We start from the raw sequence: 288358 nt of genomic DNA, 5'->3' as shown, positions 1-288358 counted from the left end.
AATTGTAACACACTTTACCTATACATATATAGCAGTCCTGAAATGAGATGGTCAGACGGTACACAGGACAATCCCTTCTTTCGAGAATCTCAACCCAACACCCATGATTGTTTGCAAGGGAATTTACCTCAAGAATTTACTCTAATCAGAGCCCAAGACTCTCCTGCTGCTCACACAGCTCCCTCTCACCTGAAACTGCCTCCACCTAAAAGCCTTGCCTAACCTAAAACTAACCACCTGTCAGCCAACCAGGATGAAGGTGGTCTAGCCTAGTGGCTGGAGCAGGCAGCAGGCCTAGTAGCTGGGATCAGAGCCATAGTCAGTCATCGGGAGCCTAAGCCAAGGGTAAAACCAGAAGGCAGAAACTGGGTACCAGAGGCTAGGGTCAAGCTGGGGTCCACAGTAAGGAGCCAGAGCCAAAGGTCAAACCGAAGGTCAGGAACTGGAGAGAACAGGGTAGAAGGCAAGGAGGGGGTTCAAGACGGGGCAGGACAGAGGTGAGGCTGGGTCCAAGGCTGGAGCATCATGGACAAGGTAACACAGGAGCAGGCACAGTGGTGGGCATGAGCACTGTGAAGCCAACAAGTTGCTGCAGGCCCTGACTCCTGACACAACCCAGCATGTCTTCCCAGGAATCACATCTTGCTTGCATGCTAGGAAAAAGATTTTGGAAGACTGCATGTAATAGTGTCACGGGTAAAGCCTGCCATAACAATACTTTCCATCATTAAATTCAATTCTATTTAGACTGAGTCTGTAATGTCTGATGGTACCAAATTATTCTAATTTATATCAGAAGATCCTACTCAAAGTTGTAATCTACTTTACAAACATAAAAATACACAAAACTCAGGGATAAAGATCCTTAAAACAATAACCACATCCTTCAACCCACACATTCAAACAAAGTCAAGCAAAACAGATGAGTCTTGCAGCATGCTCCAAAGGTCCACAAATACCAATGTGATGGACCAAGAGTAGGAGTTCAAGAATCTCTTGGGAAATGCCCTACCAGCAGCCCACTATGAATTGAATTGGGATGCTGTAGCAACTCTGCTAATTACAGTTGTGGTGGTGTCATCTGAACAGATAATTTGTCTCAGACAACCATCTCCCAAACCACATAATTCTCTACAGGTAAAGTACTCAACAAAAAAAGGCAAAAGGTGAAATTTTCAAAAGCACCCAAGAGACATAGGAGCCTAACTCTCTCTCTCCAAAGTGACTTGGCACTCAGAAGCCTAAATCACATCAACTTTCAAGGACTTAAACGAAGTGCCTAAATCACTTTTGAATCTGGGACTTTGGACTTGTCTACACAGAGGAGTAATGAAATCTACAGAGGTACGATTTCTAAAGTACACTAATATGTTATACATTAATTGGTCTGGGTAGACCTGCTGGTGCACACTTAAGGTTCCCTGGCCTAGTGCACTTTAACATCATACAGTTTCAAACAGATATATGTTAAAGCACATTAGGGCGCCTTTAGTGTGCACCAGCAGGGTCTACGTGGACTAATAAAAACTTATTAGTGCACTTTAGAAACCACACACACAGACAAACACACTAAGCACATTACACTACCACGTAGGCAAGCCTTTAAGCTCCTAAGTCATTTAGGCCCTTTTGACAATTTTACTCTAGGACCAAGAAAAGTTACAGTAGAAAACAGGTAATTAACAGATAAGCCACAGAGAATTGCTGACTAAATCAATAAAACAATAGAGGCTACAGGGTGGGGACTACCTGGCTGTGTTAGGGGAAGGAATTAGGTCACATAACAGGATTTCTACCACTAGCTTGTATAATTCTATGCAACAGTAATAGTGAAGTATTCTATTGGAGGAAGGAAAAGCCAATGACTGGACAAAAGCTGATATAAGCCTATAAGCCTATGCAATCATAAGGCAACGTAATTATTTTGGGTTCTTTGCTAATCAGCCTCTTGAGAGATGGTATTTTTCTTTCTTTCTTGACTACTCTTTGTGACTATTTTTCCAAAGATGCAAATGTCTCATGGTATGTATACAACATAATCATTTTGCAACTGTAAATGAGATTCTCAAACTCAGGGATATGATTTTAATGTTGTAAAAAATGCTTATGTAGCAGTCAACATGAAACAAAACCATGCAGTGATATTCAACATGGAAATATACATATTTCTTAAATAGGTACTGTCACGCAGTCTGGAATGGCTCATGACCGTGAATGCCTACATCAGGGCAGTCTGTCAAAAACAAGGCAGACACCCAAACTGGTGGAGTGTTCTATAATTAGATTTCACCAAGCCAGTAACAAATGTGAACTCCTGGATCACTATAGCAGTCTTACCATGGAGTCTGTCCCCTTCGGCTCTCCAAATTCTATCTTGCCATCCAAACAAAATGGATTTAGTGATAAATGGTCACTTACACCAAAAATCACATCATGTTCAGGTTATTTCCAGTCCCAAGAGACCAGTCAATTACCCCAGATCAATTGGTACTCTAGATCTTACACCAAAGACAATACCTGTAGCCAATCCTGTAACAAACTGTCTAAAGGCTTATTAACTAGGAAAAAGGAATAAGAGAGCAAGCAAACATATACCATTTAAATCCTAAGAGTGACAGAGTTGTAGTGATCTGTCAACTCAAAGTGTCTTTCAGGGCAGATCCAAGGGTAAACCCCTGAGGATCTTTGCCTCAGTTTAGTCTCTGGTCCTGTCAGAGTTCAAACAGCAAAGAGAGAGATGGAAAATCTTCCCGTGACTTTGTTTTTATTTTCTTCATTCAGCTTCCAAGTCTACAGGACAAGCTTCCTTGCATGTAGCATTTCCCAGGTCTCATAGCACCATTAACCAGTCCTTTGTATTTAGATTTTCTTTGATGGCCCAATCTGATTTTAATAGTCCTTCTGGATGGGCAGAGAGAGGGGACGATTCCCAGGCCTGAGTTCACATATTTTCTTGTAGTGTGGATCACAGACATTGCAAGTGAGATTAATGCATGCAGCAATTTATTAGCACTTCATGGAGTCGAAACACTAAATACATTCTTATAAAAAACTAACATCTATTTTGAGCAAAATCAAAACTAACATACGGGTGAACTGGTCTGGTCTCCAGCTATGAGTTTGTCAGTTCTTAGCTTATACCTGCAGCCTGGGCAAGAGCTGGCATCTGGCCTACCAGCATCACAGGTACATTTTGCAACATGTGCTTATTTCACTACAAACACAACAATATGCAACAGCAGAAATCTCCCCCACTCACACAGAGCTACGTAACCTCATTTAGCTCTGTGGAGTCCAACAATAAAGTGGAACAAAATGGATGGGACTTTACTCATAGCCCTTTTCATGTAGTCACTTTATTTTCAAAGTCTTTTAAGGCAAAAGTTGTCTTTTCACCAGTTACTCACAACAGGCTACCTCAAATAAATTCTGTCTCCAACATGGTCTTACCAACAAGATCTCAGTTTTACTTCTATCTGACCCCTTTGGCTCTAGTTGACATCAGCCTAATCTTGGCAAAAATGTATACAGTGTATAAAAAAGTACCTCCCTTTGGCCCCCTTACCACTGGCTCTACCACTAATTACCTTAGATTGCAACTCCCTCAGGGCAAGGATCTCTCTTTTCCATTTGGACAACTCCCAGCACAATCGGGCCACATTCCAGTTAGGGTCTTTGGATACTACCATTGTATATTTACATATATGCTTGAGGACATCCATGCGCGCGTGCACACACACACACACGCACGCACAGACACACAATGATATTATTAACTTCTGGCTGGCTTCCTTTATACAAGGTATGATGTCAGGAGTGCTCAGAGTAGGCCTACACCTATTAATTAAGTCAATTGGATATCAATTGTTTCCTTCAATGGGAGCAAAGTTTGGCCAATACTGAGTGCTTTTGAAAATTCCACCCATAATGTCCAAAGGCCATCTGGGGACCACAGATATGGAATGGTTCTTAATGGAGGTCATCAGTCCTCCCAGTTATATTTAATTAAATTGAATTACCCTTTTCTCCTTTTGAGAGCTCCTCCAATTTACCACTCTAGTTTGAATTCACTATATCTAATACAGAAGCACACATTTAACTTACAACTTTTATGTACCAGGACCACAAATACTTCTGTCCAGACCAATGGCCTCCTGGAACACAGAAGACACTTGCAGGGTTTTCACATGCAGTTTCTTTATTTCCCCCTCTCACACTGAAATGGGAGAAGAAAGTGTGCAGACACATGGATCCTGAAGCAAAACACTGCCATGGGATAATGAATTGCTATTATTACTCTGGTAGATATGACAAGAGGCCCTTGGTTGCTCTGAGATCAAACCTGGCTGAACAGCACTACTTTTGCAAGACATGCCATGATATCTTAATGATCACAAGTTGTAAGTGTGATAGATATTACAATCCCATGCAGTATCTTTTGGGGCCACTGTATTAAATTTATGAAGAGTTTATGTATGATTGCAAGTGTTTAATACATCTGTTATGTAACTACACTATTAAAAAAGAGAAGTAAATATGTTTCCCCCTTTCCCTGCAATTCCTCAAGCAGATCACCTTCCCAGTAACAAAAATAAGATGGCTTTTGACTTACTATACTATAATTTGTAAAAAATTCCCTTTATGAGTTACACATCTTCATTTGTGTATCTCCTTTCCTCACCCAGATCAATTTCTTTGTCCAAATCCCTCTCCCGTGTTTTCATCTGGACTGCTTTTTACTTAATGATCCAGTGAAAGATCTGAATTTTAAGCAGAGAAACAAATTAATTTATTTTTTATTGTTAACAGCTAGACTTTTTATAACACAGTAGAGTAATGGGATTCCTCCTCCTATGGAACTGTGGTTTAGTAAAATATGGACTGTCCTTGTAACAGACAAGCTTTCATACCCAGTATCTACACAAGAAAAGTGCCAAAAAGAGAATAGGCACTTAGAAATTTGGTCACTCTTTTTACTATACTCAGTGGAGGACAACTCCTCAGCCAGCAAGGCAGAATCTTTAGCCAGGTTCTTTGAATATTGACCTGAGCCTGAATAAGTAATAAGTACTGTATGATGTAATATGTTAACATTTTATTTTAACTTTGCTTCAATAAAAAGTTTATAAAAAAAGATATAAATACAAGGTAAAATTGGAGAAAGATTATTGAATATTTTTCATCACAAAAAAAGACCTAAAAATGGCAATTTCTGAATATACATGCTACCATATAATATTTTATACCAGAATCTTTCTGTGAAATACATTCATATGCAGCTTATTTCTTAGGCCTCAATCAAAGATCCAAAGAAAGAAAAGGGTGAACTTGTTGCCAAGGCACTGGACTGAAACCTAGAATACCTAGGTTCAGCTCTGAGCTCTGCCACATACTCGCTGTGTGGCAGTGGGCAAGTCAAGTAATCATTGTGCCTCAGTTTCCCACCTGTAAAACGTGGATAATGCTTTCTTTTTAATCCACACTTTTCTTCTTGTCTATTTACATGGTAAGCTCTTTGGAGCAAGAACTGTCTAATCAGATCTGTAGCCACCATAATAATACAAATAAATAATAGACATGGATATGAAGAAGAATAGCATCTAGAGTCACACTCACTTTTGATCAGTTGCCCTGGATTCAGAACAAAACTGATCCCCAGCGGGAGGTTTTATGCCTCTCTGAAGAATCTAGCACTGGTGGCTAGCAGACGAAGACAGTGGACTGGAAGCCAAATCTTGGGCCAAGTCACACTATACATTTTGAACATAAGTCCCTATTGAATCCCACTGAATTCACCTTAATTCCCTTTGAAAGTTCCAGCCTCCTAATAATGTTGCAGGATTGGCACACTTTTGCCACGATATTGTGTCAATGATACTGTGCACAATCTACGAGGTTTTTTCCACTATTCTTTATTATGACAAAAATAATCACTTGATCAGCAGTCATTGTTCCTAAAACATAATCCAGGAACTCTGCTCTATCTAATAAAGCACACACAAAAATTTGTCAGACTTGCACAATCTGTGGTGTACTATTACACACTTAGTCACTGTACACAGTTGGTTATTTTTCAAGAATGAAATGATACCGTTACATCATTTACTGTGCTTTTCCACTACAAAATATTGATCATTGTTTGTATTCATTACGCCTACATTACAATGATAAATGCATCATTGTTGATCTTGCAGTGCTTAGTATTATATTAATCATTCATCCATTTTCACCATCAGCATAAGAGAAGAATATATATATATAAAGGTCAAATCCTTCCATCCAGCACACAATAGGCCTGATCAAAAATGCACTGAAGTCATTGTGTATCTTTCCAATGGCTTCAATGGGCTTTGGATCAGATCCAACTTATATACTGGGCTGAATGTTGGGGGCAGGAGGATCTTTCTTGGAAAAGTGGGAAAGGAATCCTGAGATTGCAGTAGCCCCGGCAATACTAATGCTTCCCTTCTGAAGGTGTTTGAGACCAGGACAAACAGTTGAATATGTGAAGCACCAGAAACTCTAGCCCCTCCCCTCTTCAGATTTGTCACTGCCCCACCCCCAAGATGGGCTTTACAGGCTGGCATGCATGGCACCATGCCCAGGGCTGAGCTCCATATAAAATGCATGCAGCCCTCCTAATCCACACCAGTTCTTCTGGCAGGGGAATCTGCACCCATAGAGAATGGGGTAGTATTGGTCCCCAAACACAGTCCATGTTTACTGCATTTGTATATCAGTGTAATTGTGCATTCTGTTTATTGTGAAAAACAGTGGTTGTTAAAAGCCCGTCTCACATGATACTCATTATTTCATTAAAAAATCAAATCCCTTCTTCATCTTAGAAATGTATATCAAACTAATAGTGAATCTCTATTCTCCCCAAGTTACACTCATATATATGAGTGTATCAGCCATGTCACATGCAGAATACCCACTGAAATCAATTCGAGTTTTGCCACATGGGAGAATACCCAGGCTCATCAGCCCCCAGAATAAGTTAATGGTATTTAAATCATCAACAGAACCAGAAGGTGAATTTCCCACCAAGAGTAACAAAGGTGCAATGTTTGCCTGAAAACCTCCCCACACACAGGAGGAGTTGGGAAAGGGTTAAATGAATTCTAATTGACTAATGAAATCAGATGACCTTTAACCCCCCACCTGGATTTAAAGAAAGTATTAGTGGGTCTCTGAGGACATTGGCTGTGGGCTGAGCAATCCTGTGGGAGGAAACCTGGCTAAGATTTTCAGAAGCTTGAGAGATCTTAAAAGGGATTGATTTTCAGAAAATGTTGAGCGTGAGGCATTAGAAAATCAGGCCTGCGTGTAGTGTATCAAAAACCGGGCATCCAAATATTGGAGAGACCCAAAATCACCAGTCACTTCTGAAACGCTAAGGCCCCCTGAGGGAAGCCAAGTCTAGGGAGAAGCTTTGAGCTGTGTGTTTAATATTACCCTGATGACCTTTTGCTTTTAACATAGCCAAAACCCAGGAAGGGGTGAGTGAACTTTTCATACTGTGCTTATACAGCAGGGTGAGAAAAGTGCCTGCTCTCAGTAACTGAAAGAACATCTGCCCTTGTTATGGTGGTAGTCTACAGTTCACCATGCTTTCACCCTTCTAAAGATTTGAGTAACAAACAGACAAATCCATTTTTAAAACCCAATTAGTGTTTAAAACAAAAGAATTTTCCATGTAATCGTTCTTTCAAGGCACTGATTAAAAATATGCTCTTCCAAAATACTATACATCTTTTTCTAATTGAGGAAATAAAGATATGCCATAATTAATACCCAACACATCATTATATCCCAATTACAGTGAATATTTTGCACTTACTGCATTGTATTGTTTTTCACCTTTTCTTTTCTTTTACAAACAATTTTCCCCACAATGAAATAATATTTACCCAGAGTGCATCACATGGGTATTGTGAAGATTAAGCAAGAGCAAAGAGGTTAAGGTCAACATTTTCAAATGTGTGCACCTAAAGTTAGGTGCCTAAATCTATTTTTAGGCACCTAAATAAGTGGCCTATCTTTCAAAGGTGCGGACAACCCAGAGCTCCCACTGACGTTTCTGTACTCTGAAGTTAATGGGGGAGCAGATGCTTAGAATCTTTGAACAATCAGTGTCTAACCTTTATTTAAATATCTAACTTTGGACCCACTTCTGTTGGTGAGAGAGACAAGCTTTTGGGCTTACACAGAGCTCTTTAGGTATAAGCTCTAAAGCTTGTCTCTCTCTCATCAACAGAAGCTGGTCCACTAAAAGATATAACCCCATCACCTTGTCTGTCTAATGTCCTGGGACGAATACAGCTACAACAGCGTAAATATCTGACTTTTCATAGTAAATATAATTATTCTAGTTTGAATCAGAACGTTGATGCTGCACTTCCTTTCAGATTGTTTTAATGAAGAATTATAAATATTTTCTCTCTCATGAACACACTGTTCCAAAAACTACCATTGGACATGTTTTGCTTTTCAGAATCTTTGATAAGATACAATGGAAGTGTTTCATAAATCGCACTGTATTATTCAGTTAGTCCTTCACAGCAACTTTGGATAGTGCTCTTCAGTAAAATTAGTGGAAGGATTAATTCCTAAACTGCAAGATGCAGGGAGATCATTCCATATTATTTATTTTCATATAAATATGTTTGATCATGAGGCACCCATATCCACCCAATTAATTGCAGCAGGACAATTTAAAATACAGTGGTCTTTATCCTCCATTCACCTCTAGAGTTGTAAATCAAGAGTAACTCCTTTGAAATCAGTGGTGTTACACCAGTACCAATAATAGGAAAGTTGAGCCCAATATAATTAGTCAAACAATATTAAAGATAAAAATCAAATTATTGAGGCAACATTAAAAAAGGATTGGGACGGGTCATATGTAGGGGGAGACAGATTAAAACAGAAATATTGCTGAAAAATATCCTAGACCTGAATTCTGACTAACTTCCAGTAGGTTTGGATTTGGCACTCTCCCATTGCTTGCCCAGGGCTACTTAAACTCTGGAGTGGACAGTATAGATGGTGGACTAGATGATTTCTTCCAATTTATAAAAGTACACCCATTCAGAGCTCACTTAATCTTGTACCAAATGCATCAATGACAATCATAGCTACCGTGTTTCTATTTACTACATGAAACAATAAATACAGCAATCCTGCCTACTACAAAGATCTTCATTGCCTCTTTGTATTACATACAACGATCAGCTTTTTAAAACTTACTTAGTTCATGAACTCAAAAACACAAGAAATACTAGTCGGCAGTGTAAATGGGCACCAATAAAAGTACTGGCGGAACATTTGTCAATACTAGGGTAAAAAGTCAAACCTCAATCAAATGGCCGAATGTACTCTTGAGGAAGGCTCTAGAATGAGAACAGTGCTATTAGTTCACTTTTTGCCTTCCACTTCTGCTTGAGGAAAGGGAAATGTCACATCTTCAAGGAAATTGCAAAGAGTTATAGGACATGGTGTCACGTGTGCCTTGTCAGAAAAAAAGGGAAGCTCAAATTTCTCATTGAACTGCAGTCTGGATAGTTTTCAGTGACCAAAGAAGCTGATGCAAGGTGTCTGATTCAAGTATGTTCACTTAACATATACTACCATGGCACTATGTATGTATTACTGTGTGAGTAATTGTCCAGATGCCAACTCTCTAGTCTGACCGTGACAGTCCTACATTTTGGAAATCTCTTCTGCATAACTGTATTCACAATGAATTATGACTCATCTAAGCACAAAACAATTATTTCGACCATCACACTGATCTATTGTCCTCCAGTATGGACACACAGGTGCAGACCAGAGGGTTACATGTAGAGAAGCCTATGGCTGTCAGAGATTGCTGCCAGAATCAGGTAGACACATAAAACTTGTGGAAGGCAGCAGAGACTGAACAGATGCCCTGCATCCAGAGGGTTGAGCAGAGCCCAGCCTAAAGGGAACTCTTGGGGACACAGAGCCAGCTCAGGTTCTTAAAGGACAGGAGCCTGAAGAAAGCTACTGCAGACTAAGCTAAGTGGTTTAGACAATGAGGAATGGTCTGGGAAGTGAGCAGCATACTGTGACCAAGGATTGGACCCAAAAGAAAGGGCCACTGTAAAGGTCAGTTACATACAGATAGGAACTGGGGTGGCCTTTTAGACTACCTGCCTCCACAGGTGGAGAAGCCTGCTTGCAAAAGTTGTGCAGGAAGCGCTGCAGCTGGGGTACAATGCAGAGAGGCCTCCAATGAGACACTCCATGGACTGATCTTGATCAGAAAACCTGCAAGTTACCTGCTTGCCTTTAGTAGAGGACTGATCTAGAAGAGGTAGCCCAGGCATTAGGCCTGAGGATCCTTAACCTCTGAACTGCCTCTAGGGACCAAGGTAGGAACCATTCATTAAACCACTATATCTAAGCCATTTGCAATCTTTCCATTTCTTGCCAGCACCAATAAAATATCCTTTCACTTTAGCCATTTGTTTGAATGGCTACTGGGACTCACCAAGGCTAGCACTTACAAAGCCTAACAACTGAAGCACCTTTAATGCTTGCCTCCAAGTTGTGATACACCTCCTGTCACTGAGTATCTCAAGAGTTATGGAACATCACAGAACCAAGCAGTCAATAAGTATAGTACAGACTGTAGTATCAGGAAGCTGGCACTCTGCAGTGCTTAAAGTATTCTCTGCAGCAGGTTTCCCACACTTTCAGGGCTATTTTCTCCAGATTCTGGGCTAAAGCATACTGGCCCTTTTACCTAGCCAGTCATCATTGTGAGGTAGAAAGGGTCATTTCAATTGTTGGACACCAAGAAATTTTATTTTAAAAATTAATAAAAATATTGAGTTTAGAGAAACAAGAAATGGCTGGCCAGCTCTTACTAATTGTTTCTCTTATTGCCAACTCAGGCATGTCACAGAGGTTCTTTTACATACCTTAGGGGACATCCTGATTATGACCAAGCTAATTAATCACAATTATTAACCATGGCCATTGTATTAAAGAGAGGAAAAGACAACATCAAATGCCACAACACAAATGACAGAATGCAAATGATAAACAACCTTCCTTCAGGCTTTTTTAGATTCGCGTTAGTTACTGGCATCCATTTGTTGGCTCCATTGGAGACTGGCTTACATGACACCTTCTGCTTTTGAATATGTAGTCTGTTTAATGCATATACCACATTTTAATTGCCTTTGTTCTTCTTTGATGGAAAAATCCCAGTTAGCTTTTTTTAAATTAGTGGTTAACTTTTTCTCTTTATTCAGTCCATTCTCTGGGATATTCCTTTAATTTTGATCAAAGTTCAACAGAAAATGAAATTCTGTTTTCTATATCAGTTTTTAGCTCTCAGAATAGTCTTTTAAAATTAAATAGCTCTTAGAAAGCCTCTAGCTTAAGTTGTTGATTCTACATGACAATTTTTGGAACAACATTCTTGTGTTCCTGATTTGGGTGAAGGTTTGCTTATGTACTGATGCTAATTAATTAATTCTCCATTAATATAAATATTCTATACTTAAATGGCTTCTTCCATTAGTAATTACTTTAGCACGGTCATTGGATTTGTGGTTGGCACAAAATATTTTACCATTTACACAGCAATAACATTAGGAGCTACATTAGGAACTTTGCTTTTAGCTAACATATTTGCAAGTATGCATTTCATGGGTGTGTTTGTCACTTCAACATTTAAGAAATAAAAGTTTAAAACATTTCCAACTCCACGTTTTTCTGTAAAGCTTTAAGAACAGAAGCAGAGGCCTTCCTTTAAAAAAAAAAAAAGTGGGTATAGCCCACTTTACAACCCAGATTTATTGATCTGATAATACACCCGACATTCCTTTTTACAGTTAGATCTCTTCCCCAAACATGAATGTTTTACATGGTTTTATGGCCAAGGAGGTTATCTTCTTGATATTTGCTTGCCCTTGGAAGATAGAAACAGAAACCTTCTGGAATTTCTTCGATTAGCTTTAATATTTTGTATTATAACTACCTAAACATATGTATTGTATTTTCAGGCATCCTTGCTATAGCATCCTTGTAGCTATATATTAATATTCAGTAAAGGCAAAAAAAAGTTTGAATGATTTAGGATTTTTTAAAAAATTATAATAATTTGATTAATATTATTTTTGCATCAATATTCAGGTCTGTCCCCCAAATTACGCAGCACCCACTGACTTCATTGGGGGTCAATGGGCAGCCCTGGGCAGAACTCAGATTCCCATTGGGAGGGGATGGAGGGTCAAAAATGCACCTTCACTGGGGCGGGGGGAAGACTTTCAAAATGGAAAGTTTTGGTTTTTCATTTTAAAATGACTATTTTGAAATTTTATATAAAATATGGTTGAAATGAAAAGGAACCATTTTCATTGACCCACAAAGACATTTTTTCAGAATTTCATTGCACAAAAACTTTTGAAATACTGGCTTTCATCCCTATTAGAGACCCTTTTATTTAAAAAAAAAAACTCAACATTTATCATGGGATCAAAAATCCGTTTTCCAGGGAGCTCTACCCCCAAATGGTTTATTCTGTATTTTCTCCATCTGTTCCCAAACAGACTCAGATCCCTGGGAGGGACAAGGGCTGTGGGTGCTCTTCCCCAGTCCCCTGACATTTTTAATCATGGCCAGGGGGTTCTTTCTGCCCAATATGCCTCCAAACTGGGAACGTTTTTTGAGGCAGACGAGCCATCTTGCTCACTTTGCCTTGTTTTATTGGGACAGTGACCATTAGAAGCAACTGCCGTTGCTCTAGCTTTCATTGCCCTTGCCACAACGTACAGGTCTGCAGCTTTGTCATCACTGACCTAAAGGTAGCCTCAGCTGGTTGTTTTTTTGTTGGGTTTCCCTCTCACATGAGTGAGATAACACATGATAGTTACCTCGCTGTCAAATCCTAAGTGGAGACAGGGCACTTGGTGAGACAAGGCCAGCACTTCCCCCATCCATGGTTGATCTAATCTAATTGACCTCACTGTAAAACTCATGTGCCTTGTCTGCACTACGATAGCTAACCCACATTAGTTAGGTGCATTATCGTGTAGCTGTGAGATGGTTTTTTTACCTGTTAACCCAATAATGAGCCTCTCTCTGATATTTTCAGGTTTTGCATTCCCAAAAAACTCACTGTTTTCAGCCAATGCCTGCAGAGCTCTTATAAAACATTCAGTATTTTCCCCTGGTTCTTGAATTTTCTGGTGAAAACATGCACTTTCGTAAACCACATTTCTATGTGGTATAAAGTGTGCAACAAACATAGTCAGAACCCTTTCATAGCTGTCTTTGGGCATGGCTACACTTTCAAATGTAGAGCGCTTTGAGTTAAACCAGCCTTCGTAGAGCTCAGTAGGGAAAGCACTGCAGTCTGTCCACACTGACAACTTCAAGCGCACTGGCATGGCCACATTTGCAGCACTTACAGCGGCATTGGGCGTGGTGCATTATGGGCAGCTATCCCAGCATGCAAGTGACTGCAAAATGCTTTTCAAGTGGGGGAGGAGTGGGGTGGAGTGTGACAGGGAGTGTGTTGTGTGTATGTGGGGGGAGAGCGAGCGGGTTTTTCAGGAGCTGAGAGCATGTCAGCATGCTGTCTTGTAAGTTCAGACAGCAGTAGACCCTCCTCCCATCTCTCTCACACACAGCATTCCACACTAATGGTTGCTTTGTCTTGGAGCAGATAAGCATGCCGGCTGTCAGAAACGGAGCTTTCAAAGGGCATATCCGCATTCCTACAGTGATTCAAAAACAATGAGAAGAGTGGCCACTTGACTTAAGGGGATTATGGGACATTTCTGGAGGCTAGGGCTCCATACAGATGTTACGCCTGCGGGAAGTGGGGACACATAGCTGCACAGTGTCCCAATTCCGAGGAGCCTATGCAGTGTAACCTGGGGAACTGGGCAGACCCATGCTCCCTAATCCACCTTGTGGGGGTCTCACTAACCCCACATATGTACACTAGACCAGTGAAGCTAAATGGGGTAGAGACCACAGCACTGGTTGATTCAGGGAGTGCTATCACGCTTGTCTTGGGGAAGCTCGTGAAGCGTAGTCAGCTGCTGTGGGCTAAGCGTACGGCAATAACATGCGTCCATGGGACAGTTGGTTATTACCCCACCATCCCAGTAAAAATCGAGATTCAGGGGAACACCACTGAGGTAGCAGCAGGGGTAGTCCCTAAACTCCCATACCCGGTGCTCATAGGGAGGGACTTGCCAGGGTTTGGAGACTTACTCCTGGTAGGGGAAATGGAGAAAGGGGGAAGCCCTGAAAGTAGTGAGGCATCTATAGTAGACTGTCAACTCCCAACCTTCTCTGAAATATCCCCAGATTTGTTCTCCACTCCCAGACAGTGTAGAAAGATGAAAAGGGAAAGAAGGGCAGCTAAGGCCTTGGGAACCCGAATACTGGCCCAAATCCAGAGGGTCACTCTCGTAGGTAGGCGGACCCGAGCAGCTGAAAAGGAGGCCACCCAGGAGGGAGAAGCACCCGAGTCTGACCCACACCCTAACACCTCTGAACCAGTAGAGGCAACAGAGACTGGCCCCCTAGATCTTGGGCAGATTAGCCCCGGGAGAGGAAATTTTGGACGGGACTAGGCTGAAGACCCAAGGTATGACAACATTAGGAAGGAGGTGACCGAAATAGATGGGGTTCCCGTGGAAGGGAAAACCTAGGGACCAGGACCCTACTTCATAATGAAGAAGAATCTCTCATACCGAGTTGCACCAGTACAGGGGCAGAAGGTACAGCAGATCCTAGTACCTCAAAAACACCAGAATGCTGTATTAAGTCTGGCCCATAGTCATCTTTTTGGGGGGCATTTGGGGGTAGAGAAGACCCTGGCACAGGTCCTGCAACGATTCTTCTGGCCCGGAGTACATGAAGAAGTGTGGAGGCACTGTGCGTCCTGCCCGGAGTGTCAGCTGCACAGTACCCGTCCCCACTTGAGGGCACCTTGAGTACCCCTTCCCATCATAGAGGTCCCCTTCAAGCGAATAGCCATGGACCTAGTGGGACCCCTGGAGAAGACAGCCCAGGGCCACCAATATATACTTGTCGTTCTGGATTATGCTACTCGCTACCCAGAAGCCATCCCCCTGAGGAACACGGCCTCTAAAACGATAGCTAAAGAGTTGGTGGGGATCTTTGCCCGAGTGGGGCTACCAAAGGAGATATTAACAGACCAAGGTACCCCATTTATGTTGAAGCTAATGAAGGACCTCTGTACTCTGCTCCACATACATACCCTGAGAACTTCAGTCTATCATCCGCAAACCGATGGGCTGGTAGAAAGGTTTAACCGAACCCTCAAGGCAATGATAAGGAAAGTGGTAAGTCGAGACGGGAAGGATTGGGACACCCTACTACCCTACCTTATGTTTGCAATCCGGGAGGTACCTCAGGCCTCAACTCGGTTTTCCCCCTTTGAATTACTATACGGACGCCACTTCCGTGGCATACTAGATATTGCAAAAGAAATCTGGGAAGAGGAACCCAATGAGGGGAGAAATATAATTGACCATGTGTTGCAGATGTGAGAACAGGGTAGCCCGGGTCACCCCTATTGTACGGGAACATTTGGAAAAGGCACAGGAGGCCCAGCGAACCCATTACAATCGCCAGGCAAAAGTCCGACAATTCCAACCAGGGGATCGAGTGATGGTGTTGGTACCCATGGCAGAAAGCAAGCTTTTGGCCCAATTGCAGGGGCCCTATGAGGTGGTTGAATCCATGGGGGAAGTAACCTACAAGGTGCAGCAGCCAGGACGCCAGAAACAAGAACAAATTTATCACATTAACCTCTTAAAGCCTTGGCACCAACGAGAGGCATGTGTAGTGGCCCAAGAGACCCCGATCCAGGGAAATAATATGCAGGAGCAGATCAGGATATCCACTGATCTGACACCAAACCAGAAGAAGGAGGTAACCGAGATGATCAACCGATACCAGGATGTGTTTTCAACCAACCTAGGCAGGACCACCGAAGCGTATCACCACATTATCACAGACCCTGGGGCAAAGATAACTTTAAGGCCCTATCGGGTCCCAGCAGCAAAAAGGGAGGAGATCAAGGCAGAGGTAAAAAGGATGTTGGAACTGGGAGTCATCGAAGAGTCCCACAGTCAGTGGTCAAGCCCGATTGTGTTGGTGCCCAAACCTGATGGCGCCACTAGGTTTTGTAATGACTTTCACCGGCTGAATGATATATCCAAATTCGATGCATACCTCATACCCCGTATCGATGAGTTAGTTGACCGCCTGGGCAATGCCTGATTTTTGACCACCCTTGATTTAACAAAGGGATACTGGCAGATTCCCCTTGCCAAAGATGCGAAAGAAAAGACGGCATTCTCTACACCAGAGGGTCTGTTTCAATATACTGTTCTTCCTTTTGGACTGCATGGGGCACCTGCCACCTTCCAGCGTCTTATGGACAAGCTCCTACGGCCCCATACCAGTTATGCAGCGGCATACCTGGATGATGTGATTATTCAGACCCCCGACTGGGAAACCCACTTAGAAAAGGTGGAAGCGGTTCTGGACACGCTAAGGCGGGCTGGCCTCACCGCCAAACCAGCCAAGTGTGCTATAGGGCTAGCCAAGGCTAAATACCTTGGCTACATTGTAGGAAGGGGCATGGTCAAGCCCCAGCTAAACAAACTAGAAGCTATCCAAACTTGGCCCCGGCCGAATCAGAAAAAGCAAGTCTGGGCATTCCTGGGTGTGGTGGGGTACTACCGACGATTTATTCCCCATTTTGCTACCAGAGCGAGTCCCCTGACAGACCTGATAAAAGTCCGGGGTCCAGACATGGTGAACTGGACAGATGCCGCAGAGAAAGCATTCATGGATCTACGGACAGCCTTCTGCAGTAACCCCGTCCTTATAGCCCCAGACTTCAACAAAGAATTCATTTTACAAACAGATGCATCTGAAGTAGGATTGGGAGCTGTCCTATCGCAGATGGTCGGAGATGAAGAACACCCAATCCTCTACCTCAGCAGGAAACTCCTCCCGAGAAAGCAGAGGTATGCCGTGGTTGAAAGAGTGCCTAGCTGTGAAATGGGCCATGGAAACATTACGTTATTACCTTCTGGGATGACGGTTTATCCTTGTGATCAACCATGCACCTCTCCTGTGGATGCAGCGAAATAAAGAGAAGAACGCAAGGGTGACCAGATGGTTCCTGTCCCTACAACCTTTCCAATATATCATACAACACCGGGCTGGAAGCCACCATGGCAATGCAGATGGCTTGTCACGAGTACACTGCCTGACGTCCCAAGTTGCCCAACCCCGTAGTGTTGAGCAGAGGGGGGGGATATGTAACAGGGTCGGGCCAGATGGCTATAGGAGAGTAATAGAAGGCAGATATATTAGCCCCAGGCTAAGTAGGTCCCTTTTCCCTGGGTAAGGTAACAGGGAAGGTTCCAGAACAATCAGGAACCTTCTGGAGACAATTAAGACAGGCTGATTAGAACACCTGAAGCCAATCAAGAAGCTGCTAGAATCAATTAAGGCAGGCTAATCAGGGCACCTGGGTTTTAAAAAGGAGCTCACTTCAGTTTGTGGTGTGTGTGTAAGGAGCTGGGAGCAAGAGGCACTAGGAGCTGAGAGTGAGAACGCGTACTGTTGGACTGAGGAGGACAAGCATTATCAGACACCAGGAGGAAGGTCCTATGGTGAGGATAAAGAAGGTGTTGGGAGGAGGCCGTGGGGAAGTAGTCCAGGGAGTTGTAGCTGTCGCACAGCTGTTCCAGGAGGCACTCTAGACAGCTGCATTCCACAGGGCCCTGGGCTGGAACCCGGAGTAGAGGGTGGGCCCGGGTTCCCCCCAAAACCTCCCAACTCCTGGTCAGACACAGGAGGAGTTGACCTGAACTGTGGGTTCAGAAAAACGGTCAAGCTGAGGGCTGCCTTGAAGGTCCAAGGCGAGCAAATCTGCCAAGAAGCGCAAGACCCACCAAGGTGGAGCAGGAACTTTGTCACAGGAGACAACTTGATTTTAATACCTGATAAAGAACAAATCTCCAGAGTAGCTTTAACAAACAAGGTTTGGAAAGGAAAGGGTGACAAATAAAGAACAGATCATCTGCATAAGTACTAACTGGTTATCTGTGGAAACCACCTAATTCCTTTGAAGCCTAGGTAACATCTGAGGACAGCAGCCCTATAGCCCAGAAACACCATATTGAGTTGTAGCATCTCTTAACGTTTTGTAATCACTTTACTTATATCCTCAGGGACCTCACTATCAGGGACTATCAACACCAGTGCAAATAGAATGTATGGAATGCCCCAATGGCATCTTCCCAGGAGTGTGCAATAAAACTCTTTCTTACATGCCTGCATGTTCTCTTCCACTGATACTGCCAGCTAAGTAGTCTATAACATTGCTCCAGTGTTTCTAGTTTTCTGGGAGATCTCCACATGAAGTGGGTTTTAGCCCATGAAAGCTTACGCTCAAATAAATTGTTAGTCTCTAAGGTGCCACAAGTACTCCTGTTCTTTTTGCTGATACAGACTAACACAGCTCCCACTCTGAAATAAGAAGTTGAGTTTATTTATTTCCCTAAATCTCTGAAGTTTTCCTACTCTCTCCTCTTATATCCCCTCTCTCCCACCATGCGATCTCCATAGTCAGAAATCAGACAGATTAATTAAATGAGACAGAATGGTAAATTTCTGCAACCAAGTCTTCATTGCTGATGTCACAACTCCAGAGTATAGACTGGGATTAGCCCATGTGGGCATGTAGAGAAAGAACACAAGAAGCCCTCCCTCTCATGCCTCTGCTTCTTGGGATTCTGTGCAAGTGGCCACCACCACCACCAGTCATTTCCATCTAATGCCTCACTAGGAAGATCAAATAACATGAGAGAGAAGAGAAAACTTGGAGACAGAGAAAAATTAATTAACTCGGGCTCTTATGTGGAGATCTCAATCCCTGTAGTTCTGCCAATGCAGCCCACCTTTTCCTTCCCAGACCTTGTCTGCTAAATCTACCTCACCCCACCCAGCACAGATTGAAATTATCGTGGGATATTTGCTGCTTGCATTCAAGTGTGATGTGGCATATGATGGGAGGATGGCTGACAGTTCTCAAGCCCCCAGGGGAATCAAGACACCTCCACAACTCCCTTTAGTAGGTCTGTGGGTTGGGACACATCACACAGTTCTCCCTATTCTGTTCAACAAAAAGCCACCATCCATTATTTCTCTAACGTCCTCCACAAATGTACACTCCAGTTCCCAAAAAACTCCCCTACCCCCTCCAATGAGACTGATATCCCCCAGACCCTGCTGGCCTGGAACAGGTGTTGAAGACAGTAGGGAGAAAGCTCTATGCTGTGTATTGCACTTTGCAGACAGAAGACTCAACTGATTGTCTTTGTAGAGGATCCCAGAGGTGCCTGAACTAGCCCAGGTTGCATCTCTAGCAGATAAGGTTGAGGAAAGTATTGGTCAGAAAATGGGCTACCTACTACAGCTGCCCTTTTCAGTTAAAAACTGAAAACACAGTAGCTGAACACCACTGAAAACTCAAAAAAAAAAAATTAAATGAAAAAATTTCAAGGAAAGCAGACACCTTCCACATGGAAGAGGAAGTGGAAGCAGAAAAAGAGGGAGCGGAAGAGAAAAGAAAACCCAAATGAAAAGTTTTGATCAAAAATTTCCAACCTTAGTCTACATGTGTAACACCACAAGCTGAGCAGAGCCAGGGTATGAGGAGCACACACTTTCAAAGGATGTCACAGCTCTACTGTGGCATGCCTTCCCCCACATACTCCCAGACTCATTCCTACTGTGCCAACTAGAATGCCTCTGAGAACTGTCACATTTCAGGAAGGAACATACTCTGAACCCTTGCCCCAACTGGCTCTGGTTGTAAAAGTCTCAACAGAGACCTAAGCACAGGATACAAGGCCTATTGCTGAGTGAAATATTGAAGATTTTACTTTGCAAAAAAGGCAATTTTCTTTCTCACCATGGGAGCACAAATACAAATTGTTTCTACCATTGCTGAGAAAGTAACATGCAGCTCTCTATTTCTTTTCTTTTAAAAAGCAGCAAACCCAATTGACTTTTTTCTTGCCTTTTTTAAACAGGTCTGGTTTGCAAGTTGCAACACTCCTTCAGATCAATGCCTAGTTATGTCTGACTCACAGATGATGAAGCGAAATCAGCTAACAGGATCAAGAAACGCTGCATCTGCAAACAGTTATAAGAAAAATTATTTCTGTTCCATTTTTCAGTTTTTCCTCTACATTTTGAATCATGATAAAAGGGAAAGAATATTACAGATACTGACTATATTATTTGATAGTATTAGGTCAAACTTTCTTCACCTGGATGAAAAAATATAAACCATTATCAACTTCATTCTCATCGAGTCCCTGTCTTTTCCTCTCCGCTTTTCAATTAAAAATATAATACCTTAAAATGTCTCTTCTGTATACCTCTAAAAGTTAAAGGTAATATAGATTTGCATGCCAAAAGTGGTTGAAACCAATTATTTAGGTAATAAAGTGTATTGTTTTTCTAGATCTAACAAACTTTAACAAGTACTACTAACCCAGTGGAGCAAAATGGCACATGGTGCACGAATCATAGAATATCAGGGTTGGAAGGGACCTCAGGAGGTCATCTAGTCCAACCCCCTGCTCAAAGCAGGACCAATCCCCAACTAAATCATCCCAGCCAGGGCTTTGTCAAGCCTGACCTTAAAAACCTCTAAGGAAGGAGTTTCCACCACCTCCCTAGGTAACGCATTCCAGTGCTTCACCACCCTTCTAGTGAAAAAGTTTTTCTTAATATCCAACCTAAACCTCTTCCACTGCAACTTGAGACCATTACTCCTCGTTCTGTCATCTGCTACCACTGAGAACAGTCTAGATCCATCCTCTTTGGAACCCCCTCTCAGGTAGTTGAAAGCAGCTATCAAATCCCCCCTCATTCTTCTCTTCCGCAGACTAAACAATCCCAGTTCCCTCAGCCTCTCCTCATAAGTCATGTGTTCCAGTCCCCTAATCATTTTTGTTGCCCTCTGCTGGACACTCTCCAATTTTTCCACATCCTTCTTGTAGTGTAGGGCCCAAAACTGGACACAGTACTCCAGATGAGGCCTCACCAATGTCAAATAGAGGGGAACGATCACATCCCTCGATCTGCTGGCAATTCCCCCTACTTATACATCCCAAATTGCCATTGGCCTTCGTGGCAACAAAGGCACACTGTTGACTCATATCCAGCTTCTCATCCACTGTAACCCCTAGGTCCTTTTCTGCAGAACTGCTGCCTAGCCATTCGGTCCCTAGTCTGTAGTGGTGCATGGGATTCTTCCGTCTTAAGTGCAGGACCCTGCACTTGTCCTTGTTGAACCTCATCAGATTTCTTTTGGCCCAATCCTCTAATTTGTCTAGGTCCCTCTGTATCCTATCCCTACCCTCCAGCGTATCTACCACTCCTCCCAGTTTAGTGTCCTCTGCAAACTTGCTGAGGGTGCAATCCACGCCATCCTCCAGATCATTAATGAAGATATTGAATAAAACTGGCCCCAGGACCGACCCTTGGGGCACTCCGCTTGATACCGGCTGCCAACTAGACATGGAGCCATTGATCAACTTCAAATGGCAAACTTCGAAACAGGAATTGGCTTTAACCATTTGGCATTCTCTCTGGACAACTAGGCCCTTATTCTCATTTACATTAAAGTTTCTTTATGTTGCTCTGTCAGTGTAAAGAGTCCTTAAAGTAGGTGCACATGAATAAAATGGATCAGGCACATGCACAGTTCTAGATGAGAGTACTACTAAGGACTGGTCTACACTGGGGGGGGGGGAAATCGGTCTAAGATACGCAACTTCAGCTACAAGAATAGCGTAGCTGAAGTCGACGTATCTTAGATCGACTTAGAATCACTTACTTCGCGTCCTCACAGCACGGGATCGATGGCCGCCGCTCCCCCCTCGACTCCGCTTCCGCTTCTCGCCGTGGTGGAGTTTCGGAGTCGACGGCAGAGCGATCGGGGATCGATTTATCGCGTCTACACTAGATGCGATAAATCGATTCCCGATAGATCAATCACTACCCTCCGATCCGGCAGGTAGTGTAGACGTGGCCTAAGTCTTGGTCTGCACTTAAAACTTATACCAGTATAGCTACATCGGTCAGGGGTGTGACTGCCCCCCACCACCCACAAGTGGCTTAGCTATGCTAACAAAACCCCTAATGTAAACACAGCTATGGTGACAGAAGAGGTCTTGTGTCAGCTTAGCTAATGTCAGTCAGCAAGATGGTGTTCCTGCACTGCCAGAAAAGTTCCTTCTGGCTGTGTACATTTCATCTATGCGAAGAGTTATGCCGGCACTGCTATGCCAGTATAGGCTCTGTAGTGTTGACATAATCTAAGGAAAGCCATGGGAAGAATGGCATGTCACACTCAAACATTGCCTCTGACTGACCCAGGAATAGCACTGATGGTCACCCAGTGCAGAGGAACTCAAGACCTGATCTATTAAGTCATGGAAATTTTTCATTAACTTCCATGTGTTTTCAAGTTGGGCTCCAAGTCCTCGCTCAGAAGGAAGGGAGTGTCTTTGAAGGAGAAGAATTTATTTTTTCAGTCAAATCCCCTACTTATGCCATACTAATGATATGTTTTGTTTCCTGTGAGTCACCTCATAGTCTGAGGATAAAGGATTAAATGTAGCGTGTATCAGGGGAAGGGCACATGTACATACACTTCTTTGTAAAGAATGGTTGTCAAGATTTTCTATTTGTTTGCATTCTTGTGAAAGCATTAATAAATTCTGTTACCTCCTCACTTCCACTTTGCATAACTACAGTGCCACTTGATAATGCACTAACCCTTTTTTATTTTAAAGGTTTAGTTGTTTTTTCTTAGGGGACACAGTGTAATGCAGCAGAGGGAAGGAGGGGACTGTGACTCAGGAGACCTAAGTTTTGTCCTGGCTCTACTACTGACGTGCAGGATGACCTTGGGCAAGTCATTTCACCTCTCTGTGCCTCTATCAAGCAAGTGGGACTAGTCAGCCATGGCAGGGAGTCCACCTAGGCGATGGAAAATTCTGATTTCAAACCAAGAACATCAAATCTGGCTAGCCAGTTTGTAAAAGTTGTGCCAATCATACACCTCTACGGGTCTGCCCTGCTGACCCTGGCTCATGGAACAAGATGAATCAAGCATATTTCAGAGTTGGTTTTTCTTAAAAATACCGGGACATTTACCCCACTTCCCTGACAAGCTATAAAAAGTAGGCTTAATGGAAATGAGAATCAGACCTTTGAAATTCAGGTCCTCATCTTACAAGTTGTTTTCCATAGGCAGAACCCACTGTAAGTCAAAGGGGCTTCTCACAGATGTAGGGATCCACCTACACAGAACAATTTGCAGGACTGGGGCCTTATTTTGTAACACATATGAAATCCGAGCCAGCTTGAACACAATGAAAACACATTAAACGTGAACAGAAAATGTAGCAGGCATTGTCCAGGTGGTTAGATTTGCATTGGTAAGCCATATATATGTAAAATACTCTTGTTAGGTGGGTTGTTGTTTTTTTAAAACTAGGGAACATGTTTATTATCATGTGCCTGCCTCTCCTATGCAAATATCATGCCACATATTTACTGACTTAGATAAGCTTTTCATCATCGTTACTGTGTAGTAACAAATCTCCCTTCCATTTAGACTGTGTATTCTTTATTCCAGTGAAGTAGCTTTTCCTAGTCATTTCTGAAGAAAGTATCAAATTCCCCTTCTATTATTTGCTAAGCTGCAATACATTTCCTTTCAGACTGAATTTTGATTCTCCAAAACAGGTTGATTATTTTTAGTGACCCTTTAAATCATCATCCCTGGATAGAATATAATGTCATTAGGATACAGTAATTAGTCCATGTATAGTAAATACCCATTAATAACCATATATAAATGAGTTGGATGGCCCATGTAATGTAGTAATAGAACTGTGGTAAAGGGCATTTAATTAAAAAGTGAATAAAAATATAGGCCTAGAAAGACTTACACAAACCTGCATATGTTCCCATGAAAGTACCTGTCTGGTCAAGTTGGACTCCTGAACAAATAGATGTAAATCTGTGCTGAGTACCTGGGATTAAGAAGGAATCTCTCTTGGGTGCCAGTTGCTTGGTCATTGCCCATTGTGGAGATTCTTGCCCCTTCCTGTGCAGCATCTGGTATAGACCACTTTTAGAGACAGGGTATTTGCCTAGATGGAATGATCCAGAATGGCAATTCTTGAGTTTCTATGTAAGGAAAGAAGTAGCCATTGCAGAGCATCGACCACTTGTATTCCACGGTCATGATCGTCCATCCCACTGAAGCCCCTGCATTCTGCAGCCCCCAGATTTTTCTTTCCATCAAAAGGGTCAAGCAGAGAAGTAATTTGGCTTGTGGTTACAGAGGTGCCAATTACTACAGTGATATCAACATCAGACAAGTGGTCCAAACCTCTGGCCCCACCACCACCGAGAAAAGGTACAACGTTCTCACAGCTATTACAGGTAAATACTGTACAATAATATGATTACTATTATCTGTACAGTCAAAACAGCTGATCTCTTCTTCTTTTACACTTACCCAGCCATTTACTCTTCCCTCCCTATACTTCTTTTGCACCCAGTAGGGACTTCCCTGAGTATTTTTGCTTCATGAAAGAGTTTGTTTTTGTAAGAGATATCCAATAGGTCCCCCAAGACAAAGAACCATGTACATGTGCATGCACATTTATAATTTTACACACAAATTCCTCTGCTAGAGCACTGAATTTGAATACACTGAGCAGAAGGGGGGAGGGGACCATGAAGGAACCATGTGTTAAAAGCAGTTTTAGGGCTAAACAGTAAATAGCCTTCCTTTGGATTCACAGAGAGAAAGGAATTAAACTAGGGCTGTCAATTAATCGCAGTTAACTCATGCGATTAACTCAAAAAAATTAATCTCGATTAAAAAATTAATGGCGATCAATCACACTGTTAAGCAATAGAATACCAATTGAAATTTACTAAATATTTTTGGATGTTTTTCTACATTTTCAAATATATTCATTTCAATTACAACACAGAATACTAAGTGCACAGGGCTCACTTTATATTATTTTTTATTAAAAATATTTGCACTGTAAAATGCATTGCATTAGGTGAATTGAAAAACACTAATTCTTTTGTTTTTGTTTGTTTGTTTTTTACAGTGCAAATATTTGTAATAAAAAATAAATATAAAGTGAGCCCTGTACACTTTGTATTCTATGTTGTAATTGAAATCAATATATCTGAAAATGTAGAAAACATCCAAAAATATTCAAATAAATGGATAAGCTTTCATAAGTTACTTGATATGACAATATTGACAAACATTAAAAGTAAAATTCAAAGCATCCCAATTACTCACATTATTATTCGAGGGTGATACTCCATCACTGAGTTATTGAGGTAAAAACGTTTGAAGTACATTATTGTTTAACAGCACGATTAATCACGATTAATTTTTTTAAATCGCTTGACAGCCCTAAATTAAACCATTTCACTCTGTCCCATCCATTCCTCCAAAATCCTGCAGGCAAGTCAGTAGAAACTTGAGACCAATGGTATCAAAAGCTGCTGATAGTTCTATTAATGCAGTGGCCAACAAGAATGGCTGCTACTCTTAAAAATGGAGGATTCCTAGAGAATAAACAGGAGAATCCTTCCTCACCAAAAAAAAACACCCCTCTCTTCCACAACGAGAGCACTTACTGATTTTCTGCATTTAGCTATAAAACAGGTACAACTTGGGTATGACAGGGCAAGCTTCCTCACTCTCTGCCCTACCAGTATAACTTCACCCTGCTCCAGAACGACCACTTCTCCAAATGAGGGGTCATTCATTCTCTTTACATCTCTCCTGAGACTCCCTGCACAACTGTCGGCGAATGCCATGTAGTTTGGTGGGTCTGTCCACCAGCTTGGGGACAACACAATCAGCCACACCCAACTCCATTTTAGCCTTCAAGAGAGGGTCTGTTATTCTTCTCTTAGACAAGCACAAAAAGTAACAAAAGTGATAGTCCTGAGCTAGACTGTTACTGCAGGGTCCTCTGCTACCCAGGAGCTCACGGTCCTCTCTGCCCTGTTGCAGCCTCCTGCTGCTGCTCAGGGAGGTGTTTGTCTCTCCTGTCCCTCCTTCTCTTACAGACCGGGGTCCTCATTGATATCTTCCAGGTGGGAATCAGAGCCAATCATTAGCTGCTGCTTAGTTGGATTTGCTGATTCCCAACACCTACCTCCTGGGTTTCTCCTTAGGCCAGGGCTTTCTGCTCCTGGCACCACACATCCTTAAAGGGGCAGACCGCCCTGCTGCATGCCATCTTATAAATGGCATCTTGAGATGTGGACAATTATATTAAACCTGATTATCACTAGCAATGAGCTTGTGTTGCACAGTCAAGAGTTGGATCCATATCCAAATTTTTCCAAGCATCCAATTATGTTCAGATCCAGGGGGTTTAGTTTAACTCCTTACAGAGTTGGGATCTAGATTTGAAACATCCCAGTCTGCAGGACTGTTCAAATCCAAGGTCTTGGGTTCAAATATTATTGAGTTGGGACACCTCCCAGCAGTTTGGATTGATCCAATCCCTTTTTATACAGATTTATTTCTCTTTATATCAACCGTATTTCATAGGTGCCCACTGATTTTGACTTCTAAAATCCTTGGGTCAGACTCTGCCTCCTGGGGACAATTCACAGAGTAACATACAGAGTAACATAGCAGAATATGGTCTCTATGTGGGAACTGTTTCAATTAACTCACTAAAAAACTTGGAATAAACCCCACCTATTTTTAGTCCACACAAGTAAAAATGGTCCATTTGTGTGAAAACCAGTAACTGGGGTTTGCATCAGTAGGGTTCCAAGGTGTCTGGTTTTCAACTGGAACACCCGGTCGAAAACGGACCCTGGTGGCTCCAGTCAGCGGCACATAGGGTCCCGGGGCTAAGGCAAGCTTCCTACATGCCTTGGCTCCACGTGGCTCCTGGAAGTGGCCGCCAGATCCTGGTGGCCCCTAGGTTCAGGGAGGCTCCATGCACTGCCCTGCCTGAGTGCCGGGACCACAGCTCCCATGACCAATAGGAGCTTCGAGGACAGTGCCTGTGGGAACGACGGCAGTGCGTGGCACTGGGAGCCTCTTTGGTTGCCCATGCATCTAGGGGCTGCAGGGACCCGGCGGCTGCTTCCTGGGAGCCACAGTAAGAGCCACTGGGAGCCCACACGCCCCTCCCACACCCCAACTCCATGCCCCAGCCATAAGCCCCCTCCTGCACCCCAAACCCCTCATCCCCAGACCCCCCTAGAGCCCGCACCCCCAGCTGAAGCCCTCACCCTCCTGCACCCTAATCCCCTGCCCCAGCCCAGAGCCCTCTTCCTCACCCAAACCCCCTCATTCCCGGCCCCACACCAGAGCCTGCACCCCCAGCCAGAGCCCTTGCACCCCCCAACACCCCAACCCCCTGCCCCAGCCTGGAGCCCTCTCCCACACTGTGAATCCCTCATTTCTGGCCCCGCCTAGGGCCTGCACCCCCAGCCAGAGCCCTCACACACCCCCAGTCCCAACCCCCTGCCCCAGCCTGGTGAAAGTGAGTGACGGTAGGGGAGAGCGAGCGATGGAGGGAGAGGGGAATGGAGCAAGCGTGGACAGGGCCTTAGAGAAGGGGCTGGGCATGGGCGTAGCCTCTGGGAAGGGGTAGGGCATGGGGCGGGATGGGGTGTTTGGTTTTGTGCTGTTAGAGAGTTGGCAACCCTATCCAGGTGACAATCAACAATATTCTGAGCTGCGAGCAATATTTTCTAGGTTTCCATCCCTTTGTCATTTTTTCCTCCCCCCAAAAAGAGAAAAGTGAAGCATGATTTGAATTACTAATGAAATGACAAGGAAAATAGCCTGGCACAGGAAATAACTTGGCTCTGGAACTAATTTATGTTGGAAATAATTTGAAGAAAACTAATCTTAGGTCAACTGTGGCGCTGTATCTCGGAAATGTTCAATTATTCAGATTGTCTCAACTTTATTATCACTTTATCCCAGTGTTTGCTCAAACAATGACTCTGTGGAAACTTTTTAAAAAAACTTAACATTCACACTGATGTTTCTGATAATTTTTTTTTCTTTTCTAAATGTCCTCTTCATCAGCGACTCTCCCCCACAGACCATTTCCTTCTCCTCCACCCCTGATTATGGGTACATTCTGCACGCTCTCTCTCTCTCTTTTTTAAATAAAGTGTTTTGCTGAAAACAATAGTTATTGGCAGGCACGTCAAAATAGGTTGTGTAGAGTTCAGAGCTGCAGTTACTGGACTGGATATTGCCAGTTATCTCTGAAACGTCTCAAGGGGTTTTCTCTGCCTCATTCCCACATCATCTAGACTGAAATGAACATAATGGCCTACACGCCCCTGTTTGAGAAATATGAGATAAGAAAAACCCCCGTTTATTGAATCCCTCCTTCAAATAAACAAATAAACCACTTGCTGTAGGACTGCCTAAATCCTGCTTGCTTTACTCATGCAACTAGTTCTGTTGATGTCACACAAGGCTATGAAGCAGGATAGAGAGCATGTAGAAGCTCACAGCTTGCTTTGAATTATACATAGCTAGATCATGCCCACTCAGTGGGTGTGCCAAACTTATATTACAATTGTGAGTGATGCAACAAGGAAACCTGTAATATGGGGAATTTTCCTCCAAATCACCCTTTCACATGTTAATTAGAAATTGTTTCATCCAGCCCCCTTCCCATACCACAAAGTTCAAGAATGTCCAGTAGAATTGTTCATCCTTAACTGCACAATATCTGCTACTACAACAGATATTTCCAAGGATCTCTGTAGTTTGAGCAGCTTCAATACTAAAGGCAGAATTTATTCCAGGGTAACAGCAAAATATTTTGTTAACAACATATGTCATCCTCCCCACTCTCAATTGTTTCTTCATGCCTCTAGGTAAATTCCACCATTAATGGAATTTTTCTGGGACAAATATGTAATGTTTCATGGTAATGCATTATGGCCCTAAGGGTCATATTACGGCATCCTTTTTGCTGCCAAAAGTTTGTTTGGGCAGTAATAATACTAGAGCTTACGACCGGAAGAGATCACCAGAACATCTAGTTTGACCTCCTGTAAATCACAGGCCACTAAACCCTCCCAGTTACCACTGCATTGAGCCCCAATAACCCAGATTAGTCTAAAGAATTACAGTCCTCTAGAGACTCAACTATTGTGAGCCACAAACAGAGAATAGGCAGCACTGAAGTATACTAATGCCAGAGGCCCCTGCAATGGCAGGGAATTTATTTTGTGAGATATTCACCAGATGATCCTAGCAAGTGACCATGTCCCATGCTGCGGAGGACAGTGAAAAGTCCCTGCCAATCTTACCGGGGGGAGGGGGGGGGAGAATTCCTTCCCAACCTTGACTCTGGAGATCAGTTAGACCCTGGGCATTTGAGCAGCTGAGAAAGAATTCTTAGTACCACCTCAGAGCACTGGCCAACCCCATCCAGTGTCCCTGCTCCAGCTGTAACCATCCCTGATGCTTCAGTGGAAGAGGAAAAAAAAGGAAATATGTTGTGGGGAGGGGGTGTCCTTCCTAACCCCTGTGGGATACCAGCTGAAACATGACATTTAGAACATAAAACATAGGACCAAAAGGGACCTTTTGGGTCACTGATCCCAGCCCCCTGCCATAGGAGGCAGTCATGTCATACAATTCCACTCATAAATGTATCAAGCTCTATCTTAAAGCTAACTAGTTATTTGCTCCCACAGCTGCTACTTGCTCCTCTGATGGTTCAAAACCACTTTCTAATTTCCAGCCTAAATTTATTCACAGTCATTTTATACCTATTTGTTCTTGTGCCAACATTTTCTTTTAATTTAAAATAGCTGTTCAGACAACCTGGTGCTTAGCTTCTGATGTATTTATAGGAGGCAATAAGATCCTCCTCTCACAAAATGGGCTCTCCAGTCCACTGTTCTCTGCATCTGCTTCAGTTTGAATTAATCTTTCTGAAGCACTGGTGACTAGAATTGTACACCATATTCTAAATGAGGTATTGCCAGTGTGGCATTAATACTTCCCTATCCCCATCCCACCATTACATTTGACTTTTTCACAATGCCCCACACAATGTGGCCCTGATCCCTGACTGGGACCACTATGTGCTACCACAGTACAAACAACAGGCACCCATCTTATACTCTGAACACCCTTACCCAGTTAAAATGGGATAGTTTCAGATCATTCTCCAACATAACCAAATAATGCAAATAAAAATTAAATTGTGAAAAAGAAAAAGCTAGCATGCATCCCTTCACTCCCAGTTTTGAAATGATGAAGGCATGGATAAATGTAGCAGAATTTGCATCTGACAAAGGATTGCACTTGCCAGACTCAACACAGATGGAAAAATGTCTCCTTAGCCATAACTGAAACCCGAGCATCCAACAGCAGCCTTCAATCTCTCCCTATCCCCTAAATTGTGAAACTTAATAACAAATGGCAGACGCACTTCCTATATAATTGCTCCTGATTGGACACTCACAAGTTCTTCTGGCTGTTTCCCCTCAAACTACCAACATGATCTCCATCTTATCTGGACTGGTCCTCTGCCAGCTGGCTCTCATCTGTACCTCAGGCTCCAACACAGAATTATCCATTCCATTGCTCCAGGAGGATCAGTTGAAATGGAGGCATAAAATTAAGTATAATCCACATACTGATAATTTATTCAATGTCCCCTTAGTTATACAAATGTTAACTTGGCTTCTGATGGAATGGAAGGCTGCATCACCCCAGAAAACAGCTTCCATTGATCTGATAAACAACAGCCCACAATGTGTTAAACCAATGTCTAAAGTGACTTTTCACGTCTACCTATTGCAGAGAATGCATGTGTCATAAACAGTCAGCTAAGGGTAGCATAAAATCCCTCCTTTACCTGTAAAGGGTTAAGAAGCTCAAATAACCTGGTTGGCACCTAACCAAAAGGACCAATAAGCGGAGAAGATACTTTCAATTCCGTGAGGACAGGTTTTTGCTTTGTCTCTTTGTGTGGGTTCTCTCAGAGCCAGAGAGGGACCAGGAGCAGGAAAAACCATCTCTTAAAACCCTGCCTGAAATAAGATCTAGAATTACAAAAATTGTAAGTAAAGCAAGGAAAGGCGTTAGATTATCTTTCGTTTTAGCTTGTGAATTTTCCCTGTGCTAAGAGGGAGGTTTATACCTGTTTTTTGTAACTTTAAAGTTTTGCCTAGAGGGGAATCCTCTGTGTGGGTTCTCTCAGAGCCAGAGAGGGACCAGGAGCAGGAAAAACCATCTCTTAAAACCCTGCCTGAAATAAGATCTAGAATTACAAAAATTGTAAGTAAAGCAAGGAAAGGCGTTAGATTATCTTTCGTTTTAGCTTGTGAATTTTCCCTGTGCTAAGAGGGAGGTTTATACCTGTTTTTTGTAACTTTAAAGTTTTGCCTAGAGGGGAATCCTCTGTGTTTTGAATCTGATTACCCTGTAAAGCTACCTTCCATCCTGATTTTACAGAGGTGCTTCTTTTACTTTTTTTTCTTTATAATAAAGTCCTGTTTTTTAAGAATCTGGTTTACCTATTTTGTTGGTATATTATTCTCAAGCCTCCCCAGGAAAAGGGGTGCAGGGGTTTGGGGGGATATTTTAGGAAAAAACAGGATCTCCAAGTGGTCCTTTTCCTGAATTTTTTGTCTAACTCACTTGGTGGTGGCAGCAGTACGCATCCAAGGACAAGGAAGGATTTGTGCCTTGGGGAAGTTTTTAACCTAAGCTGGTAGAAATAAGCTTGGGGGTCTTTCCTGTGGGTCCCCACATCTGTACCCTAGAGTTCAGAGTGGGGAGGGAACCCTGACACATGAAATTAAATTATTAGCTGCAACATCTAAACTTATCTCCATACTTTTTAATGTTTTCGTTCTATTAACTAATGTTCTGGTATGTTACTTGCTATAGCAGCTTTAACTTCTTTTTCCTCCATCTAAAACTGATAATAATTCATATATACTTTGTGACGGGGCCTTTCATTTTATTTTGCCTGTAAAGCATTATGCCCATCTATGGCAATATTTAAACAATAAATAATAGACAGGTGCCATTAGTAATAAGTCAGAGTTTTGCATAAGCAGAAGTGAGGCTTTCATGAAATATAGGGTTTTCCTTTCAAAACAGTTGTGGCAGCTCAGTTAAAATACAGTAATTTGAATGTGAAACTAAATAGCATATTTGTCAGATCGTGTTATTGTGCTTTCTTCTCCCAGACATTTTATTGGCTGACTTATTTTCAGAGTCTAAGCTTTCTAATGTGCTCTTTAATTTCTATAGTGTTCATAAAAATTTTAAGCCAACCGGTTCACATTCTATAAAATCAAACTGTCTTCAACACATTAGAATGGTATTTCTCAGTCTCTATCACTCAGCTATCAATGTTCCTAACAATCAATTTTTGTCCATAACAGTCGGTCCTCCCCGGAACTATTATGACCCACTTGCTCTGGATGGAACCATTGTTTTAAAATACATGTTAAAAGAAAATTTTGAAGAAGAACGGGGAGCCACTTCCTTACCAGGAACCATTTTATAATATTTAGCACTCATGGGGGGTTTTCATCTCTAAGGCACCAATTTAGCGATGGATTTAAGCACATGCTTAACTCCATCCTTACTCAGTGAAAGCACTTATGCACGTGCTTATCTATAAGCACGTGCTTAAGTGCTTTGCTGAATAGGAACAGACTTCTGAATCAGAGCCTACGTGCTTTTAAAAGGATGGCAAATATTATTCACAGTTTACAGACAGAGTAGCCCAAGGCACACAGAGATTGAATGATTTGCCACAGTTCATAAGGTAATTCACCTTTCTGGAAAAGCCAGCACACAACCTATGCACCACTTAAATCCCTAGAATACTGGCATATAGGCTTTATGCTGGCCCGTTGCACAGGGATGAATTTCATCCAGAGTCTATAGCAGGGGTGGCCAACCTGAACCTGAGAAAGAGGCAGAATTTACCAATGTATATTGCCAAAGAGCCACAGTAATACGTCAGCAGTGCCCCATCCGCACCCCAGCGCCTCCCGCCTGCCAGCAGCCCCGCCAATCAGCACCTCCCTCTCCCTCCCCCACCTCCAAATCACCTGTTTCGTGGCATGCAGGAGACTGTGGGGCAGGGGAGGGGCGACGTGATGGAAAGGGGTGGAGTGGGGGCAGGGCCTGTGACAGAGCCAGGGGTTGAGCAGTGAGCACCCCCCAGCACATTGGAAAGTTGGTGCCTGTAGGTCCAGCCCCGGAGTTGGTGCCTATACAAGAAGCCATATATTATCTTCTGAAGAGTTGTATGTGGCTCTGGAGCCACAGGTTGGCCACCCCGGTCTATAGAAATGGCATGAACTATAAGAATACTTAATTTATTCCTTCTCCAAACTGTATAGTCCCAATTTTTCAAATGCTTAGGTTTATAAACTGCAATATTCCTTAACATATCTACATGCCTGCAACCTTAAAATTATGAGGATTTTTGTCTGTTATATAACTTTGTATCTCTAGTAACATCAAGTCAAGATGGTCAGGGATGCAACCCCATTCTCCAAGTGTCCCTAAACCTCCAACTGCCAGAAGCATCTGGCACCGGCCACAATCAGAGACAGGATACTGGGCTAGATGGACCATTGGTCTGATCCAGTATGGCCACTCTTATAGTCTTTCATTCTTACTGTTCTGTAGAATTAAGTGTCATTAAGATATTAAGTACACAGAATGGTTTGTCAGTTGGCTTAATCAGGGAACTATTTAATGCTAGTGAGTATTACATTGGCAATGAGTTACTAGTAACAGGTTTGATACACAGAAAATCACATCCAATCAGTAATATTTTTCTGTTAAATTAGTTGATATTACATGGGCTTGATACACAGAATCTGCTGTGTTACCGAGCTGCACAATTCCGCAGCATTTCAGTTTTAATGAGGTATGTTTCAGAAGAACAAGCTGATGTTTTGGACTAAAATTACATGGACTGTTACATATTGCACTGCAGGTTTCTCTAAAAAGTGACCCAAGTGTGATCTGTTGAGCTCACCGCCTTTTACTGAGGTCAATCTCTTCAGATTCTGAAACATGCCTAGTTCCAAACCCACACATCTTAGCACAAGAAACCACACGTTCTGGCATTCCAGTGGGAAACAACTGCTATGTAATCATCACAATTGCATTCAATAGCAAAGCAGTTACCTGAAGTCCATTTAAAGAGTGTTACTTATATTCCCGATCTCTGGGGTAATGACTCACTCTCTGCAGCCTTACCTGATTTGGAGATATTGATGAGATATATCAATTACTCTGAGAGGATCAAGATAGGCTTTAGCACTCAGTAACATTATCCAGTTTTGAAACAATATCTGTAGACAATTAGTTCACCAGAAACCATCAACCTGTTGTTTTTTTTAACTTAAGATAATTCAGCTCACGGTCAGGTTGGTGACGTGCAGAGCATCCCCACCAGCATTGGAAATGGTCTGTGCTGTTTCTTGGCTGGGCACACTTTTTATTGTTATGTTTTAACAACTTCCAAAAGAAAAAAAATCAAGGCTCTTTACCAGCTGGAAAGGCCAGAAGGAGGTCAGCACAAAGGAGCAGAGATGTCCACTGCGGCCTGCCTATTTGTAGGCAAATGCCCACAGATTTTGTGACTAAAACTCAATAAGCTACATTTCTGCAAACATTATGGAAAATTGCATGTAGTAACAAGTGGTTACACACCCAACAACCTAGCTATTTGCATGTTCAGATGCAAGCTGTTGACCATGCAAATGTTGCAGGTGCTATTACAGATGACTTCTGAAAATTTAGCCATAAAAGAATGTACTGAGTTAGCAAGTTGTTGCACAATAGCCAGGTGTAAGAGCACCCAAGAAACTTCTACTCCCAGTAATGGGGAGGGGGGAGAGACAGGACTTTTGCCCTTGATTACAGAAGTAAATCTGGCTAACTCTGTACTTATGAAGTTCAAAGTAAATGAAGCTCTTTTTCGTAGGATGCCCAGCATTGTACCATATTGACTGACATGTTTAGTCTAGAGAAGGGAAGACAGAGAAGGGACATGATAAGTCTTCAAATATGTAAAAGGTTCTTTTAAAGAGGAGAGTGGTCAATTGTTCTCCATGTCCACTGAGGGTAGGACAAGAAGTAATTGGCTTAGTTTGTAGCAAGAAAGATTTAGGATGGATATTAGGAAAAACTTTCTAACTCTAATGATAGTTAAGTAATGGAGCAGGTTACCTCGAGAGGTTGTAGAATCCCAGTCACTGGAGGTTTTTAAGAACAGGTTAGACAAACACCTGTCAGGAAAGATCTAGGTATTCTTACAGTATGTCTACACTTGGACCTGCGAATGTGATTCCCAGATCTACTCACACTAGCTCTCATCAAGCTAGTGCACTAAAAAAAGAGAATGTAGCCATGCCAGTGCGAGCTGCGGGACATCATATACTTAGGGCAGCTAAGCCATCCCACACCTCATGCTGCCACAGCTACATTCCATTGTTACTGTGCTAGTTCAATGACAGCTAGTGTGTCACCCTGAGGCCTGGTCTACAGCACAAGGTTAGGTCAAATTTAGCCACGTTAGGTCAATTTTATAATGAATGTGTCCACACAACCAACCCCGTTCTGCCGACCTAAAGGGCTCTTAAAATCAACTGCTGTACTCCTCCCTGATGAGGGGAGTAATGCTAAAATCGACCTTCCTGGGTCGAATTTGGGGTACTGTAGACTCAGCGCTGTGCAATTCGATGGTACTGGCCTCTGGGAGCTATCACAGAGTGCTCCAATGTGACCACTCTGCACAGCACTTTCAACTCTGATGCACTAGCTAGGTACACAGGAAAAGCACCTGGAACTTTTAAATTTCATTTCCTGTTTGGTCAGTGTGGTGAGCTCAGCTGCACAGGTGACCATGCAGTCCCAGAATCGCAAGTGAGCTCCAGCATGGAGCAAACAGGAGACACTGGATCTGATTGCTGTAAGGGGAGAAGAATCTGTGCAGGCGGAACGGCAATCCAGCAGAAGAAATGCTGATATATTTGCCAAAATCACACAGGGCATGGTGGACAGAGGCTACACCAGGGACACACAGCAGGGCCGCATGAAAATTAAGGAGCTCAGGCAAGCCTACCAAAAGACAAAGGAGGCAAACGGTCGCTCCGGGTCACAGCCCCAGACATGCTGCTTCTGTGAGCAGCTGCATGCCATTCTAGGGGGGGACCCTACCAGTACCCCAACAATCTCCATGGACACCTGCAAGGTGGCAGCCTCACACAACATAGATGAGGATTTTGTGGATGAGGAAGAGGAGGAGGAGGAGGGGAATGCGCAGCAGGCAAGCAGAGAATCCGTTCTCCCTGGCAGCCAGGACCTTTTCCCCATCCTGGAGCCAATGCTCTCCCAGGGTGTATTGTTTCAGGACCCTGAAGGCGGAGAAGGCACCTCTGGTGAGTGAACATTTGTAACTACAGTACAGGGGTTAAAAGCAATTGTGTTTAATGTTTGATTTGCCCTGAACAATTGGGATGCATTCACGGCCAGTACAGCTACTGGAAAAGTCTGTTACCGTGTCTGGGGATGGAACGGGAATCCTCCAGGGACAGCTCCATGAAGCTCTCCTGGAGGTACTCCTGAAAGCCTTTGCAGAAGTTTTCTGGGGTGGGCTGCCTTATTTTGTCCTCCACAGTAAGATATTTTACCATGTCAAGCCAGTAGCAAGTAGTCTGGACTCATTGCAGCACAAAGCATGGCAGCAAATGTCCTGGGTTTTGGTCGCATTCATGCAACATTCGGTCTTTATCTTTCTGTGTCAGCCTCAGGAGAGTGATATCATTCAGGGTCACCTGGTTGAAATAGGGGAAGTTTTGTAAGGGACCAGTAATCCCCTCTGTTTGGTGATCCCCAACACATTAGACCCCGGTCATGCTGGGCTGTTTGCGCCTGGCTAAACTAAATCATCCCTGAGAATAGCCATGTGAGGGGGAAGGGATGTGCTGTACATCCACCCCAAAACCACAGCTCCTCCTTTTAAACGGCAACCACGGCCCCTGTTTTTAAATGGCAAACCCAACCGGCATTGGTCGCTATGGGAAAGGAGGGCGCTGCAATTTGAAACCATTCCCACATGTTATGAAGCTGGAAGAAGCCAACCCCGCATACCCTTTGGCTTACCATGGCTGCCTGGAAACCGAATTCTGTTGCCCAGCTGTGTGTGATGTGTCACCATACCAGCAGGCGCTCAATATAAAAGGCAAGATGCGACCTTGTATCTAAAACACATGTGCTGTCTGCTGTGAATTGCTTGATTCACTGTGAAAGAGTCCCCTTTTTGTTCTCAGAAATGTATCTTCTTAAAATCTACTCTCCCTTTTCCCCCCTGCAGTTGCAAATGTTTCTGTGCTCCCCGTATCAACTCCGTCCCTGAGGTTATCGCAGATTAGAAGGCAAAAAAAATGCACTTGCAATGACATATTTTCCGAGCTCTTTCAGTCCTCCTGCTCCGATAGGGTACAGCTGAATGCATGGAGGCATTCGGTGGCAGAGGCCAGGAAAGTATACAGTGAGCATGATTGAAACACAAAGGAGGAGATGCTGAGGCTAATGGGAGAGCAAACGGACATGAGGAGGCATCTGGTGGAGCTGCAGGAAAGGCAACTAGAGTACAGACCCCCGCTGCATCCATTGTGTAACTTCCTGCCCTCCTTGCCAAGTTCCATACCCTCCTCATCCAGACGCCCAAGAAAATGTGGGGGGGAGGCTCCGGGCACCCAGATACTCCACTCCAGAGGATGGCCCAAGCAACAGAAGGCTGTCATTCAAACAGCTTTGATTTGTAGTGTGGCTACAATAAGCAATGTGGCCTTGTCCTTCCCTCCTCTCCCACCCCACCCCATTATCAAACCCTTTGTACACCCGGGCTACTTTTACTAGTCAACATTGTCAGTGATCTCAAGTTTTTTTTAATAAATAAAGAATGAATGGATTCAGAACAACAGGGACTTTATTTCCTGTGCCAGCTGTGGTAGAAAGGGGGGAGGGGGATTGGCTTACAGGGAAGTACATTCACCAAAGGGGGTGGGTTTGCATCAAGGACAAACACACACAATTGTCACATCATAGCCTGGCCGGTCGTGAAACTGGTTTTCAAAGCCTCTCTGATGCACAGCGCACCTTGCTGTGCTCTTCTAATTGCCCTGGTGTCTGGCTGTTCAAAATTGGCTGCCAGGCGATTTGCCTCAACCTCCCACCCCGCCATAAATGTCTCCCCCTTACTCTCACAGATATTATAGATCACACAGCAAGCGGCAATAACAATCGGAATATTGCTTTCACTGAGGTCTAGCCTACTCAACAAACTGCGCCAGTGCCCCATTAAACATCCAAAGGCACATTCTACCACCATTCTGCACTTGCTCAGCCTATGGTTGAACTGCTCCTTACAGCTGTCCAGGCTGCCTGTGTACAGCTTCATGAGCCATGGGAGCAAGGGGTAGGTTGGGTCTCCAGGGATAACTATTGGCATTTCAACATCCCCAGTGGTAATTTTCTGGTCTGGGAAGAAAGTCCCTTCTTCAGCTTTCCTAAGAGCCCAGAGTTCCGAAAGATGTGAGTATCATGCACCTTTCCTGGCCATCCCACGTTGATGTAGGTGAAACGTCCCTTGTGATCCACCAGTGCTTACAACACCATTGAGAAGTACCCCTTATGATTTATGTACTCTTTGGCATGGTGGTCCAGTGCCAAGATAGGGATATGCGTTCCGTCTACCGCAGTTAGGGAACCCCATTGCAGCAAAGCCATCCACTATGACCTGCACATTTCCCAGAGTCACTACCCTTCTTAGCAGAAGGGTATTGATTGCCCTGGCTACTTGGATCACAGCAGCCTCCACAGTAGATTTGCCCACTCTGAATTGGTTCCCGACTGACCGGTAGCAGTCAGGCGTTACAAGCTTCCCCAGGGCTATCGCCACTCACTTCTCAACTATCAGGGCAGCTCTCATCTTGGTATTCCTGTGCTTCAGGGCGGGGGAAAGCAACTCACACAGTTCCATGAAAGTGGCCTTATGCATGCAAAAGTTTTGCAGCCACTGGGAATCATCCCATACCTGTAACACTATGCAGTCCCACCACTCTGCTTGTTTGCCAGCCCCAGAATCGGCATTCCACTATATCAACATGCCCCAATGCCACCATGATAGCCCAATTGCCACATCCCGTGCTTTCAGGAATGCCTGTGTCCATGTCCTCCTCACAATCTTCCTCGTGCTGGCGGCTCCTAGCTACATACTGCAGGATAATGCTCACAAAAGCAGTATGCAGCTGAGCGGGCTCCATGCTTGCCATGCTATGGCATCTGCATGGATAACCCAGGAAAAAAGGCATGAAATGATTGTTTGCCGTTGCTTTCAGGGAGGGAAGGAGGGAGGGGAGACTGACGACATGTACCCAAAACCACCTGCGACAATGTTTTTGCCCCATCAGGCATTGGGAGCTTAACGCAGAATTCCAATGGGCAGTGGGGACTGTGGGATAGCTACCCACAGTGCACCATTCCGTGAGTCGATGCTAGCCACGGTATTGAGGATGCACTCCACCGACCTAGTGCGCTTAGCGGGGACATGCACAATCGACTGTATAAAATCGCTTACTACAGATCAACTTCTATAAAATCGACCTAATTTCATAGTGTAGACATGCTCTGAGTGTGAATCACACCAACTGTAGACATACTTATTCCTGCCTTGGCACAAAACAAAACACCATGTCTAAAAATCCTCACCTCCAATAAGGTTGCCACTTTCCTTTCCACCTAATAACTCTTCAACATTGTTTGCACTTGCATATGTTGATCAGTTATATCTGGTTTCTTTAAAATGTTAGCTCCAAAGAAAAACAAAACAAAATAGGGTTATGGCTTTTTTAGCTACTTGTGAGTATAAAAAGACATGGAGGGATGGTTTGTTTATTTTTATATTAGAAATTCAGGTACTGTCTACCATGGAAGATACTGGTGAATGGAGAACTAATAAACCAATGACATAATTAAAGAGAATGAAACCTAGGGATTTTTAATTCTTACCTTTTAAAGCCTTTGGGTTTTAGTTTGTTTGCGTAAACACCTACTGAACTTCAGTTACTAATTAATATTGTGGAGAAATTAAGTCTTTCTTAAAGATGCATCACGCACACCTCTACAATTAAAGGTCTGAAGGATCACAACACAGATGATCCAAGACATCCAGTAGGTCCCTCCAGCAAAACCAAGGAAGATCAGAATTCTCGTGATAATGTAAAAAAAATGGAGGAAAATAAAAATCAGGTCCTCTTTACATATCCTTAAGTAGCAAAAATGGGCACATGTCAGTTTTTAAAAAATTCTTAACCACTAATCTTAAATTCTGGTATTGTTTTGATATACCAAGTAACAAAAAGCCTTCTTTACCATGAGCTAAACTAAACAATCCCTTAAAGAATGTTATCTCTGTTGTTTCTTAAAGAGAGAGACATCAACTGTCGTGAAGTATAGCAAAGCAAACATCATGGTAGCTCTACAAGTCAATCATCACCAAAATGATCCTAGTGTTAGAGAAAAAGAAATAGGTAGTCATTTGCAGACATTCAGGGTGGTTGAGAAATTTGACATTATTACTGGGTGGTGGAGCATAATCTGTCTTACCATTTAAATTCAGCCAGATTCAGAACTGGGGACACAAAAATAGTGTTAATTTAAGTCTACATCTGAAAATTGCTAAGCCCACAGGAAACAATGCAGAAAGAGAAAATGGAACCCATGCAGCTAGCATGAATATGGAGTGGTGGTTAGTGATGTGGTAGTGGAAGTTAGTTTCCAAATCAGTTTGCCCATTCATAAAGCCTGAAAAAGAGAAATCTCATGAAAAAGCTTGCCTTGGAAAGACTTCCAGCCTGCCTTGGAAAGATTTCTGGCCAACTGTTGCACTCCAGATGAGGTTATAATAAAATTGAAGGACAGCCAAGCTTTCTGCTGTTATCTGAACATTCTGAAGCTCATCCAATACTTGGTACAGCAAAAATTATTCAGTTGTGGGGTAGAGGTCTCTTATGACTCAAGACCATACAGCATTCATCCCTAATCATCTGTGAGAGGTCCTCTGCCTTGGTTCAAGCAGCACCAAGCACTGAAAAGACTTCTTGATACCTATCTTCAGCAGTTTGAAAGAGACATCCAGGTGCACATCATCTATAAGTACAGGTCAAGTTGACTGAGCACTGAACTAGAACACAGGAAACTTGATCTCTATTCAGGTAAGTCATTCCCCTTCTCTCTCACTCACGTTCCCTATATATAAAATGGAGAGAACGTAAAGTGACTGGGTTGTAAAATACTCTAACTCACAGGCCTATGGGAAGCTACTGTGTACAGAGGCACCTGAAGTTTGCCCAAAAAAGTCTTTACTGAACTGTAGCTATAATATTATGTTTGTAGTCTTATTTATGAAGCATATAGAGATGCATGTATATGAAATATTTAAATTAACGTCAAGTTCATCACTATTGTTGCTTTCTAGTTTTTTCACCCCTTTCTCACCTTTTCATGGATCTAATTTTTTCTTTACATAACAGAGTACTTTTTCTTTCAGTTCCTTGATAAATGCTTCCAAGATGCCAACATCCACTGAGTAATCATAAAACTATATAAGCAGAGCCAGAAAAGATTCCTGAACAATTAAATTGGCCTCAGAAAGAACTCATGACCCCTTTTAGAGAAAGTTGGCAGCAGTACTGAGAAATGGAGCATCATCCAAGGGCGCTTGGCTGCAGTCTAAGCTATATTAAAACACACTTTATGACAACAAATGACTGATTTGCCCACAAAGGACTGCTTGAATAACTGGCAGGAGTTCTGCGGAAGAGAAGCGTATTTTTAACTAGTTTAAACTACAAGTTTAGCTTGCCACATAGCCTGGACCATATTATGCAGAAATATAGTTAGGTAGAAGGCATAGGATGCTATAATATCTAACAAAACCCTTTGCCCAGCCAAAGGCTGCACTGGCAACTCTCCAGAGTCCAGACCGTGGTACTTAATTTTACTAAATGGAGATGACTGCAACTGCCCTCAAGTTTAGGAGAGATTTTGGAACAAACATCTCTCCATAAACATACAGGAAATATGGAGCCTTCCAGCAATATGGAAGGTCGCTAGTTCGATTTTGGTGGAAAGTCATTTACCATCTGTCAGGTGTTCAATGACCTAGGTCAGTGATTCTCAACCTTTCCAGGTTTCAGAGTAACAGCCGTGTTAGTCTGTATTCGCAAAAAGAAAAGGAGTATTTGTGGCACCTTAGAGACTAACCAATTTATTTGAGCATAAGCTTTCGTGAGCTACAGCTCACTTCACATCCGATGAAGTGAGCTGTAGCTCACGAAAGCTTATGCTCAACCTTTCCAGACTACTATAGCCCCCCACCCCACCCCCTCAGGAGTCTGATTTGTCTTGCATACATTAAGTTTCACCTCATTGAAGATCTACTTGGCTACAAAATCAGACATAAAAATACAGAAGTGTCACAGCACACTATTACTGAAAAATTGCTTACTTTCTCCTTCTTTACCATATAATTATAAAATAATCAGAATATAAATATTGTATTTATATTTCAGTGTGACACTTGAGCCTATTTTCAACTTGTGAGCCTCGTCTGAAGCCTGAGTCCCAGGCAGCAGGGCTGAAGTATGTAACTTAGCTTCACGGGGGGCCCCTGTGGCTTTGGGCCTGGGGCAACTGCCCTGCTTGCCACCCCCTAATGCCAGGCCTGCACTTGTGATCCCTATAAAACCCATCCCATAACCCCAGGTTGAGAAACACTGATCTAGATGAGTTGAGTACCTCCTGGAAGACCTTGGCGTAACCCTACGGGTATGCATACCCCTGGTTGAGAACCACTGCTCTAAGTGAAGCAAGTTGGCAATCTCAGTTCAGTTCTTAGTGATAGGATGCCAATGTCACCAGAACACTATCACAACAAGCACTAATGGGCATGCTTGTTGTCGAAAAGCAAGCATTGAATGGATTGGATTTACCACTCAACACTAAATGTGGATGTGACATTACCCAGGGTAGAGTCTGGACCAATGAACAGCTGTGTCCCCTCAGTTCTCCAACCTGGGGTGCCTTTTACACAGCTTTGCTGTGAGAGCAACCACTCCTGGTCTGCTCACACTCAGTCTCCAGCATATAAATTACTCCCAGATATACTGCAAGAATGTTACAGCCAGTCACCCTTGTTACTCTGAAGTGTAATTCACCAACAAATTCCCGGTCCTAGACATTCCCCCAGAAATGTACATCTTGTACTGCCCAGCTCTCTCCTGATCAACATAAGCTCATATGAAGTCCATCATTTTATGAATAGAAAATGATATGCGCAGATTCTGTTGTCCCAAATGGAGCTCCCCAAACACTTCAGTCCAAACATACTGGTTTAGATTAAACAAAAACAAGTTTATTAACTACAAAAGGTAGATTTTAAGTGATTAGAAGCAATGAAGCATAAAAATCAGAATTGGTTACAAGAAAATAAAAGTAAATCAAAATGTAATGCCTAATTTAACAAGCTAGAGTGAATTCAAAGCAAAGGTCTTTCTTGCCACAGTTTAGAAGTGTTAGTGGCTCATTCTTTCAGTCAGGATCCCTCCCCCAGTCCAAAGCTATTTTCTTTGTTCTTCTGGTGTTGTGGATGCCGTGGATAGAGAAAAAGGGAGGAAGACATGATTTGGAGCCTTGTGCTTTCCATTTTATATTTTTCCTCTTCGAGGATTATCTCCAGCTGAGGTTCAGGAGACAAAGTCTGTGTGGATGGAAATCCCTAAGCTGTTTCTTTGTCAAATTGTAAATCTTCATTCATATCCTTTTTCCTGCCAAAGACTGGCTACTCAACAGGGGATAGTCCATTGATTTTGTTGACACCTAGCTGAGGTGTTGGTAGCCTTTTATCTCTGGGGAACTGGTTTGTGGCTGCTTTTAGTAATATCATACAGTAGAATCTTATAACTTTACTACACTGTTGCCACACATATTTTATCAGGACAATAATAATGAGCAAATTATGAGTTTTCAAATGATACCTCCCAAGGCATACCTTGTACAAGATTTATTATAGTCCTATAACCAGGGTGAGTATAGAGGTACAGACTGCCACAGTGAACTCTCTAGGTTAAATACCTTGACCGGTACTATTACAAAGGAAGCCTATGTATCCCACTGGTCAGTGGGAGGTGTGTGTCCCCCTTTGTGCCCAGCCTAGAGAAAATGGGTCTCTTATAGGCCCAGCTTGCAGTACCTGGATCTTTAGCTCAAGCTTAGAGAGGCATATTTTGAGTTCTTGAGGTCCCTAGTTCAATTCCAGGTGCGTCAGCCAAGCTAGCAGATATCAAACTTGCACTGTTTCTCGCAGTGCTGTAGCAAAATAGAGGATTTTATCCTCCATTGTAGTTTCTCTTACCTTTCTCAGAAATTTAATTCATTTTAATAAACATATGGGCAGATTAGTTGGTGTCTAGAATAGTAACAACACATTAGATGAAATTTGCCCTTTTTCTGTTCATGAAGTATCTATAAAAATACCTTATTAAACTTGGTATTTATCAAATTTGTTCAATAGTCAATAATATTTGGGCTATATATTGTCTGTGAACTGCTTATATTACACATTCCCTCAAACATTCAATACTTGGAATTTGTTTTTCGAGTCTTTTCTTTTACACTAGTTATATAGGTTGTTTGTTTCTGTTCCCTGATCTGATGACCTAACCTTTATAAACTTATTTCCACCTCTGCCAGAAGGAAGTTTTCTTTCATTCCAAAACAAAATTTAGTTTTTTGATTAAACTAACCTCAGTTAGTGATCCATCAAATGCACCAGGCTTGTTATTCCAAGGGGATCCTCTGACACATTTCAAACCAAATGCACTGCTTCAGGGAGAATAAACAAACAAATTGGTTAACTATGAAAGATAGATTTTAAGTGATTATAAGTCAAAGCATAACAAGTCAGGTTTAGTCAAATGAAATAAAAGCAAAACATATTCTAAGCTGATCTTAACACTTTCAATGCCCTTACAAACTTAAATGCTTCTCACCACAGGCTGGCTGGTTGCCCTTCAGCCAGGCTCTCCCCTTTAATCAGCGCTTCAGTCACTTGGTGTGGTAGATGTAGGTGGAAGAGAGAGGAAGACTACGACAAATGTCTCTTCCTTTTACCATGTCCTTTCTTCCCTCTTGGCTTTGCTCCCCCCTTCAGAGTCAGGTGAGCATTACCTCATCACAGTTCCAAACTGACCAAGGGAAGTGGGGTGACTCCCTCAAGAGTCTAATAGATTCTTTTGTTGCTGCCTAGGCCAGCATCCTTTGTTCCTGTAAAGCTGGGCTGGGTTTGTCCCATACCTGCCCTGATGAGGTGCGAACTGCCTCTCTGCTCTTGGAGAGTTTTTGCCTGGGCTTGCTTTAAGCCATGAGGATACATTTTCAGGCTCATAACTATATACATGAAATTATAATCTATAACCTTACTATAGCATTACTGTAACAATTACTATAACATCACTATACCAATAATGCTCAGTGCATCATGAGCCTTCCGAAGACATCCAGCATGACAGACTTTGCATTGGATACCATACAATCATTTTATAAAGATGAAGATGGGGATGTACAATGTTCCCCCGAGGTACAGAGTGTCACAGTGGTTAAGCACTGAAATAAATTGTCTAGGAAGACTGTGGAATTTCCATCTTGGAGACTTTTAAGAGCAGGTTAGACAAACACCTGTCAGGAATGGTCTAGATAATTAGTCCTTCCACAAATGCAGGGGACTGGACTAGATGACCTCTTGAGGTCCCTTCCAGTTCTATGATTCTATTTACTTTCCAACAGGTGACATTCAGCATGCTGACATCAACATACTGACCAGTAGCCTTGCATAACTGATACACTCGTAAGAAGTCCTCATCTTCAACTATCCCCACACACATATCCCTCCTGCCTGCAGCTAAAACTTGGAACATGTCATAACATAGTCAACAGTGGTGCCAGAAGAACAGGAAACCGGAAGGCAAAGAGCCAGAGCCAGCAGCCAGGAAAAAGAGCAGAGAGACAGACAAACAATTATTTTCAATTACTCAGGGTCTGTTTCTGCAAACCTTACTCACACAAGCAGCCCCACTGTGTTTGAGAGTAAGTACTACACTTGAGTAAGGTTACAGAATCAGGCCTATAGGACGCATGCTGTGAAGTTCTCATCAAGTCTGCTGTTTGTATTTTTAGTAAGTCTTTTCCTGCATTGTTGCTTCAAGGAGCAAGGTTCTGTTGAGCACTGGCATCTCTCCCTGAGAGAACCAGCGATGGGGTGGAAGTGCAGTCACTTGAGCAGAGAGGAGTATTCCAGACCACCCTGTATCTTGGAAATCTGGTCTCAGGCCCAGAGCCGTCTGTTTTTCACAAACTCTCATTGCCCTCTGAGGCCACTGCCTCTCCCTCAGTGCACCACATTCCCTCTTCCACAAGCAGAAACCCTGGAACAGGATAGTGTTATTTGAAGGCCTGTAAATGGCTCCCTTAAGGCTGGGGAAAAAAGGGTTCTGAAAAAATAAACAGATAAAACTATTAAGTTACTTGGCTTTACTCAGCCAAGAAATCTAGCAGGAAAAGACTTTCCTTGAGAGAGATCCCAGCATTTTCCATTTACTGACAGACAGAAAATATCAAAAGAGTAACTTTTCTCATATTATATTGCTACTTCCACTTGCAATGCTGGCAACCATCAGGAAGTGCAGAGGTGTGTGAAAAATGGAAATGTAACTCCCATTTAAAAAATAGAACACACACATTTGTCTGAATGGCAGAAAAGATTCCATTTGGGTTCAGATCTGGTTTTGGTTGGTTTTTAATTTATCCAAACAGATTCGCCTATTCCTATTTAATCATTTTTGTCCAACTGAATGCGGAAATCTGTAATCCTAAATAAAAGACTAGTAAAGGAAAGACTTGCTTACTAATATAAGAATGAACTTGAAAGGACTGTTAAGAAAGGCACCCAAGAGATAAGTTAGAGAAAAATCTGTGGTGGAAGCTGTTTTATAGACTGAAAAAATGAATGTAGTACAACCCTGCTTGTCTGAAGATTTCGGAAGATTCCAATTATTGGGTGATTCTCCCCAACAGACTTTTAAGTGTGTGCAAGGTTAAATGATTCTGAGTGTACACCTCAGTGCCAATCAGCTACCCCAAGGCTATTTGCCTCTGTAATTCTGACTTCAAAGAGTTGCTAAGAACTAGACGGCTAGAATTTCCCTCTTGTGGTGGTTTTAAACTCCATAGGACTGGAGATTTGGTTTTGTGAAGCTCCTGAGTTCTGTATAATTGAAGCCCTAGCTTTCTGCAGGTTAGCAGCCCCATAGAACCAATATATGTGGGGGAGGGGGGGTAGTTCAATCCTGCAAAACTCTTATGCATCACCTGACTGAAGCTCCAGTTATTCAGTCAAACTTTGTGGGACTTTCTGCATTAAAGCGATAAACGTTCTAAGGCTAATTATCTGGCTAATACACTATGAGAAGGTAGCTGGCCAGTGGAGATTGCTGATATGTACTTTATTAGAAACCTTTAACTCAGCTGTGCAGGTAGCTAGTCTATGTAACTATGTAACCACATTTCTGAGTTCTAAATTAACTGAAACCACTCAGGAAAAAGATCTGGCCTTTACTGTAGACAGTTACATTAAAACTTCTAGTCCACGTGCAGCAGCAGTCAAAAAATGCAAACCAAAATGTTATTCAGATGTATAGAGAATGGGAAAAAAAGTATTAATGAAAATATTACAATTTGTTATATAGACCAATGGTTGCTCTCACTTCAAGTGCTCTGTTCAGTTCCGGTCCCCCCATCTCAATAAGGAATTATACCAAAAACATTTTAGAACCCAACATAAATTGCATATTATCAGAGATTATTAAAGCAGCTCATCCCGTCCAGCTGAAAGTTTTCAGTAGAGTTCAGAGTCTTCATACTTCAGGAAATAGTCAACAGATGGGCCTTCAGTGAAGTGATGGCTTTTTATAAGTCCCTAGGAAGAGAATGAACTTGATCCTAACCTGAGATACTCAGGTATTCATCCATACCTATTTTTGAACAACAACAAACAGCCTTAGAGGATTTATAGAGGGGTTCTTCAGAAATATGTACTAGTACCACACTATGGTCCTGATCCTGCAATGAGCTCTGTGCAGGCTGCTGGATTCACTGCAGCAGAGAACCTTGCAACACAGCCTCAGCGTCTCAGGTGAGAATCTAATCCTCCCAAGGCCTATACTTTCATGTCCCAAAAAGTATTGTTTGTATAAGAGAAGGCATAATGTAGTGATATTTATATATGGCGATTTGATAATTTATAACCAATAGATAGATTGCTTTTTCCCCCCTCCTGTTTCAGAGATTTGAGGCTCTTTACTTACCTACCTCCCCTTCCCTTTCTGTTTTATGTTGTTCTGCATTCTAACACTACAGCTAGCTCTGGAGACCACTGTTGTCTAAAAGAGTTCAGAATAGAGAGCTCACAGTCCGTATTTGGTGCTGTACTAAGAGGAGAAAGCTCAGTTAAAGCACATTCAATTGGACATTAAAATGTGGAATCTATTGCCCTTTTAGTAGGCAGCATCAGACACTGTTCATACAGCCTGCTCCCTGGAATCATTTCAACATTCTAACAATCCAAAAACAACAGAGACATGTCCTGAATCATTCAAGTTGAGGCAAAATAAACAGAATCTTACATAAAATAAGAAAGTCCAAGGGAAAGCCAGCATGAGTAGTAAGTAACCTTTTGTTTATACAACTGAACGCTCCTTGACCAAACATTTCTTTTCGATTAAGGAAAGCTAAGAAATCGAAAACAGATGTCTAAGACTCGATATGACCTTATTTCCTGTTGAATACTTAACTCTGTCTAACAGTTCTCTGTGTCATTCTGCTGATGTTCTAGAGTGCATTTACAGTAACCGTATTCACATGGCAGTGACACAACAGGGAATCTGAATGTTTGATTGAGTTTCAATTATGGAACATTTTCTACAGCATGTAGTGTCGCGTCGTGTCGGCTCACGTATGGCAGTGTAAACCATCCATTTACTACTCAGACTACTTGCGCCTCATACTAATTGCGCATACTACCAACTACGCGTACTACTTGCACCTCTCTCACCCCAGAGGAAATTAAGTAACTTTCAGAAAAAGATCCAGCCCTTTTCAAAGGTGACATGTTACTCTGCAAGCTGTTAGAAAAAAATAGCACTCTGTTTACACTTAACTCTGGATTAAGTTAACTGAGTGAAAGTTTTAATTTAGTTTTTAATTAATTTTAAATTTATCCAGTTTTCTAAACAGGACTAGTATAGTGGTGTATTCATTGGATACTGTGTACTATAACATCAGTAGTGCAAGTAGGGCGGTACTCTCCAGTACACAGTACTGGCAAGAGATTTTTAGCGGGTATGGGGTACTGGAAAGACTTGGGGCTAGCCCCCCCCAATCCGGGGAGGGGGGCTGCTTTCTGCTCCTTAAAGGAGCAGAACACTGCTAGGGAGGTCATTCATTCTTTATATGGCTTTAACAGCACAATACATATGCTAACAAACTTAAACAAAGGCCTTTTTTGAGTTTGTTAGCACATGTGTTGTGCTGTTAAGTTGGTCAGGAGTCCTCAAGACAGAAGGGGGGCGGGGGAACGGAAGGAGTTTAAACCGTGTTTTTTACTCTGTTTCGCCCCATTGGTCTGAATTATCTATGTCATTCATCTCAAAGAGGCAGAGGTTCACAGATTTGCAAACCTAAAAACCTGTGTTATGCTTTAAACCACCTCAGCACATACGAGGTTTATGAACATTAAGAAGTTAACTGCAAAGGAACACTGAAGCCCATTAACCTGAATGTGTGCCAGCCAGTATGCCCTCACTGACTAAAGGTGCAGTCACACCTGAACAGCTAAAAATTAACTTGCCCTTTTGGCTAAACAGTCATATCACTGGCTCCATCTCTGTTGTTACATAACAGATAACAAAAATTCAGTGGGGCTTGGTGGTGCTAGCACATAGGGTCTCAGATACGTGGTGTGATTTTTCAGAATCTCTTTGGGGAATAGTCATGTAGGTGAAATAGCTGGTACTTATGATTATACTGTTTCTATGCATGTATATTCATCTTGGTATCTGAAGTTATGAATATTAGCTATGTTCACTGCGTTTGCTCCTCTGGTAATGTCCACAAGGTATTTAGCCAGCACATGAAGAGACAAGTCAAGTTGAATGGTCCATTAAGGAACACTTAGCACACAGTGAACCCTGGAAATTGCCTGTCTACTCTTAATGGACTTTTTGTGACCGTTGTAACTGGAACATGGGTGGGGGTGATGGACATGTAACTTGCCCATGTGACTCGAAACACCATCTTTCACAGTGAGAACAGATTTCCCTTTATTTGGCACTTGGCAGAACCTAAAAGGCCCTGGCCTGGAAACATCTCAATTTTGCCTCTTTCCTGCACCAATCTCTGGATATATACTAATGGGAGCATTCTAACCAAGGACTGAGGACTTTAAGGTAATCTGGAGCCTTTATATTTCCTTGATCCTTTGCAGATGGACTTATGAGTTATATAAGACTGTTCTAGCCTCACTGATTGCTGATTTCCCCCTTGCAATGGACAAAGATCAGATGTCTGCTGACTTTTGCACGAGTCAGCAGCCTTTGATACCTGTGGTATAAGGAACATGGCCCTTGCTTGAGTGGTTTTGTTCTTTCCTCTCCAAATGTCAAAGCCTGTTCCCATTGAACTCAGTGGCAAAACTCCTTTTGATTTCAATGGGAACAAGATTTGGCCCCAAGAGATCAGAGAATGTGAGTTTGATCAATTATCTGTCCAGAGACAGTTCTCCTGCATGTTCTGCCAGGCTGATTTTGGTTGCCCGTCCTGTATATCATGCTGAGGAAAATAAGAAAACAATTTGGGCTGTAGTTCTATCAAGATGTACATGGCACACACAGTTCTATGCCTCTTTTCCATCAAACCCAGATGGCCCAGCATCTTTGCTTCCCTAGTGCCTGGCGGAGAGCAATACTTAGATAAAGGCAAGCTGGCAGAAGCTTAGTTTGGACATAAGGGAGACACTAATAGTGTGTTAAGGGAAAGTGAGGTGATTGTCCTTCCTATCCTTCTTTAAGAAATTTTCAATTTGGGGTGCTGCTGGATCCTCAATGACACCTGGAAGTACAGGTGGCACCAGGGGCCCAAAGGATCTGTTAAACAGATGAAGTTGTAAAATTTTAGACAGGTAAGGGGGGTGTTGGAGAGGATGGGAAGAGCGTGGGGGCCCCGGGCTGGGCAGAGTCACGTGGGGAGGTCACATGCCCTCCCATGAGTGCAGTACCGTCAAGAAATGATTTCTACTTGCACCACTGTCTAACATCTAAGCCTATATTTATAGTGTCCTTCACAGAAAGTCACAGGACATTTTACAGCACAGTATTATATATCATACAGTCTGTGATACTGTGTATGTATGCAAGGAAATGTGAGGAAAACTCACTAAAGGGAAAATTCTGTCCAGAGCAGAAGCCCAGCACTAAGTCCTTTGCATCACTTCAGTCCCATTTCGGTCCTTAATGGAGCATAAGTGGGTCTTAAGTTATGCACAGGACCTTCCTTACACTGATGAATTTTACTCTACACCTAGTAAACCAACCATTTAGCATCACAGCACTTCCAGGCTCCCTGCTGTGGAGTCAGGAGCTGACCCCCATTAGAGCCAGAACTCCTAGGCTCCCTCTCCATGGCAGGGAACCTGGAAGCCCTGACATGGTAGGGCTGCTCTAAAGCCAGAGAGCCTGGTATTCTGGGGTCCCTGGTCTCAAGGCAGTCCGCACAGCAGAGCTACCCCAGAGCCATGGACCCTAGAAGACCAGGCTCCCTAGCAGACTAGCAAATTGGCAGGGATCCACTGGAACCCTGCCTTGGTTTCACCAAAAGTTTATCAAACCAGAGATATTTCCAAACAACATTTTAGGTTCAGCACATTTGCATTTCATCAGAAATTTTCCAGCAAGCTCTAACCATAAGCAGCCAGTACTTTTTTCAGTACTTTAAACTGGCAATAGCAGCGCTACCCATACCAGGAGCCTATAGATTGCAGAGGGTATGCATATGTACAGGAGCTGGTTAGAAAATGTGAATAAAAAACGGAACATGTCAAAAATTAGTTTTACATAAAAATTCAAAATTGTCAGAATTTCAATTTCAGAAAATTTCACTTAACTCTAATATTGACTACAAGAATTATTTTAATATGTTTTCCCCAGGAAGATTATCATTGAACAAAATGTGTGTATCAGTAATAACACTTGGCACATATGTAGTGCCTTGTTCTAAAGATCTCAAAGTACTGCTGCCCTTTTTTGACCCGAGCAGCTAGTCAAAATTTGGGGCCCTGTTGGGAGCAGAAATTGGTGATCGTCAAGTATTCTTTGATGCATTTTTTTTTTAAATTTACAAAGAACATACAAAGCCCCGGCTCTCTGAATGCAGAAGAGATCAAATAGCAGAAACCAACTTCTTTTGATCACACCAGAAGCACCCCCAATCTAAAAACCTCCTCCCAGGTTTCTTCCAGAGTTAGCCAACCTACTTTCAGCTGCTCCTTCAGGCTGTCTCCATATATTCTCAATTTTTCCGTGTGTTCTCTCTCACCCCACTCCATGCCATACAAACACACACCCCTGGTCACAATACCCAGTCACAACCTCCACCAACCTGGTTCCAGTTTCTGGACAGACTATTAGGCTTTGTTTTAGGTGAGGCTCCTTAACTTCTCTTACAACTGTCTTAAATGGGCATAAATTCAAACTTATACATCAGTTTGAATGAGGTTTTAACTCAGCCCACAACAAGGTTTCACCCAACTCATAATTTATAGTCAGTGACAAGCAACGTCTGAACTCTGCTGTGAAGTATCATTTTCCTTCTTTGACAAAAGAAGAAGCTGGAACACACAGATCACAAGCAATTTGAGGAGGTCATACAGAAGTCTGGCAGAGGTAGGAAGAGAACCCAGATGACAAGACTTCCCCTCCTGCTCTGACTCAGCATTCATATACCAACTGGGAAGCAGGTGACAGGACCTGCTACATCAGGTCTACACTACTCAAAGTTTCTCATCGACAAGCTAAATCCTCAGGCAGCTAGCTAAGTTGCATTGATAGCTGCTTTGCACTACTGGAGAGCAACACAAAGCAGCCAGAGCATTAGGTAGAATTTGTATCTGTATACTTCCACACCTTGTCTTATCTTATGACCTGACGCATTGAAAAAAGGAAAGTGAAGGCGTTTATACCTATTGATTATCAGCAATGAAGAGAAAATGGGCTTTCAAAAACTGAACGAATTTAGTACTCTGGCTAACTCTGTCAGTTTTTCCCCCATAAGACCTTTGGCCTGAGTCACTGGAATGAATTATCCCCTTCCCTAGGTTTCAGAGCCCGAGCTCCAGCCTGAGCCTCAACGTCTGCATAGCTATTATTAGTGCAATAGTCCAAACCTCACAAGACTGAGTCTGCCAACCCAGGCTCTAAGACTTGCTACTGCAGACTGCTACTCACTATGCAGACGTACCCTAAGGGTACCCACCCACGTAGCCCCCCAGCACAGGTATAAATAGCAGTGTAGCTGGGGAGGCATGGCTTAGGTGAGTAAGGACACACCTGAAGGGCGTGGGTAATAGGCAAGTACATAACGTACAGGCTCTCTACTCATCCAAGCCGCACCTCTATTTTTAGCAGTGTAGTGTCCCACCTCTGGAGCCTCTCCCCTCCACAGGAAAAGACTCCGGCAGTAGGGGAAAAGGGAAGGCAGCGGGGCAAGGTTCTGCCAGCTCCCCACAGCTGGAGCTCTTCCCCGGAGCAAAGAAAGGCTCCAGCAGTGGGGAAAAGCACTGGTACGGGGTATTCCCTGCTGTCTCCCCCTGCCAGAGCCTTTCCTCACTGCAACAAAAGTCTGCAGCAGCAGGAAACTGCTGAAGCCTTTCCCTCTGCTGGAGTCTTTCACGGACATGTGTAGCTACACACTGCAGTCTGTACACAGCTTGCTTTTCACTGAGACTGCACGTGCATTACAAGCACCGACATGGCTATGTAGCGCAGACTTAGCCTAAGGGTCTCTGGGACCCGAACTTATGGACTTGGTGTTTCTAAGCCAATGCTTGAGTGTCCACACTGCATTGTAAATTTGAGTTTACAATAGCTGGATCTGGGTCTCACAGCCATACCAATGCATCCATACTACACTGCACAGACCTTCGGACTCAAGACTGCGGCTTGACCTGCATCCACACTGCACAACGACAGGGCTTGGAACAGAGTCTCAGCAGGACTCGGACTCCGACCCATGTCCTGAGTGCTTGCCGACCCAGGCTGGAATGACTTGTGTGCGGATGGAAAGGAGGCTTGGTCCCAAGCCTGAGTCAGAGCCCGGGCTTAGCACACAGTGCAGACATACCCTAAGAGCACAGAACTTGCAGCCCTGGGGAAGGGGAGGACTAACATGCCTTTGAGCTCCCCTCAAATCCTCCCAATCCTGGGCTGCTCTGGAGGCTGCACAGGCCCTTACCATAACTTGGCCTGTCTATGTTACTACATCATCCAAGGCCACAACACTGCCTGGAAATGCCACAGCCCTGGGTGGTGTGGCCCTGTCCCTAAGGTGCCTCTCCCACTCCCAGCACGCCCCCTACACAGAGACTTGTAAGGAGGCCTCAGAGGGTCAGCCAAAGGCTGTCTTCCACTGTGGGAATCCTCCCCCAGCTGGATACAGAGCTTTTTCTGAATTATTCATGCCCTTTACCCTGCGGTAAAAGAGCCAATACACCCACAGTACATCAACTCAAAATTTAGTTGGTCCCTTCACTGATTCCTTCATTCCCCAGCACACAATCACTTTTCTCAAATGCAATGATTTTTTTTAAAGAGAATATTTCCTTTTTCTGGCATCATCTGCTATAGAGCAATTTCACAATCATGAAAAGCATATAAAACTCCAAAGGTGTTTTGTTTCCTTTTTTTAAAAAAGGGGGAGGGGTTGCATCCACTTTAACCTTATGACTTTGAAAATGCATTTGGCTGCACTTTGAACCCCCTTTACCAGGTGTGTCCCACACTCCCAGCTCTCCCTGGGTGTCAGTGGAACATTCAGGGGAGACAAGTAGCACAGTATGTAACTTGGAGGACCAGCAATTAAATTGTTAAGTGTAGCGATCTCACCTAGCACTGGAAGCCAAATCTAAGAATGCATTGTCATTCAAGCTGGCTAACATCTTGTCTGCTTACTTAGAGACAATTACGTAGGAAAGAGTGGCTTAGGTCAGGGCTTTTTTTTTTGTAGTTAATAAACATTCTTCAGTCTTTCCTGCCCATCCACTGTGTTGTCACTAGCAGCATCATAGTAGCATCCTGTGTAAAACAGGAAATGGGCTGCCAAAACAGTCAGAAGAAAAACATGAATACTAGGCAAGCAGACAAATATGTCAACAGTGGAATCCCAGGCTTGGATACTATCTGGGCAAAACTTTTCATCCCTTATAATAGAATCCATTTATTTCACAGTGTAGTAACAATTATTCACATGGGATTTTAATTTTGCTTCACTCATGTGGAGCTGATTTTCAAAGGTATTGAGCACCCGCAGCTCCCATGGACTTTAATGGGAGTTTGTGGGGGTGGTCAAACCTCTGAAAGATCAGCTTGATAAACCACACTAATTTTAGTACTTCATGTTCTTCATATCCCAGCAAAGGGAGAGTGTGCCAGGTTTTAGACATGTGTTTGAAATGTGTCCCAGCTGTGGTTTCTCTCTCCTCTTTTGAAGTCCCCTTCCCCAACAATCTGTTTATAGAGTTTTTAATGCTATGGGTTTTGGGAATTGTTTGTTTGAATACTGACTTCACTCTGCCTGGTATCATATTTGCAAAAGCACCACTGACAACTTCCGCCTACCAGCCCCCTCCTCTTCCCCAATCCTAAATGCCATAATTCCATAAAATGTGGTCTCGCTCCTCACTGGTCTTAATTAAGCTGTGTTATGCTCCACTTGGTGTTTTTATAAGGCACATTCATTTGCCACATACTGCATCAACCTCTCTAACTAGGTCTGGACCCCACAATCAATGCTGGAAGTGCAATTGCACCTAGTGACAGCTACTGCCTCCCAAATGTCACAATTCTCTCTCTCTCTCACTCACACTCACACACACACACACACACACACACACACACACACACACTTTGGCATTATTTTTGGCTGAAGTGCCTAGAGCTTCACCCTTCTGTTATCCATTCATTAGTGAAAATGCATCATTGCATAAACTCAACCCCAAATATTTTCTTTGTATCATTTAATGGCTATACCCCGGCAGAACTAGCTCAGTGCCCTGGGTGCATCAAGCATTCTACCCTAAAGACTCCCTGAGCAATCATTTTGTCAGCTTCTCAAGGAAGAGGAAAGTGTCACTAACACAGAACATAGTTATTCCATGGAGGTCTCTGTAGGAGTGAGTGACAGCAGAAGATCATGCATCTTTTATGTATAAGGAGGAAACATTGTTTCTGCAACCTTTCTGCTTTGTGAATTTCTTCCCGTATATGCAGATAGTTGCCTGGACTCCTAGAAACCACTGTGATGTCATTCAGCTCTGGCCAATCCCCTGCCGTCTCGCTAACCCACCTCTGGGATGTTCATCAATTCTAAAATTTCTGCAGGAGATAGCAGGACACTCATCTGGGACTCCAATTAGAATAATATGGTGCTTTCTAAATACCTGGCTGAATTTGGAACCAAGAAAGGTTTCATTTAGCTTAATATCACTGGTTTGGGGGTTGCTCAACTGTGCAGCAGATCACAGGAAGTCCAAAAGCAGTGAACCCAAATAGTCTCTGCACCCATTCTGAGATAATATAAAAATCCCAGTTTGACTCTGTTTTGCAACACCATGATGTTGCAAGAATGGCTGATTAGAAAACTATTTCCATTTTGCGAAAGTTTTTGAGGTTTCCAAATTTGTTTTCATTTCGACATGGCACAAAATCATAACCTTTCGAAATTTAGCACGCACGCACGCACGCACGCACGCGCACACACACACACACACACACACACACACACACACTAGACAGACACCTACTCCAGAATAGCCGATAGCCTGGTGGTTCAGGCACTCACCTGAGATGTGGGAGAACCAAGCTCATTCCTGCTCTACCCAATTGTCTATTCTGTATTGGGTGTCTGTCTCTGTCTCATGTTTTGACAAGAAATTCCATCCTGGACCTGAGCAACCTTCCAGATGAAAGTTTCAACTAAACTGATACACTTATACAAAAAATTTTGGTTTCAGTGAACATGTATTTCCCAATAAAATGTTTTGTTGAAATACTCTTGCCCAGCTCTACTTGCAACTTTCCACCAATACATGAGGAAAAGAATAGTTTCATTGTGTATAGACCGCTTAATGATACCATTATTTTGTTGCTTTCCATCTCAAAGTTTGAGACCCACTGTTCAAGAATAAAACACCTGAAGCCAACCATCTTCTCTGCAATTGCATTTTTCCCTCTTCATCCCTGAAATGATAATTTTTGAACTTTTTGCTGGAAAATTGTGTGAAGTTTTGGGGAACCTGAGATTCATAGATTTTAAGGCCAGAAAGATCCACTGTTTTGATCATCTAGTGTGGCCTCCTGCAGGCCAAAGAACCTCACCCAGTAACTCTGCCTCAAGCTCATAACTGCTGTATGACCTATACCAGGTCTTTTAGAAAGACACCCAATCTTGATTTAAAGACTTCAAGCGATGGAGGATCCACCACATCCCCAGGTAAACTGTTCCAATGGATAATTACGCTAAATGATCAAAAATAAGCACCTTATTTCTAGTCTAAATTTGTCTAGCCTCTGCTTCCAGCCATTGAATCTCTCTTTGTTTTCTTCTGCTAAGAGTCATCTATCAAATACCTCTTTCCCTTATAGGTATGTGTAGACCATGTTCCTGTCTCCTCTGACCTTCTCATGGATAAACTACACAGACTGAGATTCTTAAGTGTCTCATTGTAAAGGCATGTTTTTCCAGACCTTGAATAATTCTTGTACTTCTTCTCTGCATGCTTTCCAATTTGTTAACACCCTTTTAGAACAATGAACACCAGAACTGGACAGTATTACAACAACTGTTTCACTAATGCTATATACAGAGTTAATACCACTTCCCTAACTCCTATTTGATATTCCCCTGCTAATACATCTAAGGATCACGTTCGCCCTCTTAGCTACCGCATCTCTCTGGGAGCTCATGTTCTTTTATTCTATCAAAATGAACTACATTTTAGGAAATGGTTCTAACTTCACAATCAATGGGACTCAACCTGGCAGTTTAGCGAAGCTTTACTTCAAACTCAATGGCATTTGAAGAAACAGCCTTTTGGGATAAGTGAGTCAGCATATCCATTGCTGCCTTTGCTTTTCAGCTTCAGCAATAAGAAAAAGACTTCCCATATAATTTACCTATTAAAAAAATGGATAGTATGAGTTGAAATGTCTAGGGGAGAAAGACTGGGTGACTCAAGTTGTGGGCTACTGAAACATGAATCTTATTTTAGAACTGTTTAAAAGAATTATTTTTTTTATTTTTTGATAAAAGGGACAATATTTTCTCCAAAAAATCCATTTTTTCAATCTGTTCTCTGCTACATACTTTTCCTCCAACTTAGCCCAAGTTGGAAGTAACCAAAAGTTGTTATCTACCATTCGTTTGGGGACCTACATTGAATGAACTGGTGATCTTAGACCAGTATATGCACATTACCAGAAATGCCATCACAATCAGCATGCTTATTAACACTCTCAGTAGAAAGGTCAAGGATTGACTGGCCTTGAGCAATGAATCCACTCCAAGAGAGGGGTGAGGCTTTTTTTTTTCAGTGTAAACATATTTTAATATCACTGAAATTATATTTGCATCAATATTTATAGAGATCCAAAACTTAGATGGGCTTCAAATAGATAATCTTTTGAAAGTAAACGGTTACATATTGGCAAGCACAATTGGGGAAACTTACAGGCCTACTGCATGAAGACATAGTTCTTGTAACAGAAATGCTCTTTTCCCCACTTAGATAAAATTATTACCGTAACACTGAACACTAAACACTAAACTGTCTGAATTTGAATTCAGGACTCCAATTGAAATTGATGGGGCTTATACATGCATGCATCCAAGGAGAGAATTTGGAAGGATTGGTTGATATGGTGAAAAATAATGCTAAGCATTTTAGTGACGTCTTTACTACAGTATATATGGATGATCATTTTGCACACGAGCTGATTCAGACAAAGCAACTGCCAGAAAAGAAGCCAACATGCTGAAGCTTCACATAAAATGAAGTTCAGAATTTGGTTTTTAATGACTTCCCAATCCAAGATTAGTGATTGCTGTAGGCCTGGTATGAATTATTACACACTTGCTTGTGGGGAATGAGTAAGAAGAGGCTGTACTGAAGTGGGAGCCCCCTCAGGAACTTTGGCTGACTCAGCAAGAATCCTCTCTGGAGCTCTGTGAGAGGGCATACTACAGGAGTAGTTGCACTCCCAGCCTCACCTAGCCAACATTGCTGCCTGATGCAGAATGAGAGGAAAGTACCATCGCCCCATCTACCTCCTTTCCTAGGGCATAGTGCCATCACTGAAAGGAGCCAGCAACATTGCCTGCAGGACTGTGTACAGCCCTTGTGCAGGGCTCCAAGTTGTGGAGAAGAGAGAAAATTCTTGCATCCTCTTCCACCCTGACATAACTTATCCCTACTTGATAAACCACATATGAATTTTTGCTTTCACTAGAATTGATACATGCCAAAGCACAAGTAATGACACAAAGCAATTCAGATTGTACATAATGCAATAAAATGTTGCCTGAATCAACGTATGAGTTGCCGTACCTTAAGCCACAAACTGGAAGAACAGCAGCATGCCTTCTCCAGTCTTAGCTCCCAGATCTATTTACTCTGGAGTCTAGACTAGATTCTACACTAGGATCCAGATTCTCATATTTAATCACTATATAGAAAAATAAATCAATATTATGAAACTGTCTTCTGTTTGTGGGATCCATTAGCACTGAAAAAACTATCAATAATTTCTCTGGCATTTTGTCCTAGTTTTTACCATCAGTAATTGTTTAATGACCTCATGGAATAGAATATAAAGGATATTCCACACATTTTGCATAGAAGTCTGGGTAGATACATCCAGTATTTGACTGGATAAAATGCAATGGGCAGTCAGCACCATCTATTGGTGTAAGAGAGGAATAATAATTATATTTAGAAACTCTGAGGGTATATCTATACTGCAATTAAACAGGGTCCCAGAGCGTGGGCTCCAGCTTGAGCCCAAACATCTAGACCGCAATTTTATAGCCCTGGAGCCCGAGCCCAAGTCAGCTGACATGAACAAGATGCAGGTGTTTAATTGCATACACCATACTGATAGGTGTTATGAAAGAAGTCACTAAAGGGTGAGAGAATTCACATTAAAAGAAACAGGTTGGTACCTCAGTAGTATTGGTATGTATTGACGACTTATAAACATGTGTTATATGTACAAACATAGAAAATGACATTCCCTTTCCCCAAGAAACTTACAAACACTGTATAAGGCAAGACAATTGGTCTGGGGTGATGTGAAGTAACAAAAATACGTATAGATCTTAGACAATCAGTGTTAATAAGATAACATTAATTAGAAGCCCCATTATCTGAAAATGTCAAAGGTTGGATCCTTAACTAAATTTCTATTTTAAAATTACAGGAGCAAATTCTGCCTTGATTTACATTCCTTGAAATCTCATTAACTTCAAATGTATCTGCATAGGATATAAGCCAAGCCAGAATTTGGTCATTAAAACACAATGAAGGATTTTTGTCTTTGGTGGGAGGAGAATGAAGTTTCACCCACAAAAATTTGCTGTTCTTTTCATATCTTTGCAGTGTTTTGCATTGCCAGGAAATCTTTGTAAATTTTTTATGATGTAATACCACACAAAGAGCCTCACTTTTGCTTGAAATGCAGACCCTTTTCTACAGATGAGAGAAGATGGCAACACACTGTAAAAGTGTGTCACATTGCTCTCTAATGACTAGTGGGGGAAGAAAAGGAGGTGGGCTGAGGAGAAGGCACGGTATGGAGAAAGAGGTGAGGACTAGTTGAGAAGGGGGAGACTGAGGAGAAAGAAAGAATTGGCTGGGGGAAAGAAGGGGCTCGTTCTTTGAGAACCCATGGTTCCCATTCCCAAGTACTAGGAGGGCAAATTGGGATCGCATACAGCCAGAGTTCAGCCTCCTCTCCCTGGTCCCATCACCCTTTGGCCCCTACTCTCAGGGCTGCAGCACCTCCCTTGCTTCTGTCTAACTGGCTGGTCCACTAGAGGTTACCCGGTAATGAAGTTACTCTTTTAGCTCATGAATTAGATCTCTGGGTTGCAGTAGTGAAGATACCACATTTGAACCGAATGGGGATGTTCTTACAAAGACAGGATAGGAGCATGAGAAAAAAAAACATATACAGTTACTCCTCAGTTAACATTGTAGTTCTGTTCCTGAAAAATGAGACTTTAAGCAAAATGATGTTCAGTGAATCCAAGTTCTCCATAAGAATTAATGTCAATGGGAGGGTTAGGTTCCAGGGAATTTTTTTTTTTTTTTGCCAGACAAAAGACATCATATACATTTTAAACAATTTTAAACAAGCACTTTAATACGGGTATAAGTTTTAAACAAACAATTTAATACTACAATTATCATTGCTGAGTATGAAGCTTGGTTGAGATAGTGGAGTCAGAGAGTGGAAGAGGGTGGATTGTCCAGCTGCTCCTCTTGCTGTTCTTGCGGAAGTTTCTGAACTCCAAAAAGCACATCTAGAGATTTTTGTTTTGCTTTCCTTTTTTATTTTCCTTGGTAAATTTCTTTATAGCAAGTCATTAGATGACCAAATCCCCTAATCACTTTGGAGCTGTCAGGATCGTCATAACTCAGGATTTGCAAGCCAGCCTTAACCCGCCTCTTCTTCTCCCTGCCCCCACTTTACTCCGCAAGCTGCGTCCTCGCTCCTCCCTCCTCCTTCCCCTGCCTGCGGCAATCAGCTCATTTGCAACGTTCACGAAGGAGGGGGGAGAAGCGAGGACATGGCGCGCAGGCTCCCCCTCCCTCCCCTATGCCGCAAACCAGCTGATTGCCATGGGCAGGAGACAGGGGAGGGAGGGGGAAGGAGCGAGGATGCAGTGCTCAGGCTCCCTCCTCCCCTTGAGTACTTTGGTACTCAAAAAGTGCTGTACTTTTGAGGACAATGTGCTGTATTTTTCATACATAGTGCAAAGATTTAGCAGCTTAAGTAAGGGTAAAATTCAGTCTTAACTATGGAACTTTAATGACTGCGTCCATAATATAATGCTCTTTCAATGTTCAATGTGGATGAAAGTGTGCAAGACCATTCACATCACTGAAGTAATTAAAGGGGGAAATGGAGTAATATTCACTAATACTGATGAGCACTTACTCACATAAGTAGCCACAATGGGACTACTAACATATGTACTCATCAGGATTGTACATTCAAGACCACGTGGGTTAAGTGTGTAAGAATTTCAGCCTAGACATAGTTTACACATTAGTGTAACATAAGAATAAAATTTCAGTCTGGAGTTAGCTAAACAGAAGAGATGAGTGGCCTATAATATTACGGATACCCATTATATTTCTTCTTAAAGGGTCAACATCAAGAACTTTGGCATTTTCGAAACAGGAATGTAGGAATTGCCACACTGAATCATATCAATTGCCCATCTAGTCCCCTGTTTGATAGTGGCCAGTACTGAATGTTTTAGAGAAAGGAAAATTCTGATGTGGGCAACTATGAAATAACTCACCCAAATGAGAAGTTTCTTCCCAATCTCCTCAATTAAAGATTGGTTTATGAAGACAACAAACAATATATTTTGATTTCCATCTAGATTTAAATTAGGGTTGTCAAGCAATTAAACAAATTAATCACAATTAATCATGTGATTAAAATATTAATCATGATTAATCACATGATTAATCATGCTGTTAAGTAATAATAGAAAATTATTTACATATTTTGGATGTTTTCTACATTTTCAAATATTTTTATTTCAATTACAATTATTATAGCTGGTGTTGCAAGATATTTACCTGTCAGCTATGCTAAAGATTCATATGTCCCTTCATGCTTCAACTGCCATTCCAGAGAACATACATCCATGCTGATGATGGGTTCTGCTAGATAAAGATCCAAAGCAGTGCGGACCAACGCAGGTTCATTTTCATCATCTGAGTCAGATGCCACCAGCAAAAGGTTGATTTTCCTTTTTGGTGGTTTGGATCCTGTAGTTTCCACATCAAAGTGTTGTGTTTTTAAGACTTCTGAAACCATGATCCGCACTTCATCCTTCTCAGATTTTGGAAGGTACTTCAGATTCTTAAACCTTGGGTCGAGTGCTGTAGATATCTTTAGAATTTCAGATTGGTACCTTCTTTGCATTTTGTCAAATATGCAGTGAAAGTGTTCTTAAAATTAACAACATGTGCTGGGTCATCATCTGAGACTGCTATAACATGAAATATACGGCAGAATGTAAGGTGGGATTTTCCAAAGTACTCAACTCTGATTCCAAAGTCAATGGAAAACTTCCATTTACTACAAATCTGTAAGTGGAAAGGGATATAAAATAAACACATCTGATAACTTCACTTAACCTGTCAGCAACAAAGCTATAACATTTAGTTTTCCACTGATATGTTATAGCTCTGACAGAAATATTACAAAAATCGAGCTGGTCAAAAAAAAACAGTAAAAAAATTTCACAGTTGAAAAAAATTTCCTGTTTTTAACATCTTTTCTAGATCAATAATTTCTTTTCTGATCAAAGTATCTCCAGTGTGTTGTAATGAAACCATTTTTTTCATTTCAAAGTTTTTGTTTGCTTTGTTTATTATTTTTTCTGTAGGAATGTTTATCAAAATAGATACATTTTCTAAAACATTTTGTTTTTAACAGATGGGCATTTGTCATCAAAAAACTTTTCTATAAACTGAGTTGTATTATATTCATATTCGCTCTAAGAAGTGCATCCTTCATGTATTGGCAATTCATACGCAGAATTACTTATATAGCTCGTTTAGCAAAGAGGAGTTGAAAAACTGACCAGTGTGTAAATTCCCTGGGCCCTTGTCTATTCAATAACTACTTAAAAAAAAAGCCAGGGTGTGCGACATTTTCAGACCTAGGGACCTTTAGCAACTGTGGGGCAGGCAGGGCGAGAGAGAGCGAGAATGGCTTGATGTTCATAGAGTCATGTGAAATCCCTGTACTTGCTTTTGGTGGTTCACTTTACTGATAAACTATGACTTTAACGGCAGTGTAGTCTTGTCCTAAAGATCTGGAATATGTTTCAGTGTTGGGAAAGACATTTTAGTTGTTAAGCTTGCTATTCCCCCTTTAAATTCCATACACTCTGTTCTAGTTGGAGAAATGGTCTTCCTGTAATTTGTCTAATTCTTTTGTCAGCTACTTTCACTTCTGGCCAATTCTAGCCGATATAAGACCTTCTCTATGCCTTTGCTGGTTCTGGGGAACTGAAACAGGTCAGAATAAAAGCGTTTGAAAAAATATAGATTTTTGCAATAATTATTAAGAAATTGTCTGAATTCCCATTTAATAAACATATTGACATGAAAGCATTTATGCCAAAACCCTTTGTGAAGTTTTTGAGAATTTCTAGTTAACCTCACTGTTCTTGAGAAGGTGTTTCTCAACTTTTTCCTATATAATCTCTGCAGCTTTGCTTTTCATCAGAAACTCATACTGCACAAAGATGGATAAACATTATCCCCATTTGTAAAATGGGGGAAATGAGGTACAGGGAGAGGAAGAGATTTTCCCAAGGTCACACAGAAGTCTAAAGCAGATTCAGGAATAGAAGCTAGGTCTCCTAAATTCCAGTTGACTGGGTTTGTGCACTAGATGCTCTGCATAATTAAAAAACCGCAGTCATCACTTTGTATGTCGTAGAATGACAGCTTTTCCTTTGCCTTTTTTTGTTAAATAAATGTACATAACTTCCTACTTGATGTTGTTACGAATTATACCTGATAGGACACGCACACAACTGCTGCGAATTACATCTAGTAGGACACACACACAAATGCTACGAATTACACCTGGTAGGACCCGCACACAAATGCTACGAATTATACCTGATAGGTCACGTACAGTTCAAATCTAGGCTGAGGCACATAAACAAAACCCACAACTGCAGAGTTCCCAAAAAACACCAAGTTTATTATGCTCGAGCGTGCTGCCCTCCTGCTAGCCAGGAGGGGACCCCGAATACAGATTATACAAAGGTTATATACTTTTAACAATGTAAAACGTTGCTGTAGCAGAATTAATGAATATATTAGAAGATAACTGTCACTGATAACATTGCTATAATGTAGCATTCTCATAAACCTAATGAGAGGAACCATTTTAAAACCAGAGTTCAACACTAGCACAAAGTCAGAGTCTTGCAGTCCTTACTCAATGAAAAATGTCATTGGTGTTAAGTAAGATGTCTGCATGAATGGGGAGGTTCATGTGAATACAGACTGCAGGAGTGGGATCAGAATATATATGTATATGCTTATATTTTGTTCAGGTAACTTAGAAGTTATGGAATATTTTAATTCAGAAGATTTTTTCCCCCACCCATTTTTAATTCAAGTACAAATAACTGCAATTGTGACACTTTCATCAAAAGACTAAGTGTTGTTTGATATGGCACGTTCTAGACGTTAAACATTCAAAATGAGGAAAGTGTTATTCAGAGAGTCTGAGTTGATTCCACCCAAGCAATTAAAGTTCATGTGATCTTGAATTTTTTTCTTTATTACTATTCAACTGAAGTGTTCTTGTTCTGACTAGTCCATTTCCTCCTTCTCAGGTATTACTCATAACTGCTTTGCTGCAGTCTCCTGGAGAAACTCCCATATCCCTGTTTCCCAAAGTTTGTGCTCAGATTTAAAAAGAGTTTTGAACCAAAACCCCAAATTCAAGCACTCTTGAATTTGGATCAAGAGCCAAGCTTTGCAGTTAGGTCTAAAAGGAGATTTTAGACTGAAGTTAAGGAAAACAGTAAGTTTGTGGAGAAATTACTTCATACAGGGACAGAAAAGGGAAATGCCTCTGGCAGACACTCAAGGAAAGACAATCAAAGGCCTCTGTGGGCATTTAAAACATGCACATTGGGAAACAAAGACTGATGGGAGCCAATTTCCTCCTTAGACAGACTGAGTAGCAGTTTACACATTTCATGCCAGTGGCCACACTCAGAGTTCAAAATGCTGCACAATCAACCCAGGCACTACAAGGGGTGCTAAGAAAAATTAAAATGCATAAAATGATCTAAAAAGTTCATTTTCTGGATATAGGCCTTCTCTACACTGGCATAATACCTGTAGTGCTCATAGGTTGACCAGATGCTAAATACAAAATATCGGGACCGCCGCAGGGGGAGTGCCTTTTCAATTGTTACACTCACCCGGCATGTTCGGCGGCGGGAAATAAATCTTGCCGATGAAGAAAGAAGTACCCACCGCCGAAATGCCACTGAAGACCCGGACGTGCCAGGTGAGTGTAACAATGGCACTCCCCCTGCCTGTCACCGCCGCCTAAGAGGGAAAAAAAAAGACATGCCCAAAACAAAATATCGGGACAAACGGCGTCCCGACCGTACTTTGGTTGGGACGTGGGACAAACTGCTCAATATCGGGGTAGTCACCCTAAGTACTCATGGCTTGTACTGGTGCAGTTTCCCCAATTTCAAACTGGAAGGAAAAGCAACACACCGAGTCAGTTTAGACCAGTGTACATCTACATCAGGGGTTTCCACTCATGTAGCTACGTGAGTGGCTAAAATAGAGAGAGAGAAGGCTTTAGATGGGCTAACAAAGCAATGGTAAATAGACTCGGTTCTCTTGAAAACTCTCATTCTAAAAATTAAAACTTGACAATTTATTGGGGTGTTTAGGCACACAGAAGATCCAAGAACTGTTGGAAAAGACCTAACCCAATAGAACCCTATGACAATCCACTTCCACCAGCAGAATGCCTATTAGGAAGATACTGTTTCCCCAAACCCTAGTATTGTTCATTCGGCACATAAGCGTGACAATGAGGAACAAAATTCTGAATTTAATGAAACACAGATTGGCATGTTCCCAGGAACAGCAATCGTAGTTTTGCCAGCCATGCTGGAAAACATTTGCAGCCCCAATGCCCTCCAGATGTTGGTGCCCTGCTCGCCCACACCCAGGACCAGCCTGAGTATACCCAGTCTAGCACTTTCAGGTGGAGTTTGAAATGTAAAAATTGCACTGAGTCAAAAACCAAGTTTCATAAACTTGGCATTACCTTGATTGTCATTTACACTACACAGCTAAGGGTATGTCTGCACTTTGAGCTGGAGGCATAATTTCCAGCTCAGGTGGACATACCCACACTAACTTTGATCGAGCTAGTGCACTGGAAATAGAAGTGTAGGCTGCAGCAGCACAAGCAGCAGGATGGGCTAGACCCCAGGTATAATCCTGCCTGGGACCCTGGGCATATTCTCAGAGCGGCTAGCCCATTCCACCATAGCTACACTTCTATTTTTAGCACACTAGCTCAATCAAAGCTAGCGCCTGGGTCTAGTCAAGTTGGAAAGTACAGATCCAGCTCGAAGTGTAGATATACCTTTTGAGTTGTCACTACTGAACATGTCAACCCAAACTAGCTGTGTTCTAGTAGCTCCCCTTCTAGTAGCTAAATCACAGAGAGGTTTAGGCCTCTCTGGTCTACGCTACGGGGTTAGATCAAATTTAGCCGCTTTAGGTCGATTTTAAAGTGAATGTGTCTACGCAACCAAGCCCGTTCCATCGATCTAAAGGGCTCTTAAAATAGACTTCTGTACTCCTCCCCGGCGGGGGGAGTAGCACTAAAATCAACCTTGCTTGTTCGAATTTGGGGTAGTGCAGATGCAATTCTACGGTATTGGCCTCCGGGAGCTATCCCAGAGTGCTCCAATGTGACCGCTCTGGACAGTACTTTGAACTCCGATGCACTAGCCAGGTACACGGGAAAAGCCCTGGGAAATTTTGAATTTCATGTCGTGTTTGGTCAGCGTGGCGAGCTCAGCAGCACAGGTGACCATGCAGTCCCCCCAGAATCGCAAACAAGCTCCAGCATGGACTGAAAGGAAGACACTGGATCTGATTGCTGTATGGGGAGAAGAATCTGTGCAGGCTGAACTCCGATCAAAGAGAAGAAATGCTAATATATATACCAAAATCACACAGGGCATGGTGGAGAGAGGCTACAAAAGGGACACACAGCAGTGCTGCGTGAAAGTTAAGGAGCTCAGGCAAGCCTACCAAAAGACAAAGGAGGAAAACGATCGCTCTGGGTCACAGCCCCAGACATGCTGCTTCTGTGATCAGCTGCATGGCATTCTAGGGGGGAACCCTACCAGTACCCCACCACTGTCCGTGAACACCTGCAAAGGGGGAGTCTCACGCAACAGGGAGGAGGATTTTGTGGAGGAGGAGGAGGAGAATGCGCAGCAGGCAACCGGTGAATCCGTTCTCCCCAGCAGCCAGGATCTTTTCATCACCCTGGAGCCAATACCCTCCCAAGGCGGGATCCGACCCGGAAGCCGGAGAAGGCAGCTCTGGTGAGTACCCATCTGTAACTACAGTACAGGGTTTAAAAGCATGTATATACTGAGCGTTTTGAGCTTTTTGTTATTGCAAATGACATTACAGAAGAGAAGAAGGTGACAATATTCTTAAGTGTTGTAGGGGCTAAGACCTATTCTCTGCTACACAGCTTACTACACCCTGTTAAGCCTGAGACCAAATCTAACATTGACATTGTGGAAATTCTGGGGTCCCATTTTTCTCCAAAACCACTGGTAATTGCTGAAAGATATAGGTTCCACAAAAGAGACCAAAAAGAAGATGAAACAGTTATGCAATTTGTAACAACTTTGAAAAAGCTTGCGAAACACTGTGAATGTAAGGAGATACTAAATGATGCCCTACATGACAGGATAGTGTGTGGCCTGCACACACTACCTAAACGGAAGCGCCTATTGACAGCAGCTCAGCTGACCTTACAGAAGGCTGTTGATTTTGCAATCTCCATGGAACTGGCTACAAAGGAGGTGCAATCCATTGGTGCATCCCCTAGCGTGCATAAGGTGTCACAAGAACCTATCCACAAAACTGTGGGGAGTCAGGAATGTTACTGCTGTGGTAAGCCAGGTCACCATGCCTCAGAATGCTGGTGTAAGGAGCTGGTGTCTCGACACTGTAGCAAAAAGGGACACATTGAGTGTGCCTGTAAACAAAAGAAAAAGAGGCCTGTGGTCTGGCCAACCAAAAAAGGGAAATCTGCATACCCTAGAGCAGACCCAGGATGACTAAGGAGACACTTCATCACAAGAAGAAGAGCCACTCTACGTTTTGTCTTTGGCAGTGGGCTCACATGAATACTGGGTAACCCTGTTGTTGGACAGCAAACCCATACGCATGGAACTGGACACCGGTGCAGCTGTCTTGCTGGTCTCCGATACTGTGTATAAAGAAAAGCTACAGCATCTTCTGCTTAAGGCAACGAAAGCTGTTCTGAAGACGTATACGGGAGAAGCTGTGCCCATGTTGGGCACTACTGATGTTAAGGTGGAACTCAATGGACAGACTGCTAAATTGCCACTGTTTGTGGTGAGAGGAAATTACCCAGCCATAATGGGTAGGTCTTGGCTTAGGAAGATTCAGCTGAACTGGGCAGAAGCGCACTGAATGACGAAAGAAGAAATGAGTCTGACCGCTATACTAAGGAAACATGCTGCTGTTTTTGGAGAGGATCTGGGAAGTATGAAGGGAATCATGATCTGTGACATTGCACACATATGAAATCAAATTTCAGAAATCCACTCTGTATGGCAATCTGTATGGTCTCTCAAGACTGTCTTTGCCAGTCAAACGTCAGGATATTGCCCAGAAGGAAATCTTTTACTTTGAACAGGTAGAGAATACACCCATCACCGCTACTCAGGTAAAGAAGGCAACTCGCATTGACCCAGGATTGTCCCAGGTTATGGACCTGGAGATGCATGAAACATCTTGATGAACCTCTCCAGTCTCACACAACTCTGGGGAGGGCTGCATTATTTCGTCCTCCACAGTAGGACACTTTACCAGACCAAGCCAGTAGCAAGTAGTCTGGAATCATTGCAGCACAAAGCATGGCAGCAAATGGTCCTGGGTTTTGGTCACATTCAAGCAACATTCGGTCTTTATCTTTCTGTGTTAGCCTCAGGAGAGTGATATCATTCATGGTCACCTGGTTGAAATAGGGGAAGTTTTGTAAGGGAACAGTAAAAGGACCCCGTTCATGCTGAGCTGTTTGCGCTTGACTAAAAGGGATCATCCTGGAGAATAGCCACGCAGCCTCGGGAGGGGTGAAGGGATCATCCCAGAGAATAGCCATGCTGTGGGGTGGAGGGAGGTGTGTGCCTCACATCCAACTGAAAACCGCAGCTCCTCCTTTTAAATGTGAAACCCAACTGGCATTGCTTGCTATGGGAAAGGATGGCGCTGCAGTTTGAAACCATTCCCACATGTTATGAAGCCGGAAGAAGCCAATCCAGCGTAACAAAAGGCTTACCATGGCTGCCTGGAAACCGAATTCTGTTGCCCAGCTGTGTGTGATGTGTCACTATGCCAGCAGGCGCTCAATATAAAGGCAAAATGCAACCTTATACCTAAAGCACATGTGCTGTCTGCTGTGAATTGCTTGATTTACTGTGAAAGAGTCTCCCTTTTGTTCTCAGAAATGTCTCTTCTTAAAATCTACTCTCCCTTTTTGTCCCCCCCCCTGCAGCTGCAAATGTTTCTGTGCTCCCCGTATCAACTCTGTCCCTGAGGTTATCGCAGATTAGAAGGCAAAAAAAAATGCACTCGCGATGACATGTTTTCCGAGCTCTTTCAGTCCTCCCGCTCTGAAAGGGCACAGCTGAATGCATGGAGGCATTCAGTGGCAGAGGCCAGGATAGCATTAAGTGAGTGCAAAGAGCAGAGGCAGGAGGTGATGCTGAGGCTAATGGGGGAGCAAACAGACATGATGAAGCGTCTTTGGAGCTGCAGGAAAGCCAACAAGAACACAGACCCCCACTGCATACATTGTATAACCACCTGCCCTCCTCCCCAAGTTCCATATCCTCCTCATCCAGACGCCCAAGAACGCGGTGGGGAGGCTCCGGGGAACCCACCACTCCACTCCCGAGGATAGCCCAAGCAACAGAAGGCTGTCATTCAAACAGCTTTGATTTGTAGTGTGGCTACAATAAGCAATGTGGCCTTGTCCTTCCCTCCTCCCCCACCCCACCCCACCTGGGCTACCTTGTCAGTTCTCTCACTTTTTTTTAAATTAATAAAGAAAGAATGTATGGTTTCAAAACAATAGTTACTTTATTTCCTTTGCCAGCTGTGATCGACCAGGAGGGTGGTTGGCTTACAGGGAATTAAAATCAACAAACGGGACGGGTTTGCAGCAAGGAGAAACACACACAGCTGTCACAACATAGCCTGGCCAGTCAAGAAACTGGTTTTCAAAGCCTCTCTGATGTGCAGCGCACCTAGCTGTGCTCGTCTAATCGCCCTGGTGTCTGGTTGCTCAAAATCGGCCACCAGGCAATTTGCCTCAACCTCCCACCCCGCCATAAACTTCTCCCCTTTACTCTCACAGATATTATGGCGCACACAGCAAGCAGCAATAACAATGGGAATGTTGGTTGCGCTGAGGTCTGATCAACAGAGCCAGTGAGTTTTTAAACGTCCAGAGGCACATTCTGCCACCATTCTGCACTTGCTCAGCCTATTGTTGAACTGCTCCTGACTACTGTCCAGGCTGCCTGTGTATGGCTTCATGAGCCTTGGGAGCAAGGGGTAGGCTAGGTCCCCAAGGATAACTATTGGCATTTCAACATCCCCAACAGTAATTTTGTGGTCTGGGAAGTAAGTCCCTTCTTGCAACTGCTTGAACAGCCCTGAGATCCTAAAGATGTGAGCATCATGCACTTTTCCCGGCAATCCCACGTTGATGTCAGTGAAACATCCCTTGTGATCCACCCGTGCTTGCAGCACCATTGAGAAGTACCCCTTGCAGTTTATATACTGGTTGGCAAGGTGGTCCGGTGCCAAGATAGGGATATGTGTTCCGTCTATCGCCCCACCATAGTTAGGGAACCCCATTGCAGCAAAGCCATCCACTATGACCTGCACATTTCCCAGAGTCACTACCCTTCTTAGCAGAAGGGTATTGATTGCCCTGGCTACTTGGATCACAGCAGCCCCCACAGTAGACTTGCGCACTCCAAATTGATTCCCGACTGACCGGTAGCAGTCAGGTGTAGCAAGCTTCCACAGGGCTATCACCACTCACTTCTCAACTGTCAGAGCAGCTCTCATCATGGTATTCCTGTGCTTCAGGGCAGGAGAAAGCAACTCACAAAGTTCCAGGAAAGTGGCCTTACCCATGCAAAAGTTGTGCAGCCATTGTGAATCATCCCATACCTGCAACACTATGTGGTCCCACCAGTCTGTGCTTGTTTGCCAGGCCCAGAATTGGCATTCCACTGTATCAACCAGCCCCACTGCCGCCATGATGTCCCAATTGCCACAGCCCGTGCTTTCAGGAACGTCTGCATCGATGTCCTCATCAAAATCGTCCTCATGCTGGCGTCTCTTAGCCCGGTTCTGCACATATTCCAGGATAATGCGTGAGGTGTTTACAATGCTCACAACAGCAGTGGTGAGCTGAGTGGGCTCCATGCTTGCCGTGGTATGGCGTCTGCAAGGGTAGCCCAGGAAAAAAGGTGCGAAACGATTGTCTGCCGTTGCTTTCACAGAGGGAGGGAAAGAGGGAGAGGCGACTGATGACATGTACCCAAAACCACCTGCAACAATGTTTTTGCCCCATCAGGCATTGCAAGCTTAACCCAGAATTCCATGGGCAGTGGAGACTGCGGAAACTGTGGGATAGCTACCCACAGTGCACCGCTCCGTAAGTTGATGCTAGCCACGGTATTGAGGACACACTCTGCCAACTTAATGCACTTAGTGGGGACATACACAATCGACTGTATAAAATCAATTTCTAAAATTTGACTTCTATAAAATCGACCTAATTTTGTAGTGTAGACATACCCTAATTATTTCTAAGCAACTAAAAACTGATTCTCTAGCTCAGGTAGCAAAGACTCATGCTTCTGGATTGCTCAGTCCTGGATTCAGTCTCCACTGACAACGCTACCAAGGGCATCATCTATGCTGTATAGAATGCTATGTCAGTCAAACTTACAAGCTGACAACACTGCTCAATTATCATTGAATTTTGTTTTGCAAGGGTTATCCTTAAGTAATCGGTGATAAAGTGGAGATGGTGTGCAGTGTTACCAGTATTTTGTGCTTGGATACATCTGACAATCTTGATCTGACTCATTTCAGGAAGCCATACCCCAAACTTGGAATGCATAAAATAAATTTACGCAAAGATTAAAAAATGCAAAGGAGTGTCTTGTCAGGGGGAGAGTGGGTGTCAGGGCAAGTGAAAACTCCTTGTTGTTACCTAGTTATGAGATAAACAGAAAAATGTTTGATCAAAGGAAACAGATAGCTGTATTTGATAAATGTGTGGGTGGGACAGGGGTTGAATGGATTAATAAACTAAAAGTGCCTTCAGTGCAATTATTGAAATGGAAGTACTGAATTGCTAATAAAAAAAGTAGTTTAAGAACACAATGTTTAATTATGGATTATGTAATAAAGCAGTCTGAAGAAGATATGGGAATTTCCATCTTCCACCCCCTACATGCATTAATTGCCTGTTTTACTATCAATTAAGGCCTATAATTAATAGTTCTAGGCCAAGAGTCAAATATCCATTAGGCTGCATAAAAGGAATGACTAAAGAGACAGCTATTGCCTATATTGGTGGTTCCCAACCTTTCTGACTAACAGTTTAGCCAGCAAGGACTTGATATCGGATAACAGTTTAAACTACTGAAGTCTTAATTAAGGCTGTTCAAAGAGTAGAACTAAAAATCTAAGGGTGGCCATTGAGGTAAATTTAATCACTTCAAAAAACTTTTTAAAACAACTTTTAAAAATGGGGTTTGTGTCCAAAAAGACCCTGCCACCTTATCACATTTCCTCTTGCTTTAAGAGACCCTTTGGAAGGTGACCTATAATATTAAATGGGAGTGAATGATTTACAGAAGCCAGATGAACATCAATAAAACCTTTTCTGGGGCAATCCCCCAACAAGAACCAACTGCTCTCTTGTACCACAAAGTGAGGAGAGGAGCAAAGAAATACAAATTGGAGAGAATGGTCTGTATGTAAAAGTCCACAGTTGTATGAGCTCTTAACTAGAGCTGTGCGAAGAATGGATTTTTCAGTTCACTGGCAATTCCAGAAAATGGGAAGAAAATTGCTTTGGGACAAATCACAAATGAATTTTTTGTGCTTTATGATTTGCCAAAATTAAAAAAATAATTGATTTTGGATTGAAGCAAAAGTTTCATTCAAACCTCCTCTAAATGTTTTGTTTTCAAACATTTTTTTAACATTTTTGAAATTTTAAATAAAACTGAAGGAAATTTCTAAACAAAAAATTGTTTTGAACCAAAAAATAAATAAAAAAATAAATCAGAACACTGTTTCAAAAATGTTGAAAGAAAGCATTTCAATTTTTTTCTGATTTTGTTGGGGGGAGTGAGGAGGTTGTAGGGGTTAGCTGAAACCATTTGCCAAAAGCGACACAAATTCGCAAAATATTTCAGTGTCACCAACTCTGCATTTTGTCCCGAAAAATGTTTTGGCCAAACAGTTTCACTCAGCTCTACTTTTATTTTATGTTATTAGTTACCACCAAGTGAAGATCCATTCACTTAGTATGGGGTCTCCAGACTCTGGTCACACTATTACCCTGAAGTAACAAAGTTCAAGGCTCTTCTGTTCCACACCTTTTCATAAGGATGTGACCACCTTCCAGTTTGTTTATAGAAAATCATTGCCAATATCACTTTATCACATCAGACCACCAGTACAGTAAGTTGAAATAAAACCTCCTTTACACAATCCATGGAAGCAAGTCGTCTTAACCTTAAACCCACTATAAATTGTTTCCAGTCAAAATATTTTAGAAAGGAAATCGCGTCAGCCAAGATAGTCAAACACGAAGTTCTCAGTATGGAATTTTTTACACCTTGAATTTCACCAGGGAAACGTATCCTGGAGGAATTAATCAGTTTTATGGAAAACGAACAATAAGTCTGAAAATATACTACAATGGGTTGTGATTCACAGCTTATATTACTAAGTGGCACTGTTTATTTAAAGCCATGATAAAGTGCACAGTATGATGAAGGATATTGCCCTGTCAAAATAAAAGACTCATAAAACTCATAATTTGGTATGTTTTAGCTCACTACAATGAGCTGTGAAGGTTTATGTTCGTTTTATGTCAAAAACATTTGTTACAATGGGAGACTGTGACACATCCATAGAGGTTCTGAGTTCCATTATTCCACAGAGGTGCTCAAACGCCAGGGCAATGAGTGTGGTAGGAAAACTTGGATAAGAAAAGGATGATGTAATAGAAATAGTTGCTGGAGAAGTCACCTCTTGGCCACAGAAATCTTTTTTCTAGAAATTCAGACACCTAGTCTTCTCCCTTCAGGATCACATTAACCATTAAACCCAGGTATTGGGCATAGAGATTTTGTGGGTGCCATTTGGAACAGTCGGTTAGACGGACAGCTTAGCCTAAAAGGGGAGCTGCAGCTATGCACTGACTTGTCATGGCGGAGAAGCGTTGTGCTGGCCAGCTAGATATGAAACATAAAAAGATGCGCCAGATGGAGGAATTGCATAGTCACCTGAGACCCATCCCTGAAATGAAAGGGCTGCTCTTCCAGGCTACACTAGCATTCATACCGTCGCTACCTCTGGTGTGGAGCTGTACAGATGGGGAACATAAAGAAAAGTGCTACAGTAGAAAAAACATTTACACCAGCAGCAACAACAAAACCCTGCTAACATGCAATGGCCTCACCATTTCTGAGTCTACCCAGCACCCAAGTTTGTCATCATCCAGGTAAATTTAGTGTCTTCTTGTATATATGTGGAATCTGGATGAATATTTTTATGATGAAAGGACAATATGGATTCCACCATTACTGTATTAGGAACTAAGTACTCATGGTCTGCTGTGAATTCTTGCAAAAATGTCTGAGCTATCCACACTGCTCATCATTCAATGTGTGTTCAGTAAACATCTTCAGGGTTGCTGGTGGGGGTATTTTTATGACCCAAAGGACCCATTTTAAGTATACGGCTGTAGCAAGGAAGGCCTTCATTTGAGCGTCTGGGCCCAAGTCAGTCGTGATGTAAATAAGGACAACTCCACTGAACTCACCGAAATTACACTTGCTTACAATAGGACTGAATTTGACCTGTACCTCAGAACATAGTCTAGCATTATAACTACCTAGACAAGCTTTCATGCTATAAGCCTAGGCTAGCTATACATTTTTTAGCTATCCTCAACAGATGCACCCTTAAAAAGTGAATTGAGTCTATAACATTTGCTCTACAGACATTTCAGGGCTCTTGAAAGCAAAATGCAACATTACTGTATCTTAGCTAGGGAAAACATGTAATTGTAACAACAAAAAAGGTCATGCAGTCCAGTTTACCTATGCACTCTGGAGTTCCTCCGGTGTTAACTGGAAAGTGTAGGATGTTGCCTTTCTCGGTTGCTTAGACAAAGCTCATTTAAGGGTATATCAGTAAACTCCAGTAGACCACATAGATCCAATCTACTTTAAGATTAAAAAAACACCTAAATCATATATTAGGAGTAGCTTCTTGCAGAAGCTAATCTTTACACTCAGAAAAGTGTACATTTATGACTGAACTTCCAAATTTATTTCAATTTTCACCACTAAAAGTATACAAATGTACTTTTTTTTAAAAGCTATAAAATATAAGTAATCAAACTATCTATATAACCACAATATAACCATCATCACTGGGTATACAAAAGGTTGCATTTAATATTAAAGTTAATTAAGCCTCACACAAAGTAAGAGGGAAGTAAGTATTATCCCTATTTTACTGATAGTAAAATAGAGGAGCAGCAAGGATGAGTGACACATAAGGCAGTGACAGAGCCAGAAATAAATCTGGGTACCTGGAAATGCATTCCCCTGTTTTAATCACTAGACAAACAATGCTCGACATTGAACATTGAGCACTAGGATTGGTGTTTTCCATTAAAAAAAAAAAACACTATCAGGATTTATAATTGTGCTAAAAAAACAACAGCCTGGCTGTTAAAGTTATCAAAAACTAAACTAAACTAAATGCAAATTTAACATCTTCCCTGCTTTTTATAATCCCCACAAATGGCTTTGTTTGATAAAAGTAGACTTTTTAAAGATACATATTGCCAATAAGCCCATTAATTTTTTGCATAGGTGTCAGACAATACAATCTCACTAACTCCAGGCCCAGGTATAATAATTGGGATAGGACAAGAAGACGAAATGTCCATAGTGAAATGCACCCTAAAAGACCGAATTTGACTAGATGTCCCTTCAATGAAACAGATTTTGCTGAACGGACTAAGATGAAGTGACATTCATATCCTGACATGCTGTTCTGTTCTCTTTCAATTGCTGCTTCAAAACATAGCCAGATCATGAAGCACATATGAACAGCAGAAGCTGATTCTTCTGTGTAACCAATGGATAGTTTCAATTGTTAACTTGCTGTGGAGGTCTATCGTCAAATCCAGCAGTGCCTGGAGAGTGGAAGTAGTAGGTACACAGCCATGAAACCAGCACATGGCACATGCTGCCAGAAGGAGTTTTCCCTGCTCCTGCAGTTCCTGGCTGTGTTGCATATATTAACATGCGCACTAGCAGATTAGAGGGCCAGATGCTCCCTTTAAACCATACATCACAACCCTTGAAGACATAGTGTACATGGCTGGCACACTATAATGAAATTCTACCCTGAAGGATCCCTAAGCCCTATGTCTACCCCAAGCCTCTCTTTGCCTGCTCTTACCCTTGCTTGTGTAACAGCACAACAAAGAGAAAGACCAAGCCCTTGATCCCAAACAATCAAATGCTTCTTTGCCCAAAAAAAAAAAAAATCAAACAATTCCCAGGCAATAAACCAGACAATATATATATATATATAAATAAAAGTCAATACAGAAGGATCCTGCACAGTTCGCATATCGAACAAGCAAGTACTGGAGCAAATTAAAACAGGGGTCAAGGATCAGCCCACATTTTCCTCCAAAAACAATTGCTACTCTCTGATTTTAATATATAAGAGCTCAAGACGGCCTATTAGAAGAGCAAAAAGTTGTCTTCTTAAACTAAGTGCCCAAATGTTCATAGTATTTATTCAGGAAATCATTTAGCTATTCAGGTCTCAGATTCTCATTCTAAATTGTCATAGCTGTCTTGACTTCATTGAAACTAATGTTAATCTACAAATCTGAGACTCTGACTCCCAGTCTAAAAAGCTAACTAAAGAATAGAGCTAGAAGAGTGCTTATGCTAGGCGAGAGAAAAAAGGTGTAACTGTTAGGTTTTCAAAGCATTTAAATGTTTGTCTTATTTCACAGACTCAAAGTCATGGTAGGTTAGCAAGTACAGGCGAACATAAAAATAGACATTGTTATTTTCCATATATTGAATTTTAAAGCTAATAGAATGACTCCCCTTTTCTTAACTAGCAGAGAGAAGAGTGTCTTTATTGGAGGCGACTCCATTTACAACTAGAGAGTCACATCAAAGAGTTTTACTCAATATATTGCATGTTGCTTCTCTGTGTTGTTCAACATTCATACATAAGCATTATGGAAAAATTAGAAGGGGCTTATTCCTAAAACTGGAAGTCTTATTTTCTTCACAGGGTTTGCAATAGTTCACATGAGTTAAAATCCCTGCAATGGAGTAGACACAACAGCTGCAAAGAGGAATATTGTGCCGACATGGCCTGCTCTTTTGTAAGTCCACATATCTTCAATTAGTAACTGCAGAATGATACGTCATTTGGAGACAGACAAGCCACGTAGACATGACTGTACAATGAGATGCTCTATGCACTCACTTTTTAAAATAAAGGTCAGTGCATGCGGCACAAAAAAAAAAACCCCAAAGGAAAGCATGTCCAACATTTGACATTTTGGGGAGCAGGGAGGGGAGAGAGTGGTTTAGAAGATTTCCACCCAGTCACGCATCAATCTAACAAAGACAGAACAGAAAACATGGCACTAGTCCATTTGATGATTTTGCCTAGCAATTATCTTTTCTTTTGATAGCCTGCTGTACTCCAATGCTTCACAGCTGGGAGCTTTCATTACACAGAAGTTCCACAAGCTATCAAGTGCCTCCTTTGAAAAGAGCCATACAATCAGTTTTGGGAGTTTTTCTTATCCTTTAAATATTTATATTGGAATAACCTGCTGAAATGTAAGTGTATATACTAAAAACCTTGCAACTGGAGAGGATAACCAATTCCACTTCTTTAATTTCTCCCTACCACAGCAAGAAAACAAGTAGAAACCAAAACACACTGCTGGACAGGGTTCAGAATTAAAACATTGGAACACGGTCATGGTTCATTTATTCCAGTACCAGATAGTGGTTTATCATAGTTTTTGTTTTGGAAGAAGTCCTGAAATATCTTCAGTGGGGTTAGATGACTCAGAGAATGCTTGCTAAGAACCGGACACCCTTATGCCATTTTATTATAAGTAAGGTTACGTTTATATCACAGGGTCATGGAAGTCACGGAATCCGTGACTTCCAGAGATCTCAGTGACATTCTCTGCTTCAGCCCCAGAGGCCGAGGGATTGGGGCTGGCAACCAGCAGGGCCCCAGCGACAGGCAACAGCCTCCTCAGGGGGCTCTCCTCAGGGTTCAGGAAGGATGGGGTCGGGGGACACCTCGAGCGAGCATCTGGGGGTGTCCTGTTTTCTCTTTGGGAAATATGGTCAACCTGCAGATCCCAGACAGCATGGAAGGAGGGGGCCCCCCCTGCAGCTTCCAGCTACCGCGGGCAGAGAGGGAACCCCACAGCTCCCAGCCACCACAGTGGTGCGGGAAACCATGGAGCCACCGTATCAAAAGTCACAGACAGGTCACAGCTGTTTATTGCCCGTGACATGTCCATGGCTTTTACTAAAAATAACCATGACAAAATCGTAGCCTGAGTTATAAGTGAAGATACAAGACAAACTGTAAAGTGTAAAAATAAGATGTAATCCACATTGGAAAAGAGCACAAGCACTTTTGCTCTAAAAAAGAAATGGATTTACACTGCAATGACTAAAATGAAAGGCCTTTCTCATGAGAGAAAATTCATTTTATCTGCTGGAGATGCTGCAGCAGTAGCAGAAGGTTGTGCTAGGCTCACCACCCCATTTGCATGGGCCCCAGATTGCACAGCAGAGAATGTTTCCTGGACCCCAAATCTAGATAGACAGTAACCACCAGCAGCCCAGCCATCACCCCCAGCCCAAGCCTTAGGAGAATGCAAGAGGCCTCTGATGGAGACACAGCTATACTAGAGAAGAAGTAGGTTAGCCTGAGAACTACCTTCCACCTTCCCTCCCCCCTCACATGCCAGTCCCTGGACTAAAGAATGACTAGTAGTGTGAGGAGTGCAGGGAGAGTTGTATGTAGCACCCCCACTCAACCAAGTCCCAGCTCAGGAGCCATAATTCCAGAGGTAAAGCCTGAGCCATGGTTAAGCAGAGACATTCAGGTCTGCTGCCAGAGATGCGTTATCATGCCTTCATGTCACTCTACCATGAGCTGCACAGATGTAGACTTAGGAAGGAAAATAAGGACCCTAGAATATTGGCTGATTGCCACCATAGTTGGAGAAGAAAAGTGAGTTGGAGGGAAAATAGGAGAAGAAATTTAGGGTATTTAACTACAAAGAAAATCATTTGCTGAAACAATTGTTTTCAAAAAAATGAAACAGATTAAAATGTAACAAAACTGTATAAATATATAAAAATAGGGGGTGGTCAGTGGCTGGGGAAGGATAGGAATTTAGATACACATGAGCTGGTGGGAGGACAAAAAAAGAATATAAAGAAATGAGAGAGTTATGTAAAGCTTGTGTTTATACTGTGGATGTTCACATGACATTCACCTGACAAACCTAGAGTAACCATACTATCTTTTATTGTTCACTGGTCCTTCCTTTCTCCTATTTCCACTCCTCCCTATTGTTCACTAACATCACCTGTTGAGCCATGTCCAGTTTTTAGGCCCCCAGTCCTGCAGTAGAATCTAGTAGCACTGACCCCCTGCTTCTTCATAAAGACTCATTGGATACAATGGGGCTCATTCTAGGTTCAGATGTCTATGCTAGTAGATCGACTGCAGAATCAAAGTCTAAATATAGAATGTTCTTCCTCTGGGAAAAAGTCTTATTTTAATACCACCCTATAATTATGACCAGGGGATTAGTATTTGCATTGATAATATTACTCAGTGAATTAAGTAATTGCTAAGATTAAAATGATTGACTCATGTAAACCTTGTGATAATTTAGACCATTGTATGGCTGTTAGGATCCTGTTATACAATACAACACTGCTATTTCGTAAGCAATGTTTTTGATTCAAAGTCGGAAGACTTGAAATTCTGTTGTGAACTGAATTGATGAGAAATTCAATATAATGTTGCAGTGAAAGCTTTTATCCCTTTTTCATATGGCTTTAGGTTTAATCATTTATATAGGAAGTTTTCTGTTTTGCTACGCTTAGTGTTTACACAACAAAATTCTTTCTTCTCGTATTAAAACCATCCTAAAAACAATACAGGAAAGAGTTTACACTGTCTTAGAGACTGAGTTCTCATACTGCTGGAGTCACAAGCAAAGTCACTTTTTAGATGGCTGCCACCAGAATAGGGGTCAGAAATAACTTTTAAGTGAAAAACGTTAGGCCACAGTACAAAATTCACCATTCTAGAGCACCCCCATCATGGTACACTGTGGTACTGCAGCCATTCTACCTCAGGTTCCCCACCAAGCTCTTTGACCTACTCCAACCATAGATATGACTCAGCCTTCTGGCCAACCCACTTTAAAGAGTTCAGCCTCTTCCATGGCAATGGAGTCCTTGGATAAACAAACAAAAAAAAAAACACACAAAACAAATTCATCTTTATCCCAGCCAGGCTCAGCCCCCTTCCTTATATGCGGGCCTCAGCTGCAACAACCTGTGTGAACACCCACCAACAGGCACCTGGGCTTAGGTCTACCCAACAATCCAGTCCACGCACACCCTTTTATAAAGGGCCCCAGCCAGCCATAGCTCTCAGAGAGCTCCTGGCCCTCAACCAGGTAGGAGCAGTCTGTCCACTGTCCTCCTCAGTCAGCCTTTAACTGCTGGGCTTGCTTTTCTCAAGTCCACTACCACTACTTAGCGCAGGTGTAGCAGAACAGGGCTGACTGGCCTTTAAAAGGGGCTGGCCACATCATTACAGTCACATTCTCAGCTGGTCTAAGTTGGCGAGCTACACCAATTTACACCAGCTGGGAGTCTTGTTCTTTATTTTCACATATATTTTGTCGATACCATGAAGTACTTCTTGCCCTATTATTTTTTAATCTGCTTTGCTGACAAAAATGGACTGTGTCCTTTGCAAGACACATACAACATGAAGAAAGGAACCCGCTTCTATGACAGGTTTATCTCAGATATTGCACCTTTTTGGCTCAGACAGCAGCACACTTGTCTATGGATCCTGACTGTCCCTCTTGAGTCTTGTACAGGACACACACATTTTGCATTTATATAACAACTTCCATCCAAAGACCCCCATGGCTCATCTTAAACAATGAATTTTAGTTTCAACACCAGTGAGATAAGTAAATACTATACTGTCATCCCCATTGTACAGATGGGGAAAGAGAGGGCTTCTGTACACAGTGCATTAGTGCACACCAGGTAGGGTATAAATTCTAGCGCACAAGTATGTCATGCACTAAGTGGCCATGTGGCCCCCACTGGCACACACTAAATTTTGTTAGTGAACATCAAAGGACCCTAGGGAACTTTTAATGTGTACAGCAGAGTCCCCACAGCCAGTTAGTGCATGACATGCTGATGTGCACTAGAATTTACACCCCACCTCGTGCACATTGACGCAAAGCATCGGCAAGCCCTAAAACACAGATTGTGGTATGCCCAAGACTTTGTTGAAAAGAAACGGAAATCCCCAAACTGAAAAAGTTTGAGGAAAAAACAAAAGAAAATTCAAGGACTTTTTAAAAAAAACAAAAAAACAAAAAAACCCAGGTATATTTTAAAGTCATGTATGAAGAAATTGTTCCAGCTCCAAAGAGTTTGCTACTTCTCCTGTGTTTTCAGGGTGGGAGAACCTCATGGTATTTTGTGTTTTGAAAAGCAACGACTTAAGGATATGAAAATATTCCATGATACAAAGGGATAGACTTGTTGACCCATTAGGATTTCCTTCCTATGGAAATGAGTCTGTGATTATATATTTAAAGATATCTGTGTGCATTGCCAGTTTTTTCCCCCATTTGCGTTCAAAATCCTCCTAGTAGACTTGGATCTGAATCACATTATGACATACACCACTAAATCAGTAGCTATGAATAACTACCTCTTTAATGTCTGCATCTAAATCTCAGTCATTTCTACTTTTTTTCCTCAGCCAGGTTCCACTGTCTATAATGCCCAATCATTAAAAATCAATCTGTAAAGGGCACCACTCATGCAAAATCCAAGAATCAGCATGAACGATCTGATTAGAAAATACAGCAGATAAGAAAGAATCTCAAAGATGTCTGGTAACTGTAGAAGATACTTAAAAATTGGACAATTATTACAATGGACATGACTCTCCCTGAATCAGTCTGTAAGATCCATTGGTGACCAGAATTGTACATAATATTCCCAGTGCCTTGTACAATGACGTTAATATTTCTCTATATCTACTGGAAATGCCTCTCCTGATACATCCTATGGTCACATTTGCCTTTTTAACTATCACATGGCTTTGGTAGCTCAGTCATCCTGTGATTGACCCACCCCCTCAGGTCTCTCTCCTCCTCTGTCACTTCCAACTGATGAGCCTCCAGATTGTAGCAGAAATGTGTATAACTAGACCATAAGTGCATGACCTTGCACTGTGTGCTATTGAATTTCGTTCCATTTCTGTCACCCCAGTCTTCAAGATGGTCCAAATCTTTCTGTATAATGTTCCGATCCTCCTCTGAATTGACGATGCCTCCCAACTTTGCATTATCAGCAAATTTCATAAGCACACATTCCTACTTTTTGTGCCAAGGTCGTTAATAAAAACACTGAATAAGATTGATCCCGAGACCAATCTTTGAGTAACTCCACTAGTAACCTCCTGCCAGTCTGATAATTCACCTTTCAGCACAACCCTTTGCCTTCTCTCCTTTAGCTGGTTTCTTATCCACCTTGAAATTCTTGTACTGATCCTCATCTTCCTTAACTTAACTGTGGCATGGTGTCAAATACTTTACTGAAGTCCAAGTATATTAGATCTAATGCACAGGTTAGACTGGCATGAACTACCTTTGGTAAACCCATGTTGTATTACATCCCCTTTACAAGTTACCTCCTTTAATTTAATTGTTCTTTCCTTAATATAATTATTCTTTCTTTGTGAGATCTTTGGGCCATAGGATCATATCATCCTGTGCTCATTCATCTATTCAGCACCTACAATTATAACAATTAACATAATAAATCTATGTGTACCCCATGATTTTAAAGTCTACTGAAAATGCCCTGCATTGTTTGAGTTCTGCTAAGAAGGTTCAGAAAGAACTGGTTCTGATTTGCTTCTGAACTCTTCACCCAGCCCTGCTTATAATGCCACTTAGTCTCTGTATACATGATGAAAAAAGGTGCAAATAGTTACCAGCAGGCTTCTGAATCATGACATAGTGAAGCTAGTTATTGAGCTAACTCAGTTTCAAAAAGTACCTTTTTCCCTTTGTCTAGAAATACCTCTAAAAGAAAGTATTTTTTTCTCACTGACAATTGCACAGCTGGCTTTGGTAATTTATTGTTTAAATCTATCTTATGGTGCACACACTGTAAATGCTAGGCTGATAGCACTTGGGAGATTAATGAAAATTCTATAGATCTAGCTGCACTGGCAGCATCTTTGGTCCAACAATAATACTGTCCCTTGCACTTATATAGTATTATTTATCCAAGGATCTCAAAGCGTTTTACAGATATTAAGCCTCATAATACACCTATCTAACCTGTTTATGATGCATCCATCACCATAATATCTAAGTACCTACTATCTGAGGATGAATAAAGTTAGGGACAGAGATGTTGACTGATTTGGCCAAGTAGATACAGTAAATTATGAGCAGAGGTCAGAGTAGACTTAGGAATCTAATTCATAGTTCCCTGCTCTAACTGCTAGACAACTCTCCCTCACTGTTCGTGTGAAGGGCAGTGATTTTAATACTTGGAAATAAAGTAGTAGAGAGACTATGGCTGTGTCATAAAGGTTTCTGGGCTTCACTCTTGCCCACTGTCAGGAAATAACCTGGTGCCAGTTTATCTGAAGGCCAAAGTGAACCATAGATTTGTTACCAGTTACAGGAGGTCAGTAGAAGCATATCTAACTAATTAAGAAAAAGTCAATACATCTTAGTAAGACTGCCCCCTTACAACTAATAAAGCTGAATGAAAAAAAATTAGAAGTGAATGAGGTGCCATATGTCTAGACATAAAAACTTATCTAAATCTCCCCTGTGCACATATTATTACAAAAGGTTTAACAAGGGCCAACTATTCACAGGAAAAAAAAAATGTTTTTACTACTTTTTTCTGTTTGTGAAAATGTTGAGTAGACTTTGTTTTTCCATTGATTTATTTATTATTTACAATCATTTGAACATTTCATGTGAACATATATCATCCTGTGGATGGTTTGTGATCTTTCATTTCCATTATTTCTTTGACTATTAACTATTCATTTAGTGTTGTGTGACTGGTCACTTAAATCACATTTTGTTCCTGTTATCTGATTGGAATGCTGAAACATCTATAAGTAAAGGAGGGAAATAAAAGATATAGAGATGGCTACACAAGCACTTCTGATGTGAACCTTCCCACTAATACATCTCCAAAAGCATTTAGTGCACTCTGCTTTCTGCAAACATTCTTATGGAACAAACAGTCATTCATAGAAAGTTCATAGGAAATTAATGAAAATATCATCAAAGCAAGTTCACAGCTTTTATTTGAAAGAGTTTTCATGAATACTTCTGGAGAGGATTCAGCCAACTCTCAACTCTCAGGATTCAGATATTACTGGAAAAGTTTTCATTTTATCAACAGACCTTGGGCCAATGACTTCAGAGTTGTCCCAGGGCAGAAGCCAGCCCTTATGGAGCATGTCTACACTGCAGTTAAACACCCGCAACAGGCCCATGTCAGCTGACTCAAGCTTTCAGGGCTCGGGCTACGGGGCTGTAAAACTGCAATGTAGACATTCAAGCGTGGGCTGGAGCCCAGGGTCTGGGACCCTCTCCGCTTGCAGGGTCCCAGAGCTTGGGCTCCAATCTGAGCCCAAATGTCTACGTGTAGATTCTGCACCAAATTTTACAGCCCCACAGCCTGAGCCCCATGACACCACTTCAGCTGTCATGGGCCAGCTATGTGTGTTTAATTGCAGTATAGACATACCCTGTTTTCAGGGGCTTAACACTACACAGCAACCAGCCATGCTGCATGGAATGATGCCAAACACCATGTTTGAGTGAGCTATTGCTGTTGTGTTAACCAGATGGCTTCAGTTTCCAGAACTGATAATGCAGCGCTTCATCCAAGTGCTACATGCACTTCAAATTTCAGTTTAAAATCATTTTAGATGGTTAGCTGAACTGCTACAGGCATCAGTGACTGATGATTTACAAACCCATTTTGGTGAGGAATTGAAGGAGGGAATCCACAAGGTTCTGATGTCACTTACTGCAGAAGAACAACTGGAAAGAACCTTAATCAAAAAAACATATTTCTTAGGACTAAAACTGTGTTCAGGTCAGGCCAGGCATCGTTCATTTCAAACATCATTTAAAAGACACTTGTGAGGGGATTTGAGAATATAAACTATATATTCTAATTTTCTTGACAGCCTTGAGTGATTGCTCATACCACTTCTGGGACAATGAAATCAAGCACATTGTCAAAACAAATGCCAAGTGTATAAGGATTTTATTTTCTTAAAGCATCTTCGATAATCACTGACAAGTATTTATGCTACTTATAGTACCAAGATGCTATGGAGCACTTTCATCAGTAGATATCAAATAACTTTACAAAGGAGGCAAGTATCATTACCCCCCATTTTACGGATGGAAAAACTGAGGCACAGAGAGTGAAGTGACCAGCAATCCAGTGGCAGAGCTGGGACTAGAATGCAGGTCTCCTCCTGAGTCCCAATCCAATGCTGTATCCACTATAGTATTATAAGCATGTATACTGTAGGTATTTATACCACTTTTTCAATATAATACTTTGCATTCCTCTTTAGAAAAATATGGTGAACTATCAAGAAGGATTCCATGCATTTGCATTTCAATTTTAGAGGGTTTTTCCCCCAAAATTAAAGGCAGGTTTGATATTTTAAAGATCATAAAAATCAGAACCAAATCATCTGTCAACAACAAAGTCCCATATTTTTAATTTAATCACTTTTGTGGAACTTTGAAAATTTGATCAACATAATTTAAATAAGAAAATTGTGATTCAGAAGTCAGCAGAAGGAGATATGAAAACAAATAAAATATTCTGAAACTTACATTATACTCCTTTCAGAGTAGCAGCCGTGTTAGTCTGTATTCGCAAAAAAAACCAAACAAACAGGGGTACTTGTGGCACCTTAGAGACTAACCAATTTATTTCAGCATAACCTTTCATGGGCTACAGCCCACTTCATCGGATGCATAGAATGGAACATATAGTAAGAAGATATAGATATATACAGATAAGTTGGAAGTTACCATACAAACTGTGAGAGGCTAATTAGTTAAGATGAGCTATTATCAGCAGGAGAAAAAAAACTTTTGTAGTGATAATCAAGATGGCCCATTTAGACAGTTGACAAGAAGGTGTGAAGATACTTAACTTAAGGAAATAGATTCAATATGTGTAATGACCTGAAATTGTCCATTTTAATGGCAAACACTGACCTCTATAGGCAATAAGTTTACACATGTAAAATTACTGCATACAATGGCTAATACACATCCTAGGAGACAAAAATATACTCCGTATAATCATCTGATCAAATCTGAAGACAAAAACCATCAAAATCAAACATGCTCAGCAGCAAGTTGAAAACTTTAGCAGCAGCAGTGTATTTCACTGCAATGGGTTTGATTACAATCAGAGGTATTTCAGACTGAAAAGAACTGGCAGTACTCAGAGGCAGTGATGTTAAAAAAAAAAATACTAATGCATTTGATTTGCTCGTGCTGGTAAATTGTTCCCCTCCCTGCCACAAGAGATACTGAACTCCTAAGGAGGGCAGGTGACGTTTACAGTACCACCATCACCACTGTGGGAAGACTGTCAACTTGAGTGAAATTGCTTCACAGACCCACCAAAACTGCTAAAGCTGGCTGTCCATCTGAGGCAGCACTGGGCTGTGGTGGAATAAGACAATGCAGCACTGTGCTGAAATCAGACACGTAAGCAACATTTTTCTGTTTGTTCCTCATTTTCATCCAAATGACGAAGACCAGAACAGACTGAACTTTCCTGGTTGGCTCCATGTCAGCTTCTATGACAAGCATCAATCCACAATTATTGAAACAAAGGACTATTTGGGCTAAAGATAGACAGCTACAGTTTTCAAAGTGCTCTTACAAGTAGAGAAAACACCCATTAAAAAGCACAGCCTGAGATCAGTTCTTGTAATAATTTCTCTGTGAGTGTGCCAAGCATTCTCCACATTGCTAGCCATACACATTAATAGAACTCATTGATATTAAGACTGTACTTTATCAGAAATATTGAAATCTCCTCAGAAATAAGAAAGGCCAAACTAGATAAAACACAGCAGGAATTTAAGAGTACTCACCAGCTAGCAAAGAGGTAGTTAGCTGTAGCCAATTGCAAAATGGCCTCTTTAGGGCTACAGCAGTTTCATTATGCCAAATTTAAAGGACCAGCCACAGAAAAGCATGCAGGGAAAAAAAGTTCCTCTAAGATGCCAATCCTTCCCTAAGGAGAGTTAGTATGAAGTAGGTGATTACTAAAGAAAACTGTAGCTGATATGTTAAAAGGTCTTAGCTCAGTTTCTCATTTTGTGCCTGCAGTTTTCAGTCAATTGCCAGCACTAATTATTACACCACAAAGTAAAAGTAACTAGCTTATTTCCCTTGCCCAAGGTAAGTAAAATTCAAAAAATAAATTAACAGTATAAATGAAAACAAGTACATTTTATATTAAAAATGTGTCCAGCTTCCAGTGTTTTAGTAATACTAGTGAAGACATTTGCTTTTGCTTTTTAAAAAATATGGTTTTAAATTGGGAAGTATCTGTTTAATAGCTCTATGTACCACTGTGCAGTAAAACTCAGAGGGGCTGCAACTACCTCCCCCAAAATTCTGCTTGACAAAACCAGCCTGAAGTTTTATTTTGTTGTTTTCTGATGTTGTACACAAAACCCTTTTGGTTTTGACCAAAATAATTAACCACAGGTTGAGCTAATCTTGTTTTTACTGCCATTGAAAACATACTTAAGCCTTGATCCTCAAACTAGGTAAGCAGATGCCTATACCAGAGGGATGTTCTCAGAGGGCCCAGCCCCACCCCTCTTGGCCATAGACTGATGTTACTACAAATTCACAGTCAAAGTCTCTCTAGTGGGAGTAGAGGGGAGGAGGGCAGAGGTCATAGGCTTTCTGGTGGGAGAGAAAAGGTCCTGACCAGTCCTGATCTCTCTAATGGGAAAGAAAAGAGCAAGGTTCTGGACCAACTGCTCGCATCCCAAAATCCCAGGCTGTCATCTCCTGATGCTGTCTTCTCCACCTCTTTCATTTCCAGGACTGCTCTAGAAGGTGAGATGCAGCAGCATAAGCTGTACAAGCAGGCCCAGAACCATAGGTAATTACTAGGACAGCTACCCCATGTCGAAGCCTGTGTTGTCACAACGTCACTTCGCCAGTACCTGAGCTAACTCAGATAAGTCTAGCTGCAATTGCACTCTGTGACTGCAGTGAAGACATGTGCTTAGCCTTTAAAGTTAAAAACAACCCAGGTAAATAAAAAATCAACTCATATCTAATGTGTGCCACCTTGAAACTACTTTTCTACTTTGTTAATAAAGTTTTCCTTTCAATTTCCTTTTGTAGGCAGAAATGTATTTGGATAAGTCTAATGGTGTTTTGGGATTCAATTGGTAATGAATTCCTGGATAGGATTAAAATTAATAGCAAACAACATATTGTCTTACCAACCTGATTTCATTCTTTGATGAGGTTACAGATTTGGTTGATAAAAGTAACAGTGTAGATGTTGTATAGTTAAGTTTGAGTAAGGCACTTGACTTAATACCACACAACTTTTTGATTAGTGCTGGGAACATTATTTATTTATTTTTGTGTTTGGCGAGCAAAACAGAAAATCAGGGAAAATGTTTGGTTCGGTTCTGAAAATGTTTATAATTTGTCAACAAATGGGAAAAATCAATTTCAGGACTGCTTCAGAAAACCACATCTCCATCTGAGTCAGAAAAGGGATTGTGACTTCTTACTTCCTCCCTCCCAGCAGAGGGCCTTAATTGTCAGGCTATAGAGCTGTTATAAATATAAAGGGAAGGGTAACCATCTTTATGTATACACTGGTATAAAATCCCTCCTGGCCAGAGGCAAAACCCTTTCACCTGTAAAGGGTTAAGAAGCTAAGGTAACCTAGCTGGCACCTGACCAAAATGACCAATGAGGAGACAAGATACTTTCAAATCGGGGGGGGGGGGGGGGGGAAGGGTCTGTCTGTCTGTCTGTGTGATGCTTTTGCCGGGAACAGTTCAGAAATGCAGCCTTACAACTGTTAGTTAGTAAGTAATCTAGCTAGAAATGTGTTAGATTTCCTTTTGTTTAATGGCTGGTAAAATAAGCTGTGCTGAATGGAATGTATATTCTTGCTTTTGTGTCTTTTTGTAACTTAAGGTTTTGCCTAGAGGGATTCTCTATGTTTTGAATCTGATTACCCTGTAAGGTATTTACCATCCTGATTTTTCAGAAGTGATTCTTTAACCTTTTCTCTAATTAAAATTCTTCTTTTAAGAACCCAATTGATTTTTCATTGTTCTTAAGATCCAAGGGTTTGGGTCTGTGTTCACCTGTACAAATTGGTGAGGATTCTTATCAAGCCTTCCCCAGGAAAGGGGGTGTAGGGCTTGGGGGGGATATTTTGGGGGAAGACGTCTCCAAGTGGGCTCTTTCCCTGGTCTTTGTGTAAGACGCGTGGTGGTGGCAGTATACGGTTCAAGGATAAGGCAAAGTTTGTACCTTGGGGAAGTTTTTAACCCAAGCTGGTAAGAATAAGCTTAGGGGGTCTTTCATGTAGGTCACCACATCTGTATCCTAGAGTTCAGAGTGGGGAAGGAACCTTGACGAGCCATTCTTGTGCTTGTGTGCTTTCTTCAGCCTAGTCAGTGAATAACTAAGTACTGATACAAAGTGCAGCAGCTTCAAGAGCAGACCATAAGAACAGAATAGCTTATAACCTCTTGGCCAAGAGGCTTGCTTGCATGTTGCCAAAGACCTGAGTTCAAGCTGACTATTTAAGAATTTATACAATGCGAAACAGTTTCAACAAACAAAACTGAAAATAACTTGTAGAATGATGGTTAAGGCCCTCCCCTGCTAGTGGGGAAGTGCTGAGTTCAAGTTCTTCCTCCACAGTAAGGAGTCCATCCTGGGTCCCTCAAGCAAAGGCACTACTCTACTCTAAAGGGAGAGATGACACCATTTTCTGAAGCTGGACCTGAAAAATGTTCCCCAGCTGAAACTAATCAGGTAAAATTTGTAAATTGTTTCAGAATGACTGAAATTGCATTTTTTGGCAAATAAATTATTAAATCTGAAAAAAATTGCCCAGCTCTAATTTTGATTGAAAAATTAGCATTCTGTCCCATATTAATAATACACACATTAAATGGATTAAGAACTCACTGACTGACAGATCTCAAAAAGAAGTTGTCAATGAGGAATAGTCATCAAATATGGGTCTCTGTAGTGAGGTACTATGGGGATTGGTTGTGACAGATACGGCAATTTCCTACAATATCTCTGGAAAATCTTACTGAATTAAGTTTGTGTGTCATTGTGGGCCACTGACTGTATTGTATTTCATGGGGGAGGGTGACCACAGCTCCTCCAGGAACTAAGAACAGTGAGGCATGAGTAGGCAAAGTCACTGGGGTTATAACACCTCTAGAGAAAAAACATCACCTGCAGAGGCTCACAAATACTAGTTCAAACTGGATTCTCCAGAAACCTACCAACAAATAAGACTTTTTGATGAAGAGCCTGAGTTTAAACTGATCAGGGCCTCTATCTGATGCAGCAAACGGACAAGACATTCTATCCAAGGGGGCCCCCCATCCTTTCTGGAAAAGGGTCTGGAAAATTTGGCCTATTGAGGCCCCATAAGACTGATGTGTGATCACTGGTAAGCCATTAGCCTGGGTATAGGAACCTCGATTGTTTTTATATGTTTTCTCTGTAATGCTTTCACCTTAAAAATAAATGTGCTTGCCTATAAAGATCTTTGTGGTAACTGAAAACTGCAAGCAATTACACTGTTCATAGCTTTCAAAGAGAAAGCAAAGCACAGATGTTGGCCTGTTTAGGCAGTCTGGCTTGCTGGGAATATCACAGTATAATCGTGGAACTGTGCAGCTGGGAAAACTCATTTCAGGAGGGGGAGAGATGTAGGTCTCCACCCAAGAGAAGTGCTTGCTGAAGAGCTGGAAGCCTAGAATGGGTGGCTTTAGTGGACCATGAGGGCTAAATACAGATGCAGCTGACCTGAATTGTGACATGGGTACTTGACCCAACACAGGTACTTGACCCGACGCCATTCAACATTTCATCAATGATCTGGAAACAAATACCAACAAAAGAAATCCTATACACATATTTAACAGTGAGGATGATTAACCACTGGAACAATCTTCCAAGGGAAGTGGTAGATTCTCTATCTCTTGATGTCTTCAAATCAAGATTGGAAGACATGCTTCAGCCAAACAAGTTATGCTTTAGTCAAACACAAGTTATGTGGCTCAGTACAGGGGTAACTTAATGATGCTTACTGGCCTGTGATATACTGGAGGTTAGCAACATGATCTAATTGTCCCTTCAAGCCTCAATTTCTATGAATCTATTTAAAAAAAAAATCAGCAACATTAAGGCTATTTTCTTGTTTGTTATTTATGCAGACTAGAAATTGCCTGGCTTTCTATTCAGTAATAATTTTGGAACAACAACAGAATGAATATGTAGGTGATTTTTTTATGTTATGGAATGAGGGAGAAGTCATATTCTTCAGTAATATTAAGTGTTTGTCCTCCAGATCAAGTGTCTATCTGTATGTTGCATTGAACAGAGGCTCAAAGTAGCTTACGTTATGACAAACTTTCATCAGGTAGAAGAACTGCCTCTTTATCTACTATGTTGTTTGTCTTGCTTTTGCCTTTGGAATTGGTCTAGTAATGTCTGTGTTCCTCTGCTTTTTAATATGATCTTCCATTAACATTCAATAACTGTCCCACAGAAGTAAAATCTTTCACACAAAAAGTGGAATAAATGAAGCATCTGGAGTCTCTCAGGGCATCTGGGAGGGAACAATAGGACATGGTTGTAGCACTTCTGAATTTTCCTGAAAACAGATAGAATTACAGAGAAACCAGAGCAGGTGTTATCTTCCATACTACAACCCATACAAAAAAAATAATGTAATGCTACAGCCCACACAAAGAAAGTAATGCAATGCTAAAATAATTACAGTGATATCTCTATGGGGAATAAGTACATTAAGACTGAGCCTAACCACTAGTAGCTAATAAAGAATGCAATTCCTTGTAACCCCAGACCCATTAGCTCCCCTACGGGATTATTTTACCACCACGTGGGCAGAGGACTTAAATTGTTTAAACCAGTTTGGCCCAAAACCTCACCCTTAGTACTCTGAGGTTAGCCTGTGGAACAATTGTACAGGACTTCCCCAATTTTAACTGATTCCTGTCCATCATTATCACACAGGACCAGCTTTAAGATACAGAGCACAGACTGTGGGATGATTCTTGGGGGCCCTCAATTTAATGTGGAGTCGCATCTTGGGGTCACCAGAAGCCACTACTACAGGAGATGAGGAAACCAGTTGTTTGTGCTAGGGCATACACATAGTTGTTAGTGGCACAGAGTGATAGTTTATGGCTCTGTGTCTTTAAAGAAAAAGAGAACAGACTGGGAATAGAGAGAGAGGAAGTAAAAAGAAGAAGAATGAGGGAAGGCACAGGAGTGACTGGGGCTGAAACTGCAAATGTTGGAGAAGGATTCTGACAGTGCAAAGTAGTAGTTTGGTGTGCTATGCCTAAAGATTTAACCTGCAACAATAGAATTAAACTGGTCTTACTGTAAAACTAATTCAGTTTGCATTAATTATTTAGGTCACTTTAATCTAAGCAGACGTTAGTAAAATTACATAGTGATTGACACACCCTCTATGTCACTGCAAGAACATAAGAACAGCCATACTAGGTCAGACCATGGTCCAGCTTGTCCAGTATCCTGTCTTCTGACAGTGGCCCGTATCAGAGTTTCAGGGGGTTTGTACAGAGCAACGCAATTATAAAGTGAGTCAGCCCTACCTTCCACTCCTGGCTTCTGGTAATCAGAAGTTTGGGGTTGCATCCCTGAGCATCTTGGCTAGTAGTCATTGATGGATTAGTCCTCCATGAATTTATCCAGATCTTTTTTTGAACGCAGTTTATTTTTGGCCATCATGACATCCTACAGCAAAGAATTCCATACATTATTTATGCATTGTGTGAAAAAGTACTTCCTCTTATTTGTGGTAAATGTGCTGCCTATCGATTTCCTCAGGTGACCCCTAGTTTTTGTATCATGTGAAGTGGTAAATAACTCTTCTCCATTCACTTATTACACACCATTCATGATCCCCTCTTAGTTGTCTCTTTTCTAAGATAAACAGTCCTTATCTTTTTAGTCTCTCCTCATATGCAAGCTGTTCCATAACTTTGATCATCTTTGTTGCCCTTCTCTGGACCTTTTCCAGTTCCACTATGTTGTTTCTGAGCTGGGACAACCAGAACTGGGCATAGTATTCAAGGTTTGGGCACACCATGAATTTATATAGTGGCACTATGATATTTTCTTTCTTATTTTCTATTCTTTTCCTAATAGTTCCTCACATACTGTTAGCCTTTTTGAGCTCTACTGCACATTGAGTGGATGTTTTCAGAGAACTATCCATGGTGACTCCAAGACCTTTATCTTGGGTGGTAACAGCTAATTTAGAACCCATCATTGTATATTATAGTTGGGATTATTTTTTCCAATCTGCATTACTTTGCACTTATCAATGCTGAATTTCATCCACCATTTTGTTGCCCAGTTTTGTGAAGTACACGTAGAGAGAACAGAAGAGAAGGGAGCCACCAACATTTAAAAAGCACTCCATAAGCATTTTCCAAATAAAACAGCGACAAGATTTTCCAAAAAGCTTAGCAACCTACAGCTCCCACTGTTCTCAATGGATATGGACATCAGCAAGCCATGGTAAATTGTGTTGGACCATCTTTATACCCTGCAAGTGACATTCAGAAGTACCATACAGCCAAACAGACAGAGTTAATTCACCCCACTGACTGTGCCCATGTTTTTGCAGCAAATGTTAATAAGGTCACCCACATACTCCCTAAGCACAGAAGCCTAAGCGAGGACATGAAAGGCAGTTTTACTCAGATGGGCCTGGTTCCTGCAAGGTGCTGAGCGCTCTGGCTGCAATCCTTCAAACCATTTAAATGCCTGCTTAACTTTAGAGAGACAAGGTGGGCAAGATAATATCTACTCCTCAGTCATATGTGCACCTTAGGCAATCCCATACAAACAAACAGCTCTTAAGCCTTTTACAGTAATGCTTCAAAATGCTGCATCTTACAGTAGTGTTTTTAAAAGGCATGATATTGCAGTCCTTACCCAGGTACCAGTCCCATTAAAATCAGGCTCCCGGTGTTTTGGACCTTTAAAGCAAGATACTACAATACGTTTTGTAAAAGAGACAGCCCATGAATTCATTTCACACATGGTAGTGACTTGGCCTCAAGCAACCACTTTTTCCTGGCTAAATAGAAACCTATCCAGATTTCTCCAGAGCGTTTTAAATATGCCATCTCCTGAACTACACAATAAAAAATGAGATGAGGGAATGGGTTTTCATAACAACATTTTTGGTGGCCTCAGAGGGCGGCCACCAACTCTTACTGGTGGCAGCTCTGACAAATCCGTCTCTCTGTCCCGGCCCCCCATGGCCCTTCAGTGAGAACCTGCTCCAGGGAAAGTGGGTTGGGAACTCACTAGATGCATGCGGAGTCCCAGGCTCCCTGGGCCCTGGCCAGGCGGGAGCAGGGGAGCTACCTAGGGGAGTGCCCCAGAGACCAAACTCTGCAGCTGCCTCCAGCGCCATGCCCACCGGCCCCACATGTCTCCAGAGGTGCTGCCCAGAGCTCCCGAGGAGGCTGCACGGTGCAGCGGCACCAGCGCAAACACCAAGGCAGCACATCTCGCTGCCTTTGGTAACATCTATTCAGGAGCAACAGCTAGGTGCTGCAGGGAGAGGCCACTGCTTTCCCCCCCACCCCAATATGCACCTATGCTTTGGAGGCTGTCATGGCCACAAAAAAAACGCACTGGTGGCCCATGCTGTTAAGGCACAGCCCTGCATTGGAGTCAGAACCACAAGGGAGCTTGTGGGAGGACTGAGCTCCCAGAGGCCTTCATAAGAAGGGGAGATGGAGCTATGGCCCTGCCTCCTCCCTTTAGGTTGCACAGAGACAGCCCCCAAGCACAGAGTCTGCAATTATGGCTGACCCTTACATGAGCCACATATGGGAAGAGGGTCTTTTTGGTATACCTCCTATCTACCACCATGCACCAAGTAAGGGCCAGGGCCCCTGCTCTTTGATAGATACCACAGTCTGTATTTTCAGTGAAAGTTATTCTTACACTTCACTGTTCATTTATACCACATAAGAGATGATACTTCATTTTGCATAATGTAAAATTTCTCTCTTTCAGACTTGGAGCTCTCAGTTTTTTAATAATTAACATCTAGGTCTGTATTACTATAACATGACTTCTGAAGATGGTTTTATCATATATATGAACAGGGTTCAGATAATAATTCAAACCAATTTGAAATCTAATAATTGTTGTGATAGAAGCTGCTGGTATTGTGCCCCATACCGTGTCTATCATCAATATGTCTGCCTTAGACATTTATAATACACCTCTCATGGCAGTATCAAGCTGCCATCTGTAGCTCTTCTTTAGTCTGGGTTGGTTTTTCTGTCCCAATTATATCTATATACTAAAACCTTTAAATCCATCTCAAGCCTGCAATTTCATTGGCCCAGTCTAATGAGCAGAATTTGCTAATTCCCTTATGGTAATCCTATTACCTGTCAAGAGCTATTTCTACAGGGGTCATCATTATCCAGAAGCCTAAATCTGACTCCAGATTTACCTATCCTCAAGTGCAATCCCACCAGTGAGTCACATTCTCCTCTGCTACAAGCTATCAAGGACACTAGTCACATTGGAAAATTGGAGCTGAGCAGCTGATCTTAACAGGTAAAGTCTTTTACATGTTGATACTTTTTAGAGTTAATGTTAAAAGGGGAGCAAGATATGATTTTACAATACTTTGTGATAACTGTAGAGGTGTATTAACATTATGCTAAATGTTTTGCAAAAGATAATTGCTATAGAACTTCATCACTCAGAAAGAGTTTGTTAGGTATCAGAGTAAGGTAAAGCTACTGATATCAAAATTAATACTAGATTTGTACTTATTCAATTACCAGATTTTTTCATACATTGAATGTACAAGCTTGTTGTATAGTATAGACTGTCACAAGTTGTGCAGTGAACAAGCATTGGCCTTGCTTACAGCATGGACTATGACAAACTGTTCAGGATAAGTTCTAGATGGAACAGTTTTAGCAAGGAATAAATCTATTTATTAGACGCCTGACTCTGTGAGGTGCCAGCTATGTTCTGGGAGTAGCTGTGCATCTATCAGTGGCAGCAGGATTGACTCCTATGGCTCCCTGTTTTTTAATACCTTTTATGTTCCTGGGGTGAAATCCTGGCTCTACTGAAATCAATAGGAGTTTTGACATTGACTTCTGTGGGGCTAGGATTCCACCCATTGTGTTTTACTGGCCTTAACTCCACACTACTTTAAAATGAGCTACAGAAGGGTGAATACATGTCATTCTTTTATCCCCATGTATATATAACCCCCATGTTCCTTTAGGGGCTCTTATGTTTGGGGGGGGCTCTTTGTTTTTGACCCCGGAATGTTTTCAGACCAAAATTTTCAAACCTGGGTCTGAAAGTTAGGCTCCTAAATCCTTGTGTTAGGTCTGAGGACCTGCAGCTCCCATGACTGCAAATTAGGTCACTTCTATTTAGGTGCCTAAATACAAATTTAGCATTTAACTTTAGGCATTCAGGTTTGAAAGTCTGGGTCCCATGCTCACAATTTAGTAACATTCATTATTCTTGTTTTATTTTGCTGTAAACTCATAACAGACAAAACACATTGGGCTAAATTTTTCCCTTGAGCACACCCCCTGCTACACCATTAACATTAATGGGGCTACGAGAGTGTAACTGAATCATATGGTCCGTTGTACATAACGATAAAGAACATGTCTCAGATTAAATACGTGCTCCTGCACATGTCAATGGGAGTTTTGCCATTGATTCCAGTGAGAACAGCATCTGGCACGTATTTTTGTATGGCTCCATTTGTATATCCAGAAGGAATTGCTGTACAATTCACCATTTTCTAATGTCTCTCTCGATATATGTAAAGTTCAGATCTGCCTTTTCTAATTGACATGTAACTAATTATTAACATTGTGTACTGTTGTGACACAAAGATAATCTGATTGGCATCATTGTTTTTCTCCTTAATGAGCAACTTTTGGCAATGCAATATCCACATAAAATATACAAACTTAACAAGTTTTTTAATTTATGTAGACTATTGTGGGAATTTCTATCCACAATCAAAATAACTTATCAAGCAGCATCTACTGAGTATGTATACAAAGGAAATACACAGCCCCTTTAAATCAATACAGTCAAATCCATCCTTGAGTCAGGTGTGGGGTGTGAACAGAGGGAAAAAGAATCTTCTCACACAGAACTGACGTGTAAATCCCAAAGCTCTTGTTTTAAGCAGAAGCACAATTGCAGGTCATTGGAACTTCTTTCCACAAGAGTTTTCAATAACCACAATCCTTGCATTGTCTTGCCAATGGAAAGAAGAGAAAATTCATATTTCTTGATACACAACTCATTAGTATTGATGAAACTTGGTAAGGCAATCAGATATGGTGATGGACATAAAGAAAAAACATAGATAGAAAATGTACATAAAATGTGCATCCCAAGTAAAAATATGTATAATGTCAGAAAGCGATCAAAGGAAAATTAGACTATATAAAGATTCCCTTGCAATACAGTTTTCTACATAATATAATTCCATGATACAATTCTCTCTAGCTGGAGTCCCTAGACCATGAATATTCCATGAATGAATAATCAGATTATTCTAAACACTCCTAAGTAGCCAGGAAATTTGGAGGTAAATGTACCTGATAGAATATTTGCTCCATTATGCTCAGTTTATTCTCTTTCATGCATCATCAGCAGTGATAGTAATCGTCTTTCTCATCAAGAACTTTGCAATCAAGTGCTTTGAAATGTTTACTGCTCCTAAAAACATTTGTGCAGTTTTCTAGTTTGGACAGGTTGAACAATATCAGAACTTAAAATCATGTCAGTTACCCTCTTGAATTTTTTCCACCCACTTCAATTGTTAGCTATTAGCAGCTGATTTCTCACATGCTGCTAGAGTTATAGATTAATCCTTCCTCCCATTTCAAAACTGGGATGTTAAGCTGATTTCATATGTTATAAAGCAGGGGTGGGCAAACTTTTTGAGCCAAGGGCCACATCTGGGTGGGGAAATTGTATGCAGGGCTGGGGCGGGGGTTGGGGTGCAGAAGCGGGCTCAGGACAAAGGATTGGGGCAGAGGGAGGGGTGCGGGTGTATGATGGGGCTCAGGGAAGGGGGTTGGGGTGGAGGAGGGGTGCAGACTGCAGGAGGGAGATCAGGGCAGGGGTGCAGGAAGGGTGCAGGGTGTGACGGGGCTTAGGGCAGGGAGTTGGGGGGCAGGGTGCGACGGGGCTTAGGGCAGGGAGTTGGGGGGCAGGGTGCAAGAGGGGTTCGGGGTGCAGGCTCCGGCCCGGCTCCGCTTACCTAAAGTGGCAGTGGCGCACACCAGGGCCAGGACAGGCTCCCTGCCTGCCTGCCCTGGCCCCACGCTGCACTGCTCCAGGAAGCGGCCGGCACCACATCCCTGCGCAGCTCCTGGGTGCAGCAGGGCACAGGGTTCCACGCGCTGTCCTTGCCGCGCCTCCAGGTATCTCCCCCAAAGCTCCATTTGGCCTCGGTTCCCCGTTCCCAGACAATGGGAGCTGCAGGGGGCGGTGCCTGGAGGCAAGGGCAACGCAAGGAGCCCTCTGCAGCCCCCCGCCCAGACCACAGGGACGTGTTGCTAGCCACTTCTGAGAGCGGCGAGGGGCCTGTAGTACCACGGGGGGCAATCCCTCAGGCCAGATCCAAAGCCCTAACAGGCCAGATGCGGCCCGTGGGCCATAGTTTGCCCACCCCTATTATAAAGTATTAATTTCCACTTCTATAAATCCACTGCTATAACATCATTCTGAAATAGAGTGCTGAATGAAAGAATGGAGTGGTGAATGAATGATGTGGTTTAAAGGTAAATTGTCATGACTAAAGATGATAGCTGTATAGCAGCATATGCCATTCTCTAGTTTCCAGTCATTTACAGCATTCGTCTCTAGCTGCAATGGATCTTGAAATCGGCACTGTTTTCTCTACCTGATAATATTGTTTTTATCACTGGTACAGGACTGAATACATTTATTTAATTTATATATTTAATTACAGAGTGCTGAAAAAGCCTCTGGCAGTGCTTCACGTCTTAGAAATCCACCTGGTTTATTTTTATCTTCATCTGTGCCACACGGGTTTTCCTGTCCTGAAGGTTGAATTGCACTATTGAAAAAGAAAAAAAAAACCCCCACACACGACATCCTGTGAAGAAAAAAAGTTAATCGTTACCTGCATGGCCCCATCTCTGTAGTAGGGTAGTTTTCAATACCAGTTGTGCCAGCAACTACACAGACAGGTCAATTTGCTTGTCCAGATAACTAACATTATAGAAGATTATAATTCATTTGATCAAAGGATACTGTCAGATCTCAAGATGGTGTCTACCTCAAGACCTAGAAGGCAGAGGAATACTGCATGAAAAAAAAATGTTTTTTCACTTTCCTCCCTGTCTTTTAGGCAAATGGTCCATTCTGACTGTTTACAGATGGTCAGTGGTATTGAGAAGGCATAAAAAAAAAAATCCTCAAGCCATCCTCAGATTTTTCTAACAATCAAGTTAGCTTTTATGAACAGACAACTGTAACTTGTTTTTGAGTGCAATCTGCCTGGCAACATGACTTACTTGTCTACATTCCTTTTTCTCCTGCCTCTTTTGATTTTGTCCCACTTGATAATTGGGTAGGAGTTGAAATCATGATATTTTGTGGGACCAGATTGTTTTGGTGTTGGATTCCAGCTGCGTTGGCATATAGTGTGCTAGGAAGATGAGAGCTCAGCAAAATTAGAAAGATATCTGTAAGGGGGGACTGTTTTATTAATAGAGCAAGGTGGCAGGTTTGCCCGTGTGTTATGGATGGAGGGTTTGGGTGGGTGTACGTGAACTCTGCAATCTGCTTTGTAGTTTTTTAATGGGCACCTATTTGCATGCTTTCAATGACCACGTCAGAGTGACTGACAAGGCAGAAAAATACTGTTGTAGGCTTGGAATATGGTGGCCTCAGGGAAATGGCTGTGGCAACGTGGGTTCCTCTATTCCTATGTTAGCGGGTAATAAGAGACAAGGTAGGAGAATACAAGCAGCACAAGATTTAATATTGAATGTAAGCCATGTTTAAATCTCTGTTAAATTCAATACATGGTTAATAATCATCAACAAAAAAGCATCAGACTTACTTACTTGTTCAATAGGAAGAAAATTGAAAGTTAGGACTAACCATATTTGACATTTATATAGTATCTTTTATGGTCCTAATGAGGATTTCTTGACTAAAAAGATGAGTAGTGGGTAGTGAAGAAAGGATCAATATCTTTCAGTGATCAGAAAAGGAGTACTTGTGGCACCTTAGAGACTAACCAATTTATTTGAGCATAAGCTTTCGTGAGCTACAGCTACTGCATCTGATGAAGCTTATGCTCAAATAAGTTGGTTAGTCTCTAAGGTGCCACAAGTACTCCTTTTCTTTTTGCGAATACAGACTAACACGGCGGCTACTCTGAAACCTTTCAGTGATCAGATTCTCAGATTAATTTTATAATACATGCCATCCAGTGGAACCTATTTAGAGAGAAACTTTTCTGGTGAAGTAGAATGAAAGTCACAAATTATTTCAATGCATATGTAATGTGAAAATGGCGCTACCTCTTTGCTTAGAATAAAGTTCTGTGAGAACAGACTCCACAATAGAGGGCTCCATGGTAAACCAAGCATGTACTAAATCATTCCATTCTCTGTATCAACCATTTAAGTGGAACAATGAGGAGAACAAATTCGAGCCCTGGCAGGTTAATCTATGAAGAAGAATCCTTTAATAAATCCACTTGGGAGGATTTTCCAGTCAGGCGCTAGAGGTTAGTCCTTGTTAATAGCATCTATTAAGACATTTATTGTAAGGGTTAGAATGAATATATATATGTGTGTGTGCGTAATATATATCGTGTATGTATTTTAAACAGACAAGGTGGGTGAGATAATATCTTTTATTGGATCAACTTCTGTTGGTGAGAGAGACAAGCTTTTGAGCCATTGATACTACAGTAAGTTTTGCAGCTGTAGAATTGTGGAGAAATTAAACTGCTGAAATCTCCTCCCCTGAGCTCTCACATGGCCAGGTGTAATAATGAACTATGGTGAGTGCTAGACCAACACAGTGCACTACTCTCTTCTCCATGGCTCGGTGATATGATCTGCCAACCCCTCTTATCCACTAGTGGAGGGGAGAAAAGTCACTGAAACCAGCTCTGCTGCCTCTGGAACACATGGTTTGGGAGAGAGTAAAGGAGAGAAGAGAGAAAACAGACATGCCCCTGCAACCAGAAGAAGGTAGTGCTCTGCACTCCCTGCAGATCAGCCAATAAGAGGAGGAGACAAAACTGCCTTTTTTTCCCCTCCAATCCTAGCACCCAGGAGAAGGGACCCAAATTCTGGAGCAAGATCCTGTGATCTCTGTATTGCAGCAATATTGCATTCTGTTGAGAATTTAATTTTCTGAGGCAGCATAAGATGCCTGGGTAAATGTTCCGAACCAGAAGTTCCCAGTGGATGAAATTCTATCTGGAACATTTCATTCATTTAGTATTATGTTCACTTGAAACATGAGTGTGCCTCTTTAAATCTCACACTGCCATGAAATATTTTGGTTGATCTCAGAGGTCAGTACCTCAGGAATCAAGAGGCCTTGGGGCGGCACCCAGGGCTGTTCCTGTGACGTAGTTACATTATTTACCTTTACATTGTACTGATTACACTAATAATCATCTACTTGAGGTTTGTTTTTTAAAAAAAAAAAATCAGTGACTAGAAGGAAATTCACATCTAAGTACTAGTGTCTATTGTACTGGTGTGCCACGTCCGAGAGAATGAAGTGACCCATCCCCAAAAATGCTCACAGTAAGAGTACAGGGACCTTTCCTGTGTTCCTTTCTTTTCCTCCTCACTTATCTTAAGAAAGAATAGGTAGACAGTCTTCACCTGCTAGCATCCCATGGAAAGGTGTCAAGCCCCTCCTCTTGACTTCCCTCCTGTTCACAGGGTGGGGGAGGATACTGATGGAGTCCTGCTAATTCACTGCAGCAGGAGTGGCTCATTAAGAGGTATGATATTATTTATTGACTCCTACCAGGATATAAGGGTGTTAGGAACATTTCACCAGCCTGAAAGGCTCTGGACTGAACAGTCCTCTAAAGAGGAGACCTAGAAAGAAGCAGTCCTAGGAAAAAGACTTGCCTGGAATTGGTGTTCTCTTGTGAATGGTCTCTTTGTAAATAAAGTCCAGTTGCAGGAATGGGGTGAGTTTTGTAGCAGGATGGGAAGGCACCTATTCACACCACTGCCCTTTTCTCCTACTTAAAGGGAAGCAAACTCAAAATTATGTAGAGTGAATGAACGTTTCAAAAGTGGGGTTTGCTGGGTGAAGAAGGGAGAGAAGCACTAGTGTTTCTTTTCTGCCTTCTTCTCTTGCACCTGTGCTCCAGCACAGCTGCTCCTCAGTTATTCAAAATAATTGAGCCTCTGGAGGGGGAGCCATGGGGGAGACGAGGTCACTGGAAAGTGGTAGTTGGAGGGGCAAAAGCAGACAGGCTTTACTGGGGATATGAGGGGCTGCCAGGGATAGATGGAACCTGTTTGGGACGAGGCACTCAAGAACAGCTCTGAAGTACAGCAGGAGAAACCAGAGAAAGCCATTGCTTTCTCTGTCCAATGAACTGCCTGTGGCTCATCAAGGAGAAATCCCACTGTTGAAAACAGGAGGTCCCCAGAATAGGTAATAACTGCATCTGCAAAGAGGGAGATCAGGGGCCATTTCCAATTGATAATTAAATTTAATGCAAAAAGTTAACAAAATAGGACAGATGTGGAGCTGAGGTGCAATTTAACTTAGTAATATTGAGGGTTGCTGGGGTTTTTTGGGGTGGGGCTTTAAATGGAGCAACATGCTTATGATAGAAACTCAGTTGCAACCTTAACAATGGAGTGGCTTCACGAACTCTATAATAAAGAAGAATAGATTCAGAAGCACTTGAGGTTTCCCTCATAGTGAGTTCAGCATCCTCCATGGGATGTGATTTCAAGAGACTGAAGTCTTTGTCATGACTTATCTTTTGTTCATTAAGGGCCAAATCTGATCCAAAGTCCATTGAAGTCAGTGGAAGGACATCCATTCACTTTGATGGGCTTTTGGATGAGCAGCTCTACTTTGGAAAATCTGGCCACTTAAAACTATGGATTTAGGCGCTTAATGTTTAGGCACCTAATTTTGAAAATCTTGACCTACACCCAAAAGGGGCAGAGAGCCTAGAACCCTAGAGAAACCTCACATTAGATGTCTGGAAGTGAAGGCTATTTATATGTTTGAAGGCCATCCTGTAAATCCACCATTGCTGCAAAATTGTAATCTTTCAGCACTTTCAATTCTTCATTGCAGAGTAACCACAGTCTGTAACTTTCACCTGTTGCCCCTTTACAAACCAGATGTTACTCTTATTTATTGATATGCTATGAACTAGGGGAAAGTAGCTATTTAGTATTTGTGGTCAGGAAAATAGGGCTCATGGGATAAATCTGAAGGCTTTTAAATGATTGAGATATTGGAAAAGATACATAAGACAAGGGTAAATTATTACCTGTAGGATAGGCCAATGGTTCCAAATTCATGTTTTGCTGGTAGTCCATGTATCATTTGTTGGTGGTCTGCAGCAAGATGGTCAGTCACATGGTATTGGCTCTCTATGTTTCTAGCACAAAGTCACATTATAAGAAGCTAGAAATATATTAAATACCTTCCCAATGTCACATTTCCTTGTAAGCAGTTGTTGTGGTGGCCACAAGGTTGTCATGTGATCATAAATGGGAAAGAAGGCGATTTCTCCTATTGCATGTGGGAGGTGTATTCAGATGTGGCTCACACCCTGAGACCCCTGACAAAGAATGTTGTGAAGGTATGGTAACACCCACTTGAAGTCTGCCAGCTCCTGGAACTCTGAACTGAGCCTCTAGCCAATCCTACCCTTTGATTGTAGCAAGAATGGCTACCAGATACCTCTGACACCATTTCCAAAGTATGCTTGGAGTCAAGGGTGAATGGACTTGAAACTCCTGTGGAGGCCAGTAGGGAGGCTTTTGCATGGGGTGATCTGGACAAGTAGTTTTTTGGGCCAATGATGAGCCAAGGTGAAGCTCAGGCTCCGAAGTCCACCCTCCTTCCTAGGCTTCAGAGCCCAAGTCGCTTCAAAGCACTGTCTCTACAGCTATTTTTAGAGTGCTAGTGCATGCCTTGCTAGCCTATGTCTGTCGACCTGTACTGAGAGGCTTGCTCCAAAATAGTGTTCAGACATACCTTCAGTGGGAGGGCACAGCCTGACCCAGAAACAAAAAGACAAGGTTCAGTTTTAAGCACTGAGTTTGGGATTTGAGAGAGAAGTGAAACAGGTCAGGGAGTCTCCGATTAACTCTCCCTCCCCACAAAGAGAGTCTTTGAACTGCTGTGGGATCTAGTACATGGATCAGGCAGTTCCAACCCTGAGCAGGAGAGCAGCAACCAAAATGGCAGAGACTCCAGACCAGGGAGCTGGGAGAGGAACCTCCCCCAGTCAGGGTCAAAGACCTTAGTAAGGGGACCCCTTTCTTTTGTTTAAGCCAGCTAACATTCACAGTGCTGCAGCACTCATCTCTGGACTCATCCTCATCAGACCAACTGCCTAGGAGAGAGCTGGGAGTTAGGAAGAGTTGTGAGTGTTGGGAGGTGGGAAGTTTTGTTAATATTTAGTGCCTATTAGTTAAACCTAACCCTTTCCTTCTACAGATCTTATTTTCCTGCTCCCAATAAAACCCCGCTTTGTCAAATTGTTATTTTGGGATGTGTAATTTCGTTGCTGGGGTTTGTGTTGATGTACTTTATTATTTCTTGTGTAACGAGTTTTATAATCCTTTCCAGCCCAAGTAGCATTATTTTACGTTGAGTGGCAGCAGCAGGCATCACACAAAAGAACCCAGGCCAGGACCCAACCAATGCAAAGAGAGGGAAGAAGCCACTCCATGTAGCAGGCATCAGGGAGGAAGCTTGAGGGGCTATTGTAGCATAGAAATGTAACTTACATGTCTGTAATTTGATCATTTATTTCTATGCCATGTTGCTCTAGTGCAGCAAAAAGTTACTAGAAATGTTTTGTTATAAGGATATGCACATGGCAGCTGTTGGCAGATTGACAAGTCAACAAAGGAGATTCCCCTTTTTCTTGTTGTATATGCTGATTGATTCCATGACTGCTTAAGCCTAGTTAGCAATGGTTAGCTGCGTCTCTTGACTCAAATACAAAATATACAACTGTTGCATAAACCATCCATTGCAGAAATCAGTTGTCTTCTTTAAAATCTATACATAGTTGGATTGGTCATTTCCAGCAAGTGTGCAGGGAGATATTCATTTCCTGATGCCCTCTCCAACACTCTGCTAGACAACCTGAACAGGGGAAAGCAGACAGTGCTCTGGAGAAGGGGAGTTAAGAGTTCTGACCATATTTTTCTAACTTGACTGCCTAAAGTTAAACAAATAAACCCATATTTAGGCATCTACAGAAAAGTTTGGCCTGATTTTCAGAGCACTTCACTGAAGTCAAGAGAAGCTGCAAGTGCTCAACACATCTGAAAATCAAGCCAGGTATTTAGGTTAAATATGAATTTTGATTCTGGTCTTTAAACACCTAAGTTTGAAACTTTTGGGCATTCTCCTTTTGCAACAAATAGACATTTTCTGACCTCCAATCATATATGTTTTCCCAGTACAACCATGGCTTTAAAAAAAATGCACATAAAAGCAGTTCAGAGTAAGGAATTGATAAGTAAAAACTGGATTTCCTGAAAGAATAATGGATCAGAATATCCAAATAAATGAATATATCACCACCATGGTAACAAACATTTTATTGGAGCCCTGATCTCCAAAATTTAACTCCTTTAATTTCAAGGGACACCATTTAATGCACAGCATGGGGCTTCATTAAATCAAGATTAAAAACATCCCTATTAATATTAACCAAAATGTTTCTCAGAAATAAAACAAGTATTTTTAAAAGTCAACATTCTGTTCTAGGTGCACAACCCAAATACAACAGCATTGTTCCAGGACATGATCTCCAGAAAGTGAAACTGACTGATAAAATTTCAAGCTAGTTTAACTTTTCAAACTGAGTGAAATGCAGAAAGTATACATACATAGCAAATTAGATTTTATATTGCACAGGCAAATGATCAAATAGGTATGTGCACATGATAATGCACACACAATTTTGTGTGCATAATTGTAGGCCAAGTTTTGAAGGTTTGGTCCTAAAGGTATCTGAGTAACATCTGAGTACCAGATAAAGTTTTTTTTTTAAATGATATGATTTTTAACCTAGTAGAATCCCTGGAAGTCTAACATTGTCACTTAAAGTGCTTAAATTGACTTGACATAGCTTTAAGGATCAGTGAAACTTTGAACTGCATCTATTTAAAATATTTCCATCTCACCATATGAGGAATTACATAATGCTTCTAATCCAGATAAATTGAGTAATCCACTAACCCTCTCATCAACCCTGTGATCTATAGTGAAGTTGACAGCTTTCTACGTCAGCCCATCCAGGTTTATTTATTTTCTTCCTGCAACATGATTATTTCTTTAATCTGACAAACTCCTGCACCACTGCATTTTGCAACATTTTTAGATGTGGTGGTCTGCAGACTACATTCTGTATGAACATGATTATAGTTTGGGCTACTTGTGTGTACTTAAAAAGCACATGCAATTTCGTGCCTTTCATGGATGCATTTCACTTGTAGTTAATACAGAAATGAGTATTTGGGGCAATGTTTCCAAACCTGAGTTCCTGAATGCATATTTAGGCTCCTAAATATAAGTGGTCTGATTGTCACTGAAGTCGATGGGAGGTGCAGGTGGTCTGTACCTTGGACTATCATTAGTCACCCAGGTCTGAAACTGTCAACCTTACCTCCCTAAATACTATTTGCATATGTAATTATGATAATACATGCATGCACAATAGGAAATGCATGTGCAATTCAGTATTGACTTGGAGTGTCCCCATTTGAAAATTTGGCTCATGTATTTATTTAGTCATTGGTCTCCTTGTAAAACTGCAAGCTTTTTAACAGCAGCTACAGCTAGTAAAATAATGAGTTAACAGCCTCCTGTAAGTTGTTATAGTCATCATGGTAGTAACTACAGGATGGATCCTCTGTGGGCTGAGCACTCTCTCCTTGAGTCAGCAAAGCATTCAAGCACATCTCAACTTTAAGCATGTAAATTGGGCTCAGAACCTTGTAGATCAAGCCGTGAGGGTCTAATCCAAAGCCCATAGAATTCAATGGAAAAGCTCCTGTGACATCAGTAGGTTTTGGAGCAGGCCCGTTGGAAGTTATGATACTAATGGCAGCACTAAGAGGTGTATCCTCCCTCCTATCTTGTCATTGAGTGCAAAAGGTCTCAGATACAGAGTAATCTAGTGGTTCTGCTGTATTGAGAGGGGAGAAGAAAAAAAATCAGATTTTAGTTGTCCACACACTGGGTGCAGGATATCCTGTGGAATTTAGCTCTACGCTAGGTCTCTTCATGGGGACCCCTTGGGGGCAAGATAGGCAGAGCCATCCCTTGGGTATGGCAAATCGGGGTGACCGCTCTGGGCCCTGTGCTTTGGGGGGGGGCCCCCCATTAGCCAGTGTGATTGGCTGGCAAGGTTGGTCCTGGAAGTGACGGAGTCATCACTTCTGCCCCAGAGCCCGCATCCGCATAGGGACGGTCCTGAAGATAGGGGATGGTTGACCACTGATGACAGAGGCAATAGCCACTGTTCCATGCAAAGGAGAGGTGTGAGGGCCATTGTAGTAGATCCAACCTCAGTGATGGAGCAGTGATCATGTAGTGTTTCTGCTGCTGCTCCATGGCCTATTGGGAGGATTTCTCTTCCCTGTCCCCACAGCATCCACCCACGCAGTTGTTATTGGGCCATTTAGTGCCCTGGATGAGGTACACCATATGTTGTGATAGGCATGTGTAGGACCCCTAAACCTTGAAAGGTGTGTTGTGGAGGTGTTGATCATCAGAGCAGTGGAGATATGTCTGCAGGTTTTGCATCTGTTGTTCTGGTAGGGTCTGGTGCCACTTTGAGTTGATGAGTCCTTGACTGTGGGAAGCTTGCTTCCGATGATGAGCTTGGAGAGGTTGGGGGGTTGTTTGAAGGCCAGAAGAGGGGGTTCAGGAAAGATTTCAGTATGTGGTCCACTTTGAGTATGTAATTGTATAATGATACTCAGAATGGATTCCAGTATGGAGTGGTAGGTGACAACAAGGGGTGTGTCGTCAGAGGGGATTTTATTTCTGTATTGAAGCAGATTCTTTCAGGTATTTGGGTGGTCCATTCCATGGTGTGATCTACTTCTCTGGTGAAGTGTCCTTGTTTGGTGAAGGCTGTAAGTGTGTTAAGGTGTATAATCCTGGATTTTCTCCTTGGAGCATATTCTTTGGTATCTGGAGTGCCTGGTCGTAGATAATAGATTTCTTGGTGTGGTTACTGGATCTGTGAGAGTAGGTGTGGTGATCCGTGGGTTTCTTGTATATTGTTGCCTGTAGGGTTCCATTGTTGGAGTTGATTGTGGTGTCCAGGAAGTTGATGCTAGTGTGGGAGTATTCTAGAGAGAGTTTAATGGATAAGTGGTGTATTGTTGAAGTTGCAGTGGAAATATGAAAGGGAGTTTAGGTCATCTGTCCAGAGAACGAAATCAATGTATATCATTGTTTTCTGGTGTGTTTGTCCAGAAATTCTCTCTCAAGGCGGCCCATGAAGAGATTGGCATATTAGAGAGTCATCCTAGTACCCATGTCTGTTCCCATGGTTTGGGCAAAGTAATTGTTGTTGAATGTAAAATTGTTCTGTGTGAGGATGAAATGCATGAGTTGGGTGATGAGTTTGGGGTGGATATTTGAGTGTTGTCCATTGTCTTGTAGATAATTAAGGCAGGCAGCAATGCCATCATTGGAATGTTAATGTATAGGGAGGGGACATCCATGGTGGTAAGGATGGTGTTCTAAGGGAGGTTGTTAATGTTGTGGAGTTTCTGGAGGAAGCTGGCACATTGTGTGGCGAGTGATTTGAGGATGTTTTCTATGAGTCCTGATACTCATGTGGTGGTCACGATGTCATGTGTGGTAGCCAGATGTGATGGTCTGCCTGGGTTCCTTTGTTTGTGTAACCTGGGAAGCATGTGGAAGGTCCCTGGGGTTGACGGTCCCTAGGGTGAGGTTGTAGAGTTTCTCTGAAGTTTTGGGGGAATGTTTTGCTGCTATCCTTAAATTCCTGGGTAATTTGTGGTATAGGGTCTTCTCTGAGTTTGTTATAGTAAGTGGTGTCAGCGAATTGTCAGTTGATCTTGTTAACGTAATCATCATGGTTGAAGCCTACAGTGGCACTCCATTTGTCTGCTCGTTTGATCACTATCTGGTAGTTGCACGTCAGACTGTATAGCTGTCCTCCCGGTGGTGGAGAGCTAATGGTAGATGTGAGGTTTGTTAAATATTTCACAGTCAATCTTTTTCTGAAGCAATCAATCAATGTAATGATGAAGAGTGTGGTTTCGTCTGCTGTGGGGTGTCCGGTCAGATGATTCTTTTTTCTTATGACTGTCAGCGAGGATGTGGTAGTTGTGGGTGGTGTCATCATTGTTGTGAAAGAATTCTTTGAAGCGGAGTCAGGCTCTAGGTTCTGTGATGGGGCAGAAGTTCAGTCCCTTAGGAAGTATAGATAACTCTGGTTAGGGTGGTCTTGATAAACTGATGAAGTTGGAGTGTCATGTAAAGTCCATGTGGTGGGTCCTGGTGCCATGCTTTCTCTCAGAGGTGGTGGTGTGTGCTTTGTGGAACTGTTGCAGTGGTTCCACTTTTTGTTTTTGAGTTGGAGGACTGTCATCAGATTTTTGATGGTTGCTTTCGGTTTCTTGCATGATTTCCAGGTAAGTTGCCTGATCTTTTTCTTCCAGTGTGTGGGAGCATGTGATGATTTCTTGTTTGAGCAGGTTTCTTCTCCAGTATGTGAGGTGCAGTAAGTGGGTTCCTCAGTTTTTCTGAAGTCCTTCTGCAGATCCGTTCACCACATTTGGAGTTGTATGTAGTGGTCACAGCATTATAGATAATGAGACCTGTGGGGATGATATTTTGTTTCTTGCATTTGCTCAGAAAGTAAATGCTGCCATTAAATTTTGCTTCCTTTTTCTTCCTGCTGTGGAGTTTCCATTTCAGCTGGCAAAATATGATATCTTCATTGCTGTATTCAGTGTTGTTGTAGCCAGGTTGGTTTGTTTTATTTATTTTAAACAAAATGCCTAAAGTTTTCAAAACCCAGAAATTTTCCATTTAGTTGAAATGCTTTTTGATATCGAAAATTTTCCTTTGAAATGTTTTTTTGCAATCAGCTCTAATGATGAATGCTGGTACTAACTGGCACTTATTTGGGAGGCATTACTGGTACTTGTTTGTCAAAACCATTAATTACACAGTAAATTCCATTTAAATAAAAGGATCATCCTCATACCAATAAAACCTTCCCACCAGCACTTGTCACCTGACATTCTATTATTTTACATGCCTGTATCATCTCAGGGTACCTCAGATACAGCTGAAATAACAGTCCTCACTGTGGAGTCAAATTTGCCATCATATAGGCCAAGAGCATAGCAGGATTCCTAAAACAAGCGGACATTTATATGGATAACAGAAACATCCAGAGTTGGTGTAGCAAGAACTCTAAAAACAGGGATTTTGAAATGGATATGAATGTTTATGCTTCAGGGTATAAACCAATCTACTGGGATTAGGAAGAAACTTTTCCTGGGGATAAGTTAGTTTATAACTGCCTACAGGAGGTTCTCACACCTTCTGAAGCCACTCACAGTGGCCACTGTCAGACACAGGATACTAGACTGAGTGGCATGGCAATTCTATGTTCCTAAGAAGTCCAGGGTCACTCTATGACCACAAACTAGGAAAGACAGAAACAAGGAAGCTTGATAATACAGTGGATTCACTGGAGATATGAAACCAATTCTTTTAAGAGTAGATAAGTTAAATAAAGAATGGTGGTCTCACCATTCTCCTTATTTGTCACAGCACAGAGACACCTTACACTTCATCATATTTGGCAGCCTCTGCTCAAAAGAAACCAAGACACTGCTGTTACGGGTCTCGACTCAAGGTGCACAGGCAGAGCCTACACTATACATAGTTTAAATGGTGTTCTTATGCACTTCCTTGTTTTCAACAGCATTGGCTTCACACTCAGATTTTGTTTTTAAAAAGAAGCGGGAAGAGGAGGAGACCAAAGGATGAAGAAAGAAGCTTCTTCTCTAGGGATCCCCTGACCAATTCTCTCAGGCCTAGGAGCAAGAGCGTTGAACTCCTGAGGCCTAGGTTAACCTAATCACAGTTAACCACAAGGCCACTGAGTCAACTCAGGTTTAATGGGTTTCTATTAATAGGTTTTCTTAGTATATGCATGATAACTAAGGCTGTGTGTTTGTCATGGAGGTCATGGATTCTGTGACTTTCCGTGGCCTCTGTGACTTCTGCAGTGGCTGGTGCACCTGGCCCGGGGGTCAATTGAGTAGCCCCCGGGCCAGGTGCACCAGCCACTGTTGGGGCACACTCTCGGGCCCCCCTAACCCCCAGCAGCAGCAGCTTTGGTGTGAGGGAGGCTCAGGGCTGGGGGTTCGGGGTGGTGCTTACCTGGGGGGGGTCTCCCCAGAAGGGCAACAGGCCCTCAGCTCCTAGCTCCGCCCAAAGGCGCCGCCCCCACAGCTCCCATTATCCATGGTTCCCAGCCAATGGGAGCTGCAGAACCAGGGCTTGGGGCAGAGCAGGGGCAGCACATGGAGCTAGGAGCCAGGTAGGGAGCTGCCCCAGTCCCACCAACTGCCCCCCAAGTACCCGCAGTGCTCCCCCCTGGGCCACAACTCCCCTCCCCAGCACCCATGGCGTTTCCCACCCACCCCGGACACACCTCCCTCCCCTGCTCCTGCGGTGCCCCGTCGTGTTCCCCAGCTTCCAAAGCGCTCCCCAGGATGCCCTCCCAAGCTTCCCCACCCCGCCAAGTTTTAGTCAGGGGTATACAGTAAAAGTCATGGACAGGTCACGGGCCATGAATTTTTGTTTGCTGCCCGTGACCTGTCCATGACTTTTACTAAAAATACCTGTGACTAAAATGTAGCCTTAATGATAACTCTTTAGTCCATTAACTGGGACTGTCAGTTACTGCAGTCTTCGCTACAGTGCTGATAATTTAAATATAATATTGAAAGCAACTACGTTTACTTCAATAATTGGTTAAAAAAAATGCGGTTAGGGCAGTGGTACACATGCATTTCCAGTCACACACACCCTGTTAATGGAGTCTGTCCACACCCTCCCTCCATTACTGCCCAGCCACGGCTTCCTCAGCAGCAGAACTTGGGCTGAAGGCAGAGCTGGGGGCGAAACTGGGGATGGGGGAATCATAGAATATCGGGGTTGGAAGGGACCTCAGGAGGTCATCTAGTCCAACCCCCTGCTCAAAGCAGGACCAATCCCCAATCAAATCATCCCAGCCAGGGCTTTGTCAAGCCTGACCTTAAAAACTTCTAAGGAAGGAGATTCTACCACCTCCCTAGGTAACGCATTCCAGTGATTCACCACCCTCCTAGTGAAAAAGTTTTTCCCAATATCCAACCTAAACCTCCCCCACTGCAACTTGAGACCATTACTCCTTGTCTTGTCCTCTTCTACCACTGAGAATAGTCTAGAACCATCCTCTCTGGAACCACCTCTCAGGTAGTTGAAAGCAGCTATCAAATCCCCCCTCATTCTTCTCTTCTGCAGACTAAACAATCCCAGTTCCCTCAGCCTCTCCTCATAAGTCATGTGTTCCAGACCCCTAATCATTTTTGTTGCCCTTCGCTGGACTCTCTCCAATTTATCCACATCCTTCTTGTAGTGTGGGGCCCAAAACTGGACACAGTACTCCAGATGAGGCCTCACCAATGTCGAATAGAGGGGAACGATCACATCCCTCGATCTGCTCGCTGTGCCCCTACGTATACATCCCAAAATGCCATTGGCCTTCTTGGCAACAAGGGCACACTGCTGACTAATATCCAGCTTCTCGTCCACTGTAACCCCTAGGTCCTTTTCCGCAGAACTGCTGCCTAGCCATTCGGTCCCTAGTCTGTAGCTGTGCATTGGGTTCTTCCGTCCTAAGTGCAGGACCCTGCACTTATCCTTATTGAACCTCATCAGGTTTCTTTTGGCCCAATCCTCCAATTTGTCTAGGTCCCTCTGTATCCTATCTACCACTCCTCCCAGTTTAGTATCATCCGCAAATTTGCTGAGAGTGCAATCCACACCATCCTCCAGATCATTTATGAAGATATTGAACAAAACCGGCCCCAGGACCGACCCTGGGGCACTCCACTTGACACCGGCTGCCAACTAGACATGGAGCCATTGATCACTACCTGTTGAGCCCAACAATCTAGCCAACTTTCTACCCACCTTATAGTGCATTCATCCAGCCCATACTTCTTTAATTTGCTGACAAGAATACTGTGGGAGACCGTGTCAAAAGCTTTGCTAAAGTCAAGAAACAATACATCCACTGCTTTCCCTTCATCCACAGAACCAGTAATCTCATCATAGAAGGCGATTAGATTAGTCAGGCATGACCTACCCTTGGTGAATCCATGCTGACTGTTCCTGATCACTTTCCTCTCTTCTAAGTGCTTCAGGATTGATTCCTTGAGGACCTGCTCCATGATTTTTCCGGGGACTGAGGTGAGGCTGACTGGCCTGTAGTTCCCAGGATACTCCTTCTTCCCCTTTTTAAAGATTGGCACTACATTAGCCTTTTCCCAGTCATCTGGGACTTCCCCCGTTCGCCACGAGTTTTCAAAGATAATGGCCAATGGCTCTGCAATCACAGCCGCCAATTCCTTTAGCACTCTCGGATGCAACTCGTCTGGCCCCATGGACTTGTGCACGTCCAGCTTTTCTAAATAGTCCCTAACCACCTCTTTCTCCACAGAGGGCTGGCCATCTACTCCCCATGTTGTGATGCCCAGCGCAGCAGTCTGAGAGCTGTCCTTGTTAGTGAAGACAGAGGCAAAAAAAGCATTGAGCACATTAGCTTTTTTCACATCCTCTGTCACTAGATTGCCTCCCTCATTCAGTAAGGGGCCCACACTTTCCTTGGCTTTCTTCTTGTTGCCAACATACCTGAAGAAACCCTTCTTGTTACTCTTGGCATCTCTTGCAAGCTGCAGCTCCAGGTGCGATTTGGCCCTCCTGATTTCATTCCTACATGCCCGAGCAATATTTTTATACTCTTCCCTGGTCATATGTCCAACCTTCCACTTCTTGTAAGCTTCTTTTTTATGTTTAAGATCCGCTAGGATTTCACCGTTAAGCCAAGCTGGTCGCCTGCCATATTTACTATTTTTTCGACTCATCGGGATGGTTTGTCCCTGTAACCTCAACAGGGATTCCTTGAAATACAGCCAGCTCTCCTGGACTCCTTTCCCCTTCATGTTAGTCCCCCAGGGTATCCTACCCATCCGCTCCCTGAGGGAGTCGAAGTCTGCTTTCCTGAAGTCCAGGGTCCGTATCCTGCTGCTTGCCTTTCTTCCCTGTGTCAGGATCCTGAACTCAACCAACTCATGGTCACTGCCTCCCAGATTTCCGGGAGGAGCTGGGCTGGGCGTGGATCTGGCCTGGAGGCAGAGCAGGGCTGGAAGCATGGTGCTCCCTCACCACCTCCCATGGGGGCTCACGCAGGCTTGGAGGCAGAGCAGGACCAGGAGCTGAACAGGGTTCAATGAAGAGTGAGGCTGGGATGCAGCTGATCTGGCGGTGGAGTGGGGCTGGAAGCATGGCAATCCCTCCCTGCCCATCATGGGGACTGGCCCAGGCTCCACTGTGCATCTCCCCTCCCCCCAAATGTTCCGATGTGCCCCCCTATGGAGGCCCACCACACAGTTTGGGGACCACTGCATTAGGATGTTCATCCTAGGACTTATATTGCCATTGAATAAACAGACAGTACTACTGTAAAAGCTTCAGTGTTTATGTTAATATTGGTCCCTTTTCCATGCTGAGTAGTAAATAAGAAGTTACAGTGAAACCACTGAAACTACGTGCATTGTAAAGTTGCTTGCAGTGGTGTTTTAGCTGTGCTGGTCCCAGACTGTTAGAGAGACTACGTGGGTGAGGTAAGATCTTATACTGGACCAGTGAAGAGCTCTGTGTAACTCAAAAACTTGTCCCTTTCACAAACAGACGTTGGTCCAATAAAAGATATTACCTCACACCCCTTGTCTCTGCATGGTAAAGTACAATTCAATGAGTAAGGGTGACAAAATCAGGCCCTTAACTAGTAAAAATAGGCTTTTCAATATTTACATTACATCTCTTCAGTTATGTGTGCATACACATTGGCCTTGCAGTATCTGAAAGCATCTGTCTTAATTCCTGTATAAACTGGATTTACAAAGATGCTTGAAACAATTATTTCACTTTCCTGGAATGTAGTTCCTGCTTTCTATTTTAGGTGCTTCATTACCATAGTATCAGAGTACCTCACAGTCTTTAATGTATTTATCCTCACAACACCCTCATGAAGTAGGAATATATTGTTATCCCTATTTTACAGGGGGAGAAATGAGGCCCAGAGAGACTCAGTGACTTGCCCAATGTCACACAGGAAGAATATGATGGCAAAAGGAATTGAACCCAGATCTCCCAGGCTACAGCCCTAACCATTGGACCATTTTGTGTATCAGGACACCTACCTACAATAGGCCACTCACCTTCCATTTCCACCATGTTCTAATCCCATCAAAGAGGTTTCTAACATTACTAACATAGAATATCAGGGTTGGAAGGGACCTCAGGAGGTCATCTGATCCAACCCCCTGCTCAAAGCAGGGCTAATCCCCAATTTTTGCCCCAGATCCCTAAATGGCCCCCTCAAGGATTGAACTCACAACCCTGGGTTTAGTAGGCCAATGCTCAAACCACTGAGCTATCCCTCCCCTCCAAAAAAGACCAACCACTGGCCTCATCTAGGAACATAAACATAGCTAAAGCAAATCTTTGATACATATTTAAAACACCAGTTACTCTACAGCATTGATGGGCCATAAGAATAGGTAAATTGCTGTAGAAATATATTCTGATACACAGCTGAAATATAAAGTTAATGTTTCTTCTAAGAAATGTTCCCCTGTATTTTAGAGGCAGAGAGATATTAGATTTGATGTCAAAAAAGGGACAAAGGAATATATATTAATCTAACAAATACTTACAATACATGTTTAAATTTATTTCTATTAAGCATCTTTGAAATAATTTACAAATAAGCATTCTTTGAAAGAATATATGGCAGGAATTGAATCATGCTTTATGTACAAGATTTAATATTATTAAAATATAAATCTATACCTTTTATGAAAGTCCACCAAAGAGACCATCAGAGAGACAGGCAGGTCAGAAAAGAAATTTCTTAGCTATGTGGCAAATTGCCGGTACGATTATGATGGGTCCCGCGCTTCCTGTTCTTGGGGCCGGGGTGTTCAGGGCACAGTTTCCTGCCCCTGAACTAGGGTATCTACTGTCCCACTAGTAACCCAGAGAAGGGTAGTGGAGAGAGAGGGACCCAGGCCCACCCTCTACTCCAGGTCCCAGCCCAGGGGCCCTAGGGATAGTGGTAAACCACTTGAACTAGTGCTTCCTTACCCTGGGCTACTTCCCTCTCCTGCTCTTCAGCTTGTGGAGCTTCCTGCCCCCCTCCTCTCTATGCACAAGCCAGGTGTCTTTTTACCTAGGGTCTTGGTCTTCTAGCCAGCCACGGCACTTCTTTAAACTGCACTCTGCTCCAACTCCTTCAAACTACTCTCTACTCCAACTTCTTTTTCTAGCTGATTGAAGCAGGGGAGTTTTATCAGGTGACTAGCTTCAGGTGCTCTAATTGGCTTCAGGTGCTTTTAATTAATTTATAGAAAACTTTCTTCCCTCTACAGGGAATAAGGTTTCTCCTCATCTTGGGACTTACATATCTCTTCTATATCACTTTCCTGCTGCCTTCTGGCCATGCTGTATTACAGCTAAAATTTATTTAAAGATAAAATCAGATATATAAAGAAAACAAACATCATTAAGTAATACTAATATTCAGGAAGCAGTGATGTATCAGGAATATTAGAATCTAGTTATCTACCTTCAGAAGATAATTTTTTTTTTATTATTGTATTATTATTGTCCCTCTTCAGCTGAGCAGCAGCTTAAATTCAAGAACTCACAGGTCAGTCTCCAATTTAGAGCAGAAATCAGTGACATGAAGTCAGGTATTTTCTTAATAAAATTTGTTTATTTACAAGATGTACACAAGTCCTGTTCCCCTGAACAGTGGTAGGAATAAACTGTATGCAGACAGCATATTTTGAGGGAATCCCAGGTAAAGAACTATTGCTTTGTGCCAAGAAGCTGGTATCCTCTCTCCAGGGCTCTCAGGCTAAAAGCCAAACAAAAACTGATTCCTTCCAGGAACCAAAGCAAAAACTCCATCTTCTGAATGCTTAACACATAACTATGTTCCAGTCCTGGAGTCTGAAACCTGGGAAACCCTGTAACTCCACATTGTCTCTCCAGACTGCATGGTCTTACTGTGTATGTTTAGACCGCAGCTGGGAACATGTCTCCCAGCCTGTGTAGACAGACCTGCATTAGCACTGGTCAAGCTAGCATGCTAAAAAATATGGTATGGCCATTGTGGCATGGGGAGAGAATTAAGTAGCTCAAGAGTGAGTAATGGAAAACCAGGAACCAGAACCTCATCTCAAGCAGCTTCCTAAAATCATGCTTGTTTTATGAGGAGTTTGGCCAGATGCTGAGCACTGCACCCAGCACTGAGCCAACCATGGTGCATGATGACCTGGTCAGCCAGGATGGTGCCCTGCTGGGCTCAGAATGCGGCATGGGGACTGTTGGGAGCCAGCAGCAGGCACTGAGTGGGGACAGCAAAGTCACTCTATTGCTGAAACCGCTTCCAGAACAGGCTTTGGAGCAGGAGCAGCCGCAGCACATCCTGGGTTCATACTCGGAGGAACTGATAGTACCCTGCCAAGAAACAGCCCACTGTGAACCCTGCAACAGACACGGACAGGACAGAAGCCACCCTTGAGCCTGGTAAGTTTCTGGCTCCATTTTAAATATTTGATAATACAGTAATAGGAGGAAATAGGATTTCCACTCTATGACTCAATGCAAAAGTTATGAGAAGCCTCAGCTAGCAGCGTGTATCCACGAATAGCGAATTGCATGCCACTGGTGTGCTCCCCTTCCACTACCACATGCAGTTCAAAAAGGTGACTGGGAAATGCAAACCGGAAAAAACACCTTTAAAGTGTATTTTTACTGGAAAGGCACAGATTTTTGCTAGGGCCATTCCTGTTCCTTAATTGCCATATTTGTAAGTATGCTGCTCTGTAACCATTCTATGGTGTATTGAGCCACCTAGAAACAGTGGCTCCAAGAAGGAACTCCAGATAGGTAGCCACATTTTGGGGAAGGGCATATTTTCCAGGGCCACCTCAATAGCTGACCAGCCCACACCATTCATCACTGTGCTGTGCAATCACTATACATTTGAATTCTTCTGTTGCATAAACTGCAGGTTTCACACCAGCAGCTTGGAATATCATCTCCCTTTGCCAATAGGGCACCACAAGAACTGTTATGTCTTCCAAAATGTGGAAGGCCTGAAATGATTTAAAAAAAAAAAAAAGCGTTGGTAGCATGGCAACTGATGGAAGCCTCACCCCATCCCCTCAAAAAAACCCTAAGTTTTGCGAAATCAATAAAGCAGTTTTGCATTTTTAATGTACCATTGTGCCTGCAATGCTTTTGCTCCAATTAACTAAGCTGTGTCCAGGGATCTTCTATTGTTTGAAGCATCCTTCTCGCAATATAGTGAAGTTCCATTTGTAAAAGTATCGTTTTCTGTCCTTGAAATTCCACAAGGATGTTTTCTGTGCTCCTGCAGTGAGCTATTTGAGACAATAACCCTCTGTATCTTGTCCTGGTTCCAGGTCACTCAATCTCTACTGGCTCCAGGACCTCCACCCTGCAGCTAAAGGTTGGGCCAACGTACCTTCACAGACTGTTCCAAAAGGAAGCGTTTCCATGATGAACTTACGATTGACATTCTGGAGAGGGCGAACAAGCAGGTCCAGTACCAAAAACAGAAGGATCTGGGGCTAGAGGAAAGGCATGCAGCAAGGAAAGAGGAAAGGCTCAGGCTGGCTGCACAGCTTGAGGACAGGGTTTCAGCACTGGAGCAAGCACTTCCTTCACAGTTCCTGGAACAGGAACAGTGGCTAAGGGAGGAGGACAGAGCTCAGCAGAAAGAGCTGTTTGAGAGGCTCATATCACTAATGACTGCAAGAGTAGCAGCTCCTGCTGTATCACCCACATCAAGGACTGATTCCCCTGCACACTACCCTGTGCTGCAGTCCAGAAGCAGCTTGGACGTCTCCATGGCTGGGTAGTGCATGTGAGTGGGCCCCATGAGTGGCTGGGCAGGGCAACCTTGCCCCTATAGCCCTCCCCATTGACCCTCTCCCCTGTGGATGCCTCCACCTCTGTCCCACAGCAGCACTTGCCTAGCAAATGGGGGAAAGAAGGGAAAGGAGAACCGGTGGCCAGGGTCCATGCTATGGTAGGGGTTCTGTTTTGTAACTGGTTTCACTTGTTTATGCACTTTATTTTATAGTGGGTTTTTTCCCCCCGTAAGGTTGTGTTGTCACTGGTGTGATAGTGTGGTAATGACGGCTGGCCTGCCTGGCAATGGGTGAATGTTGTACTTTTCTAATACATATTTATAAACAACGGGGTTTTTATTTCCTCTGGAAAGCTTATTTCTATAACTGCTTCACATTATATGGTGTGTGTTCTAAATAACAAAGGTAAACACATGATCAGGGACCATTGGGAATTAGTATGCACAGAGTGTCGCTCAATACAGTTATCTATAGCAATCCATACTTCAATCACTTCCTTACATCAATCCATACTGTGAATAACCCCTTTCCCCCTATTTCATAAGTGATCATGTCATTCAAAAGTACACAGCATGGCACTAAAATTCTGAACCCCACTCCATCCCCCACCAATCAATGACTCCCATACCACCCTCATCTGCCAAGCACATTCATATAGGTACTATTCCCCACTTCCATTGGACCATGCAAGTCCATAATGTGGAAGCACAAAGCATGCCTGACTTCTGTTGCCCAGGCAAATCCAGCCCCAGTAGCTGCACTTTCTGGTTGAGTGTACAGATTCAGCAGCCCCTCACTGTCATGGGTCCATTCAGGGAGAAATGGTTCAACTCTGGCTTCACAAAGATTGTGAAGAGCACAGCAAGCCATAATAATAGAAACAGCATCAATGACAACAGCATGCAAATGGGTCTGTAAACATCGCAAATGGGACTTTGAGCTGCCGAAAGCACATTTAACAACAATTCTGCACCTGCTGAGAGTTTAATTAAATGGTCTTTTGCGAGGGTCTCCGAAATCAGGATATGGTTTCATAAGCCAAGGCACAAGGAGGTATGCAAGGTCCCCCAGAATAACAGTGTGGACAGTCTTTTGGTGGGCATAGCGTCCCAGCCTGTCCACGAATGTAGACTCCTGATAGGTAGAAAACCCATCATGAACTTTTCCAGTGCAACCCATGCTGATGTTCATAAATTGCCCTCTGTGGTCCACAAGGGCCAGCCTAACAGTGGAGTAGTATCCTTTGCGGTTATGTGCTCCTGGAAGAGAGCAAACTATAGGCACATGAGTCTCATCATTGGCCCTAGCACAGTTTGGAAACACCTTTCTCTCAAAGCCAGTAATTACTTCAGGAATATCTTTTATGGCCACCACCTTGGGGTAAACCACATACCTGATCACCTCAGAAGCCTCTGCCACCACTTTACCCAGAGTCGGCTTTCCAACACTAAATTGGTTTGCAATGGACCTGTAGCAGTCTAGGGTAGCCAGCTTCCAGACGCTATGCCAACCCACTTCTGGACTGGCAGGGTTGGCCGCATGCATGTTTCTTTATGGTATTCACAAAGCTCCAAAAATGTAGCTTTCTTCATGCTAAAGTTCTGGACCCACTGCTGGTCATCCCAGGTCTGCATGACAATGTGATCCCACCAGCCTATGGCCTTGCTTCAGAAGCACTGGTCTACATAGAGGGCTATATCAAGTGTACTGAGAAGCATCAGACCGTTCAAGTCTGCCATGCCTGGGTACTCCTATTCCTCTGCTTCCTCCTCCTCCAGCTCCATCATAAGCTATGACAGGTGTCTTTGGTGGTTCAGAAAATGCCACTGAAATGTCCATCAGCACCTCATGGAAGCTCTGCCAATTTCCTGACATAAGAGTGCAAGTGCAAGCCAGAGAAGTTCTTCAAAAGGTGCCTCCTCCACGTTTCTGGCTCTGGTAGCTGGGAGTGCACGGAGCAAAATGACTCCAGGCAGGCCATTCAAACTTCCTGTAATGTACAGGGTGGACAGTCAAGTTTTCCCGCAGTGCATCATGGTCAAAGAGCTAGAGCGGCCATGTTTCAGGTGGGCACTAGGGAGTCTGGGATATGGTTGGTTTGACTCAGGTCTGAGTGCTGCAGTGTGGACAGCAGAGCCCTAGATTTGAGCCCGGGTTAGAAAATTCTTAACGTAAAGTTAACAATCAGTGTAGATGTTCAAGCCCCGGGTTCTCTAACCCAGTGTCAGCTGACTCGAGTCCCACTAACCCTGAGGTTACATTGCAGTGTAGACATACCCGAAGTGGCCATATTTTCAAAAGTGTCCACACCCAGCAGTTCCCACACCCTTCTGCAGAGTAGCTCCTATTGGCAGCTGCAGAGTGCTCAGTACCTTAGAAAAATCTTACCACCTCGCTTAGGTGCCTAAATGTGAAATCTTCCCTTAACTAAATTCATTCTCACAATACCTGGCTAAGGTAGGCAAGTAAAGTTCTCCCACAGTGCACCAAGGTCTCAGAGTGAGTCAGTAGCAGAGCCAGGATTACATCTCAGGAGTTCCTGGCCCCCCATCCCAGGCTAAGCTCACTAAACTTCTGTGTTATGTTGTTCGTTGTCTTACAACCAAACCACTTAAAATGATGTGAAAATACTTTTCGCGGTACTACAGTGATTCAGCTAAATTTTCTGGGATGCATTATGTACAACAGACCAATAAAATATACTTTCTAAAAAACACAGCATACTTTGATGCCGTTATGCAATGTTTCCACTCAAGCTGCTTTACTCTTGTTGTGGTCAACTTTCTCAGGTTCAAACCTGCAGCAGCCAGGAAATCCACTTAACTGTACTATTTGCTTTCCTTCTATATTTTTAGATGCACTTAGGGCCAAAAGCAATGGAAAAGCAAAATCTACATAAAAGGGATCCACGTTAAAAACCCTCATGTTTTTCTGATGGAGCAAAGGATGAAACCTTGGCTCCAGTAGCTTAGCTGCTGACATAGGCATTAGAGACCGCAAATGACTGTCCTGGGAGGGATTTATAGATGCATTTCACTACTACCCCTTTATGGCCTAGTGGATCTACACAGTAGTCCTATATCTCTGATATGTTCACTATTCTCTGTTCTACTGGAGGGCATGCAACGGGATGTGGAATTCACTTTCAGAGGGTCCGGTGAACAGTTGACCACAGTATTTATGCTACTTTTGGACCTACATAGTTCACAGAATTTGGCAAATAAAGTGAGCAACTACAGAAATACAGAAAAGGAATCAATTTCACAGTAATTTGTATCTGCATAGCTCTATCATATACTACAGGCGGTATTTTAGTAATATCATACTTCATTATCCGCTTCCCTTCAACACAGAATCAGAATGTTGCCCAGGTACCAGTTTGAATAAATTATTTGCACCAAGAATTTTTGCCCTGAAGAATTTACCACCACATTTGCTAAATTACCTCCACTTGAAACATACACACAAGCAGCAGAGTATCCTCCTTAGTATCCTACTATGCTATTTTACCATGAAAAGCACAGATTTGTTACAGAAACATTGGAGTTGGCAAAAATTAAGGTGCATTTCTTTATGAACACTATCTAAAATGAAAATCACTCCATTTTTACTTACCATCAGCTTTTTAACTCTGGCATTAATTACCTGGTCAAAATTTAACAACATATTTACTTGACAGTGACTTTGCAGAGCTGGCTTTGTAGCAAAAGACAGAGAAAAATATTCTCATAGGACACAAGTACAGGGCAAAGTATCAAGTACCAAGTTATATCTGTAGAGAAAAAGTGGGAAATAAGACTAGACAGAATGGCATCTTCATTTCTCTGAGTTTCTGACATTGGTCTTTTATGTGGAAAATGCTTATAGCTCAAACTCCATTTACAGTTTTTGAACAGAAGGGTGCAATGTATGACGTTTCTACTAGAGGGAAGATGAAAAGGTTCACCTCAAAGCACATAGTAGCAATTAGGTTGAATAATATGTCTTGTCAGCATTGGGTAAGTAAACAGATGAATTAGGAATTGGTACCTTTACTTCCTATGTAAAAGTGCTAGTAGGTTCTCAGCGCTCACAAAAGTCACAACATTTCTGTTAAAAAAAAAAAGTTTTGCCTTTCAGGAAAAAAAAAAGTATACTGCCCAAATCAGCTCATTTTGCAACCCAATGCCCCAGTCTTATCCAATCACCTTGTACCACTCTGGCAGTGCAAAGTAGTCGTAAAGTCAGCGTATCTGTCTGAGAATTCTCCATGGAAAGGAGAATCCTTGCATGGAAGAGAGTGATCATAGTGCTCCTATACACACACACACACGCACACAAAAAAACCAAGTTCAGGGGACATGACATGGGGGAAGAGACATCGCTACGTTACCTCACTGATTCCCAGCTGACCATATGGCCCCTGAAGCAGCTTTAATTTACAGCAGGAACCAGCCAGGTCCCCTGACAGCTCCATGATTGAAGGAGCATAAAAGTGGCTTAAAGCCACCTTTGCCTCATCTTTCCCAGCATGCAACAAGTGCAGCCCTGCCAGGTCAGAGGATCTAGCTCTGGATATTTAAGAGATATCGGTACAGACACAAGGTATTGAGGTTTGGCTCAGTCGTCTCTAATAAACTCTGAAAGTGCAGGATGGAGAATGTATTGCATAGGAGCTATTTGGTGAATAATTCAGAAAATAATTCCTATGATTGTAGGAATTAAAATAAATTCCTATGATTGTAGGAATCAGGATCCGTTACTGAATGGTTTTCAAACAAAAATGGGACAAATTTGCAATTAGTATAATTCCAGCAAATTTTACTACCTCTGTTCTTCTCTAGATTACTCATATTTCCTGCTGATTTATGGGACACAATAAGATTTAGGAAAAGGAACACCCTCATATTTTAAATTAGCCTGGGTTCAGACACTTTTAATAATGCAGACTGATATGTTGTCCTAATTGCTTTTTATGAGGTTAAGAGAACTATAATTAAATTAAGATTGCATACGCTTTAATTACCGACTTGGAGCTGCACTGATATCTAAAAGCAGCAGGAAATTATACATTGTACTATAACCAGCTGTAAAACTTACAACTCATCTGTCATGTTATTCATTATTTTCTGTGTTGACTCTGTCGTTTTAGCCAATTGAGTGACAGTTATGGAAGAGCAAAAGAGTGCCAGTTTGGAACAAGATTTTGAAGGGCAGGCTACACATACAGGTAAAGAAACAAAGTTAAGGACATTGTTAAAAATTAATCCATGTGGAAGCCTGTAATTTTAATTTGCTGACTGGAATTCAGAATACCTTGCTCAGGTATATTCAGGTATACCCAGGATCCAATGAAAACATTTTTATGACTAATTCACATCCCTCTTGACTGGACAGGTTACGCAGGGTTGAATTCAGATCCAGCCTTATTGGTGCTTGAAGCAAATGGCTGCACAGGACACCAAAGCAGCAGTGGCGTTGTTCAGTGCAAATTTGATGTAGGCTACTTTGCCTCAGTCATTAACGATCTCCTTTATTCCTTTGTACTGAAAACAGCTGTAACCCACTCGCACTGGGTTATAAGTTTTCAGTCAAAAATGACAAAATCTGGGAATCTTGCTTCCCATATGTCTTTGCCAGAGACATTAATGCCTCCTAGTGTGACAAGCAAAAATGTAAAGTGAAATCTTAAAGCTCTCAATTTGTTTGGAGGAGAAATCTTTGCTAAAAATTCATCCACAAGCCCTTTTGTCATAGCATACTATATACATTAAAAACTTTAAACCATCTTTGGTTGGATCCATTCTTCTTTTCTTTTTCCAGTGTCTACTGACAATTGTTTATGTGAGTGCTGTCACTGTACTCAGGGATCATGGAAACATATGTTCTAAACAGCTTGTTTTTCTCTCTGTGCCCCAGATGTTCCTATGTACTTTCCTTCAGCCCTACCCCTTGCAACACCTCTTCTTACAATTCCTTCCCAAATCAGCACTGTTGACCTGGGCTGAGATTTCAAAAAAGGACCCTAAAGTTAGAAGCCTAACAGGGATATAGTAGCCTAAATAAGTAACCTGAATTTCAAATGTGCTGAGCACTCAAGATCATCCATTGAGATATTAGGAGTTTCTGGGTGCTCACCACTTTTGGAATTCAGGGCATTTATTTAGACTCCTAATTGTTGGTTCCTGTTTTTGAAAATGTTTAGCCTAGATCTTTTCCCCATCTTATTGGGTGGCACATGCTCTCTTTTTACGTGTGGCTCTTCAATATTATATTTAGAGTCTTTGGTCTCAAAGATCATGAAGTTAATTGTTTAATTCACAATTATAAAGCAACACACTCACCGAATGCAAAAAGACCCCACCAACTAGCAGTTTAGCTCTGAAGGGAGAATGCTTGACATTTTTGAATTTTTGGTGCAAGTTCAAATTTCACTGAACAACCACCACATACCACCCTGAAAATTTAACAAGTTTTCCTATGATTTTTTTTCAACTAGCTATATATGCAGTTTTTGGAACCATTTGACATTTTGAACCAGTAACATTTTCAAAATATTTTTTGCAAAATGTTTTACTGTTTAAATCAACCAGCTCTAGAGAGTAGGATTTGATTTTAGTTCTGTAATCAGAAATATTTCAGCATTGACTGAGACATACATTTCAATGTCATAGATATGGGCTATAAAGTCTCAGTGTTATGACCTCTTGTTTTGCAGTGCATATAAGGTCTTTAAAATATGCCCTGTGTTCAAAGATACTGTCTTTCTGAAACTAACAAACAAAACCAAATAATTACGGATCTTTATCTCTCCTAGGGCCCAAAGGTGTGATCAATGACTGGAGAAAGTTTAAATTAGAAAGTGAAGACAGAGATTCCCTTCCTTTGAGCAAGAAAGAGATCCTCAGACAAATGTCTTCACCACACAGATCTCTCAGTAAAGATGATAAAGACACCAGAGAGAGATTTAGTCGTAAGGTAACAAGAGAAAAGAAAACTTAAGTGAATTAATGATTCTGTACAAAACATGAAAACAAGAAAAATGCGGTATAAGCACAGGAGAAGCCAGAAACTACTGAATTTAATTGCCACTGGTTCCAACTTCCTTTGTGTCCTTGTACAAATCACTTAACATCTCCATCTCAGTTTTCCTCAGCTGCAAATGGGACAATACTGAACTACCTCAAAGTGACATTGTGAAATCAATGTTTATAAAGTATGTTGAACATGAGAAGGACTGTGTGTGATACATGTTAGCATTAGTTGCCGAAATTTAACTTGGGGCCTATTGAAAGCGACAAGGCATTTGAATTATTATAAATAAAATACAGAGAGATCATGAAGGGGCAGATTATGCTATTCTTGCCCACACTGAGTAGTATTTTGCATTGCAAGTAGTCCCACTGAAGAAAATGAGACTACTCACAGAGTAAAGAACTACTTAGTAGAAAGATGGAAGCAACTGACTCAAAACGCACATGAAATAGAACACACCACTTGATCCTGACAATCTGGCCAACTGTTGACCAGTGCTGAATCTTCTACCCTCAATTAAGGTTAATGAGAAGACTGTGGTGAGATAATTCTCATGGTATCTAGCTGTCTCAGATTTTTTTTCACTCTTGTCAATATGGGTACCATGCAGAGACTGTTCTGATTGCCTGGGGAAATTATTTCCCCCTGAAAATAGATAAAGACCAGGGGTGAAATTCTGACCCTATTGAAGTCACTGGCAGAACTCCCACTGACTTTAGTGGGGCCAGGATTTCACCCAATGTGTCCTTGCTGATATTATTAGATATATCAGTTGCCTTCAGTACCATTCACGTGTACACCCAAGTAAAGAGAGATGGGGTTTCCATTCAATGGCTTAATTCCTGTCTCCCAGATTCCCCAAAGGGCAGTTTTGCACAATTATTCTTCTACCCAAGGATCTTATGTGGGGTTCCACAGGCAACATCTTGTTCCCCTCCTTGTTCAGTGAATATATAGATCCATTCAGTAATATAATGCTCTCTTAATATTCACAGATGAGTATGCAGGAGTATGAGCTCATCCATGGTGAGCAAGAGGATGAAAGCTGCCTACAAAAATACCGCAAACGCTGCATGCAGGATATGCATCAGAGGCTGAGCTTTGGGCCCAGATATGGCTATCTGTATGAGCTGCAAAATGGGGAACAGTTCCTGGAAGTCATTGAGAAAGAGCGAAAAACCGTCCTGGTCATCGTTCACATTTACGAAGATGGCATCAAGGGCTGCGAGGCGCTAAACAACAGCTTAACTTGCCTTGCTGCAGAATACTCCACAATGAGATTCTGTAAGATAAAGGCATCTAACACAGGTGCTGGAGACCGTTTCTCAACTGATGTGCTCCCAACCTTGCTTGTCTACAAGGGTGGGGAGCTTCTGAGCAATTTTATTAGCATTACTGAACACTTCAGGGAGGAATTTTTTGCTGTGGATGTGGAATCTTTCCTACATGAGTATGGGCTGCTACCCGAAAAGGAGATTCCAGCACTTGGAAATGGCAATACAGATGATCAAGATATTGAATAATTAGAGAGGGATATAGCCCTTCATTATCTCCTATTTCTCCATACATTGCAATTGGATCTCAGCAGAACCCATGATCGTTTAGAGAAGCCTGTGTGCGCTCATTACTTTATACATAAGATATACATATATAAATATTTCTTAACTGTCAGTATGTGAACTTTATTTAAAGCACATCTAACAGGCCTGTACATATTTGTTCCTATGCAATCTCCACTAATAACAAAATTAGGAGAAAATGCAGGTGACAATAATAGGTTTTAAATTAGACACAGGTCTTAAAAGGTAATTTAGGCCAATCCTGGGCCCACTAAAGCCAAAAGAAGGTTAGCATCTAATGTCAGTCAGAACAGAATCAGGCCCTTCTAAACTCCTTCTTCAGTGTATGTAACTCCTGCGGGAATTCTGCGCCAATGCCCATGTGCAGAATTTATGTCACTGCAGATTTTTTTTTTGCTTCCCCACAGAAAAATTGCTTTCTGAGGGGGAAGCCACAAGAGCAGTCACGCAATCCCCTCCCCCCCCCCCAGTAGTATGTTTCAGGTGCCCAGGGCAGCTGGCAGAGAGGTAAATCATTGTGGGGCAGGACTGGGGAAGACCCAGTTGGTGGCTCCTACCCTGTGCCAGGCTCAGCTGCTAGTCCTGGCTGGGCTGGAGAGGACAGGACAGGACTTCCTCTTCCCCTGCATGGCCTCCAGGGCTGGGTCAGACCCACTCAAATTTCTTCCCAGGCTGTAGGAAGCTCTGCAAACTCCACCCCCAGCGCTTCCTGCACCCATCACTCCTCAGGTGCAGGGGGAAGGATCACTGTGCAGGGGGAGGTCTCCCATCTACCCAACCCCCATGCACCAGACCCTCCCACAGAGCCTCACCCCTCCCCCCCCAGACCCAGACCCAGACCCCCTCCTGACAAGCCCCACTTCCCTGATACCACCCCAATGAGCCACCCGCACCAGGATTCCCACCACCCTGAGAGCCAACCAGCTGCAACTGGATCCCCACCCCACTAAGCCCCACTCTCCCAACACCTGGATTCCTCCACAGCCTCCCAGACCTCTCTACCAAGCTCTATCCCTCCACACCATGACCCCCTGGTTGAGCCCCAACCACCTTCACCTGGACCCCCCTGCAGCATCCCATTACCATTGCACCCAGAACCCCCCAACAAGCACCTGTGCAGCCAGATCCCCCCTGCACACAGATCCTCTAGGGAGCTGCTCACACCCAGATTGCCCCACACAGAACCCTCTCAACCCGCAATTGGACCCCCTACACTACGCCTCTCCACACTTGGACCCTGCCTGCATCTGTTACAGAGGGGCAGGGCCCTGGGGTGTTTCTAGGGCAGGCCTGGTCCTTGCACTGTATGAGGGTTGGGTGCAGCCTCACTGCTGAGTCCATGTTCCAGGGGGAGCTGCAGAGTGATCTCCCACCTCTGTGCTTCTCAATGCCATGCTGGAGCCGCCACATTTATTTAACAAATAAAATGTGCAGAATTTTTAATTTTTTGGTGCAAAATGCCCTCAGGAGTAGTTTGTGAAAAAATTAAAAAACCACCCTACACATCTACAGCAAGGACGGGACTATACGCAAGATCACCACATGATTGAAGTCATTTGCAAAACTCCCACTTATTTCAGTGGGGCCAGAATTTCACCCAATAACGTTAAAGATAAATCAGTATCTGGGCTGTGAATGTTCACAAGTTACATACATAAGAAATATAGGGCAGTGTTAAATATTTGGTTTTGTATTTAACTTTTAATAATTGTGAAAATATGGATTAGCTCATTGCTGAAACAATATCTCTTCTTGAGAAAATAATATCACAGATGCTTAAAGTTTGCATTAACAAAGAGGTTAATCAGCTACTTTCCAGTATGGTGTTGTAGCACGTTCTGACTATTGATGTTGCTTAGTTAAAACATTTGTGATTCCTGAGCAATTATATTTTGTGTTTATGTAATTAATATGAATAAAGCTTAACGAAGAACCAAAACTTCAATAACAAATATGAAAGTCATTCATAAAATGTACCTTAATGATCCTTATGAGGAACTACCAGAAAGGTTTCCAACTCGTTAGAAAAAAAGTTCACCAAACTCAAATTTTGAAACATGTTATTAAAAAAGGGACATGTGGGGAACAAAGAGGCTGTTTGGACTAAAGGAATGCAGGGTCAATGCACACAACGATTTGTTCTCTCTTTCACCGAGAAAAGTTCCTTATGTTTTATAGTTAAAACCACTTAAGAACGTCAATTATGGCACAAAATACAATGAAACACAAGTTGCCCATTTGTCACATTTTGATATTACTCATTGGCATGGTTTGAGGTCGAGTAGTTTGATCGTTACTGACACCACCTCAGGTTATTAAGACTTACACATTTATCAACCTAGCTTACATTTCACCATTGCTACTGTTTAATAGCTTTTTGAATTTTATTCACGATGGATAACAAAACTAGGCTAGTAAGTTTCCCTTTATGGTCAAGGTCAGATCAAATGCTCCATGTGCAGAATTCCAATTGATTTTGATGGGAGCTGAGCATGTAGATGTCCATTAATCCTCCTAATCTTAGTGCTCCAGCCACATGCAGAACATTCATTGGTACAACTCCAACATCAACTCCTTGATTTGTTACTGTTCGAATATATTTTTTTCTCACTTGCAATCATCCAGAAAAACATTACATATGAATTCAAAGTGACACCCGATGAAATGAGCTGTAGCTCACGAAAGCTTATGCTCAAATAAATTGGTTAGTCGCTAAGGTGCCACAAGTACTCCTTTTCTTTTTTGCGAATACAGACTAACACGGCTGTTACTCTGAAAAGTGACACCATTTGTCTATAGAGCAATACAATATGGAGGTTTGCAAAACATATCCTTTTTAAACTTATTTTGAACTTCAAACTTAAAATATGTTCCTTTTTAAAATAAAAGACATTCAAATGGGGCTTATGCCTGGTTTAGGTAATGCTGAAAACCCACTTCGCCATTAGACATGCTTTCTGGTAATATTCATTGCAAGCCAGCAGGCAAAAAGCAGACTTCATTTCAAAAGGAGGGAGGGAGCTAAATAGAGAAAGCAGCATGTAAGTGCATTACACATATTGATAGACAGATAAAACACTTAGCACACAAGATGAGATTCATGAACTATATAAATAAGTGACGTTTCCCTAACTTTCAAACATAAATCCACTTGCACTCCCGTCTCAATCTAAACTACTATTTAGACTATTTCACACTATAAAATGACTGACAATTTTCTTTTCAACCTAGAACTTAAATGACACAATGCTGAGACATGAATTCTCCAAGAATTGTCAAGTATAGTTGGTATTTTACATTAGTCAAATCCTCCACTATGGTGCTTGGTGGAATAATGCAGGCAGCACATGGCTCTGTTCTCTGCCCCCTCACATTTCCATCCCTAGCTAAAAGTAATCCAGCTGATCTTATGTAACATTTCTATTCCAGTGAGTAGGGGCTTGGTGTGGTTTTTTGGAACAGTTGCCACCTGACGGGGCAAACAATTACCACCAGGTATTGGGCTCTTTCCTCTTTAGCTGTAGCATGAGGTGAATAATTATTATCCCATGCAGAGTGGTGGTGAGAGGGAAATGAATAAAATACTGATCTGTGGCACAGAGGAGAGAGAACGTAACAGTGAAGGGAAGGAAATGATCATTTCTGATGAAGCAGTACGCTCTTTTCCCCTCCCATCCAACACAAAAATAAAATATGAAATAAGTCAGAAGCTGCGTCTATAGCTGGCTATAGGAAATAAACCACCACATTTCAACTTAAGAGGCAGATCATGAGTGCTTCAGCAGGATTTTCCTGAGGATTCCTTTAACCCATAACTATCACAATGAAACATCCATGTGGTGCCAATGCAGCACCCAAATAGTACTAGCAACAACACTCCACAGAAGGTGATCATGACTTACCAAACTTAAAAGCAAAGCTTTGATTGCAGCATTAATCAACATTTCTCCAGGAAAGAAAGACTCACTGAGAGGCAGGATTTGAGTCACATATTGTAAATCATTGCATACAAGATTCTTGAATGACAAAGAGTAAAAGATTTAATGAACCCATGGAATAAAACTTCCTGCTATCTATAGCCCCAATCTGAAATTCACTGAATTCAATGGGAATCCGTTCATTTGCTTCAATAGGCTTTGGATCAGGGGAAATAAAACTAGCATCTTTGGCTGCGTGTACACACTGGTAAAAATGGGACCTGTAATTCACATCTGGTGTCACCCCACTGGAGTGAGCAACAGTAGACGCTAGCGTAGACAGAGCTCAGGCATTATGACTGTTGTATCACTCAGCCCTGCCATAAGCAGTACATCTGTACCAGTGGAAAATTATGGATCCTAGCATACACAAGTCCTCTGAGGCCTAAGTTCTTCTCTAGGTTTCACCAGTTTAACTTTGTTGATTTCAGTAGTTACCCATGTACTTTAGCATAAAATTCAGCCAACAGCTATATAATGTACAATAATTTGAAGCCACTATATTTAAAGCAAAACTGCCAAACCAACGAAGATTAGTATGTGACAAGCAAGGAAAATAAATAAATGATTTATATAGGAGTATGGACCAAGGTTTTCAAACCTGCAGTGCCTAAACGTACATACCTCCGTACAATAATTGGCCAGGTTTTCGTAAGTGTGGAACACCCAGCAGTTCCAACTGAGGGCTTATTAGATTTTTTTTTTCCAGATATATCAGTGGAGACAAGCAAATGAATATGTAGGTCTCACGTGAAAATCTTCATTATAATTCAAGTGAGGGGGACCTCAGATTTCAACTGGATCCTTCAGAAATACTATATGCCTCATAGTGAAAGGTTAGATCTTGCAAGGGCGTAGGCGTGAGAGAGAGAGAGAGAGATAGGGAACCACTAATAAATAGTCCCTATCACTTTTGTTTTATTCTCAGTCCTGACTTCTTCCTCTTTTTAAAAATGCCCATTTCCCTAGTTTCTTAGGCTACTATAGTTAGTAAGGCAATTGTAGCGTTAATGCTAAAAAGCTAAGCAATCTCCCTTCCCTTGTCCCCACAGTTCTCAGATCACATTCCACCTTTCTGTAGTGAGAGTTGCAGATAGCCCACAGAGAGGCAGGCAAGGTCTGTTTCTTACTTCACCCACTGTTTCCTAAGGGCAGGATGTTTGCTGGGCTCAGTTCTTGTGGAGATGTTAACTGAATTCACAATGTTTGTTGGAGAGGTTTTTATTAATTTACTTCCATTCATTCGTCAAGGAGCAAAGCATTAGGTTTTCCCTGCCCATTGCTCAGAAAGAAAGAAAAAAACTTCAAAGTTAGCCTTGCATTATACCTGGTGTTTCACCTTAGGCTATTTCAATTCCTCAGTGTCCACTCCCAAATCTTAAACATATGAGTCAGGCTTTGCTAAATCCATTATGCACACTTTTATTAAAATAATTCATCTGACAACACCAATCACATTGTCAGCACTCTCCGCATAAAATAAAACAAATCTAGGTGATGTATTAAATAAGAAATAAACATGTGGATAAAATATGGTCCACTTCCAAGCATCCATGGAACAGCAAATATGGCTAAACTCTGAATTACGCTACAAGTGGCGGCTGGCAGCCAGATTGCAGAGCCACTATTGGAATGTTGCATAATAAAGTGAGTTCTTGGCTCAATAAAATACTCCTCTGCTGAATGATATCCTCAAATGCCATATGCTGAGGCTTTCTACTTCCCCACCTCATTTTTAATGGCTAGATTCTGAAAATAAATGAGCAGAGAATAATTATGTCTTAGACTTTCCCCACTGAAGATAAACATTAGTATGTCTGGGTGCACATATGAAGGCACATTAGAAATTTTGAACTTAATAACAAATTCACTTTTATAAAGAGAGAGGGGGTGCTTCATTTTTTTCAGAAACAATCCTTTGACCTCATACTTCACCAATTTCAGATACGGATTTTTTTTCCCCAAAATGGAGCACTCCTTTTATTATTCATTTGAAATATTACTTTCAAAAGGCTGCACTGGCCATGTTAATTTGAGGCAGATCTGGAGTACAAGAAATCCCAAAGAACAAAACCTTGATAGGGAAATAGCCACCTATCCCTGCCACTGCATGATTATTCCCTAGAGTACATCATCTATTGCTTCATTATTTTCAGAACTAACCTTCAATAAATGCATTTTCACTAAACAACTTCAGTAAAATCCTAAATCACAATACTGATCATATCCCTCAACCTATGGTACCAAGGAGAACATTACTGGTACAGGAAACTCTTCATTCGACTGAATTATTTGAATTCTTCACCATATTCTTTAATCCTTCACAATTCTGTAAAAATAAAAGAGGATTTACACACAAATTTGTGTGGGATAAAGGTAACAAATTGATGGGGGAAAGTGACAGAGTTGCAATTTAGTTTTTTTAGGTGCAGGAGAGATGTGAACTTCAAAGTCTATAAAGAATTATTTAAATGCTCTGACTAGACTTCGCTAGGTCAGTCAGGGACATGAAGAGATGTGATCCCAGACTGGCTGGGCACTGCTATGTTGAAGCCCCTAGGGCATATGCAGTTATATCAGCAAAACCGCACTTTTACTGGTATAATTGTTTTGCTCATGGTGGGGGGGAGGGGCGCCAAAAAGGGAGTGGCGGGACTCAAAGAAACACTTTGCCTGTACACTATACCAGTTTTCTTATACTGGTAAAGTGCTCCTAGTGTAGACATGCCCTAATAAAAAGCACGGTGACATTAGAGTTAAGGAGAGAGGGTTGATCTGAGTAGAAAAACAGGAGCCATGAACTCACTAATTCTAATCCCACCTCCAATACTGATTCCTTGTGGTGTGTCAGGCTCAATTTCCCCACATGTAAAAATGGGGATAGACTTGTATACCTCAGACAGATGTTTGTGAGGAACATTTATTAATTACTCACTAAAGCTTTGTTTGGCATTTCACATGCAACAACAGTTTACCAGTCTCAGAGTTCACCATCTATGTAGGCAAAATACTAACAAACGTGGATGAGAACAACGTACAAAGCATGTAAATGAGCAGTTACGACAGGTATGGAGCAGACTTGTTTATACATATACACAATAAGAACAGTAATAAAATATTTTCACATTGCCTAGTTTTAATAAGTATTCAGAAAAGATCACCTCTCTCTTTTTTATTTAAAATGCTATATTTTGACTAAGTCATCACAATACCAGCCGGTCAACAATTAACATATTTCACAGATTACTATTTTAAAAGAATTAACCTTTGCAATATGACTTATCCCAAAAATACACACATCCAGCTCTTTATTAACAAACCTGGGCTCTGGCCGACCACGAGATTTATTTTTGGTAGGTGAGAAATCAAATGCCAAAGTCAAGGACCCCTACTGGAGAATGCCCTGGCAGTCACTCTTTTCCTTTCTTGAGTGCCTCCACTGTGTTCTCAACTGAGAGACCCAGGGGAGAAAGAGAGATAACTTAGGTACCAAAGTCCAAGGTCCACCTTCTTTTAGCAGCCAGAAGTGGGGAAGGAATAAAGTACCTACTCATAACTAGGAGGACAGACTGACTTCTTCCTACCATTCTCTCAGGAGACAGAACAGACTTGTGAGGAGCAGGTTTTTTTTTTTTTTTTTTTTTAAATTTCAAAAAGTCTTGAGATTGCTGAACCATACCTGCCACTATTGATTTGTCCCTGGCTCATTAAGAAGATACTTTGTCATAATTCTATTTTGCATCTGATGAATCCATCAGATTTATGTCAAATAGCACATATTTGCAAAATAAATTTGCTGCAGGAGGGCATCCCTGCACTTTGCTATAAGGGGCCTTGTTTTCTTCCTCGCCCTTCAAGTTGCTCCATTCAAAACAATGCAGTGAGAAGAAAAGAGAGTACATCAGAGAGGCCACCACTGCCTAATACAGGCCTCAACAATGCTCCAAGTCTGAAATTTAGCCTTTGGCCAACAATTAAAAAGAATTCCTATAATGTTCAAATTTGGTGTGTTACTAATGCTTAATGAAGACAATGCTTTTTATAGCTGCCGTTTAAGAGTCAGTCTAAGCTTTTCTTGATCTTTAGCAACACAGCAGTAATTGTACAAATCTGAACATCAAATTTTTCTTTTACTGGGTTTATTGTTTCCAGAATATAAAAATCAAATGAACAGGTGAGGTATTTTAACATTATTTCATTTGCAAGTTACCTTTTATTCAAAGTTTTCTAATATTTTATGCTTGATTATGCTGTAGGCTCAAAGCTTTCCGATTTCTTCCTGCAATTTCAGTACCTTTGCATATAAACTCATTAAGCTGTAGTTACAAAGGTTAAATACCGTTCAATCTGGTACATATCAGTTTATATAGTTACTTGAACTACATGAATGCCAACAACTTTTATACAAAAGTGATATTTGTTAACCTTGTGTCAAACATTTTTCCTTGGAAAGCAATAATATACTTTAAAGATAGCATAGACTTACCTCTCTTATTCATATCTTAAAAACCTTAATTATTTATCAGCCTCTAAAAACTTGTAAAATTATTCACGCCTGTCTGGGATTTGAATATCTGGGGAATTATCAGATATATCTTTCTTAACGGAAAGAGGGGAATTGAGTCAATCAGGATTGGATGGATAAGTCAGATCATGATGAAAAAGGAAGCATATATAAATTCGCCATACATCTTAGAGGTTTAATTATTTCATTAATTTCTGTTTATGATGCTTGAGCTAAGATATTTATATAGTGTGTGTTGGCCTAAAATGGGATTTTGGGGCTGCTACAAATTATTTGCATATTTATTACATCAGTTAACCAACCTGATGCACACAGTAGCATAGCCGGGGGGAGCAGCCGTTCACCCTCTGAGCACAAGTGGCGCCTGTTTAATTTATAGGGGCCTTTTTTAATTTTAATCACCCGGTGGTGCTCCGGGTCTCCGGCTCGGTGGGGGCCTTCACGCGCTCCGGGTCCTTGGCAGCATTTTGGCCTTCAGTGCTGCCGAGGACCCGAAGCGCCACCTGCTGAGTACAAGCGGGTGGCACCTTTTTTAATGTCCGCTGCCCCTGTTCGCTCCGCCTAGCTATGCCACTGGATGCACATGCTTTAACAAAAAGAATATATGGAGTGAAATTCTGGTGCCACTGAAATCAGGGTTTTGCCACTGACTACAGCGGGGCCAGGGTTTCAAACCTTGTCTTTTTTTTTTTTTTTTAAATACTTAACAGCACTTTAGCCCATATCAATTTTAAAGGATTCCTTAAGGCAAGACCTGTCATAGTAAATAATTACAAAAGGGCAAACATTAAGATCCAGCAACCTTGAAAATGTCTCTTGAAAAATACAGTTAAGCTTTTAACAATGAAATTGTAATCAAGTAGCTGGGAAAAGGGTTTTTTTTTTCCCCCTTCTTTTTTTAAAGAATTCTTCCTGGAAAATAATGCTATTTTACAGGCAATTTCCATCAATGATATATACCTTTAGTTCCCTGGATATCTGATCCACCTACAGTATTTGCATGTTGAAATAAGATGAATAGATCACTACAATTAGAACACACCTAACTGGTGTATTTTAGGCAACATGTTTAGTTGCTAACATATGAAATCTTCGAAGCTTCCACCTTGTATTAATGTGAATATTGGTCAGTGTTCCCATGATGATTAGACTGCTTCTTTTGCTTGGAGTCTAGTCACTGAAGTAATTAAAGGAGAAGGTTACTGCAAAGATTGCAACTGCAGCTGCTATTGCTACACCTAAAACGACAAAGGAAAAAATACTTCCATGAGTGAAGAGGAGAGTACAATCACCGCAAGGCGGGGTGTGAAGAAAAGGAAGAGTGGGAACAATAAGAGTCATTTTTAACATTGCTGAGTAGCACTACAATGCCTAAAGATCAGATTGTATTGTTAGTCATAGAAATTCATTTTACAAGACAATCTACATAAATAATTTTTCAAAGTGCAAAGTTCTTCAGAGATTCAATTAATCATAAACTCTACTCTTATGGGCCAAGTCACCAAAAGCCTAACGCATTAACTCTACGTTATGGCTTGATGATACCAAACTGACTCTCAGATTAAAGGTTATGGATAAAAGGGGCACAAACAAACTTAAATAATTCCAATACATGAATTAAATGTTGTTTCAGATACTGCATTTGCCCCAAGTCCCATGGTCAGTTTTTGTAGTTTTACGATCACATTTTCCTATGGTTTTAAAATGTTTCTCCCCAGTGTTGTTATGCAGGAGATACATAAACATGAGCAGGGCAAAACTGGCTAAATGTTGAGAGGAAAGGACTGTCATATGCACAAAGCAAACAAACAAAATATATATATTTTTAATCTCCAATTTACAGAAAACGTAGGTGTTACTTGTAAAAATATTAAATAAAACAAATGTAATGATAAGTAGGCTTTGAGTTGGTGGTGTAGTTGTTCCACTGACTAATCAAATACCGAGTATAAATCCACATTTTAAAAAGGAAAGATTTTCATCAAGATTTACTACAATTTCTTTGCTCACCAGCTTGATGTCTGCACCAGGGACTATAATGCAATGTTGATTGAGGAAAGACTTCTGTGACAGCTGGAATTCATTACCAAGGTAGCACAGCTCATCCTTGCAAGCAGCATAGCGATAGCCGCATGAGCACTGCTATGAGCTACTTCACATATTCATACAATGCACCTTGGAAGAAGCCACTTGCCTGCTCTCACTCTTTCTTAATTGTCAAAAGAGAGGTTATAAAAATGGTGGCTTCCCAGAAGGCAATAGGGCTACCTCAGCCACTTGTTTTGAGGGAAGTTTTCCTTATTATCTGTTTTGTGGAACTTAGATCTGGTTCTGATTCTGAGATATGCTGATCACCTACAACTCCCATCTCGGGAAATATTTGTAAAAAAGACTATTGATGTAATATTTAAAATCCCTGCTACTATATTGGTTTTTCTCATCAAGATTAAAGCTTCTTTTCAAATATCACAAACGCCCCATCAATATTTCATTATTTGCTTTGGCCTTTATCCAAAATGGACTTTGGACAAAATGCTGAACACTTTGGTCCCGATGTGGCAAAGCACATACATACATATTTAACTTTAAGCATGAGAGTCAGATGCCAACAGGACTACTCACATCCTTAAAGTATGCTCTTAAGTGCATGGCTAGATCAGAGCCAGAGTGCCACCAATCCGGTCCAGAAGTTCATCTATGCAGACATCATCTGCTGTGAGCTCCAGGCTCTGACCTTCTCTGAGCTGGAAAAGGTCCTGCGTAATGATGCTGCAAAGCTGGCCGACGACTATAAGACATGGTGCACCTTCAGTCTAGCACCAGCAAGATAGTCTCTAACATATTCCACCTCCACATGCCAACATTAAGAGGGAACTGAACATTATAATGGATGGCCAGAGGCTGAAGCATATCCAATTTACTTAGGTGTGACCCTTGACCAAACACTGACACACAAAAGCCACCTGAGCAAGAAAGCAGTGAAGGTCAAGACATGCAACAACCTTCTCAGCAAACTGGCAGGTTCTTCATAGAGAGTAGATGCTCCAACCCTAAGGACCTCAGCCCTTGCCATTGTGTACTCAATAGCAGAGTACTGTGCACCAGTATGGAGATGACTGGCAAGCACCAAACTTGTTGATGTGCAACTCCTCTCAACCATGTGCATCATCACAGGAAGTCTCCGATCAACTCATCTTCCATGGCTTCCAGTTCTGAGCCACATTGCTCCCCCTCACATCAGGAGGGAGACTGCAGCTGGTAAGCTGCTTGAGAAGGCATGTGCCAACCCAAGCTTGCCCTTGTTCAACAACCTTTTTAACCCACTAGCTATATATATATATATATATATATATATATATATATATATATATATATATATATATAATCTTTCCTCACGACACCCACTGTGTTTGAGACTGCCATGCCAGGACGTGATAGCGGAGTTCCTGTGGCGGGAAGACTGGTGCTTAATATCAACCACCAATCAGTTCCTTGTCACAGACCCTACTGCTCGCCCGCCTTCGACCTGGGCCTTTCTTAACTGATTCCGGACTGGCAAAGGCTTCTGGTGCAGCCAACTAGCACCGTTGGGGGCTTCAAGACAATCGAAGCTGCAGCTGCATGGCAGAGCAAACAATGATACACATTGTAGAGAAGTGTCCGCTAACCAACTTCAGCAGTCGGCTCCACAAGCACCCACTTGGCCACTAAGCATGCTATTGCTTGGCTCAACGAACACACACACCCACCCACCGAGTAAATTGCAAAACTGAGCCTTTGAAGAGTGAACCAAATTACTCTTCCCCCCCACCCCCCGCAAATCTCTGAATTTTTAGCAAGCACATAACGTTTTGGCTTAAGCCCACTGAAGAACAAGTCACCTTCCCCCCTCCCTCCATTTACTAACTCTGTGCTTTAAACCGTAAACTAAATTATGCCGTTGACTATATCCTCACATCCTGAAAATACTACCAATATTGTGGGAGCAAATGACTGTGCTTAATGGGCTTATTGGAGATAACATACCCATGTTTTGTTGAAGTTTCGATAGCAGCGTTGCTTTTGTTAATTGTATCTGTTGCGTGTCATCTGTGTTGTCGACAGGTGGATTTATATCAACTGCACGAAATTGAGAGATAAGTTTAGCAAAACCAAGTATTCATTCACAGTTTATAAAACACACCTATATTTTGCAATTACAATAATGCAAATAGGACATGAAGTTTATAATTCCTGATCTGTTCTACCAGTGGACTATATTGACCATTGTGTATTATTATCAGTAGTAATGAGGTACCTGTACTGAAACTTGTGCTACTCAACCTATTCATCAATGATCTGGAAAAAGGGGTGAACAGTGAAGCGGCAAAGTTTGCAGACAATACAAAATTATTCAAGATAGTTAACTCCACAGCAGATTGCAAGAAATTACAAAGGGATCTAACAAAACTGGGTGACTAGGCAACAAAATGGTAGATGACATTCAATCTAGATATGTGTAAAGTAATGCACATTGGAAAAAAACCACACAAATATATGATGGGTTCTAAAATAGCTGTTATCACCTAAGAGAGAGATCTTGGAGACACTATGGATAGTTCCCTGAAAACTTCTGCTCCAAGTGCAGCAGTGATCAAAGAGACATACAATAGTATGTCAAGCATTATTATGAAAGGGATAGAAAATAAGACAGAAAACATCATGCCACTATATAAATCCATGTGCACCTTGAATACTGTGTCCAATTCTGGTCACCCAATCTCAAGGAGGACACAGGAACTGGAAAAGGTCCAGAGAAGGACAACAAAGATGATCAAGGGTACAGAATGGCTTCTATATGAGGAGAGTCTAAAAGATTAGGGCTGTTCAGCTTAGAAAAGAGACAACTGGGGGAATACGGGGGAGATTGAAGTCTTTAAAATCATGAATGGTGTGGGGGAAAGAAAGTGCTATTTACCCTGTCATACACACAAAAACCAGGAGTCACCCAATGAAATAGGCTGCAGGTTTAATACAAACAAGAGGAAGTACTTTTTCACATAATGCACAACCAACCTGTGGAACTCATTGCTATGATGTTGTGATGTCCAAAAGCATAACTAGGTTCAAAAAGGACCTTGTTAAGTTCATGGAGGATAGGTCCATCAATGGCTATTAGTCAAGATCATTAAGCACTCAACCCCATGCTCAAGGCAATCCTATACATCTGATGACCAGGAGCTGGGAGTGAAAAATAGCTATGGATAACTCCAGGGGGAGTGTACAGAACGGCCATTATGAAGCTCTGGTACAGGCCACTGTTGGAGACAGGATACTGGGGAAAATGCACCAGGTCTAGTATGACAGCTCTTACGTTCTTATTAGTAATAGCAGCAGCAGCATAGCACCAAAAGAATGCTAAGGGCTTTGCAACCCAGTTAAAGAGACAAAAAGGTAAAAAACTGTGATAAAGCACTTAAGTGACTTACATTCCTTCAGTTTTGTTTGTTATACTGCACTTTGTGTCCTTGTGCTGTTGAAATGCAAGGCTGCATAGAGGTTTTTGTTTTTTTTTTAAATCATGACCAGAAATAGTTATAAAGGAGACCATAAAAACCAGCATTTAGATGTGAAAATATTTAATCTATTATTGTTACAGGTAACACCTAAGATTAAGTAATAAAGAGATTGGATAGGGGGAGGGGGAAGAGGGGATATCTTTTTTTGGTTTATTTTGTGCGTTTGACAGAACTTCATGTGTAGTTAGTTTCACCCATCCCCATCTGGATACCTCTTATCACTGTGTAGAAAAACTCCAAAATAAAGAGAAAAATTTTAAAATTGGGAAATCTGACTGTAAAACTTCCATTAAAGATGGGAATGGGAGGTGGTGCTCAGGGGCAATGTAATGTCTGAAAGTACTTTTCACTCATTTTTTAAAAACTGGGTGGGTTTCAAGTTGACCGTGCCTCTCAATGCATTGTCCTCTTGTAAACACATTGAGATTGTAACTAATATTACTTGTTAAATATACACACACACACAGAACAAAGCATCCATTAACCAATGCAAAAATATGGCACATAGGATTCCCAAACATTGAGGTCCTTTATTTTTCCATAGAACAAATACAGCCCAGACAGTGGAAATAAAAATTTCTGTACACGTCTTTGTCTGTGTATTTTAATTCCAGCCAATTTTTGAGACGGGGAGAATAATTTAGAATCCAGTCCTGTGTCTTTGCTAAAAGTGCCAACTGTTTGGTGGACACTTGTCCAGTTATAATTAGATTGAGCTCACTAACTGATTTCATACATAGAGGAAAACACATTGGCCACTGTTGACTTAGGCTGGAAATAAACCACTGATCTAACATTGAAGGGTTCTGTATCCTAGCCAATTAATGGTACTTTCAGAATATGTGAATTTTCCCCCTCAAATATAAAACACAGTTTCATTATTTACTTTAAGCATACACATAAAAATTCACCCAGATTGCTTCAGGTGTGCAACAAACAAGTGACATGTGACTACATGGGGTGAATCTATTACTACTATCTGCCAATGGTGCAAGCAGGGGCTTCTATATTGGCCTTTTCTGTAAAAGTGAAGTTCCATCAGATTTAATCTGGGAAAGTTATGCCTAAGTGTTTTTTCCCCCGCAATTATGTTTCAATGTGTTCTTGTACCAGAATCCCTAAAGGATGGCCTTGTTCTATCTAGAATAAGATTTTCTACCCAGCAACTAATAATAATTTTAAAAATCACTTGTATTAAGGAGGAGCTTTGAGCACCAAATGATTTCACATTTCTAAGTAATATACTCTTTAACTCGACCCAATAACTTAATCTTTTAATGAAAGAAAAACAACAAAGAATTTACAGCCAATTATCAGCAAATGTAAGGAAATGGAGACTGGAATCTAAAAATCATAATACAACCTGTTGGTTGCTGGGTAAATATCTGGAAATTATTGACCATTAAAGCGGGTATAGCATTCAAGTTAGTAGCATGAGAAAGATGAAAATGTATTGTTGAGTTGCAGCAACCAAAAAAAAAAAAAAAAGCCAGTACGATCCTAGCCTGCATCAAAATAATATATTATGAACATGACAAGGGAAATTATACAGTGAAATCTGTCTTAAGCAACCACTCAAGGGACCAAAGTCAATTACTCGCTGGAGGTAGCAGTTCAACACAGGTAGAGCAGAATTGGACTCTGTATGTTTGGAGATACTCTGGGGTTGTCTTCTAAGACATGCTTTGCCTAATGGAGTGGCTTTTCACACAGGTTTCACTGCACCATCGTATCATAGCAGGGTATGGAGGCACCACTTACAGTATTATGTTATGCTACAATATTATGTCTTGGCTGTTATAAGTTACTTTTTGGATTAAGTCCATACATTTTACAGATGTAGAATCTAGATAAGGAAAGTTTTACTTTGTCAAAATATAAACAGAACTCCACATAAGTGAGGCTGCCAGACCCATTCATTAATCATCTAGGAATCACTGAGCAATACAAGGCAGTGCCCTCTGTCTCATGCACCAATTACAGAAATTGCTACACTTCCAGAAATACTTTCACCATTTTATCACCAGCTATTGAAGTAAGTTTAAACAGGATCTGGGTTGATCAGATGGGTGGCCAGTGTATCATCTGAGATGTCTCATGTATGGCTAGCTTATGAAATTCTAACGCCATATAACTTACACACAAATGAGGTCATTTAAAAATCATCCAAGCTGTCTCCCTTTGTGAACGCATGTCTCTACATGTTTTTACTCCAGAAACCGATAGCCTTGTACTGTACGTATTTCATCATAGCAACTAATGAATACAATTGCTTAGCAACTTATTTAATGGGATGCAGAGGTTTCAAGTGCTAATCAAGAATAAAACTTGGATAATATTTCATTTACTACAACTACAGTTACCAGAAAAAATACACATGCTCATCTATTTACAGTCTGTGTAGAAATCTGCAGTTCAAATATTACAGTGAAGAAAATAATTTGATATTTAAGAACCTGTATTGGAAAGAAAAGCTAGAAACAGTGTTCTTTCTAAATATATATTTTAATAATAGTTTCAATTTCATAATAAAGTTCAGAATTTTGCATTCACAAAAAACAACCTTTTTCAGTCAGCATTTAAAAATCTTCATAACTCTGGTCAGGGTAATGTTGCTGGGGAGGGGGGAAAAACCACCCCCATCAGGTTTATATGGCTCTGTGATGGCATTCCTACAAGCACAGTTATCACATTGGGGGCTGTTACTCTTGAGAAGGACATTAATGCACATGGTTCACAGGATGGATTAGAAAATAAAATAAATAATAAATAAATAAAAATAAATACCTGTTCTTCGTAGTAACCCAAAGAAGATTAAAGCCTAGGACACATATTGCCCAAATCTATAGCAGCACTGATATAATGCTGTGTACAATTGTCTAGTGCAGATGCTTTCTAATGCCAATACTCTCTGTCCCTGGCCTTCGCCAGACCTTAAACTGCCTTACAAAGAACAAGTGAACAATAAGAGATTACGGCCACTAAAACTGTATTTGTGTTTACCTACTCAATGTATTTAATTTGTTGGTGCCAGGAGCTAGGATTTAGTGAGGCCACTCGCTAATGCAAAGCTTTCAGTTGCTTATGTCAAAGCCCTGGAGTACCTTGGAACTACAATCTGAGAGTTGCTTATACTTTTCAGATATGACTGATTAAAATTTTTAAATGGAAAATAGTAAGAAGAACTAAAGACTGAACCATTGCAGTGGGTCATTAGCATGAGCTACAATGAAAAGATATAGTGAAAACGCTTTTGTGACCAGAACATGTGGATCTAGTATACAAATAACTACTGTATGTAATTCTTAAAAATATGGCATTGTTCTGTGTTTTGAGTAAAAAAAAGTTTAAATCCTTTTCATATCTTGATTCTCTCCTAACCATATGAAAATATTAAACTAAAATAGTGTTAAATAGAATCACGTAACCAAACTGTAAGCAGATTTTTCACTATTAAAAGTAATGAGCATATTTTTAGTAGACATGTTTTTAGAAATATCTATATTGTGCTACAGTAACTGAGACATTTTAAATGGAATTTTAGAAACGGTCATATTTTCATCAAACACAGGTTTCTAAGATGTCTATCATTATGAGCATTATCTTAAAAGAAAGGGTCATGTCAAAATTCACTGCAAATGTTAGCATTAACTCTCCATTGTTGCAGCACATCAAGTTTTAGGAATGCATGCTTAAGCTTTGAGAAACAAGTGATGCTATTCAACTGAAGACCAACCCTTCACATGAAAGATATCTCAGGGAAATTCCAAACTTGCGTTATGTCACAAAAATCACAAATAAACTGCTGAGAGTACTGCTATGTGAAAGTACACAAGACCCACCTAAATTTAAATTACTCCTTGTTTCCTTAAATATTTAAGTCTTCCTAGTCAGGCTGACAGTTAAGCTTCATTTCTAAATTAGCAAGATAGACAGTCCCCTCAGACTCTCCAGTCTGTGATTCTATGTTAAGACTGGTATAGTGACCCAGGAGTTCACATTTGTTACTGGCTTGGTGAAATCTAATTATAGAATATAACACCAGTTTTGGGGTGTCTGCCCTGTTTTCCAACAGTCTTCCCTGAAGTAGGCACTCATGGTCATGAGCCACTTTGGACAGCATGACACCTTCATTATAGCTCACCTACAGTATTCTGTTAGCTGTAATATTATTTTAACAAAAACAATGTTAGTGTAACACCAGTGGGTTTTTTGGTTTGCTTTCATTTTAATTTTTTTATAATTAATCCCTAATTCATCCCTGTGTACTGCCACTGAAGTGCATTGATTAACACCAGGGATGAACTTCACTCATTATTTCCAAAGTAGTTGAAACATGGGGACCTCAATTAATTTGGAACTGATGGAGGAGTTTCCGGCTAGTAATGAAATTCACTGAATAGAAATATGGAACTCATCACAAGAAATGAGCACAAGAAATCACATTCCAACCTACAGTCAACTCTACAGCAACATTTCACATTTTCCTCTTCAAACATATGCAGGTTTGAAGCAGTGAAAGTGATATTAGCTATGATAAAACTAGAAAAGTATTAAAATGTTTTTGACTTAAGACATTACAAAATCATAGAATAAAACTCCTCTAACCATATTGGGGGAAGAGGATGGGGGGGGGAGGGAGAGAGAGAGAATAAGCATGCCTCAGATATTAAGATCTATTATGGGCTATATTTTCCAACCACATTTGATTATCTCACCTGGAAAGGGATAAATTTTTTCCTTATGAGTTAGTAACTGCTGTCAGGTGATACAGGAGTGAAACTCTATATAGCTAATTATACCACAAAATACTTCTAAATTTTAAAAATAGAAAAGTATGAAAAAAGCCTCATAACTGGAATACAAAAGTTATATACAGATAGAGTGTTAATTATGATGAAAAAATAGTTATTTAGCATGCAATGGAATTCCATGTTAAATTAAATGGAGAGCACTCCCCCCACCAAAAAAAGTCTTGCACAACACATTTGACACAGACAAATTAAAACTCAGAAAAATGAGATAAAAACCCCAAACAAAACTCCCAACAAAAATGCTGGAAATACATTTTTACATTTACTGTGAAAACATTTGTTTTGATGAAAGCATTGTTCTAGTTAAAATATTAAGCTACTGAGCAAGTTCTTGACTAAAATATAAGAGGTCAGAAAGTTCATATGTGGTGCAGTTTTTGTCTCAGTCTTTAAGAAAATCTATTTATAAATTCCTCATGAAATAAGGTCACCAATAACTCATCAACACACTGCAATCATGGAGTTTTAATTTCTTGATGAAGCCTTGTATATTGCTACAATAACAGATTTAAGATTATTTTCGCATTTTTGTGGGTTGTGACTAAATTACCAACATTTTTGCCATCTTACCTTGAACAAGGCTCTAGATAGCTGAAGTGCTGATATATGACAACCCATGAGAAAGCAAAAACATATCAAGTAACTCTTTATTATATACAAAATATGACAGCCTTAAGCATCTTATTCCTGTAATATAAAGTAAGTATATTTAAAGTGTAATTACACTAGTATACACAAGAGGTACAAGATACGAAGTTAGCCAGATTTAAGCCTTGATGCATTCAGTGTAATGTAATGAACCACAATAAAGTCTATTGATTAATTTATCCATAATCCCAGTTATAGTCTAATTTGGTTCTTCACTCAGATGCTATATTTACCTGTGTTTATTTCCTCGGCTATGTGTATAGCTTCCCCATGCACAACTTGATCCAACATCTCAGAAAAACGCTCTTGGATTTCGCCAGCCGTTTCATCTCCAAATTTATAATCACACAGCATCACATTTGATCCAGCAATGGAGGCAAACACTCTGTGAGGCAAGGCATGAAACTCTCTCTCAGAATCTAAAAAGAAAGGGAAAGGAAATACCATACAAAAACTTGTGTAGCTGTGGTAAAGACATTTCAATAATCAGTATACATTATACAAACAGTTGTAAACAGGACTGTCCAAGGCATCATGTAAAAGTCTGATTTCAAACATTTCCAGCCTAATTGTTACTGTTTCATGTAAAATTCTAGCCACTTATATTTGTAAATGGAAATTATATTCCTACTAACTAAAACTTTTCATATATTTTTCACATAACACTCTCTTCAGTGGTCCTTAGAAATAGCCAAACGACCTTAAAAATTATTCTAAATTGAAAGTGTTGATCAGGCCCTTTATCACTTTAGAAATGATACAAAGAACACTCTCAGGAAGGTTGGAGATAAAGGAATTGATGCATGTGCCAAACAGTACACAATTTCAGCATCATAAAGGATATCAAACAATTATTGTTTTATGTAGTTAACAGCCATGGAGTACAAGTGCCACCTAAAGAGAGAATGGAAAACTGCATGCAAATGATCAAAGCTACTCCTGCCATATTCCCCATTTTGGATAATGTTAGCTAAAATAATATTTACAATGAGTTTATTTCTCAGTACACATAGCACCATAAACATAACTTAATGTCATCTAAAGTAGATGAAGACGACTATTTGGCAGCATTCAATTTTCTTTTCAGTTAGTCAAACAGTTACTCTTTATGTTTTAAAAAAACAAAACAAAAAAAACCACACACCCAAAACATCACAAGACATTTTCCTCCTCTCCAACTTAGCAGATCTTAGGTAGGAGAAATTAACATTTCACACAGCTGATCACATAGCGTTTGTCATTTTAAAACATTCCTTTAAAATTATTATATAGTATGAAGGATAATAAATGGATATAAACTGGCCATCAGGAAGTTTAGACTTGAAATTAGACAAAGGTTTCTAACCATCAGAGGAGTGAAGTTCTGGAACAGCCTTCCAAGGGAAGCAGTGGGGGCAAAAGACCTATCTGGCTTCAAGATTAAACTTGATAAGTTTATGGAGGAGATAGTATGATGGGATAACATGATTTTGGCAATTAATTGATCTTTAACTATTCATGGTAAATAGGCCCAATGGCCTGTGATGGAACGTTAGATGGGGTGGGATCTGAGTTACAACAGACAATTCTTTCTTAGGTATCTGGCTGGTGAATCTTGCCCACATGCTCAGGGTTCAGCTGATTGCCATATTTGGGGTTGGGAAGGAATTTTCCTCCAGGGCAGATTGGAAGAGGCCCTGGGGGTTTTTCGCCTTTCTCTGCAGCATGGGGCATGGGTCAGTTGCTGGAGGATTCTCTGCACTTTTAAGTCTTTAAACCACGATTTGAGGACTTCAATAGCTCAGATAGGTGAGAGGTTTATTGCAGAAGTGGGTGGGTGAGATTCGGTGGCCTGCATTGTGCAGGAGGTCAGACTAGATGATCATAATGGTCCCTTCGGACGTTAATATCTATGAGTCTGATGGATAATTTAAGCATGAACCAACTGAGATACCATTGGTATACTAATTTGGTTTCACGGTTTGTAATTATATTCAGATACAAAGTTCACTATTATGGAGAATAAATGTATGTTGTGAAAACAATTCTGGCCTTGAAATTAATACAAACCCAGATGGCCCTGCAATTCATTCAATATGTTGAGCTGACATGCAAGATACATACCTTTTTATTTAAATGTAAAGTGAATTTTGTATATTATATACATGAAACCTCAGAGGTGAAATACTGGAGACTAACACTACATGGGCTACATTTGTACATCTGGATAGGAGCATAACAATTCCCATAGTGGCTCAGACCTGAGGTCCAGCTAGTCCAGTATCCTGTCTCTAACAATGGTCAGCATAAGACACTTTAGAGGAAGGTGTAAGACTCCTGCTGCAGGCAAATGTGGTATGGTCTGTCCTGCATGTTAGGTCTCCCCCAAATCCCTAATAGTTAGGATATGGATAATTCTTTTTTGAATCTTGCCAAGTTCGGTATATTGTTTATTTCCCTGTTGGGTGTGGACATCACAAAAATAATTGGCTGATTCTGACTAAGTATCAAAGCCCTTCTGTATTTGAGATCTTGATGCTGAGTCCATGACTATGGGGTACTGTACTGAGGGTCAACTATGCCAAGAAGTTTAATTTACACTCGGGGCAAGAAGGTATTTAATAAACATTATGGGGGAAAATGCAGGCCAAAAGAACAATGCCTGAAATTGAACGAAATCCTTCTGAAGTGGACAGCTGAAAAAAGAGGCAAAGGAGTGACAAGTAGAATTTATGCTGCCTGATACACTTTTGTTTCCCTCTAACTACACCCAGATTTCAGTATTTCAGATTGAATCCTGATGACTATCAGTAAGGAACTCCAGGAAAACAAAAGGCAAATTACATTAGAAAAAGATAATTTGCTTTCTTCTCTAGTCTCCTACTTTTTTTGGCAGGTGCCTCATTTATAAGCAGATCTTCAAACAATATTTCACAACGATCAGAGAGTGTGTTTATTATATCCCTCTTCAAAGCCTGCAAGGACAAAACAAAAAACACACAATAAACACAAATACCTTGCAAACTGGCTGACGTGGTGATTACCAAGAAACAACCATAGTTTAAAAAAAAAAAAAAAAAGTCTCAGTTTGTCCTGTGCATTTAGGCCAACTTAACCGTGATATGCATTAACAAAATCAAAATATAAAAAAACAGGAATAAAAAAAAAGCCTGACAAAGGAAACCTAGTATCAAAAAAACAAAAAACTTTCCCCTTCAGTATCCTACCATAATAATAACAAATCATCAAGAAGCGTGGTTTTGTTATTATCTGCTTGTTTTAAATAAGCTTCAATATTGAAAATAAGCATATGACCAAACTCAGGAGACTGGGTTATGTTCTTGGCTCTACAACAGATTTCCTGTATCTTCTTGGCCAAGTTACAGGCTCTCTTTAAAACTTTCCTAATCCCACAATGATTTTAAGAGACCTAATTCATTAATGTCTGAATGGCTTGGCACGCCACACACAAAGCTGCAATAGAATAATTAGGCTATCGAGACAAATACTGCTCTCACATATGCTCCTCCTCCATTAAAACCACTCCCTCCACTGAAACTGTTCAATGGTGCTCGAATTTTATCCTTTATCTTTAGTTTGGCTATGTCTACGCTAGCTCCTTTTGTCGGTATAACTTATGTCACTCAGTATTTTTATACGAAAAAACACCCTTCTGAGTGACGTAAGTTACACCAAGAGAAGCGCCGGTGTGGACAGCGCTATGTCAGCGGGAGACACTCTCCCACCGACATAGCTACTGCCGCTCGTTGGAGGAGGTTTAATTATGTCAATGGGACAGCTTTCTCCCATCGGCATACAGCAGCTACGCCGCTGTAAGGTCTCTAGTGTAGACACAGCCTTACTCACTAACAGAAATGGGAGATTATATGCACAATTTCAAAACATGTGGTCTGTTACCATGCAGAAGATTGCAACATGGAAAAATACTGACTGTCATGTTCAGTACTTTTTTGGACAATATTAGAAGTGCAGCAGGACAACAGAAAAGATCACTTTAATTTAGAAGTACTACTCCAAATACATTTCAAAAGAGTAACTGGAGTATCTAGTCTGCCTACATTTTTCCTCTGGCAAGTACAAGAATACGTAACATACAGAAGTCATTCCTTTAATTTTAAGAAAACTTTACACAAAGCATTACCACCACTAGACTAAGAGTAAGTTAGGATTTCTTAGGAGGACAAAAACAACACTAGTAGAGATCTAAAATGAACTGCTTCTAAATAAAATTAAAAACTTTTTGAAAAATTTATTTTCTTGAACAATAAAAAGGACTTCTAAAAATTCCAAACTATCACTCTAGCTGCCTGGAGTTCAGACTTTTTGGAGTCCAGTTTGGACCTCTATTATCCCACCAAAGGCAAAGGCAGAATAATAATTTTAGGGTTCTAGTAAAATATTTGGGAAAAGCAATGAAGGAGAGTGCATTCAATACCTGAATAGCATCTTTAACTTTTGGCTTGTTATTATGGATGTAAGCTCTGCATTTCACAGCACCTTTAAGATTAATGGAACCACTGCAGACTTGCACCATTGCTGCAGATCGATGGCCTGAACTCTGGGACTGAAAGATAAACACATTTCAATTATAATGTTAGCTATGCATCTGCAATATGGTCAGTCATGAAGCCACTACAAGTTTCAATTAACAGCACTTAAACATTTTAAGTACTTGGTAAAATGTGTGTTATTCTCCCCTCACAGTTAATACCTTTTAGCAAGTAACTTAAATATGAAGCTCCGTCTTAATAGTTTTGTCCTTTTCCAGTTGGTAAATTCTTTAAAATTTGCTTTTCCAGGAACTTATAATTTCTTGCAATTAATGTATTTTATGTTTACTTCTCATCAGCATGCAAATAGACATCAATGGTGATGCTAGCAAGGTTGTGAAAATAGCTCCCTCAGCTTGTTTTTGAAGTTTGGTCACCACTGTTTTAACTGAAAATAAAATTAATTCTATAGCCCTAGAATGTGTAAAATGCTTACATTATTTTTAAACAGCCTGTTGCTAATATGAATACAGTATCTTCCCAGTAACCTCCCTTGTACGCTACTTTTTGAAGCCTTTTTTTAAGTGACAGAAAGTTTGTCTACTTACTGTATTAGTAAGTATAATCTAGAATACCTACGTTGTGTTGTTTGAGTATTTTTCTTAAAACAGAGTCATCCACCAGTCCTATAATTAGTTAGGAAGACATATTTTTATCGGGTCCTATTTGGAACTAGATCAAAGCTAATATCCATGGAGTCCTTACCCTATTTTAGGGCAAACTATAATGTTTCTGTGGCAAGAGGGAGACCATTATGGAAATCCCTTCAGTCCGATATTCTCCTTTGACTACCCCAAAGATGTTCACAGAACAATTAGCGATTCCAGTATAAACAGTATTGTCGGAGACCAATAGTTTGACTGTAAACATCTGCCCTTTGCACAGAGCATAAATGGGCATGTCTCACAAGAAAAATAAAGTATTACTATTTTGATTAAATTTAAAGATGTCATGAACTTTGTGTAACCTTCAACAGGCCAGTTGGCTCTGATCACACAAACTATTTGAAATAAGATGCTTTTTTGCACTTTTTTTTGGTGAGTAAATTAAACCTCTGAAACAACTCAACTAGGAACCTGATGGATTCTTCATCACCTACAGTCTTTAAAATCAGAATTGGATGTCTGTCTTCTAAAACAGTGGTTCTCAACCAGAGGTACACGTACCCCTGAGGGTACTCAGAGGTCTTCCAGGAGTACATCAACTCATCTAGATAGTTGCCTAGTTTTACAACAGGCTACATAAAAAGCACAAGTGAAGTCAGTATAAACTAAAATTTCATACAATGATTTGTTTATACTGCTCTATATACTATACACTGATATGTAAGTAAAATATTTATGCCCCAATTGATTTTATAATTATTTGGTAAAAAGAAAGTAAGCAATTTGTCAGTAATAGTGCACTGTGACACTTTTCTATTTTTAAGTCTGATTTTGAAAGCAATTAGTTTTTAAGTGAGGTGAAACCTGGGTGTACAGAAGACAAAATCAGACTCCTGAAAGGGGTACAGTAGAAAAGGTTGAGAGCTGCTGTTCTAAAAAATATGTGCTCTAGCTCAACCAGAAGGTATGGGCTTGAATCAGAAACCACTTGATAAAAATACTATGGTCTGTGTTACACAGGAGGTCAGACCATAGATGAGCACAATGGTCCCTTCTGGCCTTAAGATCTGTAAGCCTTTTTCGTGCAGGTGAACCCATATAGCCACACAAAGCCCCACTGAAATAAATGGAGCCTGGTAGGTGCAGGATTCTGCCCAACTTGAGCAGTTTACAGAATTTAACATCTCTAGACCTCAGTTTCCCTCCCCTCCAACTATACTGTATGATCCTCAGGTGCTCTATCAGGACTTGATACTTCCACTGAACTCAATAACTTGGATAAGTCCCTACATACCAGGATTATGTTAATTTGAACAAGAAACCAGACCTATAGTGGGGAGGAGTTGTTAAAAAAAAAAAGACATTTTCAGTTTTTACATCATGCCCCTTTTTTAGGCTAGGCATCTGAGAATAAAGCTTTATGCCATACTGCACTTAACCTTACTGGCATTTTCCACACACAATGCTTACCAATTGCGTCAGAACCTTCACATCAAAGGGTTGAATACGGTGTTGAATATTTCCTCTTGAAGACTTTTTCTGAGATAAAAGGAAAAAATGGTATATGAAATATACAGAACACATATCTGTATCTACCATACCTAGGTGCTCCACTGGCCTATAGCACCGTAGTACCAGTTTGTAGATTTTAGAAAGAAAATTGAGATATGGAAACCACCTTAAGAACACAGTTAATAAAAAGTTAGGAATCTTTGGAAAAAATTAGTAGTAGTGGTTTTAGTACCAAAAAAACTGCACAGTTTTAGATGATCTCATTAAAATCTTCTTGAGTGGCTCACTCTTCACCTCTAAAAACTGCAACAGAAATAAAGCTGAAGTCACCCATAAAAGTCAATCTAATCTTCAGCATATGGGCAGAATTCTTATACACCGGTCCTCCCTAACTTATCCTTCTTTTTACTACTTCTACAATCATCCCTTTTTTGCTTCAAGGACAGGTGGAGAATAGGCAGCAGGTTTAACGCAAGCAAAAGGTAGTATCTCCTCAGACAATGCACAATCAACCTGTGGAACTCTCTGTCAGAGGATGTTGTGAAGGACAAGACTATAACAGGGTTCAAAAAAGAACTAGATAAGTTGATGGAGGATAGTCCATCAATGGCTATTAGCCAAGATAGGCAGGGATGGTGTCCCTAGCCTCTGTTTGCCAGAAGCTGGGAATGGATCACATGATGATTACTTGTTCTGTTCATTCCCTCTGAAGCACCTGGCATTGGCCACTGTTGGAAGACAGGATACTGGGCTAGATGGACCTTTCATCTGACCCAGTATGGCAATTTTTATGTAAGAGAAAAGCAATCCTTTATATTAATTACATGGCACATGCCAGTTAGAAGTAAAATATTCTACAGAAGACCTTTCAGCCACTAATATTACCGTACCAGACATTTTGAGTGACACATCGATATTAATTCTATGTTATACAGCTCACACCTGCCCTTCCAATAGCTCTGTGTCATCTTCTTTAGCTTGCCCGTTGATCAGAAAAACACCTTCCTCTATCTGTTTTGCCCACCGGGTTAATCCGTTCTTTAAAAACCAAAAAACACAGAAAGATTGTAAGTATATATTTTGAGAAGAAAGCTTCTCTAAAAAGAAAAAGAAAAGGAGTACTTGTGGCACCTTAGAGACTAACCAATTTATCTGAGCATAAGCTTTCGTGAGCTACAGCTCACTTCATCGGATGCGAAAGCTTATGCTCAAATAAATTGGTTAGTCTCTAAGGTGCCACAAGTACTCCTTTTCTTTTTGCGAATACAGACTGCTACTCTGAAACCTCTAAAAATAAACTACACTTTTGGTTGAATATTGCCACAAAACCCACCAACACTCCAAAACTACTGTAATGCACGTTTAAATCATTAACCAAAGAAAGACATTAAATCCTAACCAAATTTCAGACCTCTCATCCATCTGCATTATACTGACAGACAACATACTACTCACAATACACCTCTTAATCTACATTTCCTAAAGTAAATAGAAATATTAAATTTTAATCTTTATTGACCTAAATATAAAGCTAATTGCATAACCACCTATATGGAAGACATGACATGTGGATTTTGTTTTTCCATAAGATGGGGTGGGGCTTATTAATAGTGAATGGGCAATGAGAGCACCCCATTTTCAAATCCTATCAAAACCAGACCCTGCATCAAATGAAGAGAAAAAGGAAAGTTGTTATCTTCTTTACACACTCCTAAAAATGTTTCTTAATAATTTAAATAAAATAAATACAGGAAAATAAAAATCTTGAAAGATTTCTCTCCTTATGCTTTTTTATGCTTAATGCAGCAAGTGAGTTGTGCATAGGGAACTTATTACCTTATAGATTTAACTGCCAGTAACAAATCATTAATTCTATTCCCCTACCTACTCCATATTTTCATAAACACATTATTTATTTCTAAGCAGTACAATTGTACGTACAATATTAAAGGAGTAAGAAATAGTGTATTGTTATTGTTTAGTTACCCTAGTATTTTTCTCTAGTTCATAGCTGACTGATGTAGCAGAAAGTGGGATGTGGATATTAACATTAATTGTGCACTCCAAGGATAGCCAGAAGGCAGACAGGCCACTTTGGTACTTCCAGTCTGCTGGCTTAGGTGAACTCTGGGAGGAAAAGACAGGGTTTTATTTTTAAAATGTAGTAAATATAATGGCTTAATACAATGTTACAAATGTGAAATAAAATCTATTTCTTCTGAACTTTATAAATCTTACATACAGTAGTCAATCTTACCTTTGGATCTTGCATATCATAGGTTCGACAAAGTATCCTTTATTAATTAAGGAAAAAATTCAGTGAAATATGCTTAAAAGGAACAAATAAAAACTAAGGAACAAAATAAAAAACAAATATTTTAAATTAACTTATAATTTATCATTTACATTCACTATCTTCTTATTTTCCAGAGCCAAGTTTTCAATATTGTAGAGAATGTTCTCACACTGATGGGAATAAAAAAAAAAGTTTCACCTGTAAACTACAAATATTACAGAAATGATGTGCCTGCCTTTCAAATATGTATCAACACTGATTAGCTATCCATATGAATAGCTATCAATGGTGATATGTATTTTACACTTGGAAACCCTGATGTCTCCCATACTTCTCTAGAATTGTGCTCTCTCTCTCTCCTGGCTTCCTCCAGAGCAATACTTCTCCCCGATCAATCTGTTGAGCCCCAGTTCTCCATGATCCTCACCTGCACAGCTATTTCACTGACTTACAACATTCTTCCCACCATGCCTGTTACTTCCCCACCATAATCAACCTTTAAACTATTTTTTATTATTACAATTGCAAGTTACAGTGCCACAGAGAAAGACATCAGATGTTATTTTGGGTGCCTTTGATATTTAAAACAAGAACATCACTTTTACAAATTAAACGTGGGAGTGAAGTAGCGGGGCATGGTGAGAAGTAGCAATATGCACAGAGAGTGCAAGGGAAAACCTGAAGATGTTGCTGGGAAGAGGCTCTCCTTTCTGATGAACCATAAGTGGTTCATTAAAATAGATCTCCACTCCCTTGTGCTTCCCCATCCAGGCCCCTCCCTGCTGATCACCCTCTTTTTCCTCAACTTCCTTCCACCAATAGAAACCCCTGTATCTTTACCCTCATTCTGAACAAGTGTATAGCCTTCAACTCCAACAAGAAATATAATACAGAATAGTGTATTAGTGTAGTGTACTAATACAGAATAGTGCACTAGTGTAACTTCTACATGAAAACTACTACCAAATGAGTTTTATATGAAAGGGTGATCTCTAACAGAAAAACATTCTACATTTACTATCTGCAATCAGACACCATACCTCACCTACTTACATGCATCATACAAAAATTAATATAACGTAATTTACCAAGGACACACCAACCCTACAATCATTCAAAATGCATGCCCATATAACCAGTAAACATGCTCAAAGTTATGGCTGCACATGGTTGAGCAGAGTGAAGGTGGAGAATGTGGTCTGTGAATGGTGGAAGGACAGTAACTGAGCTTGAGCAGGGGAACCGATAAATTGAGTGCACAGTAGATGCCTTGCTTTTTATGATGTGCGTTGTTGGAATATCCATCCTAGCAACCCTTGACACAAAGGCAATAAAGATTTTTGGGTGGCAGTAAGTATACAGTTAGATTCTGCAGTATATTATATTTCAATACACTGTATCAAAAGACATTATATTTTTGCTATAGAAGGATACTTCTTTGTAGCAGAACAAACGTGAAGAGCCATTCTGTCAGAGACCTCCTCCTCAGTAAAATTCCAGAGCCTCTTTTTAACTACAGACTTTTCTACTGAAAAAACTAGCTGAAGAAGAAGGAAAAGAATGTTATGGGATTTTTCTTCATAGCACAAACAAAAATTAATGCAAGTAGTTATTGTTGCTGAAAACAGCTCTGTATTTCAGTTTTAAAACAAAACAGCATGTCATTTTCGCTACAAGTCAGTTTCTCAGCTGTATAACACTTTGTAATAGAACCAAAACGGGAATATTTGCAAATGCACAGGATGCAAATATATAAACCGAAACTGATGGAAAGATTTGTGAAACCCTTGGGAACGGTCACTGCCACTCTGATGCCAGCATCCATTTTCCAAGGACCTTATGGCTTTTAATTATAATCTAACATGAAATCTGACAGTCTGAAGGTTGGCTCATCTCAGATCATCCCATTTTCAGATGGTACAGGAACTAAAAATACGTGGTTTTAAGTTAGGTTGGTGCCGCTGTTAAATGTCTGAAACATCACATATGAAAGACTCAAGTGCTGGAGATGATGTTAATGAAAATATCTAATATGCAGACTTTACATTGAACAGCAGCTTTCTGTACATGCTACAGTACAAAGAAGCACAACCACTATCACACAAATCTTCAAAACAAGAACAAAAACAAATCTACTGACTTAAGTTCATTTTGCACTTTTAAAAAAACCCTTCATAGACTTGTTCATGCCCCGCTCATAGACCTGGTTTCTTTCTTCACCTTCCTCTTCTCAGTTCCTCAATACAATCTGACTTCATTCCCTGCAGCTTCTGATATTTGTAACAGCTTTCTCATATCTCTCCATCTCATCAACTCTCTTCAGACCACATCTGAAAACTTAAAGTCTCATTTGCCTCCACATTTCCAGTTCCCACTTCAAACCATTTAACTCTGTGAGACAATTTGGAAGACAGTTGGTATGAAAAAGAAAATACATCAAATAAAGTTATATAATAATAACAGAGATGAAAGAATTACTTTTATTTTGTCTTTTGCCACATCTTAGGTAAGTTATCTACACAAGTATCTGTCCCAATATTGAGTAACAATCATAATGCTTCCACTGTTATATAGGTTACTATAAGTGGGACTGGTAGCACTGCCACATATAAAAGCTGCCCCACACCACCCATTTTAAGAGCTTCTTTTCAGTTGCTTATAGCTTTGTCAAGCTTTAATCACTGGGACTGAAATTTTATATGCCTGGTGTCTGCCTCAGGCTGAATTTTTTTTTTGAAAAATTTTAGTCAAAATGGTTACAGATGTTTTCAAGAATAATGTTGTTGAAATATATATAGTTTTGCCCATCTTTTACTGCAATCCATTTATCTGGTATATTTTTGGTCTCCGTTTCAGATAATCCAGTTAATAAATATAGCTAAGATTTCAGTGATAGAAAATTACTCTGCTGCACAAATTAAAAAAAAAAAAAAAAAAAAAAAAATCCAGCTCCTTCCTGTGGACATTATCTACCCACTTACCTTGCGCAAAGCATTTTGGATGTCTTTTGCCAGTTCTGGAGCTGCAACAATAAATACACCAAGAACTAGCAGTCCTCCAGGGAGCATTCTAGACAACTTACAAAATAAACAGAAAAGCAAATTATTAATTACTATTATGATTATAAAGTTCTATAAACTATATCACTTGGTTTACTATTTTTTTTTTTTTTTAAGGTGTTGGAACACAGATGTAGAATAAACTGCAAGACTAAAATTAGCAAGGCTATTTCTCAACTTCACAATCCCTTAATTTAAAAATACTCTATTCTTCCATTTTATCATCATATATTTCATGCAAGTTTTGTGCTCAAAAACTATAGAGCCACCTGCATTTTTGGAAAAGACTACTTTTTAATATCGGTTGTAGGCGTGTAAGGTTTTGATCAATTAACAAAATCAGTGCCATCAAAGGACTCATGAGAAGACTTTTATACATAAAAATTAGGATTTGAAGTTCAGAAGAATTCCAAAAACTTATTTGTTACAATAAGTATACATCTTCTGAAAGTGTTTTACCTGACTAGCATGTGCTGTTACCCATTCTTCATCAATGTCAGCCAATTTTGGATGATAATTTTTGTTGCTTTCATTTTGCTCTTCTCTTGGAGGTGTTCGAATAGCCAGAAGCACATAATCTCTTTGTGGGGAACACTTTAGGGGGGAAAAAAAACAACACAAAAGACTACCAGGTTGGTATCGATTTTAAAAGAAAATCACAACGTAATATATAGCACATTTTGAGCTGATGTGTAGTTCATCTCTGTAATGCTCCAGGTTTTGGGGTTCGTTTTTTTTAAAATCGCACATGGAAATATTTTCTCTCCCTTGTCTTTAACTCTTAAATGAGCTCAAAGAGGTAAAATTTAGCTCTAAAAAACATTATTTAGAAAACGTAAGTCTAATAGATGTTTGGCTTTGGTTTTTTGGGTTCCCCTCCCCCCAGACAAAAACACTCCCTTGCAGTGCTTGCAACCCAAACACTGCAGTACTGTGCTAGTGCAGGAAAACCTGTAAGTGAAGTTTACTAGATTGTTAATGAAAATGAATAGTCTATTTTCATTTTCCAAACCTAGAGAAATAAAAAAAAAGTCAGTGTAAGTAGCGGTAAGTGATTTTCTTTTAAAAACTCTCCATTTTTAATAATCTCAAACGTAACTGGTGATAGTAAAAAGTTGTAGAAATAAGTTATATTACTTGAGAAGCAACATATCATGTAATGAAAGAGATTATTATGCTCAGTGCATCATTTTAAAAGTCTCATAACTCCAGTTTCCTCATCTTTCAACACCTCACCTATTTACCTGCAAGGCTGTTCAAAACACAGTTCACCTCCCCCACCCCCCTGCAAAAAGTATAATGGGAGCAAATACCCTTGCTCACCCAGATACTCTCCTTGTGCTCTATGGGTACGTCTATACTGCAATCATGGGGTGTGACTGCAACTTGTATGGACATACCTGAGGTTTAATCTAGCTAGCTCAGGTACCAGAGCAGTGAAGCCATAGCAGCATGGGTAATTACTAGAGTGGCTAGCCTGCGCTAAAGCCTGTGCTGTCACAGTTTCTTTGCTTTGGTACCTGAACTAGCTAGATTAAAGCTCGGCTACGTCCATAAGAGTTGCAATCAAAGCCCATGATACCGATATAGACATATTCTAAAACTAAGATACAATTTTCCCACAACTTCAAAAGACAAAATAAGGTCATCTTTGGCCAGAAATCAAGCATTGTACATTTCAGAGAGATCGAAGTGAGAACAGAGGCTTAGATTATACCGGATTATTCAAATTTAACAATGGCAGTTGCTGCCTCTACCAGCAAAGTACATACAATGACCCGCAAATTTGATGCTGTCTATCCTTCACATAAGTCTGTAATGAAGATTTATGTATAATATATATGTATAATATCTTTGATAGTTATCAACTTTATTGCTGAATCCTCTGCAGTATATGAACTTCAAGTGGAACAGAAATGGATGCAGATTGGAACACTTTTCCTAAAGGTGAGCCGACATGCTGTGTCCTTAAAAGCACTAGTGTAAAGAATGTAAAGCATCAGGACATCAGAACAACCAGAAGCTGGCCAAGAACACAACTTAGAGGGCTGCAATTTTTTTCCAAGAGGATTCTAATTTGTTCCATGAAGAAAAGGAACAAGACCACTAACCCGAGATCCAGAAAGATGAAATAATCTACAGAAGCAACTATTAATTGTATTGCAATGGTAGCTAGAGCAGTTGTTTTCAAACTGCGGGTCACGATCCAGTACTGGGTTGTGGAATGTAAGGCACTGGGTTGCAGTTGCTCTGCTCAACACCGCCGACCGGGCCATTAAAAGTCCCATAGGCAGTGTTGCCCGGTTAAGACTGTTCTGATACTGCACTATGCCCCGGAAGCAGCCAGTAACAGGTCCAGCTCCTTGGCGGGGAGGCCATGGGGTTCCACGCGCTGCCCCTGCCCCAAGCACAGTGCCTCAACCTAGGAGCCGGACCTGCTGCTGGCCGCTTCTGCGGTGCAACGCAGTCTGCAGTGCCAGGAAAGGCAGGAAGCCTACCTTAGCACCCCTGCTGCACTGCTGACCAGGAGCCGCCAGAGGTAAGCCCGCACCCCAACCCCCTGCTCCAGCCCTGACCCCCCCCCAAACCCAGAGCTCCTTCCTGCACTCCAAACCTTCATCCCTGGCCCCAGCCTAAAGCCCTGACCCCCGCCCACACCCCAAGCCTCTGCCCCAGCCGCCCCACAAACCTGGAGCCCCCTCCTACACCCTAACCCCCTCATCCCAAGCCCCACCCCAGAGCCTGCCCCTCAGCCCAGAGCCATGATTCACTCCCGTGCCCAAAACCCCTGCACCAGCCCTGAGCCCGCTCCTGAACCTCAAACCCTTCATCCTCAGCCCCACCCCAGAGCCTGCACCCCCCAGCCCTGATCCCCTCCTGCACCCCAACCCCCTGCACCAGCCCAGAGCCCCCTCCCACACCCTGAACCCCTCATTCCTGGCCCCATCCCACAGCCCTCACGCCCAACCCCAACCCTCTGCCCCAGCCCTGAGCCCCTCCCCCCTCATCCCGGCTCTGTTGGATCGTGGGCATCAACAATTTTCTTCAACTGGGTCGCCAGAAAAAAAGTTTGAAAACCACTGAGCTAGAGGATCCAGTCAGAGACCAACACCCCATTGTGCTAGAGAGGATACACACAATTTTTTTTTTTTTTTTTTTTTTTTTTTTTTAAACAAGAGGAGTCCCAACCCAAAGAGTGTACATTTGAAACATATGATGAGACAACAGGCAGAGAAAAACAGAACAAATAGGAGAAGGACAAGGTAACAATGAAAAAACAACAGATTATTAGTTTTGGGCATGACAAATGTGGGAGAAATTAAAATGGTAACGTATATTGTTACATTAATTATTCACAAATATATAAAAAGTGACACTAAAAAGATCTGTTTACATAAGCAGACACTTTTAAAAACAGTTGCTTTAAAAGTCATTGTCAAATAACTCCAGTGTGTTCTAGATCCCTCCAAATATTAATGACAGGACACATTTTCAGTGACAGTTGAATGGCTGGTAACATTTGCTGTCTGTCATTCTATTACAACTGGGTTTCACATTGATAGCAAAACATGAATGAAAATACAGAACAGAAATGGGAGATCAAGAGTCAAAAAAGATCAAGAGTCTCATTTCTACTATATGGTTTAATACCTGAAGATATATTCTCACTTCAATACATGCATGCAACTCTTAACTATATTCCAGACTACTTGGGAACACAAGTTCGAAATGCAGCAGTGTTATCTAAGCTCTTAATTCTTTTGGAGGTGCATAAATGTAGTTCCATGCCATTTACTGTATCTTTCAGACAAGATTTCAAAAATGAAGTCTCTAAGTGTTCAGCGGGTACCTGGAAGCTTTTATAAGCATATGGTTTTGCCCTGATGTCCTTTGTCAAAATATCCCCTTCCTGTCTCATACAAGTTCAACATTAAGGTTACGGGTTTGATCCTACAGCATTAAAGTCAATGGGAGCAGGATCAAGTCTGTAGCTTGATACTGATGTAGGGTGCAAAACTGCTCAAGTCACTAACACAGGTTCTTCACCCTACCGTCTACATAAAGAAGTTACCTTTGAATACAGATTACAAACTATATGAACATAGTGTTAATTTGAGTTACACATCCACCTTACAGAAGCCTATTCACTTTCATATAGATTTAAACACTTACCTGCCCTATCAACAGGCCAGTGACACAAGCCTTTGGCTTGATGCTGAAGTCTGAAAGATACTGTCCAACAGCTTCTTCCACAAAATAGCTTCTGCCCATTACTGCAAGTTTAGTCTAATTTCCATCTATAAAAAGAAAATATATTATTCTACCTCTACAGGTACTTAACCCGAGAACATAAGGCATAGCATGGTAAGTGTGCAGAAATAAAAAGGTCAGAAAAACACCCTGAAAGTGTTAGTATGACAGTGACCATTAACAAAGTTACAATGAGCTTTATACCTGTAATAGCTTCACTGTTCTAAAAAGTCTCTCTATGGCACAGAAAGTGTACTCTTTTATTCTTAACAGACTTGTATGAAAGAGAGGTGTTTTAAATATGACAACATAACTGTGAAATTGGCACATCAAATATCTTAATTTAAGATGTAGGGAAAAATAATTTATAAGTTATCTATGAAACAACCTTCAACTCTTAATGTTTTAGGAGTAGTTCACTTCCAATTGTTCACTCACACATTCACAATTCTCACATAGTCAGACCACTAAGCTATGATCAAAATGATCAAATACCTGCTGCCTAGAAAAATGAAAGAACAGTCCTGCTCAGTTACATTCTACAATATTTACATTTTGCAAACATTCTTTCATTTCCCTTCTTCAGACAGGAATTGTTTTTTAAGTCACTGTGAAGTCTGTCAAACAGGCCCGTTTTACACCTTCCATTTGCAGCTTAAAAAAAAAAAAAAAAAAAAAAAAAATTCCCTGAATGCAAAATGTAGGACCTGGACATATGGGGAGAACTCAGGGGATTCTTTAGCTCTCTCTTTCCCCCTCCCACCATGCTCACGTACCTCAATTTGACTCGCTCTTTCCAAAGGGACTAACTAAGAAGTCCAGATCTATACTACAGAGCTGAGGAGCGACGCTACAGCCCCCAAGGGCTTTGAGTGCAAGCAGACAGGGGGTTACAACGGGATCCACCTCTCTTGACTCAACCACAGCAAGAGCCGCCAGCTAGTGCCCCAGAGGGGAGACATTTCCCGTTTAAAGAAAAGGAGTACTTGTGGCACCTTAGAGACTAACCAATTTATTTGAGCATAAGCTTTCGTGAGCTACAGCTCACTTCATTGGATGCATACCGTGGAAAGTGTAGAAGATCACTACACACTATATACACACAAAGCATGAAAAAATACCTCCTCCCACCCCACTCTCCTGCTGGTAATAGCTTATCTAAAGTGATCACTCTCCTTACAATGTGTATGATAATCAAGGTGGGCCATTTCCAGCACAAATCCAGGGTTTAACAAGAACGTCTTGGGGGCGGGGGGGTAGGAAAAAACAAGGGGAAATAGGCTACCTTGCATAATGACTAAGCCACTCCCAGTCTCTATTCAAGCCTAAGTTAATTGTATCCAATTTGCAAATGAATTCCAATTCAGCAGTTTCTCGCTGGAGTCTGGATTTGAAGTTTTTTTGTTGTAAAATAGCGACTTTCATGTCTTTTCTTTGTTAGGCCTGTCCTGTAGTAGGTGACTTCTGGGAACTCTTCTGGCTCTATCAATCTGTTTCTTCACTTCCGCAGGTGGGTATTGTAGTTGTAAGAATGCTTGATAGAGATCTTGTAGGTGTCTGTCTTTGTCTGAGGGGTTGGAGCAAATGCGGTTGTATCGCAGAGCTTTGCTGTAGATGATGGATCGTGTGTGTGGTCAGGGTGAAAGCTGGAGGCATGTAGGTAGGAATAGCGGTCAGTAGGTTTCCGGTATAGGGTGGTGTTTATGTGACCATCGTTTATTAGAAGTCACCTACTACAGGACAGGCCTAACAAAGAAAATAACAGAACGCCACTAGCCGTCACCTTCAGCCCCCAACTAAAACCCCTCCAACGCATTATTAAGGATCTACAACCTATCCTGAAGGATGACCCAACACTCTCACAAATCTTGGGAGACAGGCCAGTCCTTGCCTACAGACAGCCCCCCAACCTGAAGCAAATACTCACCAGCAACCACATACCACACAACAGAACCACTAACCCAGGAACCTATCCTTACAACAAAGCCCGTTGCCAACTGTGCCCACATATCTATTCAGGAGACACCATCACAGGGCCTAATAACATCAGCCACACTATCAGAGGCTCGTTCACTTGCAAATCCACCAATGTGATATATGCTATCATGTGCCAGCAATGCCCCTCTGCCATGTACATTGGTCAAACTGGACAGTCTCTACGTAAAAGAGTAAATGGACACAAATCAGATGTCAAGAATTATAACATTCATAAACCAGCCGGAAAACACTTCAATCTCTCTGGTCACACGATTACAGACATGAAAGTCGCTATTTTACAACAAAAAAACTTCAAATCCAGACTCCAGTGAGAAACTGCTGAATTGGAATTCATTTACAAATTGGATACAATTAACTTAGGCTTGAATAGAGACTGGGAGTGGCTTAGTCATTATGCAAGGTAGCCTATTTCCCCTTGTTTTTTCCTACCCCCCCCCCAGACGTCTTGTTAAACCCTGGATTTGTGCTGGAAATGGCCCACCTTGATTATCATACACAATGTAAGGAGAGTGATCACTTTAGATAAGCTATTACCAGCAGGAGAGTGGGGTGGGAGGAGGTATTTTTTCATGCTTTGTGTGTATATAATAAGATCTTCTACACTTTCCACAGTATGCATCCGATGAAGTGAGCTGTAGCTCACGAAAGCTTATGCTCAAATAAATTGGTTAGTCTCTAAGGTGCCACAAGTACTCCTTTTCTTTTTGCAAATACAGACTAACACAGCTGCTACTCTGATTTCCCGTTTAGTCCCGTCATCCCCGCCCCGCAATTCGGCCTCCCCCTCCCTCAGCTAGGTCAGACACCCACCGCCCTTCAGACACATTTGCCTCTCCCCGAGCCAGGTCAGATTCCTGCCTCCAGGGGCCGGGCACCTTGCCCCCTTCCCTCGGTGAGGCCAGCCCCCTACACCCTCTGCCGACGGCAGCCTCCCCTGCTTACTGGGCAGGGGCACCAGCTTCTCTCACAGCTCCCAGCACGGATGTGTCCCACGTGTCCACATCACCAGGCTGCGCCTCTGCTCCCGTCTCAAAGAGCGAGCTATCAAAGCGTAGGTTGATGACGTAACCGAATCACTGGGCCCAACAGGAGACAAACCTAATCGCGGGCGGATGGGCGCCGGATGTTTCTGCCCATCAGGGTCCGCCATGTTCTGTGTGGCGGATGTAGTAGCACCTCTTCTTTGCTGATCCAGTCGCTGCGAGACGACGAACTCTTTACTGCTAACCAACCAAGACGCCTCTCTGTGAGTTCAGTCGGTCGAATCAGACAGGTTGGGACGCAGTGCCTCACTCAACATGGCGGACAGGACGCTACTTCCGGAAGCTTTTCGGTTTCCGGTGGAGAGTGAACACTACCTTTCCCATGGCGCCCGCTGGCGGGCGGCTAATGCGCATGCTCCGTGCGAGCCGGGGTGGTGAGGGCGCTGCGCAGTTTCCCTTCCCCGCGGTCCGGAAGGCGGCAGAGAGGGTTGGAGAGGCTCGCTCCCAAGATGGCGGCGGTGCTGCAGCAGGTCTTGGAGCGGGCCGAGCTGGCCAAGCTGCCCAAGCCGGTGCAGGGGAAGCTGGAGCGCTTCCTGGCCGATCAGCAGAGCGAGATCGATGGGCTCCGAGCCAGGCACGAGCGCTTCAAGGTGGACAGCGGTGAGTGGTGGGGGGAGCTGGGCATGAGGCGGCGGGAAGGGACAGTGGCGGGGGCTGGGGAGGGCATGGGAGTGAGGGGTGATATTTGTACTGTGCTGTCCCCGCTGGGCTGCTCCTGCTGCAGGATCCGGACCTGAGTCTGCTGCCAGGCGGGTGGGCCGGGGCCCTCATAGGTGTCACGGGCCGGGGCGAGGGCAGCCCCCCCCCCCCCCCCCCCGCGCGGCGCTGGGCGCATGATGCTGTCCTGCACCGAGGTTCACCATCACTGAAGTACGGGAGGGACCGAGTCTCGAGTTGTGCCTGTTTGGCGGGAGGTGGGCTACAATGGACACTGGCTAATCGTCATAACCGAGTCCGAGCCAAGAAGCAAAGGGATAGTGCCAGAGGCAATGTTGCGTGGAGGTCTCATGTTGCTGACATGGGCTTTTAAAATATCCCCCATGGCTTTTACATCTGTATAATGGCAGTGTCTGAATATAATGCATTTGTTCTGTGAGGCGGATTCCTTTAATTTTTACATCCTTGTTTTCCAGCTTGAGTTTTCCTTGTGTCGCAGTGTTTGTAAACCACAATAGGAGCCTGTTCTTAATGTGAAGTTACAAGTTATTACTTTACATTAAAACTCTTAAAAATAATCTAAAGTCAAGGGGGATGTACATGCTACTGGAGATTCTTTATCTGCTCTCCAAGTTAGCCAGATGCTTGAGGAAGAGCATCAGAGGTTTGTTTGGTTTACACTGCAAAAACGCACCTGCTACAGTGGGTCTACAGGCCTATGGCAATAAAAATAGCCATGCAGATATTCCCACTTGGAATCTGAGCCCTAGAGAGGGAGTGGGTTTCAGAGCCTGAGCTCTAGTGGGAATGTCTACTTGGCTATTTTTAATGCTGTAGTACAAGCCTGAGTCTGTAGACCCAGGCTCTGAGACTCACTGCTGTTTTTGTAGTTGTTTTTTGCAGTCTAGACATCTTCTGAGTGGGCCCAATCTAGCAACACTTCCAATAAACTCAATGTTTGAGGCTTGAACCTTTCCAGATAATCTGCCATTGCTTGAAGCAGGGCTTTTAAAGGATGGATTGGTGATGATCCATACAACACTTTTGTTTCCTGAGGGCTGTAATACTAATCCAGGGTTTGGGGCTATCCGGTGGTCCCATTTGGCATTAAACTGTTAATATTTTAGAGACAATTACATTATTGATGATATAATCTTATTGCCCTGGGCCCACTCAGGAAGGCAACATCGTGGCTAGAACAGAGGACTGGGACCCAGGAGACCTGATTTAATATCTGGCTCTGTGACTGGGTAACTTTGAGCAAGATACTTCCCTTCCTTGTGACTCAGTTTCCTTGTTTGTAAAATGACATTAATAATACCTATCTTTGTAGAGCAATTAGAAATCGGACAATGAAAAGTGCTGTCTAATAAGAGCTAAGTATTAGGGGATTGGAGTGGGGGGCAAGAGCATTGTTTAATAAATGAGCATAGGTAAAACAAAGGGTAGAGTCAGGAGTTCATTTCTCAGCTAGGCCAAAGATTTCCTTTGTAAACTTGCCCTTAACTTCTCTATACCTCAGTTTTGCAATATTATAATAGGGATAATATTCCTGCCCTATAGCGATATTTTTGAACTTAATTCATTACTGGTTGAAAATGTTTTGTGATGCTTTATTGGAAGACTGTAGAAGTATTATTTATTAACATTTTCATAAACAATCTTACTCAATTAAAACTTCTAATCTTCCAAGTGTTTATAGTGGAATTTATCAGTTTAAATAGGCTAGTGGTTATCTGTAAACTTCAAGATTTTCATATACATGCTGGTGGAACATCATTATTTGAAACTGATGTAGTTTAGACTGAGAAAGGTTTACAGTACATATTAAGAAAACAGCACTTATCTAAAAGTCTGCTAATCTTTCTTGCTGTTATTCCAAGAAAATAGTAGCATCACCAGAAATATTATCTCAGATATTTACAAAGCTTTCTGGAACACTAGAGAAAATCTGGTGTGACTTTTATTTCAGTTATAAAGCAATAACCTTTACATATCAGTGTTACTTCTGGTTGTGATATTTTCAAAGTCCATAGTGATGTACCCATACAAAAAAGGTTCTTTATCAGAAATCATTGTGGTTAACAGTTTTCCAAGTTAAGACTGTAAGAGCAAATTTACACCTAGTTGTATACTGGTTTAATTGTATTGGTTTAGAAATAAGCTATCCTGGCATAAGCACTTTTGTACCAGTATAACTGACCACACTAGGGAATTGCACTAATTTAGCTATATGTTGCTAAACTAATACACTGAAATCAGTCCAAAAACTGGAGTAGATCAGACTTCAGGGCAGTGGTCACCAACCCGTCAATCATGATGATAAACTGGTCGATCCTGGAGCCTCAGTCAGTCGATCGCAATCTCCAGGCCTCTAAAAGACCAGAGGTGCAGCGGGGCTCAGGCAGGCTGCCTGCCTCCCCTGGCCCCATGCTGCTCTCGGAAGCGTCTGGCTGCTGGTACGTCTCTGCAGCCCCTGGGCGGGAAGGTGGCTCCACACACTACCCCCAGCACCGTCCCCGCAGCTCCCATTGGCCGGGAAGCAGGGGCAGCACTTGTGGGTGTGGGCAGTGCATGGAGACCTGCTTCTCGCCCCCTGGGCTGCAGAGACGTGCCAGCAACCAGCCGTTTCCAGGAGCAGAGTGGTGAGCCCCAGTGCACCGCCTACGGGGAGTGCTTGTGATAAGTGCTTCCCAGCCGGAGCCTGCACCTCGCATCCCCTTCTGCATCCCAGCCTGGAGCCCCCTCCTGTACCCCAAACTCCTTCCCAGAGCCTGCACTCCTCTCCTGCACTCCAACACTCTGCCCCAGCCTGGAGCCCCCTCCTGTACCAAACTCCCTCCCAGAGCTTGCAGCCCTCACCCCCTCCTGCATCCCAAAATTTTGCCCCAGCCTGGAGCCTCCTCCTGCATCCAAACTCTCTCCCAGAGCTTGCACCCCCTCACTCCCGCACGCCAACTCCCTGCCACAGGCTCAGCCAGTGCACACCCCACAGTTGAGAATGTTACACTGATTATAGATCAAAAATCTTTCAGGGATTGTCACAAAACCACAAATGACACTAATAAAAAGTAAAACTCATGAAATGTCCAGTGGATTCTATGAGATTAGGTGCAGTGTGACCATGTGACCCCTGCAACCAAACTCCCTCCCAGAGCTTGCACCCCTCACTCCTGCATCCCAACCCCTTGCCCCAGGCTCGGGCCAGAGCCTCCTCCCACACTCCGAACCCCTCTGCCCCAGCCCAGAGCTTGCACCCCTTCTCACACCCCTGCCCCAGCCCGGTGAAAGTGAGTGAGGGTGGGGTACAGCAAGTAACGGAGTGGGGGGGAATGGAGTGAGTGGGGCGGGGCCTCGGGTGGGGTCGGGGTAGATCCTGCGTTGATTTTAAATTCAAAAAGTGATCTTGTGCGTAAAAAGGTTGGAGACCACTGCTTTAGGGCAATGCACTTGGAGAAATATAAAACACATCTGACAATAGTAACAAAATTATTAAAACAGTGCTTAACAGTAAATAGCACAATAGCACTTGGCTTAAAAAAAATGTTTTTTCTTTGGGGTCTACTGAAAGCGCATTGTTTCTAGTTGCATTTTCTGCTAGATATGGTTCTCTAATAAAAGCTGATTATGAAGTAGTGTCAACATAATGTGTTTTTCTGCAGAACAACAGTATTTTGAAGTGGAAAAGCGTCTGGCTCAAAGTCAGGAGAGACTTGTAAACGAGACACAGGAATGTCAGACTCTCCATCAGGAGCTAAACAGACTTAGTAAGTATAACTACACATTGATTAGCAGATTGGAAAGTTTTTTTTCTGCTTACAATAATTAAATCTTTTGAACTTATTTTAAAATGCTTAAAAATCTAAATAAGAAAGAAAAATCTGTCAACCGAGCTTCTTTCATTTCATAGAAGTTAATTGATATTTTTGGTTCAAGTCCCTGCTTTCTACAGGCTTCTAGTCTGTTTTACTGGAGTAAACGTCTTAATTACCATCTACTCAAGGAGCTAAGGGTTAGATTCTACAAACTGATGTGTGCAATGCACATGCATTCCCATAAGGGTCAGGTTGCAGGAGCAGGCCTGAGACACTGATATGTTAGTGGCTTCTCTGATACTCCTTCCTCTGAGTATTGTTTCCAGAAAGCAGATGAGTAGGGATAAAACTACTTTTTGTTTTTAATCACAAGAGTACCAATTTGGTCAATGGCTTGTATATTGGATTTTTAATTTGGGGAAAATTTTTCTCTTCTCAGTTTTATATTATTCTAAAGCAGGAACATGAATTTTACCAACTGGATATAACTAATGCACATGTTCTGTTAATACCAAAAAGTTTCCTTAATTTTCCCTCCTTGTCCCTCTCTCCCCACAGATGAGCAGTTGAAATCATTGAATGAGAAAAACAAAGAACTTGAAGTGGCTCATGATCGCAATGCAGCTGTCCAGGTATAGGAATCACTGAGTATGCAAATGTAGCAATAGATAGTTGAAAGGCTTTAGAATTTAGGGTGCATGTTTTGTTTAGAGTCTTGACAATCAAAAGCTAGATCTGATCCATTCTTCAGGTGGATAGCTTGGTGCAAATAATGCCTTGTCTATTCAGGAAAGTTGTGCTCTTCAAGTCCCAGTGCAAGCTCCAGTGTGGACATTCTTATTTCTGATTTAAGAGTGACTTACTTTAGCATATCTTAAACGTGTTCCCAACCAAATTAAATTAAACCTCAGTCTTACTTTAACAAAATAAAAGTTTCTGCACAGGGGGTTACACCAGTTTAATAAAGTTGGTTTCAAATTAATATTCTGGGTTCAATCAGTACAACTATCTTGTGTAGACCAGCCCATGCTATTGATGGCTTTCTTCGCAATTTCTTTTTTCCCCACTGGCCCTTTGATTAGTCTGTGGTTAATAGCATGTGGCCTAATTTGTTCACCAAATAAAACCAATTTCAGAGAACTAATGTTGTGACTAGAGTACCTTTTGCTGATACCACAGTTCTGGTTCTAGGATTTATTCTTAGGCACATTCAGAACAAGTTTTATTTGTGAGTTTGGAAATCCATTAGGACTCTGAGCCATTTCTTCTGCTTTTCTAACAAAGAAGAGCTGTCTCTATGCTTACTGGAGTCCAGAGGAAAGCCGTCTGTCTTGCACCTGTGAGGAAATCTCTATAGCAGTTTAGTAGCAAAAGTAGGAGTAAGAAAACATCACTGTTCAATAAACAATTCTCCTAGAGTGGCTGATATTTCTGTTCTTTTTTGTTCTTTTTTCTTGGACATGTTCCCTTTTGGAATACTCTCAATTTACGTTTAAAGGTAAAGAAGGTGTTATCCTGTACCATCTCAGATTGAGATTATATTTCATAAACTAATCAGGGCTATGGGATGAAACCTCCAAGAAAACTTCAGGGTGTTGCAAGAAGTGATGTTGGTTCTTCCCTCCGTGTCAGAACTGAATAGATGCCCAGCACGGTAGTGGAAATCAAAGATGGACACAAGATTCCAGTTTGTTTGTTTCAGTAACTGAAAACTTGCTTGAGCAGTTAAACACCTTCCTGTGTACTATATAGTAGGATTGCTTTCACACACACATTAAAAATGGTTAGGATGATAACCTCTGCTTACTACAGCATTTTCCCTGTATGATAGTAAGTTTAAAGAATGACCATGACTCTTAACATAAAACTGGTACTTTTTTTTTTAATTGAAGATTCAGCTTACTAGAGCAAAAGAAGAATTGGAAGGTGAAAAGAGAGATTTGGTTCGAACGAGTGAGAGACGCTCTCAAGAAATTGAACACTTAAATGGTATGACCAGTAAATATGCTAAAACCATAACTGAGTTTACACCTGCTTTGGGAGTCAGACTTAAACCTAAACTCAATAATGGTTCATTATCCAAATTTGTATGGGTAACTCCCATTAATAGATCAGTAAGGAACAGGAGTCAGATTGGTAGAGGAAAGTGGTGGGGAAAATGTAAGTGGAGGTCAGGAAAAGCCCAGCAGCATGCTAGGTGATATTTAATTGTACGGAGACACATATTGACAATTGCTAACAGTCTTCTCACAAACTGGTAGCCTTCATTTCTAAGGTACTAAATCTGATTTATTTACAGTAATAACTGATACTGTTTTGAATGTTTGACATCTTACATTGTCTCTGATTTTCCTAGAGGATGTTAAACGTCTAAATGAGAAACTTACGGAAGCAAACACAGCAAAAGTGGAGCTACAATTAAAGCTGGATGAGCTTCAAACATCGGATGTCTCGGTGAAGGTAAGTAGTGTTTTTCATGGATTACTCTTGTCAGTAGTGAGAGTTCCAGTTACTTACATTGTAAAGACATTAATTAAGTAGGTATCAATAATAAGATAACCACATGTGGTATAAAAATGGGTCTTCTTTCAAAGGACGCAGGCAAACGTCTTTGTCATAGCAGGAAAATGTCATTTGTAACCTTCCAATAGGCTTAAACTGTTGAATTTTCTATAATTCATGCAGACTGGTCTTACTCTAGGGCTGCCAATATCCATGAAATCAACTTTCTAGACTTCATTCCTGGTTGTAGTGATAATGCTCTAGTGACTGATCCAAGCTGTATTCATTTTCTTACGGAAACAGTAGTCCTACAGAATTCTAAATTAACTTCCAAAGGCGGTGCTAGGAAGTTTGAGCTTAGTCAAATGACCGCAGTCATTTATCTTGCTAATATATATTCCTTACTCATCCCATTGATAACCTTATGATCTTAATCTTAGAAGGTCCCTTATCTTTTATTTGGACCAGACTAGAGTCCTCATAACATACATCCAGTTTTTTTTATTTCATTTGAAACTGGAACAGTCAGTTAAATAGACTCCCAAGAGAGCCATGTCAAAATACTATTTGTCTGCATTTCATGTTGCTTCTCTTTAGTAGTTCAAGGTTATGTTAACTTATGCTTGTGCAGTGCTACATTGGCATCTGTATCAGTTCCCTTCCAGGAGATTTGTAGGGAATTCATATGGAGTTTCCTAGATATTTCTCAAAAAGAAAAGGAGTACTTGTGGCACCTTAGAGACTAACCAATTTATTTGAGCATGAGCTTCCGTGAGCTACAGCTCACTTCATCGGATGCATATCTCCTGCTGGCAATAGCTCATCCAGTGTTTGGATGAGCTATTGCCAGCAGGAGATATGCATCCGATGAAGAGAGCTGTAGCTCACGAAAGCTCGTGCTCAAATAAATTGGTTAGTCTCTAAGGTGCCACAAGTACTCCTTTTCTTTTTGCGAATACAGACTAACACGGCTGTTACTCTGAAACTAGATATTTCTGGAAAACATCCCTAGCTAACACAATGCAGCTTTTTGTTCCATTCTAGTAGTTGGAACACTTACAGAGGTTTGAATATGCTACTACTTGCAAGTAAATGGGCTTTGTCTTTTAGCACAGACAGTTATGTTTCTAGGTCAAGAGGTCCTTGGTTTAGTCTCCAGGGACCTGTTACACATGGATTCAGCCAAATGTCATGAATCTGTATTTGGCTTACTGAAGTTATGAAATGTGAGTGTCTTCCTCAGTATCATTTTGTCTCTGAGTGTTTCTGTTTGAGGCACTGTAGCCTTCATATAGTCAAACAAGTAAGCAAACTACTGCTATTTTGTTACGACTATGGTATTGGCACATTGACCCTTTTGATGCTTTGGGGCTTATATGTGGTGTTTAACCTAGTCTCTCCTTAGACATCTTCGTCAAGCTTTTAAGTCTCCAGAAGTGGGGATCTGTTATAGCACTGTATTTTAATTTTTCTTTTTCCACATCTGTAATTCCTGTTTTTTAAAGGCTGGGTCATATCTTTTTTTGTTTGTGTCAAGCATAGCACAATGGGGTCCCAAGGCTAATTATGGCCTTTGACCCCTATTGAAACTTAAATGGTAAATAATATGTTACAATAGTTGTTCCATGATGATGGACACATTTTTTGCCTTTAATGTGCTTTCTATCTTGTACCTGAAAAGAAGGGGTAGGTTTATGCTACCTATTGAAGAGACAGGTTAACAGTCTTAGAATTCCAATGCCAGAGTCATTATTCTTATTCATAAAATGATAGCAAGGATCCAGGAGTAGGCATATGTCATGCCTGAATTGTTTCCTGGAGCCTGAAGACAGGAAAAAGAAGACCATTCTAACTTGGTGAGACTCATGGATGCACGGCTATGCATGGGTGCATCATTAGCCCCAAACCTGAGCTAGCCGCTAACACATACATACATACATACATACATACATACATACATACATACATACACACACACACACACACACACACACACACACACACACACACACACACAAATTTGTTAAGAAGTATTACACAGAAAGTAGTCTTGTTACAAGTCCTAATTTATTTAGTTTTACCATTCTGTCTTTCATAATTTTATTTTTAGTATCGTGAGAAAAGGTTGGAGCAAGAAAAGGAATTATTACAGAATCAGAACACTTGGCTGCACACTGAGTTGAAAGCCAAAACAGATGAACTCCTGCTTATTGCCAGGGAAAAGGGAAATGAAATCCTGGAGCTTAAATGTAGTCTGGAGAACAAGAAAGAAGAGGTAAAGTAGTAAATAATAATAAAAATATTTTTTCTAAGTAATTTTGAAAAAGAAAACAAAATTTAGTCAAGATACGGTAACAATTATCTGGAGTCTATACCCCTTGACTACTTGAGTGAGGAATTATTATAGCACTGACACACTTCACTATGGATTGACTTCCGTGTAAAGGGGAAATGTAATGTACATTCTCGAAGTTGTGGGTGATGTTATGTTTTAAGGTAGGAAATTGTGCGTTTTTTCCATTATGTGCTTTGGTCCCTTATAGTTTGCAGGGAATGAATATATTGGTATGGACATCTAAAGTAAGGTAAAGCAATTGAAGATTATTTTTGTAAGATTAGTGATGATAAATTAGAAGTAGCGGAAAGTACAAGGTGTAATACAACAGTGCTAGTGGAAAATACACAGAAATACAATTTGTTGCTAAAAAGAATGTTTGTTTTTTAAAATACACCTCTACCCCGATATAACGCGACCTGCTATAACGCGGGTTTGCGTACAACACAGTAAAGCTCTGACACGCTGCTCTGAGCAGCGTGTTAAGGGTGCCGGGCTGGGCCGGGGCTGAGGGGTTGGATATGGGGCAGAGGGTCTCAGGGGCGGTCAGGGGCTCCCCCCTGCCAGGGTCTGGGAGGCAGGAGCTGTTGGGGGGGGGGGGGGGGCGCAGTCCCAGAGTGGTCCAGGGGAATAGCGGGAGGCTGGGAGCCGCCCGCTTTACTTCTCTCGCCCCAGCCCCAGCTGTGTTGCTTGGGGGAAGGGATCCCCCCCGCACTCACCGGCAGCGGCGGAAGCGGAGCAGCCCGGCCCCAGCCTGCTCCACTCTGCCAGCTCCCAGCTGCGGCGCTCTGGTGTTTTAATATCTGTTGTTCACACAGGTTTCCAGAATGGAGGAGCAGGTAAACAGCTTAAAATTGTCAAATGAAAATTTACAGAAACATGTGGAAGATCTTTTGACTAAATTGAAGGAGGTAAGAAAACCTTTTCTAAACTGTAATCTAGTGTGGCAGCATTTAAGATAGCTTCAGTATTTTAACTAGAAAAATTAAATACAGTACTACCCTAATCTGCCCCACTGTACTAAGGTATTGTTGGGATTGCCAATCTATAGAGGGGAGGGAGTTTACATTGCAGGCTGCAGTGTCCAGGCAAAGCAGGAAGGACTCCGTTAGGGAGAGAGTATTAGTTTTAACTTACTACTCTCTTTGAGCAAAGGTGGGTGGGAAGAGGATAGAAGTTTAAGAAAGCTTTTACTTAGGGCCAACAGCTTCCAGCTTCCAACTTTTACAAAAGTTCCATATAATTTTTTTTTGAACTAATATTTGCCACTCAAATGTTGCAGCTTTTGGAAGTGTATGAAAGCCTAAAAATGAAATTGACTGGCATATTTTCATTCTCCATGCTGAGAGAAGTGCAAAGAGTAAAACTAGTACTCCTTTTCTTTTTGCGAATACAGACTAACACGGCTGCTACTCTGAAACCTGGAAAAGAAATGTAGAACAAACTAGATCTCTTGATTCTTTTGTAATAAGCCAATAGCACATATGATTGAAACATTGATAAAGAAATGTAAAAGTGTTCTTTTAATGGTTTGTGCCACAGCCTGAATTTTGCTTTTTCATTTGTATGTATCATTTATGTGAGGAATCATGTTTTCTCAAATGTAAATTAAAATTGGCTGGTTCTGGAAAAAAGTCAAACTTCTGAAGGGGAAAAAAAATCTCATTCAGTAACTTGCCCTTTTCCACATTATTTGGTCTGTACTACTGTATATCTGAGGAAACATTTTTGTTTTTGAACTTCTGTGTATTGTAACAGCCACAGTATAATTCTTAAACTTATAAAAACCTCACTTTGAACATAAGAACTGCCATGCTGAGTCAGACAAATGGTCCATCTATCCCAGTATCCTGTCTTCCGACAGTGGCCAGTGCCAGTTCTTCAGAGAAAATGAACAGAACCGGGCAATTATTTAGTGATCCATCCCCTGCTGTCCAGTCCTTGTTTCTGGCAGTCAGAGGTTTAGGGAAACCCAGAATGTGGGGTTGCACTGCTGACCATCTTGGCCAAGAGCCATTGGTGGACCTATCTTCCATCAATTTATCTAAATTTTTTTTTAATCCAGTTATACTTTTGGCCTTCACAACATCCCCTGGCAACAAGTTCTACAGGCTGACTGTGCATTGTGTGAATACCTACATGTTTTTTTAAAACTTGCTGCTTATTAATTTCATTGGGTGACCCTTGGTTCCTGTGTTATGTCCTTATTTACTTTCTCTACACCAGTCATGATTTTATAGACTTGTATCATATCCCCCCAGTCATTGTTGCTTCTCTAAGATGAACAGTCCATCTTTTTAATCTCTCCTCACGTGGAAGTTGTTCCATCCCCTTTATCTTTTTTGCTGCCCTTCTCTGTACCTCTTTCTGTTCTAATATACCTTTCTTGAAATGGGACAGCCAGAAGAGTATTCAAGTTGTAGGCATACCGTAAATTTATATAGTGCCCTTATATTTTCTGCTTTTATTTTATTCCTTTCCTAATGGTTCCTGCTGTTTCTTTAGCTTTTTTGACTGTTGCTGCACATTGAGAAGATGTTGTCAGAGAACTAGCCACAATGACTCTAAGATCTTTCTTGAGCGGCAATAACTAATAACTAATTTAGAATCCATCATTTGGATTCAATTGGGATTGTTTGCCAATGTGCATTACTTTGCACTTACCAACACTGAATTTTGTTTGCCATTTTGTTGTCCCGTCACCCAGTTTCGTGAGATCCCTTTGTAACTCTTTGCCGTCAGCTTTAGACTTAACTGTCTTGAGTAATTTAATATTGTCTGCAAACTTTGCCACCTCACTGGCTTGCAATTCAGTTGAAACAGAACCAGTGCTATGAATTCATATTTTTTTATTCATCAGGCAAAAGAACAGCAAGCTGGTATGGAAGAAAGATTCCATAATGAACTAAATGCCCACATAAAGTTATCTAACTTGTACAAGGTAAGTTTGGGGATGTTGGATACATTCATATTAGAATTATATGGAACTAGGTCCAGGGTTTGGAGTGTGGTACAGATCAGGCTATTTTCCCAGAGCTATATTTCTGCCTATATAAAGTGTTAATGTGAGATGGGAGGATGGTTCTCTTCCATAATCCTCCAAAGTCCTGTTTAGTTTCTTCTGGCCAATAGGATAGTGATTTTTATCACATGCATTTTCACTAAAAGGAACAGATCTCTCAAAAACTTCATAGACAGCATTAGGACACTATGCATAGATTTGCTCTGACATGTTGAAAGAAGGATATGGGAGAATAAGCTTGGGTTCATAGAATAACAGAGTTGGAAGGGATCTCTGGAGGCCATCTAGTCCAACCCCCTGCCCAGAGCAGGACCAATCCCAACTAAATCATCCCAGCCAGGGCTTTGTCAAGCCTGACCTTGAAAACTTCTAAGAAAGGGGATTCCACCACCTCTCTAAGTAACGCATTCCAGTGTTTCACCACCCTCCTAGTGAAAAAGTTTTTCCTGATATCCAACCTAAACCTCCCCCACTGCAACTTGAGACCATTACTCCTTGTCCTGTCCTCTTCTACCACTGAGAATAGTCTAGAACCATCCTCTCTGGAACCACCTCTCAGGTAGTTGAAAGCAGCTATCAAATCCCCCCTCATTCTTCTCTTCTGCAGACTAAACAATCCCAGTTCCCTCAGCCTCTCCTCATAAGTCATGTGCTCCAGTCCCCTAATCATTTTTGTTGCCCTTCGCTGGACTCTCTCCAGTTTCTCCACATCCTTCTTGTAGTGTGGGGCCCAAAACTGGACACAGTACTCCAGATGAGGCCTCACCAATATCGAATAGAGGGGAACAATCACGTCCCTCGATCTGCTGGCAATGCCCCTACTTATAAACCCCAAAATGCCATTGGCCTTCTTGGCAACAAGGGCACACTGTTGACTCATATCCAGCTTCTCGTCCACTGTAACCCCTAGGTCCTTCTCTGCAGAACTGCTGCCTAGCCATTCGGTCCCTAGTCTGTAGCTGTGCATTGGATTCTTCCGTCCTAAGTGCAGGACTCTGCACTTGTCTTTGCTGAACCTCATCAGGGTTGGGCAGTTGATGTGGCCAAATGCTTGAAATGACCCTAACTTTGTAGGTGGTGGTAATGATGGTGTTATATTTCACACTGCATTTAAAATCTTACGTTGCTCAGCACAAATCTGCTATTTTACTTCATTCTACAGATTAAGCAACACTGCATTTAAAATAATAGAGGAAGTATCTTACCTAGTGTATGGAATTTCCTTGTATTGTAAATGTGTTAATCATGAGATAGGGAAGTGCTCACTAACCAATGGTCTTAATCAATGCCTGTGCAACCTATTTTGTAGTCCTGCAATATTCTTGTGTATGGCTCCTAAAAGTCCACTGAAATTAATAGTGCCACGTATTAATGTTATAGTTGGGAAGTGAGCAAGCTGGTGCTGTATTAGCCTGGAATAATTCAGTACTAGGCTGAAAAGCTATCACAGTCCAGGATTTAAAGTTTTACCTACGTAAAATTGAATGTGATAGAAATTAGTGTCTTGCAAAAACATTCAATGAGAATTGTAATGTGATAAATGTGAGCTGAAATACCTGCAGATAATAGTAGAGTTACCAATAACCTTTTTGTAATCTACTGGACTACCATCCTACACATGTAATTAGTCAAGGAGCTGACTGAGGAGGTATCTGACCCATTAGCGATTATCTTCAAAAAGTCATGAAAGTTGGGAGAGATTCCAGAGGACTGGAAAGGGGCAAATATAGTGTCAATCTATAAAAAGGGAAATAATGTCAACCCCGAGGAATTACAGACCAGTCAGTTTAACTTCAGTACCTGGAATGATAATGGAGCAAATAATTAAACAATTAATTTCCAAACACCTAGAGGATAATAAGGTGATAAGTAAAGTCAGCATGGATTTGTCAAGAACAAATTGTGTCAAACCAACCTAATAGCTCTCTTTGACAGGGTAACAAGCCTTGTGGATGGGGCGAAAGTGGTCCTCAACTGTTGCCAAAAAGCAAACATCATTCTGGGATGTATTAGCACGAGTGTTGTGTTCAAGACATGAGAAGTAATTCTTCCACTGTACTCCACATTGATTAGGCCTCAACTAGGTTGTTACAATGGGGAGGGAGAAAAATTATTCTCTTTAACCCCTGAGGATAGGACAAGAAGCAATGGGCTTAAACTGCCCTTGCTGTAATTTAGGTTGGATATTAAGAAAAGCTTCCTAACTATCAGGGTGGTTAAGCACTGGAATAAATTGTCTAGGGAGGTTGTGGAATCTCCATCATTGGAGATTTTTAAGAGCAGGTTAGACAAATACCTGTCAGGAATTATCTAAATAATAAGTCCTGCCATGAGTGCAGGAGGACTGGACTAGATGACCTCTCAAGGTCCCTTCCAGGCCTATGATTCTCTGAATTATATGTATGTGTATGTATGTTTATATTTAATAATATATAAATAGAAGTTTGCTTCTATTTTTAAGTATGAAAAAATAAATATTTGCTTAACAAGGTTCATTATGCATGAGGTTTTTATGAAAACAAATTTTGTTTACAAGAAAAATCTACAAAAAATTTAACTGGCCTCTAATTTTCATGTCACAGTTTTTGAGTGTCCATCTTATATAGGGCCGGATTTGCAGAGTTGCTGAGCATCCACAGTGTCTATAGACTTCAACAGGAATTGTGGTTTCTCATCATCTCTGAAAATTAGATCCTAGCAATCTAAATCTGGGCACGCAAAATTAGAGGCGAGTTCTAGAGAGGTGTGGACCTTAATTTCTTTCTGCTTCACTTGCTCTCCCTTTAAAATGGAGGATAATGTCTTTTCACAGGAGTGTTACAAAGCAGTAATTCTATTGTTTGTACAGCAAATCACACTGAAATCCTCAAAAGAAGGAGCTATTCAAGTGAAAAGTATAGTATAAATACTAACTTGCCAAAAACATTTATATCTAAGAACGAAACCTCATACTTTAGAAAAAGTTTATAAATTTGATTTTTTTATAGAAAGCCGGGCCCCTAAAAATACTGCCGTAATGCAGCCATGCAAACATGTTAAATAACTTTGGTTATGTCAACAACTGACCATTTTCCTCTAAAATGGGGAGTTAGCACCTGAATTTCAAGACCCTTCATTACAGTATTGTTGGGACTTACACTAAGGGACAACGATTTCCAATTAGAGTAATACCTTGGTGTGTTACATATTTATACCAACATCTTGTTGATTCCTCTGAGGAGCTACCTTATTTGTAACTGTTCAATAACAAAAGATGAAATAATACACTTGTATTTAGAGTGCTGCGGATGATTCAGAAGCAAAGAGCAATGAGCTGACACGAGCAGTAGAGGAGCTGCACAAACTTTTGCAAGAAGCAGGTGAAGGTGAGAAGCTACTTGTAAGCGCTGCATAGTTTTTAATGGTTTTGTTTTCTGTTCCTGTTTAGTTAAACGGTTTCTGAGTAAAAACACCCCCAAAACAACAGCAGTTACGAAGGAAATTTTTTCAATATTCATCTGTGGGAAACGTTGTTAAAATGTCATGTTGAATTGTCTTGTAATAGTTATTTTATAACTTTAAAAAAAATCTTCGTACATTCCTATGATATCTGAATGTACTTGTAGAATTTTCTTAATGTTATTGTGATTTTGAGAAGATATAATTTCTGCAGAATGTCTTTAAAGAAATTTGACCTGTATCATCTTGTCATTCTCACTATTTTAGATTGGCTTGTCCTAATCTTGCTGTTTAATTTTTAGCCCTCTTCTGTATTCAGCAGAACACCAGTTTATGCTTTCTTTCTAAGCTGAATGATTTAATGTCCTTCTCAGAGGACATTTAAGAAACCTTTTTAAAGATACTTTTGTATACTTCACTCTCTTTTTAAAGAGAGAAAAAAATTATATGTAATTTTAGCTAACAAAGCAACAGAGGATCATTTGGCTGAGGTGGAGGAGTCTAAAACTGCAATGGAAAAAGAACTGAGAGAGAAGATTAGCAAGTTAGAGAAAGAACTGGAGAATGCTAATGATTTACTTTCCGCTACAAAACGTAAAGGTAGGATAACATTTGAACTGTTCATAAGTGCCAGATTTTATATATGAAGTAATTTTCAAAAAGGGTTTTTGCATTGCAATTTCTAAACCAAATAAGTGCACTAAATCTTCATCTTAAAACATATGATAGTATCTAGGGACAATATTATGTAGCAGAGATCAATCTAAATATATCTGCTAGAGTCCAAATACCAGAGAAAACCAGTTACTGTTGTATTTTGTTTTAATTTTATAAAATTTGGAAGGTAGCACTTTTTTTTTCTTCTTTCACTCTACTAGAGTGTCACTTGTAGTTTGGCACAGTTGAGCTCTGCCAGCCATTGTATTTCAGGGGCATCCCTGCTATTTAAATTGTTTGTTTACATTTTGTGATTGAAGACTCAAGAGTCTGACAATGAGATTGTCTGAACACTTATAACTAGATTGGACAAAGCGCTATAGAATATATTATAAAGAACAATTTTGCACTAGAATTAGGTGTATTTTATTTCTAATTTCTAAGATTTTAAAACCACATGGAATTTTTTCCTAGTCGTTATTTTTGAGAAGGTTCATAACACCTTATTTGTAATGATTGTTGTCTGTGTACAGTATGTGTGTTTGTCTTTGAGCATATGTGCATAGTATTTGTGTACTAGAAATAAAATGTAAGCATCTGTGGAATACTTTCTCTCTATTTTATGTATGATTTGACATATGTTTTGGGGTTTTAACTTATCCAGGAGCCATACTGTCTGAGGAAGAGCTGACAGCCATGTCTCCTACTGCTGCAGCAGTAGCTAAAGTGGTGAAACCTGGAATGAAGTTAACCGAGGTAGGTAGAGTTAGTTTATTATAAATTGATGACTCAAAATCCATTTATCTATTTGGGCCTTTGACTAAAATCTTTCTTACAACATTAACAACATGGATACAAAGTATTTACTCAAATGTCCCTGGCCCTAATCCATCAAAGCACTTCATCTCTGTTACACTTTGGAGGTTCACTCAGAACAGTAAGGGTTGTGTTTACTGCCTGCCCTAAACCCTAAGTGCTTCTGTGCTCTGCGGCTTTGGCTCAGAGTGCTGACACCATCAGCCTGCTTACAGCATAGTGACCTTACCCTGACTTCCACCAGCCTGGTTACCCCTTGCAGGATGACACCAAGACTCTTCCAGTCCTGAGTCTCCACAGAACAGTCTCTTTTTTGTACTACTCAGCTCCTCTCACTGTAGCACTCACAAACTGTATCAAGTTCACTGCTCCTTTAAGAGACAGTACACAGCACCAGCCTATTAGTTTGGCTAAGTATTTTACTCTTCAATTTGAAATGCTGCACTCATATGGTTGTGTAATAATACAAGATTAAGTTTATTAACAAAGAGCAGATATTTAAGTGGTGCCAAGTAGGAGGAATTGAGATAGTAATGGTTACAAACGAACAAAGGTAAAAATATGCTTCTAAGACTAAAATCTAACTTAACAGACTAGAATCTTTTTCATTCAAAGTAGTTTTTTCACCACAGTCATTCTTCCAGGATAGCTGGCCAGTCTCAAGCCCGGACCCAACATAGAACCCAGAGTCTGGTTTCTTTATCTCCTCAGGTGAAAGATGCCAAAATGGCTTTCTCTCTTTGCTCATATTCTCAAAGTTTATCTTTGTTTTCAAAGTTAGGAAACCTTCCTTGCAGCTCAGGAAGCTGATGCCATGTTAATTTTTGCAGTCTCCTCCTCCACATCATGGCTTATCTACCCCAATTGCTAGTTCGGTTGCTTTGTTTACCTTTTGTGTGAATATACTTCAATTGTCTCTCCTTGCTCAATTTACATTGGCAACACCATTCAAGCAGGTGGAACCACATTCCTTTGTGCCTTAAACCCTACCTGCCAAGCACATTTTCAGAGCATATTTCCATCACAAATTTACAATTTTTCATATATCACCCTGCACAATATTGTTAATGACCATCATGTTACCAGTTCGCATATGATACCTCACATGACACCAATTAGATACGGACTGTGATCACAGTGAGTTGGGGTACACTTACCCAGTCAGGCCTGCTGAGACTAACTGTTAGGTACCAGGGAGCCCCTTGGCTCCTGGGATGCTCTTAGGGTCACAATCACGTGATCTCAGTCAATGGGTTTACTCACATCCTTAAACACGTGCTAAAGTGTTTTGCTGGATCAGGGTCTTAGTGAGTTTAAAAAAGCACTAATGTCAAGGGTTTTTTTGAAACGTAAAAGGAGAGAGTGTTTCTTCAGTCCTGAAAACGTCATATCCAATCACACATGAATCTGGTCATCATTTTATTTGTGCACACCAGTTTTTTACAGTAGAGCTTTTCCTTCTGTCACCATCATAAGGGATGCTCAGAATGTGTCAAAATACACTGAACTTTAAAGTGTTCTCTATGATGGAACTAATTGTACTTTTGTAGGAAGAATGGATTTAGTTGTATAAGATTTTTTTTCGTCTTTCTTTTCTTGTTCTTTCCTTTTCTCCAACCACTGAAGATACTGGTTCCAAAATGAAACTTTTGTTTGCTGCTAAACTTGGTATTGCTAAGGTTTGTATTGCTTGATCTGCCATCTATGAATTTTGATCTATGTCAAATATCTAGTTAGAACATATTTGAGATTTGCCCTATTTCATTTTGCGTAGAAGTACATTGCTGTAGTTACACTAGAACTTGAAAAATGGCAAATATTTAACAATAGGGACGATAACATCACAGAATATTTGCATCATAAACTAATATAAAGCTTAAACCAATTAGTTATTCAACTCAGTGAATGCAGTTGAAAAGATTACCTGAATATAAAATGTGTTACAGAATGTGATGTAAAACATGTATATCAAATGTGTGAAATAGTAGTCATTAAATAAGTGTGTTTTGAGGTGACTGGTTACACTTTTAAAAAAACATGTTTTCTTGACACAGCTTTACAATGCGTACGTGGAAACACAGGATCAGCTACTTCTGGAGAAGCTGGAAAATAAGAGAATTAATAAGTATTTGGATGAAATAGTACAGGAGGTGGAAGCCAAAGCACCAATTTTAAAACGGCAACGTGAAGAGTATGAACGGTCACAAAAAGCTGTAGCCAGTTTGTCTGCTAAGCTTGAACAAGCTATGAAGGTCAGTGTGGATATTAAAAAATAAATTTGTAAACATAAGTGAATGGATTCTACTAAATGATGTGTTGTGCAAAAGAAACTGTTTTGTGTTTTCCAGTTCTTGAGTGGTTATGGACAAGATTGTTCATGATCTCTGTTGCAGTTCTAGAACAGTGTGTTTACCTGTAGTCTTATGACCTTCTGTGAGAAGAAAACAAATTTATAACTAAGGCTTTACATATTTGATCTTAATTTGCAAGGCGGTACCAAAACAGGGAATTAATGAGTAACTAAACAAAATAGGATTTAGATTTCCAATTCCAATTAATTATCATGGAAATTGGGTTTCCAAATCCTTTAGGCAGCTTTGAAGAATCTCATCCTATAATTTTAGTGTGTGGCGTTACAAAAACTAATTAAAATATAATTTGCAAAAGTAATGATTTGGTTTCTTTTCATTTTGATTGTGGAAAAAGACACCCAGACTCTAGTCTCAAATGAGAAAACAAATATTTGGTTGCCTTGAGGCACAATAGCTGTATTTTTTTACTAGTTATTTCACCATATTTGGCATGATCACTGTAGCAGGAAGTGTTGATCAATTCTGAGTTTGTAGATGTTTTATATAAAAGTTCATTTGATTTTTTTTATAGGAAATTCAGCGTTTGCAAGAGGACACTGATAAAGCCAATAAGCATGCTTCTGTACTGGAAAGAGAGAACCAAAGACTGGAAATACAAGTGAAAGACCTTTCACAGCAGGTTAGAACAAATATTACTCATTTCTTTTTCCTAATACAGTACTGGAGTGCTCTCACTCTTGTTAACTCAGTGATCAGTTGCTGTATTATACATTCTGAGATTGACTTTGTGAAGTACACCTCTGATGTTGCTGATGTCCCTAAAAGCATTTCCCTGGGGCAGTGTACTATTTCCGTTTCTGCTTATAAAATTAGATTAAGTTCAAATTATCAAAAGTTGAAGTCATCTTTGGGAGAACATGATGCATGTCTGACATGGAAAATTCCAATATGAATTGGGTTTTGTTCGTGTGGGAGTGGAAGGTCAACTGATCTGAGCACAGGATTGTGAACCAGGAATACCTGAGTTCAAGCTCTGGCTCTAACATGGATTCTGTAGCCTTGGACAAAGGACTGAACCTCTATCTCACTGTAAAATGAGGATAACTCCTACTAACCTCAGGGGGCTTTAGTGAAATTTAATTCATATTTGTAAAGAAACAAAATACTTTATAGAAAGTTAGAAAATACAGAACTTTCAAGTGTTTTGCTTCTAAACAGTTTGTCTGTAAAAATACATTTTTAAAACCAAATGTAAGTTACAGTTTTATAACCTCTGAATGTTCTTTTTCAGGTGAGAGTGCTTTTAATGGAACTTGAGGAAGCCAGAGGCAATCATGTAATTCGTGATGAAGAAGTGAGCTCTGCTGACATCAGTAGCTCTTCTGAAGTAATATCCCAGCATCTCGTCTCCTACAGAAATATTGAGGAACTTCAGCAGCAGAATCAGCGTCTCTTGGTGGCTCTTCGGGAGCTTGGGGAGGCTAGAGAAAGGGAGGAACAAGAAACAACTTCATCTAGGTAAACGTTCCTCCTTCAGCAAAGTTTTCATACTTGCCAGTAACATGACATGAAAATAAAGGGCTTAATCTGCAGCAAGGTAGATTTAGGTCAGTTATTAGGAAAAACTTTCTAACTATAATGATAGTTAAACTCTGGAATAAGCTTCCAAGGGAGGTTGTGAAATTCCCATCATTGGAAGGTTTTTAAAATCAGGTTGGACAAACACCTGTCAGGGATGGTCCCTGGAAAACAGGGGGCTGGACTTGATGACTTCTTGAGGTCCCTTCCAGCCCTACATTTCTATGATTGTATGTTAAGCAGAAGAATTTTAATATTTTAATATTAATTTACTTGAAAAAGCGATAATTATTTTCAAAAGCATTAGTCACCAAAATTTAGGCTGCAGATTAAAATTGTTGCTAGGCTTCATATTGCATCTCTTCTTTTTTCCACCATTTTTCAGTTCAACCCACACAAACCTTGCTGCCTTCTATATATTCACCAAAACTTTGGCACTTCTATAACTTCTCGAAATGGTGCTTCACATTTTCCAAACAGATAAATATGTTGATGGATGAAAACATATGCCAAGCCCACTGTCTTAACTTGTGCCTTACATATGTGTAATAGGAATTGCATTGAATACTAGGTTTTTAACTTTGCCTAAGGATTTCCTTATTTTGTAAAAGAATGTTAATCTATTTAGGCAAAGTGAGTTTAAGGTTTTTGGGGTGATAGTGTCCCCTTACTTTATTTTTTAATAGTTACTCTTCGTAGTTGATGACTAATAGTTGATTTGTATTGTCACCAAATGATTGGTGAATAAAGACTGCACATAGTTATATTATGGCTCAAGTGAGTGGCTGCAACTTCATTCGTTGGGCTAAATTTGAAATGGCAAAACCCATTACCTGGAATTAAAACTAGTCCAATGTGCTTATGTCCTCAAACTGTGACCATAACATACAAGTCCCTAGCAGACTCCACCCTGTGCAATACGTTTGCAACTAAATTCCCCCAACCTACCCCAATTTTTGTTTGAAGAAATGTGCGTGAATAAGGGGCTGCCTCTAAATTGTTCTTGGTGGAAAAGGCCCTTTCCCATCTTGCCATTCATAGAATCGTAGGACTGGAAGGGACCTTGAGAGGTCATCTAGTCCAGTCCCCTGCACTCATTGCATGACTAAGTGTTATCTAAACCAGCATTTCTGAACTGCGGCCACCAGGGGTTTTTTGTGCAATCGCAGCCTTGTGGGTGGTTATTGATGGGGGTTGCAGGGGGCAAAGCATTGGCCACTCTCTGGAGAGACAAAAGCTGGAGAAGCAGGCAGCCAGTGAGTTCCCCAGTTTCCCAGGGGAGGTGGGGTCAGGCTTCAGCCCTGAGGTGGCAGGCTCTAGCCATGGGGCTTTGGGCTCCGTTCCCCAAGCTCATCACCTCTCCCATCACCTCTGACCCCCGCTGCCTCCCCTAGTGCCCCATTGCCGTTGGCTCCCGCTGCCTCCATACCCACTTCCCCATCCAGGGCTCAATTTGTCCCCAGATTGCCAGGGCTGAGTAAGTCTGCTGTGAAAAGTGATATTTGTGTGTTTGTTAATATCACTTTTCACAGCAGATTTAGTAGCTAGCTAATCTAAATTAAAAAAAAAAAAAAAATAGAAGAACGTGCAAAGCACCTTATTTGTGTTTCTATTCTGTTTAGGTCCAGTGGAGAATAGAGACAACTGTACATTATTTTTATTATTGATTCTCCAAAAAAAAATCCTACATAAATAAATTAGTGATTTGAACATGTATGTGCATATTGGTTTGTTTTTCCTAAAGTTAGTTAATTGTTTTAGGAAAAATTGCACTCTGAAGCCACCAAAAAATTTGTTGAGAACTCCTGATCTAGACCATTCCTGACAGTTGTTGGTCTAACCTGCTCTTGAAAATATCCAACGGTGGAGATTCCACAACCTCCCTAGGCAATTTATTCCAGTGCTTAACTACCCTGACAATTAAGAAGTTTTTCCTAATGTTCAACCTAAGCCTCCCTTGCTGCAATTTAAGCCCATTGTTAAGAACAATTTTTCTCCCTCCTCCTTTTAATAATCTTTTATGTACTTGAAAACTGTCGTCATGTCCCCTCTGTCTTCTCTTTTCCAGACTAAACAAACCCAGTTTTTTCAATCTTCCCTCATAGGTCATGTTTTCTAACCTTTAATAATTTTTATTGCTCTTCTCTGGACTTTCTCCAATTTGTCCACATCTTTCCTGAAATGTGGCACCCAGGACTGGATACAATACTCCAGTTGAGGCCTAGTCAGTGCGGAGTTAGCAGAAGAATTACTTCTCATGTCTTGCCTACAACATTCCTGTTAATATACCCCAGAATGATGTTCGCTTTTTTTTTTGCAACAGCGTTACACTGTTGACTCATATTTAGCTTGTGGTCCACTATAACCCCCAGATCCCTTTCCGCAGTACTCCTGGGCAGTCATTTCCCATTTTGTGTGTGGAACTGATTGTTCCTTGCTAAGTGGAGTACTTTGCATTTGTCCTTATTGAATTTAATCCTATTTACTTCAGACCATTTCTCTAGTTTGTCCAGATCATTTTGAATTATAATCCCAGTCTCCAAAGCATTTGCCACTCCTCCCAGCTTGGTATTGTCTGAAAACTTTATAAGGGTACTCTGTATGCCATTACCTAAGTCAGGGGTGGCCAACCTGAGCCTGAGAAGGAGCCAGAATTGACCAATGTACCAAAGAGCCACAGTAATACGTCAGCAGCCCCCCATCAGCTCCCCCACCCCGCTCCCAGTGCCTCCCATCCACCAGCAGCTCCACTGATGAGTGCCTCCCCGCACCTCCCGATCAGCTTTTTCGTGACGTGGGGGAGGAGCGAGGGCAATGCAGGCTCAGGGGAGGGAGCAGGAAGGGGTGGAGTGAGGGCAGGGTCTGTGGCAGAGCCAGGGGTTGAGCAGTGAGAACCCCCCGGCATATTGGAAAATTGGCACCTGTAGCTCCAGCTCTGAAGTCAGTGCCTGTACAAGGAGCCGCATATTAACTTCTGAAGAGCCGCATGTGGCTCCAGAGCCACAGGTTGGTTACGCCGATCTAAATCCATTGGTGAAGATGTTGAACAGAACTGGACCGAAAACTGATCCCTGCGGGACCCCACTCATTATGCCCTTCCAGCATGACTGTGAACCACTGATAACTACTCTGGGAATGGTTTTCCAACCAGTTTTGCACCCACTTTATAGTAGTTCCATCTAGATTGCATTTCCCTAGTTTATGAGGTCATGCGAGACAGTATCAAAAGCTTTCCTAAAGTGAAGATATACCATGTCTACCGCTTCCCCCCCCCCCATCCACAAGATTTGTTACCCTGTCAAAGAAGGCTATCAGGTTGGTATGACAGGATTTGTCCTTGACAAATCCATGCTGACTGTTTACTTATCACCTTATTGTTTTCTAGATGTTTGCAAATTGATTGCTTAATTATTTGCTTCATTATCTTTCCGGGTACTAAAGTTAAGCTGACCAGTCTGTAATTCCCCGGGTTGTTCTTATTTCCCTTTTTATGGATTGGCACAAAATTTGCCCTTTTCCAGTCTTCTGGAATCTCTCCTGTTTTCCATGACTTTCAAAGATAATTGCTAATGGGTCAGCTATCACTTTAGTCAGCTCCTTGAGTACTCTGTAGGATGGATTTAATCAGGCCCTGGTGACTGGAAGACATCTAAAGTGTCTCAGTAATTTTTAACTTCTTCTTTCCCTATTTTAGCCTCTGATCCTTTCTCATTTTCACTGACATTCACTATGTTAGATGTCCAATCACCACCAACCTTCTTAATGAAAACCAAAACAAAAGTCATTAAACACCTCTGCCATTTCTACATTTTCTTTTATTGTTTTTCCCCCCTCATTGAGTAATGGGCCTACTTTGTCCTTGGTCTTCCTCTTGCTTCTAATGTATTTGTAGAATGTTTTATTGTTATCCTTTATGTCTCTAGCTAGTTTGATCTCATTTTGTGCCTTGGCCTTTCTAATTTTGTCCCTACATACTTGCGCTATTTGTTTATATTCATCCTTTGTAATATGACATAGTTTCCACTTTTTGTAGGACTCTTCTTGTATTTCCTGGTTAAGACAGGGTGGTCTCCTGGTTAAGCCAAGGTGGTCTCTTGCCATACTTCCTATCTTTCCTACGCAGTGGGATAGTTTCCTCTTATGCCCTTAATAATGTCTCTTTGAAAAACTGCCAACCGTCTTCAAATCTGTCTCTTGCCTCCATAAAGTTACAGGTGCTTTGAAACCATGTGAAGAAAACCTAAATAATAGCAAAACCTCAAAACCTGTGGCCTACACATAGTGGATGCTCATGGAAGGTGAAAAAATCCCATCTCTTAAGCGGGTCCGTGATATGGGGACCAATGCCAATCAGCCAAAGCCTAGAGCAGTGGTGGGCAACCTGTGGCCTGTGGGCCACATGCAGCCCATCAGGGTTAGCTGATTGCAGGCCATGAGACATTTTGAGGACATGGACCGTCAGCAGGCACAGACCCCCACAGTTCCAAGTGCAGGAATTTATTTCTTTGTATTATCCAATTTATCGCCCGTCAATATATGTGGGAAGGGGCACCTAGCCAATTGACTGGCATATAGCCCTCCCCCGTCTTAAGAGAAGGGAATCTCCATTTCCCCTGTCAGATTAATCAGTGGCATAGCGGGACATATTTTGTATTTGCTAAATGGATTGCATATGTTTCTATGTTGTCAGTTTAGCAAGGTACTGTAATTGTACCCAAAATTTAAAACAACTGAGAGCTCAAATAAGATGAGCAATAGGATATCTGCCAATATGTGACTCTGACTACACCAGGCAGTCATGTTCGCTCACTTTTTAAAAGAAAAATTGTTCAAGTCTAAGGGCCTTGTCCAGTCCATGTATCTTTGCTCAGAACTCCCAGTGACACTAATTAAAGTTCCAAGGATGGACTAAACAGTTTTGAAGGCCTATTGTGATTAAATAGTTTAAATGCTTCTGTAAAAATGCCACCATGGCTAATAATAATTGCTGCCTAAATACAGTTAAAAAGAAAACAAAATCCTGTCTTTTCTCTGTTTCAGAATTTCTGAGCTGCAGAGTCAACTTGAGGAAGCCATCCATGAGTTAGAGAAACTGCGTGAAGCACGTCATGTTCAGCTGCAGCTTGTAGACTCTATAGTTCGTCAGCGTGATATGTACCGTGTACTGTTAGCTCAGACAACTGGAGTTGTCATTCCAGTGCAAGGTTAGGCTTGTGTTAGCAACTCATAAGTTTCCAGATGTCAAAGAACTTCACAGTAGTTGATAGCTTTCTAAAATGATGCATAGAGAGGATTGGAATCTTTTTTTAGTTGATCTGTGTTGTTCAGTGTTTATCGTTAGATGGCATATGGAAAATATGAAATATATAAGTTTTTTGCTCTAAGAACTCCTAGCCTTCCCAACACCAAGTGACTGAGATTCAATCTTCTGTTTGTATATTTGGTGGTTTTAAAATGTAGTTTTTATTTTTATAAAGCTTCAAGTATGTTGCCAGAGGAAATTTCTTTTACATCAACCCCAAAACGTTCAAGTATGCCTCAGGCCATGTCAACTCCTGCTCCAGTGTCAATGACTGAGTCAGTAGAAGCAGTAGAGGCTAAGGCTGCACTTAAACAGGTAAACTGTATTTTTTTCGGTAAACATTTCAAATAATTTGTTTCTTTTTCACCTTGTAATCTTCTTAACGATTGTTCCTTAATGCTTACTGTAGCTGCGGGAAGTTTTTGAGAACTACAGAAAAGAAAAGGCAGAGAATGACAAACTGCTAAATGAACAAAATGAAAAACTTCAGGAGCAAGTCACAGACTTGCGGTCACAGAATGCTAAGATGTCCACCCAACTTGAATTTGCCTCCAAACGGTAATTTGGTGTTTATTACATTTCCAAGTAGAACTCCATTTTCTTGTCTTACATGTGAGAAAACAAGCTAATTGCTTGGTGTTAGACTATATAGCATGTTTGTTGATATGAACTGCTAATAAAATACCCATGTTTCCAATTGAGTGAGAAGGCAGTTGCCACACACAGGCAAATTTAGGTGCATTGTTACATGGCTTCTTTATAATTCTGCAAAAAGCCCAAAATGGATAGCATGTTGCTACTCCAAAAAAACAAAAAAACAAAAAAAAAGTGCCAGTGTTACTTAATCCAAAGTGGGAACCCATAATAAATTCTTTATTTAAAAACAAAAACCAAGAAATCCAACAAGGGAACAACCCAAACATGAAACTTTGGATCCTTTATTTGAAATACAACTTTCTGGGTTAAAGCCAAAGAGAGAGAGAGAAACTTTATATTTTTAAAGCAAGAGGAGCTTCAACTAGTATTGAATAGAATAGTCAACTCGCCTGTCAGTGGAAGAGAAGTCTGTTTAGCTTGTGTTAATTGGTCGTTATTTAAGAACTAGCCATACTTGCATGATATTAACTCAAATATTCATCATATTCAGAAACTTGATAAGAAATAGACCAGCACTTTAGAGAAAGCTATTTAATTTGCATTTACTTTTCCAATTCAGCTAATCTTTTACAAGGCTAATATCTCTGTCAATCATGCTTCAAACTGGTACATGTAAACATAGCATGTTCATGTGAGTGTATGCACCCACCTTGTAATTCAGTGTAAGTCATTTAACTCAGGAATATAAAATACTTTTTTTTGTTTGTTCCATTTAAAGTTATGAGATGCTGCAGGACAATGTTGAGGGATATCGTCGAGAAATAACATCTCTTCAGGAGAGAACGCAAAAGCTCACAGCAACAACTCAAAAACAGGAACAGATAATTAATACCATGACCCAGGACTTAAGGGGAGCTAATGAAAAGCTGGCTATGGCAGAGGTGATTGTACAACATTTTCATGCAATCTGTATTCGTACACACTTCAAATTTAGTATAGTGACACAGTAAATTTGTATTCCATTGTCTTGAAAACTGTTAGAATTTGAACCAGTGCTTCACACCACCTGAAATTTCGGAATTCAGTAGAATCTAGTACTAAATCTCTTAAAACTTCATGTCTTGTGAAAACACTGGCTGTTAAAATCATGTCCATGTTGGAACATGTGTATGTGAGATATTTTGTTGACCATCACAAATACTTAGAGACTCAGTAAACTGTTCTAAGGGCTGTTGTTTTTTTTTACTGATGAATAGAGTGAAGCTTTTGCTTTTGGTTAATGTTAGTCGGCTAGCTAAAGTTTTGTAATTCTAAAACTTATTTACTTTGTTAAATTTCAGAAATCTAAGCCTGCTTACATTTAGAGGAGTACTTGACTGGCTTTGGTTACTTACCTTGATTATGTTTATAATGTTTGTTTTTTCAAGAAGTCATACAGTAGGTAAATTTTGCCCAAATTAACTAATGCACAGATTTGCTGTTAAGATGCTAAATTTTCATTTGTAATCTGCTCTTTTAAAGGTGAGAGCAGAGAACTTGAAAAAAGAGAAGGATATCTTGAAGATGGCTGAAGTTCGTCTGACCCAGCAACGAGAATCTTTATTAGCTGAGCAAAGGGGACAAAATTTACTGCTTACTAATTTGCGAACTATTCAGGTATAATCAAATACCATCTTTTTTGTTGGATGCAAAAACCATGTGAACTGGAGGCAGAGTCTTTTCAATTGATAACACTAAATGTGTAACACTTCATTTTGTCAGATCTTTCAGGAATTAGTATGATGACTTGGCATGTTCTATTCAGGGCTTTAAAAATACTGATGAAAATAGCATGTTTCAAGATATTATCCAATGCCTGATGAAATCATTGACTTCAAGCGGCATTGGATCAGGCCATTAAACAGCAATCATTGTTTCAAGTCATAAATAAACATTCATTACTTGAATATGTTACTTAGCAATTTCATCAGTGAGCAATAATACTGTTATCAGTATGGGCTTCGTTTTTGTGCACTTTTCAAAAGACAAGGAATTATTCTCCTTCCATTGATGATATAACCATTTAAAATGCAACTGACTATAAATTGTGGATCAGATCAAAAAAGTGGTTACTTGTTTCATTAACTCTGACAAACTTGATTCTGGTGACTGCCTGACCTACTAATTTTGTTTTCCTGTTACACTGAGATGTGTTTAATACTTCATTCATAAATAATTGCTTAAGATAACATTCCTAACAAATTCATCTTTAATGATGACTGAACGCTTGTTTAATAACACATCTTTTTTAAAATACATGCTGTTTGATTTGTGTAGTTACAAGAAAAATTTGGCAGGCAGTATAAACTCGCTTTTCATGGTGGTAACAAGTTCTGCTGTGTTAGTTGTAACATCTTGATACAGCATATTGTGTGGTGCATAATTTTGTGTGTGTGTGTGTGTGCGGGGGGGTGAGGGTAACAGGAATGGTGTGGAGTTAACGCATACTAAGTGATTAGGATTTCTTCACTTGTCTGAATTGTTCCACATGGTAGCAATCACATTTCATGCTTTTATCAGGTGATATTGGAGAGGTCTGAGACAGAGACTAAACAAAGACTCAACAACCAGGTAGAGAAACTAGAGCGTGAGATATCCCAACTAAAGAAGAAACTAGAGAATGAGGTGGAACAAAGGCATGTGCTTACCAAAAACCAAGATGTGAGTACTTGTAAGCAATTTTTTCTAATTGGTGTTTAAGGGAAAAATAAATGAAATTGCTTACCAGCTTACAAGATCTGCTTAATCATTACATTGTTGTCTTGTATTAATTATGTTGGATTTTTATGCAATGTGTCAGGTATTGCAGACTCAAGAACACTGCCTTTACAGGTTCATCTGCTGGATACTAAGAGACAACTTGAGACTGAAATGAACCGTCACCTTAACACAAAGGAACTGCTGAAGAATGCCCAAAAAGAGACTGCCACATTGAAACAGCAGCTGAATAATATTGAAGCTCAGTTAGCCTCCCAGACATCCCAGCAGGCTCCTGGTAAAGGTAAAGAGAAATGGTGACTTACTGAAACGTTTACCAGTTTGAAAGCTGCCCAATGAAGGAGGAGACTAGAGTGAGTTATGTCCGGTGTTGTGTGTAAATCTAGGAATATAGTCTCTGAAATCAGAAAACCCCATTCTGATTACTCCAACATGTTCAGATACAGTTTGACCAATATGAGGTATAAAAGAATTCAGATGGACCCGGCTTAAAAATAGGACAAATGAGTAGGCCTCCTATGTAGACTTGAAAGCTTACCTTTTATGTGAAATGCTATTTCTTAAATACATCTGATCTTATACTTCCTCATCCTCACCATCTAAATTAATTGCTTAGACCTTGGTAGTGTTCTTAGGGTAATGGGTGGAAATTTCTGAACTTGCATTTTATGTCATAATTGCAATGTAAGATTGTGGGTGAAATCCTGGTTCCGCATTGACTTCACTAGGGCCAGTGTTTTACCTTGTATCTTTTAAAGTGGCAGATTTTGTGATGTGTACTTTCAACAGGTAGCAACTAACTTTTTTAAAAGCCCTGTTTTCATGTATGCTTTAGTTGTGTGTTTAAGATGCAAGATTTTATGACTATTTGATTATGAATTTATTTTCATTTGTTCCACTGTGCAACATTTAGAAAAACATATTAATATTTTTAGCAATAGTTACAGATGAGAAAGCACTTACCTCATGAGCTATTGCTTTTTATTTAGTGCTTAGGATTTTCTAAAAGAAAAATCCCTTTGGCTTGAAATTTTTCATGTTTGTTCTTAGCCTTAAAGGAAAACTTCTAATTCATTGGAAAATAATTTGGTTTGACTGTGTTTTAAAGAAATTTATGAATCTTGAAAATTCTTACTTGTTAAAAAAAAAAAAAAAAAAAAACTTTTTTTATTCCTCTATTACCCAAAAAAATTCTGAGTTTAAAAAATGTTCAAATTTAATGTGTACATTCTCCGCCAAATATGAAAGGGCTCTTTATCTTTTAGAAGAGATGGTAAGATTATAAGTAGAGACACGTGAAATTTGTTAAAGCTTTTTATAGTTTTTCATTTAGTTTTGGGAAATTTTGTGTTACTTTGTTTTATCCATCCCAACAGGAGTAGTGGAGGGTCCTTCTATGGAGGGGTAGGGGGCTGAGGAAGTTCTCATGTCCCGTGGGGGGTGGGAGGCCTTGTGGGGTTTCAGGGTGAGCCCACCCAACATTCATCCTGCAGCAGCAGTTGTTCTTGCCCCATGGGGCTGAGTCCAGCTTCCCGTTCCAGGCATTGTGCCCTGGTGAACAGGGTTACAGCACCACTCAAGTTTTGCCTGGCCACCCCTCCATGGCAGTAGGAGGGCAATTGGGCCAAATTTGAGCAAATAGTACTGCAAATTTGGGTTACAACACCACTCACTCAGATTTGGCCTGGAGACCCCATCACGTCATGACAGAAAGGTGGCTGGCCCAAGCCTGAGCAGCACTGCCACCCCATGCATCAGGTCAAAATGCAGGGAACTGGGCCCAGCCCTGTGGGGCAGGAGCCACCCTTGCAGGGTGAGGTATTGGGTGGGAGGACACAGTTGCTTTATTTTCTTTTATATACGTTTTTCATTTTATTTCGTGGGACTTCATATTTACAGAAATCACTGGGCTCTAATTATAAGCTAGTCTTACCAGACTACCCTCGTGCATTGTCTCATCTCACTTCTCCCTTGCAGCACCACAAAAATTAATAAGTACAGCCAGGGTAATATCTGGTGAAATTAAGATGCTTCCTGTGAAAATCACAAAGCAATGTCACTGCTCATGTTATCTTCAGAAGGTATATCTTGGACATAATTTACATCTTAAAGACTAGTTTATAAATTTATGCATTTTGTGACAAAGTTCCTCCTCTACCTTGGTGGGTCTTGCGCTTATTGGCGGATTTTCTTGCCTTGGAGCTTCACGGCAGCCCTTAGTTTGGCTGTTTTCGTGAACCCACAGTCCAGGTCAGCTCCTCCTGTGTCTGACCAGGAGTTGGGAGGTTTGGGGGGGAACCCGGGCCCACCCTCTACTCCGGGTTCCAGCCCAGGGCCCTGTGGAATGCAGCTGTCTAGAGTGCCTCCTGGAACAGCTATGTAACAGCTACAACTCCCTGGGCTACTTCCCCATGGCTTCCTCCCAACACCTTCTTTATCCTCACCATAAGACCCTCCTCCTGGTGTCTGATAATGCTTGTCCTCCTCAGTCCTCAAACAGTATGCATTCTCAGCTCCTAGCGCCTCTTGCTCCCAGCTCCTTATACGCGTACCACAAACTGAAGTGAGCTCCTTTTTAAATCCAGGTGCCCTGATTAGCCAGCCTTAATTGATTCTAGCAGCTTCTTGATTGGCTGCAGGTGTTCTGATCAGCCTGTGTGTCTTAATTGTCTCCAGAAGGTTCCTGATTGTTCTGGAACCTTCCCTGTTACCTTACCCAGGGAAGAGGGACCTACTTAACCTGGGGCTAATATATCTGCCTTCTATTACGCTCCTGTAGCCATCCGGCCCGACCCTGTCACAATTTTTATATCTTAGGACAGCCTAGTGCAAATGAGGATGTGGATGATCTTGTTAGTCGACTAAGACAAGCTGAGGAACAAGTTAATGACCTGAAGGAAAGATTGAAGACTACTACTAGTAATGTGGAACAGTACAGAGCTATGGTTCTTAGTTTAGAAGAATCCCTTAATAAAGAAAAACAAGTAAGTGTCAATATGTTTAGCCATTAACATTACTTGCTAAATATAACAGTGTACATCTTGGTCATATTTTTCACTGTATTAGTACTCTTACTTATGAGGAATTCTGTAGCCTGTATTGTTTCATGGGATGTCATAATCAGAAGCAAGTATTTTGCAGTGCCTGTTAGGGTCTTGTGAAATTATACCATTCCTTTTCAGTACTTACCGTAAATAGAGTTTCAAGCAAACTGCACATTCAGTTTTCCTGCATACTTTAATGCCCACATGTTAATATAACTGAACTGTAAATTTGAGGGAAGGCTGACTCTTTGCCTGACTGTCTCCAAGTTCTCTACTAGCAAGTGGCCTCAGCCCTCACAAGACCTTTGGAAATGTAGGCATTGCATATGAATCAGATACAATTTATGTATACATTCTAAATAATCACTTTTTATCCTAATGGATTAAACTTTTCAAATATGTGAAAGAATACTTTCTAGGCACACTTCAAGCATGAAGGCAAATAACCACATCCTATTTGTAAAAAACATCACTGCCTAAACTGCAAATGCAGCCCAATGTTATAAATCGTCTGTGTGTCTTTTAGATTCTTGATTTGTCAAAGCAGAGAATACCCAAATAGAACTTCGATTACCGGACAAAATTATCATTTTTACTAAAATTGTGGCATCCAACAGATCAAGTACATGTCGCTCTGAGTCCAGCATCCAGTACTCTTCCCCTCCAATAGTTACTGCAAACATTTCATTGAGGCATGAGTTTTATAAATTTTACAAACTTTAATATGTAATAAGATATTTCAGCTGATATATATCCAAACCTAGTTATCTGAAACTGTGCTCTTCAAAAGTGCCTCCAGTGGGATGTTGAAAATATCCTGAGTGATTCAAAAATACCATTAGCTATACTTTCCAATGTCCCCATGACATTTGGCTAACTGAGATTAAGATTCCATTTTTTTGGCTTAAAATGAATATTGCATGAATGTGAAACATAAAATGTGAATCTTTATAAGGAAAGTATGGAACACAAGCTGATCTCATGTACCGTGTAGTGTGTGTGGATCTAAACTTTTACTGATGGCTTGACCTTTTTGACATTACTTTTTTTTGTGAAGGTGACAGAGGAAGTTCGTGCAACTGTTGATGCACGTTTGAAGGATTCTTCTGAGTATCAAGCCCAGCTAGAAAAGAAACTGATGGAGGCAGAAAAGGAAAAGCAAGAACTTCAGGATGAGAAACGTAAAGCTATAGAGAACATGGAGCAACAGGTATAGAGTGCTGAATGTTCACCTTCCTTGTGTCTACAAGAATATGTTTGCAGTTAGTCTTTAATTGTAGTTTTCATTTTAACTTCTATGCAGAAAAGGAAGGCAATGCAATCTCCAATGCTAATTTCACAAAAGGATTTACAGGAGTGTAACTGAATTAGAAGGATGCTATATTAAAATATATAAATACATATATTAAACTCTTATCCACTCAGTCCTTCACTGTTTGTCTTGTCTTATACTTTGATCAGTGCTTGAAGGAAATAGCATTGTCACACTAGCAAAACCAAGCTGCGGTGTTTGTTTATGTATACCAAAATTAGGGCATCCAGACCCTTTAATTTTTCCATTTTATATTTGGGAAATGGCTGATTTTCTTCCCGTTGGAGTTGAAATTATCAAGACTGCTGTGCAACCAGCATCACTGATGTGAACTCAGCTGGGAAAGCACAGTTACCTATTTCTGAAAACGGAGCTCGGAATACCTGAATTCGCACAAAAATGGCTCTATTACGTTAATAAGCCAAAATCTAAATTTCACCAGATTATAACCATTTAAAATTCCTCCTTTGTCTCTAAATTATTCATATCTTATACCTCTTCATGTTGCTTCTTTTAAAAACTGTGTTATAGTACTTAATAAATTACATTGTCTGTTCAATTTTATTTCCTTTCTATAGCTATCTGAACTGAAGAAGAGCCTCTCTAATGTGCAATCTGAAGTCCAGGAAGCTCTTCAAAGAGCAAGCACAGCAATAAATAATGAACAGCAGGCCAGGCGTGACTGTCAGGAACAGGTAGGTTTTGGTTTTAGCTATAAATGGCCAGATGAAGTTTGATAGCTTTGTCTCTGTCTGGAGCCAAGGACGAGTTTAATTTTCAGTGCAGTTGGTCAGAGAAATTAGTGGAAATAGAAGGGTATTACAGGAGCAGTTCGTCCATTCCTATGACATGATTGTTTCCTAGACTGCATTTCCTGGTACTTCGTTGCCTTGATGTAATCTAAGTTTTAAATAACTAGAGTGTTTAATTAAATAGACTTTTGAATATAAAATTCTGCACTTGTATAAGGCCCCAGTGTGGACCTGCCGCGCGGGAGATGCGCCCCTCCCTCGGCCCTGCCCAGACCCTCTGGAGCTGCTGCGGCCAGAAAGAGGTGCCTCTCCCCCAGCCCTGAGCTGCTGCAGCAAGAGAGGTCTGGGGGAGTCCTCTCTCCCTGCCGCAGCCCCGGGGCAGCCTGTACCCCAAACCCATCATCCCCGGCCCCACCCCTGAGCCCGCACCCCGACCCTCTGCCCCAGCCCTGAGCCCCCTCCCACACTCCGATCCCCTCAGCCACACTCCCACCACATGAATTTTGTTATGTGTACCAATGTGAAGGTGATGTGTCAAACATCACCTCCATATTGGTGCACATAACAAAATTCATTCAACACGTGGACGTAACAAATTAGAGGGAACACTGACTGTGGGGTGTACTTAACTGATCTTAATGGATTATTTCTTAACTCTCCAGAAGAAGGTGAAAACTAAAGTTCTCACCCATATATACAAGGGGAAAATTTCTTTCCAAACCCAATTTTGACAATTACTTAAAGTGCATGCTAGCAGCAATAATTGTAGCAAAACATTTTTGCCAGTACTCTGAGAAGATAAGTTTGGTGTCAAGTAACTGCTGGTTTTTACAGTGAATCCTAGTCATGCTTATTTTTCTGCATCTGAGAATTCCAGTAACTCTTTCAGAAAACTCAGTTGTGTAGTTAATCTAGACTGAGTGTTTAATTGCTGGGGATTTTCATGTGTCAGATAATAAGATTGAATCAATCTTTTGCTGGTCCTTCCCCCCCGCCCCTTTTGTATTTACCTCTCTCCATAGTTGCAATCAGCAGAAGTGCTCGAAAAGCTCCTATCCCTCTCGATGCAGAATTTAAAGGAAGAGGGCTGGTGAAAGGGCATATAAAAGGGGTTTTCATCCAGCTGGTTGTCAGTGTTAATATTTAGGGATATATTCAAATCTGCATATCTGTTTTCTCAGGCTTTTGAGAATCACATGGGTTAAGGGATAGGGTCACTTTGAGGAGGTGGCTTAGATTTTATTTTTGGTGGCTTATTTTGTTTATCAGGATTGATCTACAAGAGAAGACAAGTCTAATATTGGGAAATTTCCCTTTTTATATTTATGTAACTTTTTAACAAGTATGGAAAGCTATGGAGGGTATGTGATATACTTGAAGAAATAACAAAGTACACTGTTTCTCACAGGCAAAGATCGCTTCAGAAGCTCAAAATAAGTATGAGCGGGAATTGATGCTTCATGCTGCTGATGTTGAGGCCTTGCAGGCTGCTAAAAGTCAAGTTGCTAAGAATTCAGCAATAAGGCAGCAGTTAGAGGAAGCTACTCAGAAAGCTGAATCTGCACTTCTGGAGTGCAAAGCCTCATGGGAAGAGCGGGAGAGAATGTTAAAGGTAGGATTTTTCTGGCTCCAGTGACTTTTCTGAAGTGTATAGATATCTGTAGTGTTCAGACCTATGCAAATTAAAATTCATCATGACCAAACAGAAAAATATTCTGTTGTAGGATGAAACTTCAAAGCTTGGGTCTCGCTGTGAAGACTTAGAAAAACAAAACCGATTATTACATGAGCAACTGGAAAATCTAAGTGACAAGATGGTGACCTCTGTGAAGGAAGCCATGCCAAGTGCATTGAATGTTTCTCTTAATGAAGAAGGCAAATCACAAGAACAAATCTTAGAAATTCTCCGGTAAATTTAATCCTAAACTATTTTCCATAGTCATTGTGAGTAATTTCAGTTGCTGAACTGGTTAGTTCATCTTCATTTTCTTTTTTGGAAAACAGAACTTTCAAAATTAAAGTGGATTAATTTTTAACTGGTATTAGCTATGGTGACAGCCTTTCCCCTGCTTCAGTAGCAGCAGAGATAGGTGGAATTGCAACTGCTGATTGGTCCCAGCTATCATATGGAAAAGATGTAAGGCAGAGTCTTGTCTGGAGGGCCTGGTACCTCCTGGTAAACGATGGTGCCAAGAACATTCCACAGAGTGACACCTTCCCAGAGTAGGATCAAGTGTTCTTGTTTCCTTTATTTATTGGTAGATATATGGATTTACTTTTGGGTCTCTTTGGCCAACTGCCATTTTTATTTTCTTTTAGCAGCTGGCCTCATTCTGACATGGGTGTCTAGATTTAAATTTCCTTCTTACACTTAAGTTCAAATGACCCCCTTTCTTATAGATTTATACGCCGAGAGAAGGAGATTGCAGAAACTAGGTTTGAGGTGGCCCAGGTGGAGAGCTTGCGTTATCGTCAGAGGGTGGATCACCTGGAAAGGGAGCTCCAGGAGTTGCATGACAGTCTGAACGCAGAGAGAGAGAAGGTGCAGGTGTGTACATGAACTGTTGGTTACACTTTCAACAACTGGCTGAAATGTCTTCCTCCTTATTCATGTCTTTTCCTACTTCAACTGGGTGCGTCTGTGCAGCTGGGAGTGTGTTTCTGAGCTTGGATAGACAGAAGTACTAGCTTAGCTCAATCTAGTTCGCTAAAAATAGCAGTGTAGCCGGTGATAGCACGGGCAGTGGCTCAGGCGACCAGTCAGAGAAGCCAGCCAGATCCCCTGCGTATGTACTTAGGCAGCTAGCCTGAGCCACCATCTGTGCTACCCTCAGCTATGCTGCTATTTATGGCAGTATTTTTAGAGCTCTTTTTGAGCTAGCATGTGTCTGTCTACCTGAGCTGGGAAGCATGCCTGTCATCTGCATTGTAAACATAAGCTAAGAAGTGTGCAAGAGTCCATTGTATTTGGAATGGGATTGATATTTGTCCAGTTGCACTATCTTTGCTCCTAGCCCCATGAACTTGCTCTCAAAAGCAGGATAGTAATTATGCTTCGAGAACATGTTTTAACATGTATAGTTGTGCCGAACAGATATTTAGGAAGCAGTCAAAAGAAATGTTTGGAGAAGTGGTACAGAGAATCACATGGGGAAGTCTGCTATTTTCAGGGTTTTTAAACAATATATTAATTTCTTCATCTAACTCTTTTAAAAAGTTTTTACACGACTTTATGTACACAGTGGTAGTTTTCTAAAGTCTAATACCAATGAACGTTGTTTGAATGTTTATGTCCAAAGAAAGCTAAACCAGTTATTTGGATGATTTTCTTTGACCTAACAGATAACAGCAAAAACAATTGCTCAGCATGAAGAACTAATGAAAAAGACAGAAACCATGAATGTATTGATAGAAACCAACAAGATGCTGAGAGAAGAGAAGGAGAGGCTAGAACAAGAACTACAACAAATGCAGGCAAAGGTTAGTGATGAGACTTATGCACAAAATTCTCAGACACTCAGTATTTGAAGGAGAACTTGAATGAATCAACATCTGGGTTTGTTAGACGTATAACATATCACTAATTGCAATAACTGTATGCTGTAAAACTTGATTATAAATAATGTGGGGGACAATCACACTACTGAGAGGATTTTCAATATAATTAAGATGTCAGAGGACAAGGCCCTGTTTACTATACAGAAAGTTGCAGGCAGCTTTAAATAAAGTAGAAAATCAATAGTGACTCTTGATTAACAATATGCCGTTGATAGGACACTCATTAAAATAAAAGAAAGATAAGGGGATGGGCTGAAGTGGTGAGCCACAATTTTATTAACTTAGCACTTCTGCCGAGTGTTATATGTGGCCTATCTCACAGACCAGGAATTTAATGGTGTCCAGTGTGATTTACAGGGCTTCCACTCCCATCATGTAAGCAATAACTCAGGGTTGATCCTCATCAGTCTATCCCTAGAACTCAGCTCACTTCTGAATCTTCTCGTCCTCTTCCCCCCACCCCCATAAGCAAGTAGAAGATATTAAGGGGGACCTCAAGTTGTTTTACGCCTCCTCTTTTACAAGCACAAGGTCCACCAGTGAAATCTTGAGTGTCATTTACTTCTGGGAGTGCTGCGTCTTTCAAACTTTATTTGCACTGGCCAGTGGAGACCCCCTCGAAAGGGGTTTAAATTGGCCTTTGTGCTCCACCATCCATCAGCTTTCCCACTTCTCCCCTGGCTGGCCAGTGGAGAACCCCAGGAGGAGGAGGGCCCTAGTCATGGCCTTCTCAGGCATGTGCTCTCCCATCTCTCCTTCTGGGCTGTACATCACTCTGCCAGTCTGACCAACATCCCCTCTGATCCCCCAGTGAGATGGGGGTATATTTTAACACCTGATGATTTTCCAGGTGCGTAAGCTAGAGGCAGACATCCTACCTTTACAAGAGTCTAATGCTGAGCTAAGTGAAAAAAGTGGAATGCTTCAGGCAGAAAAGAAACTGTTGGAAGAGGATGTCAAACGTTGGAAAGCCCGGACCCAGGTGAGTGCGTCTTTTTACAGAGGATGTCCAAATGAAAGAACTCAAATGCTGGTAGATCAACCCCATCTCCTGAAAAGTGGTGGAAGACTGAAATGAATTTGATTTATGAAACATAACCAGTGAATATGTATTAAGAAGGCTTGAATTTGTTAGGATAACATGAGTTTGCCTTGTCACTCTGCCTGGTATAGGACACAGCTAAGAGCGCCAATCTGAGGTCAGACTGCCAGAATACAGGGCATATACCCCAGGCGGGTGGTGTATTCTATCCTAAGACCTCATCAAGCCGGTAACAAATGTGTGCTTCCAAATTACCATACTAGTTATTATGGAGCCACAGACAGTCCCCTTAAGGCCCTCTAGCCCCTCATGCATCACCCAGACAAACCATTTATCTGTGATAAATGATTATTAAAACCAGAAATAACATATATTCTTCCTGTTCCAAAGAACCCACCACTTACCCCCAGATCAAAATATACTTCAGGATCTCACCCAAAAAACATGCTTCAGCCAATCTTTAGTAACTAACTAAAGATTTATTCATAAAAAACGGAAAAGAAGAGTGATTAAAAGGTTAAAATGAATCATATACGTTACAGTTGATATCAGAGTTTGTAGATCAGGATAATAGCAGTGATGTTAAATCGGCCAGTCTGCAATTAGTCTCTCTGGGTTGGGGGTCCTCAGTCCATTGTTTAAAGCTTTCCCTTTCTTATAGAAATTATAGTTCAGAGATGTGGAGCAAGAAAGAGACAAAGATAATGTCACAGTCTCCATTTATATTCTCAGTCCATGTGCATGGAAAGTTAGTCTCAAACATGGAGTCAGGGATCACATGTTCTACATGCCCTTGCCGATTCATGAGTCATCTATTGTCTACATGCTCTCTCAGGCGTAGTTGGAAGGGGCCTACTGGAGGAGTTGATTCTCCTTAATGGTTCATCAACCATGGCTGACTGGTGTTGATGTAAATCTGTCTTGTGGGTGTTACCCAGGAATAAAACATGTTTAAGATACAAACACAGAGCAAAGATTCATAACTTCATATGCAATGATAATACACGCATATAAACAGGATAACATTGTTCAACAGATTACAACTTTTCAAATAAAAACAATGCGAGGAGTCCTTGTGACACCTTAGAGGCTAACAAATTTATTTGGGCATAAGCTTTCGTGGGCTAAAACGCCATAGTCTCTAAGGTGCCATGAGGACTCCTCGTTCTTCTTGCTGATTCAGACTAACACGGCTACCACTCTGAAACTTTTCCAGTGATACCTTTCAAGGTATACTTTCTTTGAGATTTATCACAATTGTGCAACAGTGGTGATACATTAGTGGTTATACCTTAGTGTAAACATGGTCATCTTTTTTTATACAGTATCTCATGCCTAACTTAGAATGCAGTTCTAAACCACCATTGACAGAGCACAAAAGCAACAATCACCAACATGTATAGATTCTGTAGAATGAAATGTGTTTTCTTTTTGCAAGAACCAAGACTAATCAGATTATAAATATCTTTCAGCATTTACTGAGCCAACAGAAAGACTCTGATCTTGAAGAATATCGGAAACTCCTTTCAGAGAAGGAGGCGAATACCAAACGCATACAACAGATGAGTGAAGAAACAGGCAGGCTTAAAGCAGAAATAGCAAGGTACAGTATAAGGAAACTTTTGGAAAGTTCTGCATACTAAAAGTCAGTTTTACTATGTAATATTTAAAATAAGACCACATTTGGAAACAAAACTCCTAAATGCCCCTATATAAGCGTTAAGCCTTTGGTGTTTGTTCAGCAATTTAACGCCTTTTATTCAGTAGTTATAAGAAGTGAAGTGTTAATTTATTTGGAAACAGGACATTTAAAATAAGTAGCCAAATGACTCCAAATTTAACTTTTATAATATGATTTAGTGTGGGTACTTTGCTTTGAATATATATTCACTCATGGTGAATTATGACATTACAAAAATATAGCAATATCAAAATGTACTGACTTTGTTTATCTCTTACCAAGATCTCATGCATCTCTTCATCCAATTTTGGTGTTTAGATCTAACGCATCTCTGACTACAAGCCAGAATCTGGTCCAGACCCTCAGAGATGAACTAACTAAAATAAGAACTGAAAAGGACACTCTTCAAAAGGAGCTAGAGAATAAAGTGGCTGACATACAAGAAAAAGTCAAAACTATAACACAGGTCAAGAAAATTGGGCGACGATACAAGACTCAGTATGAAGAGCTGAAAGCGCAATATGACAAGGTAGATGTAAATTCTGATTATTTAAGAAATTGAATAGTGCACCCTCAGCAGAGTCTTCATAGGTATTACTATTTATAATATCATTACTTCTGATACCAAAACTTGCCTATAAAATTCTGGCTTTAACTTTGAAATGTCCAAAGAATAATATGCTGTATGTGCAAAAACAACAAGGAGTCCAGTGGCACCTTGAAGACTAACAGATTTATTTGGGCATAAGCTTTCATGGGTAAAAAACCCACTTCTTCAGATGCATGGAGTGAAAATTACAGATACAGGCATAAATATGTATTGGCACAAGCCTGTATCTGTAATTTTCACTCCATGCATCTGAAGAAGTGGGTTTTTTACCCACGGAAGCTTATGCCCAAATAAATCTGTTAGTCTTTAAGCTGCCAGCGGACTCCTCGTTGCTTTGGGGTACAGACTAACACGGCTACTCTTCTGATGCTGTATGTTGTTTGAATGTGAAGCTCAGCTCTTAAGGGAGCATCATAATTCCTTTCTGTATCCTGCTTAGACCATTTCTGATGATCAGTGCCCATCTGGTGGTGTTGTGTATGGAAGTGATAACTTTCTACATCTGATGGTTCCTTTTTAAAAAACAAAACAAAAAACGTACAACCTGGACCTGACATCAGTTTGCAATGTTTCAGGTGGTTGCTGAGACATCAACTCAGTCTTATGCTGAAGAACAAGAACAGCAAGCTTCGGTCCAGGAAATACAAGAACTGAAAGAGTCTCTCAGCCAGGCTGAGGTAAAGACAAAAGCCCTGGAGAATCAGATTGAAAATTTACAGAAGGTAAGAAGAGAGCAATATTGTTAGTTTCTACATATGTTTTGAAAGCACTTCACAGGGTACAATGAAGATTTGTTTGTAAAGTATGTGTTCTGTCTCTCTCTCTCTCTTGGAGGAGCTGGAGTATTATACCACTGAGAACTTTTCCTACACCGGACCCTTGCTAGAACACAGGGTTCGGGATCCATGCGCGGTACCTCATTAACCGGGGACTGCATTATAGCAGGGGCCGCGTTACCATGGATCCCAATTTAAATATTTAAATTTGGGATCCATTGCCATGACCGCGCTATATGCAAATCTGCGCTATAGCAATGAGTGCTCTAGCGAGGGTCCGCTGTATCTTAACTAAAGTGACTAGTTAGTATCTCAGCTCATTGGCTTTAACTTTGAAATGTCCAAAGAATAATATGCTGTATGTGTCTGACGCACTCACCACCTAGTTTTAAGGTAGCTTATTATAGCTGGTAGCTAAATTATCTCTTTTTTTCCTGCAGACTATAGCAGAGAAAGAAAGTGAAGCCAGAAGTCTTCAGGAACAGATATCTCAGCTACAGTCAGAACTTTCTCGTCTTCATCAAGATTTGCAAGAGAGAACTACACAAGAAGAACAGCTCAGGCAACAGATAACTGAGAAGGAGGAAAAGACTAGGAAGACCCTGCTGGCTGCCAAGCAGAAAATTGCACAGTTAGCTGGTAAGCTACTCTACTCTGCCTTAAGGGATTTCCATTTTTTTCATTGGTTTTATGAAAAAGCTTCCTGGGCTCAAACCCTGGAAAAAATGTGAACTTCTTGGGTAAACTTTAGTGAGAAATTAACTGATGTAAACCATAAGTTTCTAAAATTAAACTTTGAATGTAGCTGTTCCTTGGGCAGGTTTTTTAGCTATATACAGTTATATAGTGTTGGAAGCTGTAAAAATGTTTGACTTGGTATCAGTTAAAATGGCCAATAACTAATCTGAGAGTTACTTTAGATGAGTCAGAGGATATTGTCCTTGCTTAGCACCCAGGTATTTATCCCACACAACTTACCAGTACAAAGGACATTCCTTTCTTTCAGCAAGTTCAGTGTTAATCAGGAAGAAATGAAACTACTGCTTTCTGATGGTTGGAGAAAACATACAGTCCTTCGATATTTCAAATTTACAATTGCTAGCCTTATTTTCAAAAAATCACACAAGTTATCACTAAGAAATAGTTTTATCACTTACAATGTGTTAGTACACATAGGTCACTGCTTAAAGTACTTCATTAAATTATAAAAGCAAACAGATTTTCCGTGCACAAAGACTTGGTAGGCAGTTTTACAAGGAAGAGACTGAATGCTTTGTTACTTGATTAGGTACAAAAGAACAGCTGACAAAAGAAAATGACGAGTGGAAACAAAAGAGCAGTGCATTAGAAGAGCAAAAGACTGAGTTGGAGGTGCGGATGAGTGCACTCAAATCACAGTATGAAGGTCGCATTTGCCGCCTGGAGAGAGAGCTAAGAGAGCAACAAGAGAGGCACCATGAACAGCGAGATGAGCCTCCAGAGTCTACTAATAAGGTAAGGTACAAGATATGTGAAGCTTTTGTTAGCTGTTTTACCACTTGTAGTGAAACGGAATAGTCTGTGTCTAACAATGTGTGGGCTTTGAGTTCACGGTAACGGAGCAGTTGTGAATTAGAATAGTTCCTGTGTGGTGCCCCTTCCCTTATACCATATCTCTGATAGCAGGTGGAAATTCAACAGACACAACTTCTTCCCATGGGGCTTCCAACCTTTTTAATCCCCAGAATAATGCAGCTGGAAACCCGAAACAGTACATACCACCTCCAGTTTCCCAAGGCAAGTTGGTCTTGGAAGGAAGAGAAACAGCTGTTCAGAGCATTAGAAGTTAATAACAAAAAATTGTTCTGGTTGGGTTCAAACTTTCCATTGCTAACAAAAGTGTATAATTGTTTTACTGACTAGGTTTCACCACAGGAGTAGTTCAAACATTGCTCCTCTTGTTGGCTCTGTAAGCAGTCTTATTTGCATATACAATATGACAGGACTATCGTGCTAAAACTTTGAGCTTGCATCCTGGTCCTACAGTAAATATAGTTCTTTCCAATAGAACAGAATTAATCAGTACTCTTTTTGGCTGTCTAAAAAAACTGCATTATCAAGGGTATCCCAGAAAATACTTGACTTCTTTGAGCAAGCTCAGAATATTTGAGAGTAAGCATGGAACTGGTATACTGCCAAATCCGTAGTTGAAACAATTGTAATTAAAGAGATCTGTCTACTGAAGCAGTAACCAAAATTGCATTTTTGGATTGTTTTATAGAGCCTGCTGGCTTAATATTTAGCTATGGAAGCATATAATTTACAAAAACACTTACGTCTAATAGGTTCCGGAACAGCAGAGGCAGATCACACTCAAATCTACTCCAGCATCAGGTGAAAGAGGAATGTAAGTTGTGGGTTCTTTTTTGTCTAGTCGTTATGTCTATATTTTTTGTTTTGAACTGTAGGAATGAATTAAAGGCTTTTGCATTTAAGAATTTTTTAACAGCTTTTGGAAGCTACTGACTGCTAAATGCTAACACTGAGCTATGGATTAACTGAATCTAACCAGTTAAGTCATTTACTACTAAACTGTCATATTTAGGTACACTGTGAACTTGAAATCTAGTCTATTTGAAAAATTATAAGCAGTTTCAGGTACTACACCAGCCTGTGAAGATGTATAATCTTTATGGCCTATAATCTGACATTTCTGTTCTTGGAACAGTTTTGATCCCAGGTGCTCTTGTAACAATGCTACACATCTTTGATTTTTAAAATTCTGGTATCCCTTTGAAATGAAGTTCTGATCTTGAGAAGTGACTGTAAAAATCACTGGCATCATTCTTATTCAGCAGATATTCTCCTTCTGTATTGAGCCATATCAGTTGACTTCAGTGACAAATATAAGACTGTGTCCACACTGCGCTGTCAGTGCTAAAACTTTAGTCGTGCAGGGGTGTGAAAAAACACCCCCGAAAGACAAAAGTTTTAGCACTGAAAAGCGCCAGTACAGACAGCGATTTATCACTAGGAGCTACACAAATTTCCAGTTAATCACATCTATCAAGGATATGGGGTTGTGCACAGGGCATAATTTGCCCTGCAGAATAATCTCTTCTAGTGGTGATATGCAAGAATGATAATTGTGAACAAAACTTTGAAGGTAGCTGTTGATTATGGAATCATAGGTATGTAGGGCTGGAAAAGACTTCGAGAGGTCAAGTCCAGCCCCCCGCACTAAGGCAGGACCAGGTTAACCTTGACTATCCCTGACAAGTGTTTGTCCAACCTGATTTTGAAAACATCCAGTGATGGGGATTTACAACTTCACTTGGAAACCCCTTCCTAATTTAACTACCCTTGTAGTTTTTCCTAATATCTAACCTAAATCTCCCTTTCTGCAGATTAAGCCCATTATATCTTGTCTCACCTTCAGTGGACATGGAGAACTAATCACCATCCTCTTTATAACAGCCGTTAACATATTTTGAAGACTGTTTATCAGGTGTTCTCTCTCTCTTCCCCCTTCCCCCGGTTGTCTTTTCTCTAGACGTAAACATACCCAGTTTTTTTAAACCTTTCCTCATAGGTCAGAATTTCTAAACATTTTATCGTTATTGTTAGAACATAAGAATGGCCATACTGGGTCAGACCAATGGGCCATCTAGTCCAGTATGCTGTCTTTCAACAGTGGCCAATGCCAGGTGCCCCAGAAGGAATGAACAGAACTGCTAATCATCAAGTGGTCTACCCCCTGTTGCCCATTCCCAGCTTCTGGCAAACAGAGGCTAGAGACACCATCCCTGCCCATCCTGGCTAATAGCCATTGATGGACTTATCCTCAATGAACTTATCTAGTTCTTTTTTTGAACCCTGTTATAGTCTTGGCCTTCACAACATCCTCTTGCAAAGAGTTCCACAGCTTGACTGTGTGTTGTGTGAAGAAATACTTCCTTTTGTTTGTTTTAAACCTGCTTCCTATTAATTTCATTTGGTGACCCCTAGTTCTTGTGTTATGAGAAGGAGTAAATAACACTTCCTTATTTACTTTCTCCCCACCAATCTTGACTTTATAGACCTCTATCATGTCCCCCCTCAGTCGTCTCTTTTCCAAGATGAAAAGTCTGAATCTTAATCTCTCCTGATATGGAAGCTGTTCCATGCTCCTAATCATTTTTATTGCCCTTTTCTGAACCTTTTCCAATTCCAGTACATCTTTTTTGAGATGCGGCAACCACATCTGCATGCAGTATTCAAGATGTGGGCGTACCATGGATTTATATAGAGGCAATGTGACATTTTGTTGTCTCATCTATCCCTTTCTTAACGATTACCAACATGCTCTTAGCTTTTTTTTGACTGCCGCTACACGCTGAGTAGATGTTTTCAGAGAACTATCCACAATGATGCCAAGATCTCTCTTGAGTGGTATCTGCTAATTTAGACCCCATCATTTAATATATATAGTTGGGATTATGTTTTCCAATGTGATTTATTTGCATTTATAAATATTGAATTTCATCTGCCATTTTGTTGCCCCGTCACCCAATTGTTGCTCTTCTCTGATCTCTCCAATTTATTCACATCTTTCCTAAAGTGTGGCACCCAGAACTGGACACTACTCAAGCTCAGTGCCGAGTAGAGCAGCACAATTACTTACCATGTGTTACGTACGACATTCCTGTTAATACACCCCAGAATGATAAAAGCCTTTTTTGCAACTGCAGCCATTGTTGATTTTTTCAATCTGTGATCCACTATAATTCCCAGTTACTTTTCATCAGAACTACTGCTAGTTATTTGCCATTTTGTATTTGTCATTTGATTTTTTTTCCTTCCTAAGTGTGGTACTTTGCACTTACCTTTATTGAATTTCATCTTGTTGATTTCAGTGCAATTCTCTAATTTTTCAAGGTTGGTTTTGAATTCTAATCCTGTTCCCCCAAGGGCTTGCAACCCCTCCCAGCTTGTTAAAAGAAAAGGAGTACTTGTGGCACCTTAGAGACTAACAAATTTATTTGAGCGTAAGCTTTCGTGAGCTACAGCTCACTTCATCATGCATCCGATGAAGTGAGCTGTAGCTCACAAAATCTTATGCTCAAATAAATTTGTTAGTCTCTAAGGTGCCACAAGTACTCCTTTTCTTTTTGCGAATACAGACTAACACAGCTGCTACTCTGATCCCAGCTTGTTGTCATCCTCAGTAATAAAAATATTGAATAGTACCAGACTCAGGGCTGCAGGATCCTTGTAGATATGCCCTCCCAGCTTGAGTATAGTCTTTCAACCAGTTATGCTCTCACCTTATAGCAGTTTCATATAGACTACATTTCCTGAGTTTGCTTATGAAAATGTTGTGGTAGCTATGTCAAAAGCCTTATTAAAATTAAGATACATCACATACAGGTTCCCCTGATTCACTAAGCCAGTAATCCTATGAAAGAAGGAAATTAGGTTGATTTGGCATGATTTGTTCTTGACAAATTCATGCTGTCTGTTCCTTATAACCCTCGTATCCCCTAAGTGCTTACGAATTGTTTAATAATTTGTCCCAGGTACTGAAGTTAGTCTGTCTGGTCTATAATTCCCCGGGTCCTCTTTGTTCCCTTTTTTAACAATAAGTACTCTGCTTGCCTTTTCCAGTCCTTTGGGACCTCACCCATCCTCCTTGAGTTCTGAGATAATAATTGCTAACTGTTCCAAGATGGCTTCAGCTAGTTACTTAAGCTTTCTAGGATGAATTTCTTCTGGCCCTGTTGAATTTAATACATCTAACTTATACAAATATTCTTTAACCTGATCTTTCCCTATTTTGGCTTGCATTCTTCCCTTCTTGTTGATAATATTACTTGTATTGAGTATCTGGTTACTACTCTTCTTTTTAGTGAAGACTGAAGCAGAATAGGCATTAAACACCTTAGCCTTCCAAATGTCATCTCTTTTATTTGGTCTCCTTCCCCACTAAGTAGAAGCCTACACTTTTGTCTTTCTCTTGCTCTAAATGTATATGAAGAGCCGCCTCTTATTACCTTTTATGTCCCTTACTAGTTGTCATTTATTTTGTGCTTTAACCTTTCTGAATTTGTTCGTACTTGCTTGTGCTATTCTTTTGTACTCCTGAGCAATTTGTCCATGTTTTCACTTTTTGTAGGATTCATTTTTGATTTTTCAGATCATTAAAAAGCTCCTAATGGGGAAACATTGGCCTCTTACTACACTTCCTATCTTCCTTTGAATCAGGATAGTTTGCCATTCTGCCTTTAATGTTGTGTCCTCCAGAAGTTGCCAACTCTCCTATATCCCTTAGATTTTCTTCCCTTGGGACCCTGTCTTCCAGTTCTCTGTATTTGTTAGTCTTCTTTTTGAAGTCCCCTTATTCTGCTGCTCTCACTGCTTCCTTTCCGTAGAATCATGAAATATATCATTTTATGATCACTTTCACCCATGTGGGCATCCCACCAAGTCTCTGTGATGCCAATTAAATAATAATTTAGCTTAGATACTAGTACTATGCCATGATCTGTTTTAAATGTTGTTGTGAAACTTTTCTAAATCAACATTTGATATTGTGTTAGAAAACTGAATTTGATACACTTGTAAGTCTGACCCCAACTTTGTTAGCACAAATAAAACCAATGTCCTATTTCCAGTGCCAGCACTTCTGATCCACCAACAGCAAACATTAAGCCAACGCCTGTTGTGTCAACTCCAAGTAAAGTGACTGCTACTGCCATACCTGGGAGTAAATCTACTCCAAGAGCAAGTATCCGTCCAATGGTTACTCCTGCTACAGTTACAAATCCAACCACTACTCCAACAGCCACAGTTATGCCTACAACACAGGTGGAAACCCAAGAAGGTAAGTGTTCTAAATAAAGGACAACTATCTAAATTAAACTAACCTTAAAAGGACACCTCTACCTTGAAATCTAGTCAATTTCAGAGTTAAATATAATGTCTGGTATTTCACCTGACCTTGAATCCCCTTGCTAATTTGTTGTGCTTTTACAGTTTTTACAGCTTTAAATCAGTTAACAGGTCATACATGAGAAACATTAAATCTCACTATCCACTGCTTTCTCAAGTGAAAAGTAATGTGAATTGTACTAGATAATGATAAGCCAATTAAAATGTGCTACCATTTGCTTTCCAGCTATGCAGTCAGAAGGACCAGTCGAGCATGTTCCAGTCTTTGGAAGCACAAGTGGATCTGTACGCTCCACCAGTCCTAATGTCCAGACATCTCTCTCTCAACCCATCTTAACTGTTCAGCAACAGACTCAAGCTACAGCTTTTGTGCAGCCCACTCAGCAAAGTCATCCTCAGATCGAGCCAGCGACTCAAGAGCCACCCCCCACCATTGTGGAGGTCGTACAGAGCTCACAAATAGAAAGGCCCTCCACTTCCACAGCAGTGTTTGGTACAGGTTTGTTTCATTCTCTAAATAAACATAAAGGGCCTAATCTCATGGTGTGTCCAAACCACTACAGATCCTCGTTGAATCAGGCCATAATGCATATAATAGCAGCTGAAGGCTTTGTGTGCAAATTGTGGGGTAGGCTTTCAAAAAGACTGAGGTCTGGCCTACCTTCTTGCACCTGCCAAAGTATACCATTTAAAAACTGTGACTTAGTACACTTCTAAAAGGTATTCTAGATGAAACAAGAAGTGAATGTTCAAATGTCTATTCAAACTAGTGCTGGATGTTAAATCTTGTTCGCTACAGAAAAAAGCAGGATCTCCCCTCATCCGCGCCTCTATTTCCTCGATCTTGCTTTGGTATGAGGATTCAGAGTTTAATATAAAGGTTTGGCCTCGAAACTTTATAAATGACTACTGTAGGAAAGCAAACTAAATCAACTGAACTGAACACATATTCTGTGATTGTACGTGTACTTGCTTCAAACCCATTTAGGCCTTAGATGGCAATTTTTAAAAAAATTAGATCTTACTGCTACACTGAGCACCTATCGTTATAGATGCTTCTGTTATTTGCAAAATTTATCCCCAAAAGTACCCCTTGTGGCTATTTTTAATTGCCTTTGCTGGTGCCTACGGAAATGTTAGCAACCACGTTCTGTCAGGAACAAAACTCCTGAAAAACGAACAAAAGAGCTGAAGCAAATAGAATGAGTTCCATTGTGCCCTTAAGCTTAGATCTGGGTTCTGATGGACTTTGAATAGGGGCCAGTTTCACAGACGGGAGCCTGCAGCTCAGAAAGCTCTGCTGCCAGTCCCAGTGTGTGCAACCCCAGGAGCAAACCTATCCAAGTGCAAATTAAGACACTCCTATCCAAGTGCCAGGGTTGAGTATAGAGCAAGAGGCAGTCTCTCAGAGAGGAAGCTGAAATTATCTGGGTTTCTGCCAGTTTACTAAACCCTCTTTGTGTGCCATAATGCTCTTGAAAATAACACTGAGGACTCTTTCAAGTTTCAGCTACCCCAAGTTCTTCCTTGCCCAAGCGTCCACGAGAGGAGGAAGAGGATAGCACAGTAGAAAACTCGGAACAAATTTCAGAGGAAACAGTGGATATACCTCTTCCAAAGAAACTGAGAAGCATACAGAGAGTTGGACCTGAGGTTTGTAAGAATGGAAATACTTCCAGTGAATTATTTTGCCCCGTCCAGGATTTGAGATTGGAATAAGCTTTTGATGAAGAAACTGAAACAGGATCCTGTTGCAAAAGCTTTTAAAATTCTGTTGCTGGCAAAGTCAGTCACCTTTTGTGAAAATGGTAATTGACAAACTCGTTACCAGTGGTTCTCAACCAGGGGTCCGAGGTTCCCTGGGGGGGGCTTTGAGCAGGTGTTGGAGGGGTCCACTAAGCAGGGCTGGCACTACACTTGCTGGGGCCCAAGGCAGAAAGCCAAAGCTCCACCTCATTGGGCTGAAGCCCCACCACCTGGGGCTAAAGCTGAAGCCTGAGCAACAGCTTCATGGGGGCCCCAGGCAATTGCCCTGCTTGCTACTCCCTAACGCTGCCCCTGGCTTTTATATGTAGAAAACCAGTTTTTTGTGGCGCAGGTGGGCCATGGAGTTTTTACAGCATGTTGAGGGGGGCCTCGGAAAGAAAAAGGTAGCAAACCCTTGCTCTATACCATTAGAATAGCCTACATCTTGAACTTCCAACTAAAGCAAAAGTTATAGTGTTTAAAGGTAGGGGCTTTGTGTTAAATAGTAGAATTTTTATTAGTTTAAGGGGAACACTGTTAACTTGAAATCCATGCAGTCGAGCTTAGCAGTATTTTGAATAGGCCTGAAAGGAGTGAGGTGGGTGTCAGGAAGGCAGGAGATGCAGAAATTGAAAATGAGCAATAAGCCCCTGGGCAAGAGTTTTAGCAGTGCGGATAGAAAGAAGGCCAGGTCTTTGAGTTATGGAGAAAGAAGCAGCAATATTTGGACATGGTCTGAATATTCAGATGTAGCGAGAAAACAGAGTTTCATATGACACCTATGAGGAGATGTCAGAAAAGCAGAAATATGAGGTTGGATGGAGAGAGGCTAGTCAGCAGTCACAAGGTAGGTATTGGGCATTGGTGTAGAAATGGTAGTTAAAATTGTCTGTCTGACTGGCTCTCTTAATATGAAAAATATATGGTTTTTCAGGAGGAAGTCACGGCTGAAGAAAGCACTGATGGTGAGGTAGAAACTCAAATTTACAATCAAGATTCTCAAGACTCCATTGGAGAAGTAAGCAAAAAAAAATTAATTTTAATTGTAGCATGAACAGCCCTTCCGTGCAAATACCACTTTGGTATTTTAACAATTGCTGCAGTTAACATTGTATATCAATCTAGTCACTATTAGAAAAGCATTTGTTGATGGTAACATCTTTGTGAAATGTCAGTCATAATTTAGAGATTTGTAATGGAAATCAGTTTGTAAAGATTATAACAATTTTTAGGGCTAGAAGTTTCATTCAGTGTATATTTAATTTTGATTGCGATTTTCACATACCTCCATAGATAGTACTTCACATTTTCAAAGAACTATATAAACATTAAGTACTACCACTGAATTATGTAGTAATTTTACTTACGGGGGAAACTGAGACATAGGGATTAAAGGAGTCAACATCAGAGCCAGGACTGGAGTTTGAGAGTTCTAAATTCTTAAATTTCTTGCTTTGTTCCCACAGACTACACTTCTGTGGGAGCAAAGAAAGAAATTTAAGAATTTATGGCTTTATGTTGCAGAAAGATTCCGTGACAAATCGTTGAGCAGGTTTCAATCAGCAAGGAACTGGGATGGATCATAAGAGTGTAGGCAATGAAGGCAATGTCGGTAGTTCTGTTCAGTACCTTAGACTTTCCTTTGTATTTATTTAGGGCCAGATTTTTGGCTCTCCTGAAATAAGTAATTGAAATGTGAAGACAAAAAATTAGAATTAAATTTCTCTTCCTACCGCAAAGAAGTAATTCCATAACTCATACCTGCATCTGTCCTGATCGGACCTTACATTCTGGTAGGGAGTGGATTTTCTCTAACCAGTGGAGAATACTGTGTCCCTAAAATCAGGGTTTTTTTTCTGTAACTTTACACATACAAAAGATGCTCAGAGATTGACTCTCATTTAACCCCCAGATATCTCTACCTCCAAACATCTTTGAATGACCTATTCTAGAACTCAAACATGATTACTGCAGTCCAGTTAATTCTATTGCTGAGCAATCAAATACAAAGGAACCAAGTCACTTAGTATGCAGAAATATCTAGAACTAGTTCTTGCACTTAACAGTCATGGGTGCTGAAGTGTGAAAAAAATATTCTCAATCCAAAAAAAAAAAGTGATTTCCAGTATCTGAAAACAGATGACTATTATCTGAACATCTTTATCCAGATTTAACAGTTCTTGTTCAAATTCTTTGAGGATTTTAATGAGCTGCAGTTTTTGCTGAATCAAACTAGAATGATGTACAACCTTTTTAATAACTTTTTGTAGCTAGCTAGCCAAGTGATGGACCTAAAGGGTTTCATTCAGTCTGGAGTAGCAGCAGAGAAGCCTAGAGATCTCTCTTCCATATCAATGGAAAACTAACTTTGCCCAAGGTCCCGGCTACATTTAATCTTTTTTAGATGGGTGTGAAACTGGTTAGTGGCATGGTCAAATCCAGCCATAGTTTGTGTCCTCACACAACTTGATTAATACTCTGTTAATATCTGTGACAACTAATGTTTTTCCGTTTCCAGCAACAGATTCTGCTTCTGCTCTGATTGTTATCTCACCACCAGTTGGGCATACTACTCTTTTGCATGTTGATCGGCTCCTCTAACAGAGCTGTTGTAATTGATTTGGCCAGTTCTCCTTTCTCACAGCTGTATGTGTATTAGGGTACACCAGCGTACATTACACACATGCTTCCAGCGAGGCTATATATACATATTCTCTGGGCACTTCTCCTTGTTCAAGCACTATGCCCAGATTGTCCCAGAACGCATCAATACAAACACAATTACCATCTTTGGTAGGTGTGAATTCATGTAATTGCGTGGTTTGTGGACCCAACAAAAAGCAGCTGAGTGGACACAACAAAAATGTGATTGTTGCAACCAGTTAAGAAGAGCGTCACAAACAGATTACAACAACACAGATGTAGCGTAGAGTGGACCCAAATCTGATCTAGGTACTGAACCGCGAGTGGTGACATAGCTGCTTTTAGCAGCACTTGTGGAGGGATTTAAAAGTTAAACAGAATTGCAAATTGACTTTAATATCTCCTGTGGCAAACATTTTTAAAAACACACATATGAAGTATCACTTTTATTTTAGTAACTTTCCTTTACCTTTTAAAGGGGGTTACCCAGGGAGAGTACGCTCCCATGGAAGATAGTGAAGAAACCTCTCAGTCCCTCCCAATAGATCTTGGACCTCTTCAGTCCGATCAACAGAATACCTCATCATCCCAGGATGGTCAGTCCAAGAGAGATGATGTCATTGTGATTGACAGCGATGACGAAGAGGATGATGATGAGGAAAATGAAGGCGAGCAAGAAGTATGTCTGGCTTATTTGTAGTTTGTGATCATCAATATCTTTGTGCAAAGAAACATCTCATCCTGCGGGTGGCTACCAAAAAGTAATTAAAATGGTTTCTTCTTTTTTTTTAAAGACGAACTCATGATTTACAAATGTCTGCTGTTTAACAGTAAATATAGAAAAGCATATGCACTCTTAGAAGCTCTGTGAATCCATTTACCTGGCTTGAGCGGAAGTAAAACAACACATTTTTTTCATTGATGCAGGAAGAACTAAGCACACAATTCCTGTTAATAGGAATTCTGCAGTTATTCATACAGCTGGACATTTAAATTTATTTACTCAACTCAGCTTGATTTTTGAACTGTTGTGAAGTTGACTGAAGCACTCATTTATATAATGAAATGCCTCTGCTAGCCAGGCTGTGGAGAGGTTTTCAGCACAGAAATAATTTTGAAATAACTTTTTAAAAAAAAATTCCTTTCCTTAAGTAAAATCCTCAGTATTTCTTGCTTCACAAAAAAAAAACCAAAAACCAACCCCACAGACTATATCACACTGACATTACCAAATACCTTGAGTTTTTCTGCTATTAATGTAACTTATTTATACAGATAAAACCTCTCTAGTCCGGCACCCTCAGGACCTGCCTGGTGCCGAACCACAGGAGGTCAGTGCAGAGTGCCAGCGGGTATCCATAGGCGTGGAAGTAGGGGTATGGGGAGTGCTGCAGTACTCCCAGGCTTTGCGCCCAGCATGGCCCCCCAATCCGGGGATTCCGCTGTCACCTGGGGTCCCAGCCACTAGCCCCTCCGCCGAGGGGCTCCGATGCTCGACCCAGGTCCCAGACGCCAGCCCCTCGCCCGGGGTCCCAGCCACCGGCTCCAGTTCCTCCCCCTCCCTCCCGAAGCTTGAATGCTGCGAATCAGCTGTTTGCAGTGCTCCGGAAGCACTGGGAGGGAGGAGGAGGAGTTGGTAAGTGTGGGGCCACCAGCGCATGGGGGGGAGAGGGAGGAGCTTGGCACTGGTGGATGCTCTGCACCCACTAATTTTTCCCCATGGGTGCTCCAGCCCTGGAGCATCCACGGAGTCGGCACCTATGCCGGACCACGGAGTGCCGGATTAGAGAGATTCAACCTGTATTAACACAGTGCCCTGAGACCCCAGTTAGAATCCTGGCCTCAAGATGCCAGATGCTGTACAAACATATACAATGAGAGAACTAGCTTGAAGCAGGCATATTTTAATTAGTCACTGTATAAACTTTCTCATGCATCTTTGTCACTGCACATTACTCCAGGTGACAATAAAATTTTTCACTTGACCTACAACAACATTTGAAGTTTGTATATGCCTACAAATGAATTCTTAACATCTCTAGAAAGAGACCTTTAGAGAAAATCTGTCTATTCATAGCACACTACAAAATGATTTAGCCATTCTCTAAAATGGCGATAATGTTAGTAACCTCCTTTGTAAAGGGCTTTGAGATCTACAGTTGAAAAGTACTGTATAAGAGCTAGATGTTATCCTTTTGAGCTTTTCCTAAAGCTGTGTACGTTACATTTGTAGGATTATGAAGATGAGGAAGAGGAGGATGAAGATGATGATGAAGATACAGGAATGGGGGATGAAGGTGATGATAGTAATGAAGGAACTGGGAGTGCTGATGGAAATGATGGATATGAGGCAGATGATGCTGAGGTAAGAGTAGCAACCTTTTGTAGGCATATGCGATCTCCTGAGGTAATTGTGATGTTATAGCTTGTTCCTATTGTAATCCACATGTTGAGAAAGGAAAACCTTAATTCGAGTTGATCCAAGTAGATTGGATTTTGTGGTTAGATGATAAATATGGTTCATGTTGCAACTGGTTTTCTTCTTGAGTAAAAAACTTTTCGATGTGTGGAAAGGTTGGATAATACAAAGTACAGGACACAGCATAAGCTTTGTAATACTAGACTAAGGTAGCTGTGAAGCTAGCCAAGTGTAACTCTTAACAACAAATGTTTATTAGTTGAAACATTGAACAAATGATATTTTGATATAGATAGGTTTTAAAACTTGTGTAAATGTATACATGGTTGTTCTTTATAACTATGTATGGTATATAAAATTTCTTAAGTTTTCACAGATATCATCTTTCCTATATTAGCTTTTTCTGTTCTCTTTCAATTATTGGCTTGGGTGGGGTTTTGCACTGAATCACTGTTTTATGAATTTTTAGGGTGCTGATGGTACAGATCCTTGTACAGAAACTGAAGAGAGCATGGGAGGTGGAGAAAGCAACCAGAGAGCAGCGGACTCTCAAAACAGTGGTACAATTAATCTTTACAGTCTCTGGTTATGAGGGGGGACATGTGCAAGCCTTCTGAGTTCTTTCTGTTAAAACATGTATTTTTGAATTTGAGGTGGAAAAGATAGGTTTACAGGAGCCTACAGGGGTGTGCTCCAGTAAAATTCCGTAAGCTAAGTAGCACTGGGTGTATTCAATATTTGTATGGAAAACATTACTTGCAGAAAGAGCTGTTGATGATTCAGTAGATGATCCTCTTCCCTCTGAGTCATTGGTGAACAATTGCCTATCATGGTGCTAATTGGTTCTTTAACTTGTAGACATGCTGTCTTTCAAATGACTTTTTAAATCCGGGCACTGTTCAGTTGTCACTGTTGGTCAATTACTGCTTTTTGCAAGCGTAGAAATGTCTGCTATAGCATGTTAATCTGATTTTCAATTTTGGTATACGTTCTGTAAGTTTTTATTACAGCTTCATCTCAAACTACTCATGCTTCAGGATTGATTCCATTTGTGTGGTGGGTAAAGTGACCCCATATTCTCTATAAAGTATTACAGTGTACATCAATTTTTTAAAGTTGTCATACTTTTGTCATTGCAACTAGAGTACTGCCTGAATTACTCTGGTCATAGATTTGTGGAGTACAGTGTTTTTATTGTGTGATATTTCCTTGCATTTTAGGCGAAGGAAGCACAAGTGCTCCAGAGTCAACTTTCTCTCATGAAAGTTCAAGAGAACAGCAGCCAACATCTGCCTCAGAGAGGCAGGCTCCTCGGCCACCTCAGTCACCACGCAGACCACCACATCCTCTACCCCCACGACTGACTATTCATGCTCCACCCCAGGAACTGGGACCACCAGTACAGGTAGGAAATTACTCAACGCTTTAGAAAATTAAGGAAATTACTTAATTATGTAGCTTTTTGTAAATAAGGTTAGTCCTGTGTATTTGGTCCAACTGTATTACTTTTATATGGTGTCTTACAAAAAGGAAACATACAGATATTAATTGGAACAGCTGAGCAAATTAACAAAAATTTCTCATCTCCTGAAATATGGCAGTGATTTTACTTACTAGTTGTACAAGTGAAATACCATTCAAAGCAGTAAGGCAATAGTGATGGGTGTGTATCTTGAAATGATTATACCAGCACTGTTTCAGTTAATACTTGTCAGTATTTCCACTCTAAAAGCAGTTTTTGAGAAGGTTATAACTCAGCAGGATCTGGCTCAGATTTTTATTATATATTCTTTGTCCAGATGCAGGTGTGGCATAAGGAAACTCCCACTGTCTTCTCAGCTAACCTTTTTGTGCCTAATGCCTCACATGTGAGCTGTATGTGACACTTTAAGATTCTACAGAATTTTAAGCTTTCATTTAAAAAAAGAAAAGGAGTACTTGCGGCACCTTTGAGACTAACAAATTTATTTGAGCATAAGCTTTCGTGAGCTACAGCTCACTTCATCGGATGCTGTCGCTCATGAAAGCTTATGCTCAAATAAATTTGTTATTCTCTAAGGTGCCGCGAGTACTCCTTTTCTTTTTGCGGATACACACTAACACGGCTGCTACTCTGAAACCTGTCATTTAAAAAAAGAAAGTTTTACCCTTATGGTTGCAAAAAGAAACCTCCTGATTGTGAGCTAATTCTTTATAGCCCCCTTGTTCTGAGAGGTGTGCACTGTTCCAATTTATTTCTATGGGGTATTTATCTCTGAACCCTTATGACAGGTTACATGTCAACATTGTTAACTATTCCACTTTACCAGAAACTTCAGCTAACATGTTTATATTTCCTGGTTGGACCCAGCTGTGGGTAAGGAAGGTTGGAAAATGGATGTTTTTAAAAGCATAGTGCTACACAGATGAGTCCTACAGTGTCACAAGATCTCTCCTTGATTTTCAGTGCATGAGCCCACCCCATGCATGAGGTGTGGAAAATGTTGCTGCTAGTGAGAACAGAGACAATGATTTCCCCGGCATCATCATCTCTTAAAAATCAGGGTTCTTCTCCTCAGTGTAGCCTGATGGGGAGCTGAATTGGAAACACAAGCAGAGTGGGAAGAGGAGCAAGACCTGTGCTCAGCTAGGTACATATAATAACACCTTCCAAATTTCAAATTATTTTTGCTCCAAGAAAGAACAGATAAAAAAAGAAGAGTGGAGAAAAAATAAAGACCAAAAAAACAAAAAGTGCAGAGAGAAAAAAGTAGCACACAAGGAAGGATGGGATAAAAGAGGTGGGATAGATAGGAGAATGGGGAAAGAATGGAGAAAGAAGACAACAGCATTCATGGTTGGAAGTTGAAGCTAGACAAATTCAGGACATAAGAAATTCATGGAAATAAGGCATACGTTTTTAATGGTAAGAGTAATTCATCATTGGAACCATTTACGAATAGTTGTGGTGGAGTCTCCATCACTAGCAATTTTTAAGTCAAGATTTAATTTTTTTTAAAGATATGCTTTAGGAATTATTTTGGGGAAATTCTGTGTCCTGTGTTATACAGGGCAGGTGGATGATCATAATGGTCCTTTCTGGCCTTGGAATCTATGAATCTGTATGGGACCTTGCATATTTTATTACACTGAGAAATGTTGAATGCAGCTGTCAGTAGGCTTCTACTCAGTCTGCCTTAACTAGGTCTCCTTGAGAGTTGGTCTGCACTGTTGCCTAATTGGTTTGAGAATTTGTTAAGTGGTGAGCTGTGCTGAGCATGCTTCCTCCACAGTCCAGGGAGTACCAAGAGAGAGTTGAAGAATGAATGCCAGAAGTTTTGACAGTTCCGTGCTCAGAACTTGAAATTTTTTAAGGTTTTTTTTTTTAGGGGGAAAAATTAAACTGACCTTAATAGTTCTAACTTAAACACAATTATAATCGTTCATAGATTTTTCATTTGGTTTGTTGTGCTCTTTCAAGATATTATAGTATGGTTTATAATATTTTGTTTATTTTCCAAAGACCTTTCTGTGTGTGATGAAGTGCACAAAAAAACCCTCTGAGCACTTTTCACTAAATGCTGAACCATTTGTTTAGATTATACTAAAATTGTGTCTTGTGAAAATGATTTAAATGTCATTGTACTGCAACACCCCCCTCACACACTCACTATTTCCTCTTTACTTAGAAAGAGTTCCTATATTAATTTTTCCCCCTTTTTGGTGTAACATTGCCCCATTTTGTAAATTAGTTGCTTCCGCCTGATTCGGGATTGTTTTAAGTATAGGAATTAAGTGCATGATTAAATATATCTGGAATATGGCTTTCACTAATAAAAATATGCTAGCTGGTTTTGTTAATCAAGTCATGCTTTTGGTAGAAAGCCAAAAGAATTTCTTTATTTACCATTTATCACTAAACTTTATTCCTGAAGATATTTGCATATGGCTAGACTCCCCAGGAAACATTTATACTACTTTATTCCTCCTTTTACCATAAAGAGAATCCAGATGACTCGGAGACAGTCAGTGGGACGTGGGCTTCAACTAACTCCTGGTATAGGGGGCATGGTAAGTAAATGGCAGACTGCTCCTAAAAAACCTTGAATGAGAGAGCACTCTGAACTTCGTAGTCTTATAACACTACAAGAGCAGTAAAGAATTCCTTGGCTGTTTGTGTAAGCTTGCAGATAGGTTTAATCAAGCGGTGGTTTTTCATGTTAATGGTACTTCCATCCTTTAACTTATTCCAAATGTGAATACCGGGCAAGGTATATTAAGTATAAGATGAAGCTAAAAACTCTTAAGAATCTGGGTCAGTTTAGACACAGCCAATATTTATTACTATTTTTTAGGAATCAGTCTTTTAAAATACTTTATTTTCACATTGGTTCCCTTCACACTGTTGACTAGACAAATAGTGGTTAAAGCTGTTAGTCTATTTTTTTGGGAGGGAACAACCCTTGTATATGAGTTTTATTTAGAAGCAAGCAGAGTAGGAGTAATGAATATATTTTAGCTTCTGATCTTAATATTTTTTTCAGCAGCAACACTTTTTTGATGATGAGGACAGGACAGTTCCAAGCACCCCAACTCTTGTGGTACCACATCGTACAGATGGATTTGCAGAAGCAATTCAGTACGTAGAAGTCATAACAAAAGCAAGTGCTATTGTGTATTTCCCTTTTACTAACAGTTGAATGGTTCTTTGCTTAAAGGTAAATGGAAATAAAATGATTTAGTGATTGTGTAGTAAGATACTAAATAGCATTCCATCTACTAGATGGGTAAGAGAGAGAGTCACAAATATTGAATTGTTTGAACCCTACATCATAAAATGGAGTTCAGAAAAGTTAGTTTCTGATCACATTCCAATCTAGTGAAACCTATTTGTTTAAAAAGTCATACAGTTAAATTACTAGGGCAACAGTGGGTTATCATGTTTCTTTGAGCTCCTCTTTTGCACATTCACATTAGTGCTATAAGTGACAAAAGCATGTTTTCTCAATGTTGACTATGAAGATCGGTTAAAATATACACAGCAAGCTGCTGTGGAGAATTAGTTGTGTAAAGCCATAGGAGCTATTTAAACGTTACAAAAAGAAAAGGAGTACTTGTGGCACCTTAGAGACTAACCAATTTATTTGAGCATAAGCTTTCGTGAGCTACAGCTCACTTCAGTACTCCTTTTCTTTTTGCTAATACAGACTAACACGGCTGTTACTCTGAAACCTGTCATTAAACATTACAGTATTCATTGAAAGTGATTTTACTATTTTCTTACTAGTTGAGTATTTTTTGACCATATCATTTTGACGCAGATGTAATGGAGTAACTAATTACTTTGGATAATGCTGATAAAATTAAGTGTTATCTATGCTTGGCTACTAATCTTATTTGTATAATCGATAATTTGTTTTCCTTATTCAATTAAAATAATTTTATTATAGTTTTTAGTTTATTAAACAGTTTTTACAGCACATTCTGCATCTTTGTAGTTCCCCCCAGGTTGCTGGAGTTCCCAGATTCAGGTTTGGACCTCCAGAAGATATGCCACAGACTAGTTCCAGCCACTCAGATCTTGGCCAGCTTGCATCACAAGGAGGTAAATCTATGTAATTCCATTTTTTCTTACAAACATAAAACAAAGGTAACAGCTTGAGAAACTAATCAAGCTTGGGTAATTGTCATCTCCATTCCAACTATATCCTTGTCTGTGCCTATGTGTAGTTGTAGGAAGGGTAGAAGGACTAAGGAGGCAGAGAAGATGTTTTGCTTATCTAGCACTGTTAGCTTTGTCATTTGTAACTATATGCAGCTTAATGTAAGGATGCTTGACTGCTTAGGCTTGGAAAGATTAGATTTTTATCAGTAAACATAGGTAAACGTCAGTTTTACCATACATACACAAACCAATGAAAAAATATTTTCATTGATGATAACTGACATTAAAAGATAAGCAGCATTTTTCTTCCTTGAGAACTTAGTTTGTTTTAAGGATGTTTACTTTGTATATTTTGACATGTGATGTTGACAACTTTTTTTGTGCTTTCATGTTTATAAAGCTTTAACTTTTCTGAATCTTAACATTTACTGTTGTTAAATAATTGCCTTACCCTGCACCTCCATAATTTCCAGCAACTGTGAAAATATAAATTAATATAAATAAAAAGTTGCTTAAATAAACATGGATATTATCTCTTAAAATTATAAAATTAATTCTGCTAAGCCGATGTTTAGCCATTTAGAATAGCATATACAAATATTAGGAAAACTAACACTAATGCAGTGAAGTAGGTAGCTTGTTGAGCCATTGTGTTGTCATGCAGAGACTGCCTGCGTCACCGTATGTGACAAATTGAAATTTGATTTCACTAAAGCAAAATTAAAACACACACAATTTAACAGATGTTTTCAAATTGTACAGCATACAATTCTCTAGCATGTCTTGATGTGTGGCTCTGTCAATCTTCTCACCATTGGTTCAGGTGTGTCAAGATCTATTGTACTCAGTAGATTAGCCTCGATATCCCACAAGAAAGTTCTTGTTACTGTCACTCTCGTGTGTATTGCTGTATCTGGGCCTTCCACGCATAACTTAGGAAATGTTAATCTGTTGCAGAGACCAAATCTCTACTCCCCTATCTTACTTTAAACTATTTCCCAGTTGGATTAGTCTTTGCTTTCGGGAGGGATACTGTTAAGTTGTGCTCTAACTTCATTATTACAAAGCTTATGTAAAGGAATAGGGCTGGCATTGTGTTCTTGAAGGTAGCTGGATAAAGATGAGCCTGAATCTGTGACTGAATATGATAGCCCATTGAAAATGCTTTCCATTCCTATGAGCTTGAACTTGGGGATGTCCAGCGTCAGTGTGTTCCTTGTGATCGCAGCTGTTGTGATAGAGTACAGAAGAGAGCAAGTCTTTGAGATAGATAGGCCCTTGTCCACTATGATGGCGGGCAAGCAATTGCTCGTTCTTGTCCTTGCTGCTGTTCTGCAGCAAGAAGTCTCCCTTCCATGCCTTCCTGGCAGCACAGAAGCAACTGTAAGAGATCTGCTAAACCACTCATTGTAGGGGTGGCAATGATCAAGGTAGCGGATTGAGAAGAGTCAGAAAAGCAAAACGGAGAGAAGATCAAGAGCTGAGGACAATAATATTTTGTTGAAGTACAGCACCATCACTAAGGGTACGTCTACACTACGAAATTAGGTCGATTTTATAGAAGTCGATTTTTAAAAATCTATTTTATACAGTCGATTGTGTATGTTCACACTAATCTCATTAAGTCGGCAGAGGGCGTCCTCACTACCATGGCTAGCATCGACTTATGGAGCGGTGCACTGTGGGTAGCTATCCCACAGTTCCTGCAGTCTCCGCCGACCATTGGAATTCTGGGTTAAGCTCCCAATGCCTGATGGGGCAAAAACATTGTCTCAGGTGGTTTTGGGTACATGTCATCAGTCGCCCCTCCCTCCCTGAAAGCAACAACAGACAATCGTTTCGCGCCTTTTTTCTGTGCAGACACCATACCACGGCAAGCATGGAGCCCGCTCAGTTCAGCTCACCGTCACCACTGCTGTTGTGTCCTGGATGCTGCCGTCAGCAGACGGTGCAGGACAACTGCTAACCATCATCATCAACTTCCTCTGCAACTCTGCTCTCCTGCTCTTGTAAATGAGTGTCTCAATAGCAAGTTTTTCCATGTTGTCGTCATCCATCGTGTCTGCTGCAACTCTGCTCTCCTGGTGCCATGAATCCACCTCGCAGGTCCTCTCGTTGTTCTGTATAAATATCTATTCTTGTGGCATCCGTTGTCATCCACCGCTTCCGCTACAACTCTGCTCTCCTGCAGACGCCATACCACGGCAAGCATGGAGCCCGCTCAGCTCACCGCTGCTGTTGTGAGCATTGTAAACACCTCACACATTATCCTGGAGTATATGCAGAACCGGGCTAAGAGACGCCAATTTTGATGAGGACATGGACGCAGACATTCTTGAAAGCATGGGCTGTGGCAGTTGGGACATCATGGCGGCAGTGGGACTGGTTGATACAGTGGAACACCGATTCTGGGCCTGGCAAACAAGCACAGACTGGTGGGACCACATAGTGTTGCAGGTATGGGATGATTCACAGTGGCTGTGAAACTTTCGCATGGGTAAAGCCACTTTCCTGGAACTCTGTGAGTTGCTTTCGCCCGCCCTGAAGCGCAGGAATACCAAGATGAGAGCTTCCCTGATAGTTGAGAAGTGAGTGGCGATAGCCCTGTGGAAGCTTGCTACGCCTGACTGCTACCGGTCAGTCGGGAATCAGTTTGGAGTGCGTAAATCTACTGTGGGGATTGCTGTGATCTAAGTAGCCAATGCAATCATTGACGTTCTGTTATCAAGGGTAGTGACTCTGGAAAATGTGCAGGTCATACTGGATGGCTTTGCTGCAATGGGTTTCCCTAACTGTGGTGGGGCGATAGACAGAACACATATCCCTATCTTGGCACCGGACCACCTTGCCAACCAGTACGTAAACCGCAAGGGGTACTTCTCAATGGTGCTGCAAGCACTGGTGGATCACAAGGGACATTTCACCGACATCAATGTGCGATGGCCAGGAAAGGTGCATGACGCTGACATCTTTGGAAACTCAGGGCTGTTCGAGCAGCTGCAAGAAGGGACTTACTTCCCAGACCACAAAATTACTGTTGGGGATTTTGAAATGCCAATAGTTATCCTTGGAGACCCAGCCTAGCCCTTGCTCCCATGGCTCATGAAGCTGTACACAGGCAGCCTGGACAGTAGTAAGGAGCAGTTCAACTATAGGTTGAACAAGTGCAGAATGGAGGTAGAATGTGCCTTTTTGGACGTTTAAAAGCATGCTGCTGCTGTTTGCTGACTAGGTCAGACCTCTGTGCAACCAGCATTCCCATTGTTATTGCTGCTTGCTCCATAATATGTGTGAGAGTAAGGGGGAGATGTTTATGGCAGGGTGGGAGGTTGACGCAAATGGTCCGGTCGATTTTGAGCAGCCAGACACCAGGGTGATTAGAAGAGCACAGCAAGGCGTGCTGTGCATCAGAGAGGCTTTGAAAACCAGTTTCATGACTGGCTAGGCTTTGGTGTGACAGTTGTGTGTATCTCTCCTTGATGCAAACCCGCCGCCTTTGTTGATTTTAATTTCCTGTAAGCCACCAACCCTCCCCCCTTCAAAATAAAGTACCTATTGCTTTGAAACCATGCATTCTTTCTTTATTAATTTAAAAAAATGAGATAACGGACAAGGTAGCCTGGGGGAGGAGGGAAGGACAAGGCCATATTGCTTATTGTACCCACACTACAAATCAAACTGTTTGAATGACAGCCTTCTGTTGCTTGGGCCATCCTCTGGAGTGGAGTGGCTGGGTGCCCGGAGCCTCCCCCCATGCGTTCTTGGGCATCTGGGTGAGGAGGGTATGGAACTTGGGGAGGAGCTCAGGCAGTTGTACAATGGATGCTGCGGGGGTCTGTGCTTTTGTTGGCTTTTCTGCAACTGCACCAAACACTTCATCCTGTCCGTTTGCTCCCCCATTAGCCTTAGCATCGCCTCCTGCCTCTGCTCTTCGCGCTCACTTAATGCTTTCCTAGCCTCTAATACTGAATGCCTCCATGCATTCAGCTGTGCCCTATCAGTATGGGAGGACTGCATGAGCTTGGAAAACATGTCATCGTGAGTGCGTTTTTTTTCACCTTCTAATCTGGGATAACCTTAGGGATGGAAATGATAGGGGGAGCCTAGAAACATTTGCAGCTGGGGGGAAATAAAAAGGGAGAGTAATATTTAAGACGATACATTTCTGAGAACAAAAGGGAGACTCTTTCACAGTGAATCAAGCAATTCACAGCAGACAGCACGTGTGCTTTAGGTAAAAGGTTGCATTTTGCCTTTTATATTGAGCGCCTGCCAGTATGGTGACACATCACACACGGCTGGGCAACAGAATTCGGTTTCCATGCAGCCATGATAAGGCAAAGGGTACGTGGGGTTGGCTTCTTACGCATAACATGTGGGAATGGTTTCAAACTGCAGCACCATCCTTTCCCATAGCAAGCAATGCCAGTTGGCTTTCACATTTAAAAGGAGGGGCTGCAGTTTTCGGGTGGATGTGCAGCACACACCTCCCCCTACCCAACCGCGTGCCTATTCTCCGGGATGATCCCTTTTAGCCAAGCGCAAACAGCCCAGCATGAACAGGGTCCTTTTACTGTTCCCTTACAAAAATTCCCCTGTTTCAACCAGGTGACCATGAATGATAATCACTCTCTTGAGAGTAACACAGAAAGATATAGACCAAATGTTGCTTGAATGTGACCAAAACCCGGGACCATTCGCTGCCATGCTTTGTGCTGCAGTGATTCCATAATACTTAATACATAATGCATCTGATGAAGTGAGCTGTAGCTCACGAAAGCTTATGCTCAGATAAATTGGTTAGTCTCTAAGGTGCCACAAGTACTCCTTTTCTTTTTGCATAATACTTTCGGAGTACCTCCAGGAGAGCTTCATGGAGATGTCCCTGGAGGATTCCCGCTCCATCCCCAGACATGTGAATAGACTTTTCTAGTAGCTATACTGGCCGCAAATGCATCCCAATTCTTCAGGGAAAATCAAATGTTAAACACTATTGCTTTTAAACCCTGTACTGTAGTTACAAATGGGCACTCACCAGAGGTGCCTTCTCCAGCTTCAGGGTCGGGGATCCCGCCTTCGGAGGGTATTGGCTCCAGGGTAATGAAAAGGTCCTGGCTGCCGGGGAGAACGGATTCACCGCTTGCCTGCTGCTCATGCGCATTCTCCTCCTCCTCCTCCACAAAATCCTCCTCCCCGTTCCGTGAGACTCCCTCCTTGCAGATGTTCACGGACAGTGGTGGGATACTGGTAGGGTCCCCTCCTAGAATGGCATGCAGCTGATCATAGAAGCGGCATGTATGGGGCTGTGACCCGGAGCGACCGTTTTCCTCCTTTGTCTTTTGGTTGGCTTGCCTCAGCTCCTTAACTTTCACGAGGCACTGCTGTGTGTCTCTGTTGTAGCCTCCCTCCAACATGCCTTGTGAGATTCTGGCAAATTTCTTCTTTTTGATCAGAGTTCTGCCTGCACAGATGCTTCTCCCCATACAGCAATCAGATCCAGTGTCTCCCTTTCAGTCCATGCTGGAGCTCATTTGCGATTCTCAGGGGACTGCATGGTCACCAGTGCTGCTGAGTTCGCCACGCTGACCAAACAGGAAATGAAATTCAGAAGTTCCCGTGGCTTTTCCTGTGTACCTGGCTAGTGCATCGGAGTTCAAAGCGCTGTCCAGAGCGGTCACAGTGTAGCACTCTGGGATAGCTCCCGGAGGCCAATACCGTTGATTTGTGTCCGCACTACCGCAAATTCGACCCACGAAGGTAGATTTTAACGCTATTCCCTTAGCCGGGGAGGAGTACAGAATTTAAGAGCCCTGTAAGTCGACGGAACGATTTTAAGAGCCCTTTAAGTCGATGGAACGGGATTGGTTGTGTGGACGCATTCATTTTTAAATTGACCTAATGCAGCTAAATTCAACCTAGTGTAGACCAGGCCTAAGATAAGCTTTGCAAAAAGAAAAATTGCTAAGGTGTTGCATGTTTTATAGCTTGTGTAGGCAGAGCTTATTGCACACACCAAGGGCTCCCTGCATTCCTCCAGTCCTCCTATAAGCTTCCTATGTGCCACTGTCTCATCCTTTGTTTTCAGGGACTCCCTGCAATTCCCTCAATCTCCTCCCTGCCAGGTGTTCTCTATATGCCCTGCATTCCTGTTTCTCTCATACAGACTCCTGGTATGCAGTGGTTTTCAAGGTGCCTGGTTTGTGCTAAAGGGTTGGCAGAGGCTTCATGTGTTCTCAGTTTTCACCCTTGGAGTTTTTCAGTTTTATCCAAAATCAACAGGGTGGCCATTGATGCCTAGAACGTTCCCTGGAAATTTGGAACTGATTGGATTCAGGGTTCAAAAGTTACTGCATTACATACATACAAACACAAGAAATGCCATCAAGTTGAGTGTAAGGCCTTCACAAGCTTGGCCAGTGAGACATTTTCATAATTGCATAATTACCTAGTGCCTGTCTCTTTTCATAGGTTTCAGTAAGTTTAGGGGAAATTATCTCATGTCAACGAACCTGGGTACGTCGCAGCACAATATTACTTTCTGGCCTCTTTGGCAAGACTTGGCTCTAAAATGAATTGATCTTGGTTGAGATTCTCTTGCAGTAGTAAAAGTCTGACAGATTTCAAGTAAACAGTAAATATCATGGGATCTTCCAATATACATCTGAAAAGGATATGACAGTTTAATCGAGGTGGGAGTGAACCAAAGCTTAAAGGACGGTTTGTAATTGGGCTGTTTTTAAAAAAAAAAAAAAAAAAAAAAAAAAAAAAAAAAAATTAAAAAAATAGAGTAAAAAATACCTAGATTGCTCAAAGCTCCAGACTACTACTGTTCAACCTTAAATTCTGTAAAATAAATTTCCCATTACTGAGGGACACATTTATTTTGGAAATAACTTATCTTTGTTTTAAGTAGCTTAAACTAAATTGCATATGTACAACTAATAGGATTTTCACTCGTAGAATTGAAAAAAAAATTCCAAGTTGATCAAAGGAAGCATTATCTAGTGATTAAAGCTTAGGTCAGTCATTAGAAGATAACCTTGGACAAGTCACTTAACTCATCTGAATCTATTTCCTTGTCTTTAAAATACAGATATTTATTTCATGTGGGAGTGTGGTTTATTTCATTAATACTGAAGAACTTTGGCTGAAGGTTCTACATAAGTGCAAACTAGGTTTACTCTTGAGTATTCTCAATTACTCAGTCTCAGTATTTAAATACAAACCAGTAGATTACTTCGAGGTTGTACTAGGACTTGTACTGTACTATACTAGTTTGCCTTCAGATAATTATATAATTTTCTGCTGTCTAACATGCTTTCACTGCATCCGTTAATACCAAGAATTGTGTGTTATAGGTTTAGGAATGTACGAAACACCACTCTTCCTTGCCCATGAAGAAGAGTCTGGTGGCCGCAGTGTCCCAACAACTCCACTGCAAGTCGCAGCACCAGGTGAGAATCAGTATTGCAAAGTGTAATGACCAAATTAGATGCTTTGACTTCTGAACAAAATGTATATTACTGTTGTTATGATGTTTATTGCTATGGTGAAAATATTACTGCAGACTGAGTTCTCATAGTACCCAATATTTTAATAAATTGCGTATAAGTACAAAATAACCTTCTCTCTTAACTGCTTTTCCTGGTTTTGTTTTTTAAAGTGACTGTTTTTACTGAAAGTACCGCAGCTGATCCTTCAGAGCATGCTTCTCAGTCTGTTCCAATGGTGACAACGTCCACTGGCAGTTTATCCACTACTACTGAATCTGGAGTGGGTGATGATGGGGATGAGGTTTTTGTGGAGGCAGAATCTGAAGGGTAAGATACACTACTCAGTGGATTAAGACTTAATTCTGTATTTGAGATTTAGTTTTACATGCTTTCATTGCATTTCGTTGTTTGTGTGTGTCTGTTGTCTGTTAAATCTTAGCTCTATTGGTCCATAGCAGGGAGGGATCACCAGCATTGAGTGGTTTCCTAAATTAAGTGTAAAACTAATCTGGTGACCTTTTGCCTCCTTCAATACCAACTTCTTCTTTTGGTCTCCCTGTATGGAACTATATTCATCTTGAAAACAGGATTAGTGTGGCTACAGAAAGAATGACTCCCATCTGAACTGGAAATTACTTTATGGTGGAAGATGTTCACAAGGTAATCCACTTGCAGTGGAAAACAAGAATTAAACTCTGAATCAGAGGCTTATTTAACCTCTGGCACTGGTAGTGGGATCTAGAATTTCTAGACATCTCAAAACGGTCACAGCTCATTGTCAGATTTCCTTTTTTCCATACAACTTAATTTCCTACTTTGCAGAAATAACAGAAACAAAATGTAAATCTTTTAAAAGAATATAAACCCTTTCTGGACACCCAGAGCATGAGTGAGTTGGGCATGCATTTCCTTGATAAATGGATTGATGCAGTGGCTCTCAAAACGGGTCTGCTGAGCACTTCAACTAACTTGTGGAACTGTTACTATAACCATAGTGAAGTATCCGTCAGGCTTTACTCAGTGATAGTTGGAGCCCAATCCAGGACTGTCAGGCTTTCCAGAAGCTTTTTTTTTTTTTTAAGCATCTCTCTGCTCAGCTGCTAAACGCTTTTTTCTTTTGTGTGTGTGTTGTTTGAAGTTCAAGTGTGATCAAAATTTGGAACACCACCAGAATTAGAGACATACAGGACAAAAACAAACTAAGAGTGACCTGGAGAGCTGTGGGGCTTCTGTGGGGTAGAATTTGATATTAACAAATGTAAAGTCCTGCACCGAGGCAGGGGAAATAAAACAGCACGAAATGGGAGTTAACTGGAGAAAATACAACCAAACAGCCCCAGAGATTGTCGAAAATGATTTTATTTTTATTTTGTTAATTCTGCCCTCAGACTTCCGTGTAATCAACTGACCTAGTTCTCCTTGGAAAGCTTCCATTGGACTCTGTAGAGTGCTCTTTAAGATAGCTGTGTTATTGTCTTTCACTGTCTTGGTACTGGCTTTTTGAAAAATCATTAATCCAGGCCTTTTAGGTATTGCACTGAAAAGAACATTTTGGGCAAAACTCTAGGAACCATCTCTTTTTTCCCAGCCTTTACATTTCATATACTGGATCATACTGCATAGTCTTAATGGATTCCATTTAAATTAAATATTTACTTCCCACTGACCTCTGTAATACGGGGAGCAGATTGGTGTATAAGTTCTTCCATGGCACGTGGTTTTACTCAAGTGCACCCAAGTAAACTTCATTTTTTTCTCTCTCATTTTTCTGAACTTCTCTGCAAAGCAGTCACCCTGGCGGTGTGCAGTGGATGGGTAGATGAGTGCCAAAGAGGATTTGTCTGCCTTTTTATTTTTAAAATACTAATATCTCTAATATCTGGTAACAAGGTAGAAAAAATGTGAAGAGTGTGTGTGAAAGTACCCATAGTAAAACAAAAAATCAGTTTCCTGTAAAATTACAAAATTATCTGTGCTCTCAGGGGATTATCAGTTTCTCTTGAGTTTTATCACCATTGTTCGACACCTGAATTTTTATGTTCCAGAATTACATCAGAAGCTGGTCTAGAAATTGATAGCCAGCAAGAAGAAGAATCTGTTCAAGCATCTGATGAGTCAGACCTCCCTTCTACCAGTCAGGATCCTCCTTCCAGCTCATCAGCAGGTATTGGCTTCCTTCCTAATGCAGATTGCTTCATACTGTTTTGTAGGATGTTTGTACCTCGAGCCTTTTCCCAGTGCAATACACATTGTTGGCAGTGGAGACCAGACTAGGACCAACTATTCTGAACAGTTAATGTCCCTTCTGAAGCATAACTTTAATACCTATTATTGTCTCCATAGTGGGTCAAAAAGAAACTGAGGTTAGTGCTGTGGCCATTGTTAAGAATACACTCAACCTTCTCACCTCTTCTCAAGCTGTGTGTTGACAGGCTGAATTATGAGTGAATTTTAATCCTTATGGCAGCATTGTAGTAAGATAGGGTGGCAATTTGTAGGCAGATGAGTGGCATTTCTCCTAAATATGGAACTTCTTCCACCATAAGTGTTTGTTTAAACTTGTATTGATTTTTGTTCTGTATGAGTTGATAACATGGATAAACCTTTAAGACATCTGGGTTGCTTATAAATAATCACAGGTTTTGCTAAAACAGTGGTTCTCAACCAGGGATACTCGTATCTCTGGGGGTACCCAGAGGTCTTCCAGTGGGTACGACAACTCATTTGCCTAATTTTACAACAGGCTGCATAAAAAGCACAGCTAGCGAAGTCTGTACAAACTACAATTTCATTCAATGACTAGTTTATACTGTTCTGTATACTATACACTGAAATGTAAGTACAATATATTCCAGTTAATTTATTTTATAATTATATGGTAAAAATGAGAAAGTGAGGAATTTTTTTAGTAATAGTGACACTTCTTTACGTGTGTCTGATTTTGTAAGCAAGTACTTAAGTGATGTGAAACTTGGGGGTATGTGCGATAAATCAGACTCCTGAAAGGGGTACAGTAATCTGGAAAGATTGGGAGCCACTGTGCTAAAATATCCCTTTTAATAAGTGAAAAATTACAAGTAACATGATGGGCATATGAGATGCTTTATTCTTTTGTTAATCCATTGGTCTACCAACCATTAGTCTGTCACTCCATTTTGAAATAAAATGGACATGTGAATCTTTGGAGAGTTTGACATTTTTTCATCTGTTTAATTTCCTTTTCCATTTGGTGAGGGCAACAGACTGTGAGTACCTGGACCGTATTTTTGTCATCAGTAACTAATGGAGATATTTTGTTTAGTTTTTCTTTTTTAAGAGAAGTTTTTAAAATACCTTGAAGGATACTCACTTCAAAAGAGAAAATTTTAGGGTCAGATTGGGAATCCCTTCCTGGAGTTGTGATCATGTACTTCAGTGGGACTACTCATGTGAGTATGGGATTCAGAATTCAGTCCAGTGGAACTTTTAAAAGGGATGTGATGTAAGCAATGCAAAAGTAAAAGGGATTGTAATTAGGTGCACTTGGTCTTCGTTGCATGTAATTTAACCCAGCTAGTGAGTAAAAAAAAAAAAAAAAAAATCAAAGGAAAACACACACACTTGTTCAATCTGAGGCTTTATTATTATCTGAGAAGATGTTAATGAAATATGTTGCATGCTCAAGTTTTTAAAATATGAAAGACAAGTACAGATGTACGTTAAACTTAAGCGATGGACTCACTAACAGTTACAAATTATACTGCAGTAACAATCTTATACATTCTTTCTAAAACTCTTCCTTCTCTACAGACACAAGCAGTAATCAGCCAAAGCCTTTCCGGCGTGTCAGACTTCAGCCACCAACATTAAGAACTGGTGTCCGTGGTCGTCAGTTTAACAGACAGAGGGGTAAGTGACTGTCAATGTTATAATTATTGTGACTATGTATGTACTCTTTCAAATAACCTCTTAATTTTCTTAACCCTTTTGAAACTGGATATCTATAGTGCCACCATAAGTATACATGATGAGACACTGAATAATGCAGAGTCCCTGCCCCACAGAGCTTTCAATATATATTATCCAAAGCATTCATTTGGCTGACAGGCAAAAAGACTACAGAAAACATCCTCCTTCTGGAGCTCCTGGCTCTGATTTTAGAAGGCGTATAAATTGCAGTAGATTTTAAACTTACTTTTCTTTGGTAATTTATCGCTAGGACATAAGCTTGATATGATACAATTCTGATCTTTAAGATTACTCCTAACACAATTTTCCTATTTCAAATTTAAGATTTTCGTTGAGATGATGTCTGGAATTACTATGCTGCTTTTTAAAGAAAATTAAATGATTGAAATTACAGAAGCTTATTATGTTAGTATTCTCCAGATTTTACTTTGATTGCTACTAATGATTAACTATAACAGCCCCCACATTAAAAAAAACCCTACCCAGATTAAATTTATTCATCAACATAAATATTAAATATTCTGCATGCATTGGTGCTAGCGCTGATATGTCTGTTAACATTCAGATGTTGTGGATCTAACCATAAAAAATGTACTTATAGAACTAGAAGGGATTTCCAATGCAATCTCAGCTATTGTCACACATTAACCAAAAGGGTGGCTGGTGAAAAGGGAGGGTAACCCTCTCCACCCATAATTGAGCATGCTGTGGTTGTGACTCTTCTCACCCATGGAATGAAAGTCCACAGTAGTACCTCTTGGTGCTAGGCCATCACAGAGATCGCTAACAGAATATTCCCCTGCACACTCATCTCATCACCAAACAAAGTAGCAAACTGACCATGTTTGATTATTGGAGTGGGGAAGAGTACTTGCATTAATACTCCTCTCTTTCCCTACACAGGTGTAACTCATGCAATGGGAGGCAGAGGAGGCCTAAACAGAGGCAATATTAGTTAAAAGTTCTGTAAAGTAATTGAAGCTGTGTCTACAGACTGTCAGATTGGCTACTGTTGCTTTAGTGTAATGATTGCAGCGCTAAAAGCAGCATTTTGTACGTAGATTGATGTGCGCATATTTCAATGTCTTTATTAATAAAATTAGACAAACTCAAATTAAAATGGCTTCTTTCTTTAAAATCCGGTCTTACAAATCATTTTTAGGACACTTATACCAGTCCTTGGATACTGTCTGCCCAGTCTGAGAGGTAACTGATCTTGCTATTCTGCTGGCCACATCCACGTTGTAGTACTGATCTGCAATGAGAGAAGTGCAGTTTGAGTGGAAATTAAAATTCTAGATCTAGGAAGTCTTTAGTACATAAAAAGCTCTTTGATTAATGTGCTGAGTTGACATCAGATGCCTCTTTCCCTTTTTATTGTCACTTTGGCAGAACTGGTACATTATATCACACTTGGTGCACATGTAGTTGAGAGAGAGGCTTTAATATCAGTTTCCAGACAAAGCATTTCATTCAGACATTTACTCTTTTTAGTCACCCAAAAATGAGTATTGACAGTTATCAATCTTACCCTATAACAGTTATAGCCAGCTAGCGCCTGGAGAACTGTGCCACTTAGACCAGTCACAGTACCCCATTTTTATAAAAGCAGTTCCCTTTTTAAAAAAATATATTGGCAGCTTTGTCAAGTCTCTTGACAAATACTACTTTGAAGCTTTCACACTGTTCAGAGTTCTACTGGAACATATGATCTTTTTTGAATCTCAAACACAGCTGATTCAAATACACTCAGAAATCCCAGAAGACATTCTTCACAGTTGTAAAATTGGGTGCACTTGAACAGATAGTGTCTTACACAACTGAACATCCCTCAGCTAAAGACTTCAGAGTTAAGGGGAGAAGGTTCTTTGTCTCTGCTGTCTCATGCTCAGTTATATTCTGTGCCAGCACTTCTCTGAAGGGTCTAAAGAGTTTAAGCCTTTTCTTAAAATAAAACTGTAAAAGTGGCACCTTCGTATTCCACAGGTGTGCATTGTTTCACTTATTTCATAGGCAAGATAGGAGTTGTCATAGTGGATCAGACCAGTGGTGGTCCTAGTGCAGCATCCAGTGCTTTAGAGGAAGGTGTAACAACAAAATCCTTCACTATGCTGTTACGGGATACTGCCCAAACTGAAGTCAGTGGCAAAACTCCTTCCACTTCAGTAGTGTGAGGATTTCATTCTTGAATGCTTTATCATTACAATGACCACTCCAATAGTCGTTATCCTTATAAATGTCCAATCCTTTTTTAATCCTATCTGCCTGACATCTTGTGGCACTGAGTTCCACAGGCTAGCTATTTCTCTGCCGATCATTTAAGTAGAAACATCCATTTATTTAGGGATTATGGGTGAAGCTTGAGTTATTGCCATTTTTTTTAAGCCTGAACCCTAGTACTTATTAAACTTCATCTTGGCAGTTCTCTTGCAGTGGAAAGGGTAGGTAACTTCACATTTCAGAAACCTACACTTGCCTTTGAGTTTTGAGCTAACGTGTTTTAGCTTTAACTTACCTTTAGAGAAAACATAGTAGTCATAGCCATCTGGCCTTTTGTAGTTAGGTATTGATATAGCCGAGTGAACTGTTTTTGGAAATCCTCTCCAGTAAGAGTTTATTTTAACCTCATGATGTAATATTCCTGCCGACAAGAAAATTGCTTTGTTAGGAAAATATATTAAAACATGGGCTGTACAAAGCTATAACTTGGGGAGAGAAGCTGAGAGAGAGAACTGCTGCTAGGATGAAGAGATTTTAAAAGCATACATTCAAGAAGTTGAACAGATGACAAATGCTGTTCTTCAGAAACTATTAATTTTAAAATGAAGATAAAAATCATTTAACATTAAATATAACTGACCAGATGGATTATGGTTGATTCTGAGAGTGTGGTACATGACTGGTGTGCGGTACATGATTGCTGATCCTACTGCACGTTCAAAGCGTCTCCTCTTGATCACAGCTCTGGGTGTATAAGCGGGATACCTAACATATACTTTCTTTTTGCACTTTTTGGCTGGTTCTTGATTGTAGATATAATGTTGAACGCTGCCACCTGAAGCAGAAGTTTATTCCAGTTGTGAAAACAGTTGAATCAGAAATGTCATTAGTATTCTAATATGAACTTGCTAGGCTGGGAAGATAAGAGCACCTTTTAAAATGTGTCCAAAGGCTATTGAGGAAACTTTCAGCTTGAAATGCCCCAAAATTACATATATAACTGGGAAGTATGATGCTAACAGGACCTAGTCCTAACATTTGTTTACTTCTGTGCGTAGTTCTGTTAAAGTCAATGAGACTATCCATGGTAGTAAGCACTATTCTGAGTAGAGTGAATGGGATCAATCCCCTTGAGAAGAAAAGGTGAAATTGTAGGGCACTAGCCTGATGCTGCAGGCTTATTGCTTGCATAATTCCCATTCCTCCTGGGAGTGGAAGTAAGGGAAAGGATTGCAGGATTGGGTCTATTTTACTTGCCTATCTGTTTTCATCTGAATAGCTCCTTCAAATGTTCCTGTGTAGATGCTATACCATTCAAATAAGATAAATCCAGTGCTTTACAAGGAAAGAAACCATGACTGCGAAACAGTTCCATACATAGATATGTGCTGATTGGTCTATTTCAGGCCTTACCATGCCTCTTAACTTGTCATTGGAATAGTGTTCAAATGATGGTAAAACTCTTCCTCATAACCCTATCCTGAAAAGTATTTAAACTTCCATGATCACTTTGGCATTCAAAGGCTGTATCTGAAGCCTCAGGTTAGCTCAGGATTTTCTGGTGCACTATGTACTGTTGTCATCACTTTTTTGTTGCCAGACATGCAGTCTTACTTGAAAATGGAGCAGTTTTATTCCCAAAAGAAATAAGCTGAATACTACTTACATCTGTAGACATGAAACATACCTCTCTTGAAAAAATACACAGATTCTGGTCTGTTGTTGTGCTGTGCTACTGAAAGAACTGCTACAATTTTCCCACTTAGTCCTGCAAATCCTTTTGCAATTTGTTTGGGATAGCCCACATCCTTCACATCATTAGTGAAACGCCAGTATTGGGAACCCTGAGGATTTAAACAGAAACTTTTACTTAAGGAGAAAAAAATGTCCATTGCTCATAGGCTTCAATGTAGACTACACAGGTGATTATGAAATCCACATCTAATTACTATACATTATGAAACTGGCCAAAATAATTACTGGTATATCCATCAAAAATAAAAATTAATGTCGCTTATGTTGAAGAGAGATTACTCTGCAGGCTCCTTAAACCTCCATTAGTGCACAAACCTTTTCACCTACCAGCAGCCACTTTACTTTTGTGATCGCTTTAGCTGAGCTAGGGGGAACCCTCTCTAAGTGCTGGGCTTTCTAGAGAGTCCATGTAATACAGCTGCTATTTGACGCTCAAAATCACTTCCACCCAAACTACCAGACTACTCTGTTTGCAAGGTCTGCAGATTTTAGTCTGGCATGGTAGGCTGAAAACTGCTTCTAGAGTCTTAGCCTTGGTCTACGCTGGGGGGCGGGGAGAGGATCGATCTAAGTTACACAACTTAAGCTATGTGACTAACGTAGCTGAAGTCGACGTACTTAGAGCAACTTACCGTGGTGTCTTCGCTGCGGGGAGTCGACTGCTGCCGCTCCCCCATCGACTCTGCCTGTGCCTCTCGCGGCGCTGGAGTACAGGAGTCGACGGGAGAGTGCTTGGGGGTCAATTTATCACGTCTAGACTAGATCCGGTGGGTAGGGAAGACATACCCCTAGTAAATATTTATATTACAGTAATGTCTAAAGGCCCCAATCAAGATTAGAACCTTATTGTGCTCGGTATTGTACAAACACAGAAAAAAGGACAATTGCCTCCCTGAAGGGGTTTCGCACTTGTGACGTTAGCTAATTAAAATATGACCATGCAAATCATTGCTGCTACCACTGTTACATAATTGCAACCAGGGTGGATTTGATTTAAATCACTAGTCAGGAAGACCATTTAATCATGGATTTCTACATAAAAGTGCATTCTTCTTGGTTGTTATAACCTTAATACATATTCTTCACAACTCAGAGATAGATGTAGGTTTCATTTTTAGAAGGCAGACACTGTACACTTTTTAAGTGATTTATTTTGAAAACTTTTCAGATTAGTTTTACAGCTATATCAGAAAATGAACGATTGTTTAGCTATTTCATTTACCAAAGGTAATTGAAGCAGATAGTTTACCGCCCAATGACTTCATAAATATCTCCAATTCAACAGGTTAATCATTAATATTTGGAGGATTTTCTTGTCATGCTGTATTAGGAGGAGAACATCACCAGACAGACATTTAAATTGTTTTATTTAACTAAAACGTTATGTATTCTGGATTTTTTTCTTTAACAGCAAACATAATACAGTATTTTAACAAAACAAGCATATGAACATTCAAGTTTTTCTTTGTTGCACTATTTGTATTTTGTACGTATGCCTGTCTTACCCACTGGTAGAGGAACTTCGTTAAAATATTCCCAAACTGCTGCCATTATAGGTTTTCCCCTCTAGTGAGAGAATGGTGTGGTAGATCTCAAACCAGTGAAGGCTATACTCAGAAAGACCTCAAGACTTCTGGAATATGCTGCTCAAACAGTTTCACTTTTGTTTCTACTACTTGTCCCTCCCTTCTCACATTTATCTCCAGAGTCTTCTTGTCTAGATCTATTCCGCCCCCAACAATCTTCTATTCATTGAACTTTTTGAAACTTTTCACTTTTAGAGAAAGGTAAGGGATTGACTCTGTGTACACAAATTTGCAGAGGGACAATAGGGTTGAGGTCTGTTATTTCTCACCTCTATATATTATTTATTTTAAAACATTTTTGCTGTTAACAAGCATGTTATCTCTGGAGACACAAATCCACAGTTTGAGATCTGCAAATCTAAGCATCTCTGATGGTATCCACTAAACTGAACACTGAGTCCCACTGGGTAGATAGAAAGATTAACCTAAATAACCTATACAGAAGCCCCTGGAACTGCATAAGATTGGATCCCTAATCCATGAACTATTGGAACTCATTTACAAAACTTTTCTTAAACATTGCATGAATACATTGTCTCATACTATAGAATCTCTATTCCATGATGAGATATCTTTGAGCTATAATGTATCTTAATTAAAACTATCTTCAGATAGGTTTTTCCTCAAAAAGCATTTTATTAAAAAATCTGATTTTTTTTATTTTTTTTAAATCATTGATTTGTATCCACCCGGATTTCAACAAATCTTATACAAAGTGTGACACATGGCCAGAAAGGATTATGCATCCTGCAGGCTAATTGACCCAGAGTCAACCTGTAGAGATGTTAGAAATGGTAATTAGGGCCATTTCATGGTAAATAGGCTAGAACTTTGAAATGCAAACCTATATTGTTAGAAGTTAGGGGTGATACTAATTGTATGTGTACACTCATAAATGACAGGTTTCAGAGTAACAGCCGTGTTAGTCTGTATTCGCAAAAAGAAAAGGAGTACTTGTGGCACCTTAGAGACTAACCAATTTATTTGAGCATGAGCTTTCGTGAGCTACAGCTCACTTCATCGGATGCATACTGTGGAAACTGCAGAAGACATTATATACACAGAGACCATGAAACAATACCTCCTCTCACCCCACTCTCCTGCTGATAATAGCTTATCTAAAGTGATCATCAAGTTGGGCCATTTCCAGCACAAATCCAGGTTTTCTCACACTCCCCCCCCCCACACACACACAAACTCACTCTCCTGCTGGTAATAGCTCATCCAAAGTGACCACTCTCCCTACAATGTGCATGATAATCAAGGTGGGCCATTTCCAGCACAAATCCAGGTTTTCTCACCCCCCCCCCCCCTCCACCACACACACAAACTCACTCTCCTGCTGGCAATAGCTCATCCAAACTGACCACTCTCCCCACAATGTGCATGACTATCAAGGTGGGCCATTTCCAGCATAAATCCAAGTTTAACCAGAACCTCGGGGGGGGGGGGGGGGGTAGGAAAAAACAAGGGGAAATAGGCTACCTTGCATAATGACTTAGCCACTCCCAGTCTCTATTTAAGCCTAAATTAATAGTATCCAATTTGCAAATGAATTCCAATTCAGCAGTTTCTTGCTGGAGTCTGGATTTGAAGTTTTTTTGTTGTAAGATAGCGACCTTCATGTCTGTGATTGCGTGACCAGAGAGATTGAAGTGTTCTCCGACTGGTTTATGAATGTTATAATTCTTGACATCTGATTTGTGTCCATTTATTCTTTTACGTAGAGACTGTCCAGTTTGACCAATGTACATGGCAGAGGGGCATTGCTGGCACATGATGGCATATATCACATGGCCCCACAGTATGCCAACATTTTTATGGCTGATTTAGAACAACGCTTCCTCAGCTCTCGTCCCCTAACGCCCCTACTCTACTTGCGCTATATTGATGACATCATCATCTGGACCCATGGAAAAGAAGCCCTTGAGGAATTCCACCATGATTTCAACAATTTCCATCCCACCATCAACCTCAGCCTGGTCCAGTCCACACAAGAGATCCACTTCCTGGACACTACAGTGCTAATAAACAATGGTCACATAAACACCACCCTATACCGGAAACCTACTGACTGCTATTCCTACCTACATGCCTCCAGCTTTCACCCTGACCACACCACACGATCCATCGTCTACAGCCAAGCTCTGCGATACAACCGCATTTGCTCCAACCCCTCAGACAGAGGCAAACACCTACAAGATCTCTATCAAGCATTCTTACAACTACAATACCCACCTGCGGAAGTGAAGAAACAGATTGATAGAGCCAGAAGAGTTCCCAGAAGTCACCTACTACAGGACAGGCCTAACAAAGAAAATAACAGAACGCCACTAGCCGTCACCTTCAGCCCCCAACTAAAACCCCTCCAACGCATTATTAAGGATCTACAACCTATCCTGAAGGATGACCCAACACTCTCACAAATCTTGGGAGACAGGCCAGTCCTTGCCTACAGACAGCCCCCCAACCTGAAGCAAATACAGCAACCACATACCACACAACAGAACCACTAACCCAGGAACCTATCCTTGCAACAAAGCCCGTTGCCAACTGTGCCCACATATCTATTCAGGGGACACCATCACAGGACCTAATAACATCAGCCACAGAGGCTCGTATCAGAGGCTCGTTCACCTGCACATCCACCAATGCGATATATGCCATCATGTGCCAGCAATGCCCCTCTGCCATGTACATTGGTCAAACTGGACAGTCTCTACGTAAAAGAATAAATGGACACAAATCAGATGTCAAGAATTATAACATTCATAAACCAGTCGGAGAACACTTCAATCTCTCTGGTCACGCAATCACAGACATGAAGGTCGCTATCTTACAACAAAAAAACTTCAAATCCAGACTCCAGCGAGAAACTGCTGAATTGGAATTCATTTGCAAATTGGATACTATTAATTTAGGCTTAAATAGAGACTGGGAGTGGCTAAGTCATTATGCAAGGTAGCCTATTTCCCCTTGTTTTTTCCTACCTCAACACCCCCCCCCCCCCCGGAGGTTCTGGTTAAACTTGGATTTATGCTGGAAGTGGCCCACCTTGATTGTCATGCACATTGTGGGGAGAGTGGTCAGTTTGGATGAGCTATTGCCAGCAGGAGAGTGAGTTTATGTGTGTGTGTGTTGGGGGGGGGGGGGTGAGAAAACCTGGATTTGTGCTGGAAATGGCCCACCTTGATTATCATGCACATTGTAGGGAGAGTGGTCACTTTGGATGAGCTATTACCAGCAGGAGAGTGAGTTTGTGTGTGTATGGGGGGGGGGGGTGAGAAAACCTGGATTTGTGCTGGAAATGGCCCACCTTGATTTTCATGCACGTTGTAAGGAGAGTGGTCACTTTGGATAGGCTATTACCAGCAGGAGAGTGAGTTTGTGTGTGTGGTTTTTGGAGGGGAATGAGGGGGTGAGAGAACCTGGATTTGTGCAGGAAATGGCCCACCTTGATTATCATACACATTGTGAAGAGAGTGGTCACTTTGGATGGGCTATTACCAGCAGGAGAGTGAGGTTGGGGGGGGGGGGGGAGAGGCGGAGGGTGAGAACCTGGATTTGTGCTGGAAATGGCCCAACTTGATGATCACTTTAGATAAGCTATTACCAGCAGGAGAGTGGGGTGGGAGGAGGTATTGTTTCATGGTCTCTGTGTATATGATGTCTTCTGCAGTTTCCACAGTATGCACCCGATGAAGTGAGCTGTAGCTCATGAAAGCTCGTGCTCAAATAAATTGGTTAGTCTCTAAGGTGCCACAAGTACTCCTTTTCTTTTTACACTCATAAATGTTAGCCGTGTAAACAGACAGTTCCTGTCTCTCACTATATAGCTATTGATTCAGAGATCAAAAGGGAATATTAACATTTAAATTAATCTTGGGTGCAATAATGTCATTGTCTATATATCTCTTTAAAGTTTGTGATAAAATGCTTAATGGATAAATTATCTTATGTTAATCCATGTAGTTAATTACCAGTGAGGTTTAGGAAACGGAAGGTTACATCAAAAGCCCATTGTTCACCCAGGACTGTGTGATCAAATGGCTGCTAGAAAACTGTATAAAAGACCTTTGGGTCCCAATCCGTTTTATCTCAGCTCTGCTTGAAGCTTCATGCAGGGGAAGCTTAAGCCACAAGGCTGAGATCCCCGTCCTGACTGGACCACCCTGAATATAAATATTGGACTATAACCTATGAACTAATTCTGAAAGAACTCTTTGCAACTACAAAGCTCACCATCTCTGCTATACATTTAATCTCAAGAATTGTACCTATGTCTGTATGTATATTGATCTTTTAAACATTACTCTTTTCTTTTTTAATAAATTTTAGTTTAGTTAAGGATTGGCTGTAAGCGTGTATTTGGGTAAGATCTGAAATATTCATTAACCTGGGAGGTAATGTGTCCGATCCTTTGGGATTGGTAGAACTTTTTTATATGATTAAGATTTTCAGTAATCCTCATCATATTTGACTTGGGTGTCTGGGTGGAGGCCAAAGGATGGGTTACTTCAAGGGAAGTGTGGTTTTGGTTTCTGGGTAACCAGTGAGGTATTATAGAATTTGTTTTGTGCTGGCTTGGTAAATCTAAGTATTGGAATGTCCACTAACTTTGGGGATTGTCTGCCCCATTCCTTGTAGTTCACCCTAATTGAGTAACCTCGGTTGGCTCCCCGGGATGCTGGTCACAACATTAAAGGCACAAACAGATGAAGGGATTGTGATATAAAAGCATATGAATACGGTGAAAAATTAGTATAGCTTTGTTAGGTATATGTAATGCAGATTTTCAGGAATAGGGGGTGCAATTAAAAACTTTCAGGGATCCTAGAGAGCTTGAGATGGAGAGGAAGAAGATAAGGTGAAAATAGCATTGAGGATTCCCCAACAATGAGTTGAAGAATAAACAATTACATTTTATTAAGTAAGAACTTTGTACAACTAATTTTTGCTCTCTTTCATACAGCATTGTGCCTTCCGCCGAAATAAGGAGAGAATGTAGCAATGAATTCAGATTTTATGTTTAACTCAGTATTTTAAACTACTCAGCTTAAGGAAACAAACACCAGTGGTTAGCGCTGCTGTAATCATTAGCCTACTGGAACATGCAGTGCATTTCCAAAAAGGTGCTGGTGGCTGCCAACTGTGCCAGATAAATTACACTTATGATAAAACCATGTGCAGGGTTGGGGGCAGGGTTGGTTCATGGCATCATTAACATTTTCCCTGCTGTACTATTTATGTCCCCCTCCCCTGACTGTTAATGGTAAAGGGGGTCAGAGACTGAAGCACAGCAGCGGCTGCTTTCCCTTCACTTGCATCATAAGGTGACCTGAAAGAGTTCAAGGCTGATCCATGGGCACGTCCTATGCCTTCCATTACAGTTCTGGTCAAAATTGTGTGTGAGAGGAATTTTCCCTCCAAAAAGTTTAATCAAAACTGAAGCTTGTTAGCAAGAACCTTTGATACCCACAAATGTGGATTTTACTGGGGTAAATTTTTAAATAAGTCTTTATTTCAAATTGATATTTGAAACAGTGAAAAACTTGTTTAGATTTCCATTTTTTTTTTTTGAATAATCTCTCCCCCCTCCTGCCCCTGCCCTCACACTAACATTCCTTCCTTTTGAATTAGTTGAGAAAAGGTGGGGGAGGGATCTTGAAAATCCTTAAATTGAAAATGGGAACCCCAATTTGCTGGTTCCAAAAACAAACATTAAGTTAAAATGAAATAAAGCTTTTATTTTTTTGAAGTCTTCTGCTGAAAACCAACATTTTGACCAAACAATTTCAGACCAGACTTTTTCCTTGAATAGCTCATAGGAGAGATTTCAGCTTTCCAACCAGCCCAACCTCTTCTCAGGTCTTAAGTCTGGACCTTTAGAAAGCAGAAATGTAGGAAGAATTAGATAGGTATTCTGCTTTCTCCTCCACTGATTTATTCCCAACTGTGGACCTTATGATTACAGACTCTCAGTCGCAGAGGAGCCATTGCTAAATGAAAAATGCCTCTTTAAAAAATGGCATTGTAGGGATCCATCTTTGAAATTTTATATTTGTATTTAATCGCCAGCTCAAATTTGCTCATTTGACAAGTAATGTTTTTCTTAACTGCCAGTCCTCTAACCTCATTCTAAGCTATAAAAGTCAAGTGGGATTTGTGTGTTTTCCTGCTTGTTCATCACCAATAAAAAAAACTTTGGTTCAAATTACACCCTGGCATACACCTGTGCAACCATAGCGCTTTCAGATTATGCTCTGTAACACCTGTGCAACTATATCAGTCAAGTTACTGAGGCTTCACAGACGGCTGCAGTTTGAACATATTGAACAGTTCTATTGATTCACAACCCAATTCACTCCCTTAGCTGCATCGGCTCTGCAGTACCTGCAAGATTAAAAAGTAGTGAAATCTTAGGCTTCGTCTACACTGGCAGTTGAACGACAAAACTTTCATTCAGAGGTGATAATCTCCACCCCCGAAAGACAGAAGTTTTGCCAATGACAAGCGCCTGTGTGAACAGCTCTTTGTTGGCAGGAGCACTCTCCTGCTTATGGAGCTAACTCTTTGGGGGTGCAAGTTTTTTGTCATCAGGAAAGCCGGCCGACAAACAGAGGCTACACTGCACCTGTGTTGCTAAAAGTTGTGCAGTGTAGACACAGCCTTAGTTTTGTTACTGCAGTAAGCAGAAGATTCAAAATACAAATGTGCCAATTTGTTGAGTAAGAAGCTTCTGTTCATAGTACAGTCATGCTTACTCTTTCTACTTGCTTTGTAGGAATTTCTTGCCCTCCAGTGGGAATTGCATCAAACAACACTGAGTACTTTGACACTCCTTTCCTGTTAGGAGCAGTTTAAAAGTACCAAGACTGCACTTTACATAGTTGTGCTTGTTACACAGCAGATGGCTTAAAGAGCAGGCATCCCCCATCCATATCCATTGTTTGTTCACATATAACCAGTACTTAAAGTGGTCTGAAATCACACCCACCCCCATCAATTAATTCTTCCCCCAACCCTCCCATCAATACTGAGATTCTTCTTCACCACCCCTCCCCAACTCCCAGGCCTGGGCCTGTAGCAGGATCCCTTCTTTCACCTTCCCAGGCCCAGTGTTGCTGGAGGGGCATAACAGAGGAGCCATTTTTCCCTTGCTCATAGGAAGTGAGGAGGTGCCTTGAGCTGCTGGGCTCTTTCTGGTTGCCTTTCTCTTCTGTGAAAGTTGGTGTGAAGAGCTCTGCCAGGCTGCTGTACTTCAGCAGTCAGACAGGCAGGCAAGAGGAGAAAGCATCTATTCTCCAAGGGTTTTTCCTCTGGTGGTACCAAAAATGTGCACACCTCGGCAACCTTCTTAGAAATTCTCTTTCCCGGCTCTGTGGCCCAGTGCACTTTAAGGACTGTATATAACCTACAAATCATAGAAAGAGCACTGCATTCTCTGCTGCAAAGATGCTTTTTGTCTTGTCATAGTATCTGGGATCATTCTGCCTGTTGCAGGTTCTTACCTCAGATATAAAATGTGGCAATAGAAAAGGAAACCCTGTTAAGGCATCAGTGGGAGCCTGACTGTCACAGCCCCCACACAGCTGCAGCTTGTTAATTCTAGTATATTCTTGCCATGGTTTTGGTAGTCAGTTTTATATCTATACAATGAGTGTTTGAGCACAGGAAAGGATCCAGCCTGACAACTCTGAGGACTGATATTCTCTGGCTATAGAATGCATACAATACAGGCCACAGCAGCGAAAGCTACCCTCTGTGGGCTCACCAGCATCGTCTCCAACTGCCTTAGAAGGGTTAATTCAGTCTGCATGTCCCTTCCGTCCTTGACCTTTTTCATGAGAATGCCAACAGGGATACTCGTTAAGGCAAACTGGGCAATTAGACTGGTGTGTTGTCAGCTGAGCTCATGAACCTTTTTCTTTACTATTACCTTTTGCTATACAGCCCTTCATTGTTTTTTTCATTTGAAGAGGTGTCTGTGAAGTTAAATCTTTTAAAACACTCAAACTAAGCAAGATAAATTCCCTACCTTAAAGAAGAAAGTTTTGCCATCACAGTTGCATCTGGAAAAGACAGTATCAATGGGGGATGGAATACCCCACCCCTCAGTGATTTTACGAGGGGACGCTGTTGGCTGCCTAGATGAATCCAGCAGCCAGTAGTAATGACCTGCAAAATAAAAAATAGCACTAGCCCTGAAAACCCTCACTGACATGCACCATTTTGCCCCTACATAACCTTTATTTTTTTAAAATAATAGTACAGAAAATGCCACATATAGAAGAATTCTAAATTGTAGAAACAAGGATCACAGAGCCACCCTCTTCTCTTTGAAATGTCATAACAGCCTCTCCAAGTGTTGACTCCTGCAAGGCTGAGTGCCCAAGGTAACAGAGGTGGCTCAGCACCTAGCAGGATCAGACCCTCCATATAATTGCAGTGCCTGGAGCCCAGAAGCATCTGCTGGAAAAGTAACATTCAGCAAGCTTGCGGGGGGAGGAGGAGGACACAGGAAATCTACCTAATCTGAGAGCAGCAAAGTCTGTGCAGTGCTGCTGGGACAGAAAAGAGGAGGGAGAGTTTGACTGACTTGACAGAACAGCCAACCACAACCCCAGAATATCTTTTCTGTGGCTGGGATCACCTAGCCACATGCATGAAGACTACACAGACAAACTGTTTGGGGAAAGGGCTAGATGGTGCAAAGCCCCTTTGTTACTCTGCATGGACTAAGAAACATGCAATCTGCATTGGCTTCCCAGAAAGAGGAACCGAGCCATCTTGCAGCACCCAGCTTCACAGGGAGGCTTTATCCCAAGCTAGCTGTCCCCAAACAGCTGAAGTACACAAGGCTTTGAGTGGGGAGAAGAGCCAGCCCTTCCCTTCACCCCTCACATTTGTCAAGCTACACATTACGATCTGCAAGGAACTCTCAGTTTCCACTATTCAGCAGGGGAGGCCTAATTCCCCACCTGCCCTATTAGGCCTTATCAAGGCACCTGGCTTTGAACAACCTAAGTCTTGGCTCCCGCCAGAAGGTGAACTGTCTGCACTGCAATGAGATAACACCACAACAGTGAGTACTGTCTATGCTACATGTACAAAAGGAATCAGTGAGTGAAGGCCTAGTCTGGAGCAGTCTTTTGTGCTTCATGGCCAGTCAGGCTCATGTGAGGTCAATAGTTTGTGTTGGTGACACCAAGCACCCAGATAGTAGTAAGCAGAGGTTCACTCCAAGGGCTATGGTAGATTCCTGGGCTGCTCTCAGTTTTTTTTATTATGTTCTGTTTGTGGGACGCTAGTCACATTTAATTATTAGAGGAGATATGATTGTTTTGAGGGGTAGAGTGTCTAATTATTGCTGTAGAGTTATTTATTTGGATATTAATTGCCTTTGATTTCTAGGCCTTTCTATCTCTGGCTCCTATCTATATCCCTTATTTTAACTCTACCTTTTTCTCTGTTAATTTCTTAAAGTCATCTGGTCCTTGCTTCCTGTAAAGTTTTAATAGTTGTTAATGGGGCTGTATGTTTATGTATTCATCAAACACTAAAAGCAGGCAGAGTTAACAAATTAGAGAAGGGAGCAGCAGTGGGAGTGGGGAAGTTATTAGTGGAGGATGGAAATTGGGAAGGGTGAGGGTGAAGGCATGAATTGGGGATCTGGGGGACCTGCAAAGAGAAATTTCCATGGCTTTTCTGCAGCCCATATCCTACTTAGCACAATAAAACTAACTTGTGTGGTTGTCCCCAAAGTTATGCATCATTATCCCAGCTCCCATTCAGTACAGTAATGCCTATGTGTGTTTATTTTGTTAAGCAGTTTATTTTTTACACTGATGCCAGAGCTGGTATTACAGGTAGTCTGCAGACTCAGGTAGACGTTCCTGTATCAGGCTTTGTCTTACGCTACAGGGGACATTCAATCTAAGCTACACAATTTGAGTTACATGAATAGCGTAACTCGTATCGACGTAGCTTAGATCTACGTGGGGTCCACACTACACTATGTCAGTGGGAGATGCTCTGCCGTCGACTCCCACTACTCTTCTCGATCCGGTGGAGTACAGGAGTCGACGGGAGAGCGATCTGCAGTCGATTGCTGCTTGTCGATCCCTCAGTAAGTGTAGACAAGCCCTCAGTTACATTTGGAAGGTTTACCACTATAAGGGCTAGATAATTTTTTGAATGAAATCTTAGATTCTGGAGCATAAACATTGCAATAATTTAACAATAATGTGCCATATGCACCAAAATAAGTGTCTGGTAATTACGTTATAATGGGTCCCTGTCTGTAACGCATACTCTAAAATGAACCTCTGGAAGTTGAACTTAAATGGACAATAGCCCAAATATATATTATCTGGTCATTAGGAAAGGCCAAAAAGTAAGTACTTAATTAAAACATAAGTGAAGGCATGAAAATGATAAAAATCCAGTAGACAACTCACCTCGGAATACAGCTAACGTTCCATTTGGTAAAGCAACAATTCCATCTGCTGGCTTTCCGTTACACAAATTCTTAGCTTGTTCATCTGGTACAAAATAATTAGTTTTTTATTTAAATGAAGTTGAAGCTCAAAGAATAGTTTAAAATGCCGTAGGATTGTGAGGTAAAATAAACCTCTTATTAATGGAACAGACTCTTAGTTTCATTATTTATTGGAGTGTGCATAGGGAAACCTATACCGTATATTCATCAACTTATTACATTATAAAAAGGCATAAAAGTAAAACTTTGAATAAGAATGCTACAGACAAGCACCATTCCTTCTTCTTGTTTGGGACTATTCAGGAACCAGAGTTCTGATTCCTATATTTATGTTACAAATAATAGCAATTATTCATTTGAGATATGTTCTCCAAAGTTTTAACCTTGATATTTGTTACCAAAGAATATAAAGTCTGATACTTTTATAGCAATCTATAGTTTTCTTTTGTTAATATTTGAAGTACCTTCATTTCAGAAAAAAATTTGGGTAGAATTGTAAGTATACCATAATAAATAACCAAATGAATTAGCTCTCACATAAAACTCATATTTAATTCTGTATCCATTTCCTGCCTGTTTAGTGGATTGCTCTTCTTTGTTTAAACACTATCTTTAAAAACAATGCCTATTTGAAAAAGTCTAAAAGGACTGAAATATTGTGCATTGGGTAAATGGATTTAGGTCAGATAGGAACTGACTCAAATTGTTGTCCAGAAATCTCTTATAGAAATTTGAAAAAAGAATTTACCTCTTCTGTTTTGTTTTTAATCAGCTTCTCACAGTTCTCTGTACTCTGGGTTTTAGCTGGGAAACTGAAAAACTGCAGGAAATTTTCAATCCTTCATAGTATATTTGCGCTGTCTCAAACCAAGAGGTTCTGAAAATATTTTTCTTGACTCCTTGTTCATTCACATAGATAGAGCAGATATAGATTTAGGTGCAGATCTTCAAATGTATTTAGGCATCTAGCTCCCATTGATTTCAACTCTCCATTGGCTTGCACCTCATGCCGTCATTCACACCAATGAAGAGTGGATGCAAAACCACATCAGAATTCTCCATTCATAAGTGTGAATGAAACAGACACCATGCAGTGTTTCCTGTAGCTCTTTTTTTCCTACGGATGAGTTTATGTGTAGTTTAAGTTATGTAATCATAAAGGATGGGTGAATACTCTAGTATTTAAAAAATGTTAGGTCTAGTGGTACCCAGTTGTAGCAAAATATTCAGGAATATGTGAATTTGGAAAACTGTTAAAAGAAAATAATAGGGCTAAAATTTTAATTAAAATATAGTGGATAGTAAGGGCAAGAACAATATTGCAGCTGGAAAGTGTCCTGGGGGTTGGGGGACGTCTTGTTTTTTATTGTGGGTATCTGTGCAAAATGGCTGCCAAATTAGGTCACATGACTAATAATTGAACTCTAGCCAATGATTTGCTGGAATACTTTCATGAGACTTGGAAATCTCTCTCTAGCCTTATTCCTTGACCCTGTTTTGATTTATATGTTCCCTGGTACTTACAGTCAAAGTTCCAAGTAATCTCTTCAGAAACACATGGTTCCTGAAATGGAGACATGCTCTGGCTATCTGAGAAATTTAGTTTGTTCATCCCTATAAATATAAATGTTACAATTGTAAAGAAATATACCTTTGTAAAATACAGTTGTGTTGATCTTGTCTTGTAGTTTGGAGTCTGTGTGTATAGCGGGGTTTCTTTCAGGAGCTTTAGTTGAATAAGATATTGATGAGTATGTTTTAGTGGGGAAATGCGTGACTTCTCTTCTTTCTTCAGTCCTTGTGGTTATGAATCCGCTTGGCAAGGTGGAGGTATGATGCATATCCTTCTCAGCTGTAAAGGTTGACGACACTATTGTATGTTTTACTGAAGTATTTGTGTTCATTGCTATTGGACTTTCCTTGGTAATCTCTTTATCTGAAACAAGATCAATGCTGGTGTTAGTTGTAATACCATGTGACGTTGTTTCTTGTTTTTGAGGGATAGCTGAATTAGATTTTGTTGTTGTCCATGTTATTTTCATAATGGTCTCCAACCTGTTGTTTTCATCATTGTCATTAGGATTAGGTGTACCTCTCAGTGGAGCAATAGAAGTTGTGAATGAGATTGCTGGGTAGTCTATAGAGTTAACTTGTTTGGAAGAGGTAGGATTTTGATTGGGTCCCTCATAGGGAACAGGAGTTTCTTTAGGGTTTTCTGTGTTTCTGAGAGGGAAATTACTTTCTGGAAGAGTGATTGAACTAATTGTAGTGGGACTTGAATGATCTCTATGTTTCTCCTGCTCAGGAGTGACTGGATGGGTAGCTGGTTTCTGAGCCAAAGAAGGGCTGATGAGAATCTTGGAAGTTTGTAATTTTTCAGTTGGAAACTGTGTTGTGTTTTTCTGGGTGGTAGTATCTCTAGTGTATGTATTTTCAGAGATGTCTTTGGTTTCAGTAGTCTCCTTGGAAATGGAAGTTGCTGTAGATCTTTTAGTAACCATAGAAGTTTCTTTTGTGGTTTCAAAATGGACTTTTGTTTCAGTGAGGTCTTTAGGTTGAGAGGTAGTAAGGTTTATGGGTTGATTAGCAGTAATTTGTATCACAGACTTAGTGTTTTTTTCAGGTTCAATGGTGGGTTTGGCAGTGGCTTTTACTGGTGGGATTTGAGTGACAGTGGTACCAGGTTTATCTTCTGTTGGTGACACAGGTCTTTCCTGGGAGCCTTTAGCTGTAGTGGACACCTCTTCAGAGACAGTCAGTGTTTCTCTAGTGACAGTACTGGCAGTTGTGTCTATTTTACCTGTTGTAGTTGCCTGTTTATCATCAGAAGCTTTTTCTTTTTTATCCTCTGTAGCTGTCTCTTCGGTAGCAGTTGTTACCTCTTTTTTATTGGTAGTAGAGGTGTCTCTAGTGACAGCATCTGTTTCTTTTTTATTTGCCATAGTTGGCTCTCTGGTAACAGCGGTTATCTCTCTATTATCAACTAGAGTTATCTCTTTATCAGCAGCAGTTATTTCTGTTGTATCACTTGTAGTTGTCTCTTGGAGAACAGTACTTATCTCCTTGTTTTCATTCACAGTTTTCTCTTTGGCTGCAGTAGTCATGCCCTTTGAGTCCTCTGTAGTTCTCTCTTTGATAACAGTGGTTAACTCTTTTTTCTCTTCAGTTGTTGTTTCTTCAGTAGCTGTAGTTTTCTGTCTGTTATCTACAGTCTCTTCTTTATCTGCAGTTGTCAATTCTATAGCCACAGTTGTTACTTCAGCAGCAGTAGGTGTCTGTTTGGTGGTAGTTTGTGTCTTTTTAGCTGCTGCTGTTGTGTCCAGTTTAGCTGTTGTCATTACAGATTTTTTAGCTGTAGTAGTTGTTACTATTTTAGCTTCAGTTGTTACAGTCTCTCTGTGTGCAGTAGTTGTGGCTTTATCTGTTGTCATTATATTGACTTCAGCTATAGTAATGTCTTTTTTATCTGCTGTTTTGTCTTTTTCATCTGTTGTCATTACAGTCTCCTTGTCCACAGTAGTTGTGTCTTTTTTACCTGTGGTGGCTAGAGTATCTTTAGTTTCTGTAGTTGTGTCTGTTTGAGGTGCTCTTGTTACAGTCTCCCTAGCTGCTGCAGTTGTGGCTGTTTTAGCTGATGTTACAATCTCTCTGTATGCAGTAGTTGTGTCTTTTTTAGTTGTTAAGTCTTTTTCATCTGGACTCAGTATAATCTCTTCACCTACTGTAGTTGTGTCTTTTTTAGCTACTGATGTTACAGGGTCTTTAGCTGCAGCAGTTGTGGCTGTTTTAGCTGTCGTTGTTACAGTCTCTCTCTCTGCAGTAATTGTGTCTTTTTTATCTGTTGTGTCTCTTTCAGCTGTAGTCATCACAATCTTTGTGTCCATGGTCGTTGTGTCTTTTTTACCTGTGGTGGTTTTGTCTCTTTCATCTGTTGGCAAGTTTTCTTTGTCCACAGTAGTTGTATCCTTTTTGCCTGCTGTTGTTACAGTGTCTTCAATTTCTGTAGTTGTGTCTGTTCCAGGTGCTCTTGTTACAGACTTCCTCGCTGCAGTGGTTGTGTCTTTTTTAGTTGTTAAGTCTTTTTCATCTGGAGTCAGTATAATCTCGTCATTTGCTGTGGTTGTGTCTTTTTTATCTGTTGTTTTTACAGTGTCTTTAGCTGCAGCTGTGCCTGTTTTAGCTGTTACAGTCTCTCTCTCGGCAATAGTTGTGACTTCTTTATCTGTTGTGGTTATTGTTTCTCTAGCTGTTGTGGTTGTTGTGTCTTTCTTTTCTGTTGTTGTTACAGTCTCTTTGCCCAGAGTAGTTAGGTCTCTTTCATCTGTTGTCATTACAGTATCTTTAGCTACAGGAGTTGTGTCTTTTCTGCGTATTGTTTTATCTGTTGTTGTTCTGCCTTGCTTTTCTGTTGTTGTTATAGTCTCTTTACCTGCAGTAGTCATATCATTGTTATCTGTTGTTGTCTTCTCTGTGACTGCCGTGGGTGTGACTCTTCTACCTGTTGTCATTGCCATTTTAGCAGCACTAGTTCTGTCACTTTTAGCTGTTGTTGCTTTCCTAGCTTCAGTAGTCATCTCTGTTTTAGCTGCTGTTACCTCCATAGCTACAGTAGTTGTGTTACTTTTATCTGTTGGCTCTTCAGCTGGTTTTGTAGTGTATTTCTTAGAAGTTGTTGTTGTCTCTATCACTACAGTAGTTTTTTCTCTCTGAGCTGCGGTCATCCCTTTAGCTGTAGTAGTTGTGGCATTTTTCATAGATGTAGTACTTTTGTCTTTCGCTTTAGTGACATGAGCTGCATTAGTTAATGCTGAAATCTTAGCCATACTTGTAGTAGCAGGTTGCATGTTGGTCTTCGGACTTACTGTCTTTGTAGTATTCATTTTGAAGGGCATAGTAACTTTATCTGGCTGGGAGGCAGGGCTCTGGCTAAAACGTTCCTCTGACAAAGGAGCTGCTGTTGTACCTTTATTTCCTTGTCTTGAAATTTTTCTGTCAGGATGCTTTGCAGTAGGAGCTGGCCTGGTACCCACATTGTCCAATCCACTGCCAATCTCCTCAGAAATCTCTCTTATTTCATCAGACATAGCAGTCCTGGATGAAGTTCTTCTGTTTTTTGAGTCTTGCTCTACAAGAAGCGCATATCAAATTAAAACACCACTTTTTATTTTCTCATGTTTATGCATCATTCTAGCATTAGTTCTTTTGGATTTAACACAGTCACCACTCATGATTTTTTTTGTAAACACAGTTGGAAATAGTTGCAACTCTTGTGACTTGGAACAATACCTTTTTCAATTTTTTTCTGTCGGTTGCACTGGTTTAACTTAAATCGGTTTATAACCCTATGTGGTTGGTGCAAAACTTTGTGGATATCTTATTTCAATTTAAACCTGGCTTTTATCGGTTTAGCTTCATTCATCAAGAGATAAGGAATCAAGTTAAGGTAAATCGATAAAAGCCAGGTTTAAACTATGTTAAAGACTGTCCATGCAAGAGTTTACATTGGTCTAACTAAATTGGTTTAAAATCACACCTTTAGTTAAGTAAGTGCACCTTTGATAATAGAAAGGCCTAAGTTATTTTAATGATCGCAGACTTATGTCATCTACATTTTATATCCTTATGAAACTATCCTACTATTGTGACATGCAGTGATGCACTATGTTGTGGCTCTTCCTATGTCAGTTGGTTCTCTACCTGTAATAACAAACCGTGTGAGGAAATGGGAAGTCTCTCTACGGTTGCCAACTTCCGAACTACACAAAACTTCCTGACTACACCCTTGTCCTGTTCCTTCTTTGAGACCTCGCCCTGCTCACTCCATACCGCCCCGTTGCTGGCTCTCCCCCACCCTCACTCACTCGCTCATTTTCACTGGGCTGGGGAGGGACCCTTTTCACCCAGGCGTTCCAGTGGAGACAGGTTAGATTTTTTTTTTTACCTCTTCTAGTTGTTAAATACACAAATGGTAAATGTAGATGGTGCTGGGCTGGAAAATGGATGTGTTCTAGGAAACCCCAGCTTGTGGCCTCAGGGGGTTAATGACATATTGCACTTGTAATATAAAAGTTAAGAGAGTCCAAAGGAGCCTCACGTATTTCATGGCCAACCTTAGCACTGGGCCAAATATGCTCTCACATAGGCCCCAGCAATTCTGAGAGCAATACTGTGTCGGCAATTCTATCCTGTTTGTACCTGCAGTCAACCCCAGCATGAGAGCCTGCTGTGGCCCTTCCAGGGGCATGACCTTCCTCAGTCAGGGTAGCAAACACTCCAAACCACTCCCACCTGACAAACCCACTCACATCCTTCTTCAGAAAAGAGATGTCAATGTGCCACACTGTCACTGTCTAATCTCCCTCCTACCAAAGTTCAACACGGGTTACCTAAGCCTGCCTAGTGACTTACCGTGTACAGGGCTCTGCAAAATTTTGGGTTGACTCTGGTTATATGTAGTTCTGATAGGCTATTTATTTATTTATTTATTTTGGTTCAGCTGCTTTATTATATATGAAGTAGATTGTTTTTCATTTTTAAAAAAGGAGATAGGGCTATTGGTGCACACTGAAGATCTGAAAAGGAAGAGATACTGTATTGGCTAAAGGCGGATTTCTGCACACTGCTTAGGATATTCCGATTCTTCCATGGAAATATATTAAATTTGGTCTCTTTCTGTGTGAACATTAAACGGTGGCTCTGCTCTGGAAAGTGACCCTGTAGAAATGGCAACGTGGGGTTCTATGTTTATTGTCCCTTAATGAGTTCTGTATCAAATGTTCTCAGCTTACAAGTAAAATTAGGTATGTTGCCTGCCTTCCAGACCTGAAAACTAAGCCTAGGCTCTGACATTCAAGCTAGCTACATTGCCAGTAATGAAGATTCAATCTGAACATGCATTGTTTTGTACTGTATTGCATGGTATATAAAAGCCATTCCCATAACTGACCTTCAGTCCCTTATGCCAACAGCAAATCTGCTCAGAAGCTGCTTCACCATATACTACTGTTCATGTGTAATGGGCCAAATTTTCAAAACATATTCACCAAGTGTATGTGTATGAGTTGAACCTGATGCGCACACAAATATGGGACAGGTATGGTTCACTGATGCATTCATTCATGTGCTTCCAATATACTAACCTTTGAAAATCTTTGCCTTACATGTCCTCTCTAAGGTCGTGATCTGGCAAGCTGTTCCAAATACCTGTACAGAGCCCCATGGACGTCAGTGGAGCTCCATGTGGGTTTAAAGAATTGAATCAGATGCTAAAGAGGAGAGTTTGTGGTAAACCCTTAAGAATTCCTTCAACACAGAAAGACAAGCATGCACTGCTAAACAGCAGCTTCTATTATACCACTGCGTATTTAAATTTCATTTCTGCATTAGGCTATTTGATCACAATCCATACCTTTCATGGTATCCTTCACTTTTCTATTGTTTTTGTTTTTAATTTTATTTATTTGGTTTTTTTCACTGGGATTTCTTGATGAAGACTTTGTTTTCCGAATTGTTGTGGATGACAACAAGGAAGACGATGAGGAAGAAGATTTTTGTTTCTCAGATTCCGAATGTTCTGTAGCCAAGTAAAATAATTGGTGAAAACAGAAAGTCATGCAAAATAAGATGTGTAAGAAGCTAATGTACAGTTTACAACAAAATTGCTCTCAAAAGATAAAGATTTGGAGTAAATAAGATGAAGGTGTCATTTGAAATTTTTTGCCTCCTTAACCAGCAATGAATGGAAGCAACCCTCCGTAGGTAGTAGCAGTGCTGCCAAATCTTGTGATCATATTGCATGAAAATATGACCCCATGGCAGCCTCCTTTAATATGGAAGACTAATTTTAGAGCAAAAAGTTCTGAGGTTTATTCCCCATTTCATGTGTGTGGCTGAGCTGCTGGCTACTGTCTGTAAAGGCAGTGACAGATCAGCTGTAAAGAAGTTTAAAATCAGAAAAAGCTCAGGATTCCAACAGAGGGTGTACAGGACCTGCAGAATAGATAAAAGGGAAAGTCCTAAGACTTCAAATTCAGACTTTCTGCCTTTGGAGAAAAAAAAATGGGGAATGAGAAAGATATAGGGCCTGATCCTCCTCCTAAGTCACGCCAGTGGAGTTACTTCTGATTTATTCTGTGACAGGAGAATCAGGCCCATAATATTTGTCAACCAATAACTTGTTATTTCAGACTATATGTTAAAAGGGGGTCATTTGAAAAGCTTGGCCTTTATTTTTTAATCATATTTAAACATACATTTATCCCTATCCTCTGATTTTAGAATTGTTCGTAATATACACCTCTGAGACAGAAGTGGTACATAACCAGAAACCCCGTGGAGCTAAAGGCATTTCAAAGCAGTCTCTCCTACCTGAGAAAATTGGCTTAGAAGTTTTTTGTAAGCTCAACTGGAGATATTTAAAACTAATAAACAGGAACACACTCTAGTACAGGGGGTTTTCAATCTTTCTCATATAGTGGACCACTTCATAAAATTTAGGATCCCTGGGAGGATCTGCTCCCCTCTGAATCTTCTAATCCTTACTGCACGCCTTCTCTGTCGTTATGATAATGCTTGGTTACCTGACAAGTATTAATAGGAGAATAGTAAGGAGACAAAAGGAATTTTAACTCACTTTTACTGCAACTGTACGGTGACATCTTGGTTACATTTCCTCCCATTTTGTATCCTGTGGTTTATTTCCTCTCCATGAACTTAGATCAAAATCTTCTCGCCTTACTCTTTGTTAGTAGTCCCATTAACTTTAGTCAGATTATACTTACATATCTAAATTGATCAGGAATTGGCCTTAAGTGTATAAATGCCTAATATTTCATTGTATCTTATCTCCAAAATATTTTTCAGTTTTGTTCTGTCCTTCTATATGTTTTGCTTCAATGTTGGTGTTATCCACTATCCAACTTAAATTTACACACCTGTTTCCCCCAAAACCTGACAGACAGAACAGTGCTCATTTAGCTTCTCAAAAAAGCCACCGGAAATCTTGAGATCTGGGCTATTGCTAACAGCTAGCATTGCTGCTTAACGAGCGTTAGACAACATTGTGACAGATCTGTCTCTCTGTAGACCGCCTGGAAGTGCTCTACTGACCACTGTCTGAGAAATGCTGCACTTGTAAATGTACTGTCGAAACAATACTGTACTGGCAAAGCATTGCAGACTAGGTCTTTCTCCTGTTTAATGTCTGCAATATACAGTAAATGGATTTGGATCCTTGTTAAAGGTTCTCACTGTCTTTTAAAAAGTTAAAATGAATGTAATTTCTTTAGCTTTGATCCACTGTATCATCTCTTTACGGGAAATTATTGCAGTTATTGCAAACTCCACTTTGCAGGAGTTTTAAAGGTTTATCTGTTAAAACACTCATACATTTGGCATGATTGACCCCTGGTGTTACTATTGTAGTGAATAGAGTTATATCATGTTTGAATTTGTCCCGGTCAGTATAAGCATATGAACTTCAAGGTCAGCCTATAATCTAACAAGTTATGATATAACAACACTAGAAAAAAAGGTGTTTTGCACTTTCCACAAAGAAAGACTAAGTTATGGGTATTTTCTGAAATTTTATGCAGCCTGGCTTAACTGAAGCATCAGACCCTTGCTGTGTAAATTTCCCTCTCAGCGCTGTCCACACACTGCTGTCCTGCTACTGTGCTTCTGTTTTTACAGTCCTGGACTCTTCCTGAAATTGCCAATTGTGCATATGATGATTATTGAGATGTGGATGAAAATCCATTAGGGACTGAAGAGAGATCACCACACTTGTCTAACATTTATATTAGCTAGGATAGAGCTTAGAAACCATTAAGATCTTCTCTGAGAAGTAGATGATGTAATAAGCTTGTATTAACAAGTTTGGTAGCTGTCTGGTAATGTCTCATATTAGCTTTCTACATCCAGAACAGTGTAATGACCTTTAGTATGCATTCAGGTAATGCCCAGTTCCATTGCATTTGTATTCTTTCCTACCTTCCATAACTTCATGGGATTGTACTACTTTCTCTGGCTTCTTCTTTGAATTTTTAGATGACCGTTTGGCTGTTGTTTTGGTGACCAAAGGAGCTGTTCTGGATGATGGTTTTGTAGTAAGTGCTGAAGCCAAGAAAAATACTGTGTGTTAATGGGAGTTCCATTCTCATTCAGCATCAGGCATATAATCATTAGCAAATGATATGGAACAGTTGTGACATTTCCATTATAAGCCTAATTTTGCTCCACTCCCTCTATTCCCCCAAACTTTTACAAAAAAACCACACACACACAAGTTCATTTTCAGCCTGAAGCTTCTCATGCTTAATCTAAGGCCAGAGAAGTCCTTTTTTTCTGAAAGATTGAGATCAGTTGAACACTTTTTACTGATGGGATTATTTGGGGCGGGGGGGAGGGGAGTTTTCGCTTTTTAAAATTTTGTTTAACTTTTATGTCCACTTACTCTAGCTAAAAATTGTCTTGGGCTACAAACTTCGAACACGTTTTTGGCATTGGTCCTCCATGAGAACTAGTCAGAGGGTTATCTTTTGATAGGCCCTAAACATTTTTTAGTTATTTACTTCATTCTCCATACATATGACAATTTCCGGGAGAGGCGGCCTTCAAGAATTAATAATTCCTTGAGAGACAGTAGACATGGAGCAAGGGGGCAAAGTCCAGATATTAGGTTAGTCCCCTTCGGTTCAGTTTTGAGGGTTCAGATATATTGTCACTGAAATCTCATGAGATTTCAGCTGTGTTCAAACCAGCACCAGAAAATAATTTGGGATCCAGCAGTGAATCTAAACTGCAGATGTGATTTTTGGATCAGGGAGTGAGACAAATAGCAAAGGTTCAGGTAGTAGCCAATTAATTGTCCAGCCATGCCAGAAGAAAGACAGGAGGCAACGGAGGTAGTTTCCCTAGGCTGCAACTTTATTCACTTCAAGTATCTGGCAACAAATTGTACAGTGCAGGTCATTATCCTTTTCTTAATAATTTCCACATAACCCCCAGCCATGTCACAGCTATCCTGCTGCTGGGATTCTACCACCCTCTCTTCATATGAGGTGAAAAGGGGCTATAAAAGCAGAGGAGTTGGCTCACCATTGCTCCAGATGTAGGAGCATCAAACCTCCCTTACTCGACTCTCTTAAGGGATGCTTTCCTTCAAATCCTTTCCCAATCCATTTTATTCAATAACTGTATCCCTTCCATACCAAGTACCTGTCCTGGACATCTACCACAAGTTTTACATACTAAGTTGCAACATTATAATTAGGGCTTTGTGTTTGTCACTAGGCCTTCTGCAGTGGCCAGTATGGATGGCCCAGGAGCCGCCTGAGCAGCTCGGGCAGTCCTGGGCTAGTCGCACCAGCTCCTGCTGTGGCAGTCTCCCTCTCCCCCTCCCCCTGCCCCCGCAGCAGCAGTAGTTTGGGTGTGTGGGGGGCTGTGGTTTCAGGTGCAGGCCCGTGCTTACCTGGGGGGAGGGGGCTCCCCAGAAAGGCGACAGGAACTCCCTTCCCTCAGCTCTTAGCTCCACGTGCTGCCTCCGTCTGCAGGCACCGCCCCCGCAGCTCCCATTGGGGCAGAGCAGAGGCAGCACGTGGAGCTAGGAGCTGGAGGTTGCTGCTTCCCAGGAGCCAGGTAGGGGGTCTGCCCCAGCCCCACCAACCACTCCCCCAGCACCCGCAGTGCTCTCCAGGGCCACAGAACCCCGCACACCCTCAAGCACCCCCAGCAACCATTGGCCTTCCCGCCCCCAAGTTTTAGTCAGGGGTATATAGTAAAAGTCATGGACAGATCATAGGCCGTGAACTTTTGTTTACTGCCCATGACCTGTCCATGACATTTACAAAAAATACCTGTGACTAAAACGTAGCCTTATAACCTACTCCACCCCAGTGAGCCCCAGACCTCCTGTGGGGAAGGCGGAAAAAACCACCCTGCCTTGGCCAATCTGGCAAAGAGAGAAAAATTCCTTCCCAGCTCCCCAAGGAAATGGTCGACTAGTGTAATTCCCACAGTCCGTCAAGAGGAAGCCTGGTCCTTTTGCCAGGTTCATAGGTGGGAGGGTGGGTAAAAGATGGCTTCACTGGGTATAAATGTGCACACTTATGCACCACTCTTCTGGTCAGCAGGAAAGGCAGTGCAGTGACCTTCTCTTGACATCAACCCAGCTGCCTCCTGGCTATCCTGTAACCTTTCCCCCACCCATTGAAGGGGAGCCCTTATAAGAGCCCATGTAAATTGCATGAGCTCAGAAAAATTTATAAGCTTTTTTTGTTGCAATCAAAGATGCCTATAAATATCACAAGAGAAATAAATGTGGTTTATACATTTTTAACTATTAGAACTTTCATGTTATCAGCCTTACACTCATTGAGTATTACCTTGCTCCCCAAGTAGTCCCATGGAAACCGGTGGGGCTAGTGACACGTTAAGCTATTATTCAAGGTGAATAAGAGTGGCAGAATAGAACCCATAATTTATATTGAGGAATGTATGCAATTATTGAATGAAAATGCTTTAGGGCCTGGATCAACTCCTAGTGAAATCAGCAAGAGTTGGATCAGGTCCACGGGGGTGACTATTTTCATGAAAAAAGAGGAGGATGTAGGACAAAAAATTACCTTTAGAAACACAAACTTTCTTGTGGCTGGACTTTACAAAAACTAGACAAGCCATTTACAACACACACTTTGCTTCTCTACAAAAGACAAAGGACACTAAACTATCTAAACTACTACATGCCACAAGAGGCCACAGCAATGGTTCCCTCAACCCACCCAGCAATATTGTTAATCTATCCAAGTATACTCTTAGCCCAGCAGAAGAATCTGTCCTGTCTCGGGGCCTCTCCTTCTGCCCCTCCACCCCCACGAACATGATACAGTTCTGTGGTGACCTAGAATCCTATTTTCGACGTCTCCGACTCAAGGAATATTTCCAACACACCTCTGAACAACATACTAACTCACAGAGACCTTCCTACCAAGACTACAAAAAGAAGGATTCTGGGTGGACTCCTCCTGAAGGTCGAAACAACAGACTGGACTTCTACATAGAGTGCTTCCGCCGACGTGCACGGGCTGAAATTGTGGAAAAGCAGCATCACTTGCCCCATAACCTCAGCCGTGCAGAACACAATGCCATCCACAGCCTCAGAAACAACTCTGACATCGTAATCGAAAAGGCTGACAAAGGAGGTGCTGTTGTCATCATGAATAGGTCGGAATATGAACAAGAGGCTGCTAGGCAGCTCTCCAACACCACTTTCTGCAAGCCATTACCCTCTGATCCCACTGAGAGTTAACAAAAGAAACTACAGTATTTGCTCAAGAAACTCGCTGAAAAAGCACAAGAACAAATCCACACAGACACACCCCTGGAACCCCGACCAGGGGTATTCTATCTGCTACCCAAGATCCATAAACCTGGAAATCCTGGACGCCCCATTATCTCAGGCATTGGCACCCTGACAGCAGGATTGTCTGGCTATGTAGACTCCCTCCTCAGGCCCTACACTACCAGCACTCCCAGCTATCTTTGAGACACCACTGACTTCCTGAGGAAACTACAATCCTTCGGTGACATTCCTGAAAACACCATCCTAGCCACTATGGATGTGGAAGCCCTCTACACCAACATTCCACACAAAGATGGACTACAAGCTGTCAGGAACAGTATTCCCGATAATGTCACAGCAAACCTGGTGGCTGAACTTTGTGACTTTGTCCTCACCCATAACTACTTCAAATTTGGGGACAACGTATACCTTAAAATCAGCGGCACTGCTGTGAGTACCTGCATGGCCTCATGGTATGCCAACATTTTTAGGCTGACTTAGAACAACGCTTCCTCAGCTCTCGTCCCCTAATGCCCCTACTCTGCTTACGCTACATTGATGACATCTTCATCATCTGGACCCATGGAAAAGAAGCCCTTGAGAAATTCCACCATGATTTCAACAATTTCCATCCCACCATCAACCTCAGCCTGGACCAGTCCACTCAAGAGATCCACTTCCTGGACACTACGGTGCTAATAAGCGATGGTCACATAAACACCACCCTATACTGGAAACCTACTGACCGCTATTCCTACCTACATGCCTCCAGCTTTCATGCAGACCACACCACACGATCCATTGTCTACAGCCAAGCTCTACGATACAACCGCATTTGCTCCAATCCCTCAGACAGAGACAAACACCTACAAGATCTCTATCAAGCGTTCTTACAACTACAACACCCACCTGCTGAAGTGAAGAAACAGATTGACAGAGCCAGAAGAGTACCCAGAAGTCACCTACTACAGGACAAGCCCAACAAAGAAAATAACAGAACGGCCCTAGCCATCACTATCAGTCCCCAACTAAAACCTCTCCAACGCATCATCAAGGATCTACAACCTATCCTGAAGGATGACCCATCACTCTCACAGACCTTGGGAGACAGGCCAGTCTTTGCTTACAGACAGCCCCCCAACCTGAAGCCAATACTCACCAGCAACCACACACCACACAACAGAACCACTAACCCAGGATCCTATCCTTGCAACAAAGCCTGTTGCCAACTCTGTCCACATATCTATAGGGCCGAATCACATCAGCCACACTATCAGAGGCTCATTCACCTGCGCATCTACCAGTGTGATATATGCCATCATGTGCCAGCAGTGCCCCTCTACCATGTACATTGGCCAAACTGGACAGTCTCTACGTAAAAGAATAAATGGACACAAATCAGACGTCAAGAATTATAACGTTCAAAAACCAGTCGGAGAACACTTCAATCTCTTTGGTCACTCGATTGCAGACCTAAAAGTGGCAATTCTTCAGCAAAAAAACTTCAAAAACAGACTCCAACGAGAGACTGCTGAATTTGAATTAATTTGCAAACTGGATACAACTAACTTAGGCTTGAATAAAGACTGGGAGTGGATGTGTCATTACACAAAGTAAAACTATTTCTCCATGTTTATTCCCTCCTCCCCCCACGCGCGCGCTGTTCCTCACATTTCTTGTCAACTCCTGGAAATGGCCCACCTTGATTGTCACTACAAAAGGTACCCCCCCCACGCTGGTAATAGCTCACCTTACCTGATCACTCTTGTTACAGTGTGTATGGTAACACCCATTGTTTCATGTTCTCTCTGTATATAAATCTCCCCACTGTATTTTCCACTGAATGCATCCGATGAAGTGAGCTGTAGCTCACGAAAACTTATGCTCAAATAAGTTTGTTAGTCTCTAAGGTGCCACAAGTCCTCCTTTTCTTTTTGCGGATACAGACTAACATGGCTGCTACTCTGAAACCTTTAGAAGTTGTACATTTTTTTAAAATCTTTTTTTACATGGGAGTGCTATATTAACAATGTTTTCTGTGAAGTGTGAACAGTATAAGGCTGTTTATTGAGCTCCACCCCAGCAATGCATCAGAGCCTAGTAGAGATTGAAGTGATTGAAATCAACATTGCAGATTGGAGACAAGATCAACATACACGGCAGCTTGAATTTCAGCTCCCACGACAAGGTCAGGATAGGCCAACTCAGCAAGGTGTCCCCTAAAATCTTTTAAAAAGTAAACAAATGAATGTTAACTGGTCTAACTGCCAGTTAGCTTTAGCCATTCAAAAGTGGCTTATTGCTACAGCTTTAGGGAATGCAATGAAATACAATAAAATAAAAATGTGAATTTCATTTTTCTTCCTACAGATGAAGATGATTGTGCTCTTTTTTTTTTTTTTTTTTTTAAAGTCAGGTCTGATTTTTATTAACACTAAGACCCTTTTACCCACCATGCTGGAAGTGTACAATACAGGGGCCTTAAAGTGGCTCTAAATTGATCATTGATTTTGCTCTTTTGCAAATGACTCTGACCACTTATCTTTGACTGCAAGTCCCCTAAGAGTTTGATAACAATTGAACTGAATTTCATTTTAGACAGTTCTGTACATTTTCTGTCACTTTCTCCATTGCCTCTACAAAATGAGACTTGGCAATGTGTGTTATGACATGTTTAACATGGTACAATATAATATTCATTAGAAACTTTTGCAAGACATGGAAAAAAAATCCACCTTTTTTAGGTCAACTATTCTTAAGTACCTTGCTTGCGTGCTTGCTATTTAGTCCGCAGACTAAGCAGTGAGGGCAAAAGAGGTGTCTACCATTCGTATGGATTTCCTCCAATTTAAACATTGCTTAGCAGATACACACCTCAGCTTTGCATCAGCATGTGGTCGCCTCCCTATTTTTCTCCTTTGCTATGCAATGCTAATGGTCCCTGCAGATCCATGAAACATTTGCTTTCTCTGGGAAATGAGGGGAGGTGGAGTGAAAGTATTCACTATAAACAAAATTTTGCTTAGTTTAGAAATGAGCAAATCATTTAAATATTTTTGTGGGCAATAATTCTGAAGAAGAACATAGAATTTTTAATCTAATTCTTTCTGCTCTTGCATTAGTAAGAGAAGGTCTTATTTTAAGCTCTAACTGAAAAGAGTCAGTGTTGAAGCAGAGGTCTGAGAAGCAGGAAGCAAAAAGGGTAATGAACCCAAATCAGTGATGAAAATCACAGACAGTGTCACCTGGTGCACAGAATCTTCCTAACAGTTCAAATGGACAGAGGGAAGCTTTCAAAGGCAGTAGCCTGGTAGTTTAGACATTAAATCCACGTGATGTTCACAAGTTAGTACAATATTCCCAAGACTTTAATGAGACGTTTTCACTTTTTCACACAAAGTAGAACACAAAACCTGGAAGTGGTTGGTTAAAAATGTTCTGTGATCTGAATAACATTTGGGATGGTAATTAATTTTTTTTTCATAACGTTCATGTTGGTTGTTGAACTGCTGACTTTAAAATTGGGTACAATAATGCCCTGGAGATCCTGTGATCTCAGAAGGCAGTATCCCAGTGCCAGCTGCATCAGTTTCATGGGTATTAAGGCACAGATTCAGCAAAGCACTTAAGCAGATGCTTAAAGTATATGCTTAAGTGCTTTGCAGAATAGGATGGGATTGCTCACACGATTAAAGTTAAGAATGTGCTTCCATGCTTTGAATCCATGTCTTAGTGCTCCTGAGAGCTTGAGAATAGATCTCCCTGGGGAATGAAGTTCTGCCTTTATCCATAGTACAGGTACAGCTTGGAAAGCGGCAAGACGTGGTTTCTCACACATACACATATCAACCTTAACCTGCCATATACATATACATATCAACCTTAACCTGCAGGGAACACCTGGACTGGGAATCGGGGTGTGAATTTTCCTTGTCTAACCTCTCTGTACCCTACGTGCATAACAGTCAGATTCTCTGCAGGTAGAGTAAATGTCATACTATTATCCCATTACCTGTACTCTGAGCCATCCAGTTCCCCACACTTAAACCTCCAAATTCTACATTTGCATGTAACGACATTGAAGTCAGGGGAGTTATACCTGCAAAGAATCGAGCTGCGAAAGTATTATTATACATCATGGGCCTAGAAGTGTGGGGGTGTGGATGTTCCATATAAAGACTAAAAATAAACACATTTAAAAAATTATTCCCTAAAAATTCTTTTCTTTCTGGTGATTTCAGCAGTTCCTGTTTATAATATAGCTCCTACTCTTGAGAAAATGCGGTAAGTCTGTTTTCTTAAAGAATTTTTTTTATCACTAGTTAAGGACTGTCTGAAAACACGAGCAGTTAGAAGACTCAGAAGATAGCTCAGAGCAGTTAATTCAGAGAAGAATCCAGTAGGTAGTTCAGAGCATCTATATTCCAATAAAGGAATGTAACCAGACCATTCATTTAATCACCTCCTCATAGTTCCTGTTTTCCATATGCAAGGGTTCTGTTAATGAAAGGGAATGATCGATCCTATTTCCATTGAAGTTAATGGCAAAATTCCTTTAATGTGAGCATTATCAAGTACAAAATATGTGGGGTTGTTAATCTGTTACAACACTTAGGCAGCTATATTAAATATATAAAATACTGAAAGCCATTTATAAGGAAAGTACACTCACCTTCTTCACAATGTTTTGGATAGTCTGGACAGCATTTCCCATATTTTTCGCAGTCTGCGTCACAGTCACATTCTCTCCCTCTTACAAAAGTTTCAAAGCAGCGTCCTTTACAGGAGAGTTCTACACAAGGCAAAGCAAGAGATTCAGCACTATTGCCTGGTTTTGTTTGTTTGTTTGTGTTTTGTTCTACAGGGGAACCCTTTTATAGTGAAGTCATTAATTTTTGTTGATATAAAGAACAACTTCATATAAGCACGTAATCACTCTGAGTTTGATCTAAAGCCCATTTAAATCAATGTAAAGACTCCAATTGCTTTTAGTGGGTTGGGAATCATGCTCTGTAACTGCAATTTGCACATTGTGGTGTACTGAAACAATTTAGAATTTACATTCTGCTTCACTAGAAGCTGTTTCATTATCTCAGAGTTCACTAGAAGAAGGTTCCTTTGAACAGGATTTCCTTCCCCCAGTCAGATCTGATGTCTGTGAAATATTGGGCCAGATGTAAAATGTCTCAAATAGGGACTGAATTTAGATTTAACAAAGAAGTTATACTGGGCCAGATTTTCAGATGGGCTCCTCAATCTGCACATCATTTTGCATGAGCAATTATTTGTGTCAACAACATTAAAAACAGTGCACTTGGGAAAAATGGATTTGCTTGAACAAGTTGTGGGTTAGACTATCTGATATACATAAGCTGTTTCTGGAATGTGGAAATGGCTGTGCATAGAAAATTACACAGTCCTTTTCTGCACATTTGTCCCCTGAAGTTAATTGAGTGCAAAATTATTTTTGTACCTTTTTATAACATAATATCAGTACTAATATTTAGATGTATAATTAAATAGCCTTAATTCATTTTGAATTGTTGTCTATTCTTAATAATCTATTGGGGCTAAACGTTTAATAACCACTAAGTTTCTTGCACTGCATAATCAATAGTAAGAGTCAATTTATCTGCTTGCAGGAGTGTGTGCAGCTGCCATTGACATCAGAATTTTATATAAATTACACATTTAAGGACAAAATGTGGCCTTAAATGTTTGCAATATCTTAACATATTTGTTGATGTTGTATAGTATGTGTGTAACAGACACAAATTTTACTATTTCAATGGTCATACTGGACCTGAAGTCACTGGGAGTTGAGGATACAGTTCTCAGTGCCTCCAATTCAAAATAAGTAGTTGGTAGTTACACTGTTTAGCGTACAGGCAATAAACCCAATCCTGTAGCCTTTCTGTGCCTGAACCTCCTACTGAAGTTCATTTCTGATTTATGTGCAGGGCTCAAAATCGTATTTTACTTTAAATATTAATTAAGTGCTGTTAGGGTAATTTACAGCCAGATTCTGACCTCACTTACACCAATAAAAATCCAGACTAGTTCCACTGATATCAGTGGTTTAGCTCCTGATATGCACCACTGTAAATGAGATCAGAAGTTTGTCCTTAAATTACAGTGATAAGAAAAATTGCATTCATAAACATCTCTGACGTCCTGCTAATGCCAGATTCAATTAGTAAGTCATTAAGCTCCATGGGATTACTCGCATATTTAAAATTAAGCACATGTTTAAACGCTTTGCAAACAGAGCATACAGCAACATATTTTTAAATCGTGGAGAGCCAGGTTTTTAAAGGTTTTTAGCATACTGTCTGTCTACCCCTAGACCAGGCACGGGCAAACTTTTTGGCCTGAGGGCCACATCGGGTTTCCAAAATTGTATGGAGGGCCAGTCATGGGAGGCTGTGTCTCCCCAAACAGCCAGGCGTGGCGTGGCCTGACCCCCGCCTCCTATCTGACCCGACCCCCACCACACTTCTCGCCCCCTGACAGCTCCCCTGGGACTCCTGCCCCATCCACCACCCCCTGACCACCCACCCCTGACTGTCCCTTGCCACCACATCCAGCCCCCTCTCTCATTCCTGACTTGCCCCCGGGGACCCCTGCCCCATCCAACCACCCCTTCTCCCTGTCCTCTGACTGCCCCCGGAACCCCTGCCCCTGACTGACCCCCGTCGCCCCATCCAACCCACCTCTCCTTCCTGACTGCCTCCTGGGGATCCCTGCCCCATTCAACCCCCTGTTCCCCGCCCTCTGACCGCCCCAACCCTTATCACACCTCCACCCCCTGACCACCACCCCCAACTCTCCTGCCCTTTATCCAGCCCCCCCTGCTCCCTTACCGCGCTGCCCAGAGCACCAGGTCAGGCCGCAGCTCTGCAACTGCGCTGTCCAGCCGCCCAGAGCGTTGCACTGGCGGCGCGGCATGCTGAGGCTGCAGGGCAGGGGGGACAGTGGGGGAGGGGCCGGGGGTAGCCTCCTGGGCCAGGAGCTCAGGGGCCGGGCAGGAGGGTCCCGCAGGCTGGATGTGGCTGTAGTTTGCCCACCTCTGCTCTAGACCTTTAAAAATCTGGCCTATAGTAACTAAGCAGGATATTGTATAATAAAGAAAATCTGCAACATTTAATTTCAGACCAACATATCATTCAAGAGAATCAAAGGAATATTGAAATTGCTGAGCAGGTTAACATTTTGTCTTATTCAAATCAGGTTTATGCGAGCCATCAATACACTCAGTTTAATATTTATGACTGGATTAACCACAATGCAAGTCCCTTCCATAGGGCTATTTATGCAGTAATGTACCACTTAGTATGAATAAGGGTGACAGAGTTGCGGCTTATGATTCTGTAATGACAGAACTAAAAAATTCTACCCTAGAATGTTTTAGCACTGTTAGAACTCCAGTGAATATCACACCATGGTTATCTTAAGGGCTTGTCTGCATTGTGCAATTAACCCTCACCAGAAAGTATAAATTCTAGTGCACACTAGCATGTTGCTGGCCCATGTGAATCCTTCTGGCGCGCACACAAAGTTCCCCAGTGCACGGTAACGTAGTATTAAATAGGACTGTATTAATGTACACTAGCGAACTTTTAATGCACACCAGCAGAGTCCACACTGGCTAGTTAGTGTGTGACACACTTGTGCACCCTAGAATTCACATCCCTCTGGTGCAGATTAATGCACTCTGCAGACAAACACTTAGTCATAAACATGAATTTAATTCATTGCCTTAATCCCAATTAATCCCTAATTTGCCAAAATCCTTGTAAAAACAGATTGAAACATGCATATTTTCACTGTTCAGTGACATGTTGATTATAGGAGAAATATATCTAAGTCCAGTATTCATTCTATCTTCTTCCCCATCAGTCTCCCACACAACATTTTCAACTACATGGACTCAGCAAATGGAAACAGAAGTGAGTTTTTAACGTGGCAAATTTCAACTACTTTTTCATTAGAACGTATAGGTCCATATTAAGCCATCAGTATTTTAAACAGGAATATCTTACTCAGTAGTGATTTTTGGCTTAAAAACTGATAGCACAATCTGATCCGAAGTCCATTGAAAGTCTATGGAAAGACTCCTATTGATTTCACTGGGCTTTGAATCAGGGCCTCTGGCCCCCACAGTTTTTAAAATGTTGCTTTAAAAAGTTTTTTTTTTTAAAAGAGCTGAACAGGATTGGCCACAAATTGGCGGTAAAATATTAACCCCTTCTGTGCTGCTCTGCTAGTCTTAAAAGCAGGGCACTTTCTTAGTGACAGCCTAATTATTGTAAATGTGAATACTGGACTTTTTGAAGTGGTGATTATCCATGAAAAACTTTTATTCAGACATGATACGACATTTATGAGAAGGAAACGAGAGACACAATAAAGCGAAAGAGACGTATAAACATTGAGACGAGAACAAGTATAAAAGTGTAAAAGGAAAAGGGTAAAAGCTTTACAAGTGTAAAAGGAAATAGGAGCAGAGCTCATCATCATAGAAACTGACTGGGTTTGACAACTTACCCTCTGTGCAGAACCTCTTGTAATCGTGGCAGCACTCCATGTAGTGTAGACAGCTATAATCACAATGGCAGGGAGCCTCTCTAGAATACCCTTCCCCACATCTCCCTGCACAGCTTGATAAATCTAAAATCATACAATACTAGTTTAAACATTGCCATACTAGAATGGTTTGTAAGGAAACAGTGAATGGCAAAGTAGAAAAATGGTTTTGCTTATAATGAGTAAGCAAATGAAATCCTTAAGGGGAAAAAAAAAAAACAATTGGCCCAATCCATCTCCCACTGAAATTTATAGGAGTCTTTCCATTGTCTACAGTGGGCCTAGGATTGGGCCCTATATTAGGGAATATAATAGTTGCATTATCCAGAGTTCAAAATAAAAGGTTTCTGCTATGGGATATTTTCAAAGTTTGGATGTACTAATTTAAGTCAAACCTTGATGTGGCTTGTAGGAGGCAGGTTTCTTCTTTCCAGTTGAACCAAAATATATCGATTGCATATGAAAAAAAATAGAGAGAGTTGTTTTGTTCCCACTGAAATCAGTGGCAAAACTCTCATTGACTGGGAGTTGGATTGGGCCCAAAACATGTTAATTTGCGTGTCTTCTTTGAGCTATATTGAATACCAAGGTCTAGAATGCTGAGCTATGGTCATACTAGCACAAGACATAAATTCATGCTCTAGTTTAAAATTAGAAATGAGCCTGAGCTTGCAAATGCAGAGACAGATTTCAAACATACTAAAGTTGAGGGGTTTTGAGGTTTGAAGTTTTGGTTTGGTATATTATGGAAATAGATAGGGGACAACTGTGTGGTTCAGGTCTCCATCTAGTACTGTGTTTGCCAACTTCAGTTGCCCTAGTTTTGAGAGTGTGTTGAATTGGGGATTGATGCTCGGCTATCTGTCATACTGAATGAGTCAGTTGTATTGTGAGCTATCAGCATTTGTATTTTACTGGTCATAGCTTAGAAAAAGCAAGATTTTTTTTTTTTTTTTTTATGTTGGTGAGCTGACTGGTAAGGCCACTGTTACTTGTTTTCCATCTCACCTTTTAATTTTGCATCCCACTGGTGATGAAAATGTTTAACATGAATAGAAAGCTTCACTTCTTCAAAACATTTTGCAAAAAAATTTAATAATAAATTCCAGATGGAACACTGAGACCGTGCAGTTCTTCTCTGAAAATAACTGTAAAAATGGGTCTATGTGGCTTTCAATATTTATTTTGTTTGGTGACTTCCAGAACAAATTTCCTCCAATTACAAATAAAAGATTTTTTTTTCCAGCTGCCAGCACTGCAAGCTCAACCTAGGATCTGAAAGGCAAGCTAAATTCTTGCATGCTTATCATCAGTTAACAGAAATTAGGAAGGCCATATTCTGCTTTCAGTGACACTTGTGCTATCTCAATGAAGGCTCTGTGTGTGGTTAGAGGTATACCTAACGGTCTGTCTACACAGAAAAAGCTATCAAGCGAGCACAGATAACGGTGAAGATAGCTCAGCAGGGGCTTCAGATCAGGCTAGGGACCCATGTCCTACTACCTATGCTGCACTGTCTTCACTGCTTTTGTTCCAGTAGTCCAGAAGACATACCCTAAATGCAGAATCAGAAGGCACTGGAGAGGCACAGAGGCCACTGACAGCATAATTTGGGCTGTATAATCTTTATTACTGGTGATGGTGTGTAGGAGCAGGAGAGAACCCTGGTTGACTTTCAGATCTCAGGTTGAGTTTGCAAGGCTGCTCATTTTAAAAAGTTGTTTTGCTTGTACACTGGTGAATATGATCACAATATAAAGGAATCATGTGATGTTTCAGAGCAAGACTGCACTTTAAGTGACTTGCCTGATATTAGAGAGGGAGTCAGATTCAGAATTAGGGTTAGAATTTAGGAATTACTGGGTCTCAGCGCTGCACAACAGGATAAAATATATTCTTTCTTTTTGTTCATGTGGATTCTTTATTTTCAGCAGAGTAACATTCATCTTCCAGAGTGGCTTCAATGCTGGGAGATCACGAATAATCAAATATAGTGGGAAACTCCCTAGCTATGCATTTAGAGATGAAAACCTAAGTGACAGATAGGACTGTTTTCATAATGAAACCACCACAACTCTAATGGCAGTCCATTTTCTAGTTCTGCTAGATCATACAATCTTCTTGGAACAATACCCCCAGTAAATGAAAACCACACTAGTGTACTAACAGCCTCCCCTTCTGGAATTGAAAGATGCAAGTGAAGCATCCTTAAATCTGAACCAAGAGACTGTACATTTGTAAACAAGCTGAAAAAAAGACTCGAAACAGTGAACTGAAATGTCAAGAAGCAACAAGAAACAACACATAACACAGCACTGGAGACGAGAAAAATTTTCAACAACAAACACTGTACATATGTGTGTGTATCAAGAGGAGTGGAGGAGGTGGGATAAAAATAATAATTAAAACTCTGCATTTACATGCCACTTTTTATCACAAAGGCAAGTAACTATTTTCACTTGCAGTATTCCAGAGAGTAGCTGGGGTTCTGAAGTGAAGTAATTTGTCAAAGGGAACACTGTGAGTAGGTGAAAGAGTCAGGAGTTAGAAGCCACTACCAGCCTTATGCATAGCTTGTTACAGTTGCCCATCCATGTAAGAGAGATGGGTGAGGAGAGAACATAGGTGAAATCTGGATTCAAGATTAAAAGACAATTTTATGAACTGTAAGATGAGAAGTTATTTCTTTAAAAAAAAAAAAAAACCCTACAAAACCACGATTGGTTTTAGTGCATTCTTTCCTGGCAGTGACTGTCTGATCCCTATTGAAGTCAATGCAAAAATTCCCACTCACTTGAAAGGGAGTTCCATCGGTCCCTAAGTCCCTCTGTAGATAAAACTTGACTCCTCCGTTGTAACTAGTGAGAGCTGTTGAAGCTTTTTTGTGTTCCTGATATACAACTATGTAATATCGGCTACTGTAGAAACTTAAATATTTAAATTGCTTAAAAATTATAGCAGCAAACTTAATATTTGCTATGCTGTAGTTCCTTCCATCTTTCAAAAAAGACACTATCTTGATTAGTAGATGCTGAGCTTTAAGAGAGAAATTAAAAGAATCTATAGTATTAGAGAAATTAATGCCACAAGAAGATTGCATGGTAGTATCAAAAGTGTGTTCAGATAATACGTTACTGACAAGGAAAGTGTTTAGTTAGCATGTTATGTACATGCCTTGTCATGATTCTGATCAGTATCTAACCACTCCTGGACACATTAATCGGTGGTATAATTGCAAGTACTTCACTGGATTATATCAGCAATGGGTTTGACTAACTCCCTGTATATCATTTAGAGGGCAATAGGATATGCAGCCTATATCGACAGAAAGAGTTATAGATACACACACAGCATGTACATATACATTTTACATTACATGAAGATTTACAAATTATTCCACTTAAAAGACCTACTTATATTGACACATGTTTTAAAAGATTCTCAAATTTTGGCAAACTGAATCATGCTACCCATGTTGGTAAATTAGTTGTAAAATGTAGTAGTTTCTTAAGACATGTTTGTAATGAAGGAATCATTTATCTTTATTCATTTGTTTTTCCAAATATTCCAAACAGCCTTGCTTCGGCTTTGTATTTTACCATACCTTGAGAAGAAGCTTGCTGAATCAAGGATGCTGAAAATAACACCAGGGATATGTAATATATATTCCACACCATGGTTATTTTTAGGTACTGCATCCTCTCTGAAAAGAAACACTGTATTTGAAATACTCTCAGACCACTATATGAAACATTATTTAGTTTATACTAAAAAATATAATGCAAATGAATGCTTTAGTACCTAATAAAAGTCATGTAACAACTTAAACATCAGTTTGAAAATATAGAGAACTTGCTAACACAGAATTATGCCATGTATCCCCTAATAATAAGTTGATTATGCATTAAATTTTGCAGAAAAAATAGATGTAAATAACATCATTACTTAAAGTCTGTTTCTAATTAAACATTATTTATAGCAATTAATGGAGTTAATATTTTTCTAGGAGTCCCTAAATGTGAGGAACATAGTAAATTAGATGCATTTATTTAAGCTGCTTTTCTTTACAATGATTTCAAGAGAACAATTTCTAATGATATATTACTGGTAAAACAACATATATTTTTAAAAATTGCTGTTAAAACAGAGGTTTTCAGACAAATTAATCAATAGATTAGGTAAAAATGTAATCCAACAAACTGTTACCCAGACACCTCATTATCATTTAGAACAGTAGTTTTAAACTTTTTTTCATTTGCACATCCTTTAAAATATGCAAATGGAGGTGTGGACGCTTTTGGAAATTTTAGACATAGTCTGGAGACCCCAAGTTGAAAACCACTGGTTTAGAAATATAAAAGTGTTCAGTGGGGATGCTGGATAAAAGTGGTTCTTTTTGCAGAAGGAAAATACAAATGATTATCTCCATTCTAGGACCCTCAGGAAAGAATATCATCTTTTTGAAAAAGAGAACTTTGAACAAAATATTGTGAATAGAGATAGGTATTGCACTTACCCTATAAAGGATATGTCTGCTTTCAGGGATATTTCAGACATCTTATATATTGCTGTAAATATACTGGGATGAACTAATTACCCAATGTGTTAGACAAAACCAACAGTGACAACCTATGACAGCAAAGTTTCCACATCATTTGGAAAAGGTTCCAGATGGCTAGACTTAAGCAACATCTGGAAAACACTCTGATTAAGAAAAATGACTACAAAAATATATCAATGAATTAAATTTAGACTTATTAGTCAAAACACAATTTTAATTTTGTAGAGAAATGAACAAATTATCTTCTGACAGTAAATTATCTGGTAGGGATTAGATCGTATTGCACAGCAGTAGCAAATCATTGCAGGCAGACTTTGAATATATTTTCTTTGCTATCAAATCAAACAGTAGTTTTAAATGATGCACTGTTATGTGCTCTTAATACCAGCATTTCTGCTCAAATAGTTCTAAGGAACAGTTATAATACTCAATTCATATGGTACCAAATAATGGACCAAATCTTGCAGTCCACACTTGGTACTTCCCATTTAATTGAATGGGAATTTTTTTCCTGAGTAAGAACTGGCTAAAAATTGAAGGATTTGATCCAATCTTTAATTTACCCAACGCAGAACATGTGATTAATTTTAAGCATTAATGTAGACACTCCAATTACTCTGATAAGATCCTTATCTATTCCCTATTGAACAGATTCAGAACATTGGAGCATTATGTACACACCCTGCTTTTTCAAACTAAATTACACTACAAATGGGTTCCTTCAAACTTTTAATTGGCCCAGTTCAGGCAAAGATTTCCTGATCAGAAAAGTACTTGCTTAGGTTTTCTCCTGAATTAGGGAAAGATTTAAGCACATTCTTGGTACTTACCTCACTTGGGGCCAATATGGCTTGTACCAGATTAATGATATGGTAATAATAGAACTGCTTTGAGATTAATATAGTTTCATGACATGGGCAATAAATGTACATAGGGAGCTTTGAGGCTATAGTCATCTACATTCCATAACACACAAAGTACACTTGTATCATTTAATTAATTATTTTAATGTTATTTATTTCATTTTATAAAAGTGCTCTTTTCCAATATTCTGAGGACATTAGAATAAGGCCAGGGCCAGCCTTAGGCGTGGTCAGTCAGAGCAATTGCCCGAGGTGTCAACTTCCAAGGTTGCCAGATCAATGTTCTGGGGGGAGGGAGAAAGAAGGGTGCCGCATCTCACTCAACTGGGTGTGTGTGTGTGTGTGTGTTTGTTTCCCCACCACCACCTGCTTGGCTATGGGGGATGAAGAGTACCAAAAATATTTTCCACCATGGGTGGCAAATCACCTGGGGCCAGGCCCGAGTAGGACCAACATAAAAAAATGGAAACCCTCCTATTTGAAAAAGAGTACTTTGAACAATATATTGTGCATAGAGATAGGTATTGTACTTACGCAACAAAGGATATGATTTCAGACATTTCATATATTGCTGTAAATATACTGGGATGAACTAATTATCCGACGTGTCATGAGTAACATACATGATACATTTGATGTATATAACATTTTTATCTAAGGATCTCAATGCACATGACAAACAATCCTCCCAGGTTTCAGAGTAGCAGCCGTGTTAGTCTGTGTCCGCAAAAAGAAAAGGAGGACTTACAGCACCTTAGAGACTAACAAATTTATTTGAGCATAAGCTTTCGTGAGCTACAGCTCACTTCATCGGATGCATTCAGTGGAAAATACAGTGGGGAGATTTATATACACAGAGAACATGAAACAATGGGGGTTACCATCACTCTCATTACAGTGTGTATGGTAACCCCCATTGTTTCATGTTCTCTGTGTATATAAATCTCCCCACTGTATTTTCCACTGAATGCATCCGATGAAGTGAGCTGTAGCTCACGAAAGCTTATGCTCAAATAAATTTGTTAGTCTCTAAGGTGCCACAAATCCTCCCAGTGTGCTTGCAAGGTAAGCATTATTTGCAGAAAGGGAAGCTGAGACACCAAAAAGTTACAGGATTTATTCACAATCACACACTGGAGGTAGTACCATTATATTTATTATATAGCAATAACATTTCAGTTCATTTTTTCCATCAGTTGACTCTATTAGAAATTTACTTGACAATGAAAGTGAGTGGTGGGGAGGAATAAGAGAACTATCTATAAATATTTTAAATCAGGAAAGGAGAGGAAATTGGTTTAGGTGGTCCCAAGGGATGCAATTTGCACTATTGTGATTAATCTCGCCTGGAAAATAGCAGGAGCCCCATTGCTTGAGTCATTTAAAACTAGACTGGACAAAGCACTCGAGAAGTAAATTGTAGAGAACAGTCTGGCATTGGCATCCATGGGGTGGAAAAAGTGACCTAATTGAGACTCTTCCATCTGTAGTTTCTAAGAGCCTATGAAAGTCAATGCATAATGGCATTAGCAAAGTCTCTCATGAGAGAAAAAATCATCCGATACTAAAGAAAAACAAAACCCATGTAACAGAATGAATGCCTGCCCTCCTTTAGTACTGCTAGAATTGCACTGAACCATTCTAAGAAATACGGCCAGAGGCATATATTAAAAATGAAGATGGGTAATTATGTTTTGACAATTTGATTTATTATATCTTATAGATGTATTAA

The 288358-nt window shown here is 40.9% G+C and overlaps 4 protein-coding genes across 9 annotated transcripts; 2 read left to right on the top strand and 2 right to left on the bottom strand.

Annotated features, from left to right (window-relative positions):
* Positions 1–98288: 98288 nt before the first annotated feature.
* On the top strand, positions 98289–131476 carry PDC (phosducin). Its single transcript, XM_074962193.1, has 4 exons — positions 98289–98427; positions 127552–127629; positions 129217–129377; positions 130430–131476. Exons 2-4 carry the CDS (start codon positions 127569–127571, stop codon positions 130955–130957), a joined length of 750 nt encoding a protein of 249 aa, XP_074818294.1. The 5' UTR covers positions 98289–98427; positions 127552–127568; the 3' UTR covers positions 130958–131476.
* An 8653-nt stretch (positions 131477–140129) lies between these two features.
* On the bottom strand, positions 140130–170074 carry ODR4 (odr-4 GPCR localization factor homolog). Of its 2 annotated transcripts, none has more exons than XM_074961146.1 (14): positions 169906–170074; positions 166732–166856; positions 163018–163152; positions 162481–162576; positions 160934–161040; positions 159461–159497; positions 159190–159330; positions 158146–158241; positions 157162–157230; positions 154972–155100; positions 153400–153490; positions 150770–150955; positions 143543–143635; positions 140130–140754 (listed from the first exon to the last, which is right to left on the bottom strand). In XM_074961146.1, exons 2-14 carry the CDS (start codon positions 166828–166830, stop codon positions 140687–140689), a joined length of 1347 nt encoding a protein of 448 aa, XP_074817247.1. In that variant the 5' UTR covers positions 166831–166856; positions 169906–170074; the 3' UTR covers positions 140130–140686. The 2 variants fall into 2 exon arrangements, with proteins under 2 accessions (XP_074817247.1, XP_074817246.1); XM_074961145.1 differs by lacking the exon at positions 169906–170074 and adding an exon at positions 169750–169885.
* A 161-nt stretch (positions 170075–170235) lies between these two features.
* On the top strand, positions 170236–244295 carry TPR (translocated promoter region, nuclear basket protein). Of its 5 annotated transcripts, XM_074961144.1 has the most exons (52): positions 170236–170450; positions 174170–174274; positions 174881–174954; positions 176215–176311; positions 176679–176782; positions 178935–179099; positions 179978–180070; positions 182020–182100; positions 185459–185546; positions 186079–186219; positions 186941–187032; positions 189147–189344; positions 189976–190083; positions 190696–190922; positions 196023–196186; positions 196460–196599; positions 196694–196842; positions 197660–197822; positions 198403–198537; positions 199441–199581; positions 199753–199921; positions 202456–202622; positions 203740–203892; positions 204573–204689; positions 206155–206358; positions 206471–206655; positions 207147–207294; positions 208089–208226; positions 209155–209286; positions 210819–210949; positions 211346–211556; positions 212213–212359; positions 212854–213052; positions 213702–213907; positions 214738–214799; positions 219046–219254; positions 219549–219821; positions 220827–220975; positions 222003–222086; positions 224190–224390; positions 225945–226076; positions 226600–226690; positions 227351–227535; positions 230112–230180; positions 230654–230748; positions 231608–231714; positions 239133–239228; positions 239438–239594; positions 241313–241431; positions 243057–243155; positions 243540–243620; positions 244119–244159. In XM_074961144.1, exons 1-51 carry the CDS (start codon positions 170300–170302, stop codon positions 243548–243550), a joined length of 7062 nt encoding a protein of 2353 aa, XP_074817245.1. In that variant the 5' UTR covers positions 170236–170299; the 3' UTR covers positions 243551–243620; positions 244119–244159. The 5 variants fall into 5 exon arrangements, with proteins under 5 accessions (XP_074817245.1, XP_074817243.1, XP_074817244.1 ...); XM_074961142.1 differs by lacking the exon at positions 243540–243620 and having other exon boundaries at positions 219549–219815; positions 244119–244295; XM_074961143.1 differs by lacking the exon at positions 243540–243620 and having other exon boundaries at positions 220833–220975; positions 244119–244295.
* A 65-nt stretch (positions 244296–244360) lies between these two features.
* Positions 244361–284900, bottom strand: PRG4 (proteoglycan 4). Its single transcript, XM_074962192.1, has 12 exons — positions 284807–284900; positions 281164–281286; positions 277289–277408; positions 269268–269390; positions 266686–266850; positions 260929–264402; positions 259237–259320; positions 256815–256954; positions 247123–247279; positions 246076–246270; positions 245731–245856; positions 244361–244470 (listed from the first exon to the last, which is right to left on the bottom strand). The coding sequence occupies exons 1-12, from the start codon at positions 284898–284900 to the stop codon at positions 244361–244363; spliced, it is 4911 nt and encodes a 1636-aa protein (XP_074818293.1).
* Between the last annotated feature and the right edge of the window lie 3458 nt (positions 284901–288358).

The sequence above is a fragment of the Natator depressus genome, chromosome 8 (genome assembly GCF_965152275.1).
Source record: "Natator depressus isolate rNatDep1 chromosome 8, rNatDep2.hap1, whole genome shotgun sequence".
Lineage (NCBI taxonomy): Eukaryota > Metazoa > Chordata > Testudines > Cheloniidae > Natator > Natator depressus.
Note: the sequence above shows the minus strand (reverse complement) of the source record. Positions and strands in the feature narration are given on the sequence as shown.

Coding starts and splice junctions, on each gene's coding strand:
- PRG4 (XM_074962192.1), bottom strand. CDS start 284,900: ATGCAGTACCTAAAAATAACCATGGTGTGGAATATATATTACATATCC. Junction 256,955..259,236: donor AACGTTAGCTGTATTCCGAG/GTGAGTTGTCTA, acceptor TTTATTTTGCAG/GTCATTACTACTGGCTGCTG. Junction 247,280..256,814: donor GCAAAACTTTCTTCTTTAAG/GTAGGGAATTTA, acceptor TTAAATCCTCAG/GGTTCCCAATACTGGCGTTT.
- PDC (XM_074962193.1), top strand. CDS start 127,569: ATGGAAGAGCAAAAGAGTGCCAGTTTGGAACAAGATTTTGAAGGGCAG. Junction 127,630..129,216: donor AGGGCAGGCTACACATACAG/GTAAAGAAACAA, acceptor TATCTCTCCTAG/GGCCCAAAGGTGTGATCAAT. Junction 129,378..130,429: donor GAGAGAGATTTAGTCGTAAG/GTAACAAGAGAA, acceptor TAATATTCACAG/ATGAGTATGCAGGAGTATGA.
- TPR (XM_074961139.1), top strand. CDS start 170,300: ATGGCGGCGGTGCTGCAGCAGGTCTTGGAGCGGGCCGAGCTGGCCAAG. Junction 197,823..198,402: donor AAAAGCTGGCTATGGCAGAG/GTGATTGTACAA, acceptor GCTCTTTTAAAG/GTGAGAGCAGAGAACTTGAA. Junction 230,181..230,653: donor CTCCTGGTATAGGGGGCATG/GTAAGTAAATGG, acceptor TATTTTTTTCAG/CAGCAACACTTTTTTGATGA.
- ODR4 (XM_074961146.1), bottom strand. CDS start 166,830: ATGGGCAGAAGCTATTTTGTGGAAGAAGCTGTTGGACAGTATCTTTCA. Junction 163,153..166,731: donor CTGGCCTGTTGATAGGGCAG/GTAAGTGTTTAA, acceptor TCCCCCCTAAAG/TGTTCCCCACAAAGAGATTA. Junction 158,242..159,189: donor AACTAGAGAAAAATACTAGG/GTAACTAAACAA, acceptor TGGTTTTTAAAG/AACGGATTAACCCGGTGGGC.